A 254,618-nucleotide genomic window follows, 5' to 3' on the forward strand; every position below is an offset into this window, starting at 1 on the left:
CAACATTTGATTAAAAATCGCATTTGGTTTTGCAGTACGTACATGATTCATATTAAAAAAAGTGAAAATTATAACTGCAACGCATGGCTTTGCAAAAGCTTAACTTTGACATATGTTCATTAAAACAACACGCATAAATACATTTTGTCAAACAAGACGTGTGGAGAGAGTCCTATATACAAAATAAAAATATGTTCTCCTACTTCCCGTCACTACCATACAAGCATTTCAGTGGACCTAAACGCAAATAATATAACAATACCCTTGGATCTCTGCTATGGAAATTTAATTGGTCTGCTAGATCTGAAGCTATTATACATTTATGGCTGTACATACATTTGTAGGAACCCAAGAGCACTTTAAGAAAAATCTGTACGGAATGTTCATATCCACAAGAGGGCAGTGTGCGAGCTGCTTGACTACATTTGTAACGGAGTTCCATAGACGCAAGATCGTCACACTGTGGTTCCTGGCGAGGCTCTGCTTGTTTAGGCGTGTCCCTCAGGAGTAGAAAGTCAGCACGCTCTTTTGGTTGCCTCGAATAAGCAAGGTGGGTGGAAGGTTCTTCGTGAGGATGTCCAGCCAGGCCATGTAGAGATGGTCAGAGACTCCCTTTCGAGCAATGGGCATGCTCCTGTAATAAAGACGTCATTACTCTCTAGCGCAAGTCATTGGTTCTGCCCTGTATTACTGATTTCTGGAAAGTTACTTTTTTCACAAAAGGTTCAGAGTCAGGCTAAGACTTAGGTGCACTGATCATGATTCAGTTTTTAATCACAGAATGTCCTTTTCTGTACATTTAACTTGATTTGTAATTCAGTCCACTTGAATCATAATTTTTATGTTTACAGACAGCTATGCTGTGTATGTGCTTTAAAATCACGTGCTTTAAAAAACATTCTGAATCTACATGTTATCATGACAGTCAGCCTTTCCCAATCAGCACTTAAAAGCATCTGAGCCATTTGTACTACACTTACACAATGATAAGGTTGGCAGATTTCGAGTTCTCCTGCAGCAGTTCATTAAGTCGGACTTGAAGAGTTGTCTGCAGGGGAAAGAGATGCAGCGGGTGAGGAAAGATGAGCACATGAGACATCTGCGTGAATCGTTTGTAGGCTCACCCATAGCTCACGACGGCTTTATTCACCTTTTCCGCAAACGATTCCAGCTCGGTGTCCGTGATCTTCCAGGAGTCCTCTGTTCTCGTGTTGGCCTCCTCTTTATCCGCTCCATGAAGGCAGAAAGGCTCGATCATGTTCTTGAAGGCTGTCCAGCTGGAACAAGAGCAGGTGATTAGCCCCACATGACACAGAGGTGGAACAGCGCTGATGGCAGGACAGTCATGGCCTTCCATATGGGCAGAGCTACCCAGTGTCATCTGTCTCACTGATGTCAACCAGTCTTACTGCATTCATTTTTTTTTTAAAAGTATCATCTACCAGCCAACGGTTCTTCTCCCTCCACAGTCTGAGTGAAAGTACCGTGTCACACGCCCCCACACACGCCCTACTGTCTAACACAGAGGTGAAAAATGAGGGCTTTATCCGTTTCTGGCTTTAAGGCCAACTTCTAACCAGATGAGTTGACCAGCAGCTCCAGTGTAGTTATTTTGCATTGGTCTTCGTGCTCAGATAACGCAGGTGGATGTGTTTATATTCATTCTTCACAAATCGCTCTCCACAAGACCGCTAAATGAATGTGATGTAATGCTCAGAGTATTTATTCAGACAAGTCATTGACGGACAGCTGCACGTATTATGGAGACAAATGAAGCATCTCTTCCCCATCTCTAGAGCAAATGAGTGTCATTCTTTCTTTCTTTTTAACACAAAGAGATTCATTCTGTTTCTTACTTGTGTGCACGGGGTTTACTGTTCAGGTCATCAATGACATTGATGTCCACACATTTGATCCGGAATTTCTCCAAAAGGGACTTGATGCTAAAAAAACCCCCCAAAAAAAACAAACATAAATGTGTTTGAATTAAAGTCAGATTTACAATGAAAATCAATGGTATCTAAGCAGTGAACTTGATGGTGAATAGTTCATTGGTTTTCACATACTCTGCCTTTTCTTGTTCAGCGCGGCCGGGTTCTCCAGCGATGAAGATCCTCATCTTGCAGTCCTTCCACTTCTTGCGTGTGGTCAGGATGTAGGGGATGAGGAGAGTCAGACCTGCGGCAGTCAGAGCGGTCATTGCAAAGGTTATTCTTTAAGAACAGGCGTTTCAGAGGCTTTTGTCTTTAGTGACGGCAACGGCACTCTTTCCTTCAATGTGGCCATTGTCTCTATTCAGTCGCAGTCATTACTGAGGTCATACATCACAAGCAGTCATTTCACCTTTTGTTCCATTAGAGTAGTCATTAGAACTTTAACTTCTACTTCATTCAGTTAGATAGGGCGATCATGAAAGCAGCCAATCCATCAGAGCAGTGATTACAGCTGGTTATGGTCTGTCTTAGAGACAGCCAGGCCTGGGGCATCTTAAGATCAATCACAAAATGGCCAATATTTTAGCAAAGTGCAACATTTAATTTCACCTGCTTGACCCAAGGTGCATCTTCTGAAAAATCTCCAGTATCTTCCCCCATGTGCTTGCATGTAGACTATCTGATTTATCCAGGGTTAAGCTGTCCTTTCCCTGATTCTACTAATGTGTACCCTCACACACTGGGGTAAATAACCAGCAGAATTAAATGTCTGGCTCAAATACTTGGAGGCAATAAGGTTTACAATTCACTGAAAAATATGGTGCTGGAACTCAAAGGTAACCCCTCGACTGAAGCGCTGTAAAACACTAGGGCTATGACATGGCTTTTTGAAAGAGGTCTCGGGGTGACAGTGGACATGTTACCTCCATCATCAAAGAGCCACCAAACATCAATAGTGCCTTTGCCCTGTTTCTTCTGGAACTGAATGCTGGCCTCCTGGAGCCTCTGGCTCGCCTTCACCTCCTCAGCAGATTGAGGTATATTGACAGACACTGTAGGGAGAGAGATATAAAGTGGATTCGATACGAGTGTTTTTATTATGGGTTCAATGGCAGTAGGTTTTCGTGAGATGCAGCCCACTCGGGCTCCTGTTTTAATGGAAAAACTCTCCTGCTGCGCATATCAATGAAACTATTTTTTCTGGGTTGTATTAGGATAGTGACAAGATGCAGCAGTGTGACAAAGCTTGCAGCTCTTTCCCAGCAGACTTATGAAGGTTGGAAGTTTGTTTTATAATACATGCGTTTTATCTATTTCATCTATGCTTTTTCCATTGGTTCTTCGGAAATACTTTATTGTGAAAGATGGACAACTGACAATAGAGACAGTCTAGCGTCATAATTTGACAAATGGTAGTGCATGGGAGAGGGTAGCTACCTCTGGTGAGCACTTGCTTGGATGGTTTCCTGGACCTCCTGAATACCCCTTTCTTCCCACCGTCCTCGTTTTCCAGAGCCAGCTGCTCCATCGTCAGCCTGTCCAGTTCCTCTGAGGACGAAAGCAGAAAAAGTGAGGTCATTTAAAGCGGTGCTAGAAACTTTGTAACTACAGCATACAACCTACATTCCAAGTCATCCTTTCCTTGCTTGTACCCCCCCCCCCTTATCTGGGGGTTTTACAGAGCTTATATATTATCCATTTATGCTGCTGGATGTTTACAGAGGCAATTTAGGTTAAGTGCTTTGCTCAAGGGCAGAACTGCTTGGGAGCCATGCCCTCAACCTTCAGGGTTGGAGCCCAGCTCCTCCTTAACCACTAATCCTTAGTGCCACCCCATTTCCAGCAGATTTACTCAATGTCACTGGCATGATGTTTAATGCAAGGGCTGACCTCAGTGGGCTGATTGCTATCAAAGGAACAGGATAAATAATACAAGAGAAGAGCATTTAAGAAGGGAAGTTTGGCAGTAGGAACAGATTGATTATTTGGACATATGCCCAGGCTCGAGCTGAAACCAGACAAAGACCATTGAAAGCGGTGTTGTACACCGGCATTGTAAAATTGACAAACTCGCACACGGCTGTGAAGTTGGAGACTGCTGCAGATATTGTTTGCTTTCTGTTCATTTGTGCTTTTTACTTAAATAGAAATGTGCGTGCGTGCGTGCATGCGTGTGTGTTTTCATGGGGTGTGTTCTGATCGAGATGGGGGACGTGCCCACCTTCGGCGTGGACGAAGTGAGCGACATCCAGTCCCTCGGCAATCCTGAGTATCACTGCGCTGTACTCCATGTCAAATGCATCGCTGACAGATGGAAGATAAAAACAGGTCATTTAGATCTTGCTATTACAACCGTCACCTGGATGGAGATCGGGACACCGAGGTGTAGATGTAGAACTTACTGCAGGACACCAACGTAGTTCTGAACGTCCACCACTTTGGCTTTTGTCCAGTTCTTCTTGAATCCGATCACCAGCGTGTTTGGCTTCAATCGACCAAGGCCTGAGGCCTAAATATCAAAACGGACACTTGTTCAATGGACAAAGGTCACAAAGGACACACAGTTCCTTAAGTTTTTGAACTCCAGACAAAGTTTCTACATGAATATAAAAAAATCTATCAATGCTTTAATTGTTTTATAAATGTGTGTTATGGCACACTGAGCACATTATCTGTTATTTGATTTATTTTGTTTTTCATATTAAGCACCTACATGTGGCCCTTGAAAACCACCCCTCTCAAGCATTAATATATAGCTTCTGTGAACAAAGCTACAGCAACAGTTTGCATTGCACCACAGAGCGTGGTGTCAATATGCCTGTGAATCTCGGCTATTTGAAGTTTGAAATCCTGATAGCGTGCTGTGGGCTTATCTTGCCTGTGGCGATAAGGACCCTGACATAGTCCTGCAGCTTTGTCATTAACTTTGAGTCCAAATTCTGTTTGGGTTTGGTCTTTGGGATCGTGTACCTGCAGGAGGTTCTCCACCCCCTCCCTGAAGTTCTCGTTGGCCACCCCTGCGTAGAACGCATTGCGCTTCTTCTTGTTGAGCCACATCTGGTGCTTCTCTACGTTGCTGTTCATCTCCATGAGGTTCTCCGCTTTTGGCCCCTGGGGAGGACAAAATCAGTTTATCAACAGTACCAAAGTCACCAACTCCAAAGGCCCAAGCAAGGTTTCCCAACACTTGTTTCAGCACTAAATACTGCGTGGCACCTCCCAGTTGAATAAAATATAATATTTTTTGTCTTCCTCTAGGAAATGTCCTGCTTGCTATTTTGCCATTTTGGTGTGGAATCAGAATTCTTCAATCTTCTTTGGTGGTTGGAGTAGGATCTTACCACAAACACTTGGCAGGTCAGACACAGCCCGTAGTTTTTGGTAAAAGAGTGGGCGATGTCGAGCAGAGCCGGTCTGGTCTTGGGGGATCCGGTCAGCACAATGCACTGGGGCCTGTGTGTGGGCACAGGTGTCTCGACAGTAAGCTTGTCTGTGCAGCTGCACACAGGGGCAGGTAAGGCAAGTAATGTCCCAGCCTTTAAATGGCCGTTCTCTATTGCTCTCACCTGAAGTTTTTGACATGGTCATCCACTCCGCTCAAAGTGAGCGTGTTGTTCACGGCGTTGATGAATGTCACAGCTTGGGTGGAAGACCCCCAGTTTACATCTATTTGAGTCGAGAAAAAAGGCAAATGTCAGCTGAGTGTAAAAACACATCAGCGGGTAAACTTCTGGCCTCTAAGTCTAGAGCGTTGTTATTATTATTATTATTATTATTATTATTATTGGCATTTAGCAGACACTCTTATCCAGAGCAACGTACAGTTGATTAGACTAAGCAGGAGGCAATCCTCTCCTGGAGCAGTGCAGGGTTAAGGGCCTTGCTCAAGGGCCCAACGGCTGTGCGGATCTTATTGTGGCTACACCGGGATTAGAGCCACCGACCTTGCCTGTCCCAGTCATTTACCTTAACCACTACGCTACAGGCCGCCCTTGCGTTGTCCACTTTTGTAAGTCGTTCTGGATAACAGCTTCTGCTGAGTGATTGTAATGTAATGAAGTCTGGCATAAGACTGGCAAAAAATTTTTTTACGGTTTTTTCATACCTGGCTTCTTCACTGTAACATAGATGTAGAGGAATATCTCAATGGCATAGGTGATGAGAGCTGCCCACCAATTGATGACAAACATCACAGCACAGCACAGCACGGCTCCAAACAGAGACAGCCACATGTTATAGTATTTGTATCCAGGTCTCCATCCTGTGGGGCAACAAATCAGCAAATGAAACAAGTCCCCCTGGTCTAATCTCTCATCTAATTTGACAGCTGCTCCATCTTGACATGTATGGTGAGGCTATATTTCGGGGGAGGGCCACTCAACCCTAGATTTGGAGGGTGATATGATCTATCAGGAATTGGTCTTGGAGGACCATAGGATCTGTAGAAAATTCACCACTGGTCCTGAATGGCCATAAGCTCTTTAGGGAAACTCTTAAAGGAAACCATGATTCTGGAGAGTTGGAGTACCTACTTGGTGAATGAGCATTGGCCTCAGAGGGGATAGTAGCTATCAGAATTGAACCAATTTTGCAAATTCAACTCTGCAGTTCTGAGAGACCAAGAAAACCTGCTAGACTGCAGCCTCCCAGGACCAGAGCTGCTTTGTTGAAGGTTGATCCTCACCTTCTTGCCATTGGACAGGGGTGTCCAATCTTATCCAGAAAGGGCCGGTGTGTGTGCAGGTTGTTGTTTTAGCACAGGACTAAGACTGATTGATTAAAGACCACGATTAGTTCATTAGTATAATCAGGTGTGTTACTGCTGGGTTAAAACAAAAACCTGCACCCACGCCGGCCCTTTTAGGATAAGATTGGACACCTCTGCTCTATGACGAATATGGTAGTGATGTGGCATCAATATGAAGTGTGATCTGGGTGACCTGACGACCGGAAAACGGCAATAGACGCAAATAACCTGGTGATTTGGCGTAGGAGGCGTGGAAACAGGAGAAGTTGATGAGGGCATAGGATGCCAGGAAGAAGTTGGAAATGATTGGAGCAATCACGTTGAGTTGCGCTGGCAAAAAAAAAACAAAAAAAACAGGACAAATTAGGAGGTGATGTTCAAGGCCTTTGAGACACACATGGACATAACTATCTTTTGACTTAATAAGATACTTAAGATAAAAATTGCTGATGAATAACTCTATAAATGTTGATCCTGATATCACTCTGGCAGTAATGATACATTTCTACCAATGGCATAACAGATTCAATTGACAGACTGTGATTGGTTGTTCATAAATGCAGTTACCTATCAGAATGAAAGCCACAGCAATGATGAAGGTCAGAACGTAACCGCGGATTGGCTCGTTGTTTTTTCCATGCCCCTTCGCAAAGAACTCCAGTCCCTTGTAGATGTTGTCCTTACACAACGCCTGTGGGTAGTGATGCACAAGTTTAGGCCGATCAGAGCTGTTGTAAAAATCTGAAAGTGCTGACAAGTGCATATGTGACCCTTGTATCTCATGGGCTGATATAAGTTCAAGGTGAATTGACAGTACCACAACAAATTATATCTTGTATTATGTATTGTATGTTTTTATAGTTCTGGTTTATGGCAGTACTTGTTCATTGTTTGTATACGATAAAGCATTCTTACTTTATTGAAACAACTGTCTAATTGGTGAAGTCTATGTTCTGAACTTACCTGAAAGACTTTGGGTGCACTAACGAGAGAGGCCAAGGCTGAAGACAGTGTGGCAGAGAATGTTCCAGCTATAATCAGTGGCCCGAACCCAGATGCCATTGTCATGACCTGGAAGAGTTTGGACATTTGAATTAAGCTCTTTTATACAGTTTGTATATGTAGCTACAGACACACACACACACAAACATGTACAGTACACTCAAACAGTTACAAAATTTGAGTTGTTTTGACTCTGTACTTTGTAAATTGGATTTGAAATCGCAAGATGACTGTGATATTACAGTGCAGACTGTAGACTTTGTGATTAAAACAGTGCGACAGCTGGCGGACCTGAAAGTTGTTCATGAGGCCGTATTCGCATTTTTCGGTTGCGCAGGAGGAGAAGTCGTAGCCCAGCTCGCACGCGGCTACAGCTGAGCTGTTGCAGGTGATTCCTGTCAGGATGGCGTCTGTGACGTTCCCGGTTGCGTCCCGCACCACCGTGGCCGCTAAACATAGAGACATATCGGGAACAACAGCACTGAGTTTACTTCAGAATCCTGACACAGCTCGAGGGCAAGAGCACGACCTGAATTCCTACTCCGATAATGGAGTTTTATAGGTTTATTGTTGAGAGGAGTGCCAATGCAGACCGCTCCACAAGCTTCCATTAAATAAATGAGTAATCCCTCTGAGGGCCGGTGGTAGAAGCTAACAAAAATAGTAAAATATTAACCTTAAATAGATTTTACACAGTCAAAAGAAAAGAAGAAATCTGCTATCATCTGCAATATTCTGCTTGCACTTTTCTATTTCAAAGGCACTGTTGTGACCAAATGTTATTTTAGTTTTACCCAAATCCATTGCAATTGCCATCTGTCAGCACTTTTATGGACAGTGTGTGGCAACAAAACATGTGTTACTTAGAGGCTCCTCTTGCACATTGCTGGCACCTTGATTAAGCCTCGGGCACCTTTTCCTCCTCTTTTATTAGTAAATATCCAAATGTGGACAGTACCCAGACTCCCTTATTAATTTGGTGGAGACAGCAAGGGGCCTCAGAGCAGAAGGTTGTTGTATATTAACAAATAAAATCAAGTTAATTTTGTGTTTATTTATACATTTTGCCAGTGAGTCAACTGAAGAACATAATATACTAAATAAAGAGCAAAGATGCAATCACAAATAGAAAACCATACATTGAATTGAATTAAATGAGAGTATCACATTATGATACAATAATGTATCATTAAAATAAAAGGAACCTATGTATATCATAGAGGCATAGACTGTACTAGATGTGATGCGTTTAGCAAATCAATGTAAAAATCAGTAGTATTTATTTAGATTTCCTGGTCAAACTTTGGATGCAGTGTACTTACACACACAGAGTGCCACAGCGATATAGGTCACCCCTGTGATTATTATGGCCAGTAGGGTTCCTTTAGGGATGGCGGACTGGGCATCCTGCAACATGGAAAACAAAAAAGGCATCTGAGCTGAAAGTACTGAGACTCACATCAGGGTATGAGAGTGCGAGAGAGAGAGCAAGAGTACATGCGTGTGTTTGGTTTGATCAGATCTGTGACTAAAAATTTCAGAGCAGAATCCTTTGTGATAGGATCCGGCAAGTTGCTGCTCAGGTCTATGGGGTTCTGCGTTATGGAAGGGTTCTTCTTGCCATGTTTTCTCCATCTCACCTTCAGATCCCCAGAGATGTTGGCACCAGCCAGAATGCCTGTAGCAGCAGGGAAGAAGATTGCGAACACCGAGAAGAACGTCTCTCCATTGCGAAAGTTTGGTCCCAAGTTTTCAGAAAATATGGATACTGTTGGATGAGAAGGGTGATCAAAGTCAGAGAACAGATTAAAATAAATAAATAAATAAAAAATAATCAAAACTGGAATGCCACAATCCACATCCACAGGCAAAGAGTCTGTGTCATGCTTCTCTGTCAATAATGATTAGATGTTGTTTGATGTTCCTTATCATCAAATGTCAAGCAATACAGCACTAAAAATAAAAGCATATTAGTCATCATCAGTGAAACCAGAACAACAATAATATACTGTACAGTCATTAAAAAAAATGAGCACTCAATATCCATAAAACTAAAGATTGGAAACGGTACAGTATTTTAATATAGCTTGTGGGAGGGACTCTTCCCACCCTGTCTGTGTTCTACTCACATTGATAACCGAAGAAACCCTGGGATTTCTTGGTCTCTGTTGCAGGGATGAAGGTCCCCACGAATACGTTGACGATGGCGACCAGGAGGATGGCCAGCAGAACAAGCTGAGCCTAGAGGAGGATCACACCACACGGGCAAATGTATCATGACCTCATCATGCTCTTGTTCAACTGTTCCAGTCATTTCCATCCTGTATACTGACACATGCGTCATCACATCTTAACTCTCCTGCTACACTCTGAAAGTCGTAACTGTCCTGCGCCTCCCACACCTGTTTCTGAACCGCATTTGGGTGAGCAGCTGTTCAATTGCTGGCCATTTTGGTGATGTTCTTTGATGGTTAATCACTGCAGAGCTTGTGTACCCTTGTAAGGGGGAGGAATGGGCAGGGTCAGGGGAGGAGGTGTCCACTCACCTTGGCTTCCCACTCCATGCCAGCTATCGAGATCCCCAGGAGCAGCACCACGGTGATGCAGCCTACGATCCTGATGTCATTCACCACGTCCAGCATGAGGACGTCGTGCTCCTGCAAATCAGCATCATCCCACACCATACTGAGGTAAATACCATGGTGAATTCGAAAGAAAACTATATTTCACCTGCAATCAGCACAAATGTATTCTTTCAAATTATTGACTTTTAGTCATTCAGAAGTTTTTGATATTTAGTTCATGGGAATATGTTTGAATGTTTTCAAACTTAACCTTTAAATGGTACCTAAAAGATCAAGGTACAGTATTTCAAAAGCATATCTGACCCAATCACATTGAGGTAAACATCATCACTCTTTCATTCTCCTATGAAGTGCTGCCAGATCTCATACTGTGGAGCTGTGGAGTTTGTCCAGTCAAATCGCTGATAATTTTCATGATCTTGTCAGATAAATGCCGTCACGTTTCTGGCTAATGAAACGGTCTGTTATCTTTTGAATGGATTAAGGTCCAGTGAAAGTTGAATTTTTACTTCCTTGTTCCTGTCAAAACACTCGTTATTTTCTTCTCTGTGTTTAACATAATCGGGTACAGTATTCAGGAGCACACACCTCGAGAAGGTCCACAACCGTCTCAGCGAACCCCACCACATACATGGCCACGGCTACTGCGTTGGCGAAGGCAAAGATCAGGCCAATGGAGCCGCCAAACTCCGGTCCAAGACTGCGGGAGATCAAGTAGTACGCCCCGCCTGGAACAGAGCACAATCCTCAGGCTGAGATGCTGAATATTCCCCCGATCATTCCATTCATTCACCCATCCATTCTCTCATTTCATTTGCCACATTAGTGCATTTGTTCCATTCTTTTGTCGCTTTGTTCGTTTAGCAGATGTTCTTATTCGGAGAAACTTACAAGACAAACTTTCCATGTGCATTCAAAATGGGAAGAATAATATCATTAGGACTGCTGCAGAAATGCAGGGAAAGAAATGTGCTCTGAGTCAGTGACGGTGTGGCCAAGAATCACAGAAAGATGAACAGAATAAAATACAGCTTGAATGTGAAGTAAGAGTTAAATAAATGACTGCATGACAAGTGTCTGCATGTGCCCCCAGGTTAGCAGCAGGTGTATAAGGTATTTTCTTACCTCCCCTTACCACTCCGTTGGTACAGATGGCAGACATTGACAGCCCAGTGACGATGGTGACCACCATGCTCAAAGCGATGACCACAGTTCCCAGGCCTGGAACAAAACAATCCACAAAACCTTCTCATTTCTGCAACTTAGTAATCAAATCACAATTTCCTCATGTCAGAAATATTTCCAAATTTCAAAACATTTTCTTGATGCCCAGATTCCAAATTAGGACGTTATTTACCTGAACAATATAAGCGATTGGACCTCAATAGACTTTTCTGCAGCTTCGCATTTTAGAACAAGCCCTGCCACGTTAGCTTATTCTCTGAGGGACTTAACCTAGTTTTACTTTATATGGATCGTTTAACATCATATTGTGTTGAGCAGAAAATAGATTGTACGGCTAAGCACATTACGGCTTGCTTCAAAGTGCTTTTAATGTTGTTTATGTACTTATGTTGTTGCTGTTGTATGGAAGCAGATATTTCCAAGACAAATTCCTTGTGACTTCTGTTGAAAGGACTGTCAAACGCATTGCTATACAGGGTTCAACCAAAGTGTTCTGAGATAGTCTGTGTGTCAGGAGACATTTTTAAAGGAGTAATTAGCAGTAACTCTTTAGCTCATGAGTGATGCTGCCCATGAATCTCATGCTGAAATTACTGACTGACCCAGAGAGCACCTTCAGAAAATGAAGGTGAGCTGTGGTGGGTCACAGCTGGATAATGTTGAGGGATTATTTGTGCCCCAAAGGCTTAAGGCTGTAACTCAGTGCCAAGTGTCTGTGTTTTGTTCTTTTGCCTGGATCTTGTGGCTATCTCCAATTTAATTACACATCGTAAAAGGTTATAACACCCAGTTTGGCTGGCCCATGCGTATGAGTGTTATAGCCAAAGGGCATTGAGACTGTCATCAGTGACATCACAGGAAGTGCACACCATTATCCCCGCCCACTTGAAGAGGGGCGTAGTGACAAAGCTCTTTCCTGCTGGTCAGACTGGTGTGGTTGGACTTCAGCATGGCTTTGGACATTTTATCTTCAACTAAAGAGAGCCTCCAACACTTAGTAATGAGCTGGATCTCAGTCCTCTCCTGAGCACAGTTTCTACTATGACCACTGACTTCCGGAAAGTTCCCATAATCCTTTTGGCCACTGAACACACCATCCTTTTGATTGGCCCAATAGCAATGATTGGTCTCCTTAATCTGTGGGTTTTAGTAAGAGACATCATACCTTATTATTAGCTATGCTGGAAATCTCATCAGAAAAGCATATAGTCACAGCTTAAAATCAAATTCCCTGCCACATTTGGGCAGTGGCTGGTTTCACAGACCAGAGGCCTTTGTGATGGGAAATGTCGTTTTAATTTGAGTTAATGAGCTCAGAGTGTGTGCAGAGGGGAGACGGACAATCAATGTCTCTGACTGTCCTGGCAGGAGGTGGCTCCAGATGGGGAGGACCGTTTGGGCTTTCCATGGAACCATTGGGCCGGGCATGTCACTCACCAACGCCAGCTTGACCGAACACCCAGGAGAGACGGATGAACAGCATCACCCCCCAGATGTTCAGCATGCACCTCACCTGCAAAGGAAATGTCAAGGTGAGACACAGATACACACACACACACACACACACACACATATATACACACATACACATACACACACACACACACACACACACACATACACATGCACACACACACACACACACACACACAAACACACATACATACATGCACACACATTCATACGCAGGCATGCGCACACACACATATACACACACACACACACGCACGCATGCACGTGCAAACACACAAACAAATATACATACATATACACAGACTCACATGACCCAAATGTTTGAAATGCTAATATTAATACAACTGGGAAGGTAAAGGTATAATATCTAAGGTATAATAATGTAAGGTAATAATGTAATGTGTAATGTATAATATGTTGGTGTTGTCCTGATGACTGTCTGTCTCACTGAATGTTGGACGGTACATGAGCAGCTCTGAAATCTTTCAGATGTTGAGTGCCCAGAGAGAGCAGTATGAGGTATGCAGTATGCAGTATGAGGTGTGTGTGCACTTGCATGTGTGTTTGTGTGTGTGCATGCATGTGTGTGTGTGCTTGCATGTGTGTGTGTGTGTGTGTGTGTATGTATGCTTGCATGTGCATGTGCTTGCATGTGTGTGTGTGTGCACTTGCATGTGCGTGTGCTCACCAGCACGCCCGTGATCCAGCCGAATTTGACCACTCCACTCTTCTCCGGGGGAGGGAAGGACTCAAAGTCCACTGAGGGGGTCCCATCGCTCCCGTCTATCCTGTCCATAGTGTCTATGCCATCGTTCTGCAGAGAGAGGAGCAACACGCTGATGCCACAATAGTTTCTTAAAGCAGTCAACTTTAGGTACTTTTTGAAGAGTATAGACCAGGGACTGAAACCTGCAACCCCCCAGGCAGGGAGCCCAGTGCTGTAACAGCTACACTGCTATGCCACTTCAAGCCTTTACCGCGGCTTCTCTGCAATACACTGCACCATGAGCACGATGCTCCACTTCAATGCACCACACCGGGCATGCACAATATCACTTTCATTTTAAGTGACAAAGAGTTTAGGAAACATAAACATATGGGAATATTTTATTAAGTAAGGGGGGGGGGGGGGGGGGGGAGCTGTTATTTTGGTTTAGAAAAAAGTAGACTTGGCATTGAATGAGAACAGAGCTGGACTATTCTTGGCAAAAATACATAGCATGTCCTCTGTGAAGTTCTGTCCTTAAAGTCTGTGTGCTGGCACATGCACTGAATGCAATTCCAGTTTCTGCAGACCTGGTCCCTCTTGCGACAGTTTCTAAATGAGAACCTCACTACCCATCTCATTCCTAACTAAATGCTTTAACCACCATGCCAGGATCTTCACCGCACTGTAATACTCTCATTTGAAATAAAAAAATTCTACATTACAAAAGTTCCTGCAGGCAAATATCGAATGTTTAGGCTGCAAACAAGCAGGGTCAGACCCCCTTCTCTCAGAGAGTTCTCTGATTGCAGCAGAGCTGTTAACATCATTTGCATTAAGTGCAAATCAACAGATTGATGGATTTTCTGCGGGGAATGATGATTCATGAGGCCTGTGTTTTTCAGTGGGCGTGCAGTTGTCTCCTCTGGTCCTGGTGTAGCGGCGCGCTATGGCTGCCTGGCACCAGGTGCCTGTATTTCAGGAGTGCGCCTCCCTTTACGGCGCCAGAGAGAGAACACACCGGAATACTCATGCAGTGGTGTGCTTGTGTGTGAATTTGTCTGACTCAGCACTTCCCCATGCTTACAGTCAGCACCCTCTCCGGAATGCGCCCGGAAAAAGACCCGCGTAAATCTGTGAAATTAAGACATAAAACTATGGAATAAGGCTGACTGTGTGGAAGAGTTCTGGGAGAAAAAGAAAAAGAAAAGATTTCGATACCGTTCTGCATTTTGCCATTTTGATATCTGTCTCCATTCTCTCTCCTGCAGCTATTCAGATTTCTGCTCAGTGGAACAGGCGTTTAAATGTCAGTGTCGGCGCACAGGTGACCCGGAGGTGACGTGCGGGCGTGCGTTCGGGCGGGGGCTCACCTTCTGGAAGACGTCGCGCAGCTCCTGCAGGGAGGGCCGGACCGCGCGGTGACCGCTGACACTCCCCGCGTTGCGGTAGTGCTCGATCCGGGGCGCGCGGTCCAGCGTGTTGTGGCCGAAGGCGCTGACCACTGAGGGCCGGATGTCCCTGTGCTCGCTGCCGGAGAAGGGCGTCTCGTACGGCGGGGGCTCGTCCCCCGCGGGCTCGAAGGCCGGGTTCTCGTTCTCGCCCGTGCTGGAAGTGAACACCTCCATTGCCGCGCCGTGAGTGCGTTCCTGCGTTTACGTCCCAGCCCGGGGTAAGATCAGCCAGCTGGAGGGGCGCTTTAGGGTTTTGGAATCAAACGGGACCTTTTCCGTGTCGAAAGTCAACAGCTTCAGTCGACGTGCCGCCTATCTCAACAAAAACACAGCAATCCTGCTCTGCGGTTTGAACTCCACAGCATGGAAAACGTGCCATAGGGCGCCTCCGTACCTGCCTTTATACTCTCCCTGACCCTGGGGCAGTCAGGTGGGAGTAGTGGGATTGGCTCTGCCCCTTGGCTCTACCTGAGGGAGTTCAGGCAGGATGGCAGGATTGTCCTTGCCTCACTAAAAGGGATGAATAGGAGGGTCGCTTAAAAATTAACCAGGCCATAAACGGGAAGGAAAGATAGAGACTCTTGTTGCCTGAGTTTTTGAAGTATTGATTATTAATACTGTTGTCTTCACGCTTCCTGTGGAAGCACATGTTGTGCTGCAGTTTATGGGTCTATTTTTAGTGCTGTTCTGAACATGCTGCCCAGTCAAGATGAATCATCATTTGGATATTAAGAAATCACCTGAGAGATTATCTTACTGACAGTAGGTATAGTACCTGCAACTCTCACTGTGGTAAATTCCACAGCATCCATCCCCAGAATGGAAAAATACATGAAATATTTTCTGTGCTGGAGATGGTGTTTGCATGTGAGGGTTGTAACTACTGTTTGCAGTCAGAATGAATACCATTTGGAACCGGAACTTGAACTTGAAGCTATTACATAAAACAACAAATGACACAATCAATGAACATGGTACCATCTACAAAAAAGATAGTACTAACATTATGTTCTGCACAAATCTTTATTACAGCAAGACAGGAAATGTAAGTTATCTAACAGTGCTAATTCTCTGTGCCACATTGGATAGAGCTCCCAGACTACAAAAAATAAGAATAAACTTAATTTATATAGCACATTTCATTCAACAAGTGGCAGCCCAAAGTGCTTCATAATAGAAAAAAGGTGACAAATACGATATACAATAAACAAACACAAAATAACCACAATATAATCAACAAGAAAATAACAAAAAACAAAAAATGCAATAAAATCTATAATAAAAATGAATAAAATGCTAAATGAAATGCAATGCTATATATTTGACATATTATAAGACAAGTAAAAACAAAATGAAATAAAGACTAAGAGATAGAATCGACTAAAAGCCATCATAATGACGTACATTTTGAGAAAGCTTTTAAAACCTGCCCATTTGGTGCCTCTCTGATGTGTCTAGGCATAGAAATATAAGGAAGTGTCCCTTTGTTCGTAAATTACCTTTGGAATGCATAACAGATTATCAGATGATCTGAGGTCATGCTTGGGCTGATATCTCCTCTACAGGTCTGATATGTGAGGCGTTGTCCAGTCAATGCTTTAAAGACCATAGAGATCCTAGATTCTAGCATATTCTTTCTCTCTGATGAGGACCTCAGTGTTATCCTGATTTAATTGGAGAAACTTCTGAGATTATTCTGAGTTTAATATCATCCATTTAATATCAGACATTTTTCTAAGGAACTGAGCTTTCATCCTCAGGCAATACAGAATTGTACAGCTGTGTATCATCAGCTATGAAGATTAACCCCTGATCACTTGTGATTTTCCTGGTGGAAAATGGAAGCATGTATAAAGAGAAGAGTAATTGACCAATAATAGATCCCTGAGGGATCTCGCAGTTAATAATAATTTTCTCATACAGAATCCCCCAGCTCAACACAAAAACATCTTCCAGCCAGAAATGAATAAAACCATGTAAGAACTGTTCCTGAACCACCCAGTTTTCAAGTTGATGTATCAAAATCTTATGGACCTCAATGTTAAATTCAGCACTGAGATCAAATGGAACAAGAACAGACACACAACCAGCATCTATACACCGTCAAATATAATTGATCACCTCGGTGAGCAGTTTCAATACTGTGGGTTGACCGGAAGCCGAACTGAAATGCAAGTATTTCTGCTGAAAACAGTTTTGAAAAGTTGGGATGGGATCATATATGCAGGTAGATGGTAGCCTTTTTTGAAAATACAGTACCAGTCAAAAGTTTGCATACACCTTGCCCTTTTCTGTTTTTTTGATTAATGTTTTATTTCCACTGTTTGTAATCAAACAATTAATATGTGGTCAAAGTGCAGATTCTCAGGTTTTATTAAACCATGTGTTACATTTTGGTCTCACCATGTAGTAATAATAGCACTTTTTATACATAACCTGTTATTTTTATGTTGTCCTACAAGCGATACTATAACTCTTTGCATTTGAATGGGAATTGGGGGGTGGGACTAGATTCCGCTGTAAATTATGCTGATACAGTATGGAACACATTTGTTGGCTAAATTACTTGTTAATGGCTAGTTAATTTGTCTCGAACATTGAAATGTGGGGCTATGTATAAAAGCTACTGTAATTATACTGTAATGGTGAAACCAGTACTGTATGTACAAAAAATACCCTTTACTAAAAGCTGAGAATCTGAACTTTGACCACATATGAATTTGATTACAAACAAAGAAAATAAAACATTAATAGGATAAAGCAGGCAAAAACCAAGGTGTGTCCAAACTTTTGACTGGTACTGTATATCGCTCCTTAAATTTAGTTGAGGCGATGACCTCTCTGCCAAAATTATCAGCTTAATCTGGGTTTATCAAGAGATCAGTTGTTGAAAGAAATGCACTTTGGAATTATTCTTATTGTCAGTAATAATCTTTGAAAAAGAAAAGTCAGTTTATTCATTCATTCACTGCAGGACAGATACTGTAGGCAGTAGAGTGGCCTCTTCAGGGCGAAAGGCTGAAATGAATACGCTCATGTGATCCTACTTCTGTGCCATGTTAAAGTTAATAAGAGACTATGGCTGATCGGAAGGATAGACCCACACCCCTATAAACAAATGCATGCTTCCTTATTGCCGATGCAAATAATGAGGAAAACATGGAAGGATTTAATACACAAGATCTCTTTAGCATATGTGCTTAACATATTTGAAGGTTACGTGTTCTGCATATTAGTGACTGAAGAATGTTCCCTATGGCCATGAAGTGTCCCCTGAAAACGAATTTGTCATTTATTTTAAAAACAACATCACCATAATACATCTTCTCAAGTCAGACAGAGTTTTTGCTGTTTAGAGGCTCAGAGATTTAGGTTTCATTATTCAACTGGCCTTTATTCAGTCTGGTCCAAGCTCATTCAGCTTGTGTGCATTTTTACATTACATTACATTATTGGCATTTGGCAGACGCTCTTATCCAGAGCGACGTACAGTTGATTAGACTAAGCAGGAGACAATCCTTCCCTGGAACAACGCAGGGTTAAGGGCCTTGCTCAAGGGCCCAACGGCTGTGCAGATCTTATTGTGGCTACACCGGGGATCGAACCACAGACCTTGCGGGTCCCAGTCATTTACCTTAACCACTGCGCTACAGGCCGCATTTGTGTGTAGAATTTCATGCTAAAATTCTGCAAACAAAATTATTTCTGTTCAGACAGTGGTAATAACTTTCCTTTTTTTTAATATATGTTTCTACAGGTCTGAGTGTGTCTGTGTGTGTGTGTGTGTGTGTGTGTGAGAGAGAGAGAGAGAGAGAGAGAGAGAGAGAGAGAGAGAGAGAGAGAGAGATTTACAGAGTGACTGTGTGAAACAGAAAACAGGGCAGTTAAAGAAAGTCCGGGTAAAGTTATATCAGAAGATCATTGGCCGTAACTCCTATAGCTTGGAGAGGCCCAGCCGGGTCCCGTTGTTGGGTCGACCATTTTCCTGTTCCTGGAGGAGTGCCCATCTAGGTCAGGAAGCAAGGACACCATGGGCAGAGCACAAAGAGAATGAACTAAGAGCAGAACAGGAGATAACAGGTGTGAGCATGGGTCGCAGTTCATCTGCTAAACCATTGTGCAAGAGATCATTTGTCTGCAGAGTGATCACCCACCTTTAACCTTAATAACACACACACATGCACACACATTCACACACACAGTCCTGCAGAAATGCATTGCATATATATATATATATATATATATATATATATATATATGCAATGTATAGTTGTTATTTTTTTTCATTACATTGCCTGAACAGAAATAGTTTTGTTTGCAGAAGTGAATTCTACAAAATATGAAACGACATGTCAAAATGGAAATGTTTCATATTCGTAGTAATGTAGTCATCTTGCAAAAACTGTAGACTTTTTGACTTATTAGTCACTTTTTTGGATATGAGTTATATTTTTCGGTCCCTACCTGGTCAGAAGCTGATGCAGGCAGCCTGCAAGTCAACCATTGGACAGCGTGATAACTGACAAATGAGCTATGAATAACCCGCCAACTGAAACCCTTCCTCCCAAAGCTACAGACAAATAGAGGTTTCTGTGCTAGGGCCATGCAGAGACCTTTACATTTCATTACATTATTGGCATTTGGCAGACGCTCTTATCCAGAGCGACGTACAGTTCATGAGACTAAGCAGGAGACAACCTAGCAATGCAGGGTTAAGGGCCTTGCTCAAGGGCCCAACGGCTGTGCGGATCTTATTGTGGCTACACTGGGATTCGAACCACCAACCTTGCCTGTCCCAGTCATTTACCTGAACCACTACACTACAGCCCGCCACTAGAGGAGCAGGTGCTAAAAGTGAGGCCTAGAAAAACCTAGAAAAACTGTTTTAAGACACCCAGTTATTGTGCAAAATATAATGAATGCATGAAAATGAATGACGGCAACAATAATAATACTAATTCATATTTTTTTACCAAATATGCCCTTGGGGCAGGGGCAGGGGCAGGTGTTCGGGCACCAAGAGCCCCCCTCCCCAAAAACTACCACCAGTGCCTGCTGTATCCACAGTCAGAAATGCATCTTAACCACATGTGCCACCTGGCAATCCGACACCATTTTTTTTTTTTAAAGAACAAAAGTTTCATTTTTTGTCCAGAATGCAGACCACCTTCCTGAAACACATTGAGTTATCGGGCAAGCAGCAGATATGTGGGACAGAGTTTATGGTCATCGTAAACATTATTTGACTGCACACCTGCTGATGTAATCACGGTTAAATACCTTACTTGAGGGTTACATAGCCGTGTCCCATATGAAGCTTGAACCTGCGGTCTTTTGGTTATAGGCCCAAAGCCTCGAATGCAATGCTACTGTACAGCTGTGGCCCATTTACTGAAGCTGTTAAACCTGTGAGTCTGGGCCAGGTGGCAATGTGTTTGGCATTGTGTATACTTACAATGATACAGTATATTTATTTTAATGGTAGTTTTATTGCCAGTGGTGATATAATTTGGCTAAACATTATTGCATATTCATTACCTAAAATACATTCAGTATGTGCCAATGTGTCTCTTGAGTATTGGGTCAAAGAAATATAGCGAAAAATGTTTAATTGTTCATCTAATTAGCAGAGATTGGAGTAAATACCAACCTTGAACATTGAATTTAATTTGACCCCCTCCTCTGATTTATATTGTCCCGTATTTTACTGAGGAAATTACAGTTGAGTGGCTGGCCCAACTGGGGATACTAATCTGCAGGCTCTTTGTTACCTAAATTCTTAACTGAAATGGCACACGTTTGGATATTCAAACGCCCTCATTGTCATTCCTGGGCCTTTCCACATGGGGCCAGAAGCACGCGGCTCTGCCTTTTATGGCTTCCTCTGCTGAAATGTGAAACTAAACGTGAAACTAAACGTCTCTTTTCATCTTCGGATCGCCAGCCCTCCTGTGCCCGTGCGGCGCTGTTCTGATATTTCGGCCCTGAAGAAACATCCAGGCAGCAACGTCTCAAAGGCAACGGATACATTTTATTAAGAGTGGGAAGAAACCCATGACTCAGACTCCGTCCCAACAGAGAGACGCCGTGAGCATAGGAGAACACTCAGGACACACACACATTTACACACACACACACACACACACACACACACACACACGTACACACACACACGCACATCTACACACACACACACACAAATACACACATCTACACATACACACACACACACACACACACATCTACACACACACACACACACACACAAATACACACATTTACACACACTCACACACACACATACACACACACACGCACATCTACACACACACACACACACAAATACACACATCTACACATACACACACACACACAAATACACACATTTACACACACACACACACACACACACACACACATACACACACACACGCACATCTACACACACACACACACACAAATACACACAAAAAATACTCTCACAGATACACTCTTCGATGCATACACGAACACTCCACGCATATACTCACACCCATGTACTGTACAGTGCACTCACAGGCACACACTCAGATATGCAAACAAAGACGTACTCAAATATACACACACATACAGACATGCCTGCTTGCACACACATTCAAATATACACACACATAGACATTCCTGCTTGCACACACACACTCAAATATACACACACATACAGATACACACAAAATCTCATGAAGAAGTACTGCGGTTTCTAAATGAAGGCACATTAACCAATTCATGGTTACAGTAAGGCAAATTCACAGCACTAGGAACACTTGAAATGCACTACACTGCTCCCCTCAAACAAGGAATCCCTGCTCTGCTCTTATTGGTGGAGAGGATGAACCAATGGGAATCAGACAGGTATACACTCCATTAGCCTGCTCACCTTTCCTTTTGCTATTGTGGTGGTGAGTGACAGATACCTCTTCGTACCCAACTGTGTGGAGATAATAGAGCACCCTGGCTCAGTGTGCCTTTGTTTTTTTTATTTCCTTTTATGAATTGATGTTCATAAACCCACTTCGGCCCTCGTTTAATCAAGGGATTATTTCGCTGTCGCAAGAGGTGCATCTGTGTCGACAAGACCGCTTTAATCTGGAAAAACAGCTAATTTCTCATTTTGCACATATTTCTGTTGGCAGGGAGGGTGGAAAACAAACATAAATCTTCCTTTTTTGACATGGATACTCAACAGCAATATGGGCTTCTTAAAAACAATCAAATGTCCTCAGTCATATTTGTGTCTGTGAAATACAGGACATTGTACATTTGCCTTCTGTTTGTTTGTGAAGCCAGCAGACCTACCCATGTGTTTCGACAAAAATACATCAACTGACAACAGCCAATCAAGAGCCGGTACCTTGAAGTGATACTCCATCAGCTCCATGATAGGCGGAGCTACTGAGCACTGATACAGTCATTGAAACATATTAATCACTTAAAATTCTTGCTTGTCTATAGCAGAACACTGTGATTGGTTAAAATCACCTTACATTGTTGTTTCTACTTGGACATCATAACTGGAACCTCTACATCAAATACTTGTAATACTGGAAAACATCTGAAAAAGTTGGGTAAAACACTGTGCTTGTCTTGTATACAAAACATTAATATCTACTGCATGTGGTCAAATGTAAAATGGAGACGCTTTGCATGATCAAAGAATAACTGCAACAGGCTCAGTTCCCAATGTCTTGTTTAAGACGCATACCCCCTTTCTCCTGTTCTATGAATTATGAATTTTAGGATGCAATCCATTTTTTCCCTGAGACATCTATCCATCTCTGTGTCCATGTGATCTTTTGCCAGCTGAACAAACCAGGTAGGTCCCAGAACAGCGCTTGCGCCTTTTCATAGGTAAACGAGTAGGCTTACAGCTATGTAACTGTCAAATAAAATGATATTTTCCCCTTTTCTGCAGAATGTTCCAGAGGGCGCAGTTTAGGTGAGGGCATACTCAAAGGTTCCCTTCTCCAGCCCCTCCACCCCGTCGGCCCAGGTAGATGAGGGCATGCTGCTGTAGGGGTCCAGAAGGATCCGGAAGCACCTGATGATGAGCAGCCCCAGGAATATGAGCAGCATCCCCACGAAGGCGAAGGCCGTCTTCTGCTCCAGGGAGAGGGAGTGGGCCATCAGCTCGTTCCCGTTCATGGCGGCCAGAGAGTGGTTGAAGTGGATGCTACACATGATGAGCAGCGCGCCTCATCTCTCCCAGGGGGAACGGTCAGTGTTTGGGCAGGGCCACGGTCAGGGTTCGGGCGGGGCCGCGGCCAGCCTGGTCGATTAAAGAGAGAAACGAAAGGGTGGTCCAGTGCTGCTGATGTGGGAGTGAGCTTTCACAAGCCCTGTAATTGGTGGAGCTACTGTCCCTGATTAATCCGCTGACTGCTATGCACCAATCAAAGGATCTGCACAGCAAGTCAAAGTTATTGGTTCAGATCTGTGAATTGCTAATAACGGTGGCTAATAATGGTGGCTCCGTTCATTCTGGGGTTCATGAAGCCTCACTCTCACACTTGGACACAATGCTGGTGATGGACATTTCAAACAACAATAATAATAATAAAAATAATAATAATAACCCTGCTGATAAAAACAGCTCAAGCTAGGTAAACCAGTTCAGACCGGCCCCATACTCAAAATGATTTGACCAGCTCAAGCTATGGCTGGGTCACTTCAAGCTGGTAAAGATGGATTTTACACAAGGGAATAATAATAATAATAATCATCATAATCATCATAATCATCTATTGTGCTTCTAGTTAGTGCCAGACATCGTTTACATTTAAATGGCCTACTATGCCGTTTTTAAAAAAATTATAAAACACAATTCTTAAATTATGGCTGCATATAATTTTGATCTGCAAAACTGATGGGTCTGCGTTGGACCAAACACGGCCTGGGGACCTTTCACAGACGTGACTGACAGTGGAGTCTATTTTTCAGTCGTAATGGGATTCTTTATTCCACTGACATATGTAATGGCACTCTCCAGTTGGAATCGGTTTTTAGAATATCAAGACCAGTATATTAAAAAGCACATGACAAACCAACCAAAATGCAAACCGTGCTGGTTTAATTTCCGTTTTTATTTAGTGTGTGCTGTAGCCTATAACTTAACCCTAAATTGCCCTTAGCTTATTTGCACAATACTGCCCTTTTTAAATAGCAAAACACAATAACATCACCAGCCAATGCAAGTTTAGAAAAGGCCCCAAAAATTAACATTCCTGACAAACAATGCATTATAATGACAGGAAATATGAACAGAGAAATCTTACCTGTTGCTCGCAGCAGCAGCCGGTGGTAGCTATATTTTCGTCAACAAGGCTGTGGCACAGCAACAAGCAGTGAACGAGCGCGACAATTCCTCATGAATAAAATGTCTTCACATAAAATCATACGTTTATGAGGAATTTAGAATTTATTTTCACCATAAACCACGCCGGACGAACCAGGGCACAGCCCGGTTGCAGGCAGCAAGCGCTGAGCTATGGAGCAGGTGCCAGCAGACTGAGACGGATGCTGCGTTTATATGATGTTTATGATGATCTCGTCTCGTTGCGAGGGTTGGAACGGAGTGCAGCTCACCTTCATTTTGGCCTCATTTCCACAAACCTGTTGCTCGCGATCCTGCACGAGCGCTCCCCTTTCTCCGCTCGCCGAAACGCAGTCGGCACAGCGCTGATCCACCCATGGCCACTCTCAATTAGCTGCAGAAGAATAGCCCCCCTCTCCGTTTGTGGTAGTGCGTGGACTTCCAAAGAGCTCCCCTTCAGTGATAACAATTTTTTAACGAGCTCGCCCAACTCACCGGTTGCTTCGGGACCAGAAATCTTTTTACGAGATGCGCGGCTTCTCGCTTGTTGCCGCTCTCATTATCATTCAGCCTCTACGCACATCCCTCCAAAAAACACGCGCTGTCCGCACGACTGACACTTGCTCGCCTCACCCGGTCCATCCCTTCTCAGTCACCGGCTTCAGTTGCACACTGCAAGCGGAGTCATGGCTGCAGCATGCAATGAGTCTCCGCAGACCGACCACTCGTCTTTATTTCGTTATTTCCAAAACATCTGTTAGGATGTCGAGTGAATGTATTTATTTTAGTTGCCAAACGGCTGGCCCTGGTCTTGATTTTTATTTATTTATTTATTTATTTATTGGCGAGATAGAGACTACACACTACATTTGTGCACAGCAATATACAGCCATCAATTCCTTTGGTCAGGTTTGAACTTGAATACAGGCAGTTTTTTGTATCCTTTATTCGCATGTCTCATAAACAAACATTTGCTCATTGTATTTTAAAAAGGTGCGTAATTGTTAGAAAGTGGGTTTGAATTCCAAGGTGCTGTTGTAGTTTAGATTCCCAGCTGGGGAACATTGTACAAATGTAACACATTGTATCATTGAGCAAGGTTCTTAACCTGCATTAATTCAGTAATCTAGCAGTAAAATGTAATGTATGTAATATTAAACTGCGCAGGTCCATCTGAGTTCCTGCTGAATGTCAAAAATGTACTGGAACAGTACCGATTTCTTAATTTGTCCTTATTTGTACTGCTTTATTCTGATTCTTGTTGTTGTTGTATTTCTTCATCTTGGAGGTGGAAGATCCAGGTTCACAAAATGAAAGTCCTCACCTGGATTTGCTTCTGAGCACAATTATTCAACCAGGAGGTAGAACAAATTAAAAAGTTCATGGATGGAAAAAATGCATCACAGGACTTCTACTTTCTGACTTGTACTTTCTGACTTTCCACCTATGCTTGCTGTGAAACAAACTGCTGATGTTTCACAGTATAGTTTCTTGCATGCACATCTGTCAGTATTTACAGTTGAATTGAGACTCCACAGTGCCTCATGCATTATTTCAGACCAACACTTTCATAACCTCCTGAGAGCTAACTGAAATAAATGTTTAAATGTTAACATTTTTCTCACATTACATGTGTCTTTGGTGACAGAAACATTGCAGTGAAAATATTTTCAAAAATATGTACTTTACTTTATTTTATGTCCCTTGTAGTTTTATAATAAAATATATGGTATAGCAGAGAAAAATGAATTTGCCAGGTCTTGATCGATAAGATGTGCTCTGAGTAAATATGAGTGCCCAGTTATTTTATTCAAATTGCTCATTGGCAAGAGAACAGGGGGAGATAGTCATCCAATACAGCCATGATAGCAGCTGTGCTTACACTGGTATTTTATCGTTCTTATGTAATGTTAATACAGGTGAAAAAGATATTTCTTTATTTGATTTATTGCTTTTAAGAGTGGCTTACTTTTAGCAGCTTCCGGGCAGATGTAAAACTGAATTTAAAAGTGCCATTTAAGTCCATTGGTGTTTGACCCATTATAAAAGCATGAAGACATATGTGAGGAGATAAGAGATTGAATTATTAACAAAGATAAAACGATGACCTCTGATGATTGTGACAACCAAAATAAAAATAAAATTTATTACAAAATAATCAGTTAATAATTAGTAATTGGTATAAAATTAATTGATTATGCACATTTACATTGACTGGAATAAATGTGGGCTTTTCTTGAATATAAAATGTATTTTAAGTTAACAGTGATTAACCTGTTACTGATTAAAGATTACAGATCCTGTAAGAGTCCCCCATCCCTGCAATTACTTTTTAAAAATCACACACATTTTTCACATTCACTTGAGCTCTTTGAATAATGTTACTCAGAATAAAAGTTCAGATAACTTTTTCCTTCCTTTTTTACTTTTTCCCTTTCAGCATTGATTCATGTTTATTGCACACTGAAAATTTCTTTTTTCATCATCTTAAAATTATTGAAACATTGAATGTGTTTGCCCATCGATAGTTATTTCTTCAAATTGTCCCTGCTAATTGGTGTATCTGATTTAATTGTGCTGAGAAAGAAAACATTTTCCCTGAAGATCTTGACGATGTGAGTATCAGAGACATTGGTGTTGGCACACACTGCAGTACAAGTGTGTGTGTGTGTGTGTCTGTGTGTGTGTGTATGTGCGCACGCGTGTGTGTGTGCGTGTGTGCGTGCATGTGTACGGTCTTCCTTGCAAAAGAGATTTCTATCTCAGTCTGACTTACCTAGACAAATAAAATTCTGTTTATTTACAGAGCTGAACATTTTCACAGTGCTTAGTTTGAAAACAGGATGTACAGTTATTAAAGTAGATATTAAAGTACCTTCCTCAGCAGTGCACTAGGTTCGAAAACCCAATCACTGCCTCACAGGGAATAGGTTTGGATCCCTTCAGGTGGTTTATTTTATCACATTGTCCTCAACTTTTACAGGGATTATGATTAGTTCTAAAAGACACTCCAGTGTGTTTCCTTAAAAAAATTAAAATCTTGTGAGTCATTCATGGCAAATCATTAAAGTAAGATTCTGAGTGAATGATACAGTCTCAGAAAGCACATTAGATTACTTGAAACCCAATTAACAGGACCCCAAAAATAGTACTGTTCTGAGACTGTTCTTCTTCTGGTGGGGGCATTTGCTTTGGAATTTCATGGTGTTGGTTGGGGAATATAAAATTAGATATGATAATGTACACTATTATGTATTCTGGTGTGTTGCCTAGGTGACAATGGGAACCTGATTATCTTGCAGGGCTCTTTCCTCTGCTGGAAGGTCAATGGTGTGCAGAAGGGTCAAGATCAGCTTGCCAATAACTGTTATCGCAATAACACAAGGTTATTGTTGGTCTGCTGCTTAGCCTATCCTACTGTCACGCATGAGTGATGGGTCTTTGGAACTAGCTAGGTTAAGAATCGTCATTTCTAAGTACTGCGGTAAAATCAGTGCTATCTTATGTTAAGACACAAAAATATTTTACCTCGAATACCAAATAACATTTGAAGTCGTGCGCCCCAAAATAATCGAAGTAATGTGATGCACTGCATGTGATTGCATTGTGTGCGCATTCGGCAAAAAAAAAAAAAACTCCCACCTGTTCATAGTCTGATTTTATATAGCCTACAGTTGTTTGGTCGGTATAGAGATTCACCATTCAAAATCGAATTTAGTCTAATTGAGTAGGCTACCAGGTTTAAAACGGGGGTACCTTGCGACCTAGAAGTAGCCTGTATCTAATTAGACACTGTTCTTTCAAATTCCTGCTGATTCTCGCGATAGGAGCTGTCGGGACACTCCTGCCGAGTGCCGATTTGAATTGCGCAGTTAGGAAGAGGGGCATTTTGTGTTTCATTCAAAAGCTAGAAGGATGGCTGACGTGATTCTGGAGTCTGAGGACAAACAAGAAGAAACCTGTGCGACCACAGAGGCCGAAAACGAACCGGTGCCGGAAACCACAAATGGCGAGAAAATGTACCTAGCATAACTAGAAAACTATATTTGGGTTTTTTTTTTCGCAGTCGGATAACGTTAGCATGTTGTTAGCTAAGATGGAGACTGGAATGGCCACTCATATTAGCCTAGCTAGCTAACGTTCGTGTTAGCATACCTTCGAAATGCCGGTTGCGAAGGCCTCCATAAGTCATGTTTTAGTTGTATTGTGTAACCAGCTGCATTGTTGACGAGTTATAACGTGAGGCATTTGCAACGTTAACTTACGAATTGGCTAGTAATTTCCACCCGTGTGTACAGTTAGCTAAAGCGCTAGCTAGGCGCAAGAGGTTAACGTAAGTTAATGGGTCTTCGAAACAATGCAATGGCAGAAACAATGGAAAGCTCCAAGCCACCTCTTGCCTGCAAAGTTTTAACAATCTTTTCGGCTTGTTACATGTGTATTTCGACTTGATGTTTCTTGTATTTGTGAGATACATCATAGAAAGCTGATCCGCTTGCGGTTCTTTGTTGATTTATTAGCATTTATCTGCTTTAAGGTACATCATCTGCTTGGCTAACTAATGCTAGCAGGACGCCTTGCAGATTACAATCTCGCCCCCTCCGCGTCGTTGCCGATAGCTAACTATTGCTAGGTAACCAGGGGCAATTTGCCATAAGCATCTTTGTATTTATTTAACGTTAGCTAATTTGCAATCGCTAATGGTACCTAACCCAATGGGCGTTTTGCGTCATTGTATAACATGTAGCATTCAACGGTTCCTTTTGGCTAAGTTAACTGAACTGAGTGTGGCGTTGTCTTTAACTTACAATATTGCCTTTAAATATTACACTGTTTTTTCTTAGCCTCAGTGATTCTGACGAAGCTCCACAGGAGAAATCGGAGCTGAAGGAAAAGACATCAGTTGTTAACAAGAAGTCAAACAGGTTTCAGCCCTACTCCAAAGACAAACATGCCGCCGACAGGAAGAGCAGCCAGAGAAACCGAGTGTTTATCAGCAATATCCCATACGACATGAAGTGGCAGGCCATCAAAGATCTTATGAGAGAAAAAGGTAAAGATATCGGAGACAAAGATTCCAGACAAGTTCCTCCTGTTTTAAGAGCGGTTTCATATGGGTTTGAGAGTATTCTCTGGAAGGTGGGCTTTGACACTGATTTGGTTCTAAAGATACTGTTTTGTCAGGTAGTTCTCATTGGATTTCTTCATTTAAAATTGGGCAATTGTCTGTGCCAATTCTGTCTTGGTAGGAATTATTGACCGAAATGTGTGTACCTACGTTTTTCAAAGATGTGTATATTATTTTACTTAAAGGTTTGTTTGTAGTATTGCTTAGCTCCACAATGTAACCACTCCGTGTTGATGTATTGCAGTCTTGTGTTTTTATTGTACCTGTTGTAAGGTGACACAAGCTTGTTTTTTCCTGAAAAATGAGCATATCGCTCTGATGCGCACTGCTTTTTTTCCAACTATTGGAATTTAGCTTCAATAGAAAATGTGTGTTCTTGAAAATGTTAAGGGGTGGATGGTCACCTTAAAACAGCTAAGTTGTATGGTCTTTGGAAACTTGTTTAATGATATGTTCCATACACTCAAGTTCTTATGTCCAAGGCTCTGCACAGCGGCATTTTCTGTCTGTGGTGGATGGATATGCCAGTCAATGAAGAGAGGGGCATGGTTTTGCCTGGTGGAATGTTCTGGTGGACTTCTGAAATAATGGCGTTTTCCTCCGTAGTGTTTGTGCCAAGGGGAAACGTTGGAGAGAGAACTGGCCTTTTAAACGCTGTTGTTTCTTTTGGTATTTTCCCTTTGTATGTCTCGTAGTCGGTGAGGTTACATACGTGGAGCTCTTTAAGGATGCTGAAGGAAAGTCCAGGGTAAGTGATATTTGGACGACTTGATGCAGAGGCGTTAAATGTCCTCTGTGCTTCTCATTATATCAAGTGTTTTACCAGGTAAATGCATTTCAGGCTGTTTTTGAACTGGAGAGAGCTTGTGGCTAGAGCCAGTTTCTGTTGGTTGTAGATTGACCTTTTTGACAGGGGTGGTTTGTTGAATATTCCTGTGATTTTTGGAAAATGTTAAAAAACAAAAATATATATGATTACATTTCCTTGAAGGAAATATTGTACTTTTATGGCAGTTTTCAATTGGTGGCTCAGTTTGGCTGTTTAATTAATCAATGGAAATGCACAGTGGACTTTTTTTGGTCAGGATTTGTTCCAAAGATTGACCATTAAAAAAAAAAAAAAATTGTGTGTTGATTTGATCAGCAGAAGGTATGTGAATGTTCTCTTTAAGACTGTCAATTTTCTTCTCAATCTAGAACCACTGGGTCTGCAAATGAATGCATCCTTCTAATGTTGCACAATGCATACACCATGAACATCAAGACAACTCTCGCAACTGCTTTTACTCACAATTGTTTAATTTCAAAAACACCTTTTTACTGACATTTCTGTTCACCTATCACAAATGATAAATGTTTTTCACAAGCAGTTATTTCAGTTTTCATTGCATATTTCTGCATTTAAGTAAAGTGTAAGTAAAATAATTCAGTATTTTCCCTCCACTGTTATTTTTCTGTTGTTTATGTTAATCTAATTGAGACCTATTTATTATATGCACAGTCTTGTTGGCCTTTTCTGAACCTGGAGATGGCAAAGGACAAAGAACAGTGGAAAAATTGAACCTGCTTCAAAGTTTCTCACTAGGATCATCGCAAATTTCTGACAATACAGTGTAATGTTTTAGTGACCTGAATTGTCAAGAGACAGCTGGAAACGCTTGAATTCAAAGTCTTGAGGTGCTAATCTTCTGTGCTTCTATCTTTCTTTCCCTCTGATGACGGTGTGCTCCTGGTTGCCCCATGGTGCTCCTTCAGGGTTGTGGGTACGTATTTATTTTTCCATTCCGGTTTTAATCCGTTTTCAGACAGAAATGCCACAGTGAAGTGATGCGGCGTACCTGTTCTAATGAATGCGTTTCACTCGGTCCAGTGTGGTGGAGTTCAGAGATGAGGAGTTTGTGAAGAAGGCGATTGAGCTGATGAATAAACATGATCTAAACGGCCGGCCACTGAACATCAAGGAGGTGAGTCAAAATCCGTATGTAATCCTTTTCAGGGAGTGAATGTCTTCTGAAGAGGGAATCCTTACGTCTGTGTGTGTCTGTTTCCAGGACCCCGATGGCGAGCACGCTCGTAGAATGCTGCAGCGTTCGGGAGGGATGTACCCGGGAGGCCGGGGTCAGGATGGGGGCATGAACATCCCTCCTTCCATTGCCAACAATCCCAACATCCCGCACGAGATCCTCAGCTCCCTGCAGGCCGGGCGGCTCGGCACCACCGTGTTCGTGGCCAACGTGAGTTTCGCTCTCCCTGTGTTTGGAGGTGGCCAGCGCTCGTGTGTTTGGAGGTGACCAGCGCCCGTGTGTTTGGAGGTGACCAGCGCTCGTGTGTTTGGAGGTGACCAGCGCTCGTGTGTTTGGAGGTGACCAGCGCTCGTGTGTTTGGAGGTGACCAGCGCCCGTGTGTTTGGAGGTGACCAGCGCTCGTGTGTTTGGAGGTGACCAGCGCTCGTGTGTTTGGAGGTGACCAGCGCTCGTGTGTTTGGAGGTGACCAGCGCTCGTGTGTTTGGAGGTGACCAGCGCTCGTGTGTTTGGAGGTGACCAGCGCTCGTGTGTTTGGAGGTGACCAGCGCTTGTGTGTTTGTTCACCAAGGGAAACGTGCATGGCGGGATGCTGCCTGTCTTGCACATGAACACAGGCTGCGGCTACACTGCATTGTACCAAAAACTGAGATTAGGTGAACGAGTTTCACCGTTTGTGACCAGATTTTCTCCTTGATCCTCATGAATCCAGAAATACGTCTTAAGTTCATCAACGTGAGATGTCGTCTGGTAGCTAAGTTACTAACCTCCATTTTGGATGAAAGCAGTACTTGTCAATTTTGAGACGCAAACCAGGATTTAACATTCGGGACCATCTCTGTCCTCCCCATCTTTTCTTCTCAGCTGGATTTTAAAGTGGGCTGGAGGAAGCTGAAGGAGGTGTTCAGCATGGCCGGGACGGTCAAGCGCTCCGATATCAAAGCGGACAAAGACGGAAAGAGCAGAGGGATGGGCACGGTGACCTTCGACCAGGCCCTGGAGGCTGTGCAGGCCATCTGTATCCTTCACCACACGGTCATCTGATGTTTGTTTCTGCGTTCTTTTAAGGCTAGCCAGATACATGACCGTGGCCAAGCGCTACCTAGAGGTATAGCCATACAGTCTGCTGCAAAAGGGTGGTGGGTTGGTTAGGGTCTTTGCTAGGGATGTGTGTGGCTTCATGAACCAAAAAATGGGACAGGCTAACATGCTAACAATGATGCACTGATTTTAACCTATGATTTGTATTCTGCTGTGGCACAAAGCAGTTTGATTGGTTAAAAATAAGTTTTTGATTTCCAGCCAAGATGTTGATATCCATTTAGGAGCCTCCCTCCGATGGCCCCAGAGGCCCAGTAGAGGTGGTCATGTGGGAAGTGATGAATCATGGGGGCTGGGTTGAGACTCATCACCACTCCTCAGGAGCCTCTGTTGGGTGTTAGTCATCGTGTGTGAGAAACTGCCTCTCTGCCTGAATGTGCTTCCTTGACTGTGATTCTAAGCTATGTTCAACGGACAGATGCTGTTTGACCGGCCCATGCATGTAAAAATGGTAAGGTTTTTCCACACCTGTATTCATTTTAAATTTACATTTTAGTAATTTGGCAGACGCTTTTGATCCAAAGCGGCTTAAGTGCATAGGTTCTTCCACAAGTTAAAGCATCACATCCATAACTAGTAAAATACACATGAAGCGCTGTTCGAAACAGAAATAGTCATCGTAATTTTTTATTTATTTATTTTTATTCTGTCTATAAACCACAACGTGCCAATTTCACAGCCTCAGATTATTGCTATTTAAGGTTCCGAGTACAGTATCTTATTACACGCTCGCACCTGGATTTGACCATTTCAGCAATAAGCGGTTGGTTATTGCTGAAATGAATGGCAAATGATGCCTTTGAAACAAAATGGAAGGAACTGTTCAGGACAAATGCGCAATGCGGAGAGAGCTTATCTGCTGCTTATACGTGCATTTGGCCATGGCTCAGAGTACCAGAAAACCCACTTGCTGACTGTCCCAGTTCAGTCTCCCAAAATAACAGCAGTCTTACCTGCAGAATGTGAAAACCAGTCAGAAAGTGGGATAGTTTTAGTCGCTGCACCAGGTTCTTGTTCCCTGACCCATCCGTGTCCCTGCAGGATGATAAGTCCATCCCCATGGATGACTTCCGCCCGGTGGAGAAAGCACCGCAGTTGCCAAGTGAGTCCCGCACCCTCCTTCCTGGCTTAGCCATTGGAATGCTTTCGGTCATCTGTGGCCAAAAAGGACTGTTGCCCTTGGCGACAGAAGTTGGGCCGTTTGGTGCTGAAGTGTGCGTGGAAGCTGAGTTATAATGCTGTTGTGCTTCTGCAGGGGGTCTCAGTGGGATTGGAATATAATGCTGTTGTGCTTCTGCAGGGGGTCTCAGTGGGATTGGAATATAATGCTGTTGTGCTTCTACAGGGGGTCTCAGTGGAATCGGAATGGGTCTGGGTCCAGGAGGGCAGCCGATCAACGCAAACCGAGTGGGCGGGGGTGGATCCATGGGCAACATGGGCCCTGGAGGTGAGTCAGAAGGCCGATCGCTAACTACGGCCTGGCCGATCGCCTGATGGGCGCGACCCCTTGGTGGCGGGCTCTGTGGCAGGAGGGTGCGAGGGGGGTTTGACCTGTTGTTGCTGCAGAAGAGTCTGATGTGAGATGAAGATGTTTTCTATATGTTGAAGTCCTATCTCCATTTTGGGGAGTTTGTCCCCAAGAGACCTTGAGGAGCTCTGCATTGGCCTACTTAGTCACAGCAGTACACCTTACCTCAGATGTGCACTATAATGTGGTCCTCAAATGGCCAAAAATTCTGTTTTGAGTTACCCAAAGATTTTAAAATGAATTCAGCCAATATGTGTTTAAAAAATTTTTTTTCAGGAGTGTGTGTATAATTTGGGCATGTGATATTTCCTGATGCACTGTGACCCAATGCTAGCTACCTTTTTGACCTAAATTCAAAGCTTCCATTTCAAATGCTATATTTTTACTCCAACCACCCTTCTGTGCGCTGACTCTGCTTCTGTTTCCAGGTATGGACGGGTCTGGATTTGGAGGAATGGGAGGAATGGGACGAATGGGAGGTTTGTCCCCCTTTTAAAAAAAAAAAGCTTTCCCCCTCCCTCTGCTCCCTTGGTTCTTGCACACTTGGTTATTGGTGTTGGCATAGATCTGATGCAGGGTTTAGCCTTCTCTCTGAATGCCTCGTGCACAGTGGAGGCGAGCTCCAGGGCTGGCTGAAAGACTGACAGTCTTTCTCTCCCCCAGGAATGGGCGGTGGTGGCTTTGGCATGGACGGCCTGGGCAACATGGGCGGATTCGGCGGCAGAGACATGGCCTCCATGGGCAGGATGGGGGGCAATGGTAAGTCCGGCCCCGTCTCTTCACGCCCGTGCAGTGAGCCTTCACCAGCTCCACAGTGGCTGCAGCCGTCCTGTGCGGTCAGTCATACACCCGTGTGAAGTAATTATCGACATCCTGTAGAAAGACTGACTGTGCTTGGTTGTGCCCTTGCCAGTTGAATGGCATGTCACTCAGCCAATCGGGGCCTCGCTCTAACTGGGGCAGCCTGTTAAAGTGCAGGAGGTGGGATCAGTGCTATGCTCCTTAACTACTGATTTGTTTCTTTTGCTTCTGGACAATCGACTAATTGGAAGCCTGGCCTACAATCTGGAAATACCAGATGAACCCGATAAAAAGTAGAGGAACTTATGTAGAGGGCTTAAGTTTATTATGCATTTAATTGATTTTCCATTTTATTTTTGCACACATGCAATCGGGTGAAGCTGACCGTTGTGTACAGTACTATCAGTTTATTCTTAGTCCTGATTATGGACCATATCTTGACGCAATTCACTCTTTGGACACAGGAAAGGGGGGGGGGGGGGGGGGGGAGATATTTCACAACCTTAAGCCATAGTCAATATAATCTTGCACATTGAGGTTCTATTATGTCCACACAGCAGTTCTATATGAAAGCGTTTTAATTTATATTATTAGTAAAAGTATTTATTTATTTTTTGCAAAGGTGTGGTTTCTGTTTGAATGCTGAACCAGAACATCATAGTCTGGTCCCGAAAGACTTATTATATTCACATATAAGACTTATAACCGTATAAAACTTCATTTATCATTTTAACTGGGATGTTAGGGTGATAAGCATTTTCACAAATTATTGGAAATTATTAAGAAACATTTTAAACTATTTTGCACTATTTTATGATAAGAATAACTTATGTTTGTTGCCCTTGTAATCTTTCAAAAAGAATGCGGTTCTTCACGCTAGTTTTCCCAGAGATGTGAGCATTTGAGAATAATGCCTCGATCAAAGGCGACCCTTTTGGATGATCATTGCTAAATTATTTCTCCATAACTGTAAAGACTGAAACTGAGGCTCCAGTTACCAAACAGACGGGTGAGGAATATGCCCATTACAAACGGGCCCGGCAGCCTGCTCTATTTGCAGTGGAATGATGCTCTGCTCTACTGTATGTCCCTCGGGTTAAGAGCATCTGTGAAGTGATTGTAATGTAATGCATTTCGGTTTCCCTCTGTGGTTAAATGGGGTCTGCTGAATAAATATGAAGTAATGGGACGATGAAAGCAGTTTCAGGATTGGCAGCCATTTGCAGCCCCGCTGTTGAAGGCCGCTCGTCTGCGGTGACAGGATGCTGACTTGTCTCTGCCCTAACAGGAATGGATGACTTCAGAGGAAACTCCGGAGCCGGAATGGGCGCAATGAGTCTGGGTGCGGGCATGGGAGGCGGCAATATGGCAGGTACTGTGCAGAATCGCTTGCGGCTGTTAGGAAGTGGTGATGCCATGTTTCTGCAGGGTGGATATGCCCTCCATTTTGTCTCCTGTTTGCAGAAGGGGTTAACACCTATTTAGAGTGTGGATGGATAGATTGATGGATGGATGGATGGATGGATGGATGGAAGAATGAACTGGTGAATTAACACTCAGTGACTGAATAGTCTTGCTTGTTGAAGATTCTCCAACGGGGAAGCAGGTCGGCTGGCCAACCGAGTGATACATTTTCACATTAGTGTGCTGGTGAAATGTCTGTAAATACAGTGAACTCACATTAATTTAATCTTTATTTCCCCAGATATGTTTCGCTCAGGAATGAGTGACTTTGGGAGAAATGACATGGCAATGAACCGTGGGTTTGGGGACTCTTTCGGAGGAATGGGTAAGAACCCTCCAGGTGTGTGTGTGTGTGTGTGTGTGTGTGTACGCATGCCTGTCGCGATTGCATGCGTCATCCATCACACCAATAGCAAGATTACAAATCTGAAGTCCAAAAAATGCAGCAGTAACCGCTAAATTGAGCTACTCTGAAAACGTGGTGATCTGATGCCTGCTTGTCCGGCTGAGCTGCTTGTATGGACTGTGCCGGCTGGTTGGCTGACTGCAGGTGAATTCTCTTTGTCAGGTGGAATGGGCGGATTTGGCATGGGTAATGCTGGCATGGGCCCCAATGGATCTGGATTAGGTACATGATCATCACTTTTGCCATCGATACACATCTGCTAACACCTCGCTCTGCTGCTGGAGGGGCCCGCTCAACGGCTCCAGCTTTGCGCCTGAATTTCAAACCATTTCACAATGCGTGTGCCCCTTCCTGCACCCCCCCTCTAACGCCTGCGTGACTACTGGGGGCTGCGGGCTCGCCTGGGCCGTGACTGGTGCAGATGGGGTGGCGTTGGTGGCTGGAAGCGGACCCCGCAGTCTCCCGTGTGTGCAGAGCGCGGGTCTGAGCTGTGCCCTCTCCTCTGCCAGGCGCCGGGATGGGGAACATGGGCCTGGGCTCCAGGTTCGACCGGATGGGCGGGGCCATGGACATGAGCCGCGGGTTCGGGGGCTTCGGAGGGGGCATGTCCGACAGAGCGGCAGCGGTGAAGGCCGGCTGCCAGATCTTCGTGCGAAACGTACGTGTCCTCGCCACACAATCCTCACTTACTCTGCTTCACAATTTAAACCGTATGAAGCAAATGTGCTGCAGCACATTTTGTGTGAGCTTTATAGAAGGCAAAAATGGCTTTATGGCTTTATTAATGGCGTATTCATTTGACCCTTTTATTTCAGCTGTCTTATGACCTCACCTGGCAGAAACTGAAGGAAAACTTCAGCCACTGTGGTAAGATGAATTGCGACGCGTTTCCGAATAATTGTTAAAGGGGGGGGCCTTGACGGTGCAGTCTATACATCCAGAAAAGTTTTGCTGAGCTTTGCCAAGTTTTATTGGCATCTACTGCAGCTCACCCTGATGCAATGGACCTCAATGGGACCATATTTTTGTGGGGCTCAATGCGGCAAGAATTGAAATGCGTAAAAAAAAACTCAAGAGAAATGCTTCTTTCCAAATATAATGCCGTGGTGCCTCATGAACATTCAGAGAGCTTAATTTGTGCAGTTTTATGGAGAACTACTGCTTCTACCAGTGTGCCAAATGTGTTCATCCGCTGTCAGCAAAATCACAATATGGTAAGTTTGTAGCCCGGAAGTGAGCTTTTTTGAGCCGTAGATTTCCACTGCTTTTGTCCCCATAGAGTTTTGGATTTATGCAGAAAGGTCTAAGGTCTGTAGTCAACATAGGCCTAAGTAAGTTTCACATTTTCTTCTGCGACCCGTTTTCATCTCCACCATGAATTTGGAAGCTGTTTTGTGCTTTAAAGTGTGCTTGAAGCTACAACAAAGTCTTATTCTACCAACGTCATGTCATGTTATGTCCCGACTTCAAGTTTCATAGTTTAGTTTTGAGATGCTGCTCCAACATTTGCCCCGATGCTGTACTTCGGTAGAAATAGTTATCAATGGAACCATGCACACATTAATCTCTGTGAATGTTTAACTGACTGTGGCATTATATTTTGGAAAGGGGCCTAGCTGTTGAGGTTTTTATTTTTTTATTTTCATGGAAATTATCACACTGAACACACCACGAAAGTGTTCCATTGTGGTCTATTGTATCTGGATGAGCTGCAGTAAATCATGAAAATTCAGCTGAGATTTGACAAGTTATCTGGATTGGATACATCATACTTTAATATGCAAGTGGGAAGGCCTTAATAAAATATTTGGGTCAACTGCCCTTTCGTGTTTCCCAAGTCATTGCATTGCGCTCGTTAGCGGTCGCCGTTAGCGTTCGAGTGCCTGCTGTTCGGTACAGAAAGGCCTGCCTTGCCTGTGTTTCCAGGTCAGGTGATGTTCGCGGAAATCAAAATGGAGAACGGGAAGTCGAAGGGCTGCGGCACGGTCCGCTTCGACACCCCGGAGAGCGCGGAGCAGGCCTGCAGGCTCATGAACGGAACCAAGATCAACGGGAGAGAGGTGGACGTCCGCATCGACCGGAACGCATGAGGGCGGCCGCGCTGCGCCCCAGGGCCTGCTCCGGTTTTGTTTTAAAAACAGTTCGCACCCCGCAAAGCATTCAGTCAAGTCCCAAATGATGTCACCAGCCTGTCACTGGATTAGTTTGTGTACCGTTACTTTTTTGTTTTTTTGTAAACCATTTTTAATTTGTGGGTCACCGGTTTATTTGAATAAATAAGCTTTTTAAAAATTTAACTGGATCCTTCATTTATTTTCCTGTAAGGTTGAGTTAATTTTAGATTGGCCTCCAACTGGCTGGTGCCACAGTGCAATTTGTCTTGGCAAAATCAGTGTGCTCATAACTTTTGAGAATTTTGACACTTGCAACTATAGAAATGTGATTATTTGCGTGTTTGCTATATTGATCGCACTGTTGGCATCTACGTTATTTGTACAGTTGTGAAATATTTCATAACCGGTATGTGAACCTTGTCAACCTACCCCACTTTTCTAAAGTTAAAGCAATTGGCTGGAGAGTAGGTAGTAACTGGGTAATAACCATAAACAAATGAATGTATGTCCATTTTTACTTTAATAGTAAAAACAGTTTGATATAAAAATGACAGTTGAATTGTTGACAGTTGGGTTTTGAAACAATTTAACAATATATATATATATATATAAACCTGGGGAGGAAAAAGTGTGATCAATGTGAAGATTACCGGTAAGTGACTGGTACGTGTTGATGCTTCTCTCGGGGGACAAACAAAATATCATTCTTCAAGCCTGTTCTACCCTGTTCAACCTGGAGCTTGGATGGACCTTGTACGGGTGTGTTAAATGCACCCTGCAGATTTCCTGCAAGTCACACACAGAGGCAAGTGGAAAGTTTTGAGGTTTGTCTTTATTACCCTGTCTTGCGGCCCTTCCTGCTCTGGCCTGTTCCGCAGCCCCGGTGTGGACTAAGCTGCCGTTAGAGCGCTGAGGTGAAGCGGGTGTGGAGTTGATGAGGCCAGCTGAAGCCCGTCGGCCGTGTCCCGCGCGCGGTTCAGTCGTCACAGGACCGCACCGGGCTGTTCCCGATGATGCCCAGCTCGTACAGGATGGACAGCGTGGCGAACAGCAGGTACAGGACCAGGCTGGACACGCCCAGCTTCCAGTCCAGCCTCCAGCCGTTCAGGTGCACGGCCACGAAGAGGAAGACGATGGAGAGCAGGAGGGTGCAGGCGGTGTAGATCAGCCCCGTGCTGTTCACCTCCACGGGAGAGGACGTGTCCACGAACACCGTCTTTATGAACCAGGGGAGCCCCAGGCACAGCATGTCGAACACGTTGGACCCCACTATGTTGGACATGGCCATGTTCGCCTTGCCTACAGGGAAGCGGGAATGCGCCTATCAGAACGCGTGTTGTGCATCACATGACCGATGCCACTTAAAATGGAAGGATGGTTGTATTTTGCTCATACCTTCTCTGGCCACCATCACACTGGCCACCGTGTCAGGGATACTCGTACCTGCTGCCAAGAGCGTGAGACCCATCACCGTGTCTGGAACCCCCAGGGTTACTCCTGTTAACGGTTAAACACAGCACAGTGTCATGCCAGTGTGGTTGGAAATAGCGACTCCAAACTTTGCTTGTGGAGCTGATTCACAGATCTTTACTTTGAGAGGCTCACAGAAAGTGGGACCATTTGGAATGCATAAAGATCAGTGGTTTAAGGTTTTTTTTTCTTTTCTTACAAGGACCGTATGTAATAATTGTGTATATTTGTTCTTTAAAACATGAACTGCCCTTTGGCATCTCAACTCTGCCTCAGATTCGTATTGAGCCTGGCTTCACGCGGTCTAAGTTGAACGAGTTCAAAGCTATCACGTATGGGATCAGAGGGAAAACTATGCAGTCCCTGGCTGACAGGCACGAGAGGGGAGCAGCCTTTCCTGGTGAATGGAGGGGGGGGGGTGAACGCGTAGTAACGTTTCCCTTGCCTTCCCATGTGAGTCTCCGTGAGCACTGGTTGGATAATAATCCTATTATGCTCCACCGTGACTCCTGCCGTCACATGGTATCCCATGAGGCCGAGCAGACCTTAATCCTACACTAACCAACTCGGGACGAAGGCCCGTGCTAATCCCCCAGGACATAACAATGGCATTTCAAGAATTCGGATCCAAACATGTGACTTCTTGAACCCTCAGCTCCCAAAAATTCCCCGAAGGTATTCCCTCTACCCAGATCCTGTGATTTCTCCTTGCACTGCTGGTGGGAAAGAGGTCTGTTGAATACCTACATGTTTCTTTCCTCCCACCATTGCAGTTTCATAATAAAAAAGATTAGAAAAGGCAGGCAGGTTGGTTTGAGAGACATGGAATCCTAAAGCCTGTTGAGGACACCAGCTGACACAGATTTGTACAGGCATGTAGGTTTTTTGTTTTAAAGATGTGGAGGTTTTCTGGCTTCATTTATATTGTTTTGGTGCTGGAAATAAATGACAACAGTATGTAGTGCATTTACCCTCTACAGCGACCATCCAAACCGGTATGTAGTGTATTTACCCACTACAATGAACATCCACACCAGTATGTAGTGTATTTACCCACTACAGTGAACATCCACACCAGTATGTAATGTATTTACCCACTACAGTGAATATCCATACCGGTATGTAGTGTATTTACCCACTACAGTGAACATCCACACGGGTATGTAGTGTATTTACCCACTACAGTGAACATCCACACAGGTATGTAGTGTATTTACCCACTACAGTGAACATCCACACTGGTATGTAGTGTATTTACCCACTACAGTGAACATCCACACCAGTATGTAATGTATTTACCCACTACAGTAAACATCCACACCAGTATGTAATGTATTTACCCACTACAGTGAACATCCATACCGGTATGTAGTGTATTTACCCACTACAGTGAACATCCACACGGGTATGTAATGTATTTACCCACTACAGTGAACATCCATACCGGTATGTAGTGTATTTACCCACTACAGTGAACATCCACATGGGTATGTAGTGTATTTACCCACTACAGTGAACATCCACACTGGTATGTAGTGTATTTACCCACTACAGTGAACATCCACACCAGTATGTAATGTATTTACCCACTACAGTAAACATCCACACCAGTATGTAATGTATTTACCCACTACAGTGAACATCCATACCGGTATGTAGTGTATTTACCCACTACAGTGAACATCCACACGGGTATGTAGTGTATTTACCCACTACAGTGAACATCCACACAGGTATGTAGTGTATTTACCCACTACAGTGAACATCCATACCAGTATGTAGTGTATTTACCCACTACAATGAACATCCACACCAGTATGTAGCATATTTACCCACTACAGTGAACATCCACACCAGTATGTAGTGTATTTACCCACTACAGTGAACATCCACACCAGTATGTAGTGCATTTACCCGCTACAGTGACCAGATTAATTCAGGTAATTTTAGACACTTAAGTTTCTGAGTCTGCCCTAACCAGTCTTAAGACTTGTGGTGAGGGCAGACTCAAAAACTCAATTCACAAATAAGTGTCCCAAATTGCCTGAATTCACCCTAAGGTGTATTTACAGTGAACATAGTATATTTACCCACTACAGTGACCATCCACACCAGTATGTAGGTGAAGGCTGAGATCCACAGTGCGGACATAAGGAATGTCAGCATAAAGCAGCGCTTCCAGAACCTTCTCCGGCAGTCTGGCACGGTCAGGTACAGCAGCAGGATGGTTGGCAGTGACAGCACCCACAAGATTCTCTTCAGGTCATTCTCTGGCATGGCAAAGACGCTGCGGTGATCCGCTGCAGACGGAAAAAAAACTACAGCTTCAACTGCAGCGCTCCGACAGGTCATTTCCTCATTTTTAAGTGCTGTGTGTTTTTGAAAAGAAATTCACGATAGTCTCTTTATTTGAAAATAACGTTGTTTATGAAAATGTGTTAATTGCAGCTATGAATTTCTACACCAGGACGTGTTGTCCCAAAGGGCTTACTTGCTTATCTTGCTTTTATATCAGTAAATTGATTACGCTGGATGAGAAAGTTGTTAAGTACGTGAAAACGTTCTCTCTAAATGTAGTATTGATGATAAGCGTATTTGCTGAGTGTGGGGGCATAACAAACTACCGTGTCCTCAAAATATGTAGTGTCTACCAAATATACTGCAGGCTGCATGACATATTACCCATGCTATTTTTCAACAGTACAGCAGAAGTGTCCTGAAAAGCCCCCACCTCTTCCTCCATGATCCATTGGACTATAATTGGCACAACAGCTAATCGGCGTGAACCCAAATTGGGTGATGCGGTTTTATTGGTTGTCACGGTGATATTTTTGGCTGTGTGACTGGCGGCTCACCCTCGGCGATCTCGTTGAGCCCGTGCAGGCTGAGGGAGAGGTGCGAGTAGCCCGAGTCGTCCTGGAAGATGCCGCTGTCGGTCCGCGAGCGCTGGTGCGTCAGCAGGCTGCTCTGCTCGTTCCAGCCGATCAGGGGCTGGTGCTCGCCGCTCTCCTCCATGGCCTTGGTCAGACAGCCGCAGCAGGGGCTGAACTTGCGCATCATGTAGCCGTTGATGCGGAGGTCGAAGCACAGCACGATGATGTACACCCCGTACACCAGCAGCAGGCACGCCGCGTCGTACCTGGACGCAGGAGGACCGCGGTAAATGGTAAATGACTGGCATTTATATAGCGCCTTTATCCAAAGCACTGTACAATTGATGCTTCTCGTTCACCCATTCACTCACACACCAACGGTGATTGGCTGCCGTGCAAGGCACCAACCAGCCCGTCAGGAGCATTTTGGTGTTAGGAGTCTTGCTCAGGGACACTTCGACACAGCCGGGGTGGGGGATAGAACCGGTGACCCTTTCGATTGCCAGACAACTGCTCTTACTGCCTGAGCCAATGTCGCCCCCGTGGTCATGGAAAGAGACAAGGGAAGTCCAGAGCCTGACCTGCGTTTAATATCAGAGTGTAGTGATGACTGCCACTATTATTAATCAGTTTCCGGAACCTCTCTGTGCTTCATGTCAACTAAACAAATGGCCAGTCTGTTTAGGAGTGAACCAACATACTGAAGCCCAAGAGCAACTATCTGTAGCCCTGATTAATCTGAGAATAGAATAAAGTGTTTCATCCACAAAGGGGCAAGACGTAAATGAGAAGGGAACTTAGTTGGCTTTTGCTTGAAGAGGACTGCACTTCCATAAAAAAGTATTGCGCTTCCATAAAAAAACTAAATAGGCTATATATATACCGAAACCGAGGGCTTGTTGTTTGTTTGGGGGAATGGCGCCGCGTGAATGTGTGTCGGCTTTCGGAGTGGTTCAATAAAACCCGGCCATGTTGTGATCTTTATCAGTACTGAGGAAGTCGGGAACAAAGAGAGAGACTTACCAGTACACCTTGTTATCGGAGATAATGGCAATCACAGCCGCGACGCTTATCGCATATGCAATGCAGTCTCGGAACAAAGGCCAGCAGGTAAGCCGTCCAACCTGCCGAGGATGTTCGCAGAATTTTAACATGGGGGAGGATGTAAAGAGACTTTTACAATTCCTGGCCTTGCGACATTTCTAACAGAGGAGATTCAAAATCACAAGGAAAGAGACGCATGATCCATCAATCACATTGTCACTGGTTTTCAGTTGTTGTGACACAGTTATAAATTCCACTTGTAAACATAAATGTGAAATGGCCTCCCATTTTATCTGCCATGTGATAGCACATTCCAGATGAGTCACAGTGAAGGTGAGAAGAACTGGACAATATTTAACACTCATCTCACTGTTATTTAGCATAAAGGCTTGAGCCCAAATTTGTAAGTGCCAACCTAAACATTACATACCACAGAGGTGAGGAGACCGCAGGCTGCACAAATGCCAAGAAGGTTGTAGACCGCAGAACCCACTATAGTGCTGATCCCAATGTCTCCCTTTGTGACAAACACTCCTGTGGATGAATGAGTGAAGGAACAATGTATTATGAATACAATTAGTGCAATATTACCACACAGCAAAACATTCAGCATAGAATCTTTTTAAATGAATACATTGAATTCCTCTGGAGTTTGCGGGGTTCCTATTGGACTCGTACACAATAAAATATTTAATGACAAATCTTGAGTGAATGGACCGAGGACTCGTGCACTTAACCCCCTTAAGTCTCAAAGGCCTGTGAGGGTTTTTTTTTTTGCATTCATCTCTTGTCTGAGTGAATATAATAAGAGGAAGACAGTGGAAACACCGTTGAAAATAATATGGTGTTGATGTAATTTAGTAATCAAAATGCAGGATTTTACATCTCAAGTGTTCGGTTTGGAAAACTGCCTAGACATAGATTAGAAAAAACAATGCAGAATGCTCATTTTTAAAAGGACAATATCACAAAAAGATTTGTCCAGGATTGTGATTTGGCTCAATTGTGTTTCTCAGGGCACCAGCCACAGCTACAATAATCTTTATCCAGTCAACTGAAAATATTTTCAGTGAGAAAAAAAGCTTCCATTTTCACTGCGTTGAGCTTCTGTAACTTTGTTTGAGTAATATTTGCAGTAATTCTGACTCTTGGAAACTAGAAGAAACTTTCAGAAGAGTTGGATATGTAATTCTTAAGCTTGTGTCAAGAAAAGGGACTATACTTAAGGGGCTAAAGTTGAATCAACACTGGACATTTTACTGTGCACGAGCGGACTTTACTCTTTGAATTTTGGTATGCGTGTGTATTAATTGCACTTGAAACAGGAACTCTCAGTAATTGTTCATAAGATCTTTTATATTCGCTGGTTTAGCCGATGCTACTCAAGTCAGTCTCGTTTTTAATGCGCATACTCTGGTTAACTGAGTGTATAACGGGGCCACAAGCCCGTGCAAATGCAGCTGTTACGAGTCGACAATCGGTAGTATGAGGCAACATTCGACAAGATTATTACCTAAAAATGCGGTGACTAGCTCTGGTGCTGAGCTCCCCGCAGCCATAAAAGTTGCACCTGCGACGTCTTGAGAAAGCCCGAGACCTATGGAGGAAAAGTACGGCCTGTGTAAGCAACGAACAACCAAACGGACACATTGATGAGAATGTCCTGTCAGGTTACGGCCATAAAGTGCGTCAATCAATAGCCCATTTTAAATAGGTACTTACGTTCACTGATAAGCTCGAGAGACGGCAGGAAGTAATCATCGCACACGATCGATACTGCCAGAAACATGTAAAAAATAATTATAAAATATATAATAATCCCGCCGTCCTTCCTTTCCTGTTCAGTGAAGAACCCTTCTGGAAATTCCGAAGATTGGGGTTGTACGCATTGTGTTTCATTTTCTGTAAGGACAAGAGGGACGTACCATAGACTAAATTATAAAAATAAGAGATTGTTATGAAAAGTAGTAGAAGACTCAACACTTGAAAAACTCCATTAAGTCTACCTCGCGGTAATACATGACAATTACTATAATAATAATACTAATAATAATAAAATAAATCTCTAACATAAACTGAATTAACGATTACTTTAAAAACGAGTCTACTTTAAAGAACGAAATAACAGTGATACAATTATCAACGCAGCTGAATATACTGACATCAGACAGCGAAACAAAAACAAGTAGCCAAATAAGCTAATGGAAAAAAATACCGACGTTGACCTAACCATAAAGCTAACAGCTTTAGCAACGACTGCAGTCCCCATCGAATCATATTACACGATTCCGAAACCACCTGCAATCAAGTGACACTCACCCAAATCCCGGCGACTTCTCGGAAAACTAAGCTCTTGAGAAGATGCTGCAACTTTGAATATTAAGTGGACCGCACTGTATATGAGAAGTAGCACTAAAGCGATGTAAAATAAAACTTCTTTCCTTTTCTTCCTCTTGTGCAAAAATGTGTTTTTATCCATAGTCCCTGGATTCAAAAACATGGATGCTATGAAATGATGGGGAAAGTCATGAGACTTACTCTAAGCCAGCTAAAACCCAAGGTTTGCCTTCGCCATAAGCCTCTCAGAAATTCTCATTCACCTCTCAGGCTATTTCTACGCAGGCTGCAAGATAAATGACTTTTTAACAAGAAACCCATCCCTTAAAACGAAATGAGGGGGGAAAACTTATGACAGGGGATCACGGGATTAAAGTATTCCTAAGTAGGCCTACGCTATTTCTTGCCCTGGGCCAATTAGCGAACTTCTCATCACAGGATGTGAAAGCAGTCGAATGGAACGATTGTGATGATACGATTCATGGCACAAATTTAATAATACAACGAGAATAACACCAATGTAAAATATAACGCACTGATAATTACTTCTGATAATTAATTCTCACTCAAGATCCGGTACTCCATTCCGCATGAGCCAACGGTTACATATTCGGACACGGATTCATGTCATTGTATTGACAATGAGGAGGAATGAATGACACAAAATTTAATAATCTAGTTAACAGCCCGATTTCTTGTTATCTCAAGTAATTGACAACTGCTGACATGCAATTTTGCTGCTGCTGCTACTCGTCTACGACTGCTACTGCGAGTCTAGTGTTGCTGCTGCGTCTGCTAATAATAATAGTAATAATAATAATAATAATAATAATAATAATAATAATAATAACACATCCTTATGAAGAAAGTTCTTCTGGCTAATATATCATTATAATATAATATTATTAATTGAACAAAAAAAGCAACAATAACCTTATATTAGTTTATCAATCTGAGACTATGTTTAAACCAGCCATATTTTTCCTAACGTTTTATCTGGGCTCTATTAACATTACATTGTTGACAGAATGCTGTCGTCTGATTGCCTGTCAGTCACACGAATTTACACCCACAGTGTAAACTTTGCAAGTGGAAATCGGTAGCCCAAATCATTTTGGGTAGGGGGTGTGTGTCTGTTGAACTTCCAGGTCATGTTCGAGCATGTCCAAAAGACCACAACGTTGGGAGTACCTGTTCTCTGGAGAATTGCCGAATTATAGGCTATATTTCTTTCCGCGTCTGACCAATCAATTGGTTACCATTCCCAGATATATTTGTAAAAGGAAAAGCATATTGTGGGTGAGTAAAGTTGACTGTTGCATAAATTGCATGATTAAATGTATCCGTGCACTTGGGTTTCAGAACTGCAGCCGACTAACACGCAATAAAGCCAAATATTCAGTGTGGGTGAAGAAAATAGGCCTCGTACAAGTTAGACAAGATGTGCTTACTTTATAATATTTTTTTGCATATTCGGATATTAGGCTAATTCGTATTTATAATTAAATAAGACCTAATTTACAAGGAAGAACATTTGAATGACTTGCTGTAACTATATATGGTTTACGGTTTTGTTATCATTAAAGGAACAAAAATATGTTTGTGGAGTTTTATTACCTGTATTTTACTGTCTGTGTCAAATGCAGGTGAGATTACGGGTGCTATGTTGTTTTGACCTCTTGTGTTCTGTTTGAATAGCCACGCATTTATTGGTATAGCCTAATTTAGAGCACGGAATTGGATTGCGTTGATAGTGAATTATCATCGAGAGATTTGTGCAGTTGACACTATGCGTTTATGTGCATTCAATAACATAGTCCACTTAATATATGATTTTCCTTCCGATGCCATATGTTGTTGCCAATTAGGCTACATATGGAGTGTCAGCTTTGCTGAGTTTGAATGACTTAAATTATTGTCGTAATTTGTACCAGCTGCTATTTTAAAGCACGTTTACGCGTGTAGGTTTATATGGTCTCAATGAAACGGACGTCAATGAAACTTCACGTGCCAAAATTTAGTTCATTGATGCACAAGGGCCGATCCGTTTCAGGATGTTGTGCCTTAAACGTCTGCTCAGTGCTTAATTCCTCTGCTCGTATGCTTAATTATTTAATTAGCTAAATCATATCTTGTCATATCTTGATCTTACATTTCTGACGATATTATTGTCAGAACCATCTACAACCGCAGTACCTCTACAGCCCCAGACTGCAAGTGAATAAAGAATTTACTGTACTGTAATTTAAGTACAGGAGTGAACCAGCATTGTCGTGCAGAAAACAGCACGCAGGTCCGCCTTCTAGGACCAGAGTGCGCCCCCGTTTGGACCAAGTGCCACACGGATGTAGGTAACTATCCAGCAGATGGCAGCAATGGTCCGTCTCAATGCATCCCATTTCCGCTGTCGAATATTTGTCTTCTTCACGCTTTATCCTGTTCTTCAATCTTGGGTTACTTATTTCCTCCTTTTATTCCATAAAGTCAAGTTCCTTTTTTACTTCTGTTGAAATAATTCGCTGGTCAATAGTAATTTGGATTAGTGAAGCAAATGTATTGGTAGCTTTTACATTTGGTGATTTATGTACAGTATTTGCAAACGTAACGATAAATCAAAGACTGGTTTAATTAAGAAGGGCATCGGATTGCCTGTGTTGACATTGAAGTTCTGTTTGTAGCGCATGTACATTGTTTACGAAACCAAATGCTTGTGTGATTTATCTTATAGCCTTTGTTTTCATGTGCGCTTTTCCAAAAGTGCGGTTCACTTTGAAAACATTTTGAATGCACTGAAACACAAGGCCAAACAAACTGACAACTGTTTTCCATTTTGTTCACTTCAGAGAAACATCACATTTGAGAGGAGGCAATCAAACCCCCTCCCCCTCATCCAAGTGTTCCATTACACCATTGAAAAGGAGGAAAAAACGCGTTCGTAACAGATTTACTGTATGAAAGATTTAGAGCAAGGTTAAGACTCAATTAAACAAGACTGTTTACAGCACTGTCTGTTCAGGCCCAGTGCTATTAAATATGTATGTACAGAGTCCAAATGGGTTTTTGGTTGACCTGGCAGGAGATGTAGGCTGTCCCTCAGTGTTTTTTGCGGAGCTGAGCGCGAGGCCCTGAAAAAGGGAAGAAGTGGAGTGGTTTAAATTTCCTCCGACTGTCGAACAGCAGCGTTTCTTTGTGTGGAGCTGGGAGAAGGAACGGCCCCTTACCCTTCGAAGTGAATACGTGCAAACTGCGAAGAAAACAAATATTTACTTGCATTTAGTGATGCTGAAAAAAGTTTCATGCATGCATTTGGGGGCTACATATGATTGCTTTCCACAACATAGGCTGCTATGAAGTTATTTATTTTACCAAAAGAACAGCCTTCAGATTCAAAAAGAAAAGTAGACAAGAATGTTACTGACTCACTCAGAAACATTCCGTTTTATGAGTATTTTTAATTATGTTTCAAATGTTGATGGTTAATTTTTAAAAATGTTTTTAAGCTGTGACCTGTTTTAGTACATATAACATTACGCAAAATGTTAATTTTGACTGAAGTTTGGTTTGGCCTGCTACTTGCAGTGCTGCCCTAAACTAATATGTTGAGACATCTTTGGCACTATGCGGATGTCATTGGGGGAAAGAAAAAAGAAAAGAAAATTAAAATGAGCTTTGCATACACAACATTGTTGTAGTTGTGCAGATTGGTTCTGTTAAAAATTGAGAAACCGAAACATTTCTTTGTAACGCCAAAGAGTGCCAACGTTCAACTCAATCCTGTGCATGTTAATCCCGAAATCACAGAGACACACAAAACTCCGTGCTGGGCAGAAATCTGATGCGGAATCAGAGCCTAATACTCTATTCTGCTCTCATATCTGTGGCGACTGCTGGCCAAAGCGGAATAATGAAATGAGTTGAACGGGGAGCTGAATTCTCGCTGGTTCCCTGTGCACAAGCGGGAGAATAGTGAGATGAATTGGGAAAATAATTGTGCAATATTCGCATATAGTAATGTCCTGCTATCGGCTGAAGGTGTCGTACTCCCTCTGCCCCTCAATCAGGGACTGGCACCGATTCTTGGGAGCTGTGCTACACGTGCCAGATTGAATCATTCAGCTGGGCACTTAATCCTTTTTACTTCCTGTTCGAAGAAAGTTCAGAACGTTTATTGTTTTTCTTGCAAAACTAGTTTCTGTAGTTCCTGTCGGTACACAATGTTTTTAAGTTATCTGAAAAATGGAAAGCTGGGCTATCATGATCAAATTCTTTTAATGTGCATAATTTTAATTTATTCACCAAGAATCACAAGCTCCTGAGCATCTGGTGATCTGATCTTCATACGAAGCCTAGAATGCCTTGCACCACTTTTCTCTGGATTCTACAGAAGTATTTTTGCGAATTAAGATAATACGTATTTTCTAAAAAACCTTCACCATCTTGCTAACCTCGATTTTGTCTAACTTGCTTGAAAATGCAGCTATTCATGGTGGGCTCGACACTAACAAGAGGAAGAGTACTGACCAGCTTCAAAGACCACTCTGGGGACAGGAGCTAACACCCAATCAACACTTACATATATACAGAGAGACTTCAACTTTTACACAATCCTGCACCTACACATATCTGGATTTCAGGGGGAAACAACGGTCTTTGAATGGAGTTAGAAATACAGAGTTTGTTCATCGCTTATGTCATCAGGGGTGGAGAATGTCACACTCTGATGCCAGAATGTTGATAAATGGCAACATTCAGCCTGTGAGTTCACCACGACATAACTCTGCCCCCTTTGAATAACTCAACACCCTATGCGAGCTTATTCGTGAAGAGCAAAGTGCGTTTTTTTTGCGGTTACGGCCAAGGTATGTTGCAGCTAGACTGAACTTTGCCTAAAGTCAGAAAAAGTGATTTCACCGGTATGTCTGGTAATGTATTTCACTGGTAACATTCTTCTTAAGATGCACTTGAAAGGTTAGACCTTTTACATAATTGCACTCTAATGAAATGCGCCGAGCCTTTGAAGAGATAGCTGGAAGCACCTGCCCTGTCTCCTTCTCTCATTATTCAGTATCGGAATAATAACGGCACTGCTATTCTGTACACACGGCGTGAGCCGCAGCTCGGGTCAGAAGCACCCTAATTAAATCTGCCATTGTCGGCTTCAAATAATTGGACTAAAGTAGAACAAATGAATTTGATTGAATAAAAAAAGAAGTGGACAAAAGTGGAAGCGAGTTTTAAATGGAACTGACACGGCGGACGTGTTTAAACTCCATCCTCGACCGTGAAAACTTGGTCTGGGACCGCGTCGAGGCAGCGGCAGATTGATTCACTGTGCGCCGTCCCAGTATCTCCTATAAAGACGCTCCAAAAACTGGCTTTTTAAGCCCAGCAGATGGGAGTTCTATTATTTAAATTGGCAGGTTTTTGGGCTTTTTTTTTTTTTTTTTCCCTTTTTTTTTTTTCTTGGTGAGGCAGAATATCAGGTTGATCCTCTCGGGCAATTGGACGGTTTAATTTCAGGTGTTGTCGTGCTGCTCCCTCTTCACTGTTTTTGAGAGAGGTTTGCTGGCTCCTATGAGTAGAGCCAGGCCAACAGGAGCTTTGAGAGCCTTCCAGCATTAGTGAAATTGGAGGTGGGGGTGGGCCTTTGGTTCTCTGATCCCCCCCCACCCCCTGCTTGGAGACTAACATGGGTGCGAGCCAACCAGTCAGAGTGTTGATATCTGCCATTCGACACTGCTCAGAGAGCACACACCTGGAGCTTCATGCCAGGGGCCTCACCTGGAATACTGCAGGTCCAACGTCTTTGGGGGGCGTGGGGTGGCCTGTAATCTAAATCAGGCCTGTAATCTAAATCTAAAGGATGGTTACAGCATAAAGCATAGAGCATAGAGTCTCAGACTCACCTCCTGTAGGGCAGGGCATGTCACAGATTTAGTTTACACCCTAAGCTAAAGTATGTGTACTTGTGCTTGATTCTGAGAAGAAGTATGTTCTCCTGAGGCTTGGGTTTGAAGAGAGGGGCCCTCGCAGTACAACATGCTGAAATGGCAAACGTACTACACTGTATCTGTCACGAACAGAAATTCACCTCTCCAGATTGAAAGTCTGAAAGAGACTGCCTACATTCTCATGGGAGAGTACTTCAGTTGCATATTCACACAGCTAAATGTTGTAAAATGTTCCTTGTGGAAATAATCTGACCCTGTAACGCTGGGCGCTGTGACGGAAGAGAATCGCTGAGTATCTGCAGTGTTCCTGAAGCACGTAGCTCTTCTCCGATCAGCAGCAGGTCACACTCGTTTTCTCTGGTTGATGCCATTTCAGAATAAACAAGGTTCATGAAAGAAATTGTGGTTTCAATGTTTTGATAACTTGGAGGGGGGGGGGGGGGGGGGGGGGTTGTGGCTTTTCCAGTGAAAGATTTCCAGGCTCGGAGATGTTCCATGGCCAGTTGGTCTTTCAGTCATGTTGGTTCTGGATGGTGACGTTTGGCGTTGTTTCCTTGCTGAGGTCTGTGGCTAGAGCAGTGTTGGGCCGAGCACTCTCCGTTGGCCTGGTGTCAGACCATCCTGGCACCAGTCCTTCCCTCACATGGGCCAGAAGGTCCATGTCCTGGAGGAATCTGGTCCTGCATCAAATTGAAATCATTGCTGTTGGCAAGAGACGAACCTATAGCATCTTGTGATTGTCTGCTTGGCTGCTTTTATCACGAAATTATTACTCTGTTTTAATTTGTCATCAATTTTCATTCTCTTTCATTAAACCTGTTAGTTTATTTCGAGTATCCACTCCATTAACTTGCCGATTAAATTAAGACGATGTTGCGCACGAAACCCATTCACTTTCAGCCTTCAAGTTGAGTTTGAGTGGGCGGCGATCGTGTTATCACCTTACATTTTCTGCACAAATGCATAAAGAGCTAAAATAATGTGGAGGAGAGTGGGTTTTTAAAGCAGACTTTGTGCTGCCAGTCTGGTCTGTTGCAGGGGTTGAGGCCAGCTGTAGCCTCGCATGCCCGTCTGCTGAACATGGCCTGCGGCTCCCCTCTTCCTCCCGTCTGTGTGAGCGGTGGTGGGCACTCAGGCCAAACAGCCCCCACTGGTCGTGTGTGCAGCTCTGAACCGCCAGCCTGTTTACTGCTGCCCACGGAGTGTGGTGTTCGGCCTCATACCCAGGACTGAGGCAGTTAAAGTAGCACGGCAATCAACAATAGTGTCTAATGGGATGAGCGAAAACGCAGAAGCCGTGGTTATTATGATTAAATGTCTTCTCTTATTCGTGCTGGGCACTGCTCTTGATACGAGAGGATGCTGAGTGATTGTGATGTAATGTTTTGGGGTCGTGGAATATTTTCTGGTTGGACAAGGAAGGGGCCATTTTGGGGAGGGTTGGTAGGCACACTCCCAGACATGCAAACACTCTGTCTCTCTCCCTTCCTCTCGAGCACCCTGAGTAAACATGCCCTGGCCCTCGTGCCTCGCACTGACCCCCCACTCCTACACGCACGGCAATATTTTACCATTGTGTTCCAAATGGCTTCGGACCTGCCAGAATGCCCATCCAGCGTAATTTAATGGCCACTTAGTCACTGATGGACTCATTTCTGCATCCATTCAAAAGCATGGCTGGGAAGGGAGTCTCTTAACGGCTGTAATCATTAAATATTTCCATTAATAGCTGTTTAGATTAGCTATCGTCCATGAGTGTCTATGCACAATGTAACTAAGGCCTCTCTCCTCTCTGCCGACTGCGCTTTCTGCGTTGCTTTAGCTAAATGCAATGCTAATTGTGAAAAAGTGTTTTGAAACGGCCTGTTCAAAACGGTTGCCTTGGAATAACAGGTTGTTATGGTGCCGATTGAAACGTGCTTCTGCCCCCCCCCCCCCCCCCCCCCCCCCCCGTGCCTCTCCTCCACCAGTGCATCTCAGACCACTCGTCCCTGACTCTGTCTCATTAGCCACCGCTGCCTCACCACACATGTGGCCCTATTGTGGGTCGACACAATGGAAGGTTTTGTTACGTGCGCATAATAACGTGTATTGTTTTGGGGTTTTACGTGGAGGGGGGAGAGGATTACGCACCAGAGTCTCTCTTTTGTCTCCGTTCTCAGTCAGAATTGTGTGTGTGTGTGTGTGTGTGTGTGTTTGTGTGTGGAAAAGGTGAAAGGAGTCTCCCGCTGAGGCCGTTTTCAGTGCTGCGTTACACTGAAAGTTGGACTTGTCCCCGTCGACGTATTAGAAACTCATATAATATGCCGCTCTTGACGTGTGTGCTGCGTTTAATGGCGAGGTTTGCTTTGTGAAGATAAACAGTTTTACTGCGGACATTTGTGCCGCACACGCTCTTTCAAACCGGGATGTGAGTCAGTCTTAAGTTGTAAATAAAGTGCCGTTCTGTCTTGCTTTTGCGTGCGTTTGTTTAAGTCTTAAGACTGAATCGGGCTTTGTTGTTGAGCGGTGCTCCGGGCTTTGACTGCATTAGAGCGTTTTTGCTGAAGGGAGTGTGAGTTAAACTTTAATTTGAAATGTTCTGTTTTCTACAGCTGTCAGTGATGGCGTAAATAAACAGGGGAATAAAGGAAACTGGAGATAGGTTGGGATCAACACACACTGTCACTTCTGGATAACAAGTGGAAAGATTCATGCCAGGGCAGGGGTGTGACTGTGCAAGAGAACACCAGAACACCCCCCCTCCCCCCGCCCCCAGAGACACACACTGGCACACGCACATGCTAACACACATGCTAACACACACGCGCACATACATGCTAAAACACACTCACACACACGCGCACACACTCATGCTAACACACACAAGCACACACACAGGTACAGGCACACGCACGCACGCACGCACGCACGCCACGCACGCACGCACGCACGCACGCGTGCAGGGCCCCACCCAGCAGGTCCAAAGAGCAACGTCACATGCGGTCACAAGTTTCCACACGTGAGGCTCAGTCAGGCGAGGAAAGCTCACGTCTTTAAACATAACCTTTTATTTATTTAACAGCGCGCACGCACCCACACTCGCATGCAAAATATGATTTCTAAAGCGTAATCTCAACAGGTAAACATTTTTAAGGCGGGACATGTATTTTCACACTGTAATGCCATAAGGGAAAAAAGTTAATTCACCTCCCACTGGTATTGCAGTTTTTCTTGTTTTCTTTTTAGGATTGTATTTTTCACAGGTTGTCTGACCCTCCCCCCTGGCCCGGGTATGCGTTGGCACCTTCTTTGCCCTTGCTGGATGGGGTGGCAGTGTAGAGTTGGGGTGCACTGGGCAGGTGTGGCACACTGGGTCAACTTCAGGCTCCTCTCCCATGATCAAAGACCTGCCTCAAGAAAGGTCATAACCCTGTAACGCAGGGATCATTAATATTGTCCTTGAAATCCAAATCCATCCCTGGTTTTCTGTTCTCCCGGGTAATTAGTGCTACTGATTGTCCGGCCATCTTCACAGCTGCCTCCCAGGTAAAGAAAGGTTGAAAAACCAGCAGTTGTCGGCCATCAAAATGATTTGATCCCTGTTGTAAACACATATGGCCCAGCAGAACAGGGACAATCTGAGCATCGTAACCTTGACCATCTGAAGCCTGAGGCAAGGCTAGATGAGCTATACTCATAAATACACAGCCTCCTGGTGCTGGGTATTGAATCCTTTAAAAACAATGATGAGAGTGTAAAAATCTATTCTCAAACTCGCTGCTAACCAACTCTTTAGCATTGCCATAATGTGCCGTTTAAATGTAAATAACTTTTTCCAGTTCGAGTCGAAATGGGTGTTTCTGCTTTCTGAAGAGGTCGCAGCTGCTCCCTTCTTCTGGGGAGTTCAGAACACAAAAGCGTTGTGGCACTGTAGTCTGCTCATAACGCACAGCATGCGTTAGCCTCCCTGCGAGAGCCAGAAAGCACTTTCACAAGGGTCGAGAGACATTGTTCAGTGCGCTCCTGAAACAGCAGAACGTGAGCAGGGCTGGTTTCAGATAATATCTGAGTTTCCCCCCCCCCAAAGCTCTAAATCTGTTATTGATTTAACATAAGTCAAAATGAGTAATGTAGCATTTAAGCCTCCGGTATATTTCACCGTACATATACTTGTGTCGATGACAGCGTGCGTTGCAGCGGTGCTGGTGCTGTGACACTCTGCACGTTTATCTCGAATGCCCTTCATCTCGCCTTTGTTGCGTCTCACTGATGTGTGAATGGCTCTGGGTAAGAGCTCCTGCTTTGAGAATATATTTAATATAAATGACGATTTTACTGTTAAAATGCCTGGTACTTAACTTGCAAATGAGAATTTCATCTGAAATGTTTTTTTTTTTTTTTCCCCTCCCTGCACAAGTGGTCTATTTAGCACGGGTGTGTAAAAAGAGCTCTAAGCGACTGCTTAACGCTGGGCTGGTACACCGATGGCGGCTTTCTTCTCTTTTATCACTGCTCACCTCAGCCTTGATTAAAACACTTTAAACACTTTACATCTGTAACCGACAGCATTCTCGTCCGGTGTCATCCATCAATATGTACACCTGTTTTGTTTGAGAGAGAAAATAAACACCTGAACTTTGTTCACGTTCAACTAACCGAATTTGAACTTGTTTGGTCCCTTTGGCCTCTTAAATGCATAGAAAAGAAAATGATGTTTTTAAAAGAATATTCCACAGGAATATCTTGAGTGTAATGTCTGTGTTCAGTGTTGCGTGTGTAGGCAGTTCTGTAATGGGATCGGAGGTGTGCTCCCTGAGTGTGAGTGATCTAAATGTCTTCCCGAAGTGACATTCTCTTAGAAACTGAGCTTTGCCCAAAATAATTCTCTCTCTGTTCTCTACTTACAACGGCTGGTATAAACTGCATCTTCCCGTTCATTTCTTCAGCAAATGTCCGGTTCTGCGAGCGATCTGCAAAAGGAACGAGTTTGAAACATTAATGTCCGGCAGGTGTTGAAGATCGAAGATTGTTATTGCTTGCTTGCTTGCTCCCTGCTCACTCCCGCAGTGTAAACATACACACATCATACATACATACATGCATAAATAAATAAACAATCATGGTAAAGAAATGAAAGTGCATGACCATATAAATGACCGGTATAGTACAGTTATAAGTGAGTTGTGCATTTTACAACTGAGTTGTAAGTCATGACATAAGGTGTGCTCTGTCCAATGCGATGAACAAGCGCAGGATTCACAAGATGGCTGGTTTTACTGCTCGGGTGCGTCTCAGTTGTTTGCTTGATTTATACGACTTTCTTGCTGTGGGTTATGAGGCTCTTCATCGTGGTCATCGTCGTGCCGGGGCCTGTCTGCCGTTAACGCAGGCTCTCGGCGTCTCCCGGAGCTGCCCGCCTCTGTTTCGAGGTCGGGCCTCTGCGGCACAAAGGGGCCGGTGTTCGGCGGGAGAACGTGTGGAGCGAAATAATCTCTCCGCCGGTGTGGCGCATCGATCTGTTCGGGCCCGAGCCGGGCCAGGAGGAGAGCCCGTTTGTGCGTTTATTTCTGTTTGCTGAACTCTGGAGTTTTCACAGGGGAGGGACAGGAGCTGGGGGAGGGGTTGGAAAAACAACTTCTCGGATAGTGGGGGAAAACTGTTTTGGTCCAATTTCTGTGCAAGCGTATTGTATCGTGCCAAATAATTAATGCGAAGACCCAGTGACGCCTATTAAAAATACATTTATTTTGGCTGAATTGGTTCTGAAGCCATGCCGTACGAGGCTAGAAAAGCATGTTCTGAACAGATTAATTCCTTTGAAAAAACAAAAACAAGGTAATTTAATGCTGTTTGCCCAAACAGAAATGTGTTGATTGTTTGCCAGACGGAGGAGTCTGATGTCGCTGTGTGAAACACGCAAAGCTTTAATCGTAGGAGGGGAAAGTCTGTGTGTGTTACCACAGACACTTGAAATGTCTAACTTGTGGTTGACACGCCCAGGTTTATGGGTTTGTGTTGCAGATTAGGCTGTCGCAGGTGGAAAAAGAGATGTTGCACATGCTGTAAATTGTCTGATCTCGTTGCCTGTGGGGGTTTGGCTGGTTTGATCTCGTTTAACTGTGCTGGTAGGCGGGTTTGTCGTCGGTAGAATTTTCAGGGGATTTCATTGGCTCAGCCACGCCGGAGCCAGTTAGTCAGGGAGTGACTAACGCAGGACGCCCCCGTGGTGGGCTGGGGGTTCAATTGGGAAACCCAGTCCCTTCGCATGCACATGCCCCCCCCCCCCCCTACCTCCCCCACCCTCCTCAAATTCCTGGAGCTGGTAACAAAAGGCTGGGCCCAGAGGCACAATAACAAGGTGTGTCCCTGTGGAGCTGGCTGCCTGCTCACTGCACCTGGGAGAGCCCCAGCCCTGCCCCTCTCCACCGGGGGTCCTGGCTGTACGTACCCGCTCAGCAAGCTGCCTCTTGTTCCACCACAATTGGTGCTTTACTGGGATAAGAAGCACCTTTACCTGGAGAAGTGAGCTCCTTCGCCTCCCGGAGAACCTTCTGCAGGTACAAACAGCTTTAAAGTGGGTTTTAAAGATTCTTTGTCACGCAACTCACAGCTGCTAAACCCCCCCCCCCCCCAGTCCATGATGAATTTCTTCTTATTCATGATCACCAAAGATTACCAAACAAAAGACTGTAAAGAACACTACCCTAAGCTTTTCAAGTTTGAATTCATTATATTACATGCATTTAGCAGATGTTGTTATCCAGGGCTGTGCAGTTTCGAATCCATTTACACCGATGAGGCAGTTTAATACCTTGCTCAAGGGTATGATGGCAGTGTCCTGCCTGGGAATTGAACCTACAACCTTGAGGTTTCAAACCCAGTTTCCTAAACATTCAACGACACTGCCAATCCCAGTATAGTTTTTGTGGGATTGTGTTCTTCTTTTCTGTTTCTGTGATCAGAAACCTAAACAGAGGGTTATGAAATTGAGATCTTGGTTGAGACTGGATACCCCCTCTAAACCTCTAAAGCAGGGTTGCCAAATCTTTATTTTGGCAATCAGCATGGCAATTGCATGGCATGGTGCTTGATTCTGGTCTTGCATCAAAGCAGGGCAACTCAATTGACTTCATGCAAATTTAAGTTGTGTACTGTATCCATACACACATGCGGTCTTCCCAATCCAAATAAAATCTTCTAGAAAAGTCTTACATGGCCTTGACCCAGGAGCAACTTCTTGCGCTTTGACAAGAAGTGTATTATAACACAAGCCATAACCACAAGGATGGGCGGGCCTCTGAGGATGATGGGCACTAAAACAACAAAAGGGTTTTGAGCGCTTGACATTAAATTGGCCGAGATCAGCAGTGACCACTGATGTCATAGCTTGAAACTCAGAATTATTTAAGTTTAAGGGTTAGTCTGAAGTACATCTTTATGGGAACGGCATTTCTGTTCCATACGATTGGGCCTCCCTCTTTCATTCTTAAGAGTTAAGACCTTAAATATGGACCTGGTTATTTTTTCATTTCTTTTCTAAAAGCAGGTGAAGGTATAGGGGTTTTCATGAGCTGGAATGTCTTTTGTTATTGAATTTTCTGGTGGTGTTTTTGTTCAGCAGATTTCAGTGTGATGGCTTGTGGCCATAAGCATGTGCATGAAACGATGATCCGCCTGAACCAGACCAGCCTTTCCGCAGCGAGTTTCCTGAAATGAAATACTCTGATTTCTTTGGACTGTTAAGCGCATATTCACTGAATCGACATCAACAGTGAGAGATCCAGCGACGGAGGCTTATTCTGCCCCAGTGATTAGTAGTACAAAAGTGCCCCTCAGACACCTCACTATAATTAACGTGTCAAATGAAAATTAAAGGTTTCATATTCTAAGTACTTGAGGAAGAAATGAAAGAATTGAATTTGTGGAGAGCTAATTTTTGGTATAATTGCTACCTTTTTTAATCTCCAGAAAAAAAAAAAAAAAAAAAAAAGCCGCTGGAAATGATTTCTTTCCAAGCATACCAAGCTGAGAGAAGTGGAGCAGCAGTCACGGGGAGACTTCCTTTTTTAAAATTAATTACCCTGACTGTGCCGTGCAGGCTCGAGACTTACTCCACAGCATGTAAACGCTATTGTTAGCGGCCATAGCTGGTATTTCTTGGGGTTCTCCTCGTATAGTTATTGGCCTTTATTCGTTTATTTTCGAACGCCATTTTACAGCGAGTAATTACTTGACTTGTGAACCGCGTCTGCTTGGTTTTGTGCAGGGTGGAAAAAAAAAATGAAAACCATATTAACCTGGCCAGTGGTGCTCTATGGTTCAAACTGAACTGGAGGCACGCTGGATCTCTCCTTTCCGCTCGGTGTGTTATTTAGCGACGGGAGCGAGGGTGGGATGAGAAGCGGACGATCCCACGAGCCCCGGGCAGTCCAGATGCGTGTGCTGGGAACGTGCCGGAATCATGCGAAGGCTTCCTGACCAAATGAAAGGGAGGAGGAGGAGAAGAACGTCAGTGACTGTGGGGTGCCATTTCGCTGACTCCCGCCAAGAGTACTTGAAGGGGCGCTGGGATTAGCCCGCTCCGGTGAAGGACCGGGACGTATGAATGCAGAAGAAACGTTTTGATCTAGAAAGCCTTTTTGGCTGACGTCACAAATACAGACGCGGTGGTTTTCCAAGGGGCCCTTCACTCTTAATATGTGCTTTAATGTACTGCCAGCTGACTGGTACTGGCTGCTGGTATTGACGTTTTTATTTACTCGCTTGAATAGCTGCTTGGTTTTCAGCCAGGAATGGTATTTTAGATCTAATTATTTTTGATGGAGGAAGGGATGCCTTTTAGCAAACTGGTTAAGTGGCCTCATTCATTCCTTAAATGCCGTAGACAAGCCATTGAGAAGTCCATTTAACGGCTCGGAAGTGTTGAAAGCTGTCAGAAGAAGTACTTTTTAAAGTCACATGTTTGGACAGGGAAGCCTCAGGCTACGGGCATGAGTGTTTTTACCTTTTTTTCCAGACCCTTTTGTTTTGTGAACCCAACAAAAGTATTCTTTTACTAACGTTTTCAGCAACAATATAAATCCAATGCCCATCTTATATAGATGCCAGATGTTGTAAAATTCAAACTTTTGTGGCAGAGTTGCTACGTGACAACAGCGCAGTTCTTCATACTTCTACAATGTTTCCCACGTAGCACATGGGAGTAAGGGTCCTGCCCTTTGGGGCATTTACCAAAAGTTGTCTAACTGATGTATTGTTAAAAAAATCTGTGAAAACTTTTGTTTTGCATCCGAACATAGCGCTTCTAAGCACTCTGTCCCTGATTTTAACTCAGAATCCATGTTTAAAACACCTGTAATGCTTTTTCTCTGGAAGTGTGTGCCATCTTCTCAGTGCAGAAATCTTCTCAGTGCAGAAAGCCGGAAAAATGCGAGAGATGGTTAAAATCACACCTTTCCTTCCCTCTGCCTGCATTCAGGTGCAGGTGGAGTGGAGCCTACAGTGCTGGCTCTTCTCCGGTTTCGCGTTTTTCCGTTTACTTTCTGCATACATATACCTGACACCTCCGGCCCCAATCCAAACATCAGAAGCTGACTTCCCCCTCCTCGATGCTTAGCTGCAATGTACCAGCTGTTAAGACTTTCAGTGTTATTTTAATGTCTGCGTGCTATTCTGAGCTGTCCTTCTGGAAGCTTCTACTTAATGAATGGAAAAAATGTAAATGGATAAGTGAAGGACATAACTCCATAATGACATTCTGTTCCATTGTTTTTGTGATCAAGAGGAAGCAGTGGAAACTTCTCCCTCCCAAGGCGAACAAGAACTTTAACCAGGTGGTTTACTTTTACCGTGACAAGACTGTCACAGCACCCCTTCTCTGGCACTGCTGTTTATGACCGGCAGTTTATTTGCAACCACGTCCTCATTTGTCATTCCAGGACATCGCATTTCCGTTTCAAGTCCACTGCACTCTGCAGGCCTGGACAGACCCCGTTCATCGCATTGGACAGTGCAAGTTACACCTACAGACTGCGTAGACGTTTAAAAATAAACAAAATCCCAGCCATGCTGAGGCGACTGTGTGAATCTGAACTAATCCGGGCCCTACACGTCTCGCAGCGATGACAGCTTGGTGACTAACAGCCCACTCGCTGAGTGACATCACTGTGCACCCAGCGCGCTCAGTTCACGTGTTAAAGCGAAGACGCGCCCCGGCCTTTCGCGGTGCCCTTGTCCGCAGGCCGTTGTGCGAGATCGGCACACTGGCCGGCGGCATTCAGCCTCGTCAGGTACAGGAAACAATCTCATTACCATATGCAAATGGGAGTTTACAGATATGCAGATGAGCCACCGTGGGGAGGCGGTTAGTTTTGACAGATGTTGTGCGCCGGGGGGTCACAGACCCGGTACGGAGTCGCTCTCCCTGACATCAGGTGGTGGTGAGTGCACTGCTGGGACTCAAGGTCCTAATGAGACAGGCCCAAAAATGTCAACACAACACCTCCCCTCTCCTTACTGTGCCGTATTCCACAAAGCATTTCCAGAGCTGGAGCATTCTGGGTAAGCGGCACTGAGCTTAAAGGTACAACCACAGCCCCCCACCCCCCCCAGGTGAGATTTGAACCTGCCCCCTTCAGCACAAGAGCCCAGCTCTTGTAACACCTCCCCTTCACTGCACTTGCACATGTTTGTCAGTGTTTTATTTCCTCTCCATTGTTTTATTAATTTTTGAACCCATCCCTGTAGCTTAACTATCTTAAACCCACCCCCTATACCTTAGTAGCTAACTTGAACCCATCCCTATAGCTTAGCTAACTTAAACCCACCCCTATACCTGGCCATAGTTGGGGAGATGGCCCAGCCCTGGCGAAGGCTAGGTCCTGCACCTTTCTGTCATGCCTTTTACTAACCGTGCCCCTTCAGATGGAAGGATTAGGTGGCATTTACTTTATTTCTAATTGACTGCGCGGCGCCGATGTGCCCTGCTGTGATCTGACTGCGAGCGGGTTTGCTTAACTCCGCTCCACGGCTGCCATTACGCGGCACGAGAAGCTCTGCGGACGACCGGCGCTGCGTCCTTTCTCCAACGCACTGGAGCAAATTACAAGACATTTTCTTCATTTTCGCTTCAGGAAATACTCGCTCGGAAACTCAGCAACCTTGAAACCTTGAAAGCGAGGTTGTTGAGATAAATTATTTGGCAGTAGACGGTGGGGCTGGCACGGGAACATGCTAAGAGAATCAATGAGCGGCGCAGGGATGAGTGGCTCCGGCAGTCGCTTACCGGAGAAGGTTCCGGGCATTTTTGCACCGAGTAATTTCTCTGCGCCCCTTTTGTAAAGAAGATTGAAAAATCTGTGGACAACAGCACAGGGTTGGAGGCTACGGGGATGAAGGAGGCTCTTCTATCCCGAGCTCGTGAGCAATCTAGCGTGAAAAAGAGGCCGTCTGAGCCAGTATTACGGAGAGGTATATTCATGTTTCTCGCCCCTGGCTACGGCAGCACAGGGCTGCGTAGACGGCAGGCGTGCATTAGAGGACGGGGCAAGATTGGGTCAGTTGGGGGGGGGGGGGGGGGGATCGGGCTACAAAGGTTCCAGCCCAGTTCTGTCGTGGTGTTGTTTTTCATTGCCTTACGATTTCATGAACGTGATCCCCTGAATTCGGTAGCATGTAATTAGGCTCTGTATATGCATGAGCAGTTTTCATTGTAGCAAGCACTGGGGAAAACTGCTGGATAATGGTCAAAAGAGCTATATTCATCACAGTCTTTAGCTGTACTATAACGTGAAATCTCACTGGAAATGTAACCTTGGCGAACTACCCACTTATCTCTGCTCTGTTCTCAGATTAATAGATAATGCATAGTTTTTTTTGTTTTTTGTAATATGATAATTGCATGGGTTAGTTCTGGGTATAGATTGTGGAAGGCTGAGTCATAATATATTTAAATGCATGAGTTCATTTTCTGCGCAGTAATGTTTTATTTCAACTATACATGCTGTGTTTAAAAAAAACTCTAAAAAACAATGAACATAATTATTTACACATTCACAGTACATGTTTACAACATTATCTACACGTTAAAATAGTCCTGTAAAACACACAACTGCATTTCAGCCAACGGTTTTGCATGTAGTAGTAAAAAGAAAAGTCAACGATTCTGATTTAATCGCACTGGAAAGGCTTGAGGAAGTCAAACTGCAACACAAAGACTTGACGTCATATTGCAATATACAAGGCAGCTTGACATTACAGACCTCCAAGCTTCAAACACATGGACAGTTCACATGTTATTGCAAAACAAAAAAAAGGTTATTAGCAGGTAGAGACATCCAACTTGATGAATAGGCAATTGTTTGAATACATACATTTCTTGTAAACAGAATAACGTTGGGTTCGCTTGTTGGGAGCCAACGTATTGGTGAAATTGTACAATGAAATGGGATGAAGGAATTGCCCAAATGTGTGCAGACTAGGAGAGAACAATATAGTTCCAATGCAACAGCTGTAAAAACGTTTTAGTGTTTGAAAGTCCTTGCGGAAAATTGACTACGGTCAGAAGGCATTCCTTTTCCTGGCCAGAACTAACGTAATGCGCTGCTCGTCGATGTCCATTAATACCTGCCAAGGTCCAGCTGTCCTTTAAAAACAAATTGGCTGCGTGACTGAATTACGTTATCGATACTTAAATTGGCTTGTTTTTTTTTCTGTTGTTTTATTATTTGAGGTGTTGTTGTTTTTACATTTATATATGTTAGAATGGACAGCTGCTGTGTTCTCAGTCGACTGGGCTTGGCTCCAGTAGCTCTGAAATGGATAGGACCGTGTTATGGCACCCTAGTAGCACAGCACCTCGCCATGGTGACGAGGAACCCGGTGGAAGTCTGCAGAGTGGAGAAGGATGGAAGCCTGTATTATTTCGAAGCAAAGGAGAGGAGGCCGGCCAGACAGCAGATGTTACGCTGTTCAGGTGAGGCTTGCCTCGGTTTAAGGTTCAGGTCAGGTTTTCCCTGCGGTGGAATGTTTGGTCAGCAGGTTGCCTCTCTGTTCCAGCCAACTTTTTTTGGAACGCACAGTGTGCCCAGTGGGGTGGCCTACACACCAAATGCGTAATGCTCAAAGAACAGTGGACATTTTCCCAAGACTTATTTTTATTTGTATTTTGTATAACCATCGTTCACTGAATAAGGCACACGATGCACTGATTCCGTTAAACTCGCCTAAAAAATATTTATACATTTCATAATATGCACTCAACACACTGTCATTACCAGCATGACCATTCAGAACACATTGGTTAATTTTTGTTCGGAATAATTGCACTATTAATCCTCTCTCAAAGGGGCTGAAAGTTGCAGGACAGAGGGTGAAATGAGAACTCAGACCTGCTCTGCCATAGACTGAAATCACTGTGAATGTAGCTGGACTTTTAGCTTCCAGGAACGGGAAGGACAGGTGGACCCAAACGCCGTCATAACAGATACGACGTCTGCGGTTCACAGACTCCTTTCTAAGCCTTTTGTTTTTTTGGAGGGGTGGGGGGGGGGGGGGAGTGGGTTGCAAGCATGCCCTAGTACCACCTGGTCCAGCAATAACTCCCTCAAAACCAGACGTGCACCAGTTACGTACCACTCACCTTAAAGAAACCCACCAGAGCTACACGAACGCAATGCTACTTGTGTCCTAAATGCACAAAACCACCTCTTAGTTATTTTCCCTCCCCTGTTTAAACCGGTAGCAGCAAAAAACATTCAGGAAAGTTTCCAGTGAGACGAAACTGTACTCCAAGGGGACATTGCTCATCTTCAGTGAAGATCCAAGGTCTGAGTCCATTAAACAGAGTTTAAATGCACCTCGGAAAGTTACCGTAAGTGAACTCACACAGACAGACAGTGTGCCTGCTTCCTATTGGTCTGTGCCTGTGTTCCACACAGGACAGACTCTCTGCCCCGAACACAGCGTCTCTGCTACAGTCGGCCAGATGACGGTCGTCATTTTGGTTTGTGGATATCAGAGCCATGTGTTTCCCATTCCACATCTGGCTCATCGCCATTGGAAGGCTGAAACCCTTTTTTTTGTTCCTTGAAATGGTGAGTCAAATGCATACAATTTTTGTTGTGTTCACATTTACTGGGAAGACGACACTCAGTGGCAGTGAATAAAAGGTACCCATTCTTCAAGTATTCTCAGCCAGCGGCTCTCTCTGTTCCCAGAGCGACAGCGGCCATTTTGAAAACCCAAGCAGTGGAGCTCCTCCGTGCTTTTTTTTTTGTTGCGTCCCTCTTGGGGCCTCCCAAGTGGGAGAGAACTCCCGACTCAAAATTTTGAAAGACAAGAAAATGAAATGAAAACTAGATGGATCCCACAGTGTCTTTCCTTCTTTGGCCACTTGTATATTCCCCCTCCCCCCCAACCTCTCCTTAGAATGTGGGTCTGGGGTCAGGGGATCCTCCAGGCCTCGGGGCTGGAGTCCCTTTGGCCGCTAACGGCCGGAGTCCATTTTGACTAAGCGCCCCGTCGCCCTCTCAGTAGCTGTACTTGTTCACGACCCTGATCTGGGCGGTCTGTGGGACGAACCCGTTGGGTTTGGGCGGGACGTCGGGCTTTAGCGAGGGCGTCCTCCTGACGCCCGTGCGCGGCAGGGACCCGTGGCCGCTGTAGCTGCTCTGTCGGGACAGGGAGGGCTGGGGGTGCATGCCCCGGGGCACCCCGTGCGAGTCCAGTCTGGAGGGGGGCGTGGGGGGCATGTAGCCCCCTCTGTTCATGCTGGGCTGCCGCGACACGGCCACCCCCACCCCGTTGGGGGAGCTGAAGTTTTTGGGGAGGGCGGATATGGAGTGCCTCTGGGAGGCGCGCTGGTAGCCCCTCTGCCGCTCCAGCGTGTCAGTCTGCCCCGGGGGCGAGGTGGGGGTGGTGGGCACGTCCACCCGCTTGGTGGGGCTGTTTCTGGGCAGCGAGGAGGAGGGCGAGTACAGCGAGGCCTCCCGGCTGGGCACTTTAGGCGGGACCTCCAAGCCCATCATGGGGTCCAGCATCATGTTCGGGCGGGGGGAGCTGGGCGGGTCCACCAGGATGGCCTTGTGCCCGCCGCCCCCTCCTCCTCCTCCTCCTCCTCCTCCTCCTCCACCTCCACCTCCCGCTCCCCCGCTGCCGTCCGTGAGGTGCTTGAGGAGGTCGTTGAGGGTGTTGCGGGTCTCCACCGCCCGCCGGTGCTCCTTCCTGCCGGGCCTGGAGCCGGCCGGGAGCTCGGCGTTCTGCGGCTTGCGCTCGCCCCGCGAGGCGTCGCTGCCGCTGGAGAAGGAGGCGCGGTAGTCGTGCGTGGCGTTGGGCAGCACCACCGCGCTGGGGATGTGGCCGTGGCCCAGGGGCGAGTGCGGGGGCGGGCTGGAGGGAAAGTACTGCGGGCTTTTGGGCGACGAGTCCCGGCGAGACGGCAGCACCTTGCCCTGGGCCTTCTCCCACTGGCTCCTGATCGGCTGCAGGCTCTTCTGCTGCAGGACGGGCGTGGACTCCGGGGTGGGCAGGGCCGACAGCTCCGGCGGCTGGCCCACCAGCATCATGGCCTTGGTGTCCGAGCCGGACAGCGGGTCCTTGCCGGAGTTGAGCAGGTTGGTGTAGAGCTTGGGCGAGTCCATGCTCTGCTGGTAGTCCTTCACCGGGCTGTCGAAGAGGCCGTTGAGCTTGGCGAAGCTTCCGGCGGAGTCCGTGCAGGACTGCGCCGACTCGCCGTCCTTATGGATCCTCCTGGGCTTCTGTAGGAAGGCGTCCCGGTAGCAGTACACCGTCATCCCCGCGATCATGGCCCCCAGGAGGAAGGCGGCGAAAACGCAGGTGATCAGAACGTTCATGTGGACCATCTGGTTGGACTCGCCCGACTGCACCTCCCACACACCTAGGCACACACAGCACAGCTTTAGCATCCGAGGGAAGTCGCAGGTTAAAACAGGTCCGCTTTTGGCCCCTGAACACACGGTCCCTCCCTTTCCTGAGCCTGGCGCTGTACATTAGCCTGTTTCTGTTCACACGCTTTCTTTGTCATTTGTATTTCCTGTCACTTATGAAGGAGCGCTCACTGCCTCTGATTGATGCGTCTGACAACAGAATAAAATGATGGGATTTTAGATGAGGGCACGCCAGATGCGTATAAGGGGTCGGGGAAATTTGCATTTAAATTCTGATAATTTCCCGAGGCGATGTCGACCCGTAGACACAGGCGGAATTTCTAGAAGGGTGCATTTTAATTAGAGCACAAGATCTATCTTGCGATTGTTCTGATTATGTTGTGAAAATCTTTTTTCGCGAGACCGTTCAGGCAGACGGAAAAATGAAGACAATAAAAGCTAAATCTGAATTCTCTCTTTCAACAAATGATCTAATCCTTTGTACCAGAACTGATATCTGTAAACCATCTGTCTTTTCAGATGGCCTTGTACACAATTTATACATAATAATGAAATTTACCAAGAGAGGAGAGCATTTCTGTGAATGACGTGCAACGTGCAGAATTAATAATTTTTGATTGTGTTATTGGGGAGACGTTAGTTCAGTATGGAAATTTTGAACGATTCCAAGAAGGATAATAATGGCAAGTTGGTTAAATTAGTGAAGACATGCCGATCAGTACTGGATTAAGGGGTCGAGTTTAGAACCCTATTTAGCGAAAGGTTTTAGGATTTGTTAGTAACCACAGACATGTTAGAGAGTTAGTCATCTACCCATGCAACACCCGGTGTGCTAGAAGAGGCTGCCAAGAACAGAGAATGCTAAAGGGAAGGCTATGATAAATTGGGGGGGGTTATGAATAATTTGTGGCAGAAAAGAAGAGTGAAATGAAAGAAGATTCAAACAAAAATATCAAGAGGAAAAGTGCAAAGATGTTGAGAAAACAATTTCAAAACAAGAACATACAAAGCAGGGTCAAAATACAAATAAAAAATGATACAGTAAAATATAAAAAGAATAACTGCCATATTTGCTGATGGAGGTCCTGCATAGCCGCTTGCAAATTATGTTCACACGAGGGGGGACTTCCTTTTTATCAGAAATTACACCCCTCTTGTGCATTGGGATAATTTGCGAGAAGGACTTAATTAAAAACAAAAGTAGGCTGTAGTTCAACCCATGTGTGGAAATGAAGGGGCAGCTTAATTGGAATGTAATGAAAAAATTCCACACTTGTGCCAAACATAAAGACAAAAGCCAGGAACTAAAAAGGTGACAATATATGAAAAAAAATTAAACCCAAAGCTGTATTCAAATTTTATGAATGTAATGTTTGTTCTACTTTGCTACTGTTATGCTGGAAGCTGCTAATCTAGGGCAGTGGGCCACCTCACACTAAAAGGTTGAGATGGGGCATTTTCAGAACGCATAAATAGAAAATGAAATAAATGATTTATTATTAACGAGTTTCTGTTATGAGTGTCTATGTGCTTATCCTGCTCCATGCTGAGGGGGGCAGGGATTTCGTAGCTGGTTGAAACGTTCCCTGGCGGTCATGGCGTTGCCTGTTCCACCGCCTAAGGCTAGCGTGGTGCGTCATAGCGCACGCTCTAAAGACCTGCTAACGGCAGCTATCCAGCAGGCCTCCATTCAGCAGCTCTGAGCTTTTGGACGGCTTACCCTGAGGCACACCAGGTAAGGCCCCAGAAGACTGGGCAGTGATGGTGGGGACGTCTCGGGGCACAAATTCCCTTGAACTGTTAATTTCAGGTGTCTGAGCGGTAGTGATTTGGGTTGTTGCTACGGGGACGGTCGTCACCGTTGTGACTGACGCTGACGACAACTCCATGTCTGTGGTGACAAACAAAACTGTTAAAACAAACCACCGGAGAAAACAAACGCAGAAACAGCAAGTGGACAAAGCAAACGGTTAAACGGAACATGGTTAGCGGATGCAGTCACGTGGCCGCGGTTTGTTTTTCGCTGACGCTTTTGTTTTTTCGGGTTTTTATTTATCCTTTGCTCAACAGAAAATAACAATGTGGCATGTGGATAATATATAACCAAAAACTAACCTTGAATTCTTATTGTGGCTAATTTAATATTCTTATAATCGAAAACAGATGATGAATCCCAATGATACACTTTTAATCCCCTGAATATCCCCAGTTATATTAAATACCCTTTAAGATACCTCTGACTACTAATGAAATTTGACTGCATGTCAAAATGCTTCAACACCGAATGCTAATGTGCAGACATCACAGATTAAGGGGGAATGGCGTGTTGTGTGAGTCTGGAGAGATGTCAGACACGGAGAGAAGGAAGGTTTATGCTTGATGGGTTAGGAGCTGATGGGTGAATGCAGCTGTGGTTCAGCAGTGAAACGGTTAACAAGACGTCAGGAGCATTGTCATGGAAACACGTTTACGTGGGATTTGGTAGTGAGAGACGAGGGGGTGGGGGGGGCTTGTTAATGTGACAGGTGACTGGGAGGAACAGAGGGAATGGAGTGGGGGGGGGAGGGTTGAGACGCTGAACTCGAGGAAGGAAAGAAATATTTCTTTAAAAAACTAACCAGACGTTGGGTCGCCAAATGATTTGTAATCTGGCGTAGATGTAGCTGCCAAAAATTCTACAAGAATTAAAGGAACAGGAAATCAGTAAAAAAAAGTATAATGATGCTAATAATACGAATAAAATCAAGAACAAAATTAAAGCAGTTTGCAAACTAAGGTTTTAGTTTGCAAATTGTTTTAAAGGAAAGCAAATCCTAACATACATGCATGCATATAGACATACCCCGTCATACATTGGGGTAAAATAAGTGGGCTTATTTGGGTGCTGTTGTTTCAGTGGGGTAGTTCAGCCTCGTGGATCTCTTTGACGGTGACGTGTATCATGTATCATGTGCTATGAGGGCGCTAGTAAGATGTGACAGTGAACGTGTCCATAGTCACTCGCCATGGGAATGTGCCCAGGGTCTACTGGTGTGTGCTGCTGTGCAATAACGTTGTCTACCACAGATACGGCGCTAACCTCCCCGCTAACACCCGCTAGCATCTCACCGTGACAGTCGCCCAGCCGAGCGGTGTTTCCGTACTCCACGTCCTGTTCGTAGCCGGTTCTGTTCCGGCAGAGAGAGAAGAGGAAGGAGAGAGCGTGTTAAAATGTGCACCTGCGCATTTGTCGCAGCGGGGAGTGGCTACTGTACGAGACCGCCCGCGCGGGTTCCTGTCTTAACGACGCTCAAACGATCAATAAAAGCTCAGCCGCCGGGCAGTGAGACGGAGGAGAGTGCTTACAGCTGGCCGGCCGGGATCTTCTCGCAGGACCGGTGTGGCATCCAGCCGCAGTAGGGATCCCGCGACGCGATGCAGGACCTGCGGGTCACAAACACCGCTGTTACACGCCTGCACCTGACCGCCTTTCACAGCTTCTGACACACATTATACCTGCTATAACACAGCCGGGCGTTCCCAGGCGGATGCCAGCGCCTCGCTCCAAGGTACAACCGCCATTCCTGACCTTGGGATTTGAACCAACAAACCTGCGTTGTTATTGTTATAGAACAACCGCTGGACTAAGAAGAAGGCTGTCTGTGTGGCCACCAGCTAGCAGGAAAACCAGCCGGTGGTGTGGGAGGAGCGCACGAATGAGGGCGGGGCCTGGCGGTGTCACTCACTTGTGGCAGGAGGTGTGGCGTTGGCAGCGGCTGAGAGGCATCCTGATGACGCAGCTGGAGAAGGCCACGTACAGGCCGTGCGTCTCTGTGTCCAGGTGCAGTGACAGCACGCGTCTGTCCTCCTCGCTGCTCGAGGCACACCTGCAACCAAGACCAGACCCGACGGCGGTCAGAGCAGAGCAGCGGTCAGAGCAGAGCAGCGGTCAGACCAGGCACGGCCCGTAATGGATGGCTGCCCGTTGAGACTCGCCCTGTCCCGGTTTGACCCACTTTTGACCCCCCACCCCTCCCTCCTGACCCTTTGAGAGTTTTAATCCGCCTTCAGACTACAGCTGCTTAGCATAACCTCAACCACAGATGCCATAGCAGGACACACAAGTTTGTTTTGCAGAAATACAACACTGGAACCGGAGCATGACTAAAGCCCAGGGGCCCTATGACCGCGTGAGAGTTCGCCTGGCGCGGGGAGGGTCGCCTAACATACTTGGCCCGGTTGAAGACGTCGATCTCCTCCAGCAAGACGCTGTCGTTCAGGGAATGCTGGGAAGTCTTGGCCAGCACCTTCAGGACGACGCCTGCTTCGGAGCCGATGAAAAGCACCGTGTAGTTCTGGTACGGGCCGGCCGAGTTGTCCACTGCTACCGCCGTCAGCCTGTACCTACCGAGAGAGAGAGAGGACACGCACGGTTGACATGACTCTGTGACTGCCGTAAAAGGTAATTATCCCACTCCGTCCCCAAAGGTAATTAGCAGAGGCCTCCGGAAGCTTCCGTGGGGAAGGGCGGGACCTCACCGCACGCGGGTCTTTGTGAACCAGGGCTCGTCGTTGACCGAGGGAACAGCGGCATCCATCAGGGGGTGGGACTTGATGAATTGCAGCGTTTCGTCGGGGAACTCGATGGAGGTTTTGTACCCCTCTGCGGGACCATGTCCTGCACAGCAGCCGGGCCTGGGGGGGGAACGGGGGAGGGGGGGGCATTAGCACTCCAGGATTTCCAGCTGGCTGGGGGGTGGCGCGCACTCCCGCAGAGTAAGATCAGGGTTATTTTTCTCTTCCTGTAATAAGAGACGCTAACGACGTGTCGCGCGCTCGTAAACGCGCACCTGTGCTAACGCAGTGCCTGCCAGCCAGGGGTAAGTAAGCAGCGAGTCTAATTATCAGCACATTAATTATTTACCCCCACAACCGCTGACAAATTACAGCTTGTTGGAAGCGGTGCGCCTTTACCTGGGTTTTGGCAGCTTGTGTTCGGGGAAAGCCGTCCAGACCGAGTCGGCTGTTTTCTGCTCCTTAAACTGGCCCTGGAAGGCCTTTTCGATGTCCGCCATGGAGAACGCGCACACCGCAGAACCTGGGATGCTGCGCCAACACGGGAGACATGCGCGGCGGTTAGCGGTTAGAGGGTCAGGGCGGATAAAAAGAGGCTCAATAACGTGAACCTCACACGTGAAGCGGGATAACGAGTCGTCTTCCTGACCTGTTGAGCTGCGTGGTGAACACGCCCACCACGGTGGGGACTCCGTTGACGTCGACGATCTCGGTGATGGACTGCAGCACGTCGAAGTAGAAGAAGGACTCCCCGGGGACGGAGCAGTTCAGCCGGGCCTTCACGAACGAGGTCCAGTGTTTCTCCAGGACTCTCTGGGACCCGCCCACGTCGTTCTTGCATATGCGGGACACTCTGGAATACACCGCCTGGGGGGGGAAGAGAACCGGGTGGGGGAGGGTTAGGGCGGCCTGGAGCGTAGTGGTTAAGGTGCATGACTGGGACACGCACTCGGTGGTTCAATCCCCGGTGTAGCCACAATAACATCCGCACAGCTGTTGGGCCCTTGAGCAAGGCCCTTAACCCTGCGTTGTTCTAGGGGAGGAGTGTCTCCTGCTTAACTTAATCAACTGTAAGTCGCTCTGGGTAAGAGTGTCTGCCAAATGCCATTAATGTAATGTAAGGGTTGGGTCAGCAAGGTTTCCTGCACCTAAATCAGGCACTACAGGCTGCACAGGATCTGCAAACTCTGTCCTACAGCAGGATGCGGGATAGAAAATGTACTCCACACGCCCTCACTGCCACAAGCTGCTCTTTTTAAAGCTCAACGGGAAGTCACAGAAAAAGAGACGGAGGAGGAAAGACTTCCATGGGTCCAAACTCGAAATGAACTTTGCGGTTCAGTCTTAATAATTCACTGCTGCAAATCAGGTATCATTCCCTGCATTAGCGAGACTGAAATATTTATGGACTTGTGGTTTAGGGAAAGTGCTTAAAACCTGTCTGGAAGTTCCCGGGATGCGGTGTTGGTAAATTTCCGAGCGAGCTGGAGGAAACCGAGCGCATACTAATGCCCAAAGGGAGACATCAATTACCGGCGAACAGAGGCCCCGAAAAACGCATCAGAAACCGGTGCGTGGAGCGGGCGTTTATCTTTTTACAACTGCACTAAAACCAAATGAATTGCACCCATTACTGTACAGTGCGGTTTCTTTCCATGGCGTCGCGTGTTTATGGGGGACCCACCTTTCCCAGGCTGTTGTACTCTGCTGCGATTTCCCTGAAGAAGAAGTAGACGTAATTCCCATAATTCACTGCGTGCAGAAAGTGGGGTTCTGAAAAATAGCATTTTCACATCGTTAGCGCCATTAGTGTTGTCCATTATCGCGGCGAGTTTCCTGCCATGATTTGTGAGCCCTGCTTTTAGTGGTGACCTAGATTGTAAACAAAAGTATGGTCTTTCAATATAAAACAAACATGGTTTATATAGTCCGGAGGCACTGAAGTCTATTTCAGTCAAGAAAAAAATGATTATAGATGTAAACACAAAAATATGTTGAAGCGTCTCCGGAAAAAAACAAAAACATGAGCGTGCACTCTGCTAATCGATCTTCAGCGCTGAGCTAGGAAAAATGCATGAATAAAAACAAGCTGCTGAAGCTTTCATTCATAACCTGAGTGGAGTCTGGTCAGCCTGACCAGCTCAAATGATGGTGGAGTTCACAGAAATGTCACTCCTCCAATGCAGTTCAGTATTACTGTCATACAACTGGGCCTGTAGCACAAGAGGCTGTAGGTCTTCCAATTGGAGCCCTGCTGTGCCTTCAGTAAATGCTGTTCCTTCAGTAAATGGCTGACTGTCTAGAATAGACTTGCTTTAAAATAAACAAACGCTGCATAAGTTGCTCTGGGTGCAAGTCCAAAATGTAAATGTTTTGTGAACGGAAAAATTGCCATGCCGATGCTATATTATTAACGGCATTCACAAACTACGTTGACGGCATCTGATGGAACCTCTTACCTTTCAGCCATTTTGAGTCGTACTTGATGGTCCTGAGGGCGGAGCCATCTCCCATGCTGCGGTAAATGACGGCATCGCTGGCCAGAAAGTCTGCCACTGTAGCAGAGTACAGCTTCCCGTCTACAAGAGATGCGCGGTGAAGGTCAGTATTTGTGTTGCGTTAATGAATACATTTACACTTTATACATTTGGTTTTCATTTCTATGCCTGGGGATGCTATGTTTTTGTTTTGGTGATAACTTTAATAACGCTTTAAAAAAATAAAAATGAAAAATGGTTACAGGTTTATCAACCGTGACCGCAACTTATCAGGGTTGTAGTTGCTATGGACACCGTAGCGCTCTGCTCATTGTAATAAATAGGATGATTATGATTAATAACACTCTGTGATGGCTATATACAAGCCAGATATGAGCAGTTTTCATCACTCCCCCCTCCCCCCAAAAGAACATTCATCATTCTGATTGAATTATTTGTAAAGACATTCATACCAGCAAACAGGGCGACATTGGTCTGTTTGGCGTCAAATGGGCACCTTGCCAAACCACTTATTTCCTCCCCGTCAAACTCCAGGTTGTCCAACTGAGTGTAAACAAAGACATACAGATATTATTGCTTTAATTGTTTTCATTTTCACTCTTATTATGCATGCACAATGAATGTATGCACACAAATGACAACAATGCTTCGCTTGAAAGCGAACGCCTCAGACCTGACACTTCAGAAACGTTTCACATCCCCCCCCCCTCCCGGTTCTTCACACAGTGCGGGTGCGTGACAGATGTTTGTCTCACCGCCGCCGCCTAATTAAAATTGCCGGAATGATTTACGCTGAATGCACACAAGACCACAAACGCCGTGAACCCCCGGAAAAAGGCAGTAGCTGTCGACATACCCGGTAGAACCTGCACATGGGGTTAAATCCGTTGGTTCCGCAGATGAAAACCAGATCGTCATTTCTGGGGGCCAGCACTTTTATGAAATTATGGCATTCATCCTTTGAAAGAAAAGGGGGGGGGGGTTGGTGGAGGGAGGGAGGGAGAGAGAGAGAGAGGGGGGAAAGTATGGGATTACATTGTGTATTTATTGTTTTATAGTTTTATTGTTTCAGAGAGCAGTTCCTGCTGTTTGAATGGCTGGAGGAGCGGTGCTGCTCTTACTCTGTGTTTGCCTTTCATGGCACAGGTCTCCCGGTCCTCTTGGCGAGACCTCCATGTCAGTTTCTGAAATGGAGGAGGAGAAATAAATATGCTGCAAAGCACTGGAGCGACACTCTCATGTTTTCACTCCTTTATTTATGAGCTGTTCATACTTTCACTGACGGTTATATTTCTAAAACAAAAGGGTCAGGACCTGAAGTAACACCCGCTGTCTAACCAAAATGCAGGAAGTATTTTCTTTCCATAGAGTTTCTTTGTCGCAAATAAGCAATTGGCAAGACGCAAACGAAATAATGATGCTCATTACAGTCCCTCTTTGGATGGGCACCTGCCTGACTTAAATGAAATGCGCAGGCCAGGAACTAAGACGTTTAGGAAACACTGTATGTTTCACTTCATGCTTAAATGTATACGTGTAATGAGGGCAAACCGGTTTGTTGGAAACAGGTCTTGTTAAGATCTGTGCAATTTGCAGCCTCAACGGTCATGAACTTTAACACTAACTTTAACTGTTGCCTGAAATTGATACCGCTCTGCAGAAAAGTTATGTGTTCCGCTTAATCAAAATCCGTACATGGCTGGCTATAATGGGAGGCAATGAGAGACGCTTAGCTTTTTCACGTTCGGGCAGTGATGGCCTAATAGACTGCAAATCACATGAGCTGATGGAGGGATACAAGGGAGTCAAGTAAATCGAAGACATTAAATGAGGTGTGAATAGGAGGAATGGGCGAAGCGGTAAAAGATGGTCAGCTATGGATTCCTAGCAGGGCGGGCACCGGCACACGAGACCTGACGAACGATCGGCAGCAGGTGCGCGCGGCGTCGTAAATCAGTGTGTTCCCTCTGCGGCGTGATTGTAACGGGAGATCATAGAGCTCTGAGACGGGCGGGCGAGGCGAAGCGGGTCCCGACAGAGCAGGCTCCGTGACGGACAGTGGGTTTACAGGGGAACAGAACGGAGATTGGGCTGTAATTTTGTGGATGAGAGAGGGTTTTTTTATTTTTTATTTGTATTTTTTATTATATATTTTTTTTTAGAGCCAGCCAGGGGCTTGGGAAAGGCAGAGCACTAAGCGGCCTGGAGGACAGGGCAATGAAACGGAGTAAAACGGTGCACTGAGTCACGTACCCTGCACTGAATCAATGCACTGAGTCACGTACCCTGCACTGAATCAATGCACTGAGTCACGTACCCTGCACTGAATCAATGCACTGAGTCACGTACCCTGCACTGAATCAATGCACTGAGTCACGTACCCTGCACTGAATCAATGCACTGAGTCACGTACCCTGCACTGAATCAATGCACTGAGTCACGTACCCTGCACTGAATCAATGCACTGAGTCACGTACCCTGCGCTGCATCAATGCACTGAGTCACGTACCCTGCACTGAGTCCCTGAGTCCCCACGAGAACAGAGGAGGTAAAGACAGGTCAGGGAGGGGGGTGAGGACGTGACCGAATGATCACCTGTAACAATGTGGATACACGCACACACACACACACACACACACACACACTCACAGACTCTCTCTCACACAGCCTGGAGCCTACCCTCCCCCTCCACCAAGTGAAAAATCTGCATTTTGCATTTTTGGATGCAGCCTTCTAATTTTGTTAATGTTCACCCCCCCAACCGCCCCCTGACTTTCCCCGATGGCCACTGGAGGTTTGCCAATGACTTTATTCAGCATAAAACCACAAAATGGCACTTACCCTGTACGGGATGATTTCGTTCCGGTACGATTCTCGCAGACTCACTAAGTAGACCTGGTCTCTGTTGAAAGCACACACACACACACAAGCAATGGGTCATTCTGCTTATTGCTGCTGCTGCAAAAGGCAATCCCATTTCCTCCCCCTCCCCCACAGCAAACAGCCCCTGCACCCTGCCGTGTAACATAAATCGCCTCCATCCCCTCCGATCAATACGCCCCTGGTATATATTATTGCGTATTGGGCCCCGGATCCAATGCAATTAAGAGCTCCCAGTAATGATTTACCTGCCAGCGATGAAGAGTGTGTCCTGGATCTTGGCCATCAGCTGGAAGTCCAGTCTGTGTTGAGATTCATTGCCCGAGGGGCGGCCCCTGAAGACAGGATACCGTCGGGAGTCTGTGGGGGAGATGAGGGATGGGGTTATTTGGGATTACCGAGCAGAAAAGTCGATGGGGGCCATTGATTAACCGTACGCATGACGGCTGGAACTGCTTCTCCTCCACGTCCTAATGAATATTAAAGAAAACGCCGCTGACGCCGAATGCTTATGTTAACTGTGTCAGCAGGTTTTTTTTTCTGTAATTTCTCACTGTACAGCAGAGTGGGAATGAGGCAAACCCTTTTAGTCTGCTTGATCCCGGACTGACGGGGCATTGTGGGATTGATTTGGTCCTCCCACACGTGGTTGCGCATAATTTACTTTGTTAGACCGAACGGAATGAGAAAACTGAGCGCTGATCGTCAGCCATCTCGAGAAATAATTAAGACGGAAACAACCTCCTCCCAGGAAAACAGAAAACAAGAAAGAAAAAAAAACAGAGTAATTGAATTACAAATTAAATTAATCAAGTAAAGTAATTTGTAAAGTATACCACCAAAGGCTCTGAAATGCATGTGCTAATCACTTTGCTGGAATACACGTGAAGGTTCAGGGAAGGCACACTGATCCAGGATCAGCACTCACAGTGGTGGTCCACGGAGTCCAGTGGGGCGGAGTCCTCAGGGAAGACGACGGCGCGGACGCACGGCAGCGCGCTGGCCAATAGCAGGCAGCCCAGGAGCAGGTGTCCCCGAGGGGCCATGGTCAGCACAGAAAGCTCACTTCCTGTTTCAGAAATGTGTGGCTGTTACCTGCGCAGACACACAGAGACGATTAACTGAAGATATGGGTTACACAATTGTCTAATATTCTGACCGATGTGCCTATTCCCTTGGTCCCCACCTGGTTAGAAATCAGAGCAGACAGTTTAGTGTCTGCCTTCTTGTATGGATCGAGCACTCAGGCTGTGACACGAATAACAATGGACAGAGGTTAGCCATGGACAGAGGTTAGCCATGGACAGAGGTTAGCCATGGACAGAGGTTAGCCATGAACTGAGGTTAGCCATGAACTGAGGTTAGCCATGGACACAGGTTAGCCATGAATACAGGTTAGCCATTGACACAGCAATGTCTGTTGGCAAGACGTGTGCAGGAGCCCAACATCACAACATCACTGCTATTTAAGCAGCAGCAAACCCAGCTACAAGAGGGCAGTAGTGAGTTCCCAGCTTTACAGACATATCACCTCCCCTCCCTCTCTCCCCGATCACACATCTTCCTCCACGTCAATCGCTCCTCTGAAGAGCCCCCCCTTGCCCCCCGTGACAGCTGTAATTAGCATTTTCGCTCGCTGTTTTCGCCTGCTGACGACGGCTGATTTTTGTGCTGAGGTCTCAGTGTTGATAATGGGCAGCTGCGCATTGTTGCACCTGCTGCAGCTGGAAAGGTCAGTAACGGCCGGTCAGCGGGGTACATCGGGAGTCGCCCGGGGACGAGAGCCATCGCTACGGCAATGAGCCTCCATCTTACCCCCTGCTACGGGTTAAAACTGTCCCTCTCACAGATCCTATAACTGTGTCCCACTCACAGATCCTAAAACTGTGTTCCTCTCTCAGATCCTAATACTGTGTCCCTCTCACAGATCCTAATACTGTGTCCCTCCCACAGATCCTAAAACTGTGTCCCTCCCACAGATCCTACAACTGTGTCCCTCCTAAAACTGTGTCCCTCTCACAGATCCTAAAACTAAAACTGTGTCCCTCTCACAGATCCTAAAACTTTGTCCCTCCTAAAACTGTGTCCCTCTCGCAGATCCTAAAACTGTGTCCCTCCCACAGATCCTAAAACTGTGTCCCTCTCACAGATCCTGGTGGTAGATCCTTACAAGAGCAAGAGCTGAAATCTAAGCAGCTGCGAGCATCAAGCACACATCTCTCTGTGACTTATTTACTTATTATTTTTATTTATTTACACATTTTTTAATGTCCACCAGACTTGCTGTGGATTTAAAAATGTGTCATTGCAGTGGCCTGGCTGTGTTCTGCTCAGATACGCTCAGATTTCCAATCAAACTGAGCGTAAACTAACGACCTAAGGCTTTAGCGGTTAAATCTGCGATACAGCCGACTGAATGCTCCGGGCCGGACAGCGCGAGCAGGTATAAGTGGTTCTCGGCGGCAGAGGGGGGTGGGAATGGATTTGCCGGGGGCGTGCGGAGCTGCGGAAGCGTTTCCCCCCCCCGATGAGCGAGCCTCCCGTGCGCTGACCGCACGTCGACCGCGGATGCTTTTTCAATTAGCCCCCGCGCGCACCTGCTGGAGGGGGCCGGCGATAAGCATCGACCGCTCGGGACCGTGACGCAGAGGGGGAGGCCCCGGTCCCGTGGCGGTCTCCCGGCACGGCCGCGGCATTCGCGTGCGTGAGCTGGACACGGCGCGCTGTAATCGGAGGCACATGCGAAGCGACCGGCCATCTGGTCACAGTCGTTACAGAATCAGCGCTGGGATCAGGCCCGTAATCATAAACTATTCGCTGCATACCGAACATGGCAGAGTCAAAACAAAGAAAATCCATGTGTATTCTCGAACGCGCCAACCCCCTCCTCGAAAAACACAGACGAATTGACCCGAAAAATAAGATATTTCTGATAATTTCATGGCAAAAAGTTTGTTCAGAACATGCGCTAGAACTCTGTCCAGCAGGCTGTGCAGTTGGCTGAAATGCTGAGTGATGGCGCGCTTGAGGAAAGCACTCTGACCTGCACCCTCAAACACCTCACTGAACATACGGACAATGTGCAAATCTACATCAGTCATCCAGTATAGAAATAGTGTATTGTACTCATTAAGCTACGCAAGTTAAATTTACAGCAAGCCACCTCTACGGGGAATGAGGGACAAATGAAAACATCCCTGGTCTTGGTCCAAACTAGCCACGTGACAACCAAGAAAGACAAGAGCATGCTAATCCTGAAGAGGGAAGACAACACATTTTTCCACAAGTCCCACATCCCGCAGAGCCAGTGTCTCTATTTGCCGTTCCTCACCCCTGTTTCCCTTGCACAAATTCTCACAATCCAGGTTACCCACAAAGCCCCGGGACCTTAAACGGATGAGCCTCTTCCCCCCCTGCTCCTGATGCATGCTGTCCCAATGCATTATTCATGAGAGGTTACAGTGCCGGCTCAACATACCCTGCTGTTAGCCAATCCCATGATCCCCTATTAAAACACGATAAATGAAGAGGAGCCGACATAAAATAAATAAACAAGCGAGAGGAAAACCTTGGGTATTGTAAGTCAGAGCAGAAACGCAAGACATACAGACCGTGCGCCCGAAATGCGCAGGCCCAACCCCCGGGAGGCGCAGAATCCCTATTCAGCGCCCTGCTCTTGACTTCCAGTGTTTGGATCTTGGCAAGTCCAGAGCTGCAAAGAGCGCCTGTCACGCAACATGCTACCGCTTGGCGCTCCCACTCGGTTCTTGCGAAAGAGCCGTGTTGCGACAAGTTCCTTCAGTCTCCATTCCATTCAGACGACTTCTCGCCGGGCGCTGCTGCAAAGAATTACTCACAAAGCTTAACAAAAGTCGTTGTTATTGTCTTGTTATTTTGGTTAGGAATTGCATGCTGACTTTTTGTATGGCAGGTCAGTGCAGTGTGCTGTTTACCAGCAATAACGCTGAGCTCCCCTACAGTGAGATTCTAATGGGGGGGGGGGGGGGGGGGCTCTGGCAATAACAAGGCAGCAAAACAATAACGGCCGATTTGTCATTTGTGATCTCTACCAACTTGGCCGCTCTGTGCGTTGCCTGAAGCTTGGCTGTCGGTTCCGCGCTCCACGTCGTCCCGTTCCCTGCCGTGTGGTGAGGCCACAGAACAGGAGATCAGGAAATGGATGATGATTTTATTTATTTTTGGTGAGGGGAGGGGCTCTCACTCGTGTACAGAATCACAAGATTTCTGGTCCCAGGTGCCCCCTCCCCACACTGTATTTTTCTGGCTGGCCAAATAAGAACCCTACTGTGGAACCAAGCAGCGTTGCTCCCATGACAAACCTGGTGCTGGTTTGGAACCATTATCAGAGCCATATATTGCTCCAGTGGCACATTATCCGGCACAGCATAGGTGAAACATCAAGTACCAGATCACTAGCTACAGAATTGTTGTGATAATCCTAAACGGGGACATGACATGGCATTTGGGTTGTCGCTCTGGTTCTACCTGGTATTTTTTGGACAACAGAGCATTTAGGACTCATGTGAAGTAACCTGCTGTTAAACCAAATGGAAGGCCATCACCGCACTTCCGGAGGATCTAAGACGTACTGAAATATAATTATCAAGCAACTCCTGATTTGAGCGGACCTTCGCCACCGCAGTAAAATGATTACTACTTCTCTGCCGGAATAATAAGAACGCGTAATCTTTAGTGCTGAGTCAACGGTGAGATAGGAGGCGTCCGAACTCGTTTGCTCTGAAAGCTCTGCCAAGTGACGCTGTTCTGCTTTTGGCAAAATAGCGCTCCTTCCCAGTTCTCTGGGGAAGTGCCAGACTGGACTTACAGTTTTTTTTTTCTCCCTATTTTAACGGAAGCGGTTGCCGCTTTAAATAAAACCCCCATGCACGCAATCTTTCCTGCAGGTGCGGGTACCCTGGCCCCATGCTGGGCCGGGGTCGGGCCCCATAATAGAAGCCTCGTGTTCTGGATGTTGACTTTAAGGCCTGTGCCAGGACAATGCCAGCAGTGGCGTGGAAGAGCGGAATTGCTGTGGCCAGCTGTTCTATCCACAGTCCAATGATCACCGAGAGGCCCGGCTACAAAGCCAGGGGTCTCTTGTGGTCAGACTCAGCATGATTGATGGGCAGCTATACAGCGTTTGGGTACAGAATAGGAAAAGTTCACTTTGTGGTCGCTGAAGTGGAACATTTGGCTAATTAACAAAAAGACCAATGGGGAAAGAGCAGTAGGCCAAATCAACCTTATTAAATCTTAAATACGGAGTATAGGCTAAACGCGATCTTTAATATTGGCCTAGGAGGCTACTAGTTTCAGTATTTATTTCCGCGGAGTGAGAAAATAAAACTGTAGGCTTCTCCAAACATCTCACGTTAGAGGACGGGGTATAAAATAGAAAAGGGTGATTTGGCCATTCAAAATCAAGTCGAAACATTTAGACACAGCCCGCATAGCATCATGTAGTAAATGCATAGGCCAACATTAATCGCCCTCTTCGAACGATTTTAGATTTATTTGACAAGGACCATTTGAAAAGTAGCCTCTCAATGTGTAGACTAACCTACATCGTAACAGTGCAATAATGATACAAATATTATGAGAGTTGGAAGATCAAGGTGGACTGGGCATAGGTATTACACATGTAAACGGTCAATAACAGAGCAGTCGTTCTCATAGTAATTAAGCGTTTGATTTCGTATACATAAATGCCTGCACCATAGCCAATCAAGACATCCCCTCACAAGACATGCTCAGAAACAGATGCTGTTACTTCGAGACTCTACACCAATAACTAATTTTAATATGTTAAAAGATATGCCTGTGTTGCATATTTACTTATTCGGTCGCCTAACAGTTTCACATACTGTTTTCAATTCCGCATGCATACAATATGGTTTTAATAGAGTACAGTAATGATTTCTTCGTGGCGATAGTGACGAAAGGTAACGGAAGGACTGATTTAAAGTAATTCTCCAGAAGCTGCGCGGCAACGAAAAAGGGACATCTTAACGGACTAATCAAGGACGAACGAAACTGTGAAAAATATCCTTCCCTTTGAAACTAAAACGAACGGACAACTAAACCAAGGAACGGGCCATTTAACTCGCCGGACCGATGGTACACAAAGTATCAGTGAACACTGACGCACGCAGGTTACATGGCTACTGTAACAGGCTTTCCGACGTAGGAGTAGTGTGCAGTTTAGCTGTCCATCGAGGGGAAAACTACAGAACCGTGTATTCGGAAGCATTGAAAAAATATACCCAATATATTGATCCTGAAACGGGGAACTTGCTAACGCCGTGAAATCAGTTTAAGGTACTCGCACACATCAGACACCAGTCAGTATTCTCTAAAATTCCATGCAGCCTCTAAGTTTTCTGATAATTACTGAATTATATTAAAAACTATTACAGAATTGGCACAGTTTACCTGCTCCACAATACCTTCAAAATATCACATTCATGATGAAGAAATATGAATAGCCCACTGACTAGGCTAGGCTATATACATCAGTCAGGATGCAATAGCGAATGCAAAAGAATAAACTGCTCAGCAGAGCTGTAATTTTAAGTCATATGTTAAATTTCACTATTGGCTTAGTTTGAGATTAAATTCTGGGTCCACACACACACACACACACACACACACACACACACACACACACACAGCTAATGAAAAAAGAACTCCCTACCTTGTGGTTTCAATAAACCATGAAAACAAATGCCAGCTCCTTAGATTCCACAGTTTGTCCACTCAGTGGTATAATCCACAATTTAAAAAAATGTAAATATCCAAAGCGCATCCCTCGTCCGGAATATCCAACCTTCTTTCTGTCCGGTTTTGGACTGCGAAAATTAATTCCGATGGCAATAAGGACGCATTTTCCCGCTGATTCGTCAATCTATCCGTCCTTAGGCCAGGCTTTAAGCTTTCTGATCTTCAAAGACCGATCAAATGGCACCACTGCCGCCCCTTCCCCCTTTCCTTAACCCCAGCCCCCTTCCCGACAGTAACTTTAATAACCAGAGGGGGGAAAACAAACAAGAGAAGTGAGCCAAAACGCAAGGGCAGTTGTAGCCTAAACGCGTCCGATAAAAGTTAAAACCCCAAAATGAACCATTTAAATCCCCTCCGGAAAGACCAGAACCACACATCGGACGTATGGAGACGGTTTGTGAAAGCAGCGGCTGTCTGATTAAAAATAGCTCCTCGAGTACTATTTTTGTACTTCACATACTAGCTGGGCGAGTTGGATGCGTTCGTTCTGCTCTGCCTGCCTACAACACACTTCGTTGCAATCCCATTATTTTCCTACCTCTTCCCCTCGTCTTATTTCCCGTAAGGCCACTAGTTCATATTTTAATCGCCTGAAAGTATCTTTCCGAAGGCGCCACTCACCTCATCTGATTTGGTATTCTGTATCCTTGCGTATTGCAACAAAAACAAATAGGCAACTTCTAACTTCTTTGGTTCTGTGCTGCGTGCTGCGCTGTTCACGGTGGAAAACAGAACTGCTGCACAGCGAACGGTGTAACTCGATCCACGCTGACTCGATCCACAGAGAGAACCGCCCGCGGTCGACCAATAGGACAGCAGCTCAGCAGCTGACCCCGCCCCAGTCCTCCGATCCTTTCTCCTCTCGCGCTTGCCGCTTTCCCTGGATGTGGATTTTGGCTCGTTTCCCGGCTCGACTGCTGCGTACCCTGCTGCCGCGAGGGCCCCTAAATCGCCCTGACCCCGCTTTCACCCATCCCCCACCTCAAATAATCAGGCTGTAAAAATCTTTAACCGTACTGAACTGTTTTCGTAGGGTTTGATTTGGAGCAGTCGAGGCAGAGACTGTCTCCCTCAAGTCATTCAAGCTGCGTCCTCGCCTCAAACGCAGGGTGCTCCGCAGCAACCTTTGAGGATTTGTTCTATAGCTGTACAGCGAATCGCTACAAACTATTGATATCGTTTTACGTGTATGCGTCTTGCATATTTGTCATGCAGTTTTCAATGGAGTATTTTATATTCACGATGTTAGAGGCTACTACGGTTTTAATATAATAATCAATGTGACTTTGAATCTCCAATACTTTGTTCGCACCCAAAGTCTTGACATGACCTACTTGGACACCAAGGAAGTTCCAAAATGTTTTAAACATTTCTGCCAAAATGTAATTGCCAGAGGAATGAAGTCGTGCGTGTGAAGCTAGGTCTGGGAGCCTGGCAGCTGTGCTCCGATAGGTCCAGTTGTTTGCACAAGATTAAACATTTTTCATCTGCCTGATTAAATCCACAACACACGCCTATCTATAACCGCAAGCTTTTTAGTGTTGTGATATCCTTGGGTAATGTCCAGAGAAATGGGGGATACAAGTTTATAGCGGGTCAAAGTTAATGAAATTTGCGATTATGGACAATGCTACTTGTGACAGCTGTTCTGTCTGTGAAAGTAACATTTAAACTGATACCAAGTTGGTAGTGTATCGCCTATGTGGTTGTTTTTTTATTTCGTAAATTGCATGGATGTACTGAAACCCGTTTGTTTAATTTCACAACCATATACAAACCATTGCACATTTAGCCTACTTAGCAATGCGTATGAAAGCATACAAGCACACTACACGCTAATCGAATGCATATTGTAACATGACGGATTCGTTGCATTGCACATATGCCACTGTTATAGTTTATGACACACCGGCACGCACACAATGCAGCCGCTTTGGCGGTGGCCGTTGGTAGACATTATCAGAATGTGTCCCATTAACCTAGATTGCCACTAAAAATCACATCAGCGCCATGCCTGTGAGTGCGTAAGGGCACTCCGGAGAGCAACGTGTGAGAAATAAAACTCACTGAGATGCGAATAGATTGCCGTCTCCAACGCTATAATTGAGAGTCCGCGTGTCAGGATCGTTGCTCACACTATGAATTAAGACCATTTTCTCGTTTCCTGTGAGCTCGGATGATCCCGCATCATTATTGTGTTTATGCAAATGAGTCGTTCCCAAGATGTGGGTTTATCTTTTGCATTCGGAGAAGTTACAGTCAGAATTGTCATCACATTCTTACCACCCCCTGCCCCCACCCCACAACCAATTTGCTCCGCACAAACGGAAGAATACGACAGGAATGGGAGAACTAGGTTACAGGAATGCCACACAAATTGCATTATTTACGAGCAGTACGCGCGGTCGAACCGCGAGGCAATAGGCTGATGGGCGCTGCAATAAAATGTATGAGAACTCCGGTTATGATCTCGTTATAATTAGAATGGCACCACGCAGATAAGTGGCATGCGCACGCAGCAGAGTCCCTTGGCTTTCCTCGGTCTTAGTTTAATTGAACTGCTTGCCACAGATCATCCGTTTTTCCACAAGGGCAGTTAGTCTCTCTCTCTCTCTCTCTCTCTCTCTCTCTCTCTCTCTCTCTCTCTCTCTCTCTCTCTCTCTCTCTCCACATTAAAGAGACATCACCTACTCCAGCTGATGTTGTGGAAGGCATGTCAGCACTTGCGCTCTCTCGGTTTATGCAGGGGCAAATAGAGGCAAGATGACAGCAGATGTTTTGCTCTCCCCATTAAGGGGAATGCATCATTCTACTTTGGATTTACATTTACTTTTGCAGAATTCGATAGCCTAATAGCTGATTAAACTGAGACCGCGGTCTATGGCAGTTTGAAGCATTGTTGTGCATGGGGCTGCATTCTGATAAAGTGGTGTGGAACTGAAATGTTTGCACTGTGTCCTCCCAGAGGCTGGGAATGAATGCAGCTTTAATCTCTGTCTGCCTGCGTGTTCCTGCGTGCTTGTGTGCGTGCGTTTTAATGTCTGTATGCATATGAATGCAGTTGGCGTGCCTGTGTGTGCGTACATGTGTGTAGTTTGTGTGTAGTTTGTGTGTGGTGACAAAAATTTGTGTCAAAGCTGAACACTAATGTGTCTGTGGTTTGCACATTTGTTGCACCAGTGCTGCACAAGAATGCAGAGCACAGAAACACCCCCTTAATCGATTAGCTGAGCCAATCGCGGTGATCCATCAGTGGAAACGGCCACATCAGTTGGCAGAACCAATCACAGCAATCAGTCAGCAGGGCCAATCACAGCAATCAGTCAACACAACCAGTCACAGTGGAGCCAATTTGTCAAGTGCAAGCCACCCAAATTGACAGGTAAACTGTCAAATATTAATGTAATCAATTTTAGGGATTTTGTCCTTTCTCCTTTTATAATTCCTCCATTTAGAAATAGAATATGTTTTGTTAAAGTAGATAACATACAGTACACTGTAAAATCCCCCCCCAAAAAAACATGGTGACAACTAGACTAGATTTTGCCAGTGAAAAACCATTTAAGGAAGGGAAAAAACTATGAATCCTGTTATTTCGGGGATGACCATGAAATAATGAGTTCATTTTTACAATGTAAGAAAGGAAGCCCAAGACTTTTGATTACTTCAGAGGAAATATAGAGCATCATTGACATTAAGAGCTTTCCTCCATCTTGGTTTATCGGAGGATATCCTCCTTCGCATGCCAGTAAAACAAAGTAATGCAGCCTTAACTTGCATCTTCTGCTGCAGGAATAACTGGGTTCATGGCGGGACTCGGAGTTAAAACGCAAAGCTTTTTTGTTCCAAGTGCATTGATTTCCTATCTGTGAGAAGGGAGAAAGAAGGTTGTCATGGAAATTAATGTTGCGCGGAGACCTCTGCTTTTGGAGTTGGTGAGGGAAGGGCGGGGCCGTGATCCGGGTCCGCCTCCCTGGCCCGCTGTTTGAGTGACACCTCATCAATGGTGGAGGGATCGGGTGCCTGCGAGTTTGAACCCAGCCCACCGCGGGGAATCACTGGAGCTCAGCTTTAAATCAGGCTGTCTGAACGCTTTATTTATTTTAACAATAACAGCAGTAATAATAATACTAGTTTATTTGTTTTATTTGTGTTTTGCTACCGCTGTGGCACCCCAGGAGAGAAGCCGCCCCTCCTCGCATTATGTCCTTGCTTCTTGAACCCCAACCCCAACCCCAACCCGGCCTTACTGCACTTCACTTCTCATTACCAGACTACTGGACTACTTTGTGATTCAGAAAGAGTGGTCCAGTAAGACTTTCGCTGCTGTCTTGTTTTAGTTCACTCCCCCTTTGCTGTGGTATCTGTGTGGACAGTATGTTTTCGTATAGTTCCTTTAAAGGGACAGCAGGCATGACTTTTGTGTTAAAACATTGTTACAAGACTATTGTAAATCATTGAGAAAAGGCTCACTGACATGTTGACTCACCCTCTGCCTGTGTTTATAGTCCTTAAATTCATGTTTCAAAGTATACAGTTAACAGCCCGTCACTCTGTGCCAGAACATTGTATAACTGTACAATAATTCAAGCTCATTGGTTGAAAATTAGTTCTAATTGCCGCAGCCAATGGCGTTTCATCATCAGCATGTTTACAGAGAAGGGGGAGGGATAAACAATGTTGTGGTTTGAAGGTGTCTGTTGCTGCTATTCCTCTCTTGACCGTTAGCAGTCCAATTACCAATTGTACCTTTAAAGAACGTGACATTGTCTTTAGATTTTCTTACAGACAATTTCCATATCTACACTCCATGTTGTTCATTTTAGGCCTAAACGTATGTGCTAATCCAAAAGTCAGTCACGGCATGTGAATACATTTTAATCTTATGAATCTGTGGCTTGCTTGTCATTTTATTCTGTGCCGCGCCAGTCTGTTCGTCTGGCGAGTCGTAGACGTGATTGAAATAAGGGTACACGCTTTGTGTACCAAGAGGTTCAGACCGAGCGATCAGCGAGTCACTCTACGTGTACAGAGAGGCATGATCTGCTCTAATATGACTTCAACGCTGGGCTTCTCTGAGGCATTCTGGGGTTTTTCTTTGGCAGGTCTGTAAGTCTGACAGCCTATTATAAAAACCCGCTCCCCGGAGTAATTATTCCAGCAGACCCAGAGTTCCTGCTGATCAATAACTCCTGTCCGTTTTATAACAACACTGTTGCTGCAATTTTCATTTTTTTGCAGTGAAATGTGAGATTTGTGTTTCGAGGCAGGCAGAAATGAAGTTCTGAGTCGAAGCTGACAGTGAGCGAGACGTTTTTTATTTATTTTCTTCCTATCACAGTAATCAAACGGCAATCCAATCACATGAGTCATAAATTACTTGAACAAGAAAAATGTGAACAGTTATCTGTTGATTTGTTTTTGTGCTCCCAAAAACATTACCACTGTTTTTAAAAAAATTCTAATTCTGTTTTTTCACTGGTCATTTGGTGTTTAGTCTAGTTCCTCCATCACACTTTAATCCATCTGGCAAATTGACTGAGAACATGTAATAATTCAGTAATGGAATAAAAAAAAACCTTACAGTGTGTTTAAAGAAAAGAAAGTGGAAGTTGGTCTTATCGAGCCCACTAAAAGCAACTAACAAAAACACAATCACATGATACCAGCTCTGGATTCGAACAGTTTGTCCTTGGATTTCACCTTTTGCTAAGTGGTTTTTAGTTAAAAGTATTTTTTTCACATGCAGTGTGACATTTCACATTCATGAAAATCAACCTGGCAAAACTGAGGGCGAAAAAGTAATTTTTGCATGTATTTATAAATGTGTAAATGACTGAATCCATGCTGTGGTATTCACACTGGGCTACACCATGTTTAACCTTACAGAAGAGTTCTCTTTTCAGAAGTGCCAAACGAGGCTGCCTAGCAAATTGGTTTGTGGCCCTGATTCCGAAGCCTTCGGAGAGTACTAATCACCTTAATTTTGTACTTTATTTATTTTTAAATCTGAGGGAGGAATAGGCTGGGCAGGATGGACTTGTCAGTAATCCAGTTATCCACTATAAAGGGATGGATTGTTGTACCGTTGGATTTGTTGAAGGGCATAAATCTCAGCTCATATTTCTCCTGTTTTGAATTACATATGCATGGATTATCAAAAACATTTCGTGCCCTGTGCACGCCGTCATGAACGATTCTCTTTCTGACGGGTTTTCAAAAAATCATTTCTCCCCCCTCAATCTGTCATTCCGTCATTGTTGCCACTGTACACTGACGTTGGTAATAAATTCTATTAAACTGTAATTTAAATTTTCACTGTTAGTGCTGAGTTTGAGATAAGCACAATCTCGCTGCGTGCAGAGCAAACACCGCAGCTCATATTAAAAACGAAGAATAAAATTATGGCCTGAACCAATGCATAATTTAAAGACGCACTCGGCATTTCCGGATCATCATTTATTCATCAGCTACTTTCCAGCCCATATCAATATGTTTTCAGTCTGTCTGCTAGGAATATGGCTTTAAAGAAAATCAATTGTTCATGTCGGAGGTTTCTGCTCAATGAACAAAAGTGTAGTTTGATAGTTCTGTGTTGCAATAAGCTACGGACCCTAGCAGGTGATCAATCAAATCATGCTTTACCTGTCAATCAGAGAGATGCACATATCAGGAACAATAAACTGCTTATTTATTTTAAAAAGGCAACTGGGGCCATTGTCTGAAAACACTGACTGTGCGTTGCTATTTTGTATATGATTTTTGGGAATTAAACTGTTTAGAATGAAGTAATTCAGAAATCAAGAAGTTGATTGAAATGAAACCTGAGGAAAGTGCCTTGGTTTGTCCAGCCAAGAACTCAGGTTTTACTGGGTTTTACTTTCTCTGACACTCCAGGGGTCTCTCCACTTTTCGACAATTCACTAGAATGGAAGGGGCTTCATTTGTCTTCTGTCTGCAGGAAGTGAATGGAAAGCACAAGTCAATGGAAAAGTGATTACGGTGTCATCTCAGACATTACTGGTGTAACATTTTTTTAGATATAGTCTCATCAATTATTCATTTAGCAGTTATTTCAAATACATACCTGTATGATGTCTCTTATTGTACAGGTTTCATTGGCCGTAAACAAGAATGAACCAGGGAAAACCAATGGCAAACCATTGGTGGGGGGGGCAGTTCAATGGTTGTTGTGTTGGCAGCAATCACAGCCTGGGAAGATGGTGCACAAACCGCATCAGCAATACCATTCACACCTTGTTAATACTGCAGAATTCAGATAAGAAAAATAAATCAAATAGAAGCTGAAATGTGTGGCCCACAGATGGTTGTGGCCCCAAACACCCGCATGGAGCGTTTATACCAGCAGCTGGCTCTGCCAAATCCATCGTGTGCTTTGCGCTCTGCGGTAGGGATTCATGTTCTGTCTGCTGAAACACCGGTACTGCCTGAGCACCAGCCACAACCATAACGCGAACAAGCACACGGGCTGTTTGCGCCGATTAACCGTCGTTTCCTACACAGCATGTCTGACCTGTTTTTCTTATTTGTTTGGTTGTCCTGAATACATGATGATGTGTCTCACACACAGTGTTCGTGTGCAGCCGCTGAGCTGTGTATCTGGGACAGAATGTGTGCTAATGTGTGTATGTGTATGGGAGTGCGTGTGTTCTGTGTGTGTGTGTGTGTGTGTGTGTGTATGAGAGTGCATGTGTTGTGTGTGTGTGTGTGTGTGTGTGTGTGTGTGTGTGTGAGTGTGCCCATTTGTGGAGGGGAGTAGATGGTGTGCCATCATGGTTAGGGAGCTGGGTTAGAGCCAGGATATTGTCCTTTCGTAGATGTCATTAGAATGAATAATTCACAATGCCAGGGGCAGCTAGACTGCAACAGTGAACAAAATCTTGGATTCAGCTCGTTGGAATACATAGTACATGACAAAAATACAATATACAACAAAATAAGCAGTTGCATTTTTAAGCCGTTAACTATGAACATGTATAAAATCCCAAAAGTATATTATTATCACATTTAAAATGGTAGAACGCATTAAAACAGGTAAAAATAGAAACCGAGACTTTCATTGAGCCTGCTTCCCTGTGGTTTTATGACTGAACCGCGGATATGGGCCAGGTCAAAAATACACTGGCCTGACAGGGCAATACTTTTAATGCCATCCCAGTTTGGGAACATTTAAATGTAGACGCCTTTACGAGACTGGAGACTTTCCCACGATCTGGAGTGCAAACATAGAGGTCTATTTGTGTGCGAGTGCCCCTCAGGTCTGACCCTCCCGGTGCGGGGACAGGTGCGCACAGGAAATCTGTAGGGCAGGCCCTGGAGCGGCCCTGTGCAGGGGCGTGGCTGTGCCTGCTGTGTTTTGGCTCAGAGAAAAGATCACGCGTGCGTCGGCATAGTGCGCTCTTCTGCGGTACACCGCGTGGAGAAGAAAAGAATGGGCAGAGTCAGCGCCTCACACTCCTGACTCCTGCTTCCTGAAAGGTTACCATTCATTTGCTGTGTGTGCATGTGTGTTTTTGTGAGAGAGAGAGAGAGAGAGAGAGAGAGAGAGAGCATGAGTGTGAGTGCGTGTGTGTCTGTTTGTTTGTCTATGTGAGTGTGTGTGTGTGTATGTGTGTGAGAGAAAGAGAGACCGAGAGAGAGTGCATGAGTGTGAGTGTGTGTCTGTTTGTTTGTCTGCGTGAGTGTGTGTGTATGTGTGTGTGTGTCTGTGAGAGAGACAGAGAGCATGAGTGTAAGTGTGTGTGTCTATTTGTTTGTCTGTGTGAGTGTATGTGTGTGTGTCTGTGAGAGAGAGACAGAGAGAGAGCATGAGTGTGAGTGTGTGTGTGTCTGTTTGTTTGTCCATATGAGTGTGTGTGTGTGTGTGTGTGTGTGTGTGTCCTGCACCATTTCTCTCCCTATTGTCCTGGGCCTGTTATCTGACAGTGGTTCCCTCTCACAGCACCGACCCCCACCGCCCACAACACCCAGCCCCCTCCATTGATCCTGGGTCAGCCACAATCACCTCATCAGCTCCGCTCACTGCCCAAAGCGTACCCTACCCCCAATACCCCCGGCCTGCCACCTCCTTCTTCTCCTCCTCCGCTTGCTCCCTCAACCCCTCTCTCATTCTGTATGCTGGACCCTCTCTTTCCAGATAAGAGTGTTCGGCACAGTCAAGGTCTCACTCCAAAGCCTTTTCTATTCAAGGGCGTTGGGTCTTCTGCACCGACAGATACGAGCAAAAAGCAGGAACACTCTTCTAAAGCCCTCTACTAGCTTTAAGAAACAATTCATACATGGCTTATTGCCTACATTTTCAGTAGAATGAGTGTTTAGTAGTTGTCAGTCTTTATTTAACATTTAACAATTTTAAGTTATAAATTCTGAGAAATCATCATTTTTGGCCTGGTACTGGGCATTGCTCAGAAGTTGCTTACCAGGGAAAATATATGAGATTTCCTCCCATTCATCACAAGAGCTGAGCTGAGCTCCTGAACCAGAGTCTACCTGTGACACTTTCTATTTGAAGGCTGTGTCACTTTGCGTGCCAAGTTTAGTGTAGCGGCTCAGGAGCTGGGGGCTTGTAATTGAGGTTGCAGGTTCAGGTCCCAGGTGGACTGCACTGTAGCTGTTACCCCCGACTCAGTTTGGAGAATGTCCAACTTTACAATGGTGGGTAAGGATGCCTGATGAACAAGGACATAACATAGCGTAAAAGAGGCGAGCGAACTGGGGGTGTATCCGGGATACCTGTAAAGCACCCACCCGCCCCCCCTCCCCAAAAAACGGACACTCCATTCCTCCCACCCCTGCGGAAGGCCGAGCGGGAAAAGGCCTCCTGTGAGATTATCGTTCGCAACTCTTTGGAATGTCAGTTGCTAGTAATGTATGACCCAGGTGTGAACTGTGGTCTGTGCTAAACTGAAGAAAAACCCACAGTCCTCCTGAAGAGCCACTGTTAACACCTCCCAATCCTGCATGACAAAAGACCAGTGTCACAACGTGCAAGGGCTATGGACATGTCCAGCTGCTGTCGTAGGGGTGTAGGGTTTTTTTATTGATCGTATTGATTTTTATATTATGTTGTCTTGCGATACCAAGATTGAATTTTGCAGAATGTACGACGTTAAAAGCACAAGGAAAAACTAATTTAGCGCGATAATCGCCATAAAATAAACGGAATGAATGAAGGTCAAAGGGCACGTTTCCTCTGAGAACAGGACTGAAAAAAAAAACAAACTTCAAATTTAATTTGGCTACAAAATGGAGTCCCACCTGCCTGCACCTTCCCTCTCACTCTATTTATTCATGATTTTTAAAAAATGATTCTGTGCTTGGTTTCTCATAGCAGTAATTAGCGGCGGCGTAGCCCGGTTTTGTTAGCCACGGGCAGCGAGTTGCTCTCTGGGTTCGCGTATGCAGCTGGGTTCCACAGTACTGTAGCCGCGCGGAGGCTGGGTGTAATTCTGTCTCAACAGGTCAGGCCGTCCGACAAGCCACTGCAGGCTCCCATTTCTCCTTCCCTAATTAACAAAGACCGACTGGGAAATCTCTGAAATGGGGTGGGAGTGTTAAAAATATATGAATGTTTTCCCTATCTTGAAGAATAGGTTTCTGAGCTGCTGTGGTGTGCTCAAACTTGCCTGAGCACAGGCCTTCCCCCATTTTTCCCACACAATGCATCAATGATCTGACACCACTGTGAATAGAGCGGAATATGAACAATATGCGCATAAACGTCCTTGACGCGCTCAGCTTTTTGTTATTCATGCGGGTCCCTCCGATCCGGCGAATGGGGAAACGCAGCGTTTACCCCACTTCTGTGCTAAAAAAGACAAATAAACAGATAGATACAAACACATAAACCTCCCTGGAAGAGGGCAGCTGCTAAATATCTTCATGGTTGCGGTAACAATAATGTGGAAAAGATATATGAAAGGTCACGCAGTAAAGTGGGGCAGTTACTTGCAAGATATTCCCCCCACAAACAGCGAGTCCCGGAACACAGGTTTAGACTGTTACTTAATTTTTGTTCTTTAATTCCTTCAGGCAAAGCAGGGCTGGCGCGACATTAGATTGTTTCCCACAGTGTATTCATTTTCAAAGCAGCTGTAAGTACAGCGATAAATCTCTGCTAAAACAGGTTTTTTGTTCAGCTTTTTTTCGTAGCCTCAATGCACCCCACATTGAGTTTGAGGCCAGAACAATTAAAGACGAGCTACGGCACGCTGTCCTTCTGACCAGAAATCTACAGCAGGAGAATGAAATGGGAGCTATTGCTATTTTTATCATTTCACTGCTGTTGTCCATGTCCACAGTAAATATATTTTCCATCCTCATCACTTAAAGGCATCAGCATTTACAACAGCAGTGAAGGTCGGTGTATATGGCTGCTGAGGAAACTGAGCTTGTAACAGGAAAATTGCAAGTTTGAACCCCAGTCGGGGGGGATGACTCGTGTGCCCTTGAACGGAGGCGCGTTGCTTCAGTAAATACCCGCCTGCATAAGTGGGGATGTGTCAAACGTATGCTCTGTAAGTCCCTTCAGAGAGGGCTGTCTGCGGAGAGGGTAAATAGGCAGGGAAGGCGACAGCGGTGTGCTTCCTGTGGCTCATTAGCTTACAGGCTGTGCTATCGGGTCGTGTTCCGAGCGGAGGAGGGGCTATGCGTTCTGCATCATTACTCATTTGCATTCTTTTCTGCAGACCATCCAATCGCACAATGGATGTTTACAGAAACAGTTTAGGTTAAGTACATTTGCAATGCTACAATGGCCGTAACCCCCTCCTGGGATTTGAACCTGAAACCTTAGCCAGTATGGCACTTTAGCAGAGGCATAAATTTGTTTCGAGGGGGGGGAGGTGGTGGTTGAAATTCAGACAGAATTTCTGGAGGGGTTAGCGGGGCCTTTGCACCCAATTTCCACATAATTGACGGATATCTCCAGCGTTTCAGGGGGTGGGCCGGGGGGCCGGGGAAAGTCTCTGGGCACAGGGACTCTGAGGGACCATTGTGCACCTTTTATTTCCAGCTGAGCGGCGGGCATTAGGTTTGATTAGGCCGTTAATTGCTATAGCAACTCGAAAAATTAAATGCGTAATTAAGTTTAACCGGTGCAGACAGCCGACCTAACCCGATACGGACTACAACAAGATTTTTTTTAATCAAACGTTTAATCTCTCTGCCGGCCCAAATGCGGCTTGCTAAAAATGACATTTCTACGTACACTCTGCAGGAGATAACTGTCCAGATTACACATCGGTAAAATCGCAAAGTCCAGATTTAGTGTTTAATTAGAGGCTCACTCAAACATAATTAAGTGAGCTCAGTTTGAACGAAAGCCAGAATACACGGAGGCCTGGGTGTTTAGGGTCACGGAACTCACATTGCGGTATCCACGGTAAACAGGGCAGACATCGGCTTCTGCCAAAAGACTGAGCTTCACCGGGCCCCCAGTGTCTCACATACGCGGCTCCCCACCCCACACATTTCATCTGAGACTCAAAGTAACTTTTAGATGGGCTGAATTATGCTGTATATCAAATAAAAGACTTTAGGCAGACTTCTCCTCCTGGAATAAGATACCCACTGCTGCCTCTCTTTGCTCACTTTTGAGCTGCACAAAAATACTTTTTTTTTTTTTATTGGCTTATTTTTTTATTTATCTGTACTTTTAAAAAAGGTAACCGGGAGTGTAGAGTTCAAGAGCACTTTATCTCATCCCACAGGTGAATCAGGAGAAATAAAACAGACTCGATAACTGATCTTTGGTTCTGCGGAACAAGTGAGCCTTCGATGGAGAGAGGGGCCCTGCTTTGAGTAAAAGGAAGAGTCAGACGGAGGAAGGAGAGTTGGAAAAGGCAGCAGTCTGGCTTAAAAAGCAGGAGTCTGGTCCTGTGCAGGTATTTTCGGTGCCTGGCCTGACCCGGCTTCCCCTGTGGCGACCGCGGGGCCAGTTGGCTTTCACACTCGACGATGCTTAACCCGTTCGCTCTCTTAAGAGAAGCCCCATATTGATTTTATAATGGAGCAGGTGTCGGATTACCTCTCCACGCACGGAACTCCCTGTAGTGCCTCTCTCTTTTTCCAGGAATGAAAAATTTAAGCTGTGGAAAATATTGAATGGTTCACAGTCATTTCTGCAGTCTTAGGGTTGGTTCTGGTTAACCCAGTTAACGTATGCGGCTGCTGCTATTCGACAGCCGTCTCTGCCAGTATTTCAGTAAGCTTACCGATAAACAGTAAACATTAATGTAAGACTCGTATTGCGGTTATGATCTTAAAATGTTTTATTCACTTAGCTATATTCAAACCTATCCCAAGCTCTTTTGCTCAAATGGTTTCCGTGCATACCTTCTTTGCAGGATTTTTCTTGGTTCCTGCTCAATGTGTTGCAACTTGAATGGAAACTCGCAGCTACTGTTGGCTGCAAGGCTCCCATTCACCCGTGCACTGCAGAGCACTGGCACCCCGGAGAAATAATTAACCATGTTGAATACAGAGAAAGTATGACACCCCCCCTGCACCCCCCCGTGGTTTTCTTCATTCACACATGACTGCTGTAGTTTGACTCAGTCGATAGTGATCTTTCTCCTAAGGCTACTGACAGGCCTGATCCTGTGTGTTTTAAAACAAACATCTCCGCGCTCCTGCCAAATCTGGCTGCTCACTCCATTCCAGTTTCCTGCTTGCTTCTGGTGTGTGTCACTTTGGGAATGAGGTGAATATGGAGCAGGGGGAACCGGCTCGGACTGCCAATAGGGTGGCAGTGCTTTCACTGTAGGCTATCTCTGGCCTTCTGTGAAGTTGTGTGTGTGTCTCTCTCTCTGTGTGTCTGTGTGTGTGTAGGATAGATTTTTACCTGGATTTGTGAGTTTCTTTCTAAGAGAAACTTTTACTCAGATTCTGTCAACATTTGTCTTTTAGATTTGGCTAACAAATCAATGAGAGTGAGAGTGTTTTTAGGCAAGTTTCACAATTGGCAAATGGGAGGGAAAAAAATTCTGTTGACTGGGAAGAAGTAAACAAACACTTGAATTTATTTGTAAGGCAAAGCTAATGTTGACTATGAGTGTGAGTGGTGGGGGATGTGAGAGAGTGGGAGGTGTGTGTGTTTCTGTGGCCGGGTGGGTTCTGAGAATGTCTGAGCATGTATAAGACGTGGTGGTGGTGGTGGTGGTGGTAATCGTGGTGTGAGCTGGGCAGGGGAGGGGAGGGGTGTGTGCGTGTGTGTGTGTGTGTGTGTGTGTGTCCTTGACTCCAGGTGCTGATAGTGCAGAAATGGCCGACTCCGCTCTGTCCAGGGCCTGTCTCTCCTCTGCATTCCGACACACAAGCCCAAAATTCCTTCTGCCACGCCCTTTCACTTCCTCACTCTCACCGCCGTACAGCACAGTGGCAAAAAATATCCCGAATGTATTTTTATTTCTTTACTTATTTACTTGTTTTCTTAAGACGTTAAATAACAGCAGGGAGTGGTCTGCGAGACGGCGAGCCTTCCCAGAGTCGGGAAGTGCAGGATTCCCGTTTCCGCCCGGGATTCCAGTTTCCTACCGTGTTTTTGACATGCAGACATGTTGCTGAAATTTGAGCGAAGGCTTTATTAAAGCGGGCTGCCGGCGACGGGCTCATGTTGTGAAGCGATGGAGGTTTTGATTGTTCATACCGTGTATTTTGGATTTCCGTTTCGCTGACACCTCGACAGGCTTAATGCATAACTTTGCAACAGGTTGTCATTTACTTTCTATATTTGTACATGCTTGCGACGAGGGTACGTGCCAGTGTTTTGATCCTGCGGGAGACAGTTATCCCTGAGCTCAGTCAGTCAGTGTATGCATGTGTTGTGTGTGAGAGAGAGCGAGAGAGACGGACGGAAAGAAAGGGAGAGAGAGCTTTGTTGAATGGCCCCTTTATGTGCCCAACACGCTCATTGTGGTGAGGGTCCGGGGTGAAGCAGAATAGCCTTTGTGTTAGAGTGGTGTGCTTTAGAATCAGTCGAGCCGAGCGCTTGTCAGTGTGTGAATGTGTGGTGTCAGGAACATTTCCTTCCATGTTAATCACCGTGGCGCTTTGCTACTATAGTCGTCTTGGGTCCATTGATTCCAAATGTGCTGTAAATGTGGTTTAGAGAGACTGCGGAGCGGCTCATCATATTAAGGCACTGTCCTAGAGCTCGGATGTGCCCCACGATCTGGGGGTCACTACAGACTGTGGTTGGAATCATGGCTGTAGTGGGCTGAGCACCACCCAGGGAAGGGTTAGGTTTTAGTTGACCCCCAGCTGATTGATCAGGTGCCCACAAGTCCACCCGCTTCATCTGACTCAAGTCGGTGGGAAGCTGGTTCATGATCTTCGATAGAAGTGTACATTTTTAGTAGGAAGTGGTTATGCTCTTCTGGCTACGTGTGTGGAAATCCCCCCCGTATTTTTCATAAAGGTGTTCTTGGAATTCATGTGAACACGTAAGCCAGGGCCTGTAATCACGGGCGTTTTGTAACAGAAGAACAGCAGACACTTTCACAAGACCGTGTCCTGCCTCATAAATAATTACCAGGTGGCTCACCTCCCACATTGCCTTATCAAGACAACTTCCTGTTTGTTGTGGGATAGAGTACGTAGCTAAGCGCCTTCTCTCGGAAAGTTTTGAAATGCTGATGAGTAAGACTGCATCACGCAGATGGGGGAGTGCTGGGATTGTTTGCTTGAGAAGCCGTCAGCGACAAGCTGAAACTCCGTATCTCTGGCTGTGATTACTGACGCGAGCTCAGTAAATCAAGCCCTGTGATTCATCCAGTAAGTTCAGTGTTTTTTGGGCGTCTCGCCGGGTTAGGACTGGTGGGAGGCCAGCGTGGGGGTGCAGACAGAGGGGGCAGTTTGAATTTGATGTGGTCGCCAGCCACCCCCAAATTAAGGATTGTTCTGGTTGATTGTTTCCCAGATACAGCTGTGTGCCTTTGAGAAAAAAGCCCTTTAATTATAAGAGGGAAGGAGAGATGTGGGGGGGAGAAGGAGAGAAAAGAACAGACCATTAGAGTGATTTAAAGGAAGTGGGTCCCCCTGTGGGCAGGAGAGTCTCGCTCAGGCACGACCAGTCATGAGTCAGCTCACACACCTGTGTGAGTGTGTGTGTGTGTGTGCGTGTGTGTGTGAGTGTGTGTGTGTGTGTGCGTGTGTGTGTGTGTGTGTGTGTGTGTGAGTGTGTGTGTGTGTGTGCGTGTGTGTGCATGCATCGAGGCGAAGGTGTGGTCGTCAGACGTGTTCGTAGAGATCCCTCCCTCCCAGGCCTGCCCAGTACTGCCCCCTGAGGGGTAATATGACGGATCGTTTCTGGGAGTAAGGGGATAGCCTCTCTCCCCGCTCGAGGCGAGAGAGGCTCTCCTTTGGCCCCCGAAACGTTCAGTTTCCCCCTACCACCCCCTCCCGTTTCTCCAGCTACCGTACACGGCTAGCTGCAGAGCATAATCACCCCGTTCAGTGAGGGGTCCCCCCTTCCCCGGGCCTTACCCCACCCCACCGCTCCCACATTTCCTTCACAGAGGCTGTAAAACTGAAGCCTGAATGTTCTTGTTATCGTTACAGTGTAAAGCTCTACAAATAGGCAACCCCTGAATCTCACACTCGCGTTCAGAGCCGGTATGAAACCCGGAGCTCTGCTGCGCGAGAGAGGGAAAAGTAATTAAATTCACATTCACTGGAAAGCAGAATGTTCCTCCACCTTTTTCCACAAAATTCTTTACATTAGATTGAGAGGAAATTATATATATGTGTGTGTGTGTGTGTGTGCGCGTGCGTGTGTTTGTGTGTATATATTTTGGGGATAATTCTTACCCTGCCAATCTTATTTTTGTTCATCAAAGGGTGTTCCATTTTAAAGCTGTATATTTTGAGACTGCATTTTTTCCGGATTCTGATTGGTTCTCTCTCGCTGCTTTGATGTGGGGGCTGTGGTGAAGCAGCCGGTCAGACGTGTGGGCGTGGTCACGGCGGAGGTGCTGGCGGGAACTCGTCGCTTTCGTCGAGCTATCGCTGAGCCGGCCTCGACTTCTGTCGCATCGCTTACTGAGTTCCGCCCTGCAGGCGTTTAAACCCGACAGTGCCCCCCTGATCCCGCCCCCAGACCTGAACCGCAACGATGATGGTTTTTCCCCCAGAATGACTCGGATCCAGACACAGGATGCCAGACTCATGGCTCACCGGCCCCTCGTTTTTTTGTGGGCAGCCTTTTGCTCCGGAGGGGTGTGGCACAATCTGCCCCCTCCGCTCCCCCCCCCCTCGCACTGAGTGTTTTATGGGCCGCCTGTGGGGACCCGGGGGTTTTTGCGACTGAGACTTCAGTTACTTCAGCACAGCCACTGACCCCCTGGGAGGACAGTTCTCACCCCCTCCCCTCCCCAACATGACCCTCATTTCCATTTAAAAAAAGGAGAGAAACAGGAGGGCAGTTCCTCCTCTGTGTGGACTGTGTGCTCCTCCATTATATTGATTCCCTTGATCCCAGATCCCGGACCCCCCCCCCCCGCCCCACTCCACCCCCACCCTCCTCTGCAGATGGTCTGTCCGCCCTGTATGGGAATCTCCCTTCTGCTGCACTGCTGACAATTAGGATCATCCACCATGATTCTTCTTCTTCTGACAGGGCAGTGGTGAGGGTGTCTCTGTCTCTCTGTGGAGGGGTCAGAGAGTTAGGCGCAGGGGGTGAGCACGAGTAAGGCCATCTGGTTGCTGTGTTAGCCCAGTGCTACGCAGAAGGCTGCGCTAGCCCCTGTGAATTCACCCTCCCCTGTAATGATGCTGCATATTTTGGCTCAGGGCATGTAGCGAAGGTCCTGGCTGGAATAGTTCTGACTCAGCAAACAACCCCCCCCCCCCCCCAAACCTTGAAACCTTTTTACCACGGTTCTCAAACAGAACATGACAAATGTTGTGGTGTTGAGGACACTGTTTGCAGTGGGGGTAGTGTGTGTGTGGGGAGGGGGGGGGGGGTGCTGAAGGTGTTACAGACACAGATTTGTAGCAGGGGGGGCTTGGAAGCACACACCCCTGTGAGATAAGTCCCCCCCGACAGCGAGGCACCCCCCCCCCCCCTCTCGGTTTTTGAGATGGTATCTCCTGCAGCATCTCGCTCTGCTCGGATTTGACCGTTAAATATAAACAAACAAATGAAGTGGTGGTAATTGTGAGGAGCACTAAGAGCTGTTTATGCTCCACTGAACAGGGAGATTAAAGGTATAGGGGCTTCTACGGCTTGCCAAAATGAAGCCCGGGCCAAGACCGGGATGCCGTCGTTCTGTGCTTTTAAGTATGTCGTTTAGAAAATTACATGCAGGAACACGCGTAGACATTTGTAAAAGAAAGTGCACATGCATGCCTATGTGCACACGCTGTGTACTGTATGATATGTACAGAGATTAAATCATGCTTGAAATATAAACACAGATTGGTCTTTTGTAGTTGAAAATGCTCTGCGTTCGCTCTTTGTTTGCTTCAGCTTTTATGCGAGACGGGGTATGGAGACACCGCAGGGCCGTTTCGGGGCCCAGAGCTGCTTTAAAAGCGCCTCTATATCACACTCCTGTCACTAGCATTCACGGGATGATGTTGAGCCAATTTCTTCTAAGAACAGTCATAATTTCAGTGTTTAAGCAATAATGTATTCCCCGGATCTCCCCGCGTTTGGCACGGGGCTCCGTTTCGGGAACCGGGGGTTGCGTGACGTGATGCGATCGAACAATAAAGAGGCCCTGGCCCTAAAACGAGCCTCTAGTAGCCCGCCCTCTCCGTGCTGCACCCTGTCCCAAAGCAGCGAGTGGGACAGCAGACTTCCTATCTGGTGCAGGGCCATCGCATCTGCGAGGCTTCGAGGCGCGCTATTAATAGGCAAAATATAATAAGAAACACGTGGAGCCGCCTGGGAATTGAACGCATATTACACAGAATGCCTCAGAGACTCTTCCACCTGGCGGACGTCTGAGCCTTGCTGTTCCTCTATCGCGATGCCCAAAATCCACACGGTTTTCAGGTCTGCTCGTTAAATCTCATTTTCAAGGCAGGAGCTCTGCTTTTTTTTTTGTCGGTTTCGTTTGTTTGTTTTTGGAGAATTACGTATTTGGTCCATAAAAGTAATTCCTTTCAAAATTTTCTGCTAATTCCTGCCATTTTCCTTAAATGTCAATGTCCTGATTGTTAAGTCTCAGTACCACGGATTAAAACAGACTTTACATGGTGCCTACACGCATCCCTCAGTGTTTGATTTTCTCCTTCTGTTTATACCTTCCATAAAAGATGAAAGGGAGCCTAAATTCACCCGTGGGCCCCTGAGCCCCCACCGGGCTCTGCAGCCAGGTGTGTCGAGGCTAGATGTGAGGCGTGGCCAGGCTGGGGTGCCAGCCACCGCCTGTTTTACAGGGCCCATTTGTCAGCTCCGGAGGACACAAACCTCCAGAGGCGCCTCCAGACCCCCCCCCAGGTGCCGGGCCCCGCCGAGCTCTTTCTGGGCCCCCTGAGAGAGAGGCGGCTGCTGTCGTGGGTGTCTGCATGGTGTCCGGCCCCGCTAATGAGCAAATGACTGCTCCCAGGCTTTCTTTTAATTGGGGCTGTTGGGCTTTGGATCCCCCCCTACCACGTGAAATGAAAGGAAGAAAACAGAGAGAGAGAGAGAGAGTGTGTAAAGAGAAAGAGAAAGAAAGAGAGAGAACATGTAAAGAGAGAGAGAATGCGCATGTGAAGAGAGAGAGCGTGTAAAAAGGGAGAGAAAGAGTGCGTGTAAAGAGAATGAGAGAGATAGAGTGTGTAAAGAGAAAGAGAAAGAAAGAGAGAGAACATGTAAAGAGAGAGAGAGAGGCCAAGAGATTACTGCCTGGCTATATACTATTACTCCTGGCAGCAAAGGATAGTATTACAGTTGTGGTGCAGGGGGCTGTAGACGGCTGGTGTTTTGAGGGGTGGGGGGGAGGCTTTCAGTCTGCAAGGGGTCCGGGGATCAGCTCACCTAGACTCACCGAGGAAGCAGAGGAAAGGGGGACATTTTGAAGGTTTTACTACCCCCAGAACTATTTCACTTTTCTCTTAACATACACACAGTGAAGGCATTTGCTTTTGTATGAGAGAGTAAAATTACTGAGGAACCAGGAGGGCTTTTTCAAACTTAGGGAGTTAGCACAAATCAAGACAGGTACGACCTGAACTGACAGCTCACGGAGTCGGTGAGAAGAGCAAGAACTAATGAAAAAACAAAAAAAAGAGAAGTAATTCAATCCCCCCCCCTTTCGGGAATAATCAACACATTTTAACGCCCTTTGGGTGATTAGCGAGAGGCTGTTTAGATCTTGTTGATTTGGTGATGTCCTTCTCTCTCGCTCTCTCTCCGTCTGAATAATTCACAGCACCGAACTCGGGGAGCGGACGGACGCGGGTCGTATTTTTGGCTGTCCTGTCCGCCAGGTTTACGTAACGTCCCTTACGTAACCGCCGGTGTTTAACGGCACAATGCGCAGTGTCACCTCTCCGCCGCTTAAGCGCAGTAAACAGTGATGTCAGCGTGCCCGACGCCCCGGGCGCTGATAGAGGGGTGAATGAAAACAAACGTCTGTGTGACTGCGAGGAGCCGCCTGACAGGGGCATCAAAGAGGATTTTCCTCATTCTCATGGAAACGCGGGATCAAGCGTTCTCCAGTACCGTGCCCGTATTCCAGTGCTCCTCTCGGCAGGATTTAAGAGAACCTCATCTCCATATCGAGTCAGGTGAACAGAGCCAGTTCTTTCAGAATCAGGTCCGGGCTCAGTCTAGCTGCAGAGTACGCTCTGCTTGGAGTGAGCTCGGCGGTTGATTTTTGTTTTGCTTGGCGTGCGATTTTTTGTGTTATTTCAGCAACTGCTGGAATAACAACGCTGCGGAAGAGCAGCAGTGAAAAGAAAAAAAAAAAAACACTTTAATTTCCTTATTTAAATTGACAAACCAAGCACATTGAGGTTTAAATGAATCTGTGGAAATCTTGATTATAGAAAATAATGCCATCCATCTGATATTGAGTGAGTCTGCATGCATACTAACCGGCTGAACAAAACACAGTTTCTTCCTGAGGGCAGATTCTCTGATAAAATGGTGCATTAGTGCCAAACATTTTGCCACGCATTATACTAGATGTGTTGTGCATGTGTACCAACACATTAAATGTATTCTTTAAATATGCATGGTATTTCCCATTGTGTCTCTGGTGAGAGTGATTTTGACATTGTGCTGATGCTGTGCTGGAGATAGTAACAGCTTTTGATCCATTTGAATAATGGTTTTTTAAATTATTCTTCTCCAGATCAAAGAGCGTTGTGTAGCTCCATGGCGGGCTACGTTTGGCCCTCAGGCCACCAGTAGACCAGACCTGCTCTAACACAGACATTACAAAGAGCTGTCTGCCTGTGAATGGCAATTAATCAGGGATGCAAATATGCTCTCAGTCAACAAAACGAGCTGAATGGGAGGTGGGTATTTACGTCAGTTCGGGAAGTTCAGTTTGAGCACCTCCGTAATCCTCCATCTACCTCAGACTGAAGCCTAAAACCTGCCAATTATTGTTAATAATACAAATAATTTTTTTTGCTGCTGCTTTTGGGGGCCCAACAGCTGTGTGGATCTTATCGTGGCTACACTGGGGCTTGAACCCACAACCTTTTGGGTCCCAGTCAGGTCCCTTCGCCACTAGGCTACAGGCTGCCCCAGGCTATATGTTAAAAGTGCTGTTTTAACAATTTTAACTGGCCAGCCCCAGGCTGTTTGTTTTTATTTATTGGAGAATAACTTCTACCATTGGAGGCAAAATTGCAGCTTGCCACGTTTGGAAACTGTGAGGCTTTGCATGCATTTGAACACAAACTAGCACCATTGGGATAAAACCGTCAACGCCTTCTTAATTTACTCCGGGCATTTCAGCCCCTCGGACTCTGGCACTATCCCCGTAGCGTACGCGTCCGTTTAGGCTGCGTCTTCGGTCTCGCAGTAGCAGGGCGCGGCTAACGTCGGTGAAGCAGGGCGACCTGGATTAAACGCCGCGCTCGGCCAGCTCACAGGCTCCGGTGCGCTCTCTTCCCGCCGCTAATGGGATCGATGGTGATGGCTGTAATTGGCAGAGATGGAATGGTCTGTACTGTAATTACACTGCAGTTCTGAAGAGCAGCCCGGGCAGTAAAACACACCGCCTGCTCACGGTCCTCCGATAGGATGTGCAGCTGAAAGAGAGGATGTGCAGCATTTCATCGGCAACGACTTGGTGGGTATTATTTATACCGAGGAAGCCTTCGAATCGAACAGCTTCCCAGAACCGTTCGGCCAGCTAAACGGCTCTAGCCTTTCGCCTGCTTGCTTATTGGTGTCTGACCATTACAAGTAATTTGATTAACCCCAGATGAAACTGCTAATGTGCACTTTACATTTTAACTTTATTTCCTCTCTCTGAAATTAGCATGGATTTAGATTGTTCTTTGACTCCATAGTCTTGTTGGTATGGGCCTCATTGTTAAAAACAAAACTGACTGTTTTGCCTCGACATTCCTTTCACCATTCATCTTGTGTTATAGTTCTGTGTCTCCCCTTTTAAATATGAACAAATTTACAGGACTTTAAGGCAAATCATTTCAGGTAGAGCTTCCTGCAGCTGCAATAAAAAAGATTTCCCTCAGGGAAAATCCGTTTAACGACATGTTTCTGCAGGGTACGTTTGTCATGCAAACCAGAAAGTTCTCTAAAGAAGTTTTGACCAAGCCAATATGAAGTTTTGAGTCTAATCAAAGCTGATGTATAAATGAAAAAGCCATCTTTTCTCTACATTTGGCATTTCTCCATTGTATGTTCTCTCTGGTGCTCACTGCATTTCTAGCGTTGCTTAAGATCCGGGGGCTTAAGGCAGCAGTGTACTTGAAACGAAAGCAAACTTGGCTGAAATCAAGCTACAGCTGAACACGGCGCCACATGCAAATGTGTGGATACTCATTGCAGCTTTTCCTTTAGTTACACTCCGCACCTGTGGGGGGTGGGGGTTGGAGCGATTTGGATTCTGCATTTGTGGTAACCATGGGAAACGCGGAACTGACACCTTTTCCCACAGAGAATTACAGAGAACTGTGCACACTACAGTGACCGATAGTCGATTGGCGTTTAATTGTCTTTAGTTGTTTAGTTGTCTTCACAAACACGTCATTGTGTGTCATTTAGTTAGCACTAGCCTACGTTCGTGTCCGCCGCAAGTACACGGCACAATTTAACCTCTGTAGGGGGGGCCCGGGGCAACTTCCACAGGGAGAAAACCTTCTGAATCTCATGTGGACTGGACTGGATGGTGGGAGGTTGGGATGGCAACCTCGGAATGGTGGGAACTTCCCGTATTCCGACGGCGGATAAATCGATTGTGAAAGTCAACATCTGGGCATGCCCCCAGCTGACTACCCCACCCCTGCGGCGTGCGTGGCTGAAAACGTCCTTGAGACGCTCCCTAACTCCGCCGCGTCTGCCCTTCCCCGCGCAGACCAGGCGGGACACCTCAGCGGTAAATGAGGTCTCCCGACGCCCGACGACGTATCGATCACGCAAACATTACTCAGTCCGCGGGAAGTGACAGTGATTAATGCCGGGGCTGTGCCAAACCCTCGGCAGGACCGGAACATCCCCTCAGTCGCATCCGACAGCGAACGCAAATATTTACAGTCGTCCTCGGCGTATAACTTTAATTAAACCGAGACATCGATCCGCCACTGTAATAACGTTGAAGAAACCCGCTGCAGGCGACAGGGATATTGTCTTGGGGGGGGGGGGGGGGGAGACTGGAACATTAATGGCTTTGCCCCAGTCACAAAGCCTAACGCTTGCCCAGCACATCCCGCTAGAACGTACGCAAACCTCACAGTAACCGAATTGCTGAAAATCGGTCGGCTTTCTCACAACAGCGATTGATCTACAATTACATGCGCATACCGATGAATTGACATGCGGGAGTGCGGGGGAGAACGCCGACCTTGGAGTGTGAACAGCGAGGGAGAGCGCATCAGAAATCGCTTACTTTAACAGGCCGAAAGCGGCGAAATTCACCCGAGGAACATCAGCGAGATCAGCTTTTTACGGCGCCACTTAATAAAAACCGCGCTTTGGCCTAACGAGCGGCGCTCGCCACCGGAAGGTTGCACGTTCAATTCCCAGGCCAGACACTAGCGCCGTACCCTTGGGCAAGGTGCTTCGCCTACTTTGCCTGAGTAAATATGCGGTAATAAAAACGGAGAATATATCAAATGCAGGAGGTGTAAGTCACCCCTGAAGAAGGGCCTCTGCCAAGCAGATAAATAATGTAGATGATAATGAAAATGAAGTCGCCAGCCGCCATTCCCGTCATTCTCAGGCCCGTCTGGTTAATACCCAGCCCCACTGGAGGGTAGGCCACCTTCTGATGTCATTGGGACCCATTCCAGATCGGTGTTTGTGACTATGGCACTCAGTCTGTTAAGACTTAAGTGCTTCCCTGCTCTCTCATGCTCTCTCATGCTCTCTCTCTCTCTCTCTCTCTCTCTCTCTGTCTGTCTGTCTGTCTGTCTGTGTGTGTGGAAATAATAAACAGAATTTGGGGATGGTTAGGTTGTTTATGCTAAGCTTATTGATTATTGATTGATTATATTGGTTTAAAGTTCAGTGGAGCACAATGCTTCATGTGGGGTGGAGGGGGGTGGGGGCAGTTGTCACGTGACCCTCGATCGCTCAGATTTAACCTGCTGAAACCCTTATATCACAATCAGACCTAGTCTCCACTCAATTCACATTTTGGGGCAGGCATACTGTATTTCTCACAACACTATAACCATTACATAGGCAACAGGATAGGCTTAGCGAGGACAGGGTGCTATATATTATTTATAGTATAATTCCGGCGGTTAGTATTTTGCCTCTGGATGAATGGACTGATAAGTATTTTCAACACGTGGAACTGAAGATGAAAGGAGGAACATTAAAAGTTCTTAAAACTTTAAAATGGAAGGATGCATTTAATTCAGGTGCGGAACAAACGCGCGTGTTGCCCTTCAGCTGCAGTCTTTGCGGCCTGTTCGAGTGCAGCTTTTCACGGGCCACGGGAGGTGACTCAAAACGCCCTGACAGTCCGCCTCGGTTGACGTTGGCTTGGTGTTACATTACATTTCATCATTGGCATTTGGCAGACGCTCTTATCCAGAGGGACGTACAGTAGATTAGACTAAGCAGGAGACAATCCTCCCCTGGAGCAATGCAGGGTTCAAGGGCCCAACGGCTGTGCGGATCTTATTGTGGCTACACCGGGATTAGAACCACCGTCCTTGCGTGTCCCAGTCATTTACCTTAACCACTACGCTACCGGCCGCCCCTGGTGTGACAGGGCCTCGGCAGTGAGGGGGGATGACCCCTCAGCTTGCGGCTCAGTGAATGCTTTTCAGTGGGGGGACCCCCCTCCATCCCCTCACTGACAGTAACACTTATAACCGTTGCGCTGCGCTGCCACTGTTGTCCTTCGAGACAGAAAGAGTGAATAAAGAGAAGGTAAACCCCCCCTTCCCTCTGAGCAGGATAGTGGTTGGCAGGGCTACGGGCGAACGAGCGGCAGTTATCTGCGGTATTACTGCGTGTCACTCACTCGCACGGAGAGATCTGAGGGCAGGTTTACCTGCGCTTTACCTGCCTCCCTTCAGTCTCGGTCCCTGGAGCTGAGAGACAGCTGCACAAACTGGTACCTCTAGCTGTCACGCTGTTCAAACAGCTCCCTCCGCCCGTTTACCGGGCTGCTGGGACCCCCGGCTCCTTCTCAGACTGGGTAGGGCTGTTCAGACTCTCCGATCGACAGGATGCTTCTTCCACAGAACTGATAATTACATTACATTACATGAATGGCATTTGGCAGACGCTCTCATCCAGAGCGAAGTACAGTTGATTAGACTAAGCAGGAGACAATCCTCCCCTGGAGCAATGCAGGGTTAAGGGCCTTGCTTAAGGGCCCTTATTGTGGCTACACCGGGGATCGAACCAGTGACCTTGCGGGTCCCAGTCATGTACCTTTATTTATTTATTTATTTATTTATTTATTTATTTTCCCATGTACCTTAACCACCATGCTACATGTACACGGTAAAATGTTCAGTGCTGAACTCTGAATCTGCCAGTACTTCACCAGAGTTGGGTTATTGCGAGTGTCTTTTGTATTTATTTTTGCACCGTCCACCCTTACAAAAGCTTTTAATTTCAGCCGTGGCGGTGAGATCATGTCCTCTTTTCTGTTTGAAGCGGTCTGTTTGCGAAATAGGGTGGTGCTTCGTGCAGTTTTATCAATAGAACCAATTTGGCCAATAACCCTGCAGGCAGAGAGAATGCGCAGTCATGTAAACATGTATTTTTGTGTTGCCTCTAAATGTAAAGAGCGCGTGTCTCTGGGTTTTAAAAAGATTTCAAACAACAGCAACCCCATTTAATACGTTCTTCATTTTAAAAAAAGTACTTGTTGACAGCTTTTATCCCTGCCATATTTCTGTTCCCCTATTCGTAATGTTTCTAATATTTGCGATTGCATGAATTGTATTTTTAAATGTATGACCATGAGTCTAATGCCTGTCCCAATTTGGCTGGGGGGGTCTGGAATAGCGTTGCCAGGGACATGTCTGTGCAGCTGGCTCTTGGCACCCCTCTGCCAAACTCAGCACGAGCGATGAAGCCTTTTCATGTCTCTGCACCGAAGGGGCCCCGTAAGAGCTGTGTCAGCTCACAGTCATAGGTCACCCAGAAAGAGGGAGGGGGGAGGAGGGAGGGGCCCTTTTCAAGGATCTTAGCTGGACAAATGGTTTGCTTGGTGAGGGATTAAGATCTGTCCAACAGGCAGGATTTGGGGGTATCACAAGACTTTGCTGTTGCCTGTCTATGCTGTGGCTTTACTTCAGCCCCCCCCCCCCCCCCCCAAAAAAAAAAGAATAAAAAAGAGTTCAGTTCATCAATGGAGTTTAGTACCTTTGGATGGACTTCTGTAACAAAAATAAATAAATAACACATGAAATAATCAAGACTTTCCTTGTTAACTGTTGTATGGTGCTAATACAGTATCAATAACTACTCAACCAAACAGGGAGGGAGGGCCTTCACTAAACAAAGGCATACCTAACTAAACAAAAACTACTGATTTCTCTCATCCGCAAGCTCAGGTATTGAAGGAAATGCAAATCAGCCTCAGAGATCTATACAGTGAGCACCATAGCTTTTGGAAGAAAGACCTATTTCTTTCTTTGATTTGGCTTTGTACTTCTCAATTTTAAATTAGTAATCAGTGGTTAAAGTTCAGATTCTCTGCTTTTATTTAGCAATATTTTCATACATTTCGGTGTGACCATGTAGAAGTTCCAGCACTTTTAATACATAGCGCCCCCCCCCCCCCCCCCCATATATGTGTACGTATATAGTAGTGTCCTTACTTACCTCATATTTTTGTAACTACCAGAATGTGCATTTTCATTTTTGAAGTTCTTTGATGAAAATATTTAACCCACATAACCTCCTCATCTGCCCCTGGTGACAAGGTAATAACTCATACATGGCAAATCATTTACCACTTTTACTCAGTCACTAGAGCAAAGAGGTGATTGGTTGCCGATGATGATTGATGTCCTCTGAGCCATTCGGCTCAGTGAGTAAGGACGAGGGGTGGGCCTTGGTGCCCGAGCGGGCCTGTCGGTAATCGAAAAGGACGGATCAACCTTTACACGGTCCGTAAGGTGCAGAATTCTCCCTTTTAATTATTCATTACGCAGCCCCGTCCGGAGAGGACAGTATCAAAACAGTCTGCAGTCACGTCGACGTCTAGACGCTGCTGCGTTCCTACGACGGAGGCTCGAACCCTCTCCAGGAAACGCGGCGTGAGCCGCCATCTGCTCCTGTTTCCACTCGCTCCGTGTCTCCGCAAGGCTCTGCACAGGAATCCCTCCGCATTGGTTTTACTGGCTGAACCCCCCTGCCTTTCCTGCTAGCTGTGAAGCAGTTGCCGTCTGGCACGCCACCATCTTCGGAGAGTCCCTTTCAGAGAGCATCGTTTGTGCTGAGCCAGCAGGTCGTGTTTAAATTGAATACGAACCGCTGCATTTGAATTTGAGTTTTTCTGCAAATCAGCCACTATGAGATTTGCATGTAATCCCTCTGAGCCTCAGCCGATAAGTCAGGCGTCAAAAAGGCCGGGGATGGGAGCCACCTCTCGAATCCAGCCCCCGCTGTCCCCTTCTGCCAGCGGCGCGGAGCGTCTGATGAACGATCCCCTATCGATCAGTCCCTCCATCACTCCACGTCACATTAATTTCTTTCTCCTGGTGTCACTTCAGTTAAAATAAGACTGCTCTGAAGAGCCGCGGCGGGAGCTGAAAAGGTAGGGTGTCTGGAGGTCTGCTCTAAGCGTAAATCATGTCAGCCATTTTGGGAACATTTATCAGGGAATCTTTTTATGGAACGGAAAGCTCGCCTAAAGAACTGGGTCTCCTGAGTGCCATCACTGTGACTCCGTTATGGTTACTGACTCCGTGACCTCTGCTGTGACTCTCATATAATGGGCATTGCTGTCAGGAACGCCGGGTCAACTGTGACCGAATTGACTGTGTGAATCTATTGGGACACGATCTGGCCAATGCCTGTGACTTGTGATCTACTCGATGAAACAAACGGATCCTGTAACTCTGTGATCGGTTCCAGACGTCGCCTCCATTGAAAGCAATACCACAGTCATAGCTTGGCTGGGAGGCGTATGCGCGTTGCTTATGGACGTGTACGGCGATCATGTGATAAGCACATCGTGCCCCAGACAGATGTATGACCTTGTTGGTTCCCCTTGAAACAGAAGGAAGAAAAAAGTGAACTCGTTTATAAAGTACATTTTAGTGTGCAATCCGTCCTATTCCCTGGGTAGCCGCAGTGCTAATTAGGGGGCTGTACGTCATGTTCCAGCGTAATGGCTTACCATCGCTTCCTCTGTCTCCTACATGCAAATAACTGCCGAGGCTGATTACCTCTCCAATGGATTCTGTACTGTTTTTGTGTGAAAATCCGCGAGAATATTCATGCAATGATAATAATAACCTAATGTATGCAGCACTTTTCATAAGTCTCTATTCAAAGGGCGCACAACATTGTTAAAACTGGGAACCGATACAAATTTACACAAAAACTGTTTTCACCTTTCGAAAAAATGACTTGATCACCAGGCAGCTGAAATAACAATATGAACAACCTTACTGAAAAACCCACCTACAGTTAGACAACATTTTAACTGTGAAATCTCATTGTGTATGCCATTTCCCTTCTTCTGCAGATACAGTCCCCTCCAAAAATATTTAAACAGGCCAATTCCTTTGTATTTGCAATACACTGAATACATTAGGAGTTGAGATAAAAAGATGAACACGAGTTCAGAATTTCAGCTTTTATTTTCTCGTATTTACACCTAGATGTGTTAAACAACTTACATAGCACCTTTAGTATCCGACCACCCAGTTGTTAGGTGAGCAAAAGTATTGGAACAGAGAGTATTTTAGTAAATGTGACCCATTGACATTACCAAACCATTACATTCTTTGTTTGTGATGTTTTTCCAGACTTTTACTGCAGCCTCTTTCAGTTGTTGTTTGTTTTGGGTTTTCAGGAGGTGAAATACATGCTCAATTGGGTTAAGAACTGGTTATTGACTGAAGTCCTTTGCTGTGTTGGCATAGTGTTTTGGGTCATTGTCTTGCTGCATGATGAAGTTCCTCCCAATTAGTTTGGATGCATTTCACCGTAAGGTGGCAGACAGAATGTTTTTGTAGACTTATATCATCAATAAAGATCAGTGAGCCCACTCATGACACTTCCTCCACCGTGCTTCACAGATGAGCTCCTACGTTTTGGATCATGAGCAGATCCCTTCTTTCTCTACACTTTGGCCTTTCCATCACTTTGGCTGAGGTTAGTCTTGGTCTCATCAGTCCATAAAACTTTGTTCCAGATCTCTGGCTCATCTCTGTACTTTGCAAATTGTAATCTCGCCTTCCGATTCTTACTACTGATGAGTGGTTTGCATCTTGTGGAAAAGCCTCTATATTGCTGCTCTCTAAGTCTTCTTTGAATGGTTGATTGAGATCCCTTCACCCCTGCCCTGTGGAGATCGTTTGTGATGTCACTGACTGATGTTTTGCGGTTTTTCTTCACAGCTTCTGCTGTGGTTTTCCTTGGCCCACCTGTCTGTTGCTCAGTACACCAGCGGTTTCTTTCTTTTTCAGGACATTCCAAGTTGTTGTTCAAGTTATCCCCAATGCTTGTGCAATGGCTCTGATCGATTTACCCTCTTTTCTAAGCTTCAAAATGGCTTGCTTTTCTCCCAAAGACAGCTCTCTGGTCTTCATGTTGGTTTATAGTTTCTAACAGAAATGCAGTCACAGGCAAAACCCAAGGCTAAAACCAAGAGTAGACATTCAGAACTATTTATTGTTTAACCAGTCAATTTAACAGGACACACCTGGGTAACAAGAAACACCTGCCAGTCACATGTTTCAATATTTTTGCTCACCTAAAAATTGGGTGGTCTGATACAAAAGGTGAAATGTTCTAAGTTGCTTAACAAATCTGGAATATAGATTTATAAATCTAAGAATACCAGGAAATAAAAGCTGAAATTCATCTTCATGTACATCTTTTGACCTTAAACTCAATTGACTTCAGTGTATGCTGTTCCATACTTTTGGAGCGGACTGTATATTTTTCGTATGGAAAATAAATGAAACGAAAAACGTTCCTCACAATAATTGAGTAATATATTCCATAGCCATTTCGTATTGTTTACAGGAAGAAAAGCTGTTTTTCTTGTGAGTTATGAGTGGCAGCCATATCATATGGAGTCACCACCTGATTCACAGTTCAAGGACTTGAGTTTGTCTTTAGGATTACGCACACCTGAGTTTGACACATTTTAAATGGCAGCGCTCAATCCTTTTGCTGATAAACCGGTATCAGTAGGCAATGCTAAATTACCTTGTTTTGCTGAAGTGCTCTCTGATAAAAAGTAACCTTTCAAGCAAGGCGTGCTATAGTTTCAGCCAATCAGAGCATTCTTATTCTTACATGTGCCAACCGACCTCGGGGTGTGTTTGGTTCCTGCCCTTTTGTCTTTGAGAAACCGAAACAGACGCTCGCTAGAGTGTTCAGTGGTGCAACTCCATGTGCACGTAGCCTTGCATTTACACAAACGCCATTGTTTAGTACCTTGTTAATGTTCTCTCGCTCACAGCCAACAGCACTGTACTGTTGTGACACATCCACGGCTGGAATGAGTGCGCTGCTGCCATTCTGCACAAGGCTGTCAATGTGTCACTATAAATGTACTTCGTCTAAATCAAATGCACAGGCTATTTTTGTGTGTGTGGTTACGTACACTGCAAACCTCAACTCTATTTTACATGGCTTTGTAGTGGGAAAAGATGAGAACACAAAAAAAAAAAAAAATTATAAAGAAAAGAAAACTATTTTGAAGGTTGTATATATAGTTTCTATCATTTATGGGGCCAGCGATGGTTTCTGTGGGAATGTTTGCACAACCTGCTAGATCTGGCCCCCTCAGAGAACGTGGAGTTGTGGGGGATTTATTTGAACTTTGGGAGCCTGCTTCTGCACACAGTCGACTGCACCTTTGGGCTCTGAGTGTGGATACTACCCCTCCACCTCCTGCCAACACGACTCCACTTCCCCCTGCTTTCTCTGCTCAGTACTGATGTATCGCTGTTCTGATATAAAAACAAACAAAAGAAAGTCTAGGGCTTGGGGGGGAAAAATAGCTGATAACAGTATTTTCAGATTTACTGATATGATAAGGATGTTTTATGGGCAATTTAAAAAAGGCGCAGTGTGCAGTGACATTTGTAATTGTCAGTGTGCAGTTTTTTTGTTGTTTTTTTCCCCTCTGAGCTCCCACTTGGAATAAAGAGTCAAATTAAAGATTAGAGAGGGATGTGTGCAGAGGGAAGAGGAGGGATGAGGGATTATCCTCCATTCCCTTGGGTTTTTATCCCTATTTTTTAGTTTTTTTTAAGGGGGCTGAATGAAACCTGTTGTGTGAGTCATGAATCCTAACACAGCAGGGCTGACTAAACCGTCTGCAGAATCCTCACTTTGTTTTCATTCTGCCCCTGTGAAGAGACACTGGGCTGCAGCTGAGCGAGACGCAGATAACCACCGCCCCTCCCCTCCTGCTACTGTCTCTTCTGGAAGCTTCTAAAGGAGCTTGTGAAATTACGTCTGCGCACAAATAAATATGGACACGGAACTGGCAGGGTAGGAGTGAATCGGCTTGGCTTACTGCGCTGCGCATTTCAACGGAAACCTAATTGTTGTCAAGAGCGCAGCGCGCTGAATTTGTGTACTTTTTAAAAGATGCGTGAGAGGAAACCCGCTTTGATTTTGCAGCAAAGAGAGTATTGAGATGTAGCTTGTGAAAATGAATTAATTGGACAGAGCAAAAACAGATATTTGTAACTGGACTGTATAAGATTTCATGTTGGTAATGTGAAACTTCACCTGCTCTTGAAAGCTTAGAAACAGGAGGAAATGCAGGTGGGTGGGCCTACTGCGGACCATGAGCTATGTCCCCCTGGGTGTGTGCTCACACCACAGCTCAGGACTGGGTTATTGTGCCCAGCCGAAGACCAGGGTCCCCTGCCTTGGGAAACAGTCACACTCTTAAGACAAATGGATCTGTAAAAAAACCCTTTAGCCCTCACACCAAAGTGGTCATCGTTGGTGTATATTGAATATACAGGTGCACTTTGTAGCATGTAGTCTGCTTGGACTCTGGCCCTGAGGCTCTAGCAGGTGATAATACCCCCTTCAGCACACGTTTACATGCCACCCTCTGTAGCACAGGCTTACATGCCACCCTCTGTAGCACACGCTTATGTGTTCACTTGGTTCTGGAGTTCACTACATAGCATACTAATTCATAACTGATGCTGGCTTGATCAAAGAATTCAGGGGGGGCAAATTCAGGAGGCCTACTGTCGCGGTAATGATAGCGGCAGCCTTGACAGATGACTGGAAGAGGCCTACATGCTGAAAGCATAACCAGCGTTTCTATCCGTGTTTACCATGTAGGCAGTCCATTATTTTATACTCTCTCAGAAATGCTTTACACACCAGTAACGAGACCATACCGTGAACATTGTGTTTCGTTGCTTCCCCCTCTCATCTCCGCAGTGCAAAAAGTTTTGTTTGCCAATTTGTCACTAGATGGCCACCATAGTTGCGCACGTTGACATTTTAAATTAGCTTCGGCATTTTGAAAATTTGCGACGGTGGAAATAACAAACAGCAGACAGCGCTAAGGCCGCACGCTCTGGGGAAATGGTTCACTTCTTTTCCGTCTTGCCGCAGACTTTATGAGACCTTTGGAGGTAATGAGGCACACGCTCATCTCCTCACAGATTTGATTTGCTCCCTCGCTCGGCAGGCAAACGGCGAGCACGCCATTTTATTGCCAATTTTGCATATTATTGCTGCACTGCAAACATATTCTGGGTGAACTAGGTTCCCTCCAACTTTCAGAGGAAACAAATGCGCCTTAGACACCAGCCGACATTTTTTTTATTTGATCATGTTATGAAGCTATTATTTACGATGCCGTGGGGAAATGCGAGATAAAAGAAATGTTGAGGTTTAAGTTAAGGACCTCCCCGATGGCTCTCTGGAATGTTTGTCGATTGTAACCACGGGTATACAGCACAGACAAGATGCTGAACAGCTGACATTTGTGAAACATGCTTTAAATTGCTGGCAAAAACATGTAGACTAGTTTTAAAACGTGCAACGTAATGTAGCAATTAGTTAACTGGTAATACGATTCTCATTTGGGTTATTAACATACTGCAGGAAGAGATCCTGTCTGATTTTATCATGTGGATATTAAAACCTGCTTAAGTGTAATGTAATGTAAGTGGCTGATTTTAATAGTTGGGCTAATCGTCCCCCTGCATCTGATTGGCATACACAGTGCATAGCATTCTGGAACAAGGCTGTCTCTCTAAGTGAGAACTGAGTTGTGACCTCACCTACCTGGTTCAGGAAAATGTTTCTGGTGGGTCGTGGCAGAGCTGTCCCGACCCCTGAGTGACATAAGAGGCTACTTTGGGCCCCGTCTCTGCCAGGGTGCCTCCTAATTGCTCTAAAACATACTGTACGTTACTGTATTTAGGGGGTAGGTGGGTCTTCTTCAAAGGGCCGCTGGAGGGCTGGTGCTGGCAGACTGGAGCGTGCCTTTCCTTTTTGAACGGGGACCTGGCTGAGCCGTTGGCTGTAAGGCGCGCTCTGTTCCGCCGGCCCGGTGCAGATGCTCTGTAACACGATGCCGGCTTTACACAGGTGGCCCAGGTTTTAACAAACGCTACCTCAGTCCATCGTCCTGACAGGAATATGACCCTCCACACCCCCTCGAAATGGGACTTTTTTTTAGGAGGGATCAAACAACACAACCCCCCCCCCCCCCCCCCACCCGACCATGAAACGAAGGCCTTCCACAATAGATCAAACACTTCCCTTCCCTGGACAGCTCATTGGCCCTTCTCATTGGATGGATCTGCAGACAGCTCATGTACAGAAGCGCAGAGCGGTTCAGCCAGAGCTTTGACCCGGTTCACACTGCTTCATTCGCTCCTTTTTTTGTTCATTCGCTGTGGTGTGTGCAGAGTGCGTTTATCTGCCGTCGGGAAACAAATGCCACCGTTTCTTGCCGTGTTGTGCTCACTTGCATGCCCGCCTGTCACCTAGTTAAGGTCTTGTTTTGTTTTAAGCAAATTAAAAGGTCACAGGAAGAATTCTTTGGCCGTAACTTTTTATGAAGTGCCAACTAATTAGGATCCAGCTGCAGCCGTGGTGCCATATGGCCTGGGTGTGTTTCCTCGCTGTCCTCCTGTTTCCCAGGATCCCCTGCTTCTGCTTGTAGAGGCGGAGGCTTGGATGGATTTGCACGTTTGCATACACATCTGCTCTCCCTGCCTCACTAATTGCTTGGTTGTCAGGTAGTTGGACAAAGATCGCCAGGCAAGCCTTATCACGTTGACTCGTGCTTCCCAAGCTGTGTTTGAGGGAGCTAAGGCTAATTGCGTTGATAAGGCAGAAGCCTCAACCCCCTTGGTAAACATTTTTACCTGTACCATCTTATCGCTGTGCTACGTGCAGGGATTTAGCTGTATCTCTGAGTCAGGCAGGAGTGATTTCTCACAATAAAAATAAAAAAACCTTTCAATTCAGTAAAAAATACTAATATATATATATATTGATTGCATTATGGGATAGTGGCTTATCATTCAGCTAAAGAAGGATAAAGGTTTTTCATGAAATGCAGGCATCAGTTTTGTTCCGAGGTGTTTATTTTTATTTTAGCGGGCTCTTTTCAGCTTATAACAAGGTCACATACACATACACAAACTCTTACACACACACACACACACACACACACACACACATTCTGTCAATGCCTGTCATTGTGTCTGTGTGCTATTGTTGGTCTGTGGATGTGCAGGGAGTGGGGCATTGAGGGTTCTGTTTATTCTCTTCCGTTGGGAGGGGCTGTCACATCCGCACACACTCCCTGAGGTCACTCCAGTTCATATGAAGCAGAGGTCAGAGGTCATACCCACCCCTCCACGTGTCACAATGCGCTATTATGCCTTGTGCATATATTATGATTGAAACCTCGGGCTGGCTGTTTTAATTGCCCTTGTGAGGATGCTAATGCCTCAGTTATGCAGTTCATGGTGAAATGTGTGCTTCTGTAAGCTGAAACTCTATCTCCGGTTATCTCAGTTCTTTCTGTCTATACTGTGTCCGTTGGCACACAATAAACAATGTTAGAAATTCTTCTTTAAATTAGACTTTTTAGTGCTTAGTTCCACAATCTTCAGTCACTTTTGGACAGTCTATAGCAAATGCAGTGTGAACATTCACTGACATAATCTGGCTCCAAAAAACAGCTGTTCTCTGTTACCATCTTAGCGCATGCCTAGCCTGTCAAAGCACAAGAAAAACCAGAGATCTGTAGAATAATAAAAATTGCAACGCAAAATGAAATGCTAATTTCAATGCTGAAAATAACAACTGGACAGCTGCGGAATGGAAGGAATTGATTGAGTTTTGGCAAGTGCAGAGTTTTTTTTTTATTGTCTGAAAACAGCTACTGCTACAGTCGGTGGAATTATCCGGATAGAAACAGTTGAAAGCAAACGCATGCTGTACACACAGAGATGAATATACTTGCTAAAGGCTTCATGCGCTGTGATATATGTGCAAAAATGTAACTTGTAAAAGAAGCCCAGATTGACTGACATCTCAAAAAAGTAGCTATTATTTACCACATTCATGCCGGTCATATTGCACTAACATTTTTCTCATATTGGAACTTGATTCATTTTCACTCATCACAATATAGCTAGTAATATGACACATTCATTTTTCATGACTGATGCTGTCAATCTCGCCCAGACAAAGGCTTTTGCATTCAAAATGCTGCATAGAAAGCTTTTGGTTTTGTCGGTCTTAAATAGACAAGCCAGTCTCATTTTTCTAACAATGTGGGAAAGAGTGATTTAAAAAAATTATAATGACCGTATTGCCTGAAAGCCAGACTGATCCAAGCTAATAATCCTGTATGGTTTTATCCGCTAGCCCTGCTACTCATGAAATGTGTAATAATGATGGTTGATCAAAGCCATTTTCAGCTGTTGCCGACCATGTTGCTGGTTGTCTATGATATTACGAGGCCCGGGAGCATCACGTAGCCGTTCAGGCGGACCGCTGGAGCCGCAGCCTGGCGTTGAAGAGGCCACGTGCGAGCAGAGGGAAGCCAGACTGAGGGGGAGTCAGGCGGTGACAGAATCAGCCTCAGGCCAGTATCTGTCCTGCGTGAACGCAGCCAGAGACCTGCATTCCCCCGGATCCACTGAGATAATCACACATGATTGTCACCACAGCATGTATTAATGCATCACCTGATTAGGGAATAGTGTGTGTCTGTGTGTGTGGGTGACTTGTATGTCTGTGTGATAGTGCATGTGTGTGTGTCACTGTATTTTTGTGTCTTGTGAGTTGACGTTGCTCTTCATATTTCTGGTTTTGCTTTTGTGTGGGTGCGTGTGTGTGTGTGTGTGTGTGCATGTCGCTGTGACAGTTAAAGCAATGTGTGTACAGTAGTGTGCAAATATTTGGCCACCCCTGGTTAAAAAGCCTTTTACAATTAATATTGAAGTGGACAGAAGTGAACCTGACCTCAAAATGACACATTTCTTCGCCCTGTGCAAAGGTTTGGGAACCCTGTCAGTTAGTACCTTCTCCTCGAGCAACTATAACAGTTTGTAAATGCTTCCTGTCACCAGCTAAGAGTTTTTTCCCCATTTTTTGCCCATTCTTCCTGGCGGAACACCTCTAGCTCATAAATATTCTATAGCCTCCTTGCATGTAAGGCATGTCTGAGATCTCTCCACAGATTTTCAATAATATTCAAGTCTGGGGACTGTGGTGGCCATTCCACAATCATCCGTCTTTCCTGGAGGTACTTCATGGTTGATTTGAAGTATGCTTTGGATCATTGTCTTGCTGGAATACCCAACCTCTCTTCCACTTCAATGTCTGGACTGACCTTTGCCTCTTTGCCTCTTCTCTGTGTTTTCTTTTGCATACTTCAGACTCTCAATTTTGTGTTGAGGTCGTTCTTTTTGGCAACTCCGCCATGTATAGGTCTTGTTTAACATATGTTGTATTGTTGTCCTGTGCAGCTCTTTTGTAGTGATGTGTGGGTTCTTCTGAGCATTTCTCACCAGGTCTTGGGCCATCTGAAATCTTTCTTGTTCTTCCAGACTTTGCCAATGGAAATGGCTAGTTTGAAACATTGAGAGAGTTTTTGTAGCTTCATGGAAATTAACCATCTTCATTCTGAAATCCTTGGACAACTGTTTAGAGGAACCCACGGTTGTTAACACCAGACAGAACAGCCATGGCAGTTGGATACTTTAGAAGGTGTTGAGGTACTTCAGAATAAATAGTTCAGCCCTGGAATTATATTCACCTGATTGACCTCAGCTGAATTCTTGCACCCCAATCTATGTAGTCATTACATGATGCATGGACTGATACAATGTTTTATATCCATTGCAAACAGTGCAATGGATATAAAACAGTTTTTTTGCTATTCCTTATTTTGGGAAAACTGCACGATATTACATATTTTGAGGATCTGACTAGTATTGGGCTTTATCCTGCAAATATGTATTTATTTTTGTTTTTTACCAGGGCAGGGATTTAGCGTCACATACTTAGCAGGTCCTGCTGTCCGGCCCCATGGAGACTCCACCCTTTTCCACTTGCCCTCGTCCCTATAACACAGTGCTGTAAATCCCACAGCCTCATTGACTTTTAAGGACTATTTATGTTAATGGAGCCAGGATTATTAATGACGAAACCGTTGTTAACGAGCTGAAGTAGGCATGAATTTTAAACACAGTGTTTATGCAGGGGAAAAAAATGACATTTCATTACGAGGGGGAGGGTTATGAATATTACTGCATTAGTTTGTATTATGAGGTCTGTTCTCTCTGTTCCCCCTCTCCCCTCCCACCCCGCTCTGTGCCTGTGGTCTCGGATAGGGCAATCTGTATCTGGGTGAGCTATGTCTTCATGCAAGCTAATACATTATGGGCTCAGAGAGATTATACTGACTAATTTATTCTGGCATATTTAAAATTGATTGCTTGATTTTAAGGCAAATTACCGAGAGAGCTATTGTGAGTCTTAAGTCTTCCTGTCCCTGTTCAATTAAATAATATAAATGTAAATTTTGCTGCAGGTATGTAAAGGTGGAGCAGAGGATTAAGCATAGCCTCTAAATAGCCTGTAGTCTCTGCGAATGCATTTTCAGGCCTAAACATCTTGCTTGGGAGGGAGGGCGGTTGGGGGCGGTTTGTGGAGAATCACCATGAACAAACTTTGTCAAGTTCAAGAAGTATTTTGCATCTTCCATTCTTTAAAAGTTTTGCATAAAAATGAAATAAAACAAAGCTTTGTGTCAAAGAAGGGAACAAACATCGAATAGACCATGCACCCTTTATTCACATCAATCTGAGAGAATAAGGACAGACCTACTGGACCAGCTGTGCTTCCAAGCGAGATCTTTTAATACAAGTTATTTAAGAAGAATTTAATCACAAGTTCACAGGCAGATTGATTAAAGGATAATTCAACTGCAGTAGCATCTGTTTCCCATCTGCAAGAGTTTGTCGAATACATAAATGCAGCCAAAGGATGAAACTCCATTTCCAGAGCGGAGGAATATTCTGTTCTGTCTGCGCTTTTATATTTTCCGTTATCTGATCAGTCTGCTGAGGAGGAAATTAATGAAAAAGTGTTGTCTATATTATGCCTTATGAATCTGCAGAAATTGGCATAATTGCAAATTTGTACTTGACACATATCTCACAATCAAACTTGGTGAACCGCAAATTTAGTAATTGAATTTTCTTGTTCAGGTTGCATTCTAACCAGGTTCTCCATGGCATTGTTCAAGCTGAAATTGATGCACAGAAATGCATTGCATGTTCCCGGGTGTAATTAAGGGCTTTTTCCCCCATTATATGAAGAATATTTGATGAAGCTACATAATAAGGTAGTAATGAAAAGATAACATTTTTCAGCAAAATTGATGTAATTGTGGAGGATTGCTTATTAGTCATCAAGGATATCATTGTACAGGCAGACTTTAATTTAGCACATTTATTTAGCTAAATCTCTTCTCTCTTTGCTGTAATTAAATTTGCCGCGGCAGAGCTGGCGATAAAAGGTCGAAATTGAGTGCGGTGAGCTGGTCTTAAAACACAGAGCTATTATTACCGACGCGGGCAGATACCAATCAGAGCGGATAAGCTGAAGAAAGCTCCTCTGCTCAGATTAACAAATTCCTCTATTAGCAGGTGATTCCGCGGTCTCGTCCCGCGCTCTTATTGTTCGGAGCAGAAAGAACGACGCCCCGCTCTTTTCTCTCTCTCTGTTTTTGAGGGTTGTAGCTGGGGACAGATGGGCGAGGCGGCGGAGCAGCTGAGAGATCACTGGCTCGGCGAGGACTTTCTGCGGTCTGCCCGCCTGGCGTTATGGACTGCCCCGGCGCTTAGCCGCGCTAGCGCGGCTGTTGGTTCCCCGCGATAATTTATGCAGCATCGGGTCAGGAATCGATCCAAACGTCGCGGCGCTCCGTATTCCAGCACTAACAGCACTGTCAGCCTGCTGTGTACCAGCCTGGCGCCTCTATCAATTTGGCACCGTTAATGTCTGTACTTAGAAAAGCAAGGACTGCGGCCTCTCTGGGAATATAACCCTTCCTGCTCTCTCCTTACCCCAGTTCTCTCTCTCGCTCCCATCTCCCCCTCTTCCCTGCCTGTTCCTCTCTTCTGGGGTTACGCCATGTACATGCATTTTACACCGCTTTTCAATTTTTATGTCAAGTTGCAAATTGGTATTAATTTCCAAACACTGTGGTGTCAGCATTTGGATTTTGGATTACACCACTCGGCCTCTGACAGTGATCCCTCTCTGTGTGGGCTGAGAATCCCGATATGGCCGTCGGTGCCTGTTAACCAGCACAGACGGACTATTCCAGCCAGTCGCCCGGGGAGTGCTTTGCAACAGGCTTGTCAGTCTTTTTTAGTTTTTAGGTCAACTTCTATCAGGCTGTTTTCTCTTATAGCTTGGAATGCTCCTCTGTATTTGTAGCTCAGACAAGCGCTGGCAGCCCTTTTGAAGTGTGTGTTCTGCTCTTCACTCCGCTGGTTTAGCCCACTCCACCTCTGTGTCAGAGCAGGGCACTTCACTTACAGCTGAGGCAGCAAGACCGCAGATCCCCGATTGACCACAGAGGTCACTGTTGAGCATGAAGCCCCTGCTAATTGAAACCTCGCCTTTCTCAACAATGCCATGGCCGATTATACCAATTACGCCCAACATACTGTGTTGGCGTGGTCAGGATTCCCTCATCCCAGGGTTCCCAGACCCTCAGGTGTGTTACTGCACTGAGTAGCAACCCTCAAGCTGGAGTCACCATCAAACAACCCCCTACATTAATCATACAGGCGGCCTGTAGCGTAGTGGTGAAAGTAAATGACTGGGACAGGCAAGGTTTGGAGTTCGAATCCCAGTGTGGCCACAATAAGTTCCACACAGCAGTTGGGCCCTTGAGCAAGGCCCTTAACCCTGCATTGCTCCAGGGGAGGATTGTCTCCTGCTTCGTCAGCAGCCAGCTCCTGCCAAATGGCTGAAGCTAAGCAGGTGTAGGGTTGGTTTGTACTTTGATGGGAGACCTCCTGGGAAAACTGACTAACCAACTTGCATGGAGTCTAGATCTTCATCAGGGTCATAAAAACATTCGAAATCCCATGGCATATATAGGCCGCACCTAATGCAATCCACACATGTCTAATTGATAAGGCACACAAGATACAATAGAGGGTAGAAAAATATATATCTCAGTCCCACACAATAAAAAACAGATACCAACAAATACAACAAAAGAAACCCCAACATTTTCCATCTTAGAGTTGCAACACTCTATTTCCTCTCACTGAGATGGAATCCATCTTAGCTGAAACATCAACAGTCGTGCTGCGGTATTCCTTCTAAGAGGGGTGCTGGTCACGACCGAACCATTCGGCCAATGAGTTACACTGCTTGGCAAATACAAAGTCCACAGTGTTCTCACCCTGAAGGAAAGTGACATCAATCAAATGTCCCTGTCACGTAGCTCGCCATGGCACAACGCACAAGAGCAAAACAAGAAATGAGGTAATGAACACTCTGGAATACATGTGACCTCAAGCTTCATTTGCCTCCTTTAAAGTACAGTTCTGTTCTTATGATTACTGTTAATGTTGTGAGGTGGTCAGATTTTTATGGACTACACCTCCCAAGCAGGTTTAAATTCACAGAACCTGGAGCTGCTTGGGGTGTGTTGTAGTGGATGCTGGGAGGGCTAGTTTATTGGTAATCAAATTCATGTCGTTTGCTGCCTTCAATGAGTGACCTCGTATAAAAGCTTTCTTGTATGGCGGGCTGTGTGCTCAAATTCAGACCACTGTTTCAATAAATAAAAATAATTTAAGAGCAATCTCCCCTTTATACGTCTGCAGTTGAAGTTGGAAAGCAACACAAATGCATGTGTAGGTTACACACACAAAATGATGTACTCATTGAAAGCATGGCTTTGCTGAATTGCCTAGCTGCAGTGATATGTAACCAGTAATGACATGTTGGGCTTCTGTCACCGCTCATGGTTTTTTTTGTCCAAAAGCAGCCATCAGTGCAGGCACCATCAGTATAGTATGACTGACACACTCGTTAGCACACTTTTGCCAGTTTGGAATGGCCAGAGACAGGAGATAAATATCACTAAAGGGTGTTGAAAATCATCTGAGCACAAAATGGCTGTCAAAGCACAAAATATTTTCTGTTTTAGTGAAAGTTGCGCATCCTGAAAGCAGGCTTATTGAATGATGCTTTTTGTACAAAATATAATTTTGCTCTCTCTGTAAAACATAATGCCATACAGCATAGCCGCATCGGTACTTCATGGGAATTTGGCAGAGCAATGTGCACAGTGTGAACTGCATTAGCCCGAAGCGTTAATGGCCAAACTCAGCCGAAAAACATCTCCAATCTGACATTTTCAAAGGCGTTTTCATTCCAAATGTTTAACTCATTGGCGTTGATAGGTTTTCAGAAATAAATGTGCGGGTCAGGATTTCTCGAAGAGCGAAATGCATCTGCATTTAAAATGCACATCGCCCTCCAGACCAATAAAGTCAAGCTGAAGTTGAAAGGCTGTAGTCTGTTTCACTCACTGGCACCTCGAGAATTAAAAGATCAAAGTAAAATGGTAAACTACAAAACTTCAGATCAGTGTCTCTGTCACTCACTGCTTGTGCTCTTGTTTGATCAGGCCCCTCGGAGACCTGGGTGTCAGAACTTGGCTGGGTTTGAGGTGGTAATGGGCTGAAATACTGAGGGACCAGAGGATGAGTGCAATAGGACTGTGAGATTCTCTTCTCCTTGCTGGTCACATCAAACCAATTTACGGATGCAAGGTAAACAATCACACTTGATGATGTCCCTGATCTTTTTTCCCCTGTAAAATGATGTGTTTCTTTTAATATGCCTTTGCATATTTGTACGGGACGCACTGTGTTTGCTGGTGGTTTATAATTTAATATAAGAGTGTGAATGTAAAGCGGGTGTCCTCGCTCGCCTGTCCCGTCATATTAACCTCCTGCAAACAGTGCTGTAGCTCGGTGGTCAGGTCACTATTTACATTAAAGGCCTAGATTCAGTCTCACTAGATTCAGTCTCACTACTGTCTTCTGTTTTGTGGGGCAAACATGGGAAATAACTGTTTTTCTTGCATCCCAACTTAACAAAACATATTTAAAAATAAATTTAAAAAAGCATCCAAAATTAAGTTTATCAATGCGGTGTTTATGTAGTTCCTGGTAGAAAACCCCTGAGCCCACTGCAGACTGAAGCTGCAAGCCTGGTTTGACATGGACTGCATCTCCCATGCATCATTTACCCCTGTTTGCATAGTAATCAAAACTGCCGTCACTTTTACTCTGTACTTCTAAAAAAATTGCTGCTGCTATTTGTTTCTTCTTAAATGCATTAGTTTGCAGAACTAAAGCGAATCCCACTCCCACTAATAATAATAATAATGATAAGCTCTGTCCATATAGAAAAGTAGCCCAAAGAGATAATAAATTAAAGATCAAATGGGAAAACAGCACAATGAGGAACGTTTGTGGGGTAAAACTAAAAACAACAACAAAAAATACATATATACATACAGTATATACCAGAAATCAAATAAAAGTAATAATAAAGCTACAATGAAACCCCATGCAGCATTTATTAAATCTAGACCATAAGAGCCTGTCCATTATATTAAAGCTCATGTCTACTCTGGTAAATGAAAAAAATAAAAAACAGGCTTCCAGAACTATCGATATGTTGTGAGGTATGACTATTTTTAGTTTTGTCCATAATGAGTTTTTCTTCCTTTGATTTCACGTGAGGATTGTGCATCCAGTGAATTGTCGATATGTTCACGGTCCATACGATTGTACATATTTATTAACGTCTTCGGCAAACACAGTCTAGGCTCATTAATTCCTGATTGACTGGCTGCCAGAAATGCATTCTGAATGGATAACACATTAGATTGTGTACGCACGTATGTGTGTCTGTTTTCATGCGCGAATCATACAGATTTATCAACCTCCAGTTTCCAGATTGCAGCACCTACTTAGCATTTAGAAAATCCAATTATTTGACATCAGTTAAAGATCTATGCTAATCTTCTCTGTAGTAATTAAAATCCCGTTTTTACCCATGATGTGAAGTTGCATGTGCTATGAAATAGTTTGCCAAAGCTTTCCTTCAAGGGTGTCAAGGGTTTTGCTTGCAGGAGGTTGTTGCTGTCTTCGTGTTTGTACTGCTGTGTTTGTGCTGTTGACCTTTATTGACTGGTTCAGGAAGAACATCAAATGGATCCTTTACAGACAGGATGAGTTGCAGGTCTTTTGGCCACCTTTACTTTTTAGTCCACAAAAATGTAATTCCACCCCCAAAAAAAAAAAAAAACCCCAAAAAAACAAGGTAATATAAACTGACAGGTTCTATGATGCAGAAACGTTTTAATAAAAATATCCTCATGACCTCCTGAAGTTTTCACACCCTGCTGAGTTGCAGTCATTGGGGAGAGATTTCTGATTGCATTTTAATGACATCCATAGGTCACCCTGATGAGTGTGGTTTGAGTGCAACATCATCAAAAATATGGGTTCAGCACTCCAATCAGTAGGCTTATACGAATACAATGGGTGCGGTCATTGTTGGAGAGACACATAAATGCACTCACAACATTGTTTAATAGCGATAATGTGAATGAATATTGCTTATACCACAACCTGTCAAGTACACTGAAATACTAAAATAGTTAAATCAATATGTGGTTTCTTCCACTTTATTTCTTGTTGAAACGTATTGACCCGCAACCTGAAGTGACACAGTTTGCCAGTAAAGACTGAAGTTATATGAAAGTGATGAGATTGTGAAGTGCGCTGACTCACTGCTTCTCTAATGGGTCTGAATGTACACATCCATACAGAAAGTTGGCCTAGAGGCCTAGACTATACCCCTGTTATGTTGGTTTGCCATCCAGCGTTATTGAATAGACTTTCTGTTTTTGTAGGAGGTGTTAAGTTGGGATATTTAACTTCACACCAGCAATGAAGTCATTAACATGTAGGTTAAGTGTTTATGTTGGTTAACTTACAGCAAATATTTACTTTCATGTAACTCATTTGGTAGACCTAGCTATAGTGACTTCTTATCTGTTAAATACTAGTTTTGGAGGTTAGCTAGTCAGGCGCCATTGTGCTAATCAGTTGTTGTCAGCCAAGTCTGATTTCATCTGCGTGAGTGTGTCACTAGGAGCGATTGAGAATTGGACTCTGAGCCTCATGGTCAAACCCTGCAGTTAGAATTAGGCTGACAAAAGCCATGGTAGGTAGAGCAGGGTGTACAGTCTATGCAGACTGGAAACTTTAAGTTACTTTTCTGTGTCCAGCAGGGTCAGCGCTCCCCGTCCAAAAACCGCGTGTTCCCCAAAGAGCCCCCTAGCCGCCCGTGTTGTGATGAGTGTTACAGTGCTGGCTCTGTTTGTTCATTTACTTTCAGGGCAGGTGCGCCCCAGTCACGTGCACAGCTGGGAGACAGAGCCACAGTAATGTTATGAATGTTTAACTCCGTCAGATAAATGCTCACTGTTAACTTTTGAAAGCGATGGAATATTCAAAGTTCATAATTCAAATTGTTACATAATTCTGAATCATGTACGCCTGCAAGGGAAATAAAAGAAAATGTAAAAATATTGGGATATTGAGAGTTATCACTTTATTAGGTAGTCCTCTAATGGTTGGCATATATATAGCCCCTTTATCCAAAGCGCTGTACAATTGATGCTTCTCATTCACCCATTCATACACACACTCACACACCGACGGCGATTGGCTGCCATGCAAGGCGCCAACCAGCTCGTCAGGAACATTTGGGGGTTAGGTGTCTTGCGCAGGGACACTTCGACACAGCCTGGGCGGGGGATCGAACCGGCAACCCTCCGACTGCCAGATGACTGCTCTTACTGCCTGAGCCATGTCGCCCTCTACACCAGCTTGTTAATGCAAATATTTAATCAGCCAATCATGTGGCAGCAAATGCTTTAAAACATGCAGACATGCAGTCATGAGGTTCAGTTGTTTTTCAGATAAAATGTCAGAATGGGGAAGAAATGTGATCTTGGTGACTGTAACCATGGAATGAATATTGGTGCCAGACAGAGTGGTTTGAGTATCTCAGAAACTGCTGATCTCCTGGGATTTTCACACCCAACAGTCTGTAGAGTTTGCAGAGAATGGTGCGAAAAACAAAAGACAAAAACATCCTGTGAGAAAGAACACCTTCTTCATGAGAGAGGTCAGAAGAGAAGGGCCAGACTGGTCAAAGCTGAAAGGAAGGTGACAGTAACACATCTCTGAACACACAACCCGTCAAACCTCTGAGTGGATAGGCTGCAGCAGCAGAAGAGCAATAAGTAAAAAAAAAAAAAAAAAGATAAAAAAAGAGTCCAATAAATACCTAATAAAGTGCTCACTGAGTGTATACCACTGGTTAAGAACACGATGAGTTATCCAAGAAGCTGGAATCACAGTGTTGTTCCAGAAGTTTCCTCTATTGTTTTTTTATTGCAAATGTTATCAAAGACCAGCATTTTTGCTTATACCAAAACATACAATATATCTTCATGCAGCAATTCAGTAATGAGAAAGGTCTAAACCTGCAGCGATCCACAGGATCTTTGCTATCTGTGAGGAGCATATGCATAAGTGCAGATGACAGAGTTATGTGAATGGTGACTGCCTCCAGAAACAATGCAAATATTTCACAATGTCCAGGCCTATCAAGTGCCACTCAGCTAATTACTCAGGGACGTCCAATCCTGTCCCTGAGATCTGCATTCCTGCATGGAAACAACCCCGCCCACGCCCCCCCCCCTCCAGAGTTACCAGAAGATTCTATTGTTTCATCCAGATGGACAAAAGAAATGGCACATTTGGAAAACTGCAGCTGCTTGTGAATTTGCTGTTATTATTATTTTTTTAAACATGTTTTTTTTGTTTTATTTACAAAAATATGAAATCTACAGGGTATTAAGCGACTTTAATTTGCTGAAAATTCATATCCCGTTCTTTGGCAGCCTAATATTAAAAGTGTCATTTGGCAGTGCACGGTGAAAAACTGTTCTAGGCTAAACTCTGATGCGGTATTGTTTTGATGTTTGTCATTTGAAAATTGAACAGCAGCTGGAGACTGGATTGTAATATGCTCCCTTGGTTATTGCGGTTAAAATGTGTCTATACCTGAAGTGGAGTTTCAAGGTCTTTGCCAAAGATCATTGTAAATGGTATTGTGAAGCCGGATGCAGGTTTGAACCAACAATGTGCAGCATTCAGTGCCACTGAATGTTTTGTGTGATGGTTGATACTCAGTCAGAAATGGAGCAAAGTTTTCTGAACAGTTTTCTAACAGGCTTTTCTGTAACAAGAGAGGGCAATTAAATTATGCATGAATAACATAGCTCTACTGGCAGAGATAGAAATTAAGTTCAGCTATAATGAAGTTCCAAGGTATTAGCCACGACCATTGACACGCAGTGTGGATGTCACAATTAGCCATGATGCAGTACACAAATTGGGTGATAAGTTGCATATTAAGTTGAGGAGTGTTTTGCATTTTTAAAAAACCTACTGTATGCACAACACTCGGCTGTGGGAAGTAAAAACCAGTGGCAGTGCTTCAGAAGGGAGCGCCCTCTGCAGGATGGTGCAGAGTTGAGTTTAGCTGTGCTTGAAAACAAAAGCTACTCTGAACGGAATGATGTCAGCTCCTTCCGATGTGAAAAACTTTGAAAGTGACTTGAGAATCTCCCACAAAGGCTATTTATAGGCTCCGAATGCCTCTGACTTTGGTAAAGCACAGTCTATCAGCATTATTATGGAAGTCCACTTGTTTTGGGACTCGGGGCGATTTACATATTGGCAGGTTGCTCTCTCAGGTCCTTCTCCTGCTCACTTGTATTCAGCACTCGCGTTGTTCTGGCAGCTGGACCCGCACAAAGGAGCAGTACAGCCATCATTTCTAATTCACAGCAAAGCCTCATTGTCATGATTTATCCAGCCGCCCACCTAATGAAATCCTACTGGAAAAAAAAAAAGGCAGGGCAAATTCATGCCCGACCATACTAATGACAACTCCGGCTAATAAGGCGCAGTAAAACTCAATCTTCCCCCTTTGCGGTCTGCTCCCATGACAGCAGGGGTTTGGGGGCGGCTGAGGATGTAGTGCCCTCTCACCGTTTGGGCTGCTGTGTTGCCATATGTCTGATATTTTAACTGAATGTTATGACCTACTGATGAATCCTTCTCATAACCTTTGTACTGCTGCAGGCTGACGCTGGTGATCAGACTAGATTTAAAGTTTGGTGGGGAGAGAACTCGTGTCTGTGTTCTGACTACCCAAGCACAAGCCGAGGACCAGCCTCCAGTACCTACACTGTGTGAGCTGTCTGAAGGTTTTTTTTCACCTGTACTGCTATTAGGTACAGTTTAGTTACTCTCACACTTAAAGCTATACTACCCTGCCGTAAAATATGAAATCTGCTGTGCTGGCTAACTAGCAAGCCAGCTAATTGCAAGTGTGTTCTGTAAGTCACCTGGCAGGGCTGCCTAGATAAGGGAAAAAAAGCTTTCGAATATTCAAAAACGGTTTAAATATTTCTTAGCAGGAAACAAAATTATCATGTGCTGCTGTCCATGAATCTTGCCAAACCTCACACACAGAACACTTCAGTCGCAGTATTTGAATTGGGTTGATTTGGGTTACTTGTAATTATATTTTAGTTTGTGTCTAAATAACAATGCCAATGCAATGTCTCGCAATGACCTTGCTACAGTACCTCGTACATTCAAACATTTAAGTTGAAAATGCTTACGCACGAGTCGGACTGTTTGTGCTCCCAGGTAGGTCATCCTGAGGGCGTAGGTCAATTTCTCAGAAGGCTGGCCACCTGAGGGGCACGTGGGATACATGGAGGCCCTGGGAGGCTGATAGCATCTTCTCGCTGTCTGCCCAGGACTCTGTCTTATTTCACTGCTGAGCGCACTTACATCAGGTTATTGCTAATTACACCTTCAGATACGCCGCAGGTCCAATAACCCTGCATTAATGTAAGACAATTACAGAGTTTAATGATGCCATCATCGCGCACAACCGGGTAGAATATGAAACAGAAGGAGAGAATCAAGGAGAGAATCTGGCATGTGTGTGTGTGTGTGTGTGTGTGTGTGCATGTATGTGTGCATGTTCCCTCTGATCCAGAAGGGAATTCTTTAAAATTTATGTTTGGTGCAGTTGCAGCTTTAAAAATAATAATTTTTCTAGTTATTCAGGAAATACATTTTTAATATATTTGAGAGTAGATTTGTCTTAAAAGTGAATTATCTTACGATGTGTTGCCCTGTTTATACTTAAACTCTGAGTTAATTTTCGCAGTTGGAAGAGGATTGATATTAAAATGTATTATCATAATCGGACGGGTATTTGAACGAGTGTCAATCTGCAATACCCACTCAGCAGAAAAGACAATTACATTTTCATGGAAATAATCCACCTTGGCATTTCATGAGATACTCAAATATGACAATGTTCCTCAGCTCTCCGAGATTGAAACTGACAGGCCGTATTGCAATAGGCAAATTATTTTTGTAATAATATCTCCATAATAATATCTCACTGTATATAATTAGAGATCCTTGCTCGGGTCTCAGACGTGTGTTTAATTATTGATATGTGCAATCTTTTGTGTCCCTGGGAGAAGTTTTATGTGGCATGTTAGGTACTGCGTGCACATTCGTGTGATGTAAGGTGATGTTGCTCCAGCACTTGCTGCTATGGTTTATCGCCTGGTACTTTAACCTGCGCTCAGAAAGTAATGTATTTTATGATCCGTTAAATCACTCTGAACGTGCTCTTTTAGGGGCTGAGGCCGTACACTGGCATCTTCGCTTCGCGCTGTAATTTGGCTTCGGCGCTTTCCACCGGTGTGGGGATCGCTCTTCTGTCCCCCTTGCTCTTCCTGTGCCTGTGACCCGTGTTGTGTCCTGCCTTTCGGACGCGATGCAGGGACTCACCGCGGATAAAGCACACTGCCAAATACAGGAGCGATAATTGAAAAATATCTGTGTTCGGCGCGGATCCCTGCCCGTGGGGGCACCTTCGCTGGAACCTTCCGCTCCGTTACTGTTCGGCTCGCTATCGCTCAACGCTGGTTCTCTCGCGACTGGTCGCTTTTTAGCTCGCCATACGCTCCGGGAGCGCTTGCACAACGTTAGTCAAGTTATTATAATCTTATTATTATCCGAAATCTTCATGTATTTCCTTTTCTCTGTTTCGATATATCACATTCCTCACACGGGGAGGGTTTGGCCAACTGTGGCATAACACTGGAGCATTACGCTTCATTGTTTGAAACAAATTAGTTGCAAGAGCTGTGCATATTTTCAACAGGAAATATTTGGTACTGGATTAGACAAAAAAAAACATGGATTAAAAAAACTTAATTGGATAGCAGAATAGAATACTTCAGATTGTGACTTTCATTGATGGTGATATTAGAATTGAAAAAAACCTCCACACTGGTTGCTGTTGGCTTCACAAACAACATTAAAAAACAAATTAACTTAAACAAATTAAACAACAGACAGATGCCAGGAAAACAACAGAAGTATTTTAGCGTGAGGATCTTAATATCAGCTGTGCAAAAAAGAAAGAGAAAAGCTATCTCACATTTATTAAGCCGATTGCACTTGGAATTAAAGCTTTTTTTTATTTTATGTACCTTGCAGCTGACAGCATCCTCATTGGATCCCCTCAGGGTAGTTTTTCAAACTGAATGTGGGTGGCAAGGGTAATTTAAAATGCTCAGTATTTCTTTTTTTTTTTTTTAAATGTCACTTAATTGTATCTGTGGCTTCTCGTGCCCCATTTATCCCGAGCTCTTATGTAACGATAAGAGTCATAGGCCTATATAATGTACATTTTGAAAATGCAATTATGTTTTTTCATCCATTCAAAATCACCAGTGTTGAAATGTAGAATCCCAGAAAGAAAATAACCCTTTGCTTGCGAAGTTTAACTCTTGAACCAGCAGCATTGAATTCCCCCGCCCATCAGGGCATCATTATTAGACATATTCTGCTAATTATCCATGTCATTACAAAGAAGAAAGAAAAGAAAGACAATAATGTTACCCATGAAGTATAAATCTTTTATGAGTATAATTATAAGAGGAACGGGAGGGGGAAACGCTACCCGACCATCTGCTCCTCAACAGTTTATCAAAGCAAAAAATCCACCAAATGAAATTTACATGAACTGTCTCGGAAAGCCGAGATCCAATTATGCAGCCATTCATCAAGCCCGTCTTTCCCCCTGGCTGCCCGGACTTCATGGAGCCAGGATACAAAAAGAGGGAACGGCCGGCTGTCCTACACGCTGATCCCAGATCAGTCCTGGCCGTTCGCTCACAACAGCTTTCACACAGACCTCTGACCACGCCCCGCATCCAGGGACGGCGTCGAAGCTCCATCGCATTGCATTACATTACGTTCAAGCTTTTAGCAGATGCTGTTATCCAGAGAGGCTTGCGCTGATTATGTTTTTACTTACAATCCATTTTATAGAGCCGGATATTTACAGAAGCAATTCAGGTTAAGTATCTCGCTCCAGGGTACAACAGAGGCCCCAGCTGGGAGCCCCACCTCTGAATTACTAGCCGGGCTCCCTCTCCTTTACAGCACGCAGCCGTTGTGCCATGCCGGAGGCCTCAGATATTCTATCCTCTCTTTTGTGCCTCGCGCTAATGCGCTGTGGCCAGCCGGGCACCTGGCTCTGTATGGCGTGGGCTTGTGTGGTGCGATGGTGGTCTACTGAGTGAGAGGAGGAGCTGGCAGGTGGCAGGTGTGCCCGTCTGAGCTCTCCTGAATGGAGGGCGGATGGTCTGTAATGACCGGGCGTTCTAAATCGGGGAATCTATATTATTGATGATATAAAAAAAATAAAAAAAACGGGCATTTTGAAAAAGGTAATGATGCAACCCCATGAAATGCCGTCTGTAATTCTTAATCGTTTCTAGCCAAAAGGGATCTGTGTGCTACTCCTGAGCGATATAACCTGATCCCTTTGACCAGTTCTGGAAAATAGAGCAGTGCATGATGGGAATTAAGGTTGATGTTGTCTGCTGAAAGCATCTCCACCCTGTTGATTTGAGAGGCTTCTTATCCCTGCTTTTGGTACAATATGATTGTACAGCCCTTAGAAATATCCTGTGAGATCTAATCTTCAGAACATCCTGTGGTCTTGAGTACTTTACTTCTGGATTTTCTTTCTTGAGTCTGGTACTTGTATTTTGACGGTATTTTTGGGGTCAATTGGGACAGGTGTAATAGTTTGCTCGGATTAGCATTTGTTCTTAACTTTGACAAACAAGAGCAAAAATATGTTTTCCCTCAAATGGTTCAAAAGTTCAGACAATGCTTCACATTTGCAGTAAGTTTCCTTTTCGAGCCAATAATAATACAATAATAATAAGTTATACAATATCCACAATAGCTAGAAGTTAAATTTTTCCACTCTTCCCTTTATTTTTGAAACTACTTGGTTTCGAGTCATTAAATATATGAATTTATCCCTTTCCCGTTCCCCCCCTGGATTTCTGCTCCTTGCTCCAGTAGGAAGGATATGGGTTTTTCCAGAAATTAGGTCAGGAGTCGGGTTTCACTCCGCTCTCTCGCCAGGAAACGTCGGCCTTTTCGAACGCCGCACGCGTGCTTTGGCCCAGAATCCGACCTGCATGTGACATGCATGCACCCCTCCATACTGGCTGCAGTAATATCTCTCTTACCTCTTTATCAGCGGGGGTCCTTATCTGTTCTCATTTCGCGTGCGGCCGCTTAACACCGGTCCGGCAGAGCTGTGGAGATGAGGTGAAAACGTGGGTTAGCCAGTGGGAATGCAGACATGCGATAATATTTCATTATTTAGACTAGTAATAAACTCATTCCTGTGTACCAGTTCCCTGTCTGTTGTGGCCGAAATTGAACTTTTTCTGAATTGTGCGGGAGGTTGGCAATCTCACTTAACAAATCCCGGACGCAATCTCTCTCCAAACACTCCTTATCAGTTTAATATTTTCACCCTGGCCTAATCCTGCCGCACGTGACCATGGGTAATCCTCTATATAAAGTGTGTCTCAGAAGAGCTGGAGTATACTTGAAGATTAATGAACCCAATTTGCAAAGTGACCCTTTTACTGCCAAACTGTGAAGACGCTAAGCTGCTTAATTCTCCCATTTTGAAAGTGTTGTTATAGGGGCAGCCCTTTAGATAAGAGTAAAATAAACTCCAACTGAAGTTATGAAGAGTATAAATTAAAGTTCTTTAAGTAGCTAGCACATCAGAGCACTTTAAAGAGTTCTGAGGATAAAAGACAGGCTGTCATAATGACACCTCACTGTGGATAGCAGACCGAGCGCAGGCTTCTACCCTGCCCTGTCTCTCAGAAAGGAAAGGAAATGTTGACCATCCGTCTGAAATATTCCTCCAGTATCTGCTGAAAGAGGTGTCCGCGCGTGAGAGTCATACTGTGTGCATTTCGGCTTTTCAGACAGTTAAACGTGCTTGTTTAACAAGTCATTCTTCTGCAGTTAAATTACAACTTGGTCTATCAAAGAAATGTTTGACACCGGCAAATATGCGGTGTTAAGCAATGAAAGCCTTCTGTCACTCCGAGTGTAGCTGAATTAAGGTTCTACTTCACTTCTCGCCTGCCCTTATTTGCATAAAAAATAATATGTGTCATTTGTATCACTTGAAGCTAGCGCTTCAGATTCTTTCAAGATGGCCTCCTTATTTGTTTTGTTGAGGGCCGGGCACCTAAACGAGGCTTTTCAAGGTCAACGTTCTCAGAATAACAAAAATAAAGCGGAAACATTTTTTGAATAGCATTTTTTAAATCTCTGTCGTTTGATGTGGCCGGATTGATTTCGTGCGGATGAGCTGGATCTTGGTCAGGGCTGAGGCCATGCTGTGAACTCCTTCATACTGACAAGAGGACCAAAATAAGAAGCCCTGCTGACAGTGATATAGAGCTTTGAAAAGAAGGAAGACCGAGAAAATTGGACAAAAAAGTAAAAAGGCCACGCTGTTGTAATTGAAGCTGACATTAGCAGATAGATTGATTACAGCCCTTTTCTGTTTTTAAGCACTAGTTGAAATTAAAGCTTTGTTCGGGCCTGCCCAATGACTACAGATGAAAATTGGCCTTGGCGTGAAGAATACAAAAGATGCCCTAGCATCCATCCATCCAAAACTGTCCCTTGTCCTTAGACTAATAAATACACAAACACAACTCTCCTCTCTGGGTCTGGAAGTAAAGGAGAGTTAAGGACCAGTAAGTTTTGGAGAGGTTAGGACAGGCAAGAACCGGTAAGGCATGGAGAGCTGGGGAAAGGTACGATTCAGAGAGGTAAGGTTTAGGGAGGTTAGAACAGATAAGGCTTAGCAATCTTTGGACTGTATAGCCTATTTCCGTTTCAGTAATGATGTTGTCTTTAGCCTGTGTATGTGAACACTTCTCCACACAGTGGCGTTTAAGATGGCTTCTGCGCACACGCTAATGTGAGTGTTTACACTGGTGTTATACTGGTTTACACACGGTGCACCCCATCCCATCACAGAGAGATGCTATGCGTCAGAAACCAGCCTGGGCACGTTTCTCCACCCTTTCCCATAACGGTCTTGAAATGCATCAGACAACCAAGGTTTTTTTCCCCCTGCTTGCTTCTGAAGAAAGCTGACTATACAGGTACCAACGAAAGACTGAGCAACACTTAAAGTGCAGAAGATTCACCCTCTGCCACTTAAAGGCAATTATTTATATTAAGCAGGTATGTATGTATGGGTGTATGCCAGGCCAAAGGGAAAATGAAATTCTGAAGTGAGCAGCCCTGTTCACACACGTAATGGAGCATCGTTTGGCATCGTCAGAACCACCGGGAGAACTTCGCTGCTACTGCTAGTGCAGGTTTTCTGATGGCGATTCTCCCTGCCGGTTCAGTCTGGGACACTTGACTGAGTGCACTGTTTGTGCAAAGACCTCTGGGTATTATGTCATCCCCCTACAAACAGCCTTTCAACGCATCAGGCTCAATTAAAAAGGTGACCCCTGTCTGACCTACCCCTCCTCCCCGCCCCCACAAAAGACCTGAAGTCAGCCATGACCTCACTCTAACTGTAGCCAGGGCTTCATGGTGCCTATTGATTATACTGTATTCCAGTCTCCAGTAACGTTACACGTAGGGGGACCGAGATCAGGATTGTGGATTTTAATTCAAGATGCGTTGTTCAAAGTTTGGAGAAAATAACTCAAAGTGCACTCTCCAATGTTATATGGGTCAGGGCTTGAGCTAATTTGATTAATTTGTTTTCTGTGAGGGATCCCTTTATTGAGATTTACTTCTCCATTTGTGAAGCTCTGCTCTTTCTCTGTGCTTTGATAAGACATTTTAAAATCCCCGGCACAGACTAAACTGGTTATCGAAAGCTAATCTTCAACAACAATGTGCAGAATCTCAATACATTCTAGAACTTTCGAAACTATTGTTATTTTTATAGTTGTATTTTCCATCCTCAAGTCTTCAGTTCATCTATTTCAGTGGTCTCCAACCCTGGTCCTGGAGAGCTACTGGGTCTGCTGGTTTTCGTTCTTACCCTGCAATTAACTATAATCAACTGCTCTAATTTAATTAATTAACTCAGCTCACCTGGTTACCTGGGTCTCAACAGGTGCTGATTTTAAGGTGAAAACAAAAACCAGCAGACCCAGTAGCTCTCCAGGACCAGGGTTGGAGACCCCTGATCTATTTAAATGCTAAAAATCCCTGTCTAATGCCGTTCAGGGTGTATGTAACTGCATCCTCTATTTCCATTGATTATCATTCAATCAAAAGTATCACAGGAAAACGAGAGGAACATTCATTAAATTGAACTTAGTTTTGTTCCCCTTGTGGTGGTGCTGTGCAGTTCTGCTGCAAACCTCTTCACGGAGGGAGGCAACAGGCTGAGCCGTTGACCTTCCGTTCAGTTCAGAAGCAACACCTGGGCAAGCAGAACCTGCTTTCAATATATTTTCTTTCCCTCATTTGCCTAACTGCTTCCTGCCCAAGATAAACACATATATAATACAGTGGTCGCAGATAGAATGCATAATTAGTATTTTGCTGCCGGTTGAATGTCTGAAGCTGAGGAGCGGTCCGTAAAGTCGGGCAGGTTTTCTGGAGGCTCCTCCATGCTAATGCGAGTTTCGTCCCCTGCCGTACTCTGTGGCGGTCTCCTGGGGAGGTGGCCTCCACCAGCTGGCGTCTCCGGTTCTGAGGGAGGGTTTTTAACGGCGTTGGGTCCGGGAGCGGGGAAGACAAGCGGCCCGTGCGGTGGAGAGAGAGTCTGTGGGCGCGCCGCGCGCCGATGCAGAAGAGCGGCCCCATAACGAGCAGAGCTTATGGCGGGTGTCTGCTCCTGTATCAGCGTGTTAGCACATGGTTAAATCTCTCTGACAGTTTCACAACTTCAGCAGCCAGGGAAGGGGGTCGGCTTCCCTCCCCCCTGTACAAATGTGGGCGGAGAAGGAGATTTGGGGAGGGGTGGGGGGGCGTAGGGTTATTGGGAACAGTTTGTGGGGTGGAGTTTGGTGTGCTGATGGTGCCAATCTGAGTAAAGGGTGTTTCGCTGGACTGCAAGCACAGTCCAGAGCCATGCTGTGTGTGTGTGTGTGTGTGTGTGTGTGTGTGTGTTGCTTGTGTGTGTGTGTGTGTGTGTGTATGCGCATGCATGCTTGTACACATGAGTGTGTTCTTTCATGTGTGTACATGTGTGTGTTGTTCACAGTTCCTCTCAGATTAGGAAGAGGAGGATCCGTTTCAGTATATTCTCACACAAAAACACGCACACACACACACACACACACACACACACACACACACTCACACACTTGTACAGACACACACCCACGCAAACACACACACACAGTTCCTGCAGTCGGGCCTGACCTTGCCAAGCACAGTGTGTACCACACTCTGCCTTCTTCTTAATGAGAGAACTGGCCTGAAGGGCAGGATGGCACCAAGCCATCCGCAGCCACCGGGCCCTGCGCAGATCCGAGCAGAACGCCAACATACCGCCATTACCGGCCAGCGGGAGGCCCGCCAGCTACCGCCACGCCATTAACCAGCAGCGCTTCCGTAATCTCGTTAAAACCGCACAAAACTATTTCAGTGGTTTCGGTCCTCCAAGCAAAATTAAAAAACAAGAAAAAAAAGAGAGAGAGATTTCACTCAAGCGAAGATGGACCCAGGTGGTCTGCCAGTGCACTGCCTTTAATGTCCATTTAGAGAGCGCATTGAATTATTGCGCACAGGACCGGTCTTGAGTTCAGCACTTTAATAACATTAGGCCGTGCGCATTATGGTGGCCAGGGAAACGCTGAGGAGCCCTGCTCGCCTACAGAGGGCATTAAAAGCAATTTCCTTCTCAACTTCTGAAATAATGTGATTTAATTCAAAGTAAGTGAAACTGACCGTCTCTCCTTCAAACTCTGCTGGAGCAGCTTTTGTGTGGCAGTAACAGAAAACTCCCTTATAAGAGGTCTGGAGAGCCTTCACACGATTACTCGAGTGTCTCCGAAAGTCAGCCGTGTGGCTTTTGTTTTGTGGCAGAGCGTTGCCTGCTTTTTTTTCTTAGATGGGCAGAGCAAAGCGAACGACTTCAATGGGTGTCTGTTAGCGGTTTCACGGATGCATTTCACAGACTGGACTCGTGTGCGTCTTTTCATCTGCTGTAGCACAATGCAGCCTTCTTAGTTGACTGTATTGATCTTTATGAAGGAGAAGAAGACAAAGGAAAATAAAAAAACATCAAATGCCAGCTCCAACTGAGCGTGTGTGTGTGTGTGTGTTCGTGTGTGGTTGTGTGTGGTTGCGTGTGTTACAGTAGCAGTCGCCTTTCTTCTTAGCCACTTGACCGTAGTCAACATCCAACATTTGGTTTTAATCCGGGAGCGGGTCTGAGCTGCCTGACAGACATTTTCTTTTTTTCTGAGAAAAATCCAAGTTTTACTCCTCTCCATGCAAGAAGAGAGCAAGAAGGGGCGCCAGTAAGGAGCTTGTTAGGTCTGTGAACACTCTCCCGTGGGCGTTTTTTTTTTTTTAAAGAGGAAATGTACGTCTGGCCACAGTTGGAGGTACCTCAGGTCTGTGTGCTGTGCCACAATGGTTCATCACTGTGAGATTGGCCATTGTCTCTGCCAGAAGAGAATCAGCCAGCAGCCGCCAAAATATAAATCCTGTGCTTCCTCTAAATCTCAACCAGGCGTTGAAACTTTTCACTTTAAAGTACTGAAATTCAACCCACGGTCCAGGAAAATAAATTTGGTTTAAAGAAAGCATACTGGTTTAATTCCATATTGATTATACAATAAGCAGGTGGATTAGGTTGGGCAAATATGAACATATTGACATAGGTATGTCAATGAGGGCGCATGAATTGGCATGTAGTTGTTAACATGAATTCATTGATGTACAAGTGATTAAGCATGCATTTAATAGTAGTTTAATACATTAACTAAGTTCAATTCATGCTTAATATCATATTTAAGCTATAATATGAATCGAATTGTATAGTTTACCCGTATAAAGTAATGTATAAATATTAATGTAACTACTGCTACTACTACATAGGCTGATCTTATAATTAGTTAACATAAACACATATATTTTTAATCCCAGTGTGAATTGGCATTGACTAATGTAGTTGTTAACAGGAATTAATGATCTACAAATATATAAACAAAGCTGGGTTGAGAATGCTGGAGAAACCAGGCAGCATCACTCTCAGTGCCCTCTATCACTGTCCAGGGCGACATTTCTTTCAGATATTTATGATTTTTGGAATGAAAAAAGACACCGTTAGTTATGCAGAAGTTGCCAGAAAGGATTCTTGGTAGGAAATTGCCATGTTAAGTATGCATTCAGAGCCATGCTACATATTTCTTATATATTTTGAACCGTGTTAAAATAAGGAACCGAAAGTGAGGCTGATATATCCAATTCCCACCCCAATTTTGAGCGTCCAATTATCTGCGACTGTGGCGAGCTCAAGAGAGAATAGACACCTGTGGTGTCACTGCTGCTTATTGTAAATGGTAAATGGCAGGCATTTATATAGTGCCTTTATCCAAAGCGCTGTACAATTGATGCTTCTCCATTCACCCATTCATACAGACACTCACACACCGACGGCGATTGGCTGCCCGACCAGCTGGTCAGGAGCATTTTTTGCTCAGGGACACTTCGACACCGCCCGGGCGGGGGATCGAACCGACAACCCTCCGACTGCCAGACGACTGCTCTTACTGCCTGAGCCATGCCGCCATTGTCACACTGCATACGGCATTTGACATGCAGGTGCCCTAATTTACCTGTGGGGATCACTAGCGAGCATCCACACCTGGACCCTTATCCAACCGAGCCCTTGCATACCCTGGGCGATACAATCGGCAATTGTGTGTTAGTGTCGGCACTGGTGCGGGCTGGATTCGACCTGAGACAACGAGGCTCATCGGTGAACGACTGTGTGTGGTTTTAACTGAACGGGCAGTGCGGAAGCAAGTCATTTTTAGAACAAAGCAGCTGCCTCTCTGACATTAACCGTCAGAGAAATGAAAATGTATTGAAAAGGCTGCTGCCTTTTTTTTCGAATGCATGTGTCTGTGGGATTTATCTGGAGCGTTGTGTTTGCGGTGTTTTTGAGTTTCCGTGACTCCAGAGAATGGGCTCTCAGAGACCAGCGGTCGGGGCTTTAGTGGAGACTAAGCGGGCTGTTTGCTGATTTAGGATTAGAGTGGAAAGGTGTGCTGCGTGAGTGCCCAGCTGTGCTAATAGTCTTACAGAACGCACCCCGCCCGCCTGTGGAACACAGCCCTGCTGCGCGGCTGGCAGCCTGTCCGTGAGAGGCTGAAGATGAAAACCTGCCCGCCCGGCTTTCACTCGCTTTCACTCGCTCTGCCTCTCTTTCTGTCTCTTTCTCTCTCTTTCTGTCTCTCTCACTCTCTCTTTCTGTCTCTCTCACTTTCTCTTTCTGTCTCTCTCACTCTCTCTTTCTGTCTCTCTCACTCTCTCTCTTTCTGTCTCCCACTCTCTCGCTCTCACTATCTCTCTTTCTGTCTCCCTCCCTCTCTCTCACTCTCTCTCTCCTCTCTCTCGCTCTCACAATCTCTCTCTTTCTGTCTCCCTCTATCTCGCTCTCACTATCTCTCTTTCTGTCTCCCTCCCTCTGTCTCTCGCTCTCTCTCTCTTTCTGTCTGTCTCTCTCTCTCTCTCTCTCTTTCTCCCTCCCTCACTCTCCCTCACTCTCTCTTGCTCTCTCTCTTTCCCTCTCTGTCAGTGTCTCTCCAGGAGAGTTCCATTCTTTTTCCTCTTTGTTGTGTCTCTCTCTCTCTCTCTCTCTCTCTCTTTCTCAAATTGAATATGTGGTGTGCTTTGTGCAGCTTGACTGACAAAGCAGACCAGCGCCTTTTTAAAGAAGCTTGGCAGAAGGCCCCTGAATGTATTAAAATGTAAATAAATAAATAAGAAGTGCGTATTGAAATGAATGAAAGCCCTGGCGGGGGCCCTGCGGTGTAAGGACAGGAGCTGGATGAAGTCTGCCCCCAGAGTGATGAAACGGCTCCATGCAGGACTCCACCAGTCCTGATTGATTCCCCGCTTTCCATTACAGGTGCTCATTTGTTCTGTGAAACTGGCAATAACTGCGCTAATACTCTTTCCTTGGCATTTGAAAGTAATTTCAGATGTATCAGCGCTATGAGGTGCACAGCGCCCCCTCCCCCGGAGGATGAAGTCCGGCAATATTATAAAGGTCATCCATGAAAATCGAACGAGTCGTTAATCACCCCGCGTTAGATAGCGTGCTACGTCATCCTACGCCGTGGCGTTACTCAGCTGCGTTGAGTTGAGGTATCCATTTGAACAGCGTTCGGTTAATGCGTCGCTTTAAACAGCTACGGCGCGGTAATTGCATCTGATTAAAAATGACGCTCGTTGAACATTTAAACGTGTCCTTCGGGGTTGCTGGCTGGCTCACTGCTGGAGTGCATGGATGAGTCCCACGGCATGGTGTTGAATCCAGACTGCGGCGGGTCTCACTGTGGATGGTAGTCTCTCAAGGTGATGATTAGTTGGCACTAGCATTGCCTAGGAATGGGCTTAGTGTGCCGCAATGATCGAGCCTCATGGTGCACCAGAGGCCCTCACAGCAGGCCTGTGAAACTGCACGTAGAGGGCCTTCATCTGACTCTGACGTCTGCTTGAACCCGACTTGCGAATCGTGGCATGAAAGAAGCAGGGCTTGGCATCGTGACAGCAGCAGCTTTGGCTTGCTGTCGTGAGCACTGATATACACTCACTGAGTACTTTATTAGGTATTTAGAAGACCTATATTTTGACTTAAGTCTTCTGATGCTGTAGCCTATCCACTTAGAAGTAGAGGCATTGTGTGTTCAGAGATGCTCTTCTGCATACCACTGTTGTAATGTGTGGTTATTTGCGTTACTGTCACCTTCCTGTCAGCTTTGACCAGTCTGGCTCTTCTCCTCTGACCGCTCTCATTAAACTCCGTTGTGTGTGAAAATCTCTGGAGATTTTTCTCCATTTTCTGAATTTCTCTGAATATCTCAGTTTCTGAGATATCCAAACCACCCTGTCTGGCACCAACAATCATTCCACAGTCAAAGTCACTTAGATCGCATTTCTCCCCCATGCTGACATTTGATCTGAAAAACAGCTGATCCTCTTGACCATGTCTGCATGCTTTTATGCATTTAGTTGCTGCCACGTGATTGGCTGATATTTGCATTAACAAGCTGGTGTACAGGTCTACCTAATAAAGTGCTCACTGAGTGTCAATGGGGAATTCAAAACTGGGGTGAAAATGGGGGGGGGGCACATGGAAAACAACATTATATTCAGTCAATGTTTCAGTTTAAACAATGTAAATCACCTTCATGGCCTGATTTGTGTCAAATCAAGGGGGTGCCTTGTTTAAATGGGCAGAATGGTGATGTGATCTATTGTGTGTGTGCATGTATGAAAGAGAAAGTGATAGATAGACCAATAGATAGATAGATTTTCTTGGATGTCATCCGAAGTCTATAAACAACATAGTATTTCACTGAATTTTCCTGATGAGCACACATAGTAATCATTTATCACTATTTCTGAATGTTGGTAGTTCATCACAATACGTTGACGCTCCGTTGATGTGACATGATTGAGCATCAAATTATGATGCATGGGTTTTAAATATGATTTTATCAGCCAAAAATTCAACTGCACTATTCCTAATGCAACCCTTCACTAGCCATTTGTGTTGTTATTTGTTGTGCTTTATTTCGCAGAAAGAGGTTTTAGTGGAGTGTGAGAGGTGCTTATCCCTGCTCTGGGAACATCCCACTGAACCCATACCCCCCTCCTCCACCTTTCCCCAAGGCCTGGGTTCAAACCCTTTGGCCTGGATGTTTCTCATATGTTAGCCGGGCCCGGAGGGTGGAATTAACCAGCAGCTACTGCTCGTAATGCTCAGTGTGCAGGCGGGATTGAGATGCCTGAACAGGGGCCCCCAGAATGAATTAGGAAGGAGAGATCTAATCATGCCGTTACGCCAAAGAGAGAGGGGTAGGGTGGCTAATGGAGCTAATAATGACTGTGGATGAATACAAAAATGGAAAATCCAGCACTGATGGCTTTTTAAAATTTATTTACTATTATTTTAAGAAGTAGTTCTCAAGTCATGATGAGGCTTATCTTATTTTACTGGTCTGTCAGTGATGCAGAAATACCTGTAAGATTAAAGGCTAAAGTTTGATGAATCTTGTGGGGGGAGCTATGCATTATGGGAATTGGAGTGAATAGCACATAGAGATTTTTTCTTGGGTGCCCTGCTACTCTGCCTGTGTATCCCCATGCTAGTTAAGAACGCGTGCTAAACACTACTCGTGTTTCTCATTTTCTGTCCTCGGTCCCTGACTGATTAAAAAAATGCACAAATAAAAACATGAAGCCAGGGGAGTGAAATTCTGATTGATGCTCAGAGCCAGAGTGGAAAGAGCCTGGCAGTATTTTTTAATAAAGTCAGATTACTCTAGTAGGAGAGAATGAGGTGTGGGTAGGAGTGGGTCTTTCATTAGTGTCTCTGTTTATCTGGCGTCATTATGATAGGATGTGTTTTTTTCTTGGTTGGAAATTTCTTTGTTTGAAACGGAGCTCTTAACGGGCACGGTTGTTATTTATCTCTGTGGGCCTGTGCGGGGACAGGCTATGAGTTGTGCCCGGGGGATTAGGAATGCCGTTCGGCCGTGATTCCCACCTGTGCGCCATCGTCGCGGAGAGTGCGGCTTAACGCCGCTCTTTAAGGACAACGAACCGGCTGCCTTGGCGGCACAGCCTGAGTTTGGGTGACGGCCCCAGTTTTTGGTTTGACTCTCACTGGTTGGCTGGAGGTTGGGCACCCCACGGACGGTCTCCGCTGGAGGGGCAGTGGAGCGGGGCTCCTCCGCTCCCTCGCCATCCCCTGCGAGGCCTGCTGTCGATGAGGCACCTGCTCCTGCGTTGTGCCTGTAATTGCGCTGTCCTCCGAACGTGTTAACGTTGCCTAGCTACGGTCACCACACGCCAGGCGGGGGGTAAAGAAAGCGGCGGCTGGCTTCGTTAGCGCGGGAGGAGGCTAGCTCTCGTCTTTTCCCCGCTGGGATTGCAGTGGCTCTCGTAGCCCCCAGTAGGATTGGGAACCGGCCATGACTAAAATTGAGAAAACAGGGAAAGATAAAAAATAAAAAAATAAACAAAAGACAACAGATCGTCTACATAGCCGCCCAACAAGACATGCCCCCCAGGCAGTGGGCCGTCCCGATTCATTCAACGCCAATATATCAGACACCCGGCTCAGAAGAAGGCGCCTCGCTGGGAGAAACAAAAACAAAATCTCTTCCCGTGCTTTGAGCGCAGCGCCGGCTAACCCAATCAATAAGCCTCTTTGCTGGAAGTGAACGGACAGCCCCTTCAGGGGGGATCGGAGAGAGGTGGCCCGTTGCTCGAACACAAACACAAACACGGTCCAAATGTGTTCCTTTCACACTTTATCTTTTTCAATTGCATCAACTCTCAGGAAAAATTACCTTCAGCTCTTTTTTTTTATGTCCGTTTGAAATCAGATTAAAATAATTGAAAATGACCCTTGTTAAATGCTCGGACTTGTTTCGCCACTTTGCGAATGACTTTGCCATTTGTCACAATTAAAGAATTTGCATCATTATCATTAACCTTTTTAGCGTGGATTGTTTTGCCTTTCCACTGATAAATATTTCTGTCTTTCCTTTCAAAATATTGACTCGATTTGTTCTACACCTCAAAGTTAATTATGCGGAACTCTCAGCCACTTCTGTTTTGCGGGTGATCGATGAATCCTGCTTTAATGAGTCAGTTCATCACAGTTGAAGGCAACGCAACACGCCCGTGTCAGGCGGGCTTATGAGCCGCTGTGTTTTACTGTAACCCTTTGTTGAACACTCCACTGCAGAAATGTGTGTACAGACTTTAAATTCAGACTGAAAGAAAGATTCAAACCCTATTATGGAAACTAACAGGTTTACAGAATACAAGTCTGGTCTCTAACATCTGTTAGAAGTCCAAGCGTGATTGTTTAGCGCAGTCATGAAGGCACAGCTTGTGACTGTCGCAAGTCAGTTTCTTTGTTGGGAGAAGTTAACTCAATCCACCTTCAATCAACCTTGTTGAAACCCTAACCCTAGCCCTTGTTGCCAAGTCATGGAAGGGCTCTATCATGATTGGTGGCCCACTCCACCTACCTGTCCTAATGTCTTCTGTCAATTTGGGATGGGGCACACACAAGTGCGCTTGTCCTCTTGAGCTATGGACTGTAGCCGACTGCACAGTTAACGCAGCTGGAGCAGGGAGATCGCTAATGCCCAGACAATGAGAGGAGGCGCTGTTGAGCAAAGAGCCGCTGAAATATTGAAACGCAGCCAGAGGGTAGAGAAGGGGAGGAGGAGGAGGAGCCTTTTGTTCTTCCTCCAAAGTCTTTGTCATTGTATCAGGAGTCCAGCACAAACGGAATGAATCCTGATAAAAGGGCAAGCCTGCCCCCTCAGTGTTGGGTTCTGCAGTGCTCTGTGTGGGCTGAAACTTCAGTGGGAGAATTTCAAAGATCTTTTTTTGCATTTATTATTTTTTTTTAGTTGTACTTCATAGTGGAGCTGAAGAAAGCACACACTGGTTTGTATTAATGCAGCTGTTTAGAGCACTTTGAGAATCGGCGCGGTGATCCGTGCTAACACTTGTTACACTGTGATTCTCTCACATCCTCCTCTGGTTCTCTGTGCATATTAGCACGTGGTGCATATTAGCACGTGGTGCATATTAGCACGTGGTGCATATTAGCACGTGGTACATATTAGCACGTGGTGCATATTAGCACGTGGTGCATATTAGCACGTGGTACATACTGTGAAATTCATATCAATCATTTTGTATTATGTGATTTTATATTATTGCATTACACTGATTTCGGTTCTGTTCCTGGAATCTCACTATTCATTACCTAACCATTTTATGCACCACTTGCCAAATACAATAAACAGAATTATAAACAAAGTTATTTATATTACTACTTCAGTTGATAATTGTTATTATCGACGGTTATAATTGTTGTTATTCGTAGTAATATAAGAGACAGTCCATGTAAATATTCACTGACTGAATGAGATTTCATCAGATATCCAAAGCATGCGGGACGTTAACAGCTTAGCATTTTGCCTCTGATTGAAGACCGTGGTTGTATGCCTGAATCTCTGCATTCAGGCCGTTTGGGATGCAAGCAGAACGAGGGTCTGGCTTAGACTCAGCATCCCTGCCCTGCAGGTCAGGGCATTGTAAAGATAAGAGTTGAATTGTGGGATTGATTGGAGGACCTATCACCTTTTATCTCAGATTGTGATGTTGGGAGCGCGGGTCTGCATTCCAGCCACAACTCTGATATCCTGGACCTGTGTCCCTTTTTCAGCAGGCAATGCACCGGACGCCTATAGCCTCCTCAGTGTGGGAGTCGGGCTTGAGTGGGGCCTTCCCTCTGAAGGTGCTCAGTGTTGCCATGGTGGCAGAATTGGATTGACAGCCATATTCCCTGTCTGCAATATAAGTTGACCCTTGATCTGTCAACTGGTGACCCACGCCTTTGTGTGTGTCGTGAGCGGACAAAATATTGCTGAGGTGAAGCGGTGTGCCAGGGCGTCGGTGGGGGTCAGGGCAGAGGTTCACCGCTTTTAGGGAACGTAATCTGTGCTTGTGCCGGCCTCCATCTCCTCCTTACGTGGCTGTTGCATTATTCAAATAAACGTGAGCAATACCTTCGGAGAGATTAATGTGTATGTAAAATATGAAGCCCGGCGGTTCATTTGTTATTCTCAAACAGTTAATGTTTTGCGGAGATGAGACAGCGCTTTACGGGGGTGTTGTAAATTTTAAGCGGCGCCGAGTCGTTAAATCTGCTCCCGCTTGTGTTCCGGGGTACGAGTCGTTTGGGAGATATACGGGACGGGGGAACGGGGCTGGAGTGTCTGCTCCGAGCGTGGTGCGGCCATTACGTCTCCCTGAATACAGACGTAATCACGAAGCTCGCCAGCTCCCGAGTGATGGAGGGGAGTCGCATCACGAGCTGATCTGTCTGTGCGTCCGTCTGCCTGTTTCAGACAGGGTGTGTGCGTGCGTGCGTGTGTGTGTGTGTGTGTGTGTGTGTGTGTGAGTGTGTGTCTGTTTGTGATTCCTAAGGTCAAAGAACACAGTCTTCGCCTGTTCTGTCTGGCTGTTATCATTGGTGTGTGAGCGGGGAGCTGGCGATTATCAGCTTTTATTACCCTGTTAAAAATGGACTGTGCTCTCAGACTCCAGTCTCTGTGGCAGTGTGCCCTGTAAAAGAGTTAATGTACTTAGTGAACTAATGCAGTTACAGCCACTGTAATTCACCAAGGCTGACTCCAGGCTTGCTGTAGTTCCTGCTTTCTGTTAATAGACTTGACTTGTTTTTGTACGCAGAGAGAAAAGAGAGAGAGAGAGAGAGAGAGAGAGAGGGGGAGACAGACAGTGTTTTTCCAAACTTTTTTTTTCTTTACTTTACTTTCTTTTCTTTTTTTTTCTGCTAGTACCATCTGTCTGCGATTCAGACTCAGAATTTCCTGATTGTTTTTTTTGAAGTACGGGCAGAGCTCAGACAAAACAATACTGATTATAACAAGGCTAATCGTTTGTTGGGACATAATGCTGTTCTTCAGTCACATTATGTTCAGAGAATCTGCAGCTTGTCTTAAACTGTGTTTATTCCATGTTGTCTCGTGGTTTATGCACAAGCTTGGTGGGTTAAAGGGTAATAGGAGAACGGCAAGGCTGAGATTGTGAGCCCTACGGCATTATATCAGGGCAGCTGACAGACTGTGCCATGTGCATTGGGACTCCCTTCAGCACAAGCACTCAGACCTGTGGTCATATGACTGATCTGGGTTCAGTGCCCTGGGTGCCTACAGTCAGGAGTCAGTGCTTCCAGATGACAGGAGTCAGGAGTCAAGTGTCTTGTGACTGATCTGAGAACAGCACTGTACGTGGCCTGGGAGTCTCGGTTTGCTGGCCTGAAATATGTGTTGTTCTGTATCTCGCTCTAGGAACAGTGGTAATAGATTAATTTAAATGGAACCTGTTTGGATCATCTATTTGGTGCAAGGGAAGATGCTTTAATCAGCATATGGCTGCTGTGTGCGTAATGTGTGGGATTTGTCAGCAGGCAATCTCATTGGATCATAGAAAGGGAGGTCTTTTTATTTCTTTAAACAGGCTACATGGAATGTTATTATCTAGGCCGCCTAAATGCTTGCATCATTGCATATTAAGTCATTTGTTCTGGATATTAAATTAACGAGGCAGTTAAAGCAAATGTATTGCTGAAGGATATTATAGCTCTGTCATTCTTTTTATTTGGGGGGGGGGGGGGGTGGAGGTCATCCGTGAGTTATCCCCACAGTCCCAAAGTAGAAAAAAAATTAATTTCATGGGGAATTGTATATGTTTTTGGTATGTGGTCTGCGTTGAGCCCAAACACTGGGAGCATGAGGTACCTCCATTGTGCTCTGTCCGGTGAAACGGACTGAAATACGACCCGGGGATTACATCCCACGTCCAGTTCCAGTGCAGCTCATTTCGCCCCGGGCATCCTCCGGGAGGAAGATCGGGCTTAGCGTTAGACCATCAGGTGGATCACGAAACAAGTATCCCGCAGATCCATTCCGGATGTCTGGAGAGGTTATTGCAATAAGTTTGCAATTTAATCATGATTGGCTTTAACTGGGGCCTTCTGTGAATCTCAGCCTTTGTTGCGGCGATGAGGCCGATGGGAAAGGGATGGCTGGCCTCCAGCGCGTGGTGAATGGCGGCCATTTTGTGCCAGAAAGCTCACGCCACCTCGGCTGTTTCCATCGCGGCGCCATTTCAGAGCCGCATGGGGTGGAATTCTTTTTATTTTATTTTAATTTCTTTTTTACAACAAATTTGGTGAATACCCAGGTCTTGGACAAGTGCGAGCGGACTATGCATCGAAAGCGAATGTGATTGTTCTGTGGAGAGAGAGTGTGGGTTAGAAGTTTGGGCACTGCAAAGTGCCGCTTTTCCGCTCACTCTTTTACAGAGTTCTACTCTTTCAATTTGGCAAGTCTCACGAGAGCAATCAGCTCTACTTCACAACACTGCTTCCCAACTAAGGGCATTGTTGCAGAATTTCTACCAAATGTTGCCCAAGTGATCCTGAGTTTGGCAGGCGTGTGAGGAAACGCATCTGCGCTCTGAGCTGACTGAGCATGCCCAGTTGCGCTCTCCAGTACTGTGGGACTCTGAGAATAGATTTGGTGGCGTCTCTGAAGCAGCCAGCTTTGCATTTTGCTTCCGCTTACACCCTTATGTAGCCAAATATGAGTCCCTTATCAAATATTGTTTTTTCTAACCCCCTCCATCAACATTAAGATCATTCTTGGCAAACTCGCCTTGGCAACAAAAATTGCCAAAAATCTACCAGAATGTATTACATTTTATTAGAAGAATGCTACTGGGAAACTAGCATTTCAGATTTTACATTAAGAAATGTATAATACACTTCAACAGATTGTTTCATAGAGACACTTAAAATATAATACAGCATAATCATTCCTTGATTAGCACAGTGCCTTTTAATGCCCTCTTAGTCTTGCACTTTACAAGTTCTTAAATAGTCTATAATTGTGGAGTGATGATTAATTATAATTTCTTAAAATCGCTTATTGGTACTGCTGAATGTCTCCTCCTGTTAACGCACTGTTTTAGTGCATTTATGGTATAAAATTTGGACCAAGCTGTGCACGGTGATCTTCCTTCGACTCATGTCTGTGCAAGCCTGACTTGCAAACTGCGTTGTGATAAGAAGTGGTGTACGACATCACATGCTTTGGAGGAGAGCATGTGCTTGTGTGCACGCTCCTGAATCAATAGCAGAGCTCACAGCAATGAGCTGAGATGCGTATGTGATTGTACATTTACAATTCGGGAGAAGGGGGTGGGGGGGGGGGGGGGGGGGTTTATCTGGTTTATCACAGACAGGACTCTTATGTCTGATAACAAATCAAAATCTTCCCCCTGATGGAAACTCATGACCACGATTCTGAAGGTGCGGCCATTTTGTTTCCTTAATCATACGTTCACCATAAAAACCAACTGCCAGAAAGGAGTGGCCATCACTGTCCCTTCTCAAGAGAAAAAAAGCTCAACCACGAAGAATAACTGCGAGTGTATTATTATCGTATCAGACTCATATCAGAACATAAAAGGGTGCTTCAATAGATTTGACATTTAATCTAATTGGATAAGTGAATGATTTGCTCTTTTCAAGGAGGAGAAAAGAAAGGGATTGTGCTGTCAATCTGCAGCTATTGTCTGCTGTGAAGCCTAATTACGTAGCTGTGCGTCTAGCCACAGCACCAGAGCAGGGTGTGGAGGCTGGGGTGGGTGGGTGGCGATGGGGAGGCGAGGGTGGGGTGGGGGGAGAGAGTGCTCCTGCTTCTGTTTGTGAGGGGCGCCAGGCCCACGGACAGGCGTGCTGGGATCCGGGGCTTCTGCAGAACCCTGGCCCGCGCTGCCAGGCTTAAGGATTAATGAGTTACTGAAATGACACAGAAAGGGGGGGTTGGAGGAGGAGAGAATACGAGGAGACGGAAGGAGAGGGAGAGAGGGGGGGAAGTGAGAGTGAGAGACGGAGAGGCTGGGAGAGACAGAAGGATGGAGAGGGGGAGAGGGGGGGTAAGGCAGTGTAAAAATAAGAGCACGCTTACAGAGGCTGGGCGAGAGAATGTGGAAAAGGGTGAAGATGTGGAAGATGAGATGGAACATTAAGGGATAATGTAGTATTAGTGGAGGATGAGGAAGGAGGGAGGAAAAACAATGACGCAGGAGAGCGAGAAGGGAGGGGAGGGACGGAAAAAGAGGGAGAGAGCGCTCTCCTGCCCAACAGCTGGTCGCTGCAGTTGGCACTCTGAGAAAGGTCACATCTTCTAAAATCAATCGAATCGCATCCCTCTGGTAATGCATGCTGAATCACAAAGGGGTGACAGGGGATTGTTTGGGCGGGGTCAGACCCCGTCAGCTGGTTGGGAGGTGGGGGGGAGAGGGGGGTCATTATCTGTCCCACTTGAAAGGGAAGTGTAATTAGGCTGGGAGCGCGTTTCCGATGGCCGGTCTCGTGTAAACAGCTTGGGCAAACGGACGCAGCGGGAAGTGGTTACAGCCGAGGAGGACGCACGGAGAGCGACTGAGCCGGCCAGCTCCTCAGGGCCCTCTCTGTCTCTCTGAGGCCTGCCTGTCGTGAGCTGCTGTTAGATCAGGAGTGCGGGATTATTTTAATCGAGGGCGGTTTCCGTGCCTCTTTGCCGTGCCTGCTAATCGCCCGCCGTTGTCTGCGTGTGCGTTTTTGCCGTTCTCGCGCGCAACGGATTTAAGGCGAGGTCACGGTCGTCCGAAACGTCCCTGTCGGTGAAGCGGCAAATCTGGCACGTTTCCGTGACACCGTCCAATTAAGATGCATCTGAGTCCGCTCCTCCGGCGGTCTGTTCTGAGGGGCACGGCAGCCCCAGCTGGTGGGCTCGAAAATGGGCCGCCTGGAGCTCGCATGCCTGTCCAGTGGAGAGGATATTGTCCGAGACATTCGCATGCCAGCGATACTCCAACCTCTCGTGTATTTTACATTTGCTAGTCTGACTTAATACTCTGAATTGGATATTTAAATGACACTTTATATTGCAGTTCAGCGCATTAATCATTAATTTATGGATTAATAAGACGTTATTACAATTGATTGCAGTGCCTGCGCTAAAGTAAACATCCTTCACCCTTTCTAAATGACTTTCAGGCTGGCATCACGGAGAGTAATGCTCGTCAGTTTGAATTGATGTCAGGTGGACATTAATAAGTCATTTATAAAGTGGATATCATGTTTATGATTGAGGCTGCCAAATAATTGTGTGACATTTCCAGTGTTTATGTATGTGCAACGTTACTATAAATGTGTCATATAAAAATCTGTCTGTTTGTGGCGGGCTGTGTGCATGCGTGCGTGTTTGTGTGCGTGTGAGTGGGTGTTTCTCAGTGTGTGTGAGTGTGTGTGTGTGTGTGTGTGTGTATTTGTGTGTGCATGTGGGTGGATTTTCAGTGTGCGTGGGTGGGTATCCATGTGTTTGAGTGAATGTGTGACTACGTGTGTGTGTGTGTGTGTGTGGGGACGGGAGGGTGGTTCCGTGTGTGAGTGTGTGTATACTTGTGTGTGCAGGCAGATGGGTGGGAGTTTTTCAGTGTGTGTGGGTAGGTATCTGTGTGTTTGACTGAATGTGTGACCGTATGTGCGTGTGCGTGTATGTGTGTGTCTGTGCGCATATCCGTGGGTTTCGGGGTGTGAGTGAACATGGGTGTGTGTTGCAGTGTGTGTCAGTACCTTGGGAAGGACCGTAGTTAAGAGGGTTAGAGATGTGATAGACTCTGGCCAGACTGTGATAGTGACAGTGCCAGACTTGCTGTTAATCAGCCTGAAAGAGAGCCAGAGATCCCTCTGCTTACTGGTGAGGTGTCTGCCTTTGGCCTTGGAGATGAGTTTCCCCTCCGTTTGTCTTGTGCAGGCACTCGTTTAACGAGCCTGTACATTTCTGCCTGGAGGTAATCAGTGTAGAGAGATAACCGGGTCTAATCCATCCCAAGTTTCACTTCTAGAAAGCTCTTTGTGCGTTGTTTGAGCAAGAGGGGCAGACTTATAAGTTCAATAAGAAAGCTCTCGCGCTGGCCTACGACGCTATTCTGTACTATTTCCCTATAATCCCAGAATCTCTCTTTGTTTATGACTCATGTTATGTAAATGTAGACATACAGGCTATATGGACTGGCTATGTTTTGGAAATGTGTAATTCAATATTAGTTTTGTTTGTCTCCGAATGTTTATGTCCGACATGGATGTAGCCCAGTGGTCTTCATTCCTGGTCTTGGAGAGCCGCAGGGTATCCTGGCTTTCATTGCTCAGCGCTTAATTGATCAATGAAAGCAGTCGATTACACAGTTAACTCGCCTCACCTGGTGTCTTGGGCCTGAAATGGTTGCTGCTTTTAAGGTGAAAACAAAAACCAGCAGACCCTGCGGCTCTCCAGGACCAGGAATGAAGATCACAGATTTAGCCTGTTCAGATCTGTTTAATATAAAAGGAGGTGTTTTGTACGACTGCTTAACAAAGTTTGTTTTTCTCCCTTAGTTACCACAGACTTAGTGCAAGGAAAAACCGCTAACTGTATGGTGTCAAGAGGCTGGGTTGGTGTTTGATGTCTTTTCAACATCCACTTAAATTGCTTGAGTCCATAACAGAGTGTGTATATTACTGAGGTTATTTTTTGTAAACGGCTATACCTTTGTTTTTTTATCGAGTTTTTTTCCCTTTCATTGTTTGCTTGGTCTCACATTACCATCATGAGTAAATAGGTTTTGAACATTGTGCATGCCCCCCAACTGGTTTTCCTCGCACACAACCAATGATATCATCACCTCATACTTTCTCTAGCTGCAAAACTAGCCACAGTTCATTTGCAGATGACCCAAGACCACCCTGTCCCAACAAATTCCAGCCCAATTTATTTCCAGCCCAGCTCTTCTGGGTTTGGGAAATAGATTTGACAACTGTCAAATTGAACAAATGTAGAGAATTGAGAGACAGAACCTTCCAAATGAACTCGGCATGAAAATGACTGTAAAGTTATGATCCTGACTGGTGTTACTGCACAGAGCAAGGGCTAGGTAATAACACACTGTGTTCTTGTGTTCCTATGTTGAAACTCTGTAAAACCCTTCTCTCTGGTCTTCTCGTTGATTATTTATTCATACATTATTTGGATTTATTCTTTGAGTAGTAGTATAAATAATGCGCCTTTGAAGATGAAATTAGATGAGATTGGAGTTGATAAAGTCATTGTCCTGGAAGAAGCGTATGTCTTCCCGAGAGATTGCAGTGAGGTGGCTGGCCAGGTCAGTTAAAAACATGATTTTCCATTGCATCAATATTGCATTGCTTCTGGCCATAGTAATTTAGCAGAGGAGATCAAGGGAAAAGATTTGTATTTCTCAACTTTTGCTACAGGTAAATAATGTCGGTAATCAGGCTGCAGTAATAACCTGAGGCAAACATGTTGTTCTCGCACTAAATGCCGAAGAGTTTGCTTTTGAAAGTAATGGATACCGGACGCTGTTTTGAAAGCAGACGTTTTTCTACACCAAAGCCAAAAAACACGTTTGTGATATGGATCAGCTCTGAACTGGTGGGAGCCGGTTTGATCCGGTTTGCGTGTCCCACTGTGGAAGGGTGTTTAAAGGGGGTGAAGGCAGCCTGCTACGGAGCTGCTGCTCGTCTTGGTGGAGCTGGCACGGGGCGACGCATCACGAGTCGTACCTCAGAAGTTTGCGACGGCGAAATACCAGCGGGACGCGGTCTGAAGCGGGCGTGCATCTCGTCTAAATCTGATTCGGGGGGTCCACCGCCCGAACCCAAACTGGGAAGAGCGTCCCTCCTCAACCAAGAGCACATGCGAACTTGGGATAAAGGAATTACGTAACAGCTGTGGCGGGCGAGCTGTCTCTCTCTCTCCCTGCGAGGGAGTTTTAAGCCGGGGGATTCGGCAGAGGTTCCTCCTTATCAGGCTCGGAGCAGGCCTGAACCCCTCGCACACCTCTTTGTCGGGGACCGGAGACGGACTGACTGCTACAGATCTCATTTTGTGTCACACTTCCTCTGACAGGAAGGAGCGGCCGTGTCCTTAAACGGTGGGTTGGGAAGAGGGTGTTGGGGAGAGGGTGATGGTGTTTTTACTTGAATGTTTACTAGGGCGGCCTGTAGCGGTAGTGGTTAAGGCACGTGACTGGGACCCGCAAAGTCGGTGGTTCGATCCCCGGTGGAGCCACAATAAGATCCGCACAGCCGTTGGGCCCTCGAGCAAGGCTCTTAACTCTGCATTGCTCCAGGGGAGGATTGTCTCCTGCTTAGTCTAATCAACCGTACATCGCTCTGGATAAGAGTGTCTGCCAAATGGCATTAATGTAATGTAATGTAATGTATTGCAATGTAATGTAATGTTTTATCTCCGGTTAGAGAGAGGGATGTGCTGATACTGCATGTTGGAGGTGAGTGTGTTCTTGTGACCACGCCCCGTCGTACAGACCCCCCCCCCCCCCAGGGCCCGTGCTCCCCCCTCAGGAGATTAATTATGAGATAATCAGGCAGAACAAAAGTGCTGCTAATTAACAGCCTCCTTTTTCCCTTTTGACTTCTGTTTTTGCATTGCTTTGTTCTTTTTTTTGCTCTTTTAAATCCCAGGAACATTTTTTTAAATATCTTAACATCTTAACTTTTTTCCCCCTACTCTTTTTTGTTTTTCCCTGTTCGTTCGGCGTTCCCCAGTCCGTGTCCCTCCTCATCCCTGCAGCGTGGGGGGGGGGGGACATCACATGGAACCCACTGATCCATGGACTGCTGCTCCCCCCGGCCCACCAGCTGAGCCGAGCTCTCGCTGTGTGGAGCGTCAGGCTGTGCTGCTTTGCACAGATGGTGCCGGCAGGCTGCAGGGCCGCGACCTGCCACAGGGGTCGCTCTTGTGCCCCTTGTGTGACACTCTGGCCGACCGTGCCCTGCCCCGCCGGGCAGACGGCCACAGTCAGCCCTCCTGCGGTCAGAGCCTCATTTAGGACCGTGACTGGACTCAACCGTTTAGGCTCTGCCGGTGATGACCTCACTGAGCTCTGCCTGGTGGTGAGACAGCCGATTGGCTGTGAATGTGACAGCCCTGCATCGATTGGCCCAGAGAGGCCCTACACGTCCTACCCCAGCATCACATCCCACTCGCCCTTCTTCAGTATCAGAGTCTCGATCCACACACTCCTCCTCCTCCTCAGCATTACTCAGAGGTGCTGAGCCCACTCAGTGGATTTCTCTGGTATTGATGTGGTCTGCCTTTCTCTACGGGCACCCCTGGAGAATTAGCATGTTCTCCGTTTCATCCTTTCTGTGTTTATCTAGAAACCTATCCCTCACTTTCTCCCTTTCTCTCTTTGTCTTGCTTTCTCACTCTCTCCTTATCTGTTTTCCAAACGTTTATTGGCCGTTTTATTTCGGAGTGTGTATTTAAGTGCTGTGAAAGGTCTCCTTGGACCTGCATATAAGGCTGCATATCACTGCTGAACTCTGACTTCTGAACTCCTTTCCACCTCATCCAGGTGGGTAGTCTCTGCCGCTGGTTCAGAGATCTGGCTCCTGAAACGTTTTCCGTGCATCTGACAGTCTGCTGCCTGACAGACTCTGGGCTTGGCTAATCGATCCTGAAATGGTGGAGCTTATGTGTGCGCACGCCGGCTCTGTAGCTGGAGGAACTCTTATGGCTCAGAAAAACACAAAGAGGAGCTTGGTGTGTGAAATTAAGAACAAAAAACACAAAGGATATGATTTCAGTTTGTTCTTTAACTTGCAGCGCCTTTATTAAAAATGTTATAAACCCTTAATTGGCTTTTATTAATGTGTTATAATATACAGTTTTATTTATGAAGCCTGATGTTGCTTTTAAACTATAATGGTTGACAACTAATGACTCATGATTTATTTGGTGCCAATATTTACAAGAATTTACATTCAGACATTAAGCTGATGCTTCTTCTCTAGAGCCACTTACAGCGTATATCTCATATATCAACATTAAGATGCACTCAGCACTGACCGAACACTGATATAAATTTCAGCTTAATTATCAATTATACCAACAATTAATTTAAGCAAAATGTTTTGTAGTAATGAGCAAACTGAGCCAAGGTCTCCTTTAAGAGCAGGAAGCAGCAAGCTCTTCTTCTGTTGTTCTCAGTTTATGCTCAAAAGAATCTCACCTGTGTGTTCATCACATAAATAATATTAACCTAAACCCACACCCCCTCCCCCATTCCCTCGGCACATCAGCCCACTGACACCCATCCATCTTGTTATCTGAGATTACCACGGTAACGGATTGGGGCTGTTGTGGGTCACCAACCGTGGACCTCTGCGTCAGTGCGGCACGCCCGCAGAAGGTAACTCGAGTGCCTGGGTGAAGATGACAGGATGCAGCCCTCTCTGAGGGCAGGTCAGAGGTCAGAGGTCACTGCTGCAGCCCGACCCACGCATAACTCTCTGGTTTGGGTGCAGTCTCAGTGGGGAGTGGAGGACCAGCGAAAGCTGGAGAATTGGCTTCGTTCCCCAGCTCTCTCACACCCCCTCAACTCCCATACACAAGCTGTAAACTCCACCCTTTTTTTTTTTTTCTTTTTCACTTTTATTTCTGATTTTCTGAAGTTGGCAATGTGCTTTACACTTCATTCACAGGAGGAGTTGTTTTGCTTCCTGTGTACCGCAAGTGTGACTCTCCGGTGATGGAGACTGAGAGGTGCAGACTGAAACGTTGCACGAGGGTGAAATGTGCCAGGGACTGGGCGATCTGTCCAAATCAGCCTGTACACCTGAGCGTTATGTACCAGAGTGCGTGAGAGAGAGAGAGAGAGAGGAACCACAGGAGTGAGGAGAGAACATCGAGAGGGACGGAGCGAGTCGAGAGTCCTCTCCACTGTTAATCACATAACTGCTGCTTTCGTTTGGATTCAGGCATTGTAACTGGCAGCTGTTGGAGGGCCCTGGGAGCCTTTTTAAAAGCAGTGTGTGTTTGAGTGTGTGCATGTGTGTGTGTGTGCGTGCATGTGCGTGCACGCGGGTGGGTGGTTGTGTGTGTGTGTTTAATGTGTGTTTATGTGTGTGTGTGTGTGTGGGTGGTTGTGTGTGTGCGTGTGCGTGTGCGTGTGTGTGTGTGTGTGTGCATGCATGCGGGTGTGTGTGTGTTTATGTGCGTGTGTGTGTGTGTGTGGGTGGTTGTGTGTGTGTCTGTGCGTGCGTGCATGCGTGCGTGCATGCGTGCGTGCATGCGTGTGCATGTGCGTGTGCGTGTGCACGGGTGTGTGTGTTTGTGTGTGTGTGCGCGTGAGCATGCATGCGGATGCATGTGTGTATGTGTGTGGGTGTGTACGGGGGGTTGGTTTGAGAGTTACAGTAATGTAAAAAGCCAGGCAGCACAGATCAATGCAGTCTGCCGCCAGGGTGGGCCTTCTCAGGTTCAGCAGGTGAGCACTGCAGCCACAGGACCCATTCCACCACAGGGGTGAGAGGAGGCTGAGGTTATTAATTCCAACTGGGGTCGGACAGGGGTGTAGGAACCAGCCCCTGTGTGGAGGACAAAATGGACCATAAAGAGTCTGTCATAAAATGGCTGTTTGAATTCTTCCATAGTTGATTTTGAAGCCATAGGTTTCCCCCGCTGGAATTCAAATAAAAATATAACTCATTTTACAAAGGGTTTGTCATGATATAGTTGCCATGATATACCCTGCAGGTGAGTGTAGCTAGGAAAAAACCCTGTATGTCATACAAGGAGAAACCAGACAGTAGCAGGGGCCTATGTTCATCTGGTTTGCTTGGACTATTGAGTTCATGGGGACCAACCTGGTCTAGCCATTTTAAAATCCCTGCTGTTTTTAATAGGCCAGTGTCATGGCTGCCGTTTAACGTTTGGAGAGCGCTGTCTAATGTGTGCTCTCCTCTGAAGTGGCTCTCTTCTCTGCGCCGCCCACCAGTGGAGCAGCACAGTCACCGTGTCACAGGAGCAGATGAAGCCTCTCTTCCCCAGCGAGACACAGACAGCCCCGCTAATGAAGCCCTTCCCGGTTGATGCCGCCGCCATTTTACACTATCCCACTAGCCTTGGGACCAGACTGCCTGGTAGCATCGCTTACCCCGGGAACCGAGCGCCTTTAGCGGGACGAGCCACCCAGAAGCTCCCTCGGGCAGAGGCGGATAGAGGGAAGGGTGGAGGGGGGGGAGATGAATGAGTAGAGGGAGGAATGGAGGGGACTGCAGGAGGACTAATGGGGCGCTGGTGAGGAGGGCCGGCGTCTCTCGGCGCGTAGGCTCTGCGGTGAGACGGATGGGGAGACGCGGAGGGGGCCAGCCCGAGGGGCGGGAGATGGATGACTGCGACACCGCTGAAGGGCCCTGCCGCAGGTGCGAGGCAGAGGCGTTCAGCGGGAGCAGAGAGCTAAAAACGCGGATCTGTCTGGAAAGAGAGGGACGTCCTGTGGGGAAGGATGCAAATGGCTGCATTCACAGGAAATTAGGAGCCAGCCGATTCGGGTTAGCGCACCGTTGCGCGGGCAGGCTTGCTGCGACGCGGTGCTTGAGCGCTCCGAGATTCGGAAAATAAATCCGGTTCGCCGTAGCGGAGGAATACGGCATCTGCCTCGGCGCCGCCCGGCGACTGTAATAATAATCATCGCGTGAGTTAGGCGGAATTATGTCGGCGAGGGGGATACTTTAATTACGTGCCAGGGATAGTGTAGGACATCTCATTTCCCATACTTTCCGGCTCATTATGTAAATGTTTGCTTTTTGCCTTTAAGGTTGGCGCCGAGGTCGACCTAAATGAGCAGCTTCCGTTGAGGAAGCGTTAGCGCTCCTCGGCTCCCGCTGTAAGTCAATTAAGATTCAGACGCGGGGAGGGGGGGGCCCGGCGCTTTCTCGGGATGCGCGCCGCGCCTCCGAGCCGATCAATAAGCCCAGGAAACTACCGGAAGACTCCGTGAGCGAGGGGCTTCTCTCCCAGGGGAGCAGACGGGGGGAGCTTTCTCTGAAAACCACTCTGCTCGTGTGTTCCCGCAAAGGCACGGAGTCCCAGGAGGGGCGCGGAGCTTTCTGTTCTTAATGGAGACGGTCTCCCTCAGAGCTGAGAGGATGGGGTGGGGGGTGTGTGTGGGGGGGGGGCTCAATCAAAGCATCAAAAGAGGCATGCGGTTCTTAAGTTGGGGAAGTGGGGCGGGGCGGGGGGGGGAGGTACCGAGCGGAGGGCCATAGATTTTTTTAAAGCTGTGTTCTTGACCCGTTTCGAGTTCACCTTGCTCGGAAGAGAGGCTCATTTGCATGAGTAATTGACAGGTTGCCGATGTGGGTGGGGCTTGCAGCCAGCAGGACCATCGGCAAGGCTCAGATCTGCCAAGCTTTTGGTGGAAGAACAAAGGAATGCAGGATCGAGACTACGGCACGGGCTGGGTGGAGGAGAAAACAAGGGATGGAAGGAAATGGTCGGAATGACAGACAAAGAAACAAACAGACAGACAGACAGACAGACACATGTTCATCCTCGAGCTTGCTTCTCAGCTGTCAGAGTGTTGGATACGTTAACCTCCGTAGCCCACTCTGCCCCCCCCCCCCCCCCCCCCAGGGAGAGATAGGCGAGTGCCTGTCAGAGGCAGGATTCGCACTCTAAAGTAAGAAATCCTTAATGGCTGCCATTGACAGGGCTGCGTCAAATAGCCTTCCCGTGGTGCCGAGAAAGATGCGTTACTGCCCGCCGTTGGAGGAAGGCACTGAGAGCCGTTAAACCATAACGACGGGTGATGAAAATCGCCAGGGCCATTGCTGTCAGAGCGGACTGTGATTGCCCCCTGCAGAATGGATGCTGGAGCTGAGAGAGTAGTTTACTGCTCTGGGTATGTAAACCCCTGGTGATTGCTCACCCCTTGATGCCCCCACACGTGCATCTCAAGTCGGGCTGTAAAAAACCCAGGCGCTATGGCCCTCCCCGTTCTCCATCCGTCTCGATAAAACAGTGACTATGAGACGTAGGCTTTTTTCCCAGTGTGCATCAGCTTTAAAGCAGGTGATGAATTATTCAGCCGCTCTACGGTCATTGTAATTAGACCCTATTGACTCCCTGCAAAAGGCTGCCGATCATAAGTCATTGGGAGCCAACCAGATACCAACTACAACGCATCACTCTGACTCAGAGCCACAAAGAAACCGGATACAGATTACAACTGCCTCACTCTGAATCAGAGCCACAAAGAAACCAGGTACAGATTACAACTGCCTCACTCTGAATCAGAGCCACAAAGAAACCAGATACAGATTACAACTGCCTCACTCTGAATCAGAGTACCCTAAAAACCAGACACAAACTTAAACTACCCCACTCTAAATCAGAGCCACAATGAAACCATATACAAACCGAAACCAACTCACTCTGGATCAGAGCCACAAAGACACCAGGTACAAACTAAAACCAGTTTGAATCAGAGCACCCCAAAAAGCACATATAAACTAAAACTGCCTTGCACTGAATCAGAGCCATGTAGAAACTGATACGAACGAAAACAGTGTCCCTCTGAATCGGTGGCCCCGTGACTTCCCTGGCCGCGCGCTACCTGGGTGGGGAGGAGAGCGTGTGAGGTTTGGGGGGCTGAGCCAGCCGTTTCCCCCCCGTGCTGAGTCTTAGTTATTTACCTTCACAGCGCAGGTCTGGAACAGAAGGGGAACAGAAGCCTGGCTGGTACCCCACGTGGGGAGAGACCCGGCCCTCACCCCTCCACCCTCACCCCTCACCCCTCCCCCATCACCCCACCTCCCTGGGGTTGAACCCCGTTCCCCCCGAGCTGTGAGCGCTGGGTTGTTGTGTCCGAAAGTGTCTACGGCGAGCGGCGGAATAAAATGGAGCAATGCGCGACTCACAGAGCGAGGGGGAGTGGGGAGGGGAGGGGGCGGTGTGGGGAGGGGGAGCGGGGAGGGGAGGGGGCGGTGTGGAGAGGGGGAGCGGGGAGGGGAGGGCGAGAGAGAAAAGTATAATCTGCTCTCTCCAGCTGGCACTGTGCTTTTTAATCTCAGGTGCTAACGCATAAATGTAATGGAGATAAATACTTACTTTTCTATGATCACCACAGGACACAACTGGAATCGTCTCTCTCCGCCTCTCCTCTTCTCTTTCTCTCTCTCTCCTCTCTCTTGTCCTTGGAGCGATTGAGCTGTGAGAATCTCAGCCTGCTGAAATGGCTTTGTGCTGAGGCTTTGTCTGCCATAGATTCCAGGAAGTGTGTGTCCTCGCCGCTGAGCTGCTGGTGCTGTGTGCATGCAGGCATGTGTGTGTGTGTGTGTGTGTGTGTGTGTGCATGCAGGCGTGTATGTGTCTGTGTATGTGTCTGTGTCTGTGTGTGTCTGTGTGTGTGTGTGTGTGTGCATGCAGGCGTGTATGTGTCCGTGTATGTGTCTGTGTATGTGTGTCTGTCTGTGTATGTGTGTATGTGTGTATGTGCGTGTGTGCGTGCATGTGTGTGTGTGTGTGAGTGTGTGTGTGTGTGCGTGTGTGTGTGAGTGTGTGTGCGTGTGCATATGTGTGTGTTTGCGCGTGTGTGTATATGAGTGTGTGTGTATATGTGTATGTGTGTGTGTGTGTGTGTGTGTGTGTATGTGGTTGCACTGCTCTTTAGTCAGGACTGCTGTGTGACTGTGTGTGCAGCTCAGTGCTGAGAGAACTATACTGTGTCTATGTGTATGTGTTCATGTGAGGGGGTCTTTCTATATATGTATGTACTGTATGAATGTGTGTGTGTGTGTGTGTGTGTGTGTGTTCTTGCATGTGTGTTTTTGTTTATGTCTGTGAGTGTGTTTGTGAGTATGTATGTTTGCATGTGTGTGGGTGTTTATATGTCCCTGTGCCTATCTGTGTGCATGTGTGCCTGCGTGTGTGTGCCTGCGTGTGTGTGTGTGTGTGTGTGTGCGTGTGTGCGTGCACACTGATCTGCCCATCTTTTATTCTCCAGGGAGCCTACTGCTGAGAGTGTCCCTCGCCGAGCGCATAGATTACCGAGACATCTTTAGCGATGGGCAGATGATGCCAGGTTCTGTCTCCCTTTCAAGAACAAACTAATGAATGCACACTGGAGTTTGTGTGGCGGGGGAGCGGGGTTTATTTACGACTCTGCTCTAGATAAGGAGCTAGGGCTGCGGTGGGTCAGCTGACACAAAGGTAAACTGATTGATGACCCCCCCCCCCAATACTTTCATTAGAATACCAACGATGAAAGAAACAGACACTTATGAAGGAGGAGAGAAGCGGAGGGGCTTATGAAAACGCCCGCGCGGTGTTCTGCAAGGTCAGCCATTCCTCCCGCGTCAGTGTCGAGGGCACGGCCGGATGTCATGCCAACCGGTAACATATGCAGCGTTGCGTAGCGTCCATCTTCTTATTAGCATTTGGGCTCTAAGAGTCGGGACGCGGTCGATGCCCGAGGACCAGAGGGGTTGGGATCATTCCAGGTGAAATGCAATTTTAATCGGCTTCAAAGATTTGATGGGATTCTGGAATGCATAACAAAGTGCTGGCAGCTCTCGGGCGCCTTAACGAAGCGCAGTGGCTGTAGATGCGCTCGTGTGTGTTTACCTCAGACATCAGTGAAAGATGGTTATTTATTCTGGGAATCTGCAGTGAGCGCTCTGGCACAAAATGGCTGCCATGCATCACCCAGGGTGGGTGCTACATATTTTTCTTCCCCCCCTTCACCCCCCTGCTGGTGAAGTGCTACGGTACAGTGAATAGATGGCCATTTATTCTTATTATTCGATACAATAATGTACAGCTGCCTTGTTTTTACAAACACTCACAGACACACACGCACACACACACACAGAGACAGGGTTGACTTAGCAGAGTATGCTAATTCAGACAGTGAGACGTGGGTCGTGAGGCCATCCCTCATCGAAAATTCAGTGTGTGCCCGGCATTGTCTGGAGGTGTGCCCCAGGGTTCAATGGGACATCCCTTACCCCCCCCGCCCCCCCGTGGGCCTGTTCAGAGGCCCTTGCTGGGTCCCCCATCAGCACTGTAAAGTTCATCTGTCACCGAGGCCTCCGGTGTTTACACTCACATGAAAGGGCACAGCTGGGACTCAGCTTAACAGAACAGTAATGGGCTGTTCTTCAGAAATTATTCTTTTATTATAAGCAATAAAATGGTGGTTAGAGGGGTGATATTGGGGGCAGTGGTGTGGTGGTAAGAGGGGTGATATTGGGGGCAGTAGTGTGGTGGTAAGAGGGGTGATATTTGGGGCAGTGGTGTGGTGGTTAGAGGGGTGATATTTGTGTCAGTGGTGTTGTGGTTCGAGGGGTGATATTTGGGTCAGTGGTGTTGTGGTTAGAGGGGTGATATTTGGGTCAGTGGTGTTGTGGTTAGAGGGGTGATGTTGGGGGCAGGGAGCACAAGGTGTTCCTCTTCCTCTTTAACCCTGTGAGGTGCTCTCCGGAGGACAGCTGACAGTGGCAGCCTCGCCCACTACCTAACACAGCTGAGGGTGACTGATAACCACAGTGTTTTGATGCTCTGGACCAGTTAAAACCATGAGTGGGGGTAGGCACTTTGGGTTCACCCCAACTCTCTATTCTTTTATTCTTTATTTTTTGTTCAGAACCAGGGCTCTCCCCTCAAATGACCAATTACTAGTAGGACCAAGAAGGTAAAGTCTAATTTAAAAACACTGTGCTTCTGCAGTAACTCTGGAAGAGGCCTGTGTAGATTGGAAGGGTTAATAGGTTTGGTAATTGGTGCGCTGCCTCCGTGAGCTCCTCGGGAGTTTCCTGTCCGGTGCTTTTCCAGTCCTCTGCGGGAGCCGTTGCTGTAGGCCGCACTGCCTCTACAGTGACACGCAGACTCCCACCCTCCTTTACTCCTTACCCTGACAGGTAATCTCTCCTGCTCCTCCTCCCTCCCCTTCATAGGGCAGTTTCGGGTGTTTACTCTGAGATGCAGGGATGATTCTGTCTACAGTTACTGATCGGTGCTTTCCACGGTGAGCAGACATCTGAGGGATGGTGTTAAGCAGAGATTTTGCTCCATGATTCCTCACCTGATGCCAGTGGCAGGAAAATAACAGCAACTATAAGAATTAATCACAAGGCTGTCGCACCTGACTGAGTCACCGGCTACCTGCCCCCTCTCTAATATGTATATCTATACATATTTCATAAACTCAGCACTAGACTGAATAGTAATGACCTCGCACAGTACTTTCGTCCTGCTGCTAGTGCTGTTTCCTGTTTTCTTTTACTACTGTACTTTTTGTTTTCCTGCCGTGATAACTTTTGAGTTGGAAAAATAATTTCCAAATGAAGGACAGTGTTGCTCTATAATAGTATATATAATAAAGCTTAGTTCGTTCAGTTCATTTATTTGCACAATTTAAAACAAGAAAGGAAAGGCATAAGGAAAGTAGTATAGTTTAAATAGTCCCGGGAGAGGGAGAAATCCCTGAAGTGCTTACTCATGGCCTCTACCTAAAAAGAAAGAAACATTGTTCATAATATTACACAATATAATGTGATATCGTCTAATCTGATATAATCTAAATTGAATGGTACAGCAAACATGTACTGTCGATATTCTTACTTACACAGCAAGATAGTATCACTACATTGCATTTTAAGTGCTGTGAGCGAGCACTGTGCATAATTAATAAACATACAGTTTCTGTGGAATGCATATGATAATCTGTAGAAATTTCCCATGTGTGATTGGATCTGGATGTTGCGATTTATTGCAAGTTTATGCCTCAAATGTGTTTTCTGCTGACATTTTTTCGAGAACTGAAAGGAAATTTATGGTCATGATAGCAGATTCACGTGCAGACGCGGACACACTCACACACACCCACCCCCAGACCTGTCAGTCCCATTTCATAAAAAAACTGCTCCAACGACCCCTAGCAGTCTTATTTATTTATTAATTTTCTGTTTGAATGAATCAGAATTTGCTGGAACAGAGGCCTCTTAATCTTAATTCCCTCCACTCGAGATTATGGATGCGACTGTTCCCTCATTATACGACTGAGAAGATAAAGTGGGCAATTAGGATTCTGAGCAGCCCACAAGATGTTTGGATATTCACTGACGTTGGTTTTAACGGCCCTGCTGACAGAGCTCTGCCAGTGGAACGCACTGCGTCACTGGCACCTTCACGTCTGCTACCTCAACGTTTCTCCTGTTATCATTTATTTTTTTTCTCAATTAAACCATTATTTATCCAGGAAGGTCTGCTGAGGACTCTGTGTGGGTAGGGAATGGAGATGTATCTGATGTGGGACTCCGTGTGGGTAGGGAATGGAGATGTATCTGATGTAGGACTCTGTATGGGTAGGGAATGGAGATGTATCTGATGTAGGACTCTGTGTGGGTAGGGAATGGAGGTGTATCTGATGTGTAGCACTCGTGGTGAGTACGGTCTGGAGGTGTATTTGATGTGGGACTCCGTGTGGGTAGGGAATGGAGATGTATCTGATGTGGGACTCCGTGTGGGTAGGGAATGGAGATGTATCTGATGTGGGACTCTGTGTGGGTAGGGAATGGAGGTGTATCTGATGTGTAGCACTCGTGGTGAGTACGGTCTGGAGGTGTATCTGATGTGGGACTCCGTGTGGGTAGGGAATGGAGATGTATCTGATGTGGGACTCTGTGTGGGTAGGGAATGGAGATGTATCTGATGTGGGACTCTGTGTGGGTAGGGAATGGAGGTGTATCTGATGTGTAGCACTCGTGGTGAGTACGGTCTGGAGATGTATCTGATGTGGGAGGGCGATCAGGTGGCCAGATGGGAGTGGCTCCAGGACGCTGGTGGTTAATTCCCTAGCACACCTGATGCGAAAAGTGATATGGGAGTTGGGACTTAATTTTCACCATCATGTCACAGGACTTGCGAGGAGCAAAGAAGGGCTAAAGCACTAAGAGCATGTAATTTAATTTTTAGTAAAGTTACACAGTGGCAATCTAATCTGGGGTTTCTAATGTCTGTTTGGGCTTTGACTTTTTCTGTAGGAATCCACCGTAGCTAGCCCGAGAATTAGTTAATGAAATGTCACTGGTTGGTGTAAAGTAATATATTGTCATCTAGCTAGTACATAGCATAGCTAACTTGCAACCAGTTAAGCAAGAAAGTTAGCTACTGAAGTAGGTAGTGATTTTGTGTCGGAATTCATTATTGTGATCTGTTCCATATTTGTCAGTAGGCACTCATTTCACAACAAAGTTGTCACGTTTCAGGTCTGTCTCGCCATGTTTTATGTTTATTCATGTTGTCTTAGTCACGTAGTGTCTTATCATGTATTATGTTAGTCTAGGTTCGTCATGTTGTTTAGTTTATTTCTTGTTACGATTTATTTTCTCGTCATGTCTAGTTATGTTTCGTTACGATTATATTACCTTGTTATGTTGAATGGTTATCGTCTTAGTTTCGTTTTGTATTATGTTTTGATTTATGTTTATTGTTACGTTAACTGGTCGTTGTTTATGCATACACTTTTACATGTCTTTCCGCAAACCTTGCGTTCCGCCTTTTCTCTCTCGCTCCTTCTGTCATTCACTCCCTAATTGTTTCCATCTGTCTATTTACTAAAACGACTAACGCTAGATCAGGATTGGGTAGAAACTAACAAAACTAATCATGTGTTCATGTTACCTTACGTTTCTCGTGCATGTCATTTACTAATTTACTAATGCTAGGGCAGGATAGGTTTATTACTAACGATTACTAATCTCCTTGTTAAACTTGTCATCCATCGCACCTGTTTTCCATTTCCTTGCTACGCTCTAACTAATTGTCTACACCTGTCTACACCCGCATTTATAGCCCAGTGGCGCAACTGTTCTTCGCGAAATTGTCTGCCTCTAGTTTACTACGCAACTCTTGAGCATTATTTCTGATTTGATTCACGTTAAGATCCAAGCCTGTTTTACCGACCATCGTTATTGATTTCCGTTTCGTTGACCATTGTTTGTTTTTGACCACGTCCTCGCCTACCGTTTTGTACTTTTGCCTCGCTGATTGTTTTATGGTTTCGACTTCCGCATCGCCCTCGACTACGACTCTGCCTGCCGTCCGCCTGTACATCTGCCCCGCTGACAGCTCTCCTGCTACCGGACCTCCCTGCACGTTTACCGACTACGAGTTTGCCTCTTCCCTCGGCACCGTGCTTTTTGTTTGTTTATAGTTTGTTTGGCTGGATCTACGTGTATGGACTTTGCTTGTTGTGACTACGCTCCTGGGATTCGTCCCAAATAAAGCCCTAACGGGAATTTATTCCATTATTGTTTCTGAGTCGTGCATTTTGGGTCCAACCCCCACGCACCCGTCTCAAAAGTCTCTTTGCAACAAAATCTCGAAAGCATATTTTTTATTTTGTTAGTATGACAGTCAAAAATGCTCCAAGGAAGAGTGCCGTTGTGGGTTACAGTGTGCATGTCGGTTGTGCACTTGCACGTTTTTGTTCCTTCATCTCTGTTACTTTGGATCCTTGGGTTCAGTGGCCCAGATCTCCCCTGTCTTTCATCAAAAGGGCAAAGGAGTTCATTGTTGAAAAATGTCAGATGGATGATCTTTGCTGGAGAGAGAGAGAGAGAGACAGAGAGCAAGAGAGAGCACATTGTTAAAGGGCTACTTTGATATTGGGAAATTTGACTGGGTGATGAGCCGGCAGCCAGTCGACGAAGCATAACACCGCCCTCATCTTTTTCTAACATATTTTTATACTTTCCAATTCAACGGAAGCCCTTCACTGTCACTGAGCTACTTAAAAAGACAAAAAATGGGAAAAGCCCATAAATAGATTATCTGCAGGGTTCATTCAAAGCCCAAGAAAGATTATCACCATTCTCTTGGAGGTGCTGGATTATCTGAGTCTAAATCTTGATAAAAGCTGAAGAAAAACGTTTTCATTTTTTGTTCAGACATTTGAAATTTGGGAAAGTTGAGAACAGCGCTGGTCTTTCATTTAGCTCTCTAAGGTGTGTGTGTGCGAGCGCATGTGTGTGTGTGTGTGTGCAAGCGTGTGGCCCTTGAGACAGCTCCAGTCTATCTCCCACAGTCCAATAAAAGCCAAGGTCGTGTGAAGGTCACTCGCATTCCTGTTATCTCCGTTTCTGACTCACAGTGTCTCAGGTTCCAGCAGGACCACTGTCCTGCTCATGGTTTTCAAGATACAGATTTTTATCATATCTACAACCAGTGTGGAAAACAGTAGCTTTGTTCAGATGGTAGATAAATATTATTTTGTCCTGCTACACCACAAAAGTCCATTTGAGTTGTTTCAAGTAAACAATTTCTTACATTTTACGATTTGAATGACAGTTGGCGTTAGCGCTAGCAGGCGCGTGAACGTGCGGAGGTGAAGCACAGGGAGAGGGAGTCGACACGCTTCCCACTCGTCCGCGCTCAGAAAGCAATATGGAAGATGTTGCTCTTCCTGGCAATAACAATATTATGAAGTATTCAAACGCACTGGGGACAGCTGTCCAAACAGCGGAGATTGTGTTAACCTTATCGCCCGGGCCTGCTCCGCTCTGACGGTGGAAATTTGAAAACCAAAACTCATATTTCATAGGTGATACCCATCCTTTAATGTCATTCCTTGACCGAAGCAAGATACACACACACACGCTGAAATAAAAATATCCATCCAGTCCATAAATTTTTCACATCATCAAAAACCACCTTCAGTGTCCTGCTTCTGAAGACGTAAATAAAGCCCATCTGTCTTTTCTTAAACTGAACTCTTAAATAAAATAATAATAAAAGTGCATTTTTCATGCTCCTGCTTTCAGGCAGTGTAGCAGTGGCAAGGATGAGCTTACAGATCATCGTGTAGTACCAAGTTATGTCGTAATGTTACTTCTCTTTGTGGATAATTGTTTGTCTCTGTGTACCTGGCGTACGTGCGTTGCATGTTGCTCAGATTAATAATTATCGGATCACTTGTTGTGTGCATACATTTTCGCGACCTGCTTCATCTCGATGCCGCTGGTTGTTCCAGTTGTTTTTGCGTCTCCTGCAGCGTGCAATTAATGCTTCTTGCCACGATGACCTTGCGCTTTAATTTGCTCTGGATAAGAGTGGCTACAAAATAAATATATAAATAATTAGTATGAAATCTCTTCTGCGTGAGATAAGTTAATTAGTGCGGCAGTCCGGCATGTTATCCTCTACATCGGTGATTACAGTGTGAGGCAGCATGCCTGTTCTTGTGCTCTTTCATTTATGTCCCCATTTGGAGTGCCCAATGGTACAGGAAATGTAAGCCTGCCACATCGAAGCCTCATGCTGTATGTGAGTGCTGGGGAGCAGTGTGAGGAGGTGCTGTGTGTGAGTGCTGGGGAACAGTGTGTGCTGTGTGTGTGTGTGTGTGTGTGTGTGTGTACTGGGGAACAGTGTGAGGAGGTGCTGTATGTGTGTGCTGGGGAACAGTGTGAGGAGGTGCTGTATGTGTGTGCTGGGGAACAGTGTGAGGAGGTGCTGTATGTGTATGTGTGTACTAGGGAACAGGGTGTGGAGGAGGTGTGTTTGTACTGGGGAACAGGGTGTGCTGTGTGTGTGTGTGTGTACTGGGGAACAGTGTGTGGAGGTGGTGTGTGTGTACTGGGGAACAGTGTGTGGAGGAGGTGTGTGTGCTGGGGAACAGTGTGGGGAGGAGGCGTGTGTGTAGCGGGGAGGTGCTGTGTGTAACAGCATGTCACGGTCTGAGTGTGAGGTCAGTAAACTCCCTGCAGTTGTATCAGTGTGTCAGGGCCTGGCTGCGTGAGTAACAGCAGCAGGAAGGAGCAGAAGCAGGGTGATTCATACGTCTTCTCCTCCGCAGCCTTCGCCCGGGTTTGAGGGTGTTTGTGTTTCAGGGGAGAGTGGGCTCTGGTGTAGGCTGCTGTTTGTGGAGTCAGGACCCATGTGACGAGGAGAGGGGGGGGTCCCCAGCCACCCCAGCCCCCCCTCCACACACACACACACACGCACACACACACACACACACATAAGGAGGAAAGAGAAAAACTGCCCGAGCGAAACGTTTACATTACCTCCATATTTCATGCTTGTGGGACTCATCCGGAGAGTGTATCCATCATATCTGGCAGACCGTGTTGTATGTGTCAATAAGAAAGGCACAGAGGTAAAGAGTCAGAGAAAACTCGTTACTCTCTCCCTCGGGGTATTGCATTTGCCACGGTCTGCTTGTCGCTGTCTGCCTGCCTGCCTGCCTGTCTGTCTGCCCGCCTGTCTGTCTGACTGACTGACTACTTCTGCTGGCATCAGAGGCGCAGTAACAGCTTCTTACCACTAGGGGTGTATCTTGAATTCGAAGGACGATGGTATCTTGGGTTGATATCCTTGCTTTACACTTGCCTGCACTCCACCTGCCGCAGGTTGGGTAAATAAGACTCTTTGATCACGGAAATCATTCGGAGGAAACGCCATCGCACGGAGCACACACCGATCACATCAGCAAACATGCACAGTGAATGAAAAATAAATATGGAATATAAATAATGGCTGTGTTGCTGTGGTGATATGCAGAGTTCTGAATTCTGTCTTCGGGGTTGATCGCATGCCAAGCGGCTACTGCCTACTTTGCTGGATGAGCGTTCTGATTGGCTGAAGTCCTGTCGCACCCTGCCATTCCCCGCGGAAATGGGCTTCCATCTGCTGGGTCATCGTGGGCTGACCTGTATTTAAGGAAAACGGAAACGCTGTCGGGCGTGTGGGAATAAGCGAGCGTTCACTTCGCGTGGCGATACATGCGGACTGTCATAACCGGTGTCGGACTGAAGCCTGCCGTCATGTGGAGCTTATACATTAGCTTTGGTGTTTGGCCCAGGTGGCCTCCACTGACATTTAACACCTTACACTGTATTCGTTTGCACTAGGGGGCATTAACAAACAGGTTTTACACTGTATTCATTTACACTAGACTAGAGGGCATTAACAAACAGGTTTTACACTGCATTCATTTTCACTGTTTCCCCTTCATATATATATTCCTACGATTATAATATAAAGGTTGAGTCGTGAGATACGTGTGAAAATAATCTTTAGGCTCAACAATGGCAGCCATTACATCCAAGATGAACAACATGCGTGCTGAGAAAAACACGAGATGTCCAGTAAAACTTGGGATGAATGTCCACCATGCCCAGCGCGGTGGTAAAGGGATAATGGTGGTAAAGGAATAAAATGGAATAATGTTCACAAGATTACACTTAGCATAAGTGGTGTAGCACCTTGTTTAAGGGTGAAATGGCAGTTTCTCCTCCTGGGAACTTTAGTAATCTGCCTGTTCTGGAGACACCCTACGTCACTGCTCCCTGCTCCCCCCGTTTCAGTTTCACCAGCAGGCCTCGCTGCGCTCCGCGTGCTGCTTTCACATGTGCATGTAGGGCACTGCGCTGACCACTCCTGAAGCCACCATTTTCTCTCTCTCTCTTCGTCTGTTTCGCTGTCTCTCTGTTCCTCTCTCTATCTCTCACTCTCTCTCTCTCTTCGTCAGAGGGTAAGGGCAGAGGTGTTATGCTTCATCGACTAGCTGCCATCTCATCACCCAGTCAATTTTCAGAATGTCAAAGTATCTTTTTCTCTCCATTTCTCTCTCTCTCTCCTTCTTCTCCTCTCCTCCCATTTCATGACACAATTATGCTGTTTCCCCCCTGTCCGTTAGAGATATAATTAGTAACTAATTAGCCACAGCTGCCGCAGAGGGTGTTCAGATTGGACCTCAGTTTCCAGGTTTTCGAGGAAAAACCTTTTCTTCCTCTCTCTCTGGAATGTCTTTTGTATTCTCTTCATGTTAAGGGCTTTGTAGAGGGCAGAATGAGTCACGGTTGGATCCCCTCTCCTGTTATAGGATGCCGGCCGGTTCTGGGCTCCTGGGCAGGGGCTTCAAGCCGAGCGGGGTCCCGCTTCGGGGCAAGGACACGGGGCCGGGCCGGGCGAGCGACGCTAAGCCCCTAAAAACGCCCGTTCCCAGCGCCACGTGAAAGTGACATTCACGGGCCGCTCGTCTGGGTCGTGGATTACTGTAATCCCGCGATTATGAAAATTATAGCCGTGCCGTCCCTCCCTCAGCGCGCGCCGGTACAACACGACGTTCGGCTCTGACAGGAGAGAGAGCCCAGCGCCCGCGCGTTACCGTGACGAACGCCCCCCGCCGCCGTCCTTTCAGCGATCCCGGCGGTGTGATGACGGCGGCTCCTCGTACCGCCAAAGCCGCGCGGGGCTTACCGTTACCCCCGCTGAAACGGAGGACCGCGACGGCGGTCTTAATTCCATGTTGTCTGAGTTTACGGCCGGGAGAGGCAGTGCGAAAGGTGCCATTTTGCGCAGCGGGTAATCTGGCAGGTTTAGAACACAGCGAGTACAAGCGTCTCTCGCTAGGCCTCCTCGCCTCCTCGCCTCCGACGCTGTCGAATCACATCAAGCCGTCACGCCCGGGCCCGGTCTCCTCCACGCCAGCCGCTTGCGCTGTCTGTCGTGTGATTTCCTGCCTGCTTTGCAATGCATTCTGGATGTTTTTTTTCATGCTTTACTTGTGATTTACGGCCTTGCAGTACGTACGTTTGAAACAGAAAAGTTAAGTGTTGTGAGTGTATACAGTATGCGTGGGGCACACCTGACAATATCAAAATGTTAATTTATATGATTAATATTATCGTAAAAATTCCAGTTTACTATTTTTTCTGGAAGATTAACTCCTTTACCTTTGAGCTTGGCATTAGCTTCTGAAACAGATTCAGGCAATTAAATGCTGGCAACTGCACACTTTATGAAAATGCTGATAATGCGTTTTTTATAATGTTCATGCAATATATTAAGCATACAGTGAAGCTGGAACTTGGGCTTCCATAGTGCAATTTTTATTAATTTCTTTTGGGCAATGCAGCTCTCAGTTTTTCTATTGCTTGTATTTATCATGCCTCGCTGGGAGTGCTACAGGGATCAACTTTCCAATTATTCTATTAATTATAAAAGTGAGATATATATCAATATGACGATGCCATTAAATGACTGAAATCACAGTAAATGAGATTAATTTTCCCATGGTCTGGATTCGGGGGCATATTGTGCATTCAGATCGTGGCCGTATTTGAACCAGGAAGCACCCTTTTCCTTCCTCTCTGTCAAATAAAGCAGCAGGGATCAGATTTCAAAATTAAATAGGGCTAAAAATGAAATAAAATGTCCGTGGAGCTTTTCCACATCAGGAATGGCTGATTCATCTGTGACCCCAGACAGCCTGACCATTTGCATCTGATTTACAAATGCTGTGAATGTGTGTGTGTGTGTGCACGTGCGTGTGTGTGTGTGGTGTGTGTTTGTGTGTGTGCGCGCACGTGCCTGCCTGTGTGTGTGTGTTTTGTCTGCTGCTAATACGCATTACCATAGTGTCTTCCTGTTGCCAGCATGCCTTGATTATCTCTAATAAAACAGATTACACAGCATGTGGATGGCAGCTGAGCCTCCAGTGATAAATCAGCATTAACCCTGTGCTCTGATGAGAACACAGATACCTTACACTGCTGTACGTGTGTGTGTGTGAGCCTGCAGCTCGGTCTAAACCTGCGCACTGATGAGAACACAGATACCTTACACTGCTGTATGCTGTGTGAGCCTACAGCACAGTCTAAACCTGCGCACTGATGAGAACACAGATACCTTACACTGCTGTATGCTGTGTGAGCCTACAGCACAGTCTAAACCTGCGCTCTGATGAGAACACAGATACCTTACACTGCTGTATGCTGTGTGAGCCTACAGCACAGTCTAAACCTGTGCTCTGATGAGAACACAGATACCTTACACTGCTGTATGCTGTGTGAGCCTACAGCACAGTCTAAACCTGCGCTCTGATGAGAACACAGATACCTTACACTGCTGTATGCTGTGTGAGCCTACAGCACAGTCTAAACCTGCGCTCTGATGAGAACACAGATACCTTACACTGCTGTATGCTGTGTGAGCCTACAGCACAGTCTAAACCTGCGCTCTGATGAGAACACAGATACCTTACACTGCTGTATGCTGTGTGAGCCTACAGCACAGTCTAAACCTGCGCTCTGATGAGAACACAGATACCTTACACTGCTGTATGCTGTGTGAGCCTACAGCACAGTCTAAACCTGCGCTCTGATGAGAACACAGATACCTTACACTGCTGTACGCTGTGTGAGCCTACAGCACAGTCTAAACCTGCGCTCTGATGAGAACACAGATACCTTACACTGCTGTACGCTGTGTGTGTGAGCCTACAGCAGTCTAAACCTGCACTCTGATGAGAACACAGATACTTTACACTGCTGTACGCTGTGTGTGTGAGCCTACAGCACAGTCTAAACCTGCACTCTGATGAGAACACAGATACTTTACACTGCTGTACGCTGTGTGTGTGTGAGCCTACAGCACAGTCTAAACCTGCACTCTGATGAGAACACAGATACCTTACACTGCTGTATGCTGTGTGTGTGTGAGCATACAGCACAGTCTAAACCTGGGGTCTTATACCTTACCTTATCGACACACACACACACACACATATGCATAGCAAAACACACACACATATATACATAACAAAATGCACATGCATAGCAAAACACACATGCACACACAAACACACATGCATCGCAAAACACAAAAAAAAAAATAGGCACACATATGCATAATAAAATACACATGTGCCCACACATGCATTGCAAAACACACACGCACACACAAACACACACGCATTGCAAAACACACAAAAAAAAAAACAGGCACACACAGGCACATGACAAACAAAACACACTTGTATAGGGGTGAATGGAATGCCTCGTTTTATTGTGCGTGCGGTACATTAGCGGCGTAATAACATTGACATGTTCAGCTTTCAGCTAATGCTGCGTGAATTATGAGCTCAGTGTGTATGTGTGTGTGCGCGAATGCACTTGTGTGAGTATGTGTGTGTGCGCGCACATGCGTGTGTGTGTAAGAGTGGGGGGGCTTTGCCAGTGGGGTTTGTTGGCGTTTCGTGTTTGATCTGTACTGATTACGCGGAATGACTCGATGGTGCATTTATCAGGAGAATTGGTATTGCTCACTTCGCGGTGTTGCGAAAGCAGCCTCACGATCCATATGTGGGTTAGGAAACAGACAGAGTCCTTTGGGATGATCTGATTTTCTCTCTCACCTCACAACACAGGCACACCACTATGGGCTTATATAGTATAACAGACACACACACACACACACACACACACACACACACAAATGCACGGGGCACGCACGCATAGACACACATGCATACAAATAGACACAGACACACCCTACACCACACCAGGAAGCCACACATTCATTGAGAATATTTTGGAGGGTACACCGTTGCTGGCCATAATGTGGCCATTATGGGCGGATATGGCTGTGGACGGACATTCATTCCTTTACTCTGCAGACATGACTATTTTGGCTGCCGTTTCCTCCAGAAATCCCCCACCGGTTCAAATTCAGGTTCACATCTCCTCGTCTCCTCCATTTTGGCTCAGACAATCCTCCCTGTGGAGTCTGTCTGCATTTCCGATATTCAGAGGCTTTCTTCCTTGTTGTTCTTTGAGAGGGAAGAAAGTGGGGACTTTTCAGTGCGCAGGCCAAAGAGACCGTGTTGTTGCCTTCAGTTGCTTCTCTCCATTCTACCTGGTCGGCGTAACTTTTGTGTTTCCTTAAAGCTGCCACAGAGGCAAGCGATGAAAAGTGCCTCAGGACTCGGAGAATCTCAGGTGTTCACGTCGACCCATCGACGGTGAGCGGTTGCGTTGGGGAAGCCCCTCTGGCCTGAGAAACCAGTCAGCGATGATTTCACTGAAGCCTGCCAAAGACCCTCAGCAGGAGCCTCCTGCACTCGTAAGGAGGTAGAAACTCTCAATCTTGTCTGAAAGCATAACCTTGTTCAACTAAATCTTATCCACAGTTCACAACGACCGATTTTATTTTACAGCCCGTACTCGTCACTACAATATACCTTTTCAATATGGAAGAGTACAGACAAGTCCTCCTCTCTGATAAACCACAAGCTGCTTGCTACCAGGCACCATCTTGTTACACATGACCAAATCTGTGGGTCTGGCTGGAGTACTGTTCTCTACATTGCTCTGGAAAGTACCCCCTGCACCAGAAAAGAAGAGGGCGGGGGGGCTTGTGCTTTGGGGGGGTGTCAGTGTGGCTGGCAAGGGACCGTGTGAAAAGCGAGTTAAGACCTGGAGCCGCCAAGACCGAGACTGCAGCCCAAACACGGACTCACTGAGCGCGCTCGTTGCCATCCGATCCCCCCCCCCGTTACCACACACGCATCACAATGCGGAACGCCAGCCTGTCTTCCCCGACGGCGCCCCCCCCCCCCCCCCCCGAACTCCCACCGATCGAGATGGCACGGCGCTCTCCCTGACGTAACTGGGGCCTGCGGTCTGAGTGCCGTAACGAAACCGTTATCTGGGGACTTCTGCTCACGTCAGCCGCTGAAACAGAGTCCTGAAAAGAGTGCTATTTCCGTCCTCGTAGCGCAATAGACGCGTACCTTTTAAAACAGCGAGTGTCCTTTATTTAGAACGGCTCGCTGTATGACGGACGGGGGTATGTAGGGCAGGGAACGGGTTTCGCCCGCCGTTCCGCCCGCACTCTTCGGCCTTCCTCCGAGAGAGCTACGACCGCGGGCGTGGAAGGCGGAAATGCCGGAACACCGAGACGCTGGCAAGACGACAAACATATCCTCGCGCATGTTCGTATTTTTAGCATCCGGTGGCTGCCCGCGTTGGTTCCGAACGCTCATAACAATCATAGCCACTCTTGCGCGGCTGATATTTTGCCGGTACAATACCGCACAAGCCGGCTGCCCATCCTACGCTGCGCATCGAAGCAGACCGCTAACTGCGTGCCAGGAATAAGTGCGAGCCACGGAAAAATAACTGAACTTTGAAGAGCTGAAGGGAGCGCCAGCATGCGACAGACCAGATGCTTCATAAGTGGTGTTGCTACCAGCTTCCTTTTCCCCTGAATCAAACGAAGGACCTGTCTATTACCGTCAGTCCTGTGTATCCCGGAAAGACCGGCAGCTCACCACAGCCGTGATTATCACTGCTTTCCCCCCGGCAGGGATGGGCGCCATTTGCAGGCGATTCAAACAGCCGGTTGTGTCGGCCTGTTGTGTCGCGGGGACCTATGGTGCTTTGCTTCTCATGCTCCGCGAACTGCTGTTCCACAAACTGTGTTGCGACCATGAGGCGTGAGTGTGGTGAGGCTGGAAGTGCCGGTGGTATAGCAGGAGGCTGTTACCGGCCTGCTGAGAAGGTGGGACTTCCCTGCTACTCGCCTGCCTTCAGGCAGTCGTTTTCCCTGCACATTGACTGCTGGGGTGAAATGCCAGTGACCTTTCTCTTCATGGTGGGAGGGTGGTTTGCAGTTAGCAGCTTTTAAATGGCCTGTCCTAATCCTGCGGCATTGCTGCGGAATGGCATTGCACATTTTCTGCGCTGGATGAGTAGACCCCTTATGATCTGAAGCAATCATTTGACCAGAGGGGGCGCTGTTACGCAATGCTGTGAAAACATACACTGCTTTCTGTTACCTTTCCTCCCTAAACAGCGCTATAGCAATCTGTGGCAGTTCCTGTGGCACCGTCTCGATTCTGAGCGAGTCTGAAGTGCAGGGCACTGCACTCAGAGTTAGTAGCTCCGCCAGAGAGAGCCTCCTCCCATTTTCCTTCATGAGATGTGAAAGGTCGATGTAGCGTCTGTTTGTGTGTGCACTAATATTGCATTCACGGGGAAGTGAGTGGCAGGGGTAATGGGGGGGAGGAAAATCTTCTGTTTAACGTTGATTTGATTATGTAAAAACAGGTTTGAGAGTAATGGGGTGTTTTTCACGGGAAGGTAACGGTCAATATCGAACCGCACTAATTAGATGACCGTGCCTCAGCCTAATGAGTTCAGGATGCGGCGTGTGCATGCGCATCAGAACGGAGCTCGTCGTGGACTCTATGACTCATCATTCTGCCCTGTTCCCCGTCTTCCCTCCTCCCGGCTATTCCTGGTAATGACAGGACGAGACCGTAGTGTTTCCATACAGCGATGTTATACATGTTAATCTTGCACTGTAGTGTTTCTTTATGCTAATCTTGCATCGTCACAGTGTGAGTGTGTGCGCGCGTAGCCTACTGCATGTCAGCGATATAACAATAATGCAAGGGTTCCCAAAATACTGTTGTCTCAAGGGCTTCTAAAATGGCCACCCTGTAGTTGAACTTTTCCCCCCAATAAATAAAATGAGACGTTTTTCAATGCCAACTACAGGCTGCAATGCGGAAATACTAGCTTTATTGCATTTACTGTGTCTTTAGCGAATCCAGTGATTACGTTACTATAGCTGAGTAATCAGGGCAATAATTATTTTATTTTAAAGGTGCAATATGTAAGATTTTTGTGTTACAAAAACATTTTTACAAGACCATTGTAAATCCCTTCCTATTATTGAAAAAGCCTCACTGACATGTTGACCCTCTGCCTGTGTTTATAGTCCTTAATTTCGGGGTTGAAAATATGCAGTTGACAAACCAACATTCTGTACCAAAACCTTGTATAACTGTACAATAATTGAAGCTCATTGGTTGAAAATTGCTTCTAATTGCGACAGCCGATAGCATGCGGGGTGGGGTGGGGGTGGGGGGGTTCAACGTCAGCGCGTTTACAGAGAAGGGGGAGGGATAAACAGTGTTTTGAGCGTGTTTGTTGCTGCGATTCCTCGCTGGACCATTAGAAGTATGAAATTACCTATTGTACCTTTAAGTCTAAAATATGCAATTTATAAAATAGGCACAAAATGTGTAAGTCTAACAACAACTCTGCTTCTTTTAACTCGGCTGGAAAACATATGGGCCCTGTTTGACCCATGTAAAATCTGTTTACACTTGATTTGACACTGAAAATTTTGCTGGGAAAAAAGAGGATAATAGTTCTTTTTTTTTTCTGGCGGTGCCAGTGGGACACCTCACAGACCCTTGGGGGCCCAGGGCCCTAGGCTGGGAGCGGCTGCCATATTGTATTTCTGATTCCTTGTTCCAGCAGCACTTTTACAGCTCGTGAGTGTGAAACAGGGGGGGCTGGGAGATGCAGTCACTTACGGAACGGTACAGGGGAGAGGCTCCATCTGTTCGGTGTGGCATGGAGCAGGTTTTTACTTTTACACAAATTTGAACTTCAAATGGAATGGAAAATGGAATATATTGACTGGAACAGAAAGTGTTATATACCAGTTGTGTGTTTTTAAATGGCGTCTGATACTATAGGATACACTCGCTTGTGATATCTCTCTGGGTATCTATGTCCATTTGTCCATTTATCTATTTATCCAATTAACAACAATAACTCTTTATGTATTTATTTATTTGCAGATGGTTTACAATTCTTTGACAATGTAGACATTTTAGGACCAGAGGACACGCACAATACAGACCATAAGGACATTTGTGCAGTTATTTCTGTTCAAGCTGACTATGACTGTGTGTGTGTGTGTGTGTGTGTGTGTGTGCGTGTGTGTGTGTGTGCGTGTGTGTGTGCGTGCGTGCGTGCGTGTGTGTGTGTGTTCCCCTGACAATCACCAGACATCATGTTTTTACGCTGTCTTGTGGGGCGGGTGCCTGTCATGCGCTTTTGCAAAGCCCCTGGGTGCTGTGAAAGTACGCTGTCCTCTGACCTTTGACCCCTGCCACTCATCTTCTCTCCCGTGACCCCGCCGGGAATGTGCGTGCTGGAGATCACGCCGAAGGCTCCTGCATAAAAACCGTCTACCCACAAACCCTCTGAAGCCCCGCCTCCGTCTGCAACCGACCGTCATGTGACCACACAAAACCAATGGTCCATTGCAAACTCCCACTCACTGACCACAACCACAGACACTTTTTTTCCCCCCTCTTCACGAAAGTACCTCATAAAATGGAATTCTTCTAACGCCCTCAACTTCCTCTGAGTGGCCTCTGGGAGAGGCCTAGCTGCAGCTGTCCTTGACCGTGTAGATGGAGTATGTATCCTTTATTTATGAGGGGAGGAATAGATTTTTCTTCCACAAGTCCGGTTTTAGACGCAGTCACGCCGTGGTGAGCTCGTAGGTGGTGCAGCCTTGCAGTCCCGGCACAGATTGCCAGGTGAATTTCCCTCCTCACGGCTTGGCGGGCCGCCAGTCTTGTAGGTACCGCTCCGCTTTAATATTTAATAAAAACCATTTAAAGTGACATGTCGCCTCTATTTCTACCACACGAGGGAAAGCCTTGGAAACAGTCTGAACAACAGGAACCAGAAGCAGATGGAGAGGCAGCGCTGTGCTTCCTTCTTTAAGTCCCTGCCTGTGCGGACTGCCTCTGACTTATTCATATCACAAGCAGACTGACTCCAGTTAAAGATCATTCGCACATATGCTGACAGCGGTGCTGCTTGTGTTTTGCCTTTCATTACGGATAATTGAACATTTTTTGCTCAGTCATTTTCACGCACCTACTTTGGATAATGCATGAAAAGTCCATTTGTGTGCGGAGTAATTTAACCCCAGCATGAGGAGAATTCTGTGTTCCTGGATAAGGGTTGAAATCTTTGTTGTGTCACGGTGTTATTTTGTTATTTTGGCCACCATTAATAATGCAGTTTTCATGTTTTTTTTCTTCCGGGCAAAGTCCAATGCTGCAGCATGTACAAATGATTGTCATCGACATGCATTGGCCTGGTTTGATTTCACAGCTGAGGTAAGCAATGTGTTTGCTTTTGTCTGTGGTAATGTTCAATGTGTATGCATGCGGACACACACACTCACAGTTGCACGCAAGCACACGCACACACACACACACACACTCAGTTGTGTTGTGTTCTTATTTATACCTATTATATATTTATTTACTTGAAGTTCCCCTTGGGAAAAAGCCAAATCTATTTTGTTTTATCATACACTTAACTCAGGCTTTATTTACTTTTAATGTAATCGGTAGCACTTTCCCGAGAGTAAGCACTTACATCATGCAAACTATGAGCAAGCAGGTTGGCTGAAGGGTAAGACGTCAACTTAATGTGATTCATTTGTTCTCCAAAGCTTAATGGGCAGCCAGTAAGCCGCTTGGTCATCAGTCCCGGGTGCCTTGTGCTGCCTATTGGCTGCGTCTGAATTCATGCCAGTTCTCCTGTTGCACTGCCGATCTGAGGACAGGGAGTCTGTCCCCAGTCTGTCCCTACAGTAGGTCTACGTTTCTGCCATCTTTGCCAGCCTTCTTTTGCGATGGCTTGGCACTCTTAGAGCCACGCCGTGGTCTCTCTGTTCCAGTCGTGAGGCTGGCACAAGCAATTATGGAGAGATTAAGTTCTCATGCTTTTTTGGCTCCCGCTCACACTGTAGCGGGGAGAAAATAAAGCTATTTATTTATCAAACTTAGGATTTAGACATTTCTTTCACCTGGGCCTAGCAGCTATCCTCATATGAACTTATAGTAACATCTTGCAAAGTGAATCTGACTAAGACTGAACAGGTGACCAGGTAGATGCTAACTGTAGCATTCTAATCATAAACAGAAAGGAAATATATAAAATTGACAATATGCACAAGATGCAAAACTTTTTACGTGGACTGATCTAGATGTTAAGATTGAGCCTACTGACAAAATGGGCTCATCAACTTTTGACAAAAATAAATGCCTCACAGTATTCTCCCATATTTGACTATATTAATGTCTTATGAAACTCCCACACTTTGCCTGAAATAGCTGAAACCTTTTGATGGAGAGGGTGAGGTAATAGTCCTGACAGAGAGCAGACTCAACAGAGGCTCAGTGGAACCTCAGGAATGGAGCGCGCTCAGAGGAACCTCAGGAATGGAGCGCGTTCATTGGAACCTCAGGAATGGAGCATGCTCAGTGGAACCTCATGAATGGAGCATGCTCAGTGGAACCTCAGGAATGGAGCATGCTCAGTGGAACCTCAGGAATGGAGCATGCTCAGTGGAACCTCAGGAATGGAGCGCGCTCAGTAGAACCTTAGGAATGGAGCGTGCTCAGTAGAACCTCAGGAATGGAGCATGCTCAGTGGAACCTCAGGAATGGAGCATGCTCAGTGGAACCCTTGTTAATCTCTGTCTCTAAGTCAGCAGTAGAGAATGAACAGCACCCCTCCAGACTTGTGCTGTAGACACACAGTCCGCCGTCTGCGCCTGTCACAGATACAAACACTGAGAAATAATGACCCCTGTCCATTTTACATATACAGTCTGAAAGTGTCCCTGGGCATTCCGATTAAGTGAGGTATGAATAATTTATCTGCATAAATGTATCCCTAAATGATCTCTCCATATGTTCAGATACTTGGAAAACAAATAAACAAGCACAAACTCACTGTCATTGGAAGACTTATGGAAAAGTCCTCCACATCCAGGTGTTTGTGGAGGGATCAAGGGGAGTGTGTGTGTGTCTGTGTGTGTGTGTGTGCACGCGTTTGAATGTGTGTGACAGTACAGATCCCTGCAGGGATTCTATATGCACTCACTGACCACTTCATAAGGATTTTGACCATAGCATGATTGTTGGTGCCAGACTGGTTTGAGTATTTTTGTAACTGCTGATCTCCTGGATTTTCACACACAACAGTTTCTAGAGTTAAATCAGAATCGTGCAAAAAACAAAAAACATCCAGTGAGCGGCAGTACTGCGGACAGAAATGCCTTGTTGATGAGAGAGGTCAACGGAGAATGGCTTGACTGGTTCAAGCTGACAGAAAGGCTACAGTGACTCAGATAGCCACTCTGTACAATTGGGCTGAGTAGAAAAACAGCTCAATAATAATAATAAAGCGCTCAGTGAGTGTATATGCTTAATTTAATCTGGGATGCTATAAGGATTTGTGATATGGGTATAGTTGGGGTCCCCTAGGGGTCACTGTGGCCTCTCTAAGGCTTCTGGGTGCTGCAGAAATAGGGCCCCCCCGCAGCTGAGTCTGAAGTAATTGAAACAGTTCATTGACCTAGGACTGGATGGAATGTTGGCTTGTTTGGTGGGGGGTGATGAGGGGGTTAGTTGGCACAGAAACTAGTCTCTGCAGCATTTAAACCTTTGTCTCCGGAGTGCTGATTCATATGAGTCAACTGCAGTCATACATTCAATATGACCCCCCACCACTAACCCCCTGGAGCAGCTGTCCATTTGACTACTTTCTAAAACATTCTTTTTATTGCTAGTTGTAGGAGTAGCAGTAGTAATATTTGTAGTCATTGTTGTAGTAGCAGTAGTAATATTTGTAGTAGTTATAGTAGTAGCAGTAGTAATATTTGTAGTCATTGTTGTAGTAGCAGTAGTAATATTTGTAGTAGTAATAGTTGTAGTTGTAGTAGTAGCAGGAGTAATAGTTGTAGTAGTAGCAGTCCTAATATTTGTAGTAGTAGCAGTAATAATATTTGTAGTAGTTGTAGTAGTAGCTGTAGTAATATTTGTAGTAGTTAAAGTAGTAGCAGTAATAATATTGGTCAGATGGTCAGTGCAAGGGACTTATCGCCATAGACCTCTACCCTGTAAGCAGTGTTTCAATCTCTTACTTCCTCTCGCAGATCTGAGATCAGTCCAGACTGTTAAAAGTCTCAATCCTGTGATGGTAGCTGCCATCGCAGACACAAATGGCTTGGCTGGTACGAGTGTCTGGTTCGGGCAGTGTCTGTTCCGGGGATGAATCACAACCATTCTGGGTGAAGTTATCCCCGTCCCTGTCAGGTTTAGCCGGCCTTCGGGGTGACATGGAGCAGTGTAGCACATCTGTTGCTGGTCACAGCAGAGTGCACATGTCTGGAGGCGTTGGGCCTGACCTGAGCCGTGTCTGACCCGGGCTACCAGCCTCACGCCCCGCGCCCCGCCGGCAAGCCTGGAGACGCCACCACCGCCGCGTTTCCCTGGAGACCGCTGTGACTGACACATTCGGTGCGTCACCAGAGGCAACACGTCCCGCTCCTGTTACGTTTGTGAGCTGCCGAGTCGCCCTCTCTCTCTCTCTCTCGCTCTCCCTTTGGGCTCCTCCACCAATAGGAGCGTACCGCTGTCACTGAGCTTGCTCTGTGATTGGATGGCGTGTCTCCCGGGACACCAATTTACATTCCCTTGTACTACTGTATGTGGACTTGTTCATAAACATGGATATCCTGCAATGTCTCCCCCAGTTACTTCTATATATATATATATATATATATACAGTCTATATGTGTGTGTATCCTATACTGTATATTCATTTTACGCAATGTTTTGAGCTGCTGTCGTCTGAAATTTGATACAAATTTCCGATGGTGAATTAATGTTGTGTTTATGAAACTGACATTTCTCTGAACAGAAATACTGTAGGTGTTGTGAGAATGAATTGCATCATAAATAAAGAATTTCAGCAGTTTACATGCAGTTTGATTAAAATGGAGATTATGGGTTTTGTTTTTTGATTTATTGTGCATTCCTGCTCCCGGTACAGTATATTTTTTTGTTGCCTTTACTCCTTCATTTCATGAATGTGGATAACGGCATTAATTTTGTAGGATGGGGGTGTTTTTCCCCCAGCAATACATCCACCGTGCCAGAGTGTGTATGTCTGTTCTATGGGTGAACATGAAAAGTGTGTCAGTACCTGTAAAAGTGGATGCCGTTCTAAGAGAAAAAGGGAAAGCACTACTGTATGTTTGCATTTGTCAGAGAGCACATTATTTTTCAAGCTGGTGACGTGAACATGCCATCATGTGACCATCCGCAGCCCTAGAAACTGTGCGTGGTCTCCCTGTGAGCCCAGTGATTGATACATTGGGGATCTTTCACCGCCATCTTATATTCAGAACACACAAGGTAAAGCAGCCTTCCTGCAGTTTTTCCCTGGACTTCCTGCACGGTCTGCTTAATGTTTGATGAACCTCCCGTAGCGTCTGCAGAAAGCATTGTGGGAAATTGCGTGTTGTGCAAGAAGTTTTTTTAGAGGGTGCCATATGTTACCATTTCGAACCTCCCGAGAGAGAGCGTGAGAGAGGGAGAGGAAGAGGAAGAGGGAGAAACATTGAAACCTATTGTTCGAGAGGTACATAAGATGAGGAGCTGTTTCATCCCGTCTTTCCAGAATCCTCTCCTTCTTCCCCAGAATTCCTTCCTGCTGCTCGTTGTACATGATGGACCCCAGGCATGGTCCTGCCACCGGGGGGGGGGGGGGTTATTTTGTAGTATTTAGAGTGTTGCATAGTATTTTGAGAATTCCTGGCTGACAGTTTCAAATAACACTGTTTATTATTTTTGCCATTTGACTGACAATGATGTGCTGACAGCCTCTCGGTGTTGAAGCATTTGGCAGTGAAATGGGTGTGCCAGCCTGACTGTTGGGGTAGAGACTCTCGCGTCGGTTTGATGGCATATCTCTGCGGGAGGTTTTCTGGGGCAGTTGAAACTCAACCCCCCTCTGGTCTTGACCACATCCCCAGAACAGCCCTAAACTCCACAGATAAACCCTCCTTTTATTTTACCTGTCCGGCTTTACCACCTGTCTGGCACTCGCAGTCAGTCTCACCCTGCTCCAACAATATTATTGGCAGCAGAAATGCACTAAAAGGCATTGCGGTTCCGCTTCTTCCCCAAACACAATCTATAATATTATCAAGGCCAGTCGTATTTCTCACAGGGTTCTTCCCTTTATCACAAATTCCTTGCAGCGCTGAGATGCTCTTTAGGGGAAGAGAAGGAAGGGAGAACGCTGGTGAAATGAGGATGCAGGGAAACGGGAGGGGTCGTTACGGGTTATAGGGCTAAATCGGTTCGATCGGGACAGTGATTGGCTGAGTCATTCGGACAGTCTCCCTCAACCCCCGACCCCCCCCCCCCCCCCCCCCCCGGCCTTTACGACGTTCCTTCCTTCCTAGCCCACTGCTGAGTAGCCTGTAAATTCTATTACCCCAGTAACTCGATCCCCCCCCCCAAATCCCCACAGGACCCGTTCCCCCTGCACGTACCTCCGAGCCCGCAGCGCAGCCTAATGCCTCCACCTCCTCCGCCACCTGCCCAGAAATTAATGAACGCCTCGCTTTCTAATGACTCAGGCCGGCTTCCCAGGGCAGCCAATTAAACCCAATTAAGGCCAAAAAAGCGTATATGTTCTTCGCTGCGCTCTGCTTTTTTTTTTTCGTTCGCCTCGTCTCCATGGCAGCGGTGGAAGTGTTCGGTGATTCAGGCTTTTTTATTTTTTTTTGGGGGGGGGAGCGTGAGGGGGTGTGTGTGTGTGTGTGTGTGTGGGTGTGTGTGGCTGGAGGGACGGGGGAGAGTGAGAGTGTGTGTATGAGAGAGCGAGAGCGTGTGTGAGCGAGTGTGTGAGTGTGAGAGTGGTATGATTCGGTGCCTCTGCCTCCTCTCTCTCTTAAGCTCTCGCCTTTTTGGAGCTCTTCAGAACGGACACACATTCGTTGTCAGGACATGAACGACTCCCCAGCAACAATGCGGTTTCAAAGCACCTCCACTTTCACACCGGCCCTGAGAAAAAAGACCCGGAAAAAAGACAAATCTTTCTCCTGAGAGGATGAGCCGCAGTGTGGCCGTCACACCACTGATCTCTCTAACAGCCTCCATTATCTGAGAGGCAGTCTGTCTCAGCACATTGTGTTTTTTTAACATTTCTCTTCCCTCCACTGATATTTTTTGTTTAGTTAGCAGAATAATGGCGCAGACGTTTCCTTGGCACGGGGTGTCGGTTCAGTCTTGTACCTCATAATTGGAGCGGAGCCTCTCCGGGCCTCTCCCTGCCTCCTCCTGCTCTCCGTTAGGCCTCTCCCTGCCTCCTCCTGCTCTCCGTTAATAAAGAACCAATCAGACCGATCAATTTCCCCTTGTCCGAGGCCCTGCCAGACAAGACGCAAGTATATTAAGAGATTAAACAAACCTTTGGAAAAACAAAAACAAAAGGCGGACTTATGCTTACCTGTCTGTATCGCTCTGCTCAGCACTTTAACGTTAATTGAATTGAGAGTACGGGGGGGGGGGGGGGGGGCGGGGGAAATCGCTTAATCTATTTTACATTTGCATTCTTTTTGTTTTGCACTTTTTTAACCTCGGGAGTGTGGCCTGTTGTGCACCACAGTGAAAACACTGCATGGGTGGGTAAGCTTTCCTTACGGAGTATAATTACGTCTGCATCCTTTGACAGAGGCATCTCTTTACGATGACATCCACTTACGCCTGTACGTACAGTATTAGTCATATTGCCATAATTATGTTCCTCCATGCATAAGATGAGGATTATATAAATATTTTTTAGAATAGTGGGAGGTCCCGCCCTACTTTTTGTATTTTTCTTGCTTCATTCTGACAGAGGAAGCTGAAAGGGTTACAATTGAAAGGGCTTGCAGTGCAGAAACTGCTATGGGGGGGGGGGGGTAAACCCCCAACCACTAGGGGGAGGGGTGGTTGTATTTGGCTTGAAAGTCAGCCCTCCCACTGGCTGTACCGCATTTCCCCCCGGGATAATTATTTTTATCTTAGTCATTGTATTTATTAATTTATTTAGCGGATACTTTTTGTCCTTAAACAGCACAGGCGCTGCAAGTTGCTGAAGTAATGAGTCTACATATTCAGCAAACTGCAACGGTGCCAAAATGAAACAATTCAGAAGTTATTTTTGGCATGCATACAGTGGCGGACACTTATGAGCAACATGCCTACCGCACCTCATGAAGGGGCACATCCAGCCAAAAAATAATATTTAAAGGCGGTATAATAATATTCACCCGGTGCCATGATCTGTAAAAGCAATATTAACGTTCCTGACCTCTGGGCTGCACTTATAATGAGCTGGCCTGGGGAGTGTGTGTGTGTGTGTGTATGTGTGCGTGTGTGCGTGCGTGTGTGCGTATGTGTGTGTGCGTGTATGTGTGTGTGTGTGTGTGTGTGTGTGTGTGCGCGTGTGTGTGTGCACATATGTGCGTGTGTGCGTGCGTATGTGTGTGTGTGTGTGTGTGCGTATGTGTGTGTGCGTGTATGTGTGTGTGTGTGTGTGCATGCGTGTGTGCGTATGTGTGTGCGTATGTGTGCGTGCGTGCGTGTTTGCGTGTGTGTGCTTGTTTGCGTGTGCGTGCGTGTTTGCGTGTGTGGTGTGTGTGTGTGAGAGAGAGCTGTATGAGATTTCACTCTGGAGTGTTAATAATTCTCTCTCTCTCTCTCTCTGCCTGGCTACTGTGTGACGGATGATGTAATGGTGGAGAATGAGAGGTCACGTGACCGCCTCACAGAGCCGGTGGTGAGTGAGTAATGGCTCAGTCCTCTGTGTTTATGGGCTCCTCCGTTCCCGGGACGGCGGTTATGACGGAACGTGAACCCCTGGTCTCCACGGGAGCGCTGTTCAGCGGTAACAGTGGGTGCACTGTGCGTCCGCTCCGGGGCGAGCACAGGACGCTCGGAACGGCCCTGAATCACGCCGCGCGACCTCCGACCCCGGCCCCAAACGTGCCGTGTGTAACTCTACTGTGTCACGCCACTGGGCGCCCGGGAAACATCTGGACTGTCGTGCGGTTAGAGGCCCGTTTGTGGCGTGAACTGAATCAGCGGCGCATAGCTTTCCCCTGACAACCCCCGTGAGCACGGAAACCCTAGTTTTCAGAGATTCTGAGCTGTTATTATTTAAATGCACGGTGTTTCAGCTGTCAGTGTATCATGGCTGCTTTGTGCCTTCTCTAATTCTGTGGCATCACTAAAAAACGAGTTGCTCTGCTGTCCGTCAGGACTTCGACAGCTGCTCTGGAGCGCAGTCTAACCTGCTGGAGATCAGCCTCCTTTTCCTCAGTAATCCTCTGGGGTCAGGAGTGATCAGATCAACTTTCCTTTCTATTTGGATGATTAACTTTGTGAGATTTTATCAAACTGATGCAATTAACATATTGACAGTAATTATGAAATTATGGAATCACAGTTGATGAAAATGTCAGAGCATGGCACAGTCTCCATTTTTCCTCAGTTTGCCCTCAGACCCCAGAGGGTTAAATAAGCATGCAGGTGTTTGTAGGCTTTGGGTCGGGGTTGGGGGAGGGGGCTCGCCCTGAGCCTTCCTTCCCACACCTTCACGGGTCACCCTACCGCGAAAACCCCCTCAGTGTCGTTTCCGTTCCCACGGAAACCCAGCGTCGACCCCCCCCGGCCTTTCCGATCAAATTGCACGGCTTCAGCATCTCTCCCTCTCCTCAAGCGGGTCGCCCTCTATCTCCAGCTATTTTTGGCCGCGGTGTAGAAAAGACGCGCTTTCAAAATCCAGCCGCTCTCTAAGCCTGCTGGCTTTTTCTTCTTCTTCCTCTTTCTTCTCCTCTCCACCTGTCATGGTGCCGCGAGACAGGGGCCGTTCTCTCACACCTCACCCCCCCCGTGGCTGTCTCTCTGGTCGGCATCGTTTGGGTTATCTGACAGGCTGGGGCTGGGGCTGCGGCTCCCCGCTCTCTCTCTGGCTGACTGAGACGGATCTCCCCTGAGCCCCAGAGTGAGCCCCTGAGAGAGCCCCAGGCTGCACGGCCCGGCAGATCGGGACGACTCTGGACAGATCAATTAGTTCTTCTTCCTTTTTCCACGGAAGGAAACTGTGGGGGCGATGGAGAGTGTGAGATAAAAAGACAGATTTCCTCTGCGTTTGCATTCATTTCCATGGGGAATGCGCTTCCCTGGTTAATCTATGCCGCCCCTGGGTTTGGCGTGAGTGTTTACCTCTCTGCGATTGGTGGCGTGAGTGTTTACCTCTCTGTGATTGGTGGGCCATTATCCTTCCGATCAGGGCAGAGGAATGGAGTGTAGCCGTCCGGCCTGGAGAACGGACGCTCCAAACTCTATTACTGTGTGCTGTATTTGTCCAGGGCAGTAAGTCATGGATCCCCCCTCACTGCAGACAACACCAGTGCAGAGCCGGACATGTCCATAAGTCTCCCTCTGTGTGAGCGAACTCCCTGTCTCCCAAGAGCACACCAGCCCTGAACAACAAGGTCATCTGTAGGTCATTCTGCAAACCCTAGTATTAATGGGAGCCATGAATTGCTCATTATGAGACTTTATCACGCAGTGATATTTATTTTTGTGCTCCATTCATAATGGTCTAGTGAAATAAATATGGTTTTACGTTGCTTCGTGAACATCTAGGTCATGTGAACTGATGAGTGACTTGGGAAGTGTCTGTCACAGAGATGTTTTGACACCGATGCCAGTTTCATTTGTCACTCTGTTCACCTTACCCCCCCCCCCCCCCCCGCCATTCCCTCCCCACCCCCCAGGGGTGAATTTCTGGATTTTACCAATTACCCCTGTCCCAGATGTTCAGTCCCCACAGCGTATCCCAGAATGCCCTTTGTTCTGCTCTTCCTTTTGGGTGCTCAGGTCCCGTTGTTTTTGATTAACGCTGCCAGCCCATGGCGTTGGACACCTGCAGCTCTGCACAGGGAAATTCACAGGGTTGTGGGGTCGATAAACGATGTGAGGACATTGTTTCACCCTCACACCCCCACATTTTTCTGCACTGAGCATTACTTCTGCCTGTTGCCCTGGAGAGAAAGTAGGCACCCCCTCCTCCCCTCCCCTCCTCTCCCCTCCTCTCCTCTCCCCTCCTCTCCCCTCCTTTCCTTTCCTCTCCTCCACCGCTAATTAAAATGCCCTTGCCTGTGTAGCTGCTCACCTCCCCGAGCTGCACCAGGAACAGTGCTATCTGTACACAACACACACAGCCACGGCTCTCTCAGCAGGTAACACCGACGGCCCGCTTTAAAAGGGAGAAAGATCATAAATTCTTAAAATGCGAGTTGATAATGCGAGCACGGAAGGCAGTTCTTCTCCGAATATTGCCGCGGTATTGCCGTGGTTGCGAAGGTCGGTATGGACACAGGGGGTCCGAGTGGCACAGTGAGTGACTTTAATGCCCACTCCTACCAAACACCCCCAGATAAGACATGGAATAGGAAAGGGCTGTGTTTAGAATATTATTTATGGAGTTGACCATCACAGCGTAAATATGCTCACAAAGTATTGTGTTGACAGCAAGCTGTGTCATGTGGCCTGGTCAGAGGCTTCTGGGAGGTGATTCTGTTCACCCATGGAGCATGATTTTATGCTGAGTTGCTGGCACTGTCCTAAATAATTAAATGATAAAATGGCTAGCCTTTATCCAAAACGCTGTACAAGTGATGCTTCTCATTCACCCATTCACACATACACTCACACACCAACGGCAATTGGCTGCCATGCAAGGCAAAAGGTATTTCAGTCTCATTGAGACCTCCTGGTGAAACACTGGTAAATAGACTGTTATATTTCGGTTGAATTTAGACATGGAAATTGTGATTAGGCAGTCAAATGTTTTCACTAGATTTTAGACGGAGATATTCCTGATGCAGGCTCTTGTACTGTACTCAAACTTGCCAGAACCAGATGCCTTTCCCTAAATGCTAAACATGCCAGTGATTGGAAGCTTCCCAACCCCCTCCACCTGCAAAATCCAGACTCTTTCCATCTACTCAGGACCACCCTCTCTATCCCAGACGAGAAAACCACTCTCCGTCCCGCTCTCCCAGCTCGGGGAAGCAATGAAATCGTCGACTCGGGGAAGTGGTCATGGTCGCTTGAAGTTATTTGAGGCCCGTTTGGCCGGCGGGAAGGTTGCGGCAGCGCTCCGATTGGCTCGGCTCGGCGGGGAGTGTTTACTAGCGACGAACGGTGGCAGAAACCCGGGGAAGGCATTCCGCTCAGGCTGAAATTAGGTGCTTTACACACGGTAATCATCAGCTATTGAAACCACTTCCATTTCCCACAGTCCCTCCATAAGCCTGTGGCTGTGCAGGCAGGGAGGTAACACACGCCGTGAAGTTAAACTGGGGGAATGGAGTGTGCAGCAAAACACATTCGAGAGGATTAGCCACACCGTGCTAACGTTCGTATTAAGGTGCTGCGAACCTGACGCTAGACGTCGTTGAAGGTGATTTATTTATTTCTGCCACATCCGTCCACGTGTCACGACGGGTGACGGCCATCACTCACGGCCGACTGAAAGGACAGTTAATTCCCCCTGCCGTGGAGGGCCAGCTGAAGCACCGCCTCTGATGGACGACGTGGAGGAGAATGGCTAATGTCCTGGTCTCGCCGCTGACGGGTGGTAATGAAGAGCTGTACAGTAAGAGCAGTGTAATTTCTGAGCGCGCCATATTTTACTCCGTATATTCGTGTGACAGCGGTGAGGTGGTTTCACGATTCTCACATTTTAGAAAGCGGCGTGACCGTTTGCATTTGCTTCTGCACATCAGGTGCCGGGATTATACATCAGGTACCGGGATTACACATCAGGTCCTGGAATTACTTTTGAATTGCCGGGGGGTGGGGAGGTGATTTGGGGCTGTCCTCTGCCTGCTTCGCTTTGTCTCATGATGGGTCAAGGCCGACTTCAATGCTGTCGAAATAAAAAAACGATTTAGCCGTGTTTTATTCGCTGACTAAACCATGTAGACTTGCATGGTCAGTCAGGTGTCAGTGAAAGGACCATTGCGAAACCCTGCCCCGTAAACATGCTGATTGGACGCACTACCAGGAGGCAGGGCTATGGAGCCCCTCCCATTGCTTCCAGCTGCAGAAGACAGCGGGGCTTTTCCACAAAAGTGTGAAGTCCTATTGGCCCAGGTCCACTCCTCATTAATGTAGAGGCTCTCCAGTTGGCTAGGAAACCAACGCTACGTGAAGCACGTGCAGTGAAGTGAGACGGCACTCTGAAGGCATGAGTCAGATCCCAGACAATGGGGAATTCTTATGTGCTATGATTTATTGAAGAAAATCATCTGAATGCCAATGTTGACTTCAATGGATGTGGGCAGAATGGCAAGTAAACAACAAGGATAATCTGGATAAGTGTGTCTGCCAAATGACTGTAATTAACAAAAAAAACTAAAGGAGAGAGTCCGCACCAGCCTGCTTTGCTCCCCTTCCTGACCATTGGAGGCTAAAATATTATAAATTAAAGCCACATTTACATATCATTTGGCATCCACAGTTGTCCAGAGAGACTCACTAGTACTTTTAAATCAGTTTGAAATTCAAACTCAAATGTAAAATACAGCTCTTGAATACTGTGTAAGCATGACTTTTAAATAGATGCACAATTTCTTTTCATTATGTTGTGTTTTCCAACTCTTATTTTTGTATGAATCAATATTGTCAGGTTGTGTGTTCATTAGCCGAGGCTCTTACATACTATCAGAGCTCTGGCTAAAGCAGGGATGCCAGGCCCGAGCACTCAAGGGCCACAGTCAGGGTTGCCAGGTCTGTGTGACAGAAGCAGCCCAAAACCAACCCAATGGTCAGTCAGAGCTATCCCAAAACCACCCTGATGGCCTATAAATCCAGCCCAAAAAGCAGCTCAATGCCAGAACGGAAAATATGCCCCCTGCCACTGCTTTTAACGTCCAACAGCATTACTGTCTCTGCCAAATCTATTGGAATATTTACAACCAACATGTCTATTGTAGTAGTATTTAAAAAACATGCACAGTTTTCCCTAAATAAGTCCTTTCACCAATGATTATAAAACATAAACATCCATCCATCCATCCATTATCTTAACCCGCTTATCCTGAACAGGGTCGCAGGGGGGCTGGAGCCTATCCCAGCATACATTGGGTGAAAGGCAGGAATACACCCTGGACAGGTCGCCAGTCCATCGCAGGGCACACACACCATTCACTCACACACTCATACCTATGGGCAATTTAGACTCTCCAATCAGCCTAACCTGCATGTCTTTGGACTGTGGGAGGAAACCGGAGTACCCGGAGGAAAGCCACGCAGACACGGGGAGTACATGCAATTCATTAATTGCGTATGTCAAAGTCTAGCACTTTGAAAATGTAGAGCAATTATTTGACGCACAAACTAACTTGTTGCAGCTTTGTCTGTCTCTTGTAGTTAATGCAATTACATGACCTTATTTCAACTGATATGTCTTGTTTGTCCTGTTTAATTAAATCATTACATTTGAATCATATACTCACAGTACATATGGCCTACGGAATGCAGGTGTGAAAAACTAATTGGTCTGGCTGGCGGTGTCTGTGTGTGTGTGTGTGTGTGTGGGTGCGTGTGTGCGTGCGTGCATGCCAGGGTGCTGACAAACTGAGGTACCACTCAGGATAGGCTACTGAGACATTGGGGTGTGCCCCATGGCTATGTGTGTATGTACTGATCTGAAGTCAGTTTGGTTTACGATTTATGTATAATTATTATTGGATATATGGATATTTATATCGACATAAGATAAAAATTCACCGCCCCGGCCGCCCTTCAAAAGTCGCCCAATTCTGTGAGAATTCTGAGAGTTTCAGTTGGCAACACTGGCCGCAGCGTCTGCTGGTTTTGTGGCGTATTTCAGCACGGGTGATTCACTGAAGTTATTGATTGGCTGAAGACTCCACACACCTTGTTCTCAAGGCCTTAACTGGCTGCTGATCGAAAGGACACCACAAATACCTGCAGACACTGCAGCTCTCCAGGACTGGAGTTTAAAGGGACAATAGGTAAGATTTTTGTGTTACAAGACCATCGTTAATTCCTTCCTATCATTGACTCCCTATCACCGACATGTTGACTCACCCTCTGCCTGTGTTTATAGTCCTTAAATTCGGGTTTCAAAATATACAGTTGACAGGCTGTCACTCTGTACCAAAACATTTCACAGCTATACAATAATTAAAGCTCATTGGTTGAAAATTTGTTCTAATTGCCACAGTCAATGGCATGGGGGCTTATTCTGTCCATGTGTAGCTGCCCAAATTGCACTCCAGACAAGCTAACACTGAAACTCTGTATACTATTGCTTATTATCCAAGCAAAGACAATACTAGCTCACTATCAGTTTAGCTAAACCTTTATTTGTCTCAAACTGTATGTTACAGTTACATCGTTTGTGGTACACTATCTATCTTAATTATATAGCCAGCTTGTTCCATAGCCAAATAAGTTTCTTGCTCGTAATATAGTTGGTTAGCTAAAATGAAAACTTAAAAAATAAAATAATAAAAAACATAAATAGTGTTGTGCAGTGCAGCACACTAAAGTCAACATTTCATAAAGTCACCTGTTGAGGGTGTTTGTTGCTGCAATTCCTCTCTTGACCGTTATGAGTCCAAAATTACATGTTGTACCTTTAACCCTTTCAGTCCCAGTATGGCAGTTTTGACCTTATACCTTTTCAACCAATCAAAATGACTGCTATACTCCTGTTTTGTGCCCCTGTTAAAACACTACTAAATGTTCTCAACTTTCTCAACTTTCTCAATTTTCTCAACCAGGCACAGAACCCCTTGGGATTTGGTCACTTAATATTGGGCTTGTGGCTGAAAGGGTTAACAGCTCTGGTCTAAACCAATCAGGAGGCTTTGTTATCTGAGATGCCATACTGTGACTTATGTCCATAAATATCCCTGTGTTACGATTAAACTGTGCTGAGAGAGTCGTCCTGGAGGAGGGCGCTGGATAATCATATTATTAATGAAAATATACAGTAAGACTGTGGAAATTATCTTACCATGTTTATCTTATTAGCAATAAGAGCACGGAGAGAGGGAATCATGTTGGACTTTGCATCTTCTGCCAGAAAATGAAATGCTATTGAATTACACAGATATTTCTAATTTTCAACTTTGTGGAAATAAAAAACGTTCTTTCGATACTCGGAATAATGAACTAATTAAGCAAGCAAAGCAGGTTTTGTTTCTTGAGTGAAATCAGGTCACATGTCCCTAAGTCACTTTTTTCACTGCATCTGCGCTGACTACAAACCTCAAACCAACCCTGCCCCCACCCGCCCTCCATGCACAAACACACATGTGCACAAACACACACACCACACACACACACACACACACACACATGGACAAGCACACATACAGTACCAGTAAAAAGTTTGGACATACCTTGCCTTTTCCTGCTTTTTCCTATTCATGTTGTATTTTCTGTGTTTGTAATAAAACAATTTATATGTGGTCAAAGTGCAGACTCTCAGCTTTTATTTATTTTTGTACGTATTGGTTTCACCATGTAGTAATTACAATACGTTTTATACATAGCCCCGCATTTCAAAGTTTGAGACAAATTAACATAATATCAAATAAAATAGTCATGTTTTGTATTTGGTTGCATATTATTTGAATGCCATGACTTCCTGAAGTCTGTGACCTATCAACATCACCAGTGTCTGGATATCTTTTTTTCAGATTGGCGTACAAGTGATACAAAAATCTCTTTGCATTTGAATGGATCTCTTTGCGAACTGGGGGGAGGGTGGGACTAGATTCAGCTGTATTACGCCAAAATAGTATGGATATACATTTGTTGGCTAAATGGCTTTATGTCATCAAGGATCCAAGGTATCCGATGAGCCTCAAAACATTGTTGTTGCTGCCAAATATGCTGTAGATAGTATATACGATAAGGGACATTTCTCCTGACTCATTTTCCTGTTGAAGAATTATTTAGGAGAAACAACCCTTGAAGTATCTACTGTATATCTAGTAGCAGCACGGTTGTTTGAGGCTGGTTTGATACCTCAGACCCTTGATGACTTAAAGCCATTTAGCCAACAAATGTGTTCCATACTGTATCATCATTATTTACAGTTGAATTTAGCCCCACCCACCAATTCCCATAGAGATCCATTCAAATGCAAAGAGTTATAGTATTGCTTGTTGAACAACCTGAAAACTACATATCCGGACTCTGATGATGTTGATAGTTCACAGACTTCAAAGTCATGGCATACAAACAATATGCAACCAAATACAAAACATGACTATTTTATTTGAGATTATGTACATTTGTCTCGAACATTGAAATGCGGGGCCATGTATAAAAAGTACTGCAATTACTACAGTACTGTAATTAATTGTTTGATTCCAAACGTTGTAAATAAAACATTAATCAAAAAAGGCAAGATGTGTCCAAACTTTTGACTGGTACTGTATACAAATCTCGATTAAGTCATTGTATGAGATGCATGCCATTACCCCTTCCCCCAGAGGTAGAAGAGGAAGAATCCATTTATATCTGTGTTTTCATACACTCTGTGATCACTTTATTAGGTAGACCTGTACACCAGCTTGTTAATTCAAATATTTAACGTCTAAACCCCAGAATCTGGGCCATCTTCATCCTGAGGAACATCAGATCTCAGGAATATCCTCTCCGGGGTTAACCCTTTGCCTCACAAAGAATCCTACATCCTGTAGAAAGCGCAAAGACTTTTCACTTTCAATTTGCTTCAGCTGGAGGCTGTGAGGATTTTAAACAGTATTACAGATAAATAATACATGTGCATTTTTTACAGTGTACGTTTGTACAAAGAGGCCTCCAGACAGAATCTATAAAACAGGCTCTGAATATCGCTGAGCTGGCCGTATATGTCTTTCCTAACCCCATAACCTGTATTTAAAGCTATAGTGATTTCTGACTGCTCCTGGTAACTGAATTACAATCGCATTTTGTATTCTGCAAAACATACTGTTCCTTTGCCTCCCAAGTCGTGTATACAGCGGTGCCCTGCAGCAATGTGATCTTCCCTACATGCACCCTACAGTAGTGTGGATGTGCCCTACAGTAGTGTGGATGTGTCCTACAGTAGTGTGGATGTGTTCTACAGTAGTGTGGATGTGTTCTATAGTAGTGTGGATGTGCCCTACAGTAGTGTGGATGTGCCCTACAGTAGTGTGGATGTGCCCTACAGTAGTGTGGATGTGTCCTACAGTAGTGTGGGGCGGCCTGTAGCGTAGTGGTTAAGGTAAATGACTGGGACACGCAAGGTCGGTGGTTCTAATCCCGGTGTAGTCACAATAAGATCCGCACAGCCGTTGGGCCCTTGAGCAAGGCCCTTAACCCTGCATTGCTCCAGGGGAGAATTGTCTCCTGCTTAGTCTAATCAACTGTATGTCGCTCTGGATAAGAGCGTCTACCAAATGCCAATAATGTAATGTAATGTAATGTAATGTAGTGTGGATGTGTTCTATAGTACTGTGGATGTGCCCTACAGTAGTGTGGATGTGTCTTACAGTAGTGTGGATGTGCCCTACAGTAGTGTGGATGTGCCCTACAGTAGTGTGGATGTGTCCTACAGTAGTGTGGATGTGCCCTACAGTAGTGTGGATGTGTTCTACAGTAGTGTGGATGTGCCCTACAGTAGTGTGGATGTGTCTTACAGTAGTGTGGATGTGCCCTACAGTAGTGTGGATGTGCCCTACAGTAGTGTAGATGTGCCCTACAGTAGTGTAGATGTGTTCTACAGTCGTGTGGATGTGCCCTACAGTAGTGTGGATGTGCCCTACAGTAGTGTGGATGTGCCCTACAGTAGTGTGGATGTGTCCTACAGTAGTATGGATGTGTTCTACAGTAGTGTGGATGTGTTCTACAGTAGTGTGGATGTGCCCTACAGTAGTATGGATGTGTTCTACCTTAGTCCCCCCTCCTGATTTACCCCGCCCCAAAAAAAAGAAAAAAAAAAAAATTTGCACTTATGATGACGACTATATGTTTAGAACAGCAGTCCAGGTGTATTTTTCTAGTTCTGGATGTGATGCTTTGACTTGTGGTAGAACCTATGCACTTGTAAGTCGCTTTGGATTAAAAGCGTCTGCCAAATGACTAAAATGTAAATGTAAATGTAGTGTGGATGTGCCCTACAGTAGTGTGGATGTGCCCTACAGTAGTGTGGATGTGTTCTACAGTAGTGTGGATGTGCCCTAGCTGTGTCAGTTTCACAGTCCTCCAGTAACTGCAGTTAAATGTGTTTCAGAGAGTGTACGTGTGTGCTAGTATGCACTCTCTGAAATTCAAGGACATCACCAACACACACACACTCCTTTTGGGTTTTGGGGATTTTAGAACTCAGGGAGAAAAGAAAAATAGGCAAGGGGTGATTATCCCAAAAAATATTAAATAATTCTAGTGTTCTTGTGGGGAAAAAAGACATTTTCCACAGTTCATATTTCTGATCTGGCAATACCCAAATGTGTCACTTTGGGATAAATCGTTTCTGACAAAATAATCATCCAGAAACAGCCGATGACAAGCCTGGAAAGCTGAATGTGAAAAATGAAAATGCAGTCGTGTTTCAGTGGCACAGTACTGCACACAAGTTATTCTCATAAGTATATACGTACAGCATATGAATAGTAATGTTCACATCAGTGTTTTACATAATATGTGGCTGTTAACTATGGGATATTGTTTACAGTCAATAACAGCAGCCATTCTATAAGCCAGACATTGCTAATTTGCCTTGTACTGTACATATCAAAATGCTGCAACTACATTAATAACTACTGTTATAATTGGCAGTGTATACTTACTTATATATTTATATATATGTTCAGTAAACTGAACATAGAATGGTGATTAGCTAAACCCCTATGAGTACTCCCAGTTCTGTCTCAGTTTCTAACCTGAGACAAATGGACATGACTAAAATTGGCAGTGTAACTGCCCTGTAGGGGCTAGCTTCCACTGCATTTGTGGCTTTTGTGGAAAGGTGCTGGTTTGTGTGTGCGGGGTGGTGTATGGGGGTGTGGTGCGCATGAGCGGTATTCTGTGTTTTGGTGAAATATCCCACTCCCTCCTCCCTCCCCTGGTTAAGGAAAGGATGTGAAGCAGTGAGGGAGGGAATGAGAGAAGGGTGCTGGCCTGGTCTCCAGGGAGACTCACGCCAGGAGCTTTCGCGGTTGTCTCCCGGTCAGTTAGCTATGTGATGTAGCAACCCGCAGCGTGGAAACAGAGCTTTGTGGATTTGCGCACCGGCAGGCATGCATACACACACACACACACACACACACACGCAAACACACACACATACACACACACACACACACACACACACACACAGAAACAGGTTGTTCAGTCACCCCCGCAAGTACAGGCAAATGCGACTGCCTTTTAGACCTGATAATGAACTAAATTCATCACAAGCGTAACAGGGCCTTTGCTTTTCTCTGTGTGCCTCTAGTGTGAGGAGAAAAAAACCCAAAACAAAAGCAAAAAATAATTGCCTTTTATTTGTGAGCAGATTTTTCAGTTAGGAAACTTATAGCTAGCTTATAACCACATTAAATTAAAAACAATGCAAGATGTGTTTGTTTCCCTGGGTGAGTGTTTGTTGTCAGAAAATTACTGAGAAAAAAAATTATATTGTTTTTCCAGTCATTTGCTTGGGTGAATTTGTTGTAATTCTCAGAAACACAACCTGCTAAGCACACTTTTAGATGTTTTAGCTTTCCCACTGGATTGCAATGGCAGCTGCCAAAACAGAACCCTCTCTCATACAGTAAATGACCTTGAAAAAAGGAAGCCTGCTTGGGCGTGGATTCATTCAACATCCCTGGCTTTGACTCAGGAAATAAATGGGAATGTTGGTTCTTACCTTCACCATCACAGTTAGCTCTGGTGATCACTGAAGTCGCTAAACAGTGTCTTGTGGCACAAAATGTAAACATTGTTTGTATTTTCTTTAGTTGGGGATGAACGGTTGATTGGAAGGAGGCGGTGCTCTCTTCCGGAAACGGCAGTGGGGGGGGTTCGGTGACTCACACGGGGGGGGGGGGGGGGCAGCAGACATACGGATGGCAGCGTCGAGGTGCACACGCGTGTGCCCGGCGTTAAAGCGTAGCGGCGAGCGCTGCCAGTCTCCCCGGAGCGGGCCGGCGCGTTTCACAGATGCTCCGCAAAGGGGCACAAATTAGGCAGAGCGCTGGGGCCCTGGATCTGCTCCACGGAAACCTGGAGGTTTCAGCAGACAGACAGCGGGGGGTGTCTGCTGGTGAGCAGGCAGGAGTGGAGTGATTCCCCTCTTAAAATTACACCCCCCTCGACTCTCTCTCCCCCTCCCCTGGTTCCCTCTTTTCCGTGGCGATCTCTCCGGTCTTCCGGTGATGCGATTCCGCCTCAGCGGTAAGGGCATAAATAATTTTCCACGCTGACGCTCCCAGATCCAGCTCCTCCTCCACAGCGCAGGTGTGCCGCCGGGCTCGGCGGGGATGAGCCAAGGCTCCGAGACGCTGCCGAACCCTGCCAGGAAAACAGGGGAACCGCGGGGGCGGGGGGGGGCTGTGAGTTATTTAGCACATGTTCCATTCTGCCTCTCCCGGTGGCGGGGGATTCGTCCGCTCTGAGCTCCCGGAGAAACTGCAACGGAAAGAAAAACAATGCTTCCGTTTCGGTGCGGCGATTTGAAAACCTGTGAGCGTGTGTGTGTGTGTGTGTGCGTGTGTGTGTTTTTTTTTTTTTTGTTTAGGTAATTGCATTATTTCTGTGGTTGAATTGTTTGTTTTTGTTTTCTCGAGCTGGAAGTTAACGAGAGCTCTCTCGGCATATGCTAACGTCAACCTCTGCTGCACGGTGAAACATTACTACAGGCGCAAACGCTGCTTACCGTGAAAAATAGTCCCAGAGAAACGCGGGTCATGCGCTGTTACAACAGGCAGAGAAATGCATGCCTGGAATCTTTTTTTTGGAGGGAGGTGGGTATTTGAGCGGGTTGGGGGGGGGGGGCTGGGGGCTGGTAGGGGCTGTGGAGATGGAGACGAGGTGACAGTGTAGACCCCCTTCCAAGCATCTGTCGAGCAACAGGACATTTTCTTGGCTTTTACAGCAGGCAGACAGATTGTTGTTGCTGCTTTGTGCTGAAAACCAACTGGAAAAAAACAAAAAAAAAGATAACTACAGGAGAGGAAAGACCAGATGGCTGTCATAAGGAAAATAAATTCATTGCAGGGCTGGAGAGGGTTTGGAGTGGAGCAAAGTGCGTTCGGAGGCTGGGGGGAGTGGTAGGGGCTCGGGGGCTGGGGAGGGGGGGCTGGCGAGTCACCGTTTGGCTTTGGTAGAAGGCGCCCCTTCTGTGGAGAGACTGTCTCAGGGGTCAGAGGGACAGGAGGGGGGCAGAGGTGAGTACTTGAGGCCCAGGCTTCACCGCAGGGGCTCTCTGTAGGCCTCAGCTGTGGAGAGCTGACCTCCCGCCTGTCCCTGGTGGGCTCTCACGTGTGCGGACCCTCGGTGAGCCCTCGCATCTGAGCGCTCGGACAGAGCCGCCCACGCAGCACCACGGGGCCACAGTGCACAGCACGCAACATACAACATTCAGCACACAGCATACAGCATGCAACACACAGCATACAACATACAACATACAGCACACAGCATACAGCACACAACATACAACATACAGCACACAGCATACAGCACACAGCACACAGCATACAACATACAGCACACAGCATACAGCACGCAACATACAACATACAGCACACAGCACACAACACACAGCATACAGCACACAACACACAGCATACAACATACAACATACAGCACACAGCATACAGCACACAACACACAGCATACACCATACAGCATACAGCACACAACACACAGCATACAACACACAGCATACAGCACACAGCATACAGCACACAACACACAGCATACAACACACAACATACAGCACACAACATACAACACACAGCACACTACATACAACACACAGCACACAACATACAACACAAGACACAGCACACAACACACAACATACAGCACGCAACATACAACATACAGCACACAACGTACAGCACACAATGCACAACACACAACATACAGCACACAGCATACAACACACAATGTACAGCACACACCACGCAACATACAACATACAACACACAACATACAGCACACAGCATGCAACATACAACATACAGCACACAGCACACAATACACAATGCACAACACACAAAGTACAGCACACAGCACGCAACATACAACATACAACACACAATGTACAACACACTACACACAATGCCCAACACACAATGCACAACGCAAAATGCACAGTGTACAGTACACAATGCACAGCGCACAACAAACAGTGTACAGCGCACAAGGCACAACACACACATGCATTTTTAACACGTTTTGGTGCCCGATCACAAATAATGTGATGAGAATGAAAAAGCCTTCTCTTCAAAATGTTTGTGGATTAAGTAGACATGATATATAATATACATAGTGCTCATCTATAGTGCACCTTTTATGCACAGAAGCAGCTCAAAGTGCTGTGCAGTGTGAATAATAACAAGGATACATTTCATACAATTAATTAAGAGATAAATATAATGAAGAGCTATAAGCATAACAAGTGCATTTTTATCTGATTCTTTAAACAAGCAACAAGGGACTGCAGCTTATTTTTTTTGTACTGTTCCATAATGTACATGCAAACACGTTGGAAGTAACACTGCACCACTTTGTATGAAATTCAGCTACTGTTTTCCCCTCTGACTCTCAGTGACAATGGGCACTCACTGTATGTACAGTAGAACAGAGTTTCCATTTCTGTTATTTCCCCCCCCCCATCCACACAGCCTGTAGCATAGTGGTTTAGGTACCTTATGACTAGCGTAGTGGCAAAGGTACATGACTGGGACCTGCAAGGTCGGTGGTTTGATCCCCGATGTAGCCACAATAAGATCCGCACAGCCGTTGGGCCCTTGAGCAAGGCCCTTAACCCTGCATTGCTCCAGGGGAAGATTGTCTCTAATGAACTGTACCTCGCTCTGGATAAGAGCGTCTGCCAAATGCCATTAATGTAATGTAATGTAATGTATCGTGCTCCTTTGCAGATTTTCCCAGAAAAGCTCTGACTTCCGTCAGTTCCTCCCCGATACGTACAGAACAGTTTCTGCTGATATTGTATGTTCATCCTCGCACAGATAACACGATGCAATACAAATAGGTTTGTGTGAACCCATTGAAGCTGAAGTACGGCGGATCATGGCTTTCAGAGAACTCTCCGGAACAACATGGCCGCCCGAGGTAACGTGAGCTGCTCTTAATGTCAGGCGATGTTCCAGTGCAGCAGCCTCCAGGCTGTGATTATAATAACATTCACCTCGTTGATTCGCTGCTTGTTTTACTGCTGGGTCCTGTCCCTGATGCGTCTCTCGCAGATGTTAATATTTCATATTTATAAATAGGTTAATACGTCCCAGACTGCTCGGGAATCATCTGGAAGGTTTTTGGCAGGGATTTCGTTTATGATATTGGATGGTAAAGCGGTTATGGGTTCCCCTGTCCTGTCTCGCTGCGTGGGCTTGAGCAAAAGAAAGTAAATCTTGACCTTTCATGTGTGTTAGGAAAATAAGCATTTCAGTTATTTTAGGCCTCCGTAGCTGGACCTTTCATTTGACAGATAGTCACCAAATGGTTACCGTGCATCAGCCAAACTAGCTCTCTACATTGGCAGTAATTGAGTTGTCTCTCTTCCATTCACTGTAAAATCTTAAAAATGCGACGCACTATTATTATTATTATCTTATATATAGTTACTATAGCGAGGTGTGTACAGTTAGGAAACCAGGCTATCCAAGTATATGAGCAAGACGGTGAGGGATATCATGTGTATATAATTCTGAGAGAGGAGTTTCTTCATCAATGTTTCTACTGCAGTTAGCTCTGCAGCAATATGTGTACTTATTATACGTATACCTTAATCCTATTATCTATGTAAGGTACATACAGAAAATATAAGCAGGGATTTAGTGGAGATGACCCAAAAATAGAGGATTTTCCCCTCTCTTCAGCGGTTGGATTAGTGAGCGACTGGGAATCCGGTCCATGATTGCTTCCGCTCCAAGAAAGTGTAAAATTAAGAGTATCACATATGACAGGATGAGTGTAGCCTTCTGCCTGAAACGGGGTGAGAATTCACACTAGGACTGGAGGTGTTTTATTTACCTCTGTTCTCTTCTTTTCATCCTGGCACCATGTGAATGGTGGCCTATTTGCAGCGCTTTAACTGCAAAGGTGACTTTGAAAGACAGCATTAAAAAAGAAAAAGAAAAACCTAATTTCAGTGCAAATTGCAATTTTTTTAAATGTAAATGAAAGTGCAGACAGACATTAGTCTCTGGGCGAAAACAATCATTATTATTCCTTTAAGAGACAATTCATTTCATTTTCAAAGCAAAAACATCTACTGAAAAATAAGCAAGGCAAAAAAAATATGAAAAACATTTCTGCTTTTTAAAATAATTGATGTAGCATTTTAGACATAATTTCCCTTCCGCTTCTGAACATAAATTAAGAAAATGGCGCGTACCAATGGCTACTTTGGGCATAAAAATACACAATTATCCCTATGAGAAAACATTGTTATTCTGCCCCTGTCAAATTGGATCTTCTCTGGAGATTTTTCTGCTGGATATATGTGTACAGAGATGAAACCTCACGGGATTGCATATGCAATACTCTCAGTCATACATGAGCATGCTACGAATTCCTGTTCAGCGGCACAATATCATGCGAACACACAGACACACACTCGCACACACACCATAATGTACATACATACACGCACACACGCATGTACATACATACACACGCGCATGCAGGCACACACAGATGCATGCACACACACACACACACACACACACACACACACACACGTACATACATGCTCACACACATGCAGACACACACACCACACACATATCACACACGCATGTACATACATATACACACACATACCGGCACCCACAGATGCGTGCACACACACACATCACACACGCATGTACACACAGATGCGCGAACACACACACACACACACACACACAGACACACACACATCACACACGCATGTACACACATATACACACACACATGCAGGCTCACCCACATATGCGCACACACACACACATCACACACACGCATGTACATACATATGCACACACATGCAGGCTCACACAGATGCACAAACAAACGCGCAGTAGTAGCATCGCATTCCTGTTTCTGGCTGGCAACAGTAGCAGGTGGAATAATTAGTGAATAGCAGGTGTACTGTATGTAGAAAAAGGAAAACGGATACGATGTTGAACAAAATGATCCTGCCCCCGCCTCCTCTCCCTCGCACGCTCTCAGTCTGACTCTGACGCATGGTGGACGGATGGCGGGTCTCAGCGTAGCCCAGTGTGGAGGGCCAGGGATCGGAGCAACATGATGCCCAGCCCAATCACCACAGGCCCCTAATGAGGCTGTTCCTGCTCCCTGCCAGGACCAGTGACAGGAGACAGCCGACAGGCTAACGCTAATGCTAAAGTTAGCCCCTCCACCGGGCAGCTGTGTCACTGCCTGGCCAGGGGGCGGAGGGGGGGGTGGACTAATGGCCAATTAGGCCTGTGTGTTCTTGCCTTTAACACTCACACAGACAGGAGGCCTTGGACATTTGTGATTAATGGCTACATTTAGCTGCACAAAAATAGAAGAAAATTGGAGTGAAATATCATTCTCTTAAAGCAGCTCTCTTCTTTTGAAATTCATCCTCTTGAGCGTGTTTGAGCTGTAAAGTGTTATTATTTTGTTACTGCCATACGACTTTACACTACAATAGAAGTGCGTCTTAACAAGTGTTTTAGTCTTGTAATGAGAGCTATATATTTTTTTTGAAGTATAAAATATTAGCTTCTTTTAAGTTGTTATTTTGCTTGACGGGAAATTGTCTTACCCCATTGACAAATCCTGGAATGAGTCGAACTGACTCATTGGCTTTTTAAAATCTTATTTAGCAAAAAAGCAGTTTACTTATAGAACATTGTAATGTGTTTATCAATCTTCATTACCAATTTGCAGTTATTCACGCTGTTCAGTTATCGGGCCAATTAGATCTGACTGTGCAGCAGCAGTGTCTGATATGGCAGTGTCTGATTTAGCTGAAGTTACTTGCAAAAAAAAAAAAGCACATACATGGCCTTGTCTGTGCAAACATTGACACATCTATTCTTTGTTTGCCTCCAGAAATTAATCACAGGCTCAGACCACAGTGGGTAAACAGACCTCCTTCGTTGTTTGTGTTGTAAGACACCTTAGATAGGATGCAGGAGATGAGTCAGTTACATTTTTTTTTACCAATTTTTGGAAAATAGAAATACTCTGCATCTACTTCTGCTCTCCCAATACTTTAGCCAGGTATTCACCGTGCTGTAATGGCCCTGCCTGCGTTATTTCTGAAACGTACAGGAAGCAGCATCTTGCAGGAATGATCCAGTTAGTGCTTATCATCATGGGGCTTTGTTAATAGAGGAAGCTGGGAGATCCTTTCTGCACTTTTAATACTGTGTATGTAGCCTTTGGCGATCCAACAAAACAGCAATCTGACGCGCTTAAAATGCTCAAGCGCTAATTATTTAATCCTTTTTTTAATTTTATCTCAGGGTGGAATCGCAGCTTCTGTTCCTGAAAGGCAAAAAGTTATTTTCAGCCCTTGGAAATGACTCATCAGACCCTCCTCTGAATCAAAGGCTATTTTTGCTGATCTGCATGGTTCATTTCACAAGATGTTTTTGAAATAAGTTCAGCACTTATTAGCTTTATTAGCTTGGCAAGACCACTCTTTTTTTGTACGTATTTGGGTGCTTGTGGCCTGGATTTCGTGCAACTGGCAGATTGCGCAGGCTCTTAAAATTGCCACAGGTTTTCCGATAATGAGCTTTTAATGACTTTTCTTTTCTATCTAAAAAGATGAAACCCTCATCTTGAGAGATTTCACAGTCTTATCCACATGTTTCAGAAGTATAATCAACAGTATTATTTCTGCAAAAAGTAGAACCTTTGCCATGGATTTCATTTGCTTGTAGTCGTGTTGAGAACATATTGCTCAAGGGTGTGTGTTTTGTGTCATTTCCGTGTACTGGTTCAAAACAGAAGACACAGCTATTTAAAGATCCTCTGCTATGTACTATGATGGGAGAATTTTAAACCAGGTCACTATATATGAATCATACAATCGCCACGGAGTATGATTTCAGCTAAATTGCAATCTATTCCATTATGGTTTCATTTTAGCAAATGTATGGGTATCTTTGCTGCTATTACACTACCAGTCAGACCTAATGAGGTGTTTATCTGTAATCTATTGAAATGTTTTGAATGGCAATAATGTTCTGCGCATCAGATGACTTCTGGGATTCAGAATGACGATTCCCCCCCCCCCCCCCCCCCCACCTGTTCCGCCACACTAGCTCCGTCTGAATATTCTGAAGCCCCATCTCTCCTCCCTCTCTCGTTTTGCTTCTTTGATCTGTAGAGAGCTCAGATTGGCTTGGTGAGCCTTCTGCCATCTTGCTTTCACCTCTCCATGCTCTACAGACCAGGTGAGAGAAGGAGGAGACAACACAAATTTAGAGGGGTTTTTTTTTTTGCACACAGCCGCTGGCACTCAGAGGCGACCTGCTGCCATCCCTGAAATTGGCTAACAGCCAGTCTCCTCCCTCTCCCCTGCTCCCTTCCTCCCCCCTCTCCCTCCACCTCCCCCTCCTCCTCTGTAGTGCTCGTCGGCAGACGGGGGACCTTGGCGATACGGTTCCAAGGACGAGGCGCTATCGATCCTCCCAGCTTCTACGGAGACGGTCAATTCAGAGGCGCAGACAGATTAGCCCGCGAGCGATCCGAAAAGGAGCTTTGACTCCTCGGCCGGTCCTGGCCGGCAGGGGTAATTGATCTTCTGATTTGACAGCGACTGAGAAGTACAATGGTGCTTATCTGACGACGAGTGGCGTGGCTTCAGAGAAAGAGGTCTGTTTGGATATTCTCTCCCCTCGATGGTCAAGTACGTAACAGTTGGGGAATCGATGGTGGGATGAGAACCCAGCCAGACCAGCAAGCAGAAGGTTGTACAAAACACTGGGGGTGTGGGGGTGTAGTCACTTACTGAATGTGACCTTAACCTTTGAAATCAGTGCAAAACATTTTCCAATAATAATGTTTTTGTTTTGTTTTTTTTATTTTCCTTTGAGTAGGCTGACTCCCATTGCTGGCAGTAGGTCTGTATGAAAGTCCTGGGTGTACATATTGGGGGGTGGGGGGATTAGTTGTAATATAGAATATTGAGGTGAGTTGGAGATATGAAACAGAAAACTAAAATTCCTACTGAGAAGTTGCAGAAAGGAAAAAGCTTTACATTGTACTCATATTTTCAATCATTCTTTCCATTATTTATATTTTCAAGATCTTGAAGTCTGCCATTGAAAGCTCACAGTGGCAACTAATACCTGTGAATTATTTCAGAATATTCAGTTTAAGATTAACATAATATTACACTACCAGTTTGACTTTTTGCATATTGAACTATAGCCGCCACTCTTTGCGAGAGTGTTGCCTGTGTACACTGCCACTTTCTGATGAAAATATCCAGAAGAAACAGAATGTGAACTTGCATCAGCCGCATTATGAACAAACAGAAAGCATCTGCAAATCGCGGGATAATTTGGCAATAAACGGTTCTAAACTGACTAGACTGGCTGTCTTAATAAACTCAAACCATAAGATGGCTGTATAGATTTTACAATCAGGCTATAAGCCAGGCTTTGTCCCTGATTGAAGTAAAGACCGGTAATTGGGACGATTAAAACTAAGCCGCAATTTGGGGCTTACAGTACACCGTCTTGTATCATTCCTAAAGCCACAGCCTCGTAAACAGTCGTGCGTTTAAAAAAAAATTCTCCACAGACAGATGTCTGACCGCCATGCCGTGCGTTAGCTGAGGTGTAGTTCTGTCCGGAAGCTTCTGGAAGAACCCGCGCGGTGGAACAGGAGGTGTGTCACGGGCCGTCACGCCTCCGCTGATCTAAGAGCTGTCAGCGGGAGCGGGAATGGCAGCGCCACGAGCCGGCCGGCCCTCATACGGCTGATCTGAGATCAGGGGAGGAGGCGTCTCCATAGGTTCCTGCACGTAGCGTGTCGGAGGCCTCCGTGCCGCCTGTCACGGATTCGGAGACGAGAGGGGACCCAGCTACAGGGTCACCACGGGTCCCCTGTCCCGTCTGCGCTGTGGAGCTGAGACACGCTCTCCTTCTTCTGGGAGTTTCTCAGCCTTTACTCTGAGGAAAAAAATCCTCCTCTGCCTTGCTTCAATTTGTTTCTTTTTCTCATTCTTAGAGAGAATCTGTAAATGAAAGCGTTTGCTCTCTTTTGGAATTATAATAATAAAAAACTCACCACAAATGCAAACCGCCAGCACGAAGACGGCACGAGATCCCTGCAATAATAACTCGACTTTCTCCCTCCGGGCTGTTTGATGTTCCCATGGCTTCAAGCTGAAAATGACACTTATTGGGATCAGTATAAACAGGGCACGGATTCTGCAAGAAATCTCAAGCTATGAAAAGACACAAACTAACCGAAAAAGCTATTTCCTTTTAATTGGGTATTTGGCAGTAAGCGTCTGACATGCTAATATTACACCATCCAAACATATTTACTCATGTCAAAAAGCAGTAGCCGTGCTTTTTATCACCGTTTCTGCACAGTAGATACAGTATAAACACAATTACAGTTGGCTGAAAGTCAACAGGCTGTTTTTCATTTCCGAAGCCCAAAGACTCCTCTTTGAACTGTTTGAACCCGTTATAATGCTTTGGTTAATTTACGAGACCAAAAAAAAACCATGTCATGGGGGTTGTTCAGAGACTGCTTGTCCTCTGATACTTTATTTGTAATAGCAATGTCATGACTATCAGGAGCAATCTGAAAACATCTGAAACTCTTGCCTTTGAACTGATTCAAATTATTTTGTTATAGGAGAATAAAAGAGTAAGGAGACTTGGTACAGTCGGGAGGGTAGCTATTGAGCTGTATGCAATTCCAACCCTGAAGGCAGCGAGGGTTTGAGTTCCTCCCTGCTTTCTACCTGTGGATAAAAAAAAGTTAGCATACTGATCCCCTCTCTTCTGAAGAAGAAGGCTATGTCTCGATCTGAAAATGGGCAGGAGTCTGCTTTTCTGTTGCGTGATTGGCCCTACAGGGCGAGGGTGGCTTTATGCAGGATGCCTTCTCCTGAAGTTGAAGCTAGCTCTCCTGTAGTACTGCGTGCAGACAGTAGGGAGTGCAGTGGTCATTGGATGTGTTTCACCTGCAGTGCTCCCTGCATGGATGTGGGTGGCTCAGCGGTGAATCAGAAGACACACTTTCAGAATCGGGGCAGAAAAAATGTACAGCCACTAAAACATTGATCTCAATAACGATACAATGAAAAACACAAAGATAGAAGGATCAGATGGGACATTTCCTGTCACCCCAGAGATGCCAGAGAATAAAGCTGAAATCAGGAGTAATGCCTAGGAGTAATGGTATGTCAGCGCACGATGGCTTGATCAGTTCCATCTTATTTCTCTTCATTCTGGGCTTCTAGATAGCACCCGGGCCCTTTTCTTTAATCTGTCAGTGCAAATCAAAAAATAAATGAATAAAATCGATCTCAAACAGCACAAAAACTACATGTACGTTCATATTGTGCGAAATGAAATTCAGCTGCAGGGCAGAGAAAAAAAAGAAAAAAGATCCTTTAATCTTGATACATGTGAGGTTATGTAGATTTCCCAATGCGAGAATAATTGTGTTTGCGCATATTGTAATGGAAATGAGTGGCAGTAATGTGTTTCGGGATCACAGCAGTTGGCTTGGCGGGGACTGCAGAAAGTAATCAGAGGTGATCTGGGGAGGCTTCTTCCAGCCCCCTATTGTGCGGTGTGCAGGAAGTGGGACCGCGAGAACAATATCCTACACGCTCGCCCCATTGTGTCAGCCCAGTGTGGGAGTGCGGCCGGAGTCAAAGCGCCCATAAAGGAACCATTGATCCGAAATTCAACAACAGCCTAGCAACCGGCGGGATGAAGCTAAGCAACCTCCGATTGTCCTTCGCTGATGTTGCTCTTGTGCTATTATTATAGCTGTTATTGTTTTTCATCATTTGTGACATATATGAATAATTAGAAGGAAGAAGTGTCACATCCAGGAGGATGAAGTTGCAGGTAAATGTAAATTCAGATCTCTTAGGACACTTGGTGAATGCCTTAGGTGTGCTGGGAGATGGGAGTATGGCAGGAGAGCCAGGCTGCTGTCTGCATTGCTCTCTCTCTCACTCTCTCTCACTTTCTCTCATACTCTCTCACACTCTCACTCTCACACACTCTCTATCTCACTCTCTCCCCTCCCTTCCTCTCTTTCTCTCTCTCCCACCCCCCTCTCTCTCTTTCTTTCTCTCTCTCCCCTCCCTCTCTCTCTCACACACACACTATCTTTCTCCATCTCCCTCTCTTACACATGCAGACAAACCTGCTCTCTCTCGCTCTCTCTCTCTCTCTCTCTCTCTCACACACACACATACGCACGTTATATCTCTCTCCAACTCCCTCACTCCCAAACGGAGAAACACCTTCTCTCTTCCTCTTCCTCACACACACAGATAAGCAAATACACATATGTACAGATAAACTCACACAAAGAGGGAAATTGCATTCTCATCCATAATGTCTCTGCCCCCCTCCTGCAACCTCCAGTCTGTGCCTCTACCTGTAAACAATATTTATTTACAATATTCACTTCACCTCATCTGTTTCATATGCAGTAGGTGCTATTACATACAGTCTTTCTGTGCAGTTCTTTACATTACATTGTGTATTACACCTGCCCTCATACGTATTGAGAGAACTGAACTTGTGTCCAGTCCAAGGCTCCCTTGCAGTTCACTGTCTAGGACTTGAACCCATATGGGCAGAGCCGGCCTGCGATTCTGTGGGGCCACAGACGAGATCTTGAAAATCTCGGTTCTGCCTAAATCAGTGCATCACAGTGTTGCTGCCATTAATCTAGCTCAAGGATCATCAAATCACCTCGAGGTCTGAGGACTGCTGGTTTTCCACCCTCCCCTTACCTTAGAGTCAGGTGTGAATACAGTCTGGCCAAACAGTAGCACTAATTGTTTAGCTAATTGCCTGGGAGAAAAGAAAACCAGGGCCAGATTTGATGATGGCTGATCCAGTTTGTGGCAGCCTCCTCAGGCCTGCGTGAATGAGACCAGTGCTTCCCAAATTTTGTAATGAGGCCCATCAGTTTTTAAAAAAATAACTCCCGACAAAAGGGGAACATCTGAAACCAAAATAGAGAACCCTGTTTCCCGTCCACTGTGTTTCCAGAGGAAAGGCCTACTTGCCAGGAAAGAACAAATGTTTGTCCTGCTCTCCTGATATTTCAGATTGACGAGGTGTTCGAAGCCAATCTCTGTTCAAAACCAATGGCCTGCTCTGTTTTTAATTGTTTCTGAGTTACCGGTGGCTGAGGAGCACAAACGGCCATGGCACTACATCGTGTGCTGTCCCAACGCTCCCATTACTCACATTCCCAAGTGTCTTTTTTTCAAAGCTGATAAAGATGTCTGTAGCCTGGAGGCTGCTGTTATGAATCCAGGCTGTCCTTAAAGTGGCAATAAGTTTCAATTAAGATTCGCAGTTTTGCTCGTTTTAGTGACATCTGCGTTGGTGGGTGGTAATTACAGCGGAATTGCACACTGCAAATCCCATGTCGCCCTTCAGATAAGTATCGGCTGTGCTGACTCAATTCAATAGACCAAAGCCCCTAGTCTCAAGACTAGTCCAATTTAGAATCGTGTGATAGGTAGCAAGCGAATGGTGTTTGAAGTTTTGACTTTTCTAGTGGCCTGAGCCAAGGTTGAAAGATCTGGGGACTATTTCACGAAGCTGGATTATGGGGTTAGCTAGCTGGATAACTGTGCGGAGTAAAACCTGGAACAGCTCTTTTTACTTCAGTCCATGCTCCCGATTTGGGAGGGTTCCAGGTTCCAGGCTAGGGTTTTATTCAGTGCAGTTATCCAGCTAACTCAGTAATCCTGCTTTGTGGGTTTTATCCAGTGCAGTTATCCAGCTAACTCAGTAATCCTTCTTTTTGGGTTTTATTCAGTGCAGTTATCCAGCTAACTCAGTAATCCTGCTTTGAGGGTTTTATTCAGTGCAGTTATCCAGCTAACTCAGTAATCCTGCTTTGTGGGTTTTATTCAGTGAGTTATCCTGCTAACTCAGTAATCCTGCTTTGAGGGTTTTACTCAGTGCAGTTATCCAACTAACTCAGTAATCCTGCTTTGTGGGTTTTATTCAGTGCAGTTATCCTGCTAACTCAGTAATCCTGCTTTGTGGGTTTTACTCAGTGCAGTTATCCTAAAACAGGGCACCAATCTTTCCCTCGGTAGCTCATATAGATTTGTAATCAAACTTTGACTTTTCTTCACCAAACAGTTCTTCCCCAAACTCCAGTTGGCATATAATTAGCTGCAGGTTGCAATCCCTGCTGCCTTTTTCCGTAGGAGTGCTGCACTGAATACGTAACCGCATCACTTCCTGTGACCTGCTTCAATTTTGGCGGGAGGGTCAGTCCCCGACACCAACCTAGTCCAGAGGCTGAAAATAGCTACAGCAATGAATTCAGAGACATTTTATTAGTTATAGGTTTAACTGCTATTGCCGAAAATGTGCCAATAACAAAGGGCATCAAAAAGGAAACGTATTTACAGTCTATCAAAACATGAGCTATGATGCCTTATAATTAAACCATATTGTAACTTAATGTGAAGCTGCTTTTGCGTATTGTGCGTTATGCATTAAAAGAGAGTGGCAGTTGCTAGGCAACCCTTGACCTGACAACGGCACAGCAACCCTTCCCGCCATTGCCCTTTCATGTTGCTGCGCTGACCCCATGGATTGAGTCAAAACTGCCCAGTCATCTTTGAGAAAACCGCGATTCAATAAAAAGCCTCTCAGATAGGTCCAGCTCTCCATTATAACACAGTGACTTTTGTCCCTTTTAAGATTGCTTGGCAGGTTTTATTAGTCTGAGCGTGTGCGTTTTTGTGGCACAGGGTTAATCTGAGGGATCTTTTTTTGTCATTGAATAGCTTTTTCCTTTATGACGCCTTGCTGGGTTTCTTTGGATTCAGGATTCAGTCTTTTCATATAGTTATATGCCCATCCTCATAATTCTCTTGAATTAGTGCAGTTTCAAGAAGTCCATTCATGCGCGACTGAAGTCATTCAAGTTCTGTGAGGCAGGGTATAGTGGCTTACCTGTCTTCTGAACCTGGGCCAATAACCCATCCTCTAAGCCATACAGTATCTGGATGTCACCTGCCCTCTCTGCTATTGCTGACTGGTTGAGTGCTCTCCTGCATCAGCTGCCAGGGAAAATCAATCTTCGGTTCCTGTCATATTGAGTGAGTGAAAAATATACACATTTATTTTTTATTTTTTTACAAAGCATTTGATATGAATGACAGAAACATTCAGTAGCTCAACTGCACAGTTAATATTCCCCCATATTCATCCACAATAATCAGCTTTTTCAGCCAAACAGGAAGTGTCAGCAGAATTTCCCTTCTCTGACCGTGTGCAAGCAGGGAAGGGGTGCCCTCAGTGACCCTCCGTCCCATCTGATATGGTTTCTGTTTCAGCCAATCAGCAAGAAAGATGTTGATACCATAAACCTCATATGTCACGATTCAAACAGTACCTCTAGTCTCTAGTCACCCCTGCCACAACCTTGGTCATGTCGACCCCCCCACCCCCAGCCTCGGTCCCCTGACGCAGTGAATAATGCATGCGGAGGGATAATGCTTTCAGGCAAACCTCCTGCTTTAACCTTGATACTCAGAGCTTCTCCATTTGCCATTTGTCCATTGCCCCTGTCACTCACAATGGTCTCCTCCCGTCTAACCAGACTGCTGACATGGCAGGACCAGTCCTGATTAATGACGTGCTGCGGCAGGTCAGCTGACCTTGCTGTTAAGAGCGGCTGACCTTTGGCCCTTCAGCCTCCGATCGTGGATACTGCGTGCTGGTCATGTGACATGTCTCTGTGTGGCATCTTGTGATTTCACTCTGTGGCGGTCTCAAAAGTCCCATGAGGGGCTGAACTGATCCATATCTCCCTGTACCTACAGTGCACAGTGCATTGCTCTGGTAGAAGAGAGCTCTGTGTGGCGTTCTATATGGGTAGAGGCTTTTCACAGTCCACCATCAAGAGGGTACATTTTTACCTTATTTTTCTTTGGTGGCTATAAGGATATCTTTTGCAATTTTTCTCCTTTGCAGTCAACTTGTTTTTGTTGGTGGATTCTCTTTATTGGGATGTGTGTGATTACATTTAAGAGCAAATCGTACACACAATACCTTGTAAGAGTACTGCCACCCGAAGGTCATTCATTCTCTGCCCAGTGTCCTCTGTTTCCATTATGTGTGATGGAGGCCGCTGTGATTTGCATTATCTCTGTGCAGCGCAGACTGCACTGAAGCCCTGGGACAGGTCCTTTGTGAAGGAGGCTATATTAATTAGAGGTTGATTGGGAGAGAGGAGAGATGTTGTGTGCACAGGCATGTCCGTATTGATCCGGGTGTCTCGCTGAGGCCTGTCTGCTTCTCCGATGGGCGCACTTAGGCTGACGCTTTAAGTCCCGAGTATGTGAAATGAGTGCGGAGTGGCTGACTCCGTGTCGTACATCAGTGTAGTGGGATTAGATTTCCCGGGACTCTGTGTTGTACATCAGTGCAATGGCATAACATTTCTTGGGAGATGCACCCCACTGGCTCGCTCCCTGCCAACCCATTCAGTGCTTTCCTACCTGGCTTCCTTTGCTTTGTGCTGTGTGATGTCTCATTGTGTTGAGGAAATGTGTGTATGTCAGTGCACTCTCGTGTGTGTGTGTGTGTGTATACGTGTGTGTGCGTGTGCGTGTACGTGCGTGTGTGTATATGTGTGTGTGTGAGCGCATGTCCGTGCGTGTGTATATGTGTGTGTGTGTGTGCGCGTGTGTGTGCGTATATGTGTGTGTATGCATGTGCGTGCGTGTGTGTATGCTTGCGTGTGCATATGTGTGTGTGTGTACTTGTGTGTATACATGTGTGTGCATGGGTCTGTCTGTGTGTATACATGTGCATGTCAGGTCCTAGTTCTGATATGATTTTACGCAAGGCACTTAGATATATTTTAGGCATTCATTTATAGTATATTGGCGGGTCATTGCTTTCTGCTTTCCCATTCCTGCTCAGATCTTGGAGTAAATTCCTGCTGTTATGACTCTCACTACAGATCCTCTCCAAGCCCACATCAGTACTGCCCTGTTTAGTCTCAGGTGCCCTGAGAGTCGCAGCCACACCAGGAGTGGGAATGAATATCCTGGCTGAGGATTTGCTGCAGCACTTTCACATTGTAAATTAGACACTGCAATCTGCAAAGTGCAGTGACTACATATAGCACTTGTGCGCCCGCATCTGCAGTGCAGTGACTGCATATAGCACTTGTGCTCCCACATCTGCAGTGCAGTGACTGCATATAGCACTTGTGCTCCCACATCTGCAGTGCAGTGACTGCATATAGCACTTGTGCGCCTACAGCTGCATTGTGGCTCGCTTTCATTTATTTGTGAAGACAAAAGTGTGAAAAAGAAAAAGGCAGAAATATTATTTCTGGAATGGTGCCAGTTTTGTGGCAGAATTTAGCAAACTGACAAAATTAAGCATGCTCGCGGAGTCATGACTTCAAATGAGCATTTAAAATATTTGTAGCTAATATGCATTTTTCCTCTTAAATGGAAACCAATATTACAGCTTAAAAGATTCAAATTATCTGTTAAACTCTGGGTCTCTCGAGTGCCTGCTTTCATTTATGAATGATTTGGAAATCACATTATTTTCTGCCTGACTAATGTTTAATGCAGTGTGCTCTTGCAGATATGACCTCCAAAAGTACTCTTCACACCTGCATTTTCAGCTTTAAGTAAAAAAATAAAATAAAAAACACAAAAAAACATCATTTTAAACGCTATGCTAAGTACCTAAGAGACTCTAAAACATCTTTCACGCAGAGTTGAGCCTCGGAAAAGAAAGTGCCACCTTGTGCTTCATGGAGTACTAGGGGAGATCAGGTGAGAGTAGGACTCCCAGTGCAGGTACACTGTGTACACAGCTTATATCAGGACTAAAGGAGAAATAATCTCAGCCTTTGCAATGGCTATAATCTTTCTTTAAATTCATCAGTTGTGCTGACTGTGGCTGGTAGGCTGGAGAGGCTGTAGTGTGTGTGTGTGTGTGTGTGTGTGTGTGTGTGTGTGTGTGTGTGTGTGTATGTGTGTATGTGTGTATGTGTGTATGTGTGTGTGTGTGTATATGTGTGTGAGCGTGTGTGTGTGTGTGTGTGTGTGTGAGCGTGTGTGTGTATATGTGTGAGCGTGTATGTGTGTGTGTGCGTGTGTTTGTTTGTGTGTGTGTGTTTGTGTTTGTGTTTGTGTGTGCGTGTGTGTGCTTGTGTGTGTGTGTTTGTGTTGTGTTTGTGTGTGTGTGTGTGTGTGTGTGTGTGTGGTGGGGTTGAGGTGAGGAATGGGCAAGCTTTCAGAGGCCCTGCCACTGGGCCCAGGGAACTGCAGTCGTCGCAAAGTTTATGTTCTTCTTGTTTTTTCCACTTAAGCAATGTCACCCCCCTAATGAGGAACTACTAGACCGCCATTGCTCCCGAATCTGTCAGCTGGCACAATTTCCTACACTATGTCCTATTGAACACCAGCGACCCCCTCCTGACCAATCAGGGGCACCCAATCCCCCCTTCTGACCAATGGGATGGCGGGGTACAGAGGCATTGTGGGTGATTTTGCGGGTTTGGATGGTGAACACACTCTTGTCGGCATCTGAATTGGCAGGGAACATTACTGTGATGAGCACAAATGCACTGGGGTATTCCAAATTGGTAGAAAATTGGGGTACAATGAAAACAGAGAATTTACCAATTCATTTATTCATTTATTTTCATTGTCATTCATTTATTCTCTTGCCATTGTCTGCATGTGGAAAGAAAACACAGGCTCCAAATTTATGAATAATAAACCTGTCATCTCAAGTCAGTGTAGTTTCCAGTATTGATAACACAGTAATGTAATGAATACATGGAAGAATACATTTATTTTGTAACTTCCGCACTCCGGGCTTGTGACCCTGAAGAGCTGAGGAATATCTGCTTTAGTTCTGTTCCACCTGAGCCCTGAGTTTGCCACCTAAACCAATTAATGTTCCTGTTCCTTTTGATGAAAAGATGTGTGCCCCATCTTTCTAATCCCTGCCGGGATATTCTAGATACCTGTGTACATAGATATTTGTGTAATTTACGATGGTACATTGATATCTGTGTCACCCCAGCTGGTGCTTGGTCCCTGTATAATTTCCTTTGGTATCCCTCCTGCTACAGGTGCCAGTGTAACCCTATTCATACACACTTTAGCTGTCTGTGTAATCCCTACTGGTGCATGGATACCTCTATAATCCCTGCTGGTACATCGGTGCCAGTGTAACCCTGCTCATACATAGGTGCCAGTGTAACCCTAATTATACATGCTGTAGCTGCCAGGGTAATCTCTACTGGTACATGGGTACAGTAACTCTATAATCCCTATTGACGTACTGCTCTCTCAGTTTGCTTAGGACATGTGTCCCCAGTGCAACATCAGCCATCACACAGTTTACAATCGGGAACCAGTTAATGTTGGGAATAATGTTCTTGAGCAAGTTAGAGGCACCGCACTTTGTCAATAGCAGAGTACATGCATTACATGGTGCTCTTACTTAAACTTCCCCTGCTTGAGCTGAACTGTGGCATTCTTGCACTCACTTTCGTCAGTATGTAAATTCAGTACATCATATGTATATACAGTATATTGGATATACATTTTGGCTTTTATTTTCCCTGTTTCTCAGCTGTGGCTCCCTCTCTGCACTGTGCCGTCTCCAGGCAGAGCGGAACAGTGCACAGTTACTGTCTTTCTGTGACTCCAAGGAAGGGGCTACCGCCAAAATTATAGAAATCATTATGATTCTGGGGAGTGGAAAGGTGGGTTTAGTTTGTGCCTGTTCCAAGATCGTTATGAGGTTGTCGTTTTACACGTAGAGTTGCCACGTTTTTGATTGGCCGAGGGCGCGCGGTGGATGGCGGCTGGGGGGAGGGTGAAATGAGGTTTGAAGGAGGGTGTTAAGGATTTCACCTCCACCGCTCCACCGCAAAGGAAGAGATTCCTGATAATGTAGTTCACTGACGTGTTTGATTATCGCACGTATCCTGGTGACACGACCCACCTGCGTGTCAAAGCAGGTGAAGAGAGCCAGGTGCTGCAAGCGGAAGCCATCTTGTCCTTTGCCTTTCATGGAAACGGACCTGCGGGAGGCTACGGGCGAGCGAGCGCCCCAATTAGCCTTGTAGCATGTGTTCTGGGTGACTCATGGATTAGCAGCAGGCGTGGTGTCGCTTGGTGGGGAGGGGAGCCTTTTTTTGGGTTGGTGGGAGGTGGGAGATCGAAGGGAGCATCGACAGCACATCGCACCAGGAACAGCAGTGTGGAGTGAATGGGCTCATTATGAATTCAGTTGTGAAGCTAGCACAAAAACCCCCTGCCCTGTCAGCTGCATTAAAACCCCCCCACATTAGTCATGTCAGCTCCCACCCAATAGACCCCCCTCAACTTCTCTCCCTACTCTCCACTCGCCTCTCATTCTATATACATTCTATAATACATTCTCTCTTTCTTCTTCCGCTCTCTATTCTTAATTCCCTTCTTTTCTCACTCCTCCTCTATTCTCCTCTCTCCTTTCCTTTCTTCTCTCTCCTCTCCTCTGCTTTTCTGACTGCACCCTGGCCTCTTCCTGCCTCTCTCCTCCCCTCTCTCTGATCTCACCTCTCTCCTTTCTCTGCGACTCCCCTGTTCATCCTCCCGTCAACCGGCCCACAAATACGAGTTCGGTTTCTCTCTCTCCTCACCTCTCCCTGTCAAATTGTCATGTTCCCTGACTACCGGCATGGCAGTTCTATTCTCTAAGGAAACAACAACAACAACAAAATAACAGAAAAAACTTGAGGGTTTTTCTTTATTTCATTTTTCTTTTTGTGGAAGTCTTTTTTTTTTTTTTCTGAATTTTTGTGGATTCAGCATTTTTAGTTCTGTAATAGGAAACCTTCACTTTGGGGGCACTCTTTAGTCTTCCGTTTCACGCACACACCACTCTCTCTTGTTGAATTAAATATGACTGTTTTTTATTCGGAGATAAGAAACCCAAACCACAAACGACATTAGTGTTTGGCAACACATCCAGTGCCGTGCCGTTCTCGTTTACATCCGGCAACTGCTGAAGGAACGCACAACGTGCAGTTTCTGTCATTCTCTATCGCAAGACATAATAATGATATACATTTTCACATTTGATAAATGCACGCAGCAGCATAGAGAAGGGGTTCAAGATGCCGAACCAGCAGGACCTCCTATTTTATGTATGGCTCTGAACCTAAACTGGTCCTGTACCAATATCCCGCTGCTTACAGGAAATGGGTAATACAGGCAAATGCAAACCAGACACACTAAGTCATCCTATCTGAAGGGTTATGCTATGTAGTTATACAACATCAAGTAGTATCCATTTACTGTTTTTTCTTAAGAGAAACAATGCCCCATCCAGTTGGTTTCATGTTGTATTATGAGGGTGTATGAGGCACAGCTTTGGAATGGGCTGATTTAGGGGTCCCCAGCCAGTTCATCTCAAGGGTCCCTAAAATGGCCATCCTCTGGCCAATGACGTCCACCTCTTTAAAATGGTTGACGCCGTTATGCTACAGTGTCCGACTATATTGTACTGTAAGTTGTATATTACAGGCCCCAAGCATGTAAAACTTGTGATTTGCAGTGTGGGTATATTTTGTATGAGCATATATTTTCTATAAATTACTATTTCCAATAATCACAATAATTGACGAGTTTTATTTCATTTGAAAGTTTGCAATTTATTAATTTATGAAAGTATGTGTGAGCGCAGTAAATGTGAATATTCCTAAAAGATATATTTTTGGTGCCCTTTCCACATTGAGATCATATGTACGGGAATTCTATAAGGTTTCTATAAGGCATATTCATGTTTTTTTAACAGGGATAATTTAACAGCTTTACTCCATACCCAGAGGGCCTGTCCACTGGAGAGTTGAGGTAAAAAAGACAGGAAAGGGGGGAGGGGGGGGGGGGGGGGGGGTCAGGTGGCTGGGGAGGAGGTTCGAGGTTATGGGGATTGGGGAGGGGGGAGGTTTACGGATGTAGAAAGAGCCAGCTGCAGACTCTGGAGGATCTACGGCCGTGTTAGCCACGTTAGCCAGCACTTCTCCCCGCACGGTCAGGACCTCCCTGGGGACAGAAGACGAGAGTCAATGAGGTGAGAACAAAGCGTCGTCACTTAGCAACAGCAGAGCACATTTCCCCCTCCAATCCCCCACCCCTTCACTGAATATCTACGGTACCTGGAGGAGTAGTTTCTGGCCAACAGGAAATGGGAACAGTCGGTAGAAGAGCTCTGTGTGGCAGGAACAGGTGAAAAATGGGAAAGAAAGCAGAGTTCAGACAGGGTTAACTAATATCCCAGCTGTTGCTTAAAAGTGGAAAAAAATACCGAGCTCTTAAAGAGCAGGGTACTCCGGTCCTGGTAAGCCCTCGCTCTGAGTTATCCTCTGTTTAATGAACCACATCCCTGACTCAGTCTGTGGCTGACTGCCCACTCAGCGCTTTGGTGTGTGTTTCTAATGCAACATTTAAAGAAGTGCTGCTGTCACTCATAACTCACCAAGTTTTCCGTTGATTTATTTCTTTATTTTTGCATTTCTAAGTTTACATTTTTCGTCTAAATCGATGCTAGACTACAAAGCAGAGGGCAACTGAGCTCTGGTATGAAGGCTTCCGTTACCCCCGAAAACCCCCACCGCATCGACAACGGGAAATAATGAATAAACCAAATAACATCTGAAGGGCGAAAACGCCTTCCTCTGTGTCACTGTATGCTCACATACATCTGACCTCTGACCTTAGCTAATACCTATTATCTAATCCCATTGATTTCTGTTACCAATTTCAAGTGTTCAATATTCAATGAATATTAAACAGGAAGGAGAGATTCCTGAGGGTGGAAGCGTGTTTGGGAAGGGGGTGGGTGGTGATGTACCATCTCCACGGGTAGCTACTTCACCCTAACCCTCATCTGTCATTGAAAGGGTCTGGGAATAGTATAATGGTGGACACAAACAATGTCAACAAAATAACCAAAGCCCATCTTGCATGTCACAGTAGTGTAATGAAAGTTCGGAAATTCCCTGTGAATGACCGCTGACTTTATCAAGGTCATTCCGAATCTCCGCAAAGTCAACGTGAGCTACACGCCGCAACGCTCTGATCCCGTCAAGCAAAATTAAGAACTTCTTGCGGGGATCAGTTGCCACTCGGGTCAATTTGCACCAGTCACCATTCCAGGTTAACCACTACAAGTTAAATGAGGAAAAAAGTAGAATACATCTGTTCCGGAATACCTTAGATTGCATGTTATTCTCCGGAGACTGCCCTTCTCTTATGAATATTAAAACAGTTGCCTAAATATAGACGCGATTGTTGGGCAAATTGCCGCGCGTCTGCGGTTGGAAAAGCGGAGCTTTGTCTCGGCTTCCAGCCCTTGACAGGGAAGCTTTCCAGAAAACCACTTCAAGTGTAAGGAAAGGAACTGAGTGATAATTAGATAGTAAGCGCAGCGGGTAACACATTTCCTTGCTTCTTCACAATTATAATGACATTAAGCCGCACGCAAGGCTCTTGTTGTACGAACAATGTGTGGGATTTATTTATTTATTTTCTATTTATTGTCGGTGTCATTTCGGAATCTGTTTTCCCTCTCTGTTCCAGCATCTTCGCTTAAATATTCCTGTCCTTTTTGCCGTAATGTCTTAGCCGGGTGCCATGAAACGATGATGTTTGCTCAGGAAATGAAACTCAAAGTGTATTGTACTGCGGGGTTGGTCTGAAAGCGTGTGTGCCATAGCTCCTCTGGTCCTCTACCTGCACCTGTATAAATACATACATAGTGTAAAAATACAGTACATGCGTATAGTGTATAGCATGTGCCCTCCTCCTGGTTTATCATTGGAAAGTGTGGCTCGTTTTTGTTTAATGTTCAGTTTTGTATGTGACGAACAAAAATGGATCTGTCGTGACAGGGGATGTCCCTGGCTTGACATGAAAATTTAAAAAGAAAACATATCAACACGATATCAATGGTCAACACATTGATATTACCTGTGCTTTTTCTAATGGGGTATTCATGTTCAGATGCATGCTGGCTGGGCATGAATGCTTTTGGAAGACAGTCTGTGCCAGTCTGTGACAGTCTTGGAGGAAGCACTGGGAATATAAGATCTGCCCTTTCAAAACTTGGATAAAAAAATGCATTCATTTAATATTAGATATTTAGGATATTTAGAGGTTATCAGATGTTTTCGCAGTCTCCCTTCTGGCTAAATACCTAAACACGATGCCACCCTCGTGTACAATCTGTTCAATCCTAAATTTATAATGATATGATTAGATTTTTTGGTTGAATGGTTAGCCAAAAGCTATTCATTTATTTTAGGAGTCCAATTAATAATGAGATGGAATCCATCTTTGGTTGACCATCTTTGAATGATACAACCCCTAATTCTCTCTGGTGGAGTCACCATGGGATCCCTCTCCACTGAACACTGTAATTAGCCATTCCGCCCATTATGTGGGATGATTGAAATAATGTGCTTCAATGAGAAAGAGAGGGAGGGAGGATGAGAGAGAGGAGAGAGGAGAAAGGAGAGAGACCACCAAAGCACACAACCTTCCCCAGTAACACAAAAGGAGAGCTTTAGCTTTATGCCTTTGAAATGCTTTTTTTCTTCGACGTAACAGTTTTAATGACTAAAAGGTTTGAAAAAGAATAGAGGCTGCTGTTTTAATACGTGCGTATGTGCGTGCGCATTTGTTTCACTTGCGTCACCATTATCGTGCAGGAAGTGAAGTGGAGGGTATTTTTATATACCTGTGTATCACTCTCCCTGTGTACACAAAAGGAATGAAAACGTTATCGGTCCATAGAACTTATAATGTCATCGATGACATCACCACTTTATTACGCTGTAGCATTAAGCCGTCGTGCACAAATGCTTCATGCACGTGCATCCTTTGAGTGCTCTGTTTCCCACTGGGGAGTTTTTTTCCCCTCAGTTACATTACATTACATTAATGGCATTTGGCAGACGCTCTTATCCAGAATGACGTACAGTTGATTTGACGAAGCAGGAGAAAATCCTCCCCTGGAGCAATGCAGGGTTAAGGGCCTTGCTCAAGGGCCCAACGGCAGTGCTGATCTTATTGTGGCTACACTGGGGATCGAACCACCGACCTTGCAGGTCCCAGTCATGTACCTTAACCACTACACTACAGGCCGCCCAGTTGCTCACTGTATTGAGGTTGCAGGCCTGGTTCCTCTTCCTGTTACCCCTTTTCCGCTGTAAAGTGTCTTTGTGACAATGTTCCTGTTCAAAGAAAAAATGCCTTACGCACATGCACTATACACTGATACACAGATACAAATGCATGCACACCCTCATACACATTCACATGCACACTCACACACCATCTCTGTCTCTTGTTCTGGCATCCCTGATGTCTCACTCAAGCACCTCTGGACCCATCCGATACAACAGAACCCACTTCTGAAGTCACCCAGAAGTGGCCCACGGTTTTCCATGTCAGTGCGAGAGAGGTGGCAAACGGATCGATGCTCGTGTCGCGGCGCTGAATCCCAGGATTTGTGACAGGAGGAATATCCCTCAAAATGACAGGGTCAGCACTGTGGCATCCCGTCTTCTCAGTGGGATGTAACTCAGAAGGGAACCTCTGGAGGTCCAAGCGCTTGTGTTCTCCCTGCCCTAGTGGGTTTCCCGCGCCTGTGTTCTCCCCTGTGCCAGGGCACCGTTGAATTACCGTGCCTGTGTTCTCATTTCATTACATTACATTACATTCATGGCATTTGGCAGACGCTCTTATCCAGAGCGACGTACAGTTGTATAGAACGGCTGTGCGGATCTTATTGTGGCTACACCGGGGATCGAACCACCGACCTTGCGGGTCCGAGTCATGTACCTTAACCACAGGCCGCCCCTGCCCCAGTGCACCGTGGGTTTACTGCGCCTGTGTTCTCCCCTGCGCCAGTGTTCTCCCCTGCCCCAGTGTTCTCCCCTGCGCCAGTGTTCTCCCCTGCCCCAGTGTTCTCCCCTGCCCCAGTGTTCTCCCCTGCCCCAGTGCTCCGTGGGTTTACCGTGCCAGTGTTCTCCCCTGCCCCAGTGTTCTCCCCTGCCACAGTGTTCTCCCCTGCCCCAGTGCTCCGTGGGTTTACCGTGCCAGTGTCCTCCCCTGCCCCAGTGTTCTCCCCTGCCCCAGTGCTCCGTGGGTTTACCGTGCCAGTGTCCTCCCCTGCCCCAGTGTTCTCCCCTGCCCCAGTGCTCCGTGGGTTTACCGTGCCAGTGTCCTCCCCTGCCCCAGTGTTCTCCCCTGCCCCAGTGCACCTCGCTGCGCGGTGCCATAGCTAGCCCCGCGGTCCCTGCTGCGCTCCCGCCGTGCCACACTCTGTGTCCGTCGACCGATGTTTGCGTTTCTGCGGAAGTGTTGTGTCAGTCTGCTGTCATCGAGCCAGAGCTCTTGCAAGGGTATCCGGCTCCACAGATAAATGTGTATCCCGCCCGCCTAAGTCCAGGGATGAGGAAACAAGCCATTTTATTATGTAGGCAGATCAGTGAAGCGCACGTGTCAAGCTAACCGTCTGAAAAATGCCTGACATGCTTTCTTAAAGTTGGCGATTAGGAGGGCAGCTGTTTCTGTCAGCTAATGTTGCACAGCCCAGGTTGGGCACGACTTGGTGTTAGTGACACAGGTCGCCAACTTTAACTGGCCTCTGAATAATTAAACACGACTCAAGACTGTTCCGGAATCGTCCTGACAAGGTGAAGGCTTTACTTAGCATGAGGGGAGTGGATTGTAAGGCGGGATTGTGCCCAGAGTGGCAGGTTTGTGACCCCTCAAAATGGAGGCTTGTCCAGCTAAAGCAGCGCTTCTTTGTACGTGCAATTGTCCGTAGTGTTACCTAGGGATGGCGGGAGGGCTTAGTTTAGAGGTATTTTCTGCTATCAGGTGCATATGAAGCTCCATGCAGCGGAATACCTGTTCAGCTTTGCTTCGCTGGTGGACTGCAGAGTGACCAGAAGTGGCAGCTGTCAATGTGCTCTTCAAAGTCCTGGCACACTTCAGGGAGCACAGCTGTATTGTCTGTGCTGTACAAAATAGACGGATATTGTAGCAGTCGGATGGCCTATAGCACAATTATTATTCTAGCATTCCAAAATGGGTACAAAGAGCAACAATTAAAAAAGAATATATACATTTTTTTTAGTTGTTCACCATTCCATACCTTCACAAAGCCTCACCTCAGGTGAGTTGAGGCCCCTTTGTCTGTAGAATGCTGTGAGATTCTGGAAGGTGCTGTAAAAACCCATAATCCATTGCTGCTGCTCTGCTATCAGCAGACCGGAGGGACGGGGGGTATTTCACGCAACACACAACAGAATCAAACCCAGCTCATAAGGAGCAGCCCTTAACTACGGGGCAGGCCGGAGCCACGGCGATCACACAAACACAGCCTCCAAACAGCGGCGCATATGCTAATGCCTTTCTATTTCAGACTCGCAATCTGAGAAGGCTGCCATTAAATCCCTCCTAATCAAGAAGGGATCACGGCCTGATATTTTTGGGTAGCGCACATGGAGAGGTGCTTCAGATTTTTTAAAATAAAAGTGCCAAATTACCGAGCAGCGCGCAGCCCGGTCGGGGAGATCCGGGCTCGGTTACGTGCGAGAGGATGGAGGGGCTGTTTACACAGCCTCCCCCCCGTCATCAAACAGCCCCTCATCATGGAGGACAGGAGCGGGAGGGAGGGGGGGGAAAGCGTTTGTTTAATGCCAGAGCCGTGTTTGAACATTAAAGCTTTATGGAATTCTCTAAAGATAAAGGACACTACGGCAAGATCAGAGTGAATGAGGGGAGGCGGAAAATGGCAGAAGTATTCATCTGGGCTCCACGCTAAGCTCGGTATCGCGCTGGCTGACTGGCTGACTCCGGCATCGCGGATGCGCTTGAGTAATGCAGAGATTCCTCTGTATCGGTGTCATTTTCTGTCCGGGGTTTTAGCAGCAACCTGGCCCCGCGAAGACAGGAGAACACGTACTCACACATGCCATTATACTGTATGCACACACACACGCACGCACGCACGCACACACGCACGCACACACACACACACACACACACACACTGTGTTACTGGGGTAGTTTGTGTGCTTCAGTTTCTCTCTCCCCCCGCCTACTTCTGCCACTCTTTCTCTTGCTCTCTCTCTTTCTCTCTATCAAGCTTTACCCTCCTTCTGCCACTCTTTCTCTAGCTCTTTCTCTCTCTCACACACACACACACACACACACTGTAGAGTAAGTGTTACTGGGGTAGTTTGTGTGCTTTGGTTTCTCTCTCTCCCCTCCTCCTTCTGCCACTCTTTCTCTTGCTCTCTCTCTTTCTAGCTCTCAAGCTTTACCCTCCTTCTGCTACTCTTTCTCTTTATCTCTCTCTCTCTCTCTCTCTCTCTCTCTCTCTCTCTCTCTCTCTCACACACACACACACACACACACACACACACACGCAATCGCATACTGGTACACCACATCAGTTTCACCAGCAGGATTCTTATTTCCTCGCTAATTTCCTTTAGTAAATTTCCGTTCATCAGCGTTAATTCACCCAGCGGGGCCCGAGCCCGAGTGTTTATCCTAACATGTAATAATCATTCGCATTAAGAAGATACACTCACAGAGTTTTTCGGTGGGCCGTGTTCAATCTAACCGCTTAGCCGCTTAATGTTCTCCGAGTGATTAATTCCTGCCGGGTTTAACATTCGTTTCCACCTCCAGATTAGTCGCATTGAAAATGTCGTTTCGGTCCCGGAACTGGGGGGGGTAAAAGATTGAATCAGAATGTAAAAGATGCAGTCATCACTTAAATGAGTTATTCAAAGCTGAGGATGAAGCACCATAGAGGTTATAGGGAATCCACTCCCTAGAGCGGCAGCCAGAGTGTTTTCTCTGTGGCTGGTAGTCTTGGGTAAACATGCTGCAGTTGTTGACAGGCAGGGCACGCAAACTGCTCATTTGGTTTGATTGTTTTTCTGCCCGCACCCTGTCTGCAGCGCGGCGGCGGTCAAACAGCTGGTTCATCAGGCAGGTGGCTTTCAGTACTGGAGGGCAGGTAGGGCTGGGGTAAAGGAGGCAAAGTGCCCTCTGTGGGGTGTTAATGCTCCTTTCTGCTGGGCTGTGTATCAGGGCAATACAGACCTGCCTCTTTACCACCTGTGATACCTGCTTCTCTTGCTGTATGCCAGGTCCTCTGTGTATCTTTCTCTCTCTCTCTCTCTCTCTCTCTCTCTCTCACTCTCTCACACTCTCGCTCTCACACTCTCTCTCCCTCACACTCTCTCTCTCTCTGTCTCTCTCTCTCTCTCTCTCTCTCACTCTCTCTCTCTCTCACATGAAGTTCATGGCGATCACTCCAAATTTCATCGAAATTGGTGAAAATGATAGAAAAACATTACTGGAGGCAGAAAAACATAGCAGCTAAATGCATCACATACATCAGTCTGTCACAGCCTGAGAGGTGTGTGTGTGTGTGTGAGAGAGAGAGAGGGAGAGAGAGAGAGAGAGAGTGTCTGTGTGTGTGCGTCTACTTGTGTGTGTCTTATATATCTATAATAGATTAAGGGGAGAGGTGTTCCAATGCAGGTCGTATGCTTTCTTTTATAATATAACAATATATGTGTGCTGTCAACTCATGTTAAAATTATTCGAGCGAGCGGGGGAGAGGGAGGGAGATAGAGAGAGAGAGGGAGAGAGCAAAAGAGAGAGAGCGAGCAAGAGAGAGAGAGGGAGAGAGAGTGAGAGCGAGCAGGCGAGAGAGAGGGAGGGAGAAAGAGACAGAGAGGGCGAGAGAGAGGGAGAGAGAGAGTGAGCAAGTTGGAGAGAGAGGGAGAGCAAGAGAGAGAGCGAGCAAGCGGAGGAGAGAGAGAGCAAGAGAGAGAGAGGGAGAGAGGGAGGGAGAGAGAGAGAGACAGAGAGAGCAGGGGAGAAAAAGGAATGCGTGGCTCAGTTACCCAGCTCCACCTGTCCCCCTCGATGCATTGTTCCATTTGGTGTGATGAAGTTGTCATGGTGATATGGTGATGTGGTCTTGTGAGAGTGCCGGTGCTGTGCCCCGGTCTGATTAAACGGAGCGCCTCACATGCCTCTCAGACGGGTAAATATTTAACCTGGGGCGGCAGGTGCTGCGGAGATGTCCTTTCGCTAAGATACACAGTCCCTTTGTTTGGATGTGCCTTTAGAAAATGCAGGAACAAGTACTACTGCTGCTGCTAAAATTGTTGCTTTTGTTGTTAGTATTATTATTACTATTATTATTATTATTAATAATAATAATCATACATAGGTATGTTGTCATCCCAAAACTGTGGCATTTTGTTGTTTTGCTCTAGTTTTACTTTGAGAATCCTCTAGGGTATGTGTTCCACATTCTGATGAAGGTCTTGCACCTAAACGTCAAATTCACACACTATTTTTTTGCAGTAAGTAGTTGTTGCATTGAGTTTCATTTTTCTAGTTTGGGCATCCTCAAAAACCAGCCACTCCATGTGACTGTGGGCACCCTCCGGGGTGGCAGAAGAGCTCAGGGCAGCTGGGGCTTTGGGTGCTGTGTGGGGTCTAGACTGGGGCCTTGGGCTCTGTGTGGGGCTGCTGTAGACTGGGAGTTTGGGCTCTGTGTGGGGTCTAGACTGGGGCTTTGGGTGTGGTGTGGGGCTGCTGTAAACTGGGGGTTTGGGTGTGGTGTGGGGCTGCTGTAAACTGGGGGTTTGGGTGTGGTGTGGGGCTGCTGTAGACTGGGGCTTTGGGTGTGGTGTGGGGCTGCTGTAGACTGGGGGTTTGGGCTCTGTGTGGGGTCTAGACTGGGGCTTTGGGCTCTGTGCGGGGCTGCTGTAGACTGGGGCTTTGGGCTCTGTGTGGGGTCTAGACTGGGGCTTTCGGTGCCGTGTGGGGTCTAGACTGGGGCTTTGGGCTCTGTGTGGGGTCTAGACTGGGGCTTTGGGTGCTGTGTGGGGTCTAGACTGGGGCTTTGGGTGCCTTGTGGGGTCTAGACTGGGGCTTTGGGTGCCGTGTGGGGCTGCTGTAGACTAGGGTAGGCGCTTCAGTGGGTTAAATTTATTGCCGTATGCGGAGTGTTCCGGAAACCCAGTGTGTGATTCTGCTCGTCTCTGCGTACAGCTCATGGTGGGTGTTATGGTCCATTAGCCCCAGCGCGACAGACAGGCATTATTACGACCGATATTACACCGCCGAATCTGCGGAGGGGCGGGGGGGGGGGGGGCTGAAGAGGAGGAGGAGGTAGATCATTAAGGAGTTCCATTTCGCTACACATTCCAATTTTCATAAAAAACTATGTGGGTCTGATTTTGCCCAAGTGCCTGATACCAGCGCATTACCAAACACCAGGCAGTACCTCTCCACAGAACCCAGAGGAGAATTCTGTATTACAGAGCAGCTTAATGTCTTCCCCCCCCCGCCCCGCCCCTTCCCCAAACACACTCACACACTGCCATTATTAGAGTCTCAGAGATTTAACTCTGAACAACCCTCCTGTTCATAGACTGGGGAGGACGCGGTCGTGTCTGAAGTGTCTGAATTCGACACGTGGTGCAGGCGTGTGTTTTCAGGCCTCCTCATCGACTGTTCTGTTCTTTCCTCTGTTTTACACCCACATGAAGTTTTCTTTTTTCTTTTTTTTAATTTAGGCTTTATGTAACTTGGTAAGTACTCACCGAGATGAAGTGCGGCCAAGTGCAGTCCGTACAGTTATTTACAAATAACGGTGCAGAAAAAAACAATTATTCATTTATTTATGAATGCAGTTAATACAAAGCTCATAGACTAATGAATGTGTCAATGGATATGTATTTATACAGCACTGTTACAGAGCAGGAGTCACAAGGTGATTCACATATCCTGAAAAACAATGAACATAAACCCATTAGGACACTCACAATACAATACCAAACCACACAATGACATCACTAAAATGCCTGTCTGCGCAGAGCGATTTTCAAACGCCATTTAAAACAGTCCACAGTGCTTAAAGGCCATTCCACAAAAAGCATGAGAAATGAATTGAACTGAAATTGCGAAAAGTGTCTGTAACAGTAGCGGCGGCAGTCGGTTGACAGACCGCGGTGTGTTTTTACCTCCGCCTGTTTCCTTTAATGTGAGTATGTGTTGCTTAGATAGCTGAGAGGCTGTTTCCCTTCAGGTGGTGCGACGGCACGCCTTACGAGCCTCCATTTTGGGCCTGCCGAGCAGGGCGCGCCGCCAGGTAAATAAGCCCCGGCAGGGCGGCGGGCTGAGGTGTGTTTGCGCTCTTTACTCTGCGGGCTTCCCCGGGCGTGAACTCCGCCGCACCGCGCGGTAAGTGTTGTGCCGCTCGCGGCGCCAGGATTAATAGCGCCGGCGAACAGCGCCAGCTGGGGCCCCGTGGCCCCACCCCTGGGGCTCGCCCGGCCACGCGTTTCTTCAAACCCTCGTCCGGGCCGAGGACAAACAGAGAGCCGAGCTCCCAGAACTCTGGTCTCTGCCGTTTTTGGACCCCTTCCCTTTCCTCGCCTTATTGCTGTTTGTTCAGACCCTGCTACCTCCGTGTTTCTGCCGACGCGCGTAGCCTGGCCCCCGGCAGGGCGGCTAACGCTGCTGCTGAAGGTGGCCACACCTCCATCCCTCTTGCCGTGTCTGCAGTCGCACGAAATGGCCCGATTTTGCGTTTTGAATTCTTCCTGTCCGAAGTGCTTTAAAATAGCTCAGGTCGGGACTCCGTATTCAAAGCAGTGGCCGCGCAGTCTTGTTTCCCTCTGTCGTGGACAGGGCCCAGATCAAAGGCGCAGGAAGCTCTCTGGTGTGAAAATATCATTGGCTTTTCCCCCCTGTCTCATGCCTCGGTTTGCTTTTATCCCACAGAACCCGAAATCGATCCGGCCAGGAGCGTGAGCCTTTGCGCACAGTAATACGGAGGTGTCTGATAGCATCAGCGCGTCCTATGAATTCATCCTTTGGCCATTCAACTGAAAACCATATTATAAAAAAAGACCAACCCCCCCCTCCCCCCGTCCCAGAAACAAGACGGAGGGTTAGATGTAATCTCGTGCTCCTCACCTGCGATCAAACAGGGGTCCTAACGCAGCGCGACACGATAATTGAGTTCTTTCCTTTGACGGATGTTGTCTGGGGACCGGAGAGCGTTTCGCGCCGATGCTCATCATCGCAGTGTCAGAAAGACTCCTGTAACCACCGCACTGCAGCCAGCTTTCACACCAAACACAGAGAGCAGGCCACCGAGAGGTTGATAAATGAGTAGAGAGAGATTGAGAGACAGACAGAGATAGACGCATCGATAGAGACGGAGAGAGACAGAGTCCGGACTCCCAGAGCCCTTGATTACCCCCCCCCCCAGTCTGTCAGACCTGGGTTATCTTTGTTAGCAAAGGCTGGGAGGACACGGGCCTTTTGAGAGATGGGGGCCACCGCTGATAATTTCTTGCTAATCTCCAAGCTCAGTGTTTTTTTAGGGTTGAGATAGGAGAGTCTGTATAGTTTTTGCGGACTGTGGCAGCTCCAGGCTGTCTCTGTACGGCCTGAACCCGAGGCGTTATCCCAGGCTGTGTGCCTTCAGTCTGGCTGCTGTCTAGCTTTGGAAAAATCCTCAAATGGTGGGAAATCCACCAGTGAGTCCAACTCATTCATTTCATTTACGTTATTGTATGTGTGTCTGTGCGTGTGTACATGTATGAGAGAGAGTATATGTGTGTGTGCATGCATGTGTGGGGGATGTGCGCATATGCATGTGAGAGTGTGAACCATGTTGGCATATGTGGCTGTGTGTGTCTACGTGTGTGTGCATATTTTACATTTTACATTCACATTTACATTCTAGTCATTTGGCAGACGCTTTTAATCCAAAGCGACTTTCAAGTGCATAGGTTCTTCCACAGGTTAAAAGCATGAAATCCATAACTTGGAAATATGCATGAAGGGCTGTTCTAAACAAAAAGATATTCATCGTAAGTGCAATTTATTTTATTTATATTTATATATATACATATATATATACATATATATACATATATATATAAATATATATGTATATATATAAATATATATCAGGAGGTAGGACTAAGGTACAGTTTGTAAAGGTGTGTTTTAGTCTGGGTTGAAATATGGGGAGGGATTTTGCTGTACTGACAGTGGTAGGCAAGTCATTCCACCACTGAGGAACCAGAACAGAAAACAGGCGTGAATGTGCAGCCTGACCGCCAGGTGCTCATAGTGAGGGAACCACGAGGAGGCGACCAGAGCTGGCAGACCGGAGTGGTCTTGCTGGGGTGTAGGGAGCAATTAAAGATTATATGTAAAGTAGCAGCCTGAAATGCCAACACTAGCATGTGCGTGCATGTGCATATGAGTGTGTATGTGAGTGAGTACACGTGTGTGGATATTTGTGTACATATGTGTGTATAGAGGAGAAAGGATGGTGAGCAGGAGATGCAATCAGTACCAATTATTCAATTTAAAAAACTATTAACAGGATTCAACATTTTAAACTTTCACCAATCTCGGAGAGGCGGAGTGCATTTGAATGAATGTTACTGAAGCAAAAATATTAAAATATTTACAGATTTCTTTTCATCATTCGTTTTGTCTGTGACCAAAATGACTGGTTGAAAACAAGAATTGAAAATAAATAATTGAAAACAATCTGGAACAAAGGTTTTAGTTTTACCTGCAAAAAACCCCCACAAAAAACTATAAAGGACCCTGACCAAGATTGCTCTTTAAAAAAAATAATAATAAAAAGCAATTAATAGCCATCCCTTCTCCATCACTGCTTCCCTGTGAAATGGTTTTCTTGTATTACTGTCCAGCGTTATCAGGAGTGATTTAAATAGTGTGCTGGAATAAAAATGAATTATTGATTAAAGTTAAAAAATGTAGGGACAGCCCAAGCAATAATCCTCAACACTATGCTTGGGCTGTTATCTGTTAATTAACCACTGGCTGCAGTCTGCTTACTAGTAATTATAAACAGGAAGTGGGACACCTCATTCCCTCCTGCTTTCTAAGGTCTTTCTAAAATGCTTATTCCGTGAGAGTGAGAGTAAATTGGTCAAGTTAAAGATATAGGGAAGGCATGGTACTGTAGCAAGCCTGCTCCCTCAGTAAATCAATTAACTTTTTTTTTTACATTTTATTTTGTCGAAAGTACTGGGGAGTGAAACTTTTCTCATGTGGTTGAGTAAGTGTATGTTGTGGGCAAAGGTCCAATTTCATGCAGCTTGTCATTAAAATCAAAATCCATGATCCAGTTTAATTACAGAGCTGCGCTGAAATGGCGTTTAAACTGCATGATCCATCAGCCGCACTGGCTTTCTGGCTTTCTGTGTATTTATTTTAATTGCAATCTTTCCCAGCCTAAATTCCTACCATTCAAGATGTTATTGCAAACAACATAATCACCGATAGCAGAGTTGGAACAAGCCTGCTGGCACTGTCCTCTTCGTGTAAGGCAGCAGTTTTCTGACAGTGTGTGTTATGTATGGCCTGCGGGCAGAAGCTTTTTCAACAAAACCGTTAGACACACAGCTCCTCGTTGGACCATTCTGGTTGGTATTTCAATGAGCAAATACCAAATATACATGGCCTAAAAAGTTGCGTGTTTCCCAGAGAAGCAACATGCGCAGAATCCCCTTGAAAGGAAATTTTTTGACAAGCTTGAGCCGTTTTTTCCCCCTTCAGCAGGTTGCTGGCGGAGGGTTTGCCAGTTAAATTGTGTGAGCGTGTGTACAGTGTGTCGTTTCCCTGTCAGGAGCCTGTGGAGTTCATTCACGGGACATTCTGGAACATTCTTGGAGTATCCCAACCCTAAACTGAAAGCTGAAGCTCTGTGGCGTGGATTCAACCCTAGCCGCATCCGTCCTCCATCCTGGTGCTTATCCAGGTCAGGCTCAGGCTCTGGAGCCTATCCCAGCAGACATTGGGCACCGTTCACTCACACATTCAGACCTCAGGGGCAATTCAGACTCATACAAGAAACATTCCTCAAATTAGCCTTTTTGCCCACCAACACAGATTCAGCAGCCATCAAAATTATGCAAATTGTTTTTGCATTTCTGGGGAAAATGGAAAACTTTTGTGTCAGTTTGTAACACATTGTCAAGAAGTTGCTTTTTATCAGAACCAGGCCTGCAAGGCTCTGCGATTTGAAGCAAAACTGTCAACCGATCGTGGAATGTCTGTCATTTAAACACGCAGTTGATGAGAACAGACTATGGTGTAATATGTAATATGGATATGGAATATAATAGTGTAATATGGAAGAAACCTATTGTACTGTTGCCTGATGTCACCCAATTACTCAGTCTGCACTTTGCTGTCTTTTCAGCCAGATCCTTTGACATTTGTCCCTGCCGGATCCCCTAGACCAGAAGCTCTGTGGCTCTCCTCAGATTTTTGTCGCACTTGTGCACCAATAAAGTTTACATTACCATTAAAGTCTGGTCTGAAAGACTGAAAGAGACTCAAAATTCAGTCTGGTCGTCTTCCAGTCTCTCCAGTTAACAGTCCTCTTTGCAGGTTAACAGTTCCCAGATTTTGCTCCACTGATGACTTTCATTTTTTTGTTTCTCCATCTCTCCAGAGGAGAGGTGAATTAGAGGCAGAAACCATTATACTTGCAGCGCTTCTCACCCTGCTAACTATGGTAATTGTATTTGTTCACAATGCCGGGTGAGACCAGCAGTCATTCAGGGCTAATTAAGTGCGGTTTTATCTCTGACACCAGGGTAAAATGTAACAAGCATGTTCCGTTTGACAGCAGCAGGTTCAGCAATAGAGTTCACTCTGATATCCTGTGCTTTAACAGATGCTTGTGTTGTATCTATTCTAATTAAACTGAGTAATGAGAAGTTTTCATTTCAAAAGATATTAGCTTTTGTTCCATAAATTTTAACACAATTTTAACAGTACCGATTTTTGGGCTGTTAACAAATTAATCCTCTTTTTCCAGTGGCTGAGCACGGTTATTGACTTTTATTTTCTGTGTCCATGTTGATAATAGAGGTTAACTGTTGAATGTATAAAAAAAAAATACCCAAGACAATGACTCCACCACTACCTCCAAAGCATCACTGCCACCAAGGTACCGTGAGTTTAGCTTACCTGCACCAGTCAGACATGAAGTGTAGCCCAGTGGTGGACTGAAGAATGGAAGGAATCTGAGGCAGTCAGACAGACACAGTCCATTGGCCCTCCAAGTCAATACTATAACATAACACATGATGCATAGCATAATATAACAATAATATAACAAAACATAGCATTGAAAACAGGCCATACAGCCCAGCAATGCTCGCCTTTTCCTATCCCCCAAGTGTACCGATTACTGTTTACCTAAAAGCTTGATAGAATCTATGATGAATCATGATGGCGGTCATCCATTTCTGTACCTCATTGGCCATTACCTCTGTTTCCTGATGAGCTGAAACGGAAGTTAGGGCAACCTTTTCCCATCCACATCATCATGTACCAGTGGGCATGTATGTCAATTAAAGGTCTGTCAATTTCTCATTCCCCTCCAATCAATATGATTTTCACACAGCAGCGTGCGTCCTCATTGGACATCCCCCCCTCATCAATGTCAGTTAAAATCCACTGCCCGCCCTCCCCCCAAAAGATCCCCCCAAGCTGAAAATCACTGTTTCACCTTGTCTTTAAGTTTTTCTTGCTTGTGGTTGTCTCGTTTCTCAAAATTCAGTTCTTAGCGCCTTGTGTAAACCTTTCTTATGGGTGTGTCCTTCCAAACAAATGGTTAATGTGGCTGTTTTTGTTGCTCTGATTACAAAATTATAACCAATCTTAATAAATCGTTTGCTGTGTTGGAATGTACGATGAGCAATAATGTTTCTATGCTGCGACTATTTCCAAATGAGAATATAAATATAAATATCGGATAAATGTGTTCTGTGTGTGCATTTTGGCGGAATGTGTGTAAAGGGGTTATTCAGGTTGTGGGCTGTAACACAGTGGTTCTGTCAGGATCAGAGCGCTGCATTCTTTAAGATGGAGCCCTGTAATATCTCACTCTGCTCTGTGAAGCTCCACCCCTTTCCCATCATACCTCTCTCTCTGGGCTTATGGATGATAGGTCCACATAAACCATCCCAGTGCAGATTTAACGCCTTTCGTTAGACGATCACCTGCAGAACAGCCAGCTGGAATTTCCCAGTCTTACAAAACAAAAAATTTAAAAATTAATATCACAGCTGTGTCAAAGCCAACACACAACTGAATCAAAGCCAAATCACAACAAATAAAAGAAGAAAAAACAAAGCATAAAAAGATCCAAAAGAATTCCAAAGCTTTTCTGCACAAAGAGAGAACTAAGACCCGGAACTACTAAGCCTTTTGCTCTTGATTTTCAGGCGAACATATGATGCATTCTACCCAGGAAACATTTAATGTACATTTAGGGGTGGATTGCACAAATAAAGGGCGGAGATATTATAAGTGTGGCTGATTATTTATTCCATTGAATTTACTAAAGTTCACGCAATTAACAAGGGTCGAATTGCGCATTAAATCTTTCCGCCTCTCTAGAGCAGGTGTAAACCAAGGCACAAGACAGAGACCCAGATCTTGGCTTCCAAGATGCACTGAAATAATCTTTGCAACAAGAATCACACTATTTAAACCCACAGAGCAAGAAATAATCAAATATATTATTAATAATAAATATTTTTTCATGACTGCAGCCAAGCAATAATTAAGGCTGGGTGTTTGTCGCAGAAAATATTTACAAAATAATGTATTAAATTAACCAATATCTCATACAAAGCAGTGGGAAGTGACAGAAATAATGTGCTCAACCGTAATAACAGTAACTGAAGTTTAAACAAATCAGTGTTGCTGCTTGTCGAAAAAATATGAGTAGGCTTAATGCAATGATATGCTGCTTTTGATCTCTTTTGTCCATTGCAGAAAGAGCGTGTGTTTGTTTTTTACATTATTGGCATTTGGCAGACGTTGTTATCCAGAGCAACGTATAGTTGATTAGACTAAGCAGGAGACAATCCTCCCCTGGAGCAATGCAGGGTTAAGGGCCTTGCTCAAGGGCCCAACGGCTGTGCAGATCTTATTGTGGCTGCACCGGGATTAGAACCACTGACCTTGCGTGTCCCAGTCATTTACCTTAACCACTACGCTACAGGCCGCCCTGTGTTTCAACTGTTTTGATTCGTTATCCTCCAAAACAATTATGGAAAAGAAATGGGAAATTAAAGCAATTGCCAAAAAAGATAAAATCCCATGTGATTTCTGTGACAAACACCCAGCCTTACCAATAATTTCGCTTCTGGGAGAAATAAAAGATGTACTTGTACCTCCCACATGACGTTCAATAGTGAAGCTCATTGCAATGTTACATCTCGCATTTCATTCAAACGAAAATAGACGCCACAGCTGGAATATGTCCACTACACATTTTGTCCTGTACTGGATACGCTTTTACGTGACAGCCGATACATGGATAAGATATTCACTGCACTAAACACCTGCTTCAACTGGCTGTTTAAGATCTTTTGAAAATGTTGTTCGCTGGCAGTCCCATTTGCTGATTGCGTAATGAGCTTTGTAAATAAGACGTTAATTTCAGGCAGACTGCGACCGCACCGACGTGCTCTCATCAGGCCGCATTTTGTGCGTGTACGTAAATCTGGCCCTAAGTGTTGATATTTTATTTTTTGTTGGCTTACAGGAACATAAACAAGATGTGAAATGCTGTATTCAATCGAAGCAGAATTGTTGGGGTTTGCGCTATGTCTGGCCCAGCTGTGGGGTTGTGAGTAAACTCGAAACAGATTATGGAATGGAGGCTTGTGGGTAGTTCTGCTCTTCGTTCTGTTCATGAGCAGCTAGAGGAAAAGGGTCTCTGTTTGTGTGCGTGTGCATGGGCTTGTGGTGTGTGAGAATGTCTGCCTGTGTGCGTGTTGTTTGTCTCTGTGCAGGCTTGCGTGTGTCCGTGTGCCTGTGTGCTTGCGTGTGTTGTTTGTGTTCATCTTGCAATGCCCTGCAGACGTAAACAACATCTCAGACCCACAGAGCAGCATTGTTACTGCAGAGATCAGCAGCAAAACACAACCCTGTCTAATGGTCCCGACGGGTCCATTGGCCGTCTTTACAGCCAATCAAAGTACGCTTCCTCAAGAAAGGGGCAGGGCTGATAAAACAATGAGTTTAAGATTCACAGGCCCCAGCCCTCCTAGAGTTTCATTGTTCCTGAAAACATTAAAGGAAAATTATCTCTTTTTTGTGAGGGGAAGTTTCAGACCACTTAATCAGAGGAGGAGAGGAGAGAGAGGTGTGTGTGTGTGTGTGTGGGGGGGGGGGGGGTAATGACTGCTCTGTTTTCTTTCCTCCTCTTTGTAACTTGCATCTCCATTTCTCAGTCACCCACAGTTAGTCTACAGCTGAATTCCCCCTAGCCGTCGACTTACAGCTTTGCCGCGAGGCCCCCTGTCGGAAAATATTGATTTACACTTTTTTTGTGTTTTCTATCACCTTCGGTTTCCTGTGAGTCACTTCCAGCCCTGTGACTAAGCCGGGGAGTGCGAGAGACTTGGGGTGGTGGGAGGCAGACACCTCCTGTTTGGGCAGAGGGCTGAGAGAGGTAGCTTCCCCGTGCGTTTGCAGGGCTCTGACAGGTCTGCTACTGAAAGACCCACGTGTGAGTCCCAGTGGGTGTGTCAGAACGCTCACCGCTGTAGGGTTTGGGGGGGGGAACGAGTGGGCTTGTTTTGTATTCTTCCACACACAGTTAAAAAAACAGAGATAACTCACTGACGACAAAGCCTAAAAAAACTGAACTTGCACCGCAAGCCAGTCGCGTCATTTCTTACATTAGAGTTAATTTCCGAAATAAATATCTCTTTCCAAAATTGCCTTTGGTTCCTTTTTCATTTATAGGCGATGCCGCGTTGTTGTTTTTTAAGCTGACATTGTTGGAGGCTGGCGGGCAGCAGAGCTTGGCTGGAGTGCAGACCCTGCCGGCCCTCTCCAATCTCAATTACCAAAACACACAATGCCCTCCTAAGCACACCTGAGACCTGCTGACCATCTATAATTGACCGTTGAGCTTTTGTTTATGTGAGGGGGGGGGGAGTTTGGAGTGGAGGGGAGGGGAGGCAGTGTTTGCTGGCTCCCATACAGATGTGCATGGCTATGGGAGATTACGGAAGAAAAGAAAAACCCGCCTTCCGTCCTAGAAAAACCGCCTCGGGCAGAGATAGAGAATTTCATTACGTTCCCAGCCACTGCAGGTAGCATCTTTTATAACACACATCCGCCGTTTGAATTATAAAACAAGTGATTTTAATCAAATGACTCCCGGCTAGGCTGTTCCATAACATAAATTAAGTGCTGTTCATTTTTAAAATCAGAAAAGATCAAAGTTAATAATGGCTAGGCTGTTTTGTTTTAGTAAATATTTCAAAAGGAATTGCTGGGTGTTGCTAATAGAAAGAGACCGCATGATATTCAGCCATTCTCGAGTGCACGATGATGAAGCTCACCTCGGGGGGGCTGTCTATTTATGTAACAAAATACAGATGTTACGGCTGACACTTCCAAACAGCGCTCGGCTTAACGAGCTTCTCCCGCTAATTTGTTTTACGTTTCCCATTGTTCTGTTTTCCCTAATCTTTTATGTTGCAGTCATTTAACTCACGCTGGAGGATTGAGCAGAAAGTTTAAAATTGGCTGTTTTGTTTTGGATGACACTGATGACGGATTATTCAAAAGAAAATGTAATAATTTCATGAAAGTTGTGCTTGAGCTCTTCGGCGTTGCAGCCAAATAAGCACAAGTCGGACTGAGGAAGCATATGTTAGATTAGCATACCGTATCCGTGCTGTGGTGGAGGCGATGAGTGGTGAAATCTTGAAATATTTATTTATAAGTGCGAACGTCCTGATTCTGTGCTGCACCTGTTTTAAATACCTCTCATTTTACATTCTGGAGATGAAATATACAGTATATATGAATGGAAAATGTCTTAAATGATGATAATAGCACATGCTGTTCGTTGTCTGGACATTGAAAATGGATATCTTTGTACAAATGTAAATGTGGCTGATGAAAATGAATGAAAAGGTTGGGCAGCCATGTCTTGCCCCTATAGAGTATAGGGGTAACACTTTACAATAAGGTCACATTAAGTAACTAATGTAGTTGTTACACATGCATGATTTACAAATACATAAAATTAATTAGGCAATGTATTTCTGAAGTCCTAACTAATGTATTAGTTACATTAATATTTATACAATAGCAAACCATGGATAAACATACAGTTAGTTAAGCATTAACTGGTTTTCTCATTACAATAGAAATGGCATGAACTAATGTCATTGTTAGCATGTATTCATGATGTACAAATACATAAACAAAGTTGAACTGCTTAATATTTCAGTAGTTAGATTATTAACAACTACATTAGTTAGTTGCCAAGTCATGTAACCTTACTGTAAAGTTGTATACCAGTATAGGCCTACATATCATATCATAGTGATGTCAATAGCTGAAACCTGCAAAGTTGATTGAATTGTTCCAGAATTTTCCAGAAATGCTTGATTGAGAAGGTCATGCTATCTGCTGATAGATGGATGCACCTGCATCCAGACATCGGTGTCATTTTCCTCAAACCACTGGGTGACTGCTCATGCCCTATGGATACTGTCATTTTAAAATACTCCCTTCCCTGTAAAAAAGAGATGCTTTGAACATGCACTCTCAGAAAAACTGAAAATGCCTCAAAAAGTACAAACACTTGTCACAGCAGTGGTACCCTATAGGTGCATATAATTGTAGCCCTAGCCAGCCATGCATAATTCATTTGTTCCTTTCTTTTGCTTGTAAAAGGTACTTGTTTATACCCAAATAGAACATTGTTGTACTGGCAGGGTACATTTGGGAAATGTGTTCCATAAAAAAAAAACTAAAATCTACTATCACTGTAACTTTATTATTGAGGGGGGTGAAGATGATGATGATGATGATGATTGACATTGACCTTGCCTTCTGAGGGTGCTCCCAAGCTTTAAGGAAAATGCACCCCCGCCATCAGAACCATCCTGTCGTGCTTCCGTTTGTTTTTAGAACACACAACTCACGACTGCCGTGATGTTGATTTTTTTTTTTTTTTTTAGATGCCTCCATGAAATGTGAAATATGGGTGCAGCGGATGCTTTGAAGGTCAGGAGTTGGAAGTAGCCTACTGCTTGGATGCAGCACTTCAGGTAGGCTAAATATGCTCTCTCGACAAGTGTCTGTCAGCTATGCAAATTAGTGTTCAAGGACAACAGCTACTGTGCTGTGAAAAATACAGGATGCAGGATACACTGAAAATGGGTCATTGTTTTCATTCAAGACCCTGTGCAATTAAAATCAGCAATTCATAGTTTTAGTATACATAGTGAGCTCCATAGTGTTTGGGGCAAAGAACTTTATTTGGCTCAATTTTAGATTGGTGGAGTGCAGAGCCAAATCAATGTTTATCAACATGATGAAACTCGCTGTAAAGGACCAAACTAAACGAATGCCATGATACGATTTTATTCAGTTCAGATTAGAAATAGATTTTTAACCTGAAAGCAAAGAATTACTGACTGAGGTTGATAGTTGCTATAGTCACATTCAACAATCAGTGGTGACACCGAGAAGACTGCCAATCAGGGCTCAGCTTGAAGTGAATCTCCTTAGAGACAGACATACTCCATTAGTCCACCGCCCCCATGTTTGCAAATTACATATTTTACATTACAAGATAATTGTATTATTATCTTGTTTATACCTTTGAAATCTTTATCTCATGACTTAATGACCGCTATAAATGCAAGAAACAAAAGTGATTGCACAGTGTCCTTAAATCGTGTTAGCTGAGGACACTTCATAGCTTCCAAACCTGACCAAAGTATGGTCTGTTTTCTTTCATTTTGAACTTGCTAACTTGCTGGTGACTATTCTTATCTTTTAACGATTTAGGACCCATCAAACACTTAATGAAGTTTATCTGCATGCTTTTAGCCATGTTGGCTGAATATATATTTTTAGTTGTTTTTTTCCACTGCCTAAATATTGAGGAGGAAATGAGATGGTAAATGGTAAATGGTTGGCATTTATATAGCATCTTTATCCAAAGCGCTGTACAATTTATGTTTCTCATTTACCCATTAATACACACACTCACACACCAACGGCAATTGGCTGCCATGCAAGGCACCAATCAGGAACCTTTGGGGGTTAGGTGTCTTGCTCAGGGACACTTCGACACACCCAGGGCGGGATCGAACCGGCAACCCTCCGACTGCCGGACGACTGCTCTTGCCACTTCAGCCAATGTCGCCCCCTGTATGGTCGGTTTTTTATGCTTTTAGTTTGGTAGGAAGACTAAAAGCTCCAATGTAGTTCAATATCTCCTTGCCCTACCTTGGGTCACCTCTCTCCTGATGATGCTTACACATTATTAATTAGGCTTGGTAAATGTGGGATGGGTACTTTAAATGCAAGGATATATGGTTGAACGCTTGAATCGTTTTTATTGAAAGCCATTAACATTATATGTCAAAGTATCGTCCTCTAGTCCTCCATTTCAGGGTTTTTTTTAAGCTAATATTTTAACTTGTGTCAAAATAACCTGACATTTAACAGTGCCCCTCAGTTGATCTGTTAATTGAGCACTGACCTCCGTTTGACATCACTTACACAGTTGAAATTGAAAGTAGTTTGTTAAGGAAATTGGCTGTTTGATGTGCTTTTTTTAAACAAAAAGAAACAATTACAGTTAAATCACGTCTTTGTACAAATCGTGTTTTTTTTTAAGATAGGGCTGCCCTCTCACCGAACCCAAATAATTGATTACAGTCTGTAATTCATCCAAGACACCAAAACAGTTAATTGAAGAAGCAGTTTCGAACAGTAATTTAAATTTTCTTAACAGTGTATTCTTGTTTTGTTTTATACAGGGTTTTATGGAAAACATGTACAAAAAAACATCTCAAACCTCTTTGTTCATTTAAAAATCATCCCGTTGTCAGCCAGCGTCCTATTAACACAAACAACACATCTCTTTGATAAAGTGTGAACAGGAAATTCATGCTAAATGATGATAGCTGAAAATCAGCTCAGTCAAAACTGCCTCATTACGATCTCTGCTGGAGGGGAGGCAGGCGGCCGCAGCATTCCTTCAGACGGCGTCTGCGGGAGTGGGGGGGCAGGCATCCGGGTCCCCGCAGTGCCACCTATCTCTCCCTCGGTTATTACTCTTTTTTAACGACCCCCCCCCCCACCCTCCCCCCTTCCTGATTCCTAATCGCCGGCTGTGCCACCTGCTCCCCTTCAGCAGGGACATGGCAGCTGATGCTCACGCCGTCCTGCGATCGCTCCTGTGCGCCAGGTGTGGGTTTGCACCCTGCAGGTCATGCAGTGGCTACAGGTGTGTCTTTGGATTGTGTGTTGTGCCTGTGGTACTTTCTGCATCGCTGGTGGGGCTAATTCCACAGTCACCCGAGCAACCCAAATCAACTTAACCCGGCTCCACCCCTGGTCCAGCGGAGTGTTCTGGTAACAGCCCGAGCTGAAACCTGTGATATCTACAGTAGGTTGTCCCAGCCTGTGTTTGTGCCAAGGGCCTTTCCCACCTGACCCACTCCACTTCCTGATTTCCTGGGTGATTGGATCATTCATATATGGGCAAACAGGAAACACCTCTTTGTCTTTGGCAGAGTTAACTGGAAGGGGGCTTTATGAGTTTATGGGTGTTTTTTTTTTAAATAGATGCTTTAAAAGAAGGATGATCTTACCCTGCATCCTCCATTGCCCTGAGCTCGTGGATTTTCCAGATAGCCGGAGAAATCTTGGCTCGGGATACGCAGCCTTTCAGCGAGGCCAGCTCTCCCTCACGGGTATAAAACTGTGCCTGTGCGGGGCCAACCGAACTGCACAGCCCAAAGCCTGGAGCACAGAGCGGGCTTCCAACACGCCAAAATACGATTACGCTTTTACAGTGCCGTGAGGCGCTTTCTAACGCTCCGTGTATATTCAATTACTGCAGGAAGAGAAGGTATTCATCTAAATTTGATGTTTTCCTCTGTTGTTTTCACTCACATTTTCCCACTCAATTCTACCTACATTTATACGCTAAATCCATTAAAGCATCTACACTCTGAGGAAATGCGATATGCGGTAATATCAGAATCATTTCTGGGGATGAAATGTTTGACATTTATCCATTTACTCACTACCTCAGTCTCGCTTTATAATGTGATCGTCGCTGACACAGTCGTAATGAAGTCAGAGGCGGGAACAAACGTGTTTATACTTCAGCATTCAGTCGGGCTGCGTTTCCGCGAGGGGCGGGTCACAGGAAGTGCTCGGTGCGTTCTGCGGGCGGGGACTGAGACAGGCTGGGTTCCGCCGCGCAACACCCGCTTGACTCCGCGCGCGGGGTGTGAAAAGCGAGAGGGAGGCGAGCAGCAGGGAGGTGGGTGTGTTTTTACCCAGAAGCCCCGGCGTCGGGATGTGTGTCAGCGCGAACCGCGCCCACACCCTCACTGTGAGCAGGAAATTAAACCGGCGCCGGGGCCAGGTGTTGGCTGTGCCCAGCCCCCGCTGAGAGGGGATTCCGTCAGGAACCGGCGACGGCAACAAGCTGTGTCCTGGGTGTCCTTGGCACGCGCTGTTTTTCATCGGTACCACCAGAAAATCAGACGCCCCGTCATCTCACTCTTTCTCCGCACCCGCCCCTGGTCCGCGTTTGCAGTCTCTCCCTGGTCGTCTCATAAATTGGCGTTATTAGAACACTGGCATCGCTAATGCCGCCATTTCCTGATTGGTTTGCCGCCAGGCCTCTGATAGGCTGAGCGCTACTACAGCGCGTTATGTGAAGTAAGTGGAGGGGGTGTAGCCGGTTCCCGTTAGTGGAGAGCTGTGGAGGAACAGTATTTTTCACTGCTGTGGATAGACTGTGTCCTCATCAGTGCTCTGACCACACAGCCAGTGGTGCCAGGGACCTGCAGCCCGCTGTATCGCTCATTGTCACTGCATTTATTTGGCAGGTGTGCTATCCAGAGTGATTCAATCTGTACCCTCCAGGCCTGGAACCAGGCCATGTTCCCATTGGCAAATCAAGATAATTGGGCGGGGCTCGGTTTATGGATGGATTTTTCTTTTCTTGGTTGTTTGTTGGGATTCTTTTTTGTACTCTGTCTATCCACAATCGATCTGGCCTCAGACAGCTTTGCCTTACTCTTTACAAATGTCAGATTTCCGTGTAACTGACAGAGAGCTTGTTCAGTGAAATGGAACGCTTTTGCGAAATCAATATCACATATAGGAAGCCATCCCTTTGATATGCACTCGGTTGGTGGTTTGGGGCTCGGCAGCAGTTGGCAAATGCTTCAGTCATCAACCTTCAGTCTATCATCGGAGTTTATTAAAGACACCTTAATAACTCTGTAACCTGATGATGCATGTTGGGGAGAAACTGCGGGTGCGGAGGAGGTAATTGTCCGAGCGGAGTAATGATGTCACCCAGGAAGGTCGCATTGTGATGTCACGGTGCTGCAGTGATGCTGCGGCTCTCAAGGAGAGGGAAGAACGAATGACCCCAGTAAATGCGTGGGGGAGGAGAAGCTTAATGTATTAAGGGAGCAGAGCAGGTCAGTAGAAAGGTGCGAACAGTTCCAGTCCCACAGGAACGCCGTTGTCGAGGTCAGCTGAAACCGCCCCTCACGTACGAGGGAGAGGGGGAGGTGGGGGCCGGGCTTAGGGCAGATTTAGATAGCCGGTTTAAGCTGAAACCACGACCGGAGCCAAGGTCCCTGATGACTCAGTTGATGCAGCCGACTGTAGTTAATGTGACCTTGGGTCACTGGCCACAACGCTGATGAGAGACCTGGAAGTTTGACTCGTAGCAGCTGAAATGCATGTGTCATACATTTGATAAAGGTTGACAAAACTTCTTGAGTTTGCACATTTCTTTCACAGACTTGTAGTGCATTCACAGATACACGTCAGGTTGTACTCTCTTCTGGATGGGAGTGCGCACACATTTCTAAAAGGCACCACATACATTTCTCCTGTCAGACTTAAGTGAAACATTTGAATGCATTCTACTCTTTTCACAATAATGTCCTGCTGCAACAACAAATTATTCAAGATTTCACACTGGTGTACACCACCCAAATGAGTATGCCTGTTGCAGTGTTGTTACACCGTCTCCAGCTAAATCAGCACTGACATTCATAACTGGCTTGTCATGCTATATAATCAGAGCAAGGCTATGCATAGCTTTAACTGAATGCCACACAGCTACCTTTCTGTAGCTGTGTCTCATAGACTTATTCTGTGGCAGGGCCTTCTCTGACGCCCCTGCGGTGGACAGCAACACACAATATTCTTTCATTCATCACACCGCTGTTCCCGACATCTGGGAAGATGTGGGCACTTCTTATGAGATGTCTGAGAAGATGAAACATTTGAGACTCACACTGGGTCATTTTCAGACATCTCTTAACTTACACATTGTAATTGACAGCTGAAAAAATTGCTGCTGGCCTAGAGGTTGAGATAAAGAAAATAAATTCTCTGTTTTTGCCCACAACCGGCACATTTCTCTGCCCCCACTCTG

At 45.7% G+C, this 254,618-nt stretch overlaps 5 protein-coding genes and 1 long non-coding RNA gene across 15 annotated transcripts; 2 read left to right on the plus strand and 4 right to left on the minus strand.

Moving 5' to 3' along the window:
- Window positions 1–501: 501 nt before the first annotated feature.
- On the minus strand, window positions 502–15,260 carry LOC133110995 (solute carrier family 12 member 1-like). Its single transcript, XM_061221125.1, has 26 exons — window positions 14,965–15,260; window positions 13,615–13,702; window positions 12,891–12,966; window positions 11,394–11,489; window positions 10,857–10,996; window positions 10,230–10,340; window positions 9,813–9,924; window positions 9,324–9,451; window positions 9,006–9,090; window positions 7,975–8,132; window positions 7,645–7,752; window positions 7,249–7,372; window positions 6,910–7,011; window positions 6,040–6,195; window positions 5,501–5,600; window positions 5,276–5,387; window positions 4,905–5,045; window positions 4,337–4,443; window positions 4,156–4,238; window positions 3,377–3,482; window positions 2,858–2,994; window positions 2,067–2,178; window positions 1,857–1,943; window positions 1,151–1,277; window positions 981–1,048; window positions 502–634 (listed from the first exon to the last, which is right to left on the minus strand). Exons 1-26 carry the CDS (start codon window positions 15,258–15,260, stop codon window positions 502–504), a joined length of 3,093 nt encoding a protein of 1,030 aa, XP_061077109.1.
- Window positions 15,261–21,097: 5,837 nt separating this feature from the next.
- On the minus strand, window positions 21,098–25,011 carry LOC133111943 (cortexin-2). The gene is made up of 3 exons (XM_061222587.1): window positions 24,928–25,011; window positions 24,395–24,826; window positions 21,098–23,388 (listed from the first exon to the last, which is right to left on the minus strand). Exon 3 carries the CDS (start codon window positions 23,298–23,300, stop codon window positions 23,055–23,057), a length of 246 nt encoding a protein of 81 aa, XP_061078571.1. The 5' UTR covers window positions 23,301–23,388; window positions 24,395–24,826; window positions 24,928–25,011; the 3' UTR covers window positions 21,098–23,054.
- Window positions 25,012–28,194: 3,183 nt separating this feature from the next.
- Window positions 28,195–39,179, plus strand: LOC133111899 (myelin expression factor 2-like). 2 transcript variants are annotated; one of them, XM_061222536.1, is made up of 18 exons: window positions 28,195–28,451; window positions 29,277–29,485; window positions 30,256–30,308; window positions 31,316–31,323; window positions 31,431–31,524; window positions 31,612–31,794; window positions 32,447–32,600; window positions 33,085–33,134; window positions 33,725–33,785; window positions 34,029–34,130; window positions 34,640–34,690; window positions 34,875–34,970; window positions 36,301–36,384; window positions 36,718–36,801; window positions 37,045–37,104; window positions 37,392–37,540; window positions 37,698–37,749; window positions 38,809–39,179. In XM_061222536.1, exons 1-18 carry the CDS (start codon window positions 28,348–28,350, stop codon window positions 38,970–38,972), a joined length of 1,758 nt encoding a protein of 585 aa, XP_061078520.1. In that variant the 5' UTR covers window positions 28,195–28,347; the 3' UTR covers window positions 38,973–39,179. The 2 variants fall into 2 exon arrangements, with proteins under 2 accessions (XP_061078520.1, XP_061078519.1); XM_061222535.1 differs by lacking the exon at window positions 37,045–37,104 and having other exon boundaries at window positions 30,256–31,323.
- Window positions 39,180–39,810: 631 nt separating this feature from the next.
- LOC133111739 (sodium/potassium/calcium exchanger 5-like) lies at window positions 39,811–47,093 on the minus strand. Its single transcript, XM_061222302.1, has 9 exons — window positions 46,703–47,093; window positions 46,106–46,285; window positions 45,897–45,980; window positions 44,814–44,917; window positions 44,363–44,463; window positions 43,322–43,605; window positions 42,557–42,766; window positions 40,392–40,493; window positions 39,811–40,295 (listed from the first exon to the last, which is right to left on the minus strand). Exons 1-9 carry the CDS (start codon window positions 46,881–46,883, stop codon window positions 39,973–39,975), a joined length of 1,569 nt encoding a protein of 522 aa, XP_061078286.1. The 5' UTR covers window positions 46,884–47,093; the 3' UTR covers window positions 39,811–39,972.
- Window positions 47,094–47,861: 768 nt separating this feature from the next.
- On the plus strand, window positions 47,862–131,194 carry LOC133111350 (uncharacterized). 3 transcript variants are annotated; one of them, XR_009704985.1, is made up of 4 exons: window positions 47,862–48,019; window positions 75,579–75,713; window positions 128,296–128,440; window positions 131,088–131,194. It is a non-coding gene; the product is annotated as an uncharacterized LOC133111350 (long non-coding RNA). The 3 variants fall into 3 exon arrangements; XR_009704984.1 differs by lacking the exon at window positions 47,862–48,019 and adding an exon at window positions 48,714–49,071; XR_009704986.1 differs by lacking the exons at window positions 47,862–48,019; window positions 128,296–128,440; window positions 131,088–131,194 and adding exons at window positions 48,714–49,071; window positions 76,757–76,838.
- On the minus strand, window positions 64,614–86,030 carry LOC133111348 (semaphorin-6D-like). 7 transcript variants are annotated; one of them, XM_061221606.1, is made up of 19 exons: window positions 85,913–86,030; window positions 79,419–79,585; window positions 78,739–78,850; window positions 78,452–78,512; window positions 76,732–76,794; window positions 76,467–76,568; window positions 76,063–76,153; window positions 75,572–75,691; window positions 74,797–74,885; window positions 73,762–73,979; window positions 73,512–73,643; window positions 73,077–73,232; window positions 72,768–72,935; window positions 72,284–72,424; window positions 71,904–71,981; window positions 71,667–71,725; window positions 71,177–71,233; window positions 70,279–70,449; window positions 64,614–68,548 (listed from the first exon to the last, which is right to left on the minus strand). In XM_061221606.1, exons 2-19 carry the CDS (start codon window positions 79,534–79,536, stop codon window positions 67,182–67,184), a joined length of 3,303 nt encoding a protein of 1,100 aa, XP_061077590.1. In that variant the 5' UTR covers window positions 79,537–79,585; window positions 85,913–86,030; the 3' UTR covers window positions 64,614–67,181. The 7 variants fall into 7 exon arrangements, with proteins under 7 accessions (XP_061077590.1, XP_061077587.1, XP_061077589.1 ...); XM_061221603.1 differs by having other exon boundaries at window positions 72,768–72,941; XM_061221605.1 differs by having other exon boundaries at window positions 72,768–72,941; window positions 79,419–79,559; window positions 85,913–86,013.
- Window positions 131,195–254,618: the final 123,424 nt, after the last annotated feature.

Source organism: Conger conger, chromosome 15 (assembly GCF_963514075.1).
Source record: "Conger conger chromosome 15, fConCon1.1, whole genome shotgun sequence".
Lineage (NCBI taxonomy): Eukaryota > Metazoa > Chordata > Actinopteri > Anguilliformes > Congridae > Conger > Conger conger.

Bases quoted from the DNA above. Each gene is read 5' to 3' on its own strand.
- LOC133110995 (XM_061221125.1), bottom strand. From the start codon at position 15,260: ATGGAGGTGTTCACTTCCAGCACGGGCGAGAACGAGAACCCGGCCTTC. The intron at 13,703-14,964 runs GTCACCTGTGCG...GATAGACGGGAG, and splicing joins CGCCCGCACGTCACCTCCGG to CGATGGGACCCCCTCAGTGG. The intron at 635-980 runs GTAAGTGTAGTA...TCTTTATTACAG, and splicing joins TCTGCCAACCTTATCATTGT to GAGCATGCCCATTGCTCGAA.
- LOC133111943 (XM_061222587.1), bottom strand. From the start codon at position 23,300: ATGTGTAGCATCCACTTCAACCACTCTCTGGCCGCCATGAACGGGAAC.
- LOC133111899 (XM_061222536.1), top strand. From the start codon at position 28,348: ATGGCTGACGTGATTCTGGAGTCTGAGGACAAACAAGAAGAAACCTGT. The intron at 28,452-29,276 runs GTACCTAGCATA...GTTTTTTCTTAG, and splicing joins ACCACAAATGGCGAGAAAAT to CCTCAGTGATTCTGACGAAG. The intron at 34,971-36,300 runs GTAAGTCCGGCC...CTGCCCTAACAG, and splicing joins GGGCAGGATGGGGGGCAATG to GAATGGATGACTTCAGAGGA.
- LOC133111739 (XM_061222302.1), bottom strand. From the start codon at position 46,883: ATGTTTTTGAATCCAGGGACTATGGATAAAAACACATTTTTGCACAAG. The intron at 46,286-46,702 runs GTGAGTGTCACT...TTGTCCTTACAG, and splicing joins GAGAAGTCGCCGGGATTTGG to AAAATGAAACACAATGCGTA. The intron at 42,767-43,321 runs GTGAGCCGCCAG...TTCCGTCTGCAG, and splicing joins GCTCAACGAGATCGCCGAGG to CGGATCACCGCAGCGTCTTT.
- LOC133111348 (XM_061221603.1), bottom strand. From the start codon at position 79,536: ATGGCCCCTCGGGGACACCTGCTCCTGGGCTGCCTGCTATTGGCCAGC. The intron at 71,234-71,666 runs GTGAGATGCTAG...TAATTCTTGTAG, and splicing joins TCGGCTGGGCGACTGTCACG to AATTTTTGGCAGCTACATCT. The intron at 70,450-71,176 runs GTTAGTTTTTTA...TTGTCACCACAG, and splicing joins ATTTGGCGACCCAACGTCTG to ACATGGAGTTGTCGTCAGCG.